Raw genomic sequence first — 249,373 nt, 5'->3', positions numbered from 1 at the left:
TATTTGTGCGGCATGTAAGTTTTTAAGCATAGTAATGAAACACCTGTGCGTTCAGTCCCTAATTATCAATAACATTCCTGGTAGTCCTGACTGTGCCTTTTGTTCCTTCTCAATTCCAATCCCCAGCCAACCGTTCTCGCTAGAGGTAAGTACTGTCCTGAGTCATTCATTTCTTTGCTTTTTTTTGTTTTCATACAAATATGAAAGCTACATGTTGTGTACTTACATTGGTGAGCTTTATAAAGAATAGTCTCATTCTGTATGTAGTCTTAGTCATTTGATCTTTTCATTGAGCAGGTTCGCTTTTAAAATTTGTTGGGTAGAGTTTTCCATATTTTTGCTTTACAGTGCTCAAGTGAACATTTGAATACAGTTTCTTGGTTTGCATGCATGTGCAAGTATTTTTTAGAATACATATCCAGAAGTAGAGTTGGCTTGATCAGCTTTGTAAGATGGTGAAATTATTTTCAAAAATGGTTGTGCCAGTTTACACACCATTTTGGAAAATGATTTATTTACTTACTGTTGTATGGCAAATGAATCAGGTCTATCTGTTAAGTGTAAGATGATATTTTATTATGGCTTTAGTTTGCATTTTCTTGATTGTTGAACATGTTGCCATGATTATTAAGTCGACTGGTTTCTTCTGTGAAATGCTCCTTTTTTCCATTTTTCTATTTTTTTCCTTGTTTACCTTAGAGTTCTTCCTAATAGGATATTAATTTTTCCATTTATTTTTATTGCACATTATCTTCTCTCACTTTGTGGCTTATCTCTTCACTTTGTATTTTGGTACAGAAAACTTAACTGTATTTACATGTTCTTTTTTGTGTCTTAAGAAATTTATCATTTATTCTAATAAAGTTTCTCATATGTAGTCTTTAATCCATCTGGAATTGATTTGTGTTTGTGTGAGAGAAAATTTATTTATTTTTTACTATTGGCTATTTTTTATTATGTGATGACCAGTTTTCTTCATACTATTTAGTAACATCCTTTCTTTGGGAACTTTTCCTGCATGGCCAGCTTCCCTGGTAGCTCAGACAGTAAAAGAATCTACCTGCAGTGTAAGCAACTCAGGTTCGATTCCTAGGTCTCAAAGATTCCCTGGAGAAGAGAATGGCTACCCACTCCAGTATTTTTGCCTGGAGAACTCCAGGGACAGAAGAGCCTGGTTGGGCTACAGTCCATGGGATCACAAAGAGTCAGACACAACTGAGCAACTAACGCTTAACTCCAGGGGCTTTATCATTGATTTGAACTTTCACTGGTTAGTTTTTGAAGAGTTGACGAGGCCCAGAAAACTCCAGCCCTTTCAGACCTGCCTCAGATCCTTTGTCCTGTTGCTATCAGAGAAGGCAAAGCACCTTCCCCTTCCAGCTCTGGGGCCGGACCTCCGAATCTCAGCGAGTGCCTTTGGCTCCCTTGTGGTTCACGTGCTGGTTGCTCATACACATACATACATACCCTCTCAGTTATTAACATTGCAGAGGTCTTATACCTGCTTAAATTGTGGGGTTCCTGAGAAACCTATTTTGATTAGGATATTATGCACAGGTTTAAAAAAATTTTTTTTATCCTACTTGCCCTGGCTGGTTTATGCTTTGGAAGGATGAGGATTAAGTGGTCAGAAATTTTAGCAGTGACGGTGGTTTACTTGCTAAGTTGTGTCCTACTCTTTCGACCCCCATGGACAGTAGCCCACCGGGCTCCTCTGACCATGGGATTTCCCAGGCAGGAATACTGCAGTGGGTTGCCATTCGCTTCTCCAGAGGATCTTGCTGACCTAGGGATTGAACCGAGAGCTTGAACTCGAGTCCCCTGCATCGCAGGTGGATTCCTTTACTGCTGAGCCACCAGGGAAGCCCATATACTACTAGATCCCTCTGTGAAACTTATCTGTTGAGTATCTTAGTAGACCTTAAGAAGCTTTTTGGTCCCATATATTTGTCATGCCTAAAGTGTTTTCTCAAATTTAAATGGAGAGTTTTTAATTCATAAACTGTTTCCTTGGTATAGCTGTGTCTGTTACTTTGTGCTTCTCTGCCTTGAATGTCTGAAGTATGTGATTTTATTATATACACCAGTACCTTTTAACAGCAGTCTGCTAAATCCCTTCAAAATATTGATGTAGATTCAGAAAATATTTGTGTTCTGCCTGAGACTTTGCAACTTCCCTTTGTTTAAAAAAAAACATTTTCTGCTTTGGCTTTTGGCCAAAAGTAATAAAGTTCCTACCTGACCATAAATTCCCTGATTTCCCCCTATGCGTCTGCAAACAATTATCTTTTTTCCTGTCTGGAGACCAGAGCTCAGGACTGAATGACACAGTGGCTATTTGTCTTACATTCTAACACAGTCCTCTAGGTTCTTCCTCTTCCTCGATTCATTTCTCAGTACATATATTAATGCAGTACTAAATCAAGGTGCTCGCATAGGAGCCAGAATTATTGAATTATAATTCATATGATAAAAAACTGACCCACTAGGTTTACAATCTATGATTTAGCATAATATAGAGTTGTGTCAAATCAGGGCTTCCCAGGTGGCACGAGTGGTAAAGAACCCGCCTGCCAACGCAGGAGACATGAGATGTGGATTCGATCCCTGGGCCGGGAAGATCCCCTAGAGAAGGGCATGGCAACTCACTCCAGTATTCTTGCCTGGAGAATCCCATGGACAGAGGAGCCTGGTAGGCTACCGTCCATGGGGGTCACAAGAGTTGGACTAAACTAAATTGACTAACATGCATGTGCCAACATCACCATAACCCAGATTTAGTTCATTTCCATCATGCTCCCCAAATTTTCATGAGCCCCTCTTGGGGTCAGTCTTCACTCCCTCCCTCTTTTCCTCCCTGCCTCTCACTCAAGGCAACCACTAATGTGGTTTCTGTCCATAAACTTGCCTTTTCTGAGTATGTCATGTAAGTGAAATCAAACGCTCTATGTAGCATTTTGTACCTGGCTGTTTCACTTAGCTTAATGTTTTGAGGTCCATTTCACCTGTACTGTAGTCGTTTTAATACCGAACAGTAGTCTGTCTTACATTCTTCAGCCATTTACCAGTTGATCATTTCAGTTTCCAGGGACTATCACGCAAGATGCTGCCATGAATGTTCATAAACATGTCCATGTGAACATGTTTTCATGTATCTTGGGTGAATTCACACAAGTGGAATTGCTGGTTTTTATGGTTATCCACAGGGGCTGTACTATATTATATTCCCATCAGTACAGTAGGAGGTTTCTGCTTTCTCATCATCCTCTCCAACACTTTGTCTCTTTGATTACAGCCATTCTTCTGGGTGTGAAGTGGTATCTCACTGTGATTAAACCAGTGTATTTAACAGCATTTTTTCCCTAAAGGAAATAGTTGTTGGTTGGTCAGTCACATATCTGTGTCTGACTCTTTGAGACCTCATGGACTGCAGCACACCAGGCTTCCCTGTCTTTCACTCTGCTCAAACTCCTGTCCACTGCGTTGGTGATGCCACCCAGCCATCTCATCTCTGTTGCTCCCTTCTCCTGCCTTCAGTCTCTCCCAGCATCAGGGTCTTTTCCAGTGAGTCGGCTCTTCACATCAGGTGGCCGAAGTACTGGAGCTTCGGTACTTCCGGTGAATATTCAGGGTTAATTTCCTTTAGGATTGGCTGATATGATCTCCTCACAGTTTAAGGGACTTTCAAGAGTCTTCTCCAATACCCCAGTCGAAAGCATGAATGCGCTCGGCCTTCTTTATGGTCCAAGGAAGTGGCTGCTCTCTAGTGGTGCATTCCTCACATTACACTGGGGAAAAGGGCATTAAGAAGAAGCTTGAAGCTAAAATGTGTGAACATTTACATGCATTTCAGGCTGTGCCTGCATCGTTTAGCTCACTGAGTGCAATTTGAGGCCCAGGTCCAGAATGTTTTCCTAATTACCTTTTTTAATAATCTTCAGAACCTGGCTGTGGCTTTTACTTAATCCCTGGAGGTGCATTATAATCAAGCCAAGTTTTGTGCTTCAGATCTCATCTACTTTACATACTCAGCATCTCGTGGCATAAAGGTTTACACCTGTGGAGTGGCTAATGCCTATGAAGATGGGGAGGAAAAGGCCAGAGACAGTTCTGTTGACTCAAACTTACCACATCCTGTCAAACGACAGCCAGAGAAATAAACAATTCTTAGCAGTGGAACGAATGTAAATTCCTTTTAATTAATTGCACACAAATGCAATGTCTAGAGGTTCCTGGTATTTTCAGGTAACACTTTGTAAATGTGCCTGTAGAGAGCTGTAAAACTTGAAGAGAATGGGGCTCAGCTGCCCCAGGCTCTCGGGGCTCTTAAGCAGTGAGAGCACTAGGCACATTAAGATCGTGAAGAAATTGGGCTCAGGAAGGGAGCTGGCCAGCCACTGCATTAAGGAATGGGCATTTGTGAGGTAACGATGTGGCTTCAGGAAATTAGGGTAGCAGGAACTCTTTGGCCAACCCAGTACATATGTGAAATTTGAAATTTCCCTAACCTCTAGGCCTTAGCACAATGCATTTACCTAACAATGCACTTTGCTCTCTTGACATGTTTGTAAAATGATCATGTATGTGTCTGTGTATACACACAGACACACACCACACGCGCCTGAGTACAAAGTAGTAGAAAGCATGATGGATGAGCCGGCCCGAGGCTGATTTACTGCTTCAGTCAAATGGAGGTGAGAGGAGAGGCCGGACCATCCACCTGTGACACTTGACTACACAGTAATTCTACTCTATAGTAAATGAAATTATGTTATCAATTGGGTGGATAAGGGGGTATAAATTTAGGGTAGATGATATAGTTTGACTTCAGGATACACACTAGATAGGAGGCAAATTGATATTAGAGAATTAATTTTAAACACGGATCAGAACTTTAAAAATGTGGTAATGAATGTCGCCTTTCAAAAGATTCATATGTGGAAATTTTGATTAATCTGATGTCATCACTGCCAAAACAGAACTTACGGAGACACTATTATTTAATGAGGACAGTTTTTATCCTCTGCCTTTGTTTTGGAACCAAGTCTGGTGACTTTTATGAAGAATATTGTTTAAGTCTTCCCAGAAAAACTATCATAAAGTAAGTAGGATTGTATGTATGCTTGCCTGTCCAGTTCTACAATTTTAAAGACAATTTTATAAACTTGTGATTAAGGGTGACAAGTGTGTAGCATCCCACTTTATCCCCATCCCATGATGATCTTGAAGGACAGTGATCTTTTAACTCATGTTTAATAGGGAAATGTTTGATTATTAATATTTTCACTATGTAGACTTCAGGATATCATTTATTTCAACTTTTTTTTTTTTGCCACAGATTAGGAAATAAATACAGTACCCAACATTCAGGTAACTTGACAAGACAGACCATGATAGTGGTTTTGCCTAGACACTGATGGAAGTGAGAGGCGTCCAGCTGTGGCCCAAGATACTCAAAGCCCTCAAAGTCTTCAGTTTCTGAGTTAAAGTTTTATTTGGTCCCTTTACTCTCAAACTTGGAGGACCCAAGGGGAATTCATGCTGCTACCTGGTTTAGCTATCTTATATTTACTGGTAATTTAACCTTTACAGGTTACTTTACATTGTTCATGACTTTAATAAAATTTTTATGCTAATTTCTTTAAGGGTTTATCACATTAAATTTTACTCTTATTTTTTTTAACTTGGCTGCACCACTTAACTTATGAGATCTTAGTTCCCCAGCCAGGGATTGAACCCCGCTGTGAAAGGGCAGAGTCCTAACCACTGGAGCACCAGTCCCTATTTCTCTTTGTTAAGAAGAAAACCTGTCGATCTCAACAGTCACTGGAAGTATACTGTTGTCTTGACTAGTTCTGGTAAATGGTGAAAATCCACCGGACAACACGTCCAGCAACATCAGACGGGGTCCCTCCTGTTGTGCTCCTTAAGTTTCCATGATGGCAAGATTCTCAGGACTTCCTGATGTATAAAACCTAATTCCTGCTCACAATCCAGTTTTCCTGCTTGTCTCTAGTAAAGTGCAAAAATAGTTAAATGTTAACAGTGTTAGGATACTGGTTGTGGATGACATTTAAACAGCTTATAAAAGTCATTTTCTTTAGTTCCTCCTAAGCAAAATTTCTTTTATAACTTCAAGTCAATCAAGATGTGTATCATAACCTGAGTTTCACCTATTATTAACTGCTTGACCGTGGATATATGAGCCTAAATCTCATCATCTGTAAAGCATGGTAATGAAATGACTAATTCGAAAGGTTTGTAAAAATACACACCACGGGCCTTCTCGGCTGGACTATGGTAAAGAATCCACCTGCCAACCCGGGGGGACACGCGTTTGATCCCCGATCCTGGAGTATCCCACGGAGCAGCGAAGCCTGTGCACCATGGCTGCTGAGCCCACAGCCCCAGAGCCTGTGCCCTGGGACGAGAGAAGCCACTGTGAGGAGAAGCCTGCTCACTGCAACTAGTGAGAAGCCCCCTCTCGTTTAACTAGAGAAAGCCCGGGGGCAGCAATGAAGACCCAACACAGCCAAAAAACAAAAACGACTATGGAAAGTGCACAGCACACGAGGTTTAACACGCATTCTTACCATATTTCACTTTCCAGGTCTGTTGTGCAAAAGGGATGGGAAAGTATCATGGAGGTAGTGAGTGAAAGGAAAAAAGGCAAGGTGGCTCTGCTTTGCTGTGGGGAATTCAGGACCAATACACAGGCATAAGAGGAGTGTTGTCCTCTGCCTAACAGATAACCTGGCTTATGCCACGCTGTCCAGCTTGAAATAGCTCAGTCTGATCAGTGTAGCCACAGTGGTTGGCTTTAAAATAGCACCTAGGTTAGAGAGGGCCACTGAAGGCCAGGACAACAGATGTTTGAATGGAAAAATCCCTGATTTGAAGTTACCTGTCACCCGCATGAAGAAGAGACATGCAGTTCAGAAGCTGGGCACCCTGATGTACACTTTATGCCAATGTGCATTCTGAATGGATGGGAGAAAAATCTCACTGGGATGAAAGATTACACTCTTCCCTTGCCTTTCACCTTTATTTAAAATCAAAAGACGACTTCCTTGGTGGTCCAGTGGCTAAGATGCCACAGTTCGATTGCAACAAGACAGAGGCTCAATCCCTGATTCAGGAAGATCCCACGTGCTGAGGAGCAACAAAGCCCGCGGGCCACCTCTGCAACTTCTGAAGCCCGCTCACCTCAAGCCAGTGCTCGAGGAGACACCACAGTGAGGAGCCCACATGCAGCTAGAGCGCGTATCCCACCAGCCACAACTAGGCAAAGAGTGTGCAACAAGACCCAGTGAAGGGAGGAGAGAAAATGGGACTAGTCAAGTAAGGCACGGGAGTGACGTTATCACAATGAAATTTTAGACTAGATCCATGTGGGCCACAGAGAAACCTATGGTGAAATTCATCCTGTACCTCCAGTGGGTTTCAAAATTTCACCAGTATTTTACAGCTTCCAGTTCCATCCAGGAGAATGGCATTTGCTTGGACCAAGAAGTAAGTTTTAAAATGAATGGAGCTTCAAACCCTAAGGACCCATGTCAGTGATGTGATCACTCACCCAGACATTGGCCCTGGCCTCCAGCGTTAGAAACAATGGGAAATGCTGTTAAGTGGCCCATGATGTCTCCCAAGGTGCAGGCAATGGAACAGACTTGGGAAGAATCATGTAATCAAAAACCTAGTCCAAGTTTCTTAATTTACAAATGAGAAGGAAAAGACAGTCTCACAGAAATGAGCTAAATATAGGACTACACACGCCACAGAATCAAACACCAAGTGGCCAAATAAGTTTGTGGCAAAATGGTTTATTTCAATGTCAGAGAATGCAAATTGAGGTAGTAAAGACTTTTACTTTGCAATCAAAGTGGGCAAGAACGTAAGCTCATCCACAGTTGGTATAAGAGCTTTTTGGGAGAAGTGGTTTGGTTAACAAAAAAATTCTTTAATTGGTCTGTCTTTTGACCCAGACATTCCCCCTTCCAGAAATTTATCCTGTAGTAACACTTCTAAGGGCTTCCCCGGTGGCCCAGATGATAAAGCATCTGCCTGCAATGCGGGAGACCTGGGTTCGATCCCTGGGTTGGCAAGATCCCTGGAGAAAGGAATGGCAACCCACTCCTGGAAAATCCCATGGACGGAGGAACCTGGTAGGCTATAGTCCTTGGGGTCGCAAAGAGTTGGACACAACTGAGCAACTTCACTTTCACTTCTTTTCAACACTTGTAAGAATGCAAGACAATATGTAGACCAAGAACCCTCAGTGCAGCATGTTAGGCAACAGCTGAATAACTGAGCCAGGAGCTGCTTCTGGGGGCTCAAATGATAAAGAATCTGCCTGCAATGCAGGAGACATGGGTCTGATCCCTGGGTCAGGAAGATTCCCTGGAGAAGGGAATGGCTACCCGCTCCAGCATTGTTGCCTGGAAAATTCCATGGACAGAGGAGCCTGGCGGGTTACTGTCCATGGGATCACAAAGAACCACGACTGAGTGATGAACATATAGGTGTGGCGTGCGTGAACAAAGGGATAACGTTTAGGTAAATGATTTATCTTTACTTGCACAATATTTTACAGCCAAAATGATTAACACAGAAGACACAGAGTGGAGAAAAGTCTGAATGTAGTTCATCCAAATTTGTGTTTAAAGATAAGTGCCCAAAGGTCCTGGAAGGAGATGCATCAGACTTGATGGTGGTTTACTCTGGGGAGGAAGGGATAAAGTCAACTTGCTCTCAGGCTTTTTTTGCTCTATGTGCTTCTGTGTCATCTGACTATTTGTAAATCAGTTTGAAAACAATCTTTTAAAAACTTCCAAAATGGGGCTTCCCTGGGGGCTCAGTGGTAAAGAATCTGCTGGCCAATCCTGGTGACACGGATTCGATCCCTGGTCTGGGAAGATCCCCCATGCGGGAAAGAACTTAAGCCTGCGCACCGCAAGTATTGAGCCTGTTCTCTAGCGCCACAGCTACTGCAGCCTTTGTGCCTAGAGCCCGCGCTCTGCAACAAGAAGCCACTGCAGTGAGAAGCCTGCGTGACACGGCTAGAGGGTAGGCGCTGGTTGCCGCAACCACAGAAAAGCCCTCACAGAGCAACGAAAACCCAGCACAGCCAAAAATAAATTAAAAATTTTAAAAATTCCAAAATGATACTTATAGATATGTAGGCTTCGGAGAGCTGCAAAACCACTCTACCAGTCACTTATTCCCTTGAGATGCTTGTAAGTCCTCAGTTGTGACCTTGTGTACCAAGTCCTTCCTGCAGGAGGAGAACTCTCTTCAGAGACTACAGAACAAAGATGAGAAAGTAGGGAGTTGAATTGTTCACTAAAGACCTTTTCCTAAAGCCCATGCAACTGAGTACACTTGGTTTTCCAATAGTGTGTAGGTACGTAGGAGTGTGTGTGTGGGGGGCCACAGGTGATAATTTACAGGAATATTTAGCAGTGGAGAGATGGAAACCCATAATTGTTTCTGTCTCCTACATGTGAAATAAGGTAAATAAGATGTTGGGGCTGGGCCCCAGTAATACAGAAGGATGACATAAAGCACTTATCTGAAGCAGGCACATGGTCTTTTCAAGCTATAATAGAACTGTCTGTTTACAAAGTATTTCAAGGCCCGCCCTCCAGTCTGTCCAAAGGGCACAGGTCTTTATTATCAGAGCCTAGATGTCTCGCTAGAGTTTTGGCTTTCAGCTGAGCATGGTCCGTGGAGAAACCACAAACACTGAAAGAAGCCTAAGACAAAACACGCTAGATGGGTACAGTTATCTAATCACAACCAGAAGAGCAGATAAACCTCTGATTATATTTGGGTAGAGACCTGCTGGCCTTCAGAGTTTAAAATGGGTTGAAGAGTTTTGAACACCACTTAGGGGTCCTAATTTAAAGTGGCCTGGACTGTGACAATTCACATACCCGACAAGCATGGCAAATAGTGAACAAATATTCATTTAAATAACAGGCTCCAAAAGTGCCTGAATACTTATGAAAAGACAAAAGGACATGCAGAGGGGTGTGTCTTACCTTCAAGTTGCCGCCGGTGATCAGCAGTAGTAAAATTGTCTTCCAGTGTCTGGCAAACAGTCCTTACATACCTTGAGATACCAAAAGCAGAAACTGCAGATGTTGGTAGAAGCTGGCCTACTTAAGACTCAACAAACTTTGTTTAAAAATGCTATAATAAAAACTGCAAACCAAAAGATAATTTGGAGAGAAGTATTTACAACATAGTTAAGAGGTTAACATCAAAAGGAAAAAGATGAATATCCTGGAGGAATAATTTCTTTTTTTGTTGTTGTTTTTTAAACTGCTCCGCATCCTCTTCCTTTGTTAATGAAACGCTTCCTAGTGGTGAATTCATTCCATATGACTTAAATGAAAACTTACCGTGTATCTACCCAGCTAGGCTCTTGAATTGGGTCTAGAGCATTAGCCCGTAACCTCTGCACTACAAATGGCAACTTCATATGTAACGAAAAACACACTCAGCACCATAAGAATGAAAATGTAAATGAAGCTATCAGATTTCCCACCGATCAAATTGGGTCACTTTTTCCTTTTCATGTTTTCCAAACATAATAGCCATGGTTAGTAAAGGACCAGATTATCAATGTATGCTAAAACCTCTAAGTGAAACATGGTTGGTACAGGGCAAAGCCCATATTTATGAGTTTTGGCGATTGTATCCTCACCACAGACTTGAAGTTAGCAACACTAATAGGAGGACACTAGGGAAAAACAAATCCAAGATGTAGGACATTGTATTAGGAAATGCACGCTGATGTTTTTAGGGGTGAAATAGAAGACACATGCACCCATTTTACATAAAGAAAATATGGGGAAATACTGTTGAATGTGCCCAACTAGCTTGCTTCAGGGATGGCTGTGGAAGCATCCTTTATACTAACTCCAAATTAGAGATAACCTCAGTGTTTAGCAGGGTAGTTGGTATTAAATAAACTGGTTACAAACAAACAATGAACAACTATGGAAAATTCATAATAGACAAGCTATGACATGGCAAGGTTTTGTGAAAATTCAGACCCATCTTTTAAGGCCTAGTTCAAGTGATAGCTTTTGTCTGAGCTTCTCTTAATCGGGGTTCCATCACCCCCTTTTCCCCCACTTGCCACTGCAGACTTACCACCGTCATTGCTGGCTGTCAACTCTACTATGAGCTTGCCAAGGGTAGGCAGGCCCCTGTTTATTCGTGAGGACTGATAAAAGTAGAGGTCAGCCTAAAGTAAGAAGAACAAATATCAAAGCAGGAGACTTGGGGAGTAAGGTCTTCATCAGTGTTCAGTCAGGGACCGAAGGTCACCTGTGGGAATACCGCGGCACAGTGAGGGGAGGCAGGAGGTTTAAAAAAGCCCCCAGGCTGAGTGTTGAGGGCAGAGGCACTAGACTAAGCACTCTCTACACCATCTAATGTGCTCCTACCTAAGTAGATACCAAATTGGTTTTCGTTGATGAGAAAAGAAGCCCAGACAGGTTAACTAACTTGCCCACGGTCACACAGCAGACCAGAGAGCCAGGATTTGAATTAGACAGTCATATTTCAGCATGTAGAGTATTATTCCTTTCGGAGTGGCAAAGGGAAGGGAAACCAGATGGCCTTTAGAGTCTTTCCAATATCAACATTCTACAAATATGTCCACCCACACCCTGCAAACTGCAAAGAGGCAGATTTGGTCACTTGCACCTGGCAATTGATGTTAGGATAAGCGACGTAATGCTGGTGGTATCAGGCTCGTTTGTGAATGAGGTCTTGTAACTAAACTGAACAGAAGGAATCGCTACCTTCTCCCTGCCCCTTTTCCATTTCAACAAAACATACTGTGAATAACGGCAGATTATTCCACGTGAGACTCTCCTGGGCTGTGACTGGTAACTTACCTATAGCAATTTTAGGAATTCCTTTACAATTACAGGCAAAGTGAAAGCATGCATTCCACACCAATGATTTCTCTAAATTTTTATTAATTTTTTTTTTTTTTTTTACAGCTCGATCCTCTAGTGAAAAGTAAAGAATCTGAAGACAAACAAGTCAATTACATGTTTTTTTAAACAGCAATGAATCCTCATTACAGAGAACAATAAACAAAAGATCTGTGGCACATTATCTTTGGAAAGATCTTTTGCAAATTTTTCTTCTAAAAAAAAAAAAAACTATAATTCTCACAGATCACGTATGTCTCTTTCAAAGGACTATACAAGGCAGCTAAATTTTATTCACAAAAGCCCCAGGTCGCAGTTCCATTGCTGAAGTAGATAAAACACAGAGTCCTCCTTTTCTCTGCGCTGCACAACTTCCCGCTGGGCACGTCACTGCTTCCCTATCCTACGTACAAAATCACTGTGTGGACTACATAGCTGGCACCTTATTACACAATAATTAAAGAAAAGTTCATATTATTTTAGAGATAGACCAGTGATCTTCATTGATCAACTGGACGATTTATTCTTTTTTAAACAATTTTAATAATACCAAGATTTGACTTTCCTCTAAGGTTACAAGAAAGCAAAAAATATATAATATAATATATAATGGTAATAAATTAAAAAAAAAAGGCAACCCTGCTCAGGTATCATCCAAAACATGATCACATTCAGAAGAAAACACACACACACATGATTTGGGACACACGTGTATAAACACACACACCAACATGAACAGTGTACACTTGATATCTGAGGAGGGGGTGTGCAGTCTTAACAATACATGTCGATGGCCTGAACAAAAGGCGGATCCTGCCTTCTGTCATTCAACAAAAGTTAATTAACAAAAGGTAATACTGCCTGTATTAAGCATCGCTTCAACATCTACTTTTGAGCAAAGCAAGTTATCTTGCTTAGGTCAGCCACTGCCTGTCTGAGCAGCGCAGCGTGGCCAGCCTCAGTGGTCTTATGCCCTTGTCCTTTCAGGCCGATAGAGTAATAAGATCTTGGCTCCCAGGGGGCTGTAAGTTTCCTGCCGGTCCTCTTGGGCAGAGAGGAATACAGGCAACTTCTCAACCCATTACAGTACCTGTTGCTATCCAGCACACCACGGAACAGAATGTAATGTCTTTCCCTGGGATAGCGGGAAATTTACAGCCACCTTAAGAGACGTGGTAGACGGTGCTTGTCAACTCCTCATAAATAAGAACTAATGAACATGGCCAGTGGTCACAATTCATTCCCAGATTTTTGGTGACTGACATAAGGGGATTGAATAGTTGAAGTTTATATGGTAGAAATACCACTTGTCACGTTTGTTGGCAAATCCCCCACACCACTCTGCCACTCCACCTCCTCCCACCAACAAAATGACAAAAGAAAACTATAGGGGAAAAAAAAGTCCACAAACTCTAAGTAGAACCAAAAACAAAAGAAGCAACTCACTAGAGAAAGAGAAAAGGGACCAAGTACCGCTCTCTCCCTGACGCCCCCGCCCCCCGCCACAATGAACATATCTCTATGCCTGTGTTTCTAAAAGGCAGCCAAATATTCCAGCAACATTTAAATACTGCTAATCAGCAGTAAAGAGTGTAATAGATGGAGTGACAAGGTTTTTCACAGATTTTGTGTAGTGTCTGGGAAAATAAATCCTTGAGCTAAAAGGAGACTCTGTGGTGGGGGGTAAGGAATCAGAGCCTGATTTGATTCGTTTACATAAAAGATGCACAAATACACCTCCAACTTTATGAGAACAGAAGAGAAAAAGGTGTAAGTCCCACCTGATGTCTCTTAAAGCCAGGGCAAAATGAATACAGCATTATTCCAAAATCCGGTTCGGTCAGCAAAGGCACAATAAATATATTCAATTCAGTCAGCCTCTTATTCTCTGTGTATGCATGTCCACACACACATTTCCTTTCATATATTAGAGATAAAGAGTTCTGTTCATTTTGGAGGGCACAATGGTTTTTCTTTTTTTGCTTCTAAAAATTATTGAACAGGGATCATAAAATAATAAGTTCCTGATCCTGCTGACATTAATATTTGAGGTACCAATTAAGGCAAGTTTTTAGCCAGAAAGGGGTATAGTTTGTTAGCTTCTAAACATCCCAAGATTGGGAATTAAAGGACACAGAATGAGGAAGATAAATGAGGAAGATAAAGATAAATTTCCCCAATTTGTCTTGGGGAAATAGTTAAACATTTTGGTCAAGACAAATTGTAAAATAAAGGTCCTTTTGTTAAAAAAAAAAAAAAGCTTTTTCCATTCAGTATTGAGGTTAAATCATAGCATCCGATAAGGCATCCTTCTGCTATAGCTCTACCCCTGATAACATGCCAGGTGGACCCTCCCATCTTCTACCATAGATGGCACATGGCCAACGTTTCACATTCTTAACCCAGTGTAATTTGGTAAATTTCAGTGAAATGTCTTTCATTGTTTATCAGGGCCCTCAGTCTGGCTAAAACCTTAAATTCAGTGATTCACATTTTAATTATCTCCAGGAAGGACAGAAACATTCAACATTTTATAAGTAAAACAGTGTTCCTCCATTTCCTAGTAAAGATTGACAGACACACATACATACACACACATACAAACACGAAACTGTAGTGCCAAAGGCAAAATTTTTACACTCCATTTTTCACGCATGATGTTCTGCATTTGCCTCACTGTGAAGTGTGTACTATTATGGTTGTTATGAGAACATCACATATTCAAAGGCTTAATTTTATAATCTAGTCCCTTCAATTATCTACTGCAGTACAAATTTTGCCTTTGGGAAATTAAGCATGCAATGAAAAAGTGCATATGACTTAAAAATCCTTTAGGTTTCTATATACAACTGTAACAGTGAAAAGACATTATGAACATGAAGGATTTATCAGCCACTACCCTTTTACATCCTCTATTTTAAAAGTTGCCATTAAGAATTCTTTTGGGTACAATGCATGTTGCAATTAAGAATCAGAAATACTCCAAGATCAAAATAGTACAAACTGATCTCTGCAAGGGACAAATAAAATCTTCATATAAAGGTCAGGGTGGAAAAGACACACACACAAAGCATAAGGCTGCTGAAAAAGCAATCGCCTTTTCTAGAAATGGCTGGGAAACTGACTTGGGAAATGTCTTGGGAAGACTTGGGAAATGTCTTCAGTTCGGGGGCACTCGGCTCCTGACGAGACACACACACTCGGCATGGTCTGCATATATCAGAGTCTGTCCTTAAGAACACACCCTTCCATACTGACAGGCGGCTTGCCCTGGGGAGTGATGGGGTGAAGGGGCCGGGAGTAAGAGGGGAAAGAGGGTGTTTAGTAACCACAGAAGCCTGATTGTGGTGTCTCGTCTCCTACACAGAAGAGCCTGACACAGTGCTGCAAGCACACGACCTTCCAGGCAATTACTGTTCATGTAACAGGCTGCTTTTTAAACGAGGAGTTTAGAAAGGATCGTGGCTCTGCCTTAGAGCAGCAATAGATGACATCGGTCCGTCAAGATCACACATCAGTTATTACTGCTATTGTAATTCTCTTGCTCTAACCTAAGCTGGTGATAACCAAAGAACAGGCTGGATAATAAACGACATGGAAGGAACAGCTTCACACAAACAATTTATATTGCGAAAAATAAGCATCACTCCCGTCCTCTCTACATCCCTTTTACATAGTTACCAAGAAAGTTCTTACATTCATCGTATGGACTTTAGACCTCTTCATTATAAATAAAGATGGCACGCCTTTCTTCACTAATAAATAAATATGACAATGTCCAACACGCTTGGGAGGAAACAACACGCAGGGAAGTGGAATGGGACGAAGGAAGAAAAATAAACCAACTGCAGCAGTAACACTCCTCAATTGTGATACATGTGCAAATTCTACTTCTAAAAGGGATAAAAAGAATTAGCTTCTAAAAATACTACATTCGTAATAATGCTTCCAATAATAACCCTCAAAGTTTCAATGAAAAAAATCTGTGCTTATGGATATGTGGGAATTCTGGGGTTTCATATTTTTGTTGTTCTTTTTTCTTCCCCACTTTTAGGTCATTCAAAATAAACTTGGCTTAATGTATAGAATCTGGCAAAAACAACTTACAGGAAGGCCACAGATCCTCTTCAGTCTAATCAAATCCAGTTGACAGTGTGCACTCTGGAGTGAAGGCATGCGGTGACTTTATTATTATTATTAAGTCCAATTAACTACCCCAAATCTCCACAGCCTCTCAGGGAGTTAATTTCCCCTAGACAAAGACAATCAAGGGCTCTCAAAGTCTAGTTTTGCTATAAATATAAAGTAATTCGTAGCAGAAAAATATAGCCTCTCTAAGAAGTAGATTTCCTTTTTCTTTGTTCGCTGACAAAACTCTGAGTCGGTTAGACAACGTAAGTTTTCCGCACAACTAGGCCACAGAGCAGCACCTCAAAATCCAGCTCTACTTCACAAAAATTAAGAAGCGTTTCAACCCTCTGGTCACGGGTAAGCGTTGGTTCCCCTCTTCCCCAAAGCAGAAAATGCAGAATACAGTCAATGTGACTGCCTCTCGCCGGAGCAGGGGACGGGACGGCGGCACCAGGCCCTCCGCAGCACGTGGCACGTGGAGATGCGGGCGGTGCTGGCGGTGGAGATGCGGGCGGAGATGCAGATCCTGTCGCTCCGTCAGGGCCGCCTCCCAGCACCGGACGGGGAACTCGGAGCTGGGCTGCACGTGCAGTGTCCAGGCAGCGGGGGGTGCTTTCAACTTTATATGTTAGGACAATACCTGGTATTATCAGAGCCATTGTTCATTGGCAGGAAGTGGGGTATGGCGGAGTCCTCCACAACTCATGTTTTATAGATGACCATTAGAATTTATTAAACAAATACTCCCCCCACAACTTAAAAAAACAAATTACCCACAAAACCCTACACCACAACTCACTGGTTTAAAAAAAAAAAATTCCTTCTGGGAATGAACTAATGTGGCTACTGAGATGATGTGAATTTGATTTCAGAGTTGAAATTGCTTCTCCTCATTTCATTCGCATTCTGCTGGTTAAAAAAATATGGAAATGTTTCTAGACCAAGAATACGCCCCCTCAGGCTACATTGCACTTCCATCCTTTAGTTAGGAAAGGCAAGATCATCTCTGAGGCCAGCCTCCTTCCTCTCTGCTTCTGCAAAACCATCCTGTCCCACCAGCGATCCCGCAGTTCTCAAGCTTCAGTGAACAAACGTCCTGGCCACCTCATGGTGCTTCTCTTCTTGAGTTTGGTATTCTAAAGAGACAAACGTCTGGACTGTTTTGAGGCTTCCAATGTGCAAAATAGTTCCCAAGGCATCGAATCCACCTGGGCCTCCGTTAAGGTGTTTTGGTTACTTGTTTTAGCCGCTGGAAACCCTGTCTTGTATAGTGCACCAGATCCATCAAACTGCTGTTGAGGGCCAAAGCGCACACACTTGTGCTGAGCTGAGCAAAGAATTCTGCGAACAAAGCAAACCCAAAACCACGTAAACACACTCGCACATGCAAAAATAAAAACACAAAAAGTCAAAGAAGTCAAGGTTCCAGAAACTTGATCCCCACAGTATTCTGTACTTCCTCTAGCACAGCAAAAAAAAAAAAAAAAAATCACAATCTACTGTAATGGTTTACTAATTCTCCAAATCTCTCCAGTGGTTCTAAAAATGGAGGAACTATGTTTGTTTCAGCGTTGACTCTATAGTGCCCGGCACAGTGGCTGACATCATACTTTTGGATCAATGGATGCATGAATGAGCAAACAAAAATACCCAACATGTTTAAAAAAAAAAAAAAAAAAGCACCATTAGTTTGCTAAGGAAGAAAATGAAGTTTCAAGAGGCTGTGAGGAAATTAAACAGTCATAGCCAGTTGGCTGACTGCTTCTCTACAGCCAGGCAAGAATACGTCCAGGCTTTCATCTAGTATTTACATATATATGCTTTTACTTAATGGTCACAACCACCAAACAGTTCCTCTGATAGGATGATCGATCATCTCCTAAACCCTGGATTTCTCCAAGGGCCTTCTTCTCAAACAAGACTCAAGACTGTTCACTAAGCTGTATTTTTCCTATATTGTTGCTAACCATCTTTCTTAATGTACAGTGAAAACTAACAATAAGCTCAGTATTTTAGGTGATGCCACTTCCCATGTCAAATGTGTTGTGCCTGGTGAGAGCTGATGCCTTTCCTTCTGCACTTGCTTTGCCCTTTTGCTAGCACTTCAGTTCAGGGGGAAATAATGATACCAAATGCTTCCCTCGTAGCTCAGTTGGTAAAGAATCAGCCTGCAGTACAGGAGCCCCTGGGGTCAATTCCCAGGTTGGGATGATCCTCTGGAGAAGGAAAGGGCAACCCACTCCAGTATTCTTGCCTGGAAACTCCCATGGACAGTATAGCCAGGCAGAGACCCTAGTCCATGGGGTTGCAAGGGTCGGACATGATTTAGCAACTAAACCACCACCAATGATACCAAAACTTCCAAAGGGGCACAGTGCGGAAGCCACTTCTAATTTAATTTTGCTAAGATCGAGTCACAGAAATCCATCTGAAGGAAGACCTGTGACAGAATGGAGAAAATGCGAGAAGAGTAAATAGCTACAACTTCCTCTTCTTCAAAACACTGAACAGATGGTGGGACTGTAAGTTGGGGCAGTCACTGTGGCAAACAGTACGGAGGTTCCTCAAAAAGCTAAAAACAGAATTGCCATATGATCTAGCAACTCCACACCCCTGAGCATGTATCCAGACAAAACTCTGAACTAAAAAAGATATATGCACCCAGATGGTCAATTCATGATGATGCATGACAGAAATCAAACCAATATAGTAAAGTAATCATCAATCAATTAAAAATAAATATTTTTCTAAAAAAAAAAAAGATATATGCACCTAGACTTTCACAGCTGCACTGTTCACAATAGCCAATGCATGAAAAGAAACTAAATGTTCACCCACAGATGAGTGGACAAAGATGTGGTCCATATATATATAGGACTACTATGCGGCCATGAAAAAGAATGAAATAATGCCATTTGCCGCAACATGGGTGGACCCAGAGATTATCATACTAAGTGAGGTGACGTCAGCAAGAGAAAGACAAATACCATATGCTATCACTTGCACGTGGAATCTAAAATATGACAAGTGAACTTACCTATGAGACAGAAACAGACTCGCAGATACAGAGAGCAGACTTATGGTTGCCAAGGGGGAGGGGAGGTGAGTGACGCTGGAGTAGGAGTTTGGAGTTGGCAGATGCAAACCGTTACATGCAGCACAGAATGAATGGGTGAACAACCAGGTCCTACTCTATAGCACAGGTAACTACATTCAACAACCTGTGATAAGCCGTAATGGAAAATAATAAAATAAAGACTATATATATGGGTAATTGGATCACTTTGCTCTACAGTAGAAATTAACACAACATTGTAAATCACCTATAATTGAAAACAACAACAAAAAGGCCAAAACACTGAAGGGAACACGCAATGTTATTCCCCGCCCAATCCCCAAGGCCCGATGATGACCACCACAGAACCGTTTACCTTTGTTCTTCCTGGTTAGGACCTCAGCCTGTTCCCACAGGTCAAAGGCGGTGAGGACGTGGGAAGTGATGCTGACGTAGGAGGATGTCATGTTCTGGATGGCGACTGGGGTGCTGATGGTGGGGGGCAGTGCCCCGCTCCCCACGCTGCCGGCGCTTGACTGGGACCCTATGGAGCTGGCCGGAGAAGGGATCGGAGAGAGTGGGGACGGTGTGCCTGTGCCTCTGAGAAGCGGGAGAAAAGAGAACTGGTTCATCACCCAAACTGCTTCTGGAACCGCAGTCCCAGTCACCCGGGCTCTGCGTGTACCTGCCAAGATGCCAGTCACTTCTGTGAGGTCAAAGGGGCGCCCTTCCCCTTCAGGCTGTTGGAAATTTATTTGCTAAAGCACAGTGGCATAGCACCCTCCAAGTGGAAAAAGGAACTGGATGTGGGGAAGGCGGCCTTCCCTGGACACAGAACTGGGTGGGCCGATCCGTATTCCCAGTGTATTCCTGGGCCCTCTGCATCTGCAATCTCTTCTCTCCCCACCCCCTAATCCAGCTTCTCCTGGGAAGACAACACTTCCCCTGAGAAGGTGCGCGTCATCTCTGACATATTCCTTCTTTCATCCACTCAATAAACATCCCTGAGCTGCTCCTCTGCACCTGGCGCTCTCCCAGACCCTGGGGACACATCCCAGCTTCCTTCCTGTCACCTAACTTGTCTCCTTGCGTTTATCACGTCTCCTCCTGCTTTTCTATGCCTTCTCCTGCCTCACTAGCACCGTCTCTGCACGTCTAGCCCTTAGCACAGCGGGTGCTCTGGGTAAATGCCTGCCGCACTTGTGACTGGCTGAACAGGGGACAGTCCACAAGGAGACTCGGCCTCAGAGACTCACAGCACGCCCTCTGCTCTCCTAGGGACCGTCCACCCGCATCTGCAAGCGCGCCTTGACATGGATCAGATGAGAAAGCAAGTGCAGTCACTCAGACCTAAGCACTGAGGCATACGAACGGAAAGACGGGTCAGCGGCCGTGACCTGGTGACACCCGCCCTTGGGCTCTGTGGGTCCTCAGGGATCCTACGTGTCCCCGGCAGAAGGCACACTTTGAAGGACTAGAGTAGGATCCCCCGCTGAGGGCAGCAATTCCTGTCTGCTTTGTTTACTGAGGCTTTCCTGCACCTACAACAAGGTCTGGTATGAGGAAGGTGCTCAGAGATGCCTGGTGAAGGACTGATCTAAAATTATCTGAGTGATACAGAGCAAGAAGTAGCCTATGGCATCCCTTATGTGTGGAATCTAAGAAGAAATGATACAAATAAACTTGTGTACAAAACAGACTCACAGACTCAGAGAACAAATGTATGGTGGCTGGGGGAAAGAGGGCAGGAAGGGATGGGTAGGGAGTTTGGGATGGATGTGTACGCACTGCTGTACTGAAAACGGATAACCAACAAGGGCCTCCCGTACATCACAGGGAACTCCGCTCAATGTTACGCGGCAGCCTGGATGCGAGGGGGGTCTGGGGGAGAACGGACACATGTGTACGGAGGGCTGAGTCCCCCTGCTGTCCGCCTGAAACTACCACAACACTGTTAACCGGCTACACTCCAATATAAAATAAAAACTTAAAAAAACAAAGTGACTGACAACCTGTTATTTGGGAATAATACCTCAGAGGTGGGAGTCATTTTCAGAGGTAAAGAAGTTCGTTCTCAATCAGGACTGTCTTTTTTTTTAAAGAGAAGCCATGTGGGAATCTCCTCTTTTGAACCTGCTGGAAATGGGGCAGGCTTCTAGGTGATGCTCTTAAAATAGCAAAACCCATCACAACTGGGAGCTTTTCAAGGAGGATGACCAAATTAAAAAAAAAAAAAAAAAAATACTAGACAAGTACTAAAGGGCAGGAAATTCTGTATCTTCACCTTAAAAACACCTGCACAAGGACTCTGCTTTTCGACAGTTCATGGGATAGCAGTTCACAAAGTGGGGGAAGGAATTTAGCTTGTTTTCTTCCTTCGCATCTGTTACAGATCCTGAAAAGATGGCAGGCAACTGGTTCTGCAAACTTCTCGTTTAGTGAAATGCCAAGAAGGCAAGCCATACAGAACAGTGGTCCCCAGTCTTTTCGGCATCAGGGGCCGGTTTTGAGGAAGACAATTTTTCCATGGACTTTGGGGTGGGGTGGGGTGGGCATGGGATGGTTTCAGGATGATTCAAGCGCATTACGTTTATTATGCACTTTATTTCTATTATTATTACATCAGCTCCATCTCAGATCATCAGCAGGCATTAGATCCTGGAGGTTAGGGACCTTTGGTCTAGAAGGATAAAGGACTTTGTCTCTGGTTCCACTAGCTTTGCCTGTTGCATCGTTGGGCATATCTAAACATCCTCAAGTTCTGAAATATGGACCCTGTATTCTTTGCAATTATCTTTTTATGTTGCCCAACCAGCAAATATCGTGATTTCTAATGACTCCTCAAAAAGGTAGAAATGTGCTGGTGATTTCAGTTGAAGAAGCAAGACTGCATATGAAAGTATATAATTTTTGACATGCTGAAGGCACACACACACACAAAGAAAAATTGCTTAGTCGTCTCTGACTCTTTGCGACCCAGTGGACTGTAGCCTATCAGGCTCCTCCGTCCATGGGATTCTCCAGGCAAGAATACTGGAGTGGGTTACCATTTCCTTCTCCAGGGGATCTCCCCGACCCAGGGATCCACCCCGGGTCTCCCGCATTGGAGGCAGGCGCTTTAACCTCTGAGCCACCAGGGAAGTCCAGAAGGCACACGAGAGGCACATGAAAAGAGCACTTAACACTGGGAGTTATTTCAGTTAGGCTGGTAATTACCTTGCAATGCATGGAGAAGGTGCCTGGGCAACCTTGGAAGAAGTCTTGAAGAAGTGTTCGTTAAGAGTGCGGGAATACTTTATTGCCATATCTTTTTTACAACGAAACATTGCCATGTTCAAAATGGACTGGCAACGCATGCTGTGAACATAAACATAAGTGGAAATGAAGCACTGCCTTGGAGACATGAGTATTACCACTACAGGGAGCGAGCCACCAAACCTTTTCCACCCTAAGGAACACCACTGGACTTTCCTCATTAACAAGCGGAAGAACACAAGAATCTCCCTGTACTAGCATCAGAAGTAAACACAGGTGAAACAACACCGATATTTGTTGTTGTTCAGTCACTAAGCTGTGTATGTTCGTCTCTTTGCGACCCCATGGACTGCAGCACACCAGGCTTCCCTGTCCTTCACTATCTCCCAGAGTTTGCTCAAACTCATGTCCACTGAGTTGGTGATGCCATCCAACCATCTCATCCTCTGTTGCCCCCTTCTCCTCCTGCCCTCAATCTTTCCCAGCTTCAGGCTTTTCCAATGAATTGGTTCTTTTCCAATTAATGGGCTTCCTTTGGGGCTCAGACGGTAAAGAATCCCCCTGCATTCTAATGGTCAAACACAGATATACACGGATATAATTTAAGTCACAAGACCAAAGAATCTGAGTCATCAGTAAAATGGCAGTAGATGACATCTCATAATAATTAACCACCAGTGGGATTAACCCCTTGACACACATCCTCTCACTTTCTGGTACTGATTCACCTTTATTATTTTCATTTTAAGAAAACAAGATATCAAACTCTCTTGGTAACATCAAGAGATGCAAAAGCAAATGTAATGCTCTTTAGACAAAGGGAAAAATACGCACCATAGAACAGCAAATATCTTCTCCTGTGTTGGTGTTGTGGCATCCGAGAAGGATTTTAATGACAATATGAACCTACAGGAAAATATACATGTACGTCAAGTCAAAATAGGCAGTCAGAAAACTCCAGGCACAAGGACACACTATGTCTGTCTTGGTTTCATATTGATTTTTCCTAAAGATGTAACGACACGACGGCAGCATAGAACACAAACGAGGCTTTAGGGCGATAATTCAAGCCATTCAGAAGACAAGGCGAGGACACGCCTGCTCTCTCACCTATCCACCTGCGTGAAACCAAGGAGACCCGTGTTCTTACCGAGTCCCCTGCTGAAACGCAGGTGATAAAGATGAGAGAGCTGCAGCGGAGACGAGAGGGCATGTGATAAGAAAGTCAAGCTGGAAAATACCAACCCCCTCCCTAAAGGGACTGGCATTTCACAGTTCATTTGGCTGGACTGAGTTATTCTGGTCAAGCACTTCATCTGGAACACAATTTCAGTTTATGATAAAAAAAATTAAAAAAAAAAAACAAAAAACCAACCAACTTCCTGGATCAGTGACTTCTTAAAGACTCCCCTTTGTTAAGTTGTCCTCATACCGAAGTTCACATGGATAAAAGCCATCAAGGTGAGGGCAGGAAGTACTAAGAGGAAAACAACACGGGCAGGCACTCACTTAATGAGGTCCACGGTTTCCGAGTAGATGGAGTATGCCGACTTGGACCCGGGGCTCTCTGACTCCATGGCGATGCCGCACTCAATGAAGGACAAGGCAGCCTCCAGGTATTTAAAAGCCTTCCCGACCTTGTCCGTCTGTGGGTGAAGAACATGGTCCTTGTTAAGCCTAACACGGGCTTTTCCTTAGTTTCTCATACATATTCTTTACAGAAACTGGCCCCCACCGTCTTAGCTGAACTACGGCTGGAGGGAAGTCAGAGACAGAACTTAACCATGATAACCAAAGCCCGTCCGCTCTGACCTACTGAGAACTTTCTTCCAGCAAAAATTCAGTAGGAAAGAGAACACAATCTTGTATTAAGACTCACTTCTCAAAATCTACTGAAGTACATACTCAAGCTAAGGCAGTAAGTACACGGTCCCCTTGTTACTAGTGTGCAGTTACCCATTATATGATTTTCCTGAAAAATGGGTTATGCTATACATCTAGGATAATGCATTCACAGTTTCTTTGTATGTGCTGAACTTTATCTTTTAACAAGTAAAAAAATGTCCTGGTTTACAAGCATCTCAGGTATCATGTTGAACAATAATCTTTTGATGTATTTTACAGCCTAACAGATCCCCTCTTTGGAAGCCTGGGTTAAGGGCACAAGGCGGTCCTCTGGGTCAACAGGGATAACATTTCAGAGTCCCTCAATGGGAATGCAGACGTAGGAATGCAACCAGATACTGGCGGTCACTTAAGCCTGCATACACATTTTGTCACTTAACCCTCTTCTCACTTGGTGGATTTCAGCCAACTCAACAGAGACTGGGGCGAGAGCCTCCACTTTCCTCTCCACACGCATATGCAGCACATGATGCAAGAGCAGCTGATCAGCCTGACACGTGCAAGGCTGTAGTTTCTGCCAACGCCTCCAACTTGCTGTGTTCAAAAAGGAAGACTGAAAACCGTAAAGACGCAAGTGGAGTGTGAAGAGATGGTGACGAATCAGCAAAGAAACATGGTCTGGCAAAGAAAGATGGCTGCTACCTTTCATTTTTAAAAATTAACTTACATTTCTTCTAGAGAACCCAGGCTCAGAAAATCAGTGACAGAAAGAATAAAAATCCAATCAGCATGCCCCAAATAATCAACAGTAAAGGGCCTTATTGGTTTGCTTCACTGGTGAGAATTTAACTCTTCCAATTTACTTATCCAACACTATCTCTTTCATGGGATTTTCAAAATTTATATTGGCCTCAGGGTAGAAACAAAAATAACTATACTAAGGCAATTTGCCAATTCCCACTTCTTTGAGAATTTTGTAAGGTCACTAATGATAATATTCCTGTGATAACTCTGTGGGCCTCCTGGGACAGTGTTAAAGGTGATACGTGCTGCGCTCATGTGCTCAGTCGTGTCAGACTCTTTACAACCCCATGGACTGTAGCCTGCCAGGCTGTTCCGTCCCCGGGATTTTCCAGGCAGGAAGACTGAAGTGGGTTGCAGAGTTCTAATTTCCTTACCCAACAATAAGTAAAAGAATAGAGATGAAATACACTCCTCTATATTATGGACTTAACTATCTGATATGCAAGATGGACATGTTTAAGACATTGTGCGATTAAAAGAAAACATAACAAAGAGGCTGGCCATTCAGGTTTCTATCCAAACCAGCATATTTTGAGAGTAGAATGAGTTAATATTGTTTATTAAAATGGATGCAATAGCCATAGGAAGGGAGAAAGAAGACGTGCATATGTGCAGGTGAAATACGACACACAAAGTTGTTCCCGGGAGTCGTAATCTTGTTTGAATAATGAGGGACTCTAGTGCTGAAAGTGCCCAATGTCAAGATAAGCTGTCGCTAAGTGGCAGGGTACCTAATATTTACTCTATTTAAAAAACCCAAAGATATATACGGTTCTCACAACAGCCTCAGAGAAGTGAAAGGAAGAGGCTGAGGACATGGTATTGGCTGGTGCGGCTTGAGGCATCTTAACCTGACTCAGGCTATCCCGGTACAGAGTTACTTTGCAGATGGCGCCTAACTTTGCCTGGGACCCTCTTACGCCAGCCAACACGGGAAGGACTCAATAGGCATCCTTCTCTGATGAACAGGGACCTGATAAAAGGGACTTCACCCCGCCCTCCCAAGCCTGAGAACAGATGCCAGTCTACAGACTGGGGGTGAAGAACACTGAGCAGGGTGGGTGTGGATTCTGAGGCCACCAGGGATGGATCCCACTCAATCCCCGTGGACCACCAGAGTTTGTGGTTACGTCTGCATGTGGTAGAACCAAAGCAACTGACGCTGTTGTGGTACAAAGTTCAACATATGGTCTCTGCATGAGTTTGGGTGTAGGGAATACACCAAGTAAATAAAACCCCAGAGTCTTAGATGTTTAACTATGACAAAGGGCAAGCCTTATCTGACTATACTGCAGCAGAGAATTAAAAGCAGATTTAATTATGTATGCAACTAACAAAAACTGCCACCTTCCAGAAGGTCCAACAGCCACCAGGGAGAGTTCCTTGCCTGTTTACCAATAGAGCCATCGTCAGCCTCACTGTAAAATTTCCTCTGATGGCACTGGTCCACTGTTCACTGTTAGTCTCTCTGGGGCTTTCAAATAATTTTGGAATGCAGGCTACCTTACTTTTTGAAATGTTTTGGGGTGAACACAAACTGACCAGTTTCAAAAAGCCAGAGTTGTTTTTCAGATCTAAAGATCGGATTCAGGGGGACAAGGAAGCACTTGTGTGTATTACATAAAACAGTATCAGGTAGATCAACTTTCACTCATGTAGACATAAAACACGATGGTACTCTATCTGCCCACGATCAAACCGAATCAGTGAAGCCACAATCGTGTTACTCCACTAGGAACCCTTCACCCCTCACTGATTCTGACCCTGCTGATGCTCTTATGCCCCACGCGGCCCTGCCTTCCCCCACCACCCCCCTCCACGGTTAGTGATGTGGAATACGGCAGAATGAGACGGCAAATATTTTATCAGAAAACATTCCACCCAAGGGAGAACGAGCCAAGACGGACCACTAATTCTGCTTTGTCCTTCAACCTTTTGGCTTCCTTCAGGTGAAAATCGGCTTGTTGTCTGAAAGAGAAGAAAAAGACCAGGAGTGGGTCACAGGAAGCTACAGGTACTGGACTGGAACGAAAGGACTAGAGGGTGAAAAGGATGGGGGGACAGAGGGGTTGGGGGTGTGTGAAGGGGAGGCAGGAGGGGAGGAGGTAGGCGAAGATGAAGGGAGCAGCACCCAAGGTCTTACTTGTCAAATTTCACATGAGGCTTCCCTGGTTTGGGGTTACCATTTGGCAAAGAAGGCACTGGAAAACGGTTTGCAGTATCTCCAGAAGATCCCTTGAAAACAATCATCACAATGATCACCTTCTCACATTTAAGATCACTGATGCAAACCTATTCAGTTGGTGCAAACGTAATTGCGGCTTCGGACCGTGAATTTTAAATCATTATAACTAGGCTCGAACACATATTTATTAATCAAAACAGGAACTATTATAATCAACACATTTTTGCCCATGAGAAATAAGTTTATTTATTCCCATAGTGTAAAAATCAGTGCTGTGGGATTCGATGAACTCTTGGAAAGCATTTTCTGTCTCCTGCTGGTTGTGGAAGCATTTTCCCTGCAAAAAGTCGTTGACATGCTTGAAGAAATGGTAGTTGACTGGCAAAAAGGTCAGGTGAATATGGCAGATGAGGCAAAACTTCGTAGCTCAATTCATTCAACTTTCGAAGTGGTGGTTGTGCAATGTACGGTTGGGTGTTGCTGTGGAGAACTGGGCCCTTTCTGTTGACCAATGCCGGCTGCAGGCGCTGCAGTTTTTGGTGCAGCTTATCGAATCACTGAGCATACTTCTCAGATGTAACAGTTTCGCTGGGATTCAGAAAGCGGTAGTGGACCAGACGGGCAGGAGACCATCACACAGTGACCGTGACTTCTTCCTGGTGCAAGTCTGGCTTTGGGGATGCACCAGAGCTGCTTCTTGGTTCAACCACTGACATCGCAGGTTGTCACATACAATCCACTTTCTGCTGTACGTCACAATCTTATCAAGAAATGGCTCCCTGTTGTTTTATAGAATAAGATGACCCTTCAAAACAATGATTTTTTTAAATTTCTGATCAACTCATGAGGCACCCACTTACCAAGCTTTTTCACCTTTCCAGTTTGCTTCAAATGCCAAACGACTATAGAATAGTCGATGCTGAATTCTTCAGCAACTTCTTGTGTAGTTGTAAGTGGACTAGCTTCAATGATTGCTCTCAATTGGTCGTTGTCAACTTCTGATGGCCGGCCATTATGCTCCTTATCTTCAAGGTTCTTGTCTCCTTTGCAAAACTTCTGGAAATACCACTGCATTGTACCTTCATTAGCAGTTCCTGGGTCAAATGAGTTGTTGATGTTGCAAGTTGTCACCACTGTTTTACAACTCATTTTGAACTCAAATAAGAAAATCACTCAAATTTGCTTTTTGTCTAACATCATTTCCATAGTCTAAAATAAACAGCAAGTAATAAGCCATTAGCAAAAAACACAAAGTGAGAAATATGCATTGAAATAATGTATAACACAATCATACTTAAGAATATATTTCAATATCAAATGGCAAATTTCAACAATGCAAAACCACAATTACTTTTGCACCAACCTAATATTATTTCTCTAAATTAGCCCAAAAGGAGCTCAAAAGAGAAGAACTCAAATACTGTACACTTTGGCTTAGTCAAGCATTTTCTCAGCTAGATTCAACTGAAACTGTAGATTTTGATTGTATCGGGGACACAGAAAAGCCACAAGACAAGAATATTCAAGAGAACAGATTATCAACAAACCAAATTTAACACTTACTCTCAGGCAACACACACACATACTCTTACCCATTCCAGGTTAACAGGAAGAAAGAAATTTGTATTTGAGAAAGCAAATTTTTCCCCCCATTATCACTAATAATGGAAGTATTTGAGATCAAACATCCAAGCCAAGAACTAACCATGTTTTACGGCAAAACTCTGACAGAAAATTAACCCAAGCATCTATTCTGTATTTTCACGTCTGAACCATTAACAATAAACTGCCACCTAAATGTTCATGTAATAGGAACTGCTTCTTATTCTCCCTCTGCAAAGTGAAGACTTAAGCACAAATTACTCATTCTGGCTTTATTAAAAGTGATGAAATAAGAATAAAATAAAATAAAAGTGATGAAATAGCTCTGAAATACCATCAGTCAAGACTTATTGGAGCATTTAAAGATCTACCAACATGTCCCCTTTCCGACGTGACTGTGTCCCCCCTTACTTTGTGTTCTGTGGAGCTTCCCGAGACCTTCCCCTCTGCTTTTCTGTGTTTGGAGGCGGAAGGGTCTCTGTGGCTGCCCTTGGTGCTACTGGCACTTTTGGGGGGGTCCTGGCCGCCGGGGTCTTCCTGCCTCGGCCTCTTCTGTGCAGGTTTGGCTGGCTTCTGGGAGGACGAGGACGAGGACGACACAAGTGAAGGGGGAAGCATTTCCTTCTTTGAGGGCTCAGAGGAGGGCCTGGACATTCTGGAATGAAACCCGATGCAAACGAAGTTAAGGCAGAACACGAACCACGCAGCTTCGTTGTTTGGCTTAAAAGGACAAAGTAGCTGTTGACACGAAAGATTAAGACATCACAGAGCATGAAATCCATTTTTGTGGAAAGGCCAAATTTCAGAGCCTTTTTTTTTTTTCAAACCTTTGAAAAATCGAGTCCTACCTATGAGTAATAAATGAGGTTGACAAATGAGGTTGCGTAACTTGTCATGAAGCTTGCAGAGTCTGCCCGTGGTCTTAAACTTTTACCCAAACAACTCTGTCTGCAGCAGTTACTGCACAACCTGTACCTCCTCTCTGCCCCCGTCACCCCCGACCCCCTCCCCTTTCTCTCTCTCAAATCTCTGGTGGTTTACATGGTGACACGACTCCCTCACTTCTGCCAAAGCTTTCTGTGCTCCTGATAAATCTAAGTTTGCTGCCAAACCAACTGCTCACTCCTCTGAGGTCCTCGTGGAGGAAAGCAAAACAAATGTAGCGTATCGTCAAAATGAACTCCAAAGAGTTGACTGTTCTCTCATTCTATTGCAGAAGGAAAATGTTTGTCAGGGCACGTGATCCAGGAAGCTTTGATCGCCTTTGCAGACTGTTCCTAGCCTCTATACTCACTTTGATTTGGAAGGTTCCTTGTGGGAAGAGGAAGATGACGGCTGTGACTTGGCTTCCTTCTCCAGCCTGACTTTCTTGCTATCGTGGTCTTTTTCTGCTTCACCCTATTATTGTATAACATTAAACTGTTACGAACACAACTGGGCAGACAAAATAGAGAAAAAAAATATACAGCAAAGGCAATGAAAACAATGAGACTTGTGGGAACATCTAAACACACGCGGCAACCTTCAAGTATCTACACTGTGTTTTGGGAGAGGGCGGGCGGCAGGCCATACAGATTGGATGTGATTTATACTGAGACAGATTTGTGCATCAGGAAGGACTATTCCTCAAACTCAGGAAAAGGATGTCCAAAAAAGGAAAGAACCAGGTTTTTCTCTTCCCAGGAAGCGAAACAGTTGTGCGAAACAGTTGTGCTATTCCATGACAACATGTACATCCAATTTATAGAGGGTCCATATGCGGGCTCCTCCCACAGGCCTAAGCTCACATGACGGCCTGTAGCTTCTAACAAGGACAACAAAGTGATCAGTGGGAGTCCTTCAATCAGCTCAGGTGCATCAGACCTAAACTCCTCCGACTGTCAGCTCACCAGGAAAGAAATCTGGGACCAATCTAAGCCAACCCCTAAAAAATCGAAATCCTCTCTTCAAGCCTTAACGGGAAAAACATTTTTCACGTGATCCGATTGTGGGAGGCCCTGGTTTTCATCACAGTCTCTCCCTTGTTCTCTGAATGTCTCCAAGAAAAATGAATAAATTAAAATGTGTGGGCTCAAGCTCTGCTAATAAGCAGCCTGGCCTTGCTAAAAAGAAGGGAAAAGCAGAGACATACCCTACCCTACCCCCCCGCAACCCCCGCATTCCCCAAGCACAGGTGCTTGGGTGTGTGTCTCAATCCAGCCCTTCGCAAACTCTGCCGAAAACACTTATCTCGTTTCAAAAGATAAGGTGGTGTGTGTACATTAGAGGGGAAAATATGGGTGGGGAAAGAAACTCCAAACCAAGGCTTGTGCCTCTGGAGACAATCTCACACTGTCTCACACTCCGTCCCAGAGCCAGACAGGCTAGTCTAGAGCGACAAATGAAGTCAAGGACTTTGTGCAAAAACGGAGAATGTAATCACTTTCCTACTGACGAAATGCTGAAGTGCCAATATTTTAGATACACTGGATTAAACTATTTAAATTGTTTTCACTGGTTTTTTTTTTCCCTTTTAATATTTTTAACGTGGCTACCAGAGAATGTCAAATTATGAAAATGTAAAATTAGGTCGCATATATTGCTACTGGACAGATCTATTTTTTACACTTTTCTAGATGTGACGTGCAAAATGGACCTTGAATTTCCTATGAGCTGATGCAAATGAAGAGCTACTTGATGTACAGGTTAAGTAGCTTGTGATGAAAGACTGGGGGACAAAAGGATCTTGAAGGACCTAACAAGGAGTGAACACGTAATGCAAATAAGCACATCCCATGGGCACAACTGAATCACAGCAAGTGATTTCCCACAGCTATTTGCTTCTCGTGTGGCGGGCAGTGCAGGCAGGCAGCACAAGCCCAGGCACAGGTCAGGAGAGATGAGAGAGGGACCCTGGCAGTGGCCGGGGGGGCCTGCTGGGGCTCAGCATGTAACTCACCCTGCATTCAACAATTCACAGTAGGAACACTTGGAGGTACTCGATGTTGGCAGAGAAACACAGAATAAGCTGGAAATGACCGGTTAAAACAGGACTCTACTCCTGGTGGGTACCCTCATCACTACACCCAGTGTGCCCAAGAGGCTCTGCTACCAACGGCCCCGGTGAGTTTCTCTTGAGTTTTAGATTAAAGGCCACACAGCTGGCCCAGCAAACATTGCAAGAGGTGGGAAATTTATCTTTGGGAAAAGTCATAGAATGTGCTAACATATCCAGACAGATGATTAACTTGCACACGAAAGTGAAGTCACTCAGTCCTGTCCGACTCTTTGCGACCCCGAGGACTATAGCCTACCACGTTCCTCCGTCCACGGGATTTTCCAGGCAAGAATACTGGAGTGGGTTGCCATTTCCTTCTCCAGGAGATCTTCCCGACCCAGGGGTTGAACCCAGGGCTCCCGCATTGTAGGCAGACGCTTTACCATCTGAGCCACCAGGGAACCTGCACACGAAGTTAATTACTAATACATTGTGTCTCAGCTGGTAAAGAATCTGCCTGCAGTGCGGGAGACTTGGGTTCAATCCCGGGGTTGGGAAGATCCTCTGGAGAAGGGAACAGCTACCCATGCCAGTATTCTGGCCTGGAGAATTCCGTGAACTGTATAGTCCATGGGGTCTCAAAGAGTCGGACACGACTGAGCGACTTTCACTTCACTTTTTTTTATGGAGTTGTTTTGTTGTTTTCCCAGCCACAGTGCATGGCATGTAGCATCTTAGTTCCCTGGCCGAGGATTGAACCCTCATCCCCTACAGTAGAAGAGCAGAGTTCCAATCATACTTTTTTTTTTTAAAAATTTATATTTTTAGCTGGGCTAGGACTTCATTGCACTCAGGCTTTCTCTAGTGTGGCACATGGGGAGCCACTCTTCATTGCAGGGAGCGGGCTTCTCATCTTGCAGAGCACAGGCTCCGAGGCACTTGGGCTTTAGAAGTTGCAGCTCATGGGCCCCACAGCGTGGGTCAGCAGCTGTGTGCACAAGCTTACTTGCCCGGCAGGAATACGGGATTTTCCTGGACCAGCGATTAAACCCATGTCCCCCGCAATGGCTGGTGGGTTCTCAGCCCACTGCACTACAAGGGAAGTCCTCACACTGTTTTAAATAGAAGGCATCTCCAGGCAGTTAGCAACACAAGGGATAAGTCCTGAAGATAAAGTTAAGTATAAATGGTCCACAAGGTTACTTTCTAAAGGAAACAGCAAACTCCAGAGGCAGAAGAGTTAATTTTTGTTTGTATACCTTCATGCTGCTTAGGACGTGCTAGTTACGACTAGAAACCAAAGTGGCAGGCCTTACAAACCACACATGAAAACATGATTCCTGGTGAGTCAGTCCTCACAAACTGGTTTAACTCCGGCTTGTGCCAACTGGTGACTCAAGAGAACAGCCCAGAACCAAGGATCAACTTTGACGTTAGCTTTAACAACTGTGCTGGCACCTACTGGAATAATATGCTTTATACTGACATGCAACAATTTAGAAACCGGTAATATTCTGTCGGCTGATAGAAAGTATTAGGTGCTCAGTCGTGTCCAACTCTTGGTGACCCCACGGACTGTAGCCTGCCAGGTTCCTCCATCCATGGGGTTCTTCAGGCAAGAATACTGCAGTGGGTGGCCATTCCCTCCTCCAGGGGATCGTTCCGACTCAGGGATTGAACCTGGGTCTGCTGCATTGCAGGCAGATTCTTTACCATCCAAGCCACCAGGGAAGCCAGTAAGCCATTACACCAATTAAGCAAAATTCCCTTCTGCTGATTGTGTCTGCTTTGACAGAGTACACTCCCATGAGCCTGGGTTGGTATTTTCACACTTGGAACCCTCGCGTCCTCTGCAGAAACAGTCCTGGAGGCGTCCCTGGAGCAGGCACTCTGTGAACTTTCTCTGCTGGCACGGAAGCCAGCCTGCACTACCTCTAGAAGTGGATCTACGATTAGGCAAAGGGCCATTGGAGAGGGAGTTGTCCCATCCAGGGGGGTAAGGGAATGCAGACTTGATCCAAGACTGGAAAACAGAAGGTGAGGAGTTCCTGAGATGTTTCTAGGTCAAGAGACCATTTGAAACAGAGGTAAAGATAATGCTTTTTTCAGGAGGTAAAAAAGAGTCTCCTCTGCCCAGGGGCTTATCCACAGATCAAGTCTCAGGTCTGGGTCTTGGAAGTTCCCTTTTTCCAGAAAAACAATGTCTCCACGGTGCCCACATCTCCACTATGACGAAGCTCCTCGTGATTGACTTGTTGACTTTTCCTAACCTGGTGGGTCAGGAAGCCTCAGATTACCTGCCCAAGGCTGCTCTACCTGCGGAGTGGATCCAAAGGGCAAGAATGATGACCATAAAAGGAAGCGCTGGGGCTGTGCTCCGCTGAGCCGGTTTCTGGAGAGGAGGCCTCCAGGGCACTCAACTCACCAGCCAGGTATTGCAAGTAAAAGGGGAGTCTGTTGTCGCTAAGTTGTGTCCGACTGTTAAGGCTCCTCTGTCCATGGGATCTCCCAGGCAAGAATACTAGAGTGGGTTGCCATTTCCTCCTCCAGGGGATCTTCCCAACCCAGGAATGGAACTCGCATCTCCTACTTTGCAGGTGGATTCTTTACCGCCAAGCCATCAAGGGAAAGCCCTCAAGCCTTTCTGGATCCCATCTGTGAACAAATGGGATGGCTGAATAAGAGACGCATGAGGTCTCTGTGCTCCAATCCTAAACTCTATCACCCTCTCCCACGGGGAAGCAAATCGACTTGGTAGCACATGGAGCAGAGCAAAAGTGGAGAAGCAGCCTTTGGGGAAGTTCAGGTGATCTGCCTCTGCGGGAGACTCAGTGAGACGAAAGGCAGACAAGTCCAAGCTGACCCCAAGAATGAGGGTGGAGACTGACTGAGAAGGCGGGTTATATTCACTGGGCTAAGTACCACAGAAGAGCAAAATGTACCCACTTTTCCCCTTCTTTCTCATCAGGGAAACACAGGCATTAGACTGGTCCTAATACAGCTCTCTATGTGATGTTTTTAGGGTAACTAACAGGCATGAAGAAATTAGATGTAAGTGGTTTTAGGAAATTATAGGGATGACTTCAAACCCTTGATTTTGAAGGATAATAACCGGGAATGTCTATCTGGAGAAACAACCCAAGAGAAAACAGGCAGATCTTGGATAGAAGGGAAGGTCTGAACCAACCATCAAGCAATAAAAATGCACATTTTCCCACCAGATCCCATAATTTCCCTCCCCCTTCCTCAAAACACATATAAACCATGCACTGCTTCCAATGTGCTTCTAAAAGCATCCAACCTTCTTGGTCAGTAAAGCAATTATTTAGAAAAAGGGAAAGACCTGAACGAATGTAACCTCCCTGTTCTAGTATTTGTCTAAACGAGACTGCTGAGACAGTCTAGAGTTTTATTTGAAAGACTTCCGTAAGGTGACTGAATTAAATGAGATTATCTATGAGAGGTAATGAAGGACAGAGTCACACTTGTAACTGAACAACAACATCTACAAAAAGTGCTTAGAGAAAAAAAAAAAAAAAAAAAGTGCCTAGAGCAAGGCTTAGCTCTCTGAATGTTTGGAGTGCTTTTAGAATCCTTTCCTTTGTACCGCCTTGATTATATACTGTGTTGTGCCTCTAAACTTCAACTTCTCTTCCAAGTCTGGAAAACAGGAAGCTTAAAAATTACATAAAAGAAAATATAAGTTCTAGTTTAAACTCTAAACTGTAATCAGGTAGAAGAAATTCTGTAGTTTATGTAAGGACCATGTAAGTTCATGCCCATTTACCCTCATGATTTTCTCTACTTTTTCTCATGAATTGTCCCCGAACCACTCCTTTAAAGTAGAAGAAGAAAAGAATGCAGGTACACTTCTACAGGTACCACATTCGATGGGTTCATCACAGCTGTTAACCACCATTAACTCCTTACAATCATCTTCTAATACTTTTGAGTCTAAAATGGCTTCAAGGATCTGTTGTGCGTGTGTGTGTCCAACTCTGTGACCCTGTGGACGGTAGCCTGCCAGGTTCCTCTGTCCATGGGATTCTCCAGGCAAGAACACTGGAGGGCTGCCATTTCCTTCTCCAGGGGATCTCCCCAAACCAGGGATCAAACCCGCATCTCCTGCACACATCTCTTGCATTGCAGGCAGCAGATTCTCTACTGCTGAGCCACTGGGAAAGCCCCCTCAAGAATCTGTTAACAATCTGAAAATACTTATTAAATTTCACGGCAAGAAAGGGATGGGAAGTAGCAGGTACATTATTCAATTGCTCTCACTACTTCTTCATGGAGCTTTTTCTAGTGTTCACGCTCGATATGAAGAACATGAACACTATCCAAATATGGAAGAAAGCACCCAAGCTTAAAAAGAGATCTGGGTGGGACTTTCCTGATGGTCTAGTGGTCTGTACTTTCAATGCAAAGGGCCGGGGGTTCAATTCCTGGTTGGGAAACTAGACCCCACGTGCTGAAACTAAAGATTCCACACACTGAAACTTAAGACCTAGCGCAGCCAAATAAATTAAAATTAAAAGATAGAGACCTGGGCTGCCCATGGAGCAGCCCCACTCAAAGGGTGGCAGCCATGGTGCCCTGAGCAAGCAGAGTCAGGGTCTTGACAAGAAAGGGGGAGCCTGACCCTCACAGAGAGAACCTGAGGGTATGACGTTCAGTCTTAACACCAGCTGGAATCCAGCAGGAAGTAAAACCAATGACACATGGTTCTCTGATCACGAAGTAACTACACAGTCGGCGGCTGTTTATATTTGTCTAAAGGCTCCTAAGGAATGTTTCTAACTAGTGACGTACTTCAGACCAGGAATTCCTAGATCCATGATGTCTAAATGCACGACACTGGAGAGATTTCTCAGGTCACAACCACTAGTTTTGTACAATCCTGCCCTGGTAACAAGCTTCTGCTCCAGAGCCTTAGGCATTAGGTAATCTGAGGAGTCATCTGCCTACAGTGCAGGCGATCCAGGTTTGATTCCCGGGTCGGGAAGATGCCCTAAGAAGGAAATGGCAACTCACTCCAGTACTGTTGCCTGGAGAATCCCACGGACGGAGGAGTCTGGCAGGCTACAGTCCATGGGGTCACAAGAGTTGGACACGACTTGGTGATTAAACTGCCACCACCAATCTGAGGAGTTAGAAGATACGAGGGGAGTGGGAGGGAAGTTTAAGAGGGAGGGGCCATATATATACTTTGGCTGAAACCAACCCAACATTGTAAAGCTTATCCTCTAATTAAAAATAAATTTTAAAAAATGGGGGGGGGGGGCGGCGCAGAGAATAGTAAAACAAAAAGGAAAAAAGAAAACCACCAATGGGGAGTGTGCAGGGTGATGCTCATCCCTTCACCAGGACTCAGGGCTTCCCAGCAGATGAGGACATGCAGTCAGGGTTTGGACTCACTGGTTCAGATCCTGATCCTGTCACTCCCAGAGCAAACAGGCAGGCCGTTCCCAAGGCCAGACTGCTCAGCTGTTTGCCAGAGCTTTAAAACAAGCATGTACTTGCCTAAGATGAGGGGGTCATTACTTCTCCATCCTTTGAACAGGAAGATGAATGAGCTGCCCTAGCAGAGCTCAGCCAAGGGCTGCAAATGGCTTTCAGAGGACACAGTTCAGCGACTCAACAGGGACAGCTGGCTTCCTTTGGAGGAGCTGCAGACAGAGCTTCTAGACTTGCGCTGGAGGGTGGACTGAGCTGACAGCCATCCAGGGAGACTCCAGTTTCCATCTGGTTAGTAAGCACTTTAGAAGCTAATACTTCTCCCCACTTGAATTGAGGCAGAAGGTCAACCATGGAGCCTAGATAATATTGGGGCTGGTCAAAAAGTTCGTTTGTGTTTTTCCATAAGGTGTAATGGAAAAAAACTGAATGACTTCTTTGGCCAACCCAAGGTTATGGTAGCTGGGAGACAGGTGATAAAAGACTTCCCAGGAGGAAGTAAAAAGAGTGCATTTTTGAGGCTTTCTTGGGCATGTTAGATGTAGGCACCATTTCCCTAGCCTGGTCTATCACAATCTTCTCCATAAAGTTTCACACCTCTTACATAAACACATTGTTTTATAAGTTATCAGGGGACTTCCCTGGTGGACCAGTGGTTAAGAATATGCCTTCTGATGCAGGAGATATGGGTTGGATCCCTGGTCAAGGAACCAAGATAAGATTCCACATGCCTTGGTGCAACTAAGCCACAACCATAAAGAAACCCCCTCCGACGCAGTAAAGGCCCGGCACAGCCAAAAAGAAGGGGGAAAAAAAAAACCTACCAGGCACGTGAAAATGTCTGCTTCTAGCTGAAACAGCACTGCCAGTTAGCACATTTGATCCCATCCCCATTGGGCTCACCCACTGCGATTACGGTAGTAATACACACCCTCACGGCTCCTTGGACAAGGTGCTGGAGAAACTGTCCCCTTTACTATTTGGTAAAGTCATGTTATATTTTTAACCTCATGGAGTAATCAGTCAAATCAGACATGACAGCAGGCTTCATGATCTTTCTGTCCTTTTTATTCTTAGTTCAACTTCCGTAACTGAGAAGTTTTTTATGTATCTGCAGGAGTGTTAAACTTTTTATTCCTTCTCGGAAGGAAAGAGTTGGCCCTTCTTGTGCCTTTCATTCTGAATCTTGGGTAGGTTGGTTTGGGAATGTCACTGGGGCAGAGGGGAATTCACTAATCTCTCATCACCCAGAAGCAGTGAAAAAAGACATCGAGAGCTCAGTAATTCAGAATAAAGGTTGAAGGACACTGTTCAAAATACCGTATGTCCATGTAAAGAGGGTCTTAAATAACGCAGAGGTTACTGTTTCTTTTATTATTACATTTATTCCTTAAGTGAAGCTTCCAAACGCTGTGCTAAATGACAGACTACTTCACAATGCACCATAAGAGCCTATATTACTCAAAAAGATGCCCTAACCATCTCTGTAATAGCTCTAAAACTTTTTTCCACAATGCCCTGCTTATTATTAAAAGTCATTAACAGAGATCATAAATTCTCAAATATGGTGGTTTCAAATTAATGAGGTATTATGTTGCCATGAGTTAAAACATGGACGTAATATCAGTATTTAAAAGATCAAACCACAGGAGTAAAATTTAGTGTCCATCCCTTCTGTCAGTACATCATTTCATTTCATATAAGGTTTTAATTTCTAGAGGAAAACCTAATGGGCCAGTACCTCCCTGGCAGTACAGAGGCTAAGAAGCGGCCTGTCAATGCCAAGGAACACAGGTTTGATCCCTGCTCTGGGAAGATTCCATGTGTCACGGAGCAGCTGAGCCCATGCGTCACAGCTACTGAGCCAGTGCTTTAGAGCCTGGGGCCTGCAATTACTGAGCTAGTGCGCCTCCTGCTCATGTTCTGCGATGAGAGAGGCCACCACAGTGAGAAGCCCCCACACCACAACTAGAGAGAAGAACCCTGCTCTTCGTAACTAGAGAAAAGCCCATGCAGCAACAAAGACCCAGAACAGCCCCAAAAACATAAATAAAAATAATAAAACCTAGTGGGTCAGGTGGTAAATACCAATGTTGTCCAAATAGATAAAACACATACCCTTAACGCTATATTATTCTAAAGCAGTATGTCCTTCTCAATGACTGCCTCATCTTTATTTCAAACTAGAAGCCTGTTGAAGTAATCTGACATTTATTAACACTCATCTACAGTGAAACACTAACTGGTACTAGTCACAAAAGCAACAAGGAATCCAGAGATTTCCAGCCTCTTCTAAGACAGTTCTGGGTTATGTGAACATAAACTTCTAAAGACAATCTAGCGCCAAGCACTGCCCCTGGCGTGCAGCGGGCATGGTCCACGCTGGAGGGGAGGGTTAGTCTCGCACACTCACCTTTCTCTTTTTGGCCAACTTGCTGGCGTTTTCTGAGCTTCTCTTCTCAGGATCTGGCTTCTTCCCTGCTGGTGGCTGTTTGTCTTCCGGTTTCTTCGGGCGGCTGCCCTTCCCTGGGGGCTGGGGTATCCGAGACAGGAGGTCGAGAGTGATCTTCACCACCAAGCTTTGGGGCAGCGGAGCGTCCCTGAGCGGGGAGAGCAGCTTGGTGTCTCTCGAAGGCACCGGGGGTTTGTCCTTGCGGCGGTCCTCCTGGACCACCACGGCCAGCCTGCAGCCACTAGTCCTGACGCCAGCGCCACCGCCGCCACCGCGGCCAGGGCCCTGGCTCTGGGTCAAGGGAACGAGCGCAAAGTGCTCGGGACTCGGGTCCTCTGGCGCCGCGTCTTTCGGGGGCGCCTTCGGGGGGCCGCTGCGGTGCTTCTTCCGGTCGCTGGGGGCGGGCACCGCCGGCTTGGGCTCCCGGCTGTCTGCGGCGCGGGGCCGCCCTTTCGTCTTCACCTTGGGCTTGTCTTTGGAGGGCTGGGCCTTGGAGGCCGGGGGAGGAAGTCCGGGCTCGCTCTCCACCTGCAGGCAGACGCGCACTTCCGCAGGCGCATCCGCGTGGTCGGGGGCGGAAGCCTTGATGGGTTTTTTGGGCTGTTTACTTCCCACGGTTTGCCTCTGGGGGGGCTCCTGCTGGGCAGGGGACTTCTGACAGCTCCTCTTGCCCGCGTGGGGGCCTTCGGAAGGGACCCGGGGGGCTTTGCTGGAGCCTTTGGGGGGAGGCTCTTTGGACTCTGGGCGCTCGTGGCCCGTGGTGGCGCTGTCGCCGCCCTTGCCCTTAGTGTCCGGGTGTCGGGCCGGGGGCTCCGTGCTACCCGGGGCCTCGGTCGGCACCGCGGGCTGGCTGACTTTGGTCAGCCAGTTGTCCAGCTGCCATTTGTTGGTTGTCGGAGGCTCGGGCTACAAACAAGGAAGAAGAAGACAGGGTTAGCTGAACAGTAACATACTGCTTCCCTGGGTTAGTCACCCAGTGCTTCAGGACTGTCCCGGGGAGATGCAGCCATTCCAAACCTAAGAATTCAGGCCCTTTTGATCCCCCCTCTAATTACAGATTAAATCCTATAACAATTAACTCTTAAAACAATCTTCCCATTGTGCATGCTGCAGGAATTCCAGCTGTAGCAGACACTGACTAATAATAGACCATTAGATACTGACCAGTGCTGACCACTGTCAACTGTTGAGAAATCTGCGTAATAAAGATTTTGTTTCACTGATAATTACAGTATAATTTAAACAGAATTTTCATTTTGACTTGTGAAGTATCCTATCAGGAAATGATAGGAAAGAATGAAGAGTAAAAAGAACCCTTTCATCAAGGATTTTCAGAAGAAGGTCAATGAATAAACTAAGTGTTAGTGGTTATGGATGGGTTTCGTGGTTTATCCCTTTTTTTTTTTGGACATAATCATCAATCGAAAATTACTTTCTTCAAGACTTGATTTCTCAATGTACTTAAAAACACTAAAACATGATAGTTTATCACAGATATACTGTCTTCTGAATTTCAAATTTTACTTCTGGGTAAAAACAACTAAGTGAGGTCACATTAGTCAACCATGAGCGCCCCCCCCCCCCCCCCGCCCTTGAATTCTTTAAAAATCAAACAGGAAGCCTCTTGTTACAGGTAGCCTGGTCTGAACGAGCACCTGTTTTTCTAAGAAACACAGGGAGGCCCCAGAGCACACAACTGAGAGAGTGAGATTATACTGATTATCTGTGCAGCTCACTAGGAGAATAAACAAAAGTCCCGGGCTTCTCCTGTTATCCTAACAGCAGATATAGTGTTGAAATCTTTGCTGCTGACTATTGGTGCATCACATTCTCTCTCTCCCCGACTGGGCTATTAGATCTCATTAAAGGAATGATAAGGACGACTTTATTTCCAAATTCTACTTTTACGTCTTGCGCACAGTGGTGTACGTGAGATATTTATTTCGGCACTTCTACTGGTATCTTGGGGCTTCCTGGGTAGCTTGAGTGGTAAAGAATCTGCCTGCAATGCGGGAGACCTGGGTTCGATCCCTAGGTTGGGAAGATCCCCTGGAGAAGGGAATGGCAACCCACTCCAGTATTCTTGCCTGGAGAATTCCATGGACAATGGTATATTGCTGTACCTGTAAATTTTATGTTCTTTGGGAAAATATTCATGTATTAACAGAGTAACGATTACTTTCTTTTTAAAGGGCAGTGTATCACTGGCATGCTGCATGTTTTTCTTAAGATCCATTCTGACAGGTGGTTTGTATGAATGACTAAATTATTTCCACAATACTCCGGGAAGTTAACTGAAAGATATCTCACGTGGGATTTAACTGATTAGATTATGGATAAGGTGATCACTCCAGTAAGTGGATGATATTTTACAGGGAAGACTGCTGCTAACAATTTTTCCAAGTGGGATATCCCAAACGATTCAACTCAAAACACACACACACACACACACACACATAACATGTCTAAGAAATGTAGATATAATAGATATAATGTAAAGGCTTTGGGGCCAGGAAAAAATTTTAGGTAATAAACTGGTCCAGTAGCTAGTTTGGGCTTAGTATGATGGTAGTAAAGAGAACTTAGAGGAACTCTAAGGAAAGAGGGCTACAGAATTTTGTTGTTGTTTTCCTGCTTAAGACAATGTATCTTCTCTGTATCTCCCTCCACTTATACCAACTCTATCCCCCATGCTCTCATTTGAATTTCAGAGCAAGGAGGGAGGAAAGAAGGAAAAGCTACCCTAACAAAGTCCCACATGATTTAAAACTGCACTCAATATTCTAACAAGACAGGATGGTTGTTTAGGGTAGAGAAAAGATTCACACCCAGCGTCTACTTGTCAGACACTTTCTTGCAAAGACTTGAGGGGGTGGTAATTCTAATCCACTGGGAAGGAGCCAAATCCTTCAAGCTGTCTCTCAGGAAAGGTACAGGGAACCCTCATCAGGGCTATGCTGACAAGCCCACCACAGCAAGGGACCCTCTTGCTCTCTGGAGGAGTGTTTATACATGAACCAAAAGGGAAGGTCATTCCTGGTATAAATAACATCTGCTCCCCTCCCCCAACCCCAAACAGGGCAGTTTAAGATACATTTAGTAGTCCCTAAAGGAATGTCCTGGATACAGAAATAAAACACATTTTCTTCCACTGTGGTCCTAAAAATGGCCAGAAGGGAGGCCTATGGCCCAATTGCAGGGCAGAACTGAGTATGTCCAGACAAGGGGTAGGGGTGGGGTGATCCTTTTTGTATACTTACTATGACCACGTAAAATGGACAGAATTCCTTTAAGGCTAGGTATTATTTGAGTACTGAGATGGGGGAAAGTTTTACATAAGGGACTGATGGAAATTAGACATGATCAAGGTTTGGACTTTTGATTTTTCTCAGCCTTTCTTCATGCCCCACCCCCAATCTCCTAAGGCGGGATCAACCCAAACACTGCACAGAGGAGGTGCAAAAACATATGAGCCTTTTAATAAACGTCTGGCTGTATGTCTCTTTACTTCTCACTTCTCAAGATGCAAATTTCATTTATTTTAGGATGAATTATTCTGAAAGAAAAGCTCTGAGCTATGCACAACATACATCCACTGTTTTTGTAAAACAACATAGTTGTTGTGAGGGAGTACAACTCCAAGACTTAGAAGGAAAAAAAAAAAAACACAACAGAGAGAAGAGGCATGGTGTTGTAAAAATAAAAGGCTTCCTAGTTAAATGGCTATGGGTTTCAATCTTAGTGCTAATACTTCCTTATAGGTGAAAAGAAAACTCCCAACCTTCTAGGATTCATGGTTATATCACATAATTTATGAAGAAAGTATCAAGAGCTTAGCAGATAATCAACCGTGGTAGTTTACTACCAAAGCACTGGATTAGAAAGAATTAGATTAGAAAACTAAGCAGATGCTTGAATAACTGAGAATAGGAGTCATTTTTCCCTGAACTGTACTTAAGCAGTGAAAGGTTGATGCGTCCCATATATTCTGAAAAGCTGAGGTTTACAGGCTGACTCACTATAAAGCTGAGACTCCAAGTGGCTTTCCCCCAAGTTCACCAGCAGCCTGTTGGCACACATATAACATTTCCTATCTCATAAGATCGCTGGATGACTTCGTCAAATGAATTTTAAATAGAGACTTTTAAGAAGTGAACTTCTCAGCATTAAAAATAAAACATAGAGTGAGAAAGTTAAAACTAGTAACTACAGGCTATTATGGAATTCATGTAGTGCTCGACTAATTCAGTTTTACAATAATGCAGGTATTTATTTTAAAAGGAAAGAAAGGTTGTTAAATAACTTTGGGGAAAATTAAAGGTTTAAAACCTAGACAAAGACAAAAACAGGTCTGAGGAGGCCAAGCCTTGGTATGTAACCAACAAAACCATACTGAAGTCTAAGTTTGCACAGTAACAGAAATGTAAAATATGAGCCTATTTAGAAAAGTGATTTTTAAAAAAGTAAAGTAGAATGGGAACATCATTTTCCATTGAAGAGTCTCTAAATCTATTCTATTCAATAACCTCTTGAGCTACAGTAAGATACAACCATTGAGTTGGCCGGAAAGTTTGTTCAGATTTTTCCATCAGGTGGTACAGAAAAACCCAACCAAACTTTTAGGCCAACCCAATGTTTCATTAATACAAATGCCTGATTAAATTTTTCTTACGAGTTTCAATTATTCAGTCAAATCTGTGCCATTTCCATTTTATTTTGATCGAATTTTATGATTTAATTGGATTCTCTCACTTATCATAGTAACCAAACAAGCATGTAGGTTTTCCTTTGTGAATAAGGTGAGATCTAAAGCAAAGACCTTGTGAACAAGCACATACTTTCTTTGTAGAGAATATTCAGTAATTTTCCCCCTGGGGCATAGGAAAATTACTTCAACAGCAACTAGTGTCTCAGGAGAGACCAGCTCCCAGAAATACAGAGTAGCTTCTAAAATCTGAAAGGCACTTCAAGTGCAACTAATGCTGATCTATGTTTATTCACTCCAAAAATATTTACTGAGCACGGTAAGGCTCTGCCAGACATAAACTGGTATCTAACAACAACAACAAAATGATACCCGGTTACTTCCTCATCCTCCCTTGCCCTCAGACAGAGCTCTTTAGCCAGGACACCATCTCCAGATGTATTTAGTTAATGCACTAATGCAGTGGCCTTGTTTTCTTAACAGCAGAGACAAATACTGAAAACTTCAACACTTGTTTAATCAGGAAGTCTCATTTCCTGGGATTCCTACCTGAAATACACAGAACACTTTTCTCTATACAAGTGGGTCTGGGTCACTAACAATGCCTTCCCCTGCAAACATTTTTCACTGCTCCACTAAGTTTAGAAGAAGACTGGGCAACTCTTGCTGTTACTACATTTCTTGTACTCAGCAATCCAGTAAATAGCATATATCCTCCAGATAAATTTAGTGCCTGAGATTTTCAGTCTCCTCTGTTTATCTTTACAATACCTCCGGAGGGTGGCGGATAGGCAACTTGGGGCAGAGGGACCAAGAAAGACGGCTCTGGTAAAACTACTTTGCCATCCATTTAATGCACAGGCTTTTAGTGATTCAAAAATAGAACCTCTGATGGCTTCTTTCTAGTTCACTGTTCCTGCCCTTTGCTAAAACAGGCTGTCTCCTTTTGATTGAATTCATGCATTCCTGAAATTTCAAAACGCTTTCTCATTAATATGAAAATAGCTGCCTACTGAAAACAGAGTCTTCGGTTCTCAAAAGAAGAGAAAAGAAAAGGGGGTGTACATGTTCTCAGTGAGTTTCTTTTCAGAACGGCTCTGGCAGCCACACGGAAGGACCCATCCTTTTCAACAGGAGGGAGAAGACCTCGCCCCCCAAACTCCACCATCAGATGCCTGGTGAGCAAGTAAACACAAACAGCCGACTGCGCGAAGCAGGAAGGCGCCGCCCCGGGGGATGGGACGGGGCGGCACCGGGCTTCCAGCCCCGAGGTCGACGGCGCCCCCGGTACCTCGGGAGCCGGGGCTTCTCGGGGCTCGTTCTCCTCGCTGTCACTGGAGCTGCTCTCGCTCTCCGAGTCCGAGGAGCTGTCGGAGTCGCTGGTGCTCTCCGACTCGGCGCTGCTGGAATGTGCTGAGGCCGCGGCTGCTGGCAGCGACGGCGGAGCGCTGCGGGGAAGCGACAGAGGCAATCAGAAACCCAGGCGAGGCAGATTCCTTCCCTCTTTACTCACTCCGCTCTTTGCCCGCTCTTCTGCTACTCTGCTACTCGAAAGAACAAGAGAACCCTGCAGGTCCTCCTCCCGTGTAGCGCACGGAACAATGCTCAATGTCATGAGGCAGCCTGGATGGCGGAGGAGGCTGGGAGAGAATGGATACAGGTGTATGTAGGCCTGGGTCCCTGTGCCGTCCACCTAAAACTGTCACAAGTTATTGGCTATATCCCAATACGACATAAAAAGTTTTTTAAATTTTTTAAAAGCTAAAAAAAAAAAGAAACAACCACCAACATAATAAAAACTAAGTGAGTCGCTCAGTCGTGTCCGACTCGTTATGACCCCATGGACTATACAGTCCATGGAATTCTCCAGGCCAGAATACTGGAGTGGGTAGCCTTTCCCTCCTCCAGGGGATCTTTCCAATCCAGGGATCAAACCCAGGTCTCCTGCATTGCAGGCGTATTCTTTACCAGCGGAGCTACAAGGGAAGCCCAAGATTACTGGAGTGGATAGCCTATCCCTTCTCCAGCGGATCTTCCCGACCGAGAGCGAGCTATCAGGGAAGGCTTAACAAAAACTAATGCTCTATCTAAAAAAGAAAGTGGGGGTAACCAACAAAGACCTACTGTGTAGCACATGGAAATCTGCTCAATGTTATGTGGCGGCCTGGATGGGAGCAGGGTTTGGGGGAGAATGGATACACATACATGTAAGGCTGAGTCTCTCTGCTGTCACCTGAAACTATCACAGCTGTTAATCAGTTATACCCCAATACAAAGTAAAAAGTTAAAAAAAAAAAAAAAAAAAAGATTACCTTGCAGTACTACAAAGCATGACCATGATATCCAATTGACAGCAAGGCCTATCCATGGTGGCTCAAAAATCAGTGAAAACCCTTCAAACAGCTCACCAGATAACTGCCTAACAAAAGCCCGGGGGATTTTTCTGAAGAAAACTGCGAGCTATGTAAACTTCAAGATGCCAGCTGCTCCAGATTAGGTGTTGACAAACCATGGCCCAAGCTGGCTGCCTGCTTTTCTAAATAAAGTTTTATTGCAATACATCCACACCCCTTATTTTCTGCATCGTCCGGGTCTGCTTCCATACTACAAAAGCAGAGCTAAAGAGTTGCAGCACAGGCTTTATGGCCTACAAAGCCTAAAACCTTGACTTTCTGACCTTTTAAGTTTGCTGAGGCCTGCAATATAAAACCCAAAGAAGTTGACTTATAAAAGAACAGCCAATCCATTGAAGTGTCCCTGCATTCTCGATATGAGAACTGCAGAATAGCCAGAGGCTGCTGAATACAAATGGGGTTCCTTTGGAAAGTGATAATCCACTCACACTTCTTGGGGAGATGATAAAATGGGCCTTCTTTATGAGAGGTCTAGGATCATCCCCAAATATCAGCTGAATAACAACTGTTAAGTTTTCAGAACAGGGCAACAACTCTAGGCCTCTGAGAAAACATAGTGATCACACTGCTGGACACACAAAGAATGGCAAAGTATATCTTAAAGCCTTGGCCCAGATGGAATTAGCCAAAGCAGTTAATAACTACAATTGTGAAAGCCTCCAAATCTACCCAAAACAGTTTCAAAATAACCAATGTATTAAATAACTATATTAGAATAATGAAAAATTATTAGACAGTAATAAAGTCACTAGTTGAGGCGATTTTTAAACAAACACTATATAAAAACAGAATTTTCTCATATCAAATTTGTAGTAGCTTAAGCCAGTGAGAGTCAGAAAGAGATACACTTTCAATATTTTTCCTGCCTCTAATGTATCCTCCACTTTGCAGGGATTTTTTTTTTCCCTCTTTTTCCCCCCTCCTCCACTCCTATGACAAAGTTAGGTCACTTTGTCATATTTTCTAAGTTGTTACAAGCCATGAGAAATGACTGAACAAAATGAGCTACAAATAAGCAGAGTTTATGAATCCTTAAGATCTCACATAATTAAGTGAAATTCCCCCACATTAACAGGAAAACTCAGCTGGATGAGAGGTTTTCAGCAGTGAGCTTGTCTCAAAATGGATGACCACCTCTCAAGGGACTAACACAGCTCCAGGGTAGCTGAACGCTCTGTCCAAGGAGGACAGGTACTGGCATATTAAATCACTGAATTCATTACCAAAGGAGATGGTAAATAAAGGTAGTTCAGAAAATTTCCATTTTCAGCAATGAAAGCATTACATTTTCTAAAATACGGTTAGCTGTTTAAAAAGTGAAATGGGTGCCATTTTCTCACACTAAAATGTACTGCAGTTCATTTTTAAAAATCACCTAAAGCAATTGGAAAATCAACACAACTGCAAAGACAGGGACTATGGAAAACAACTTCTAGAAATAATTCGGCTTTAGTTTTAAAGACAGAGTAAACCTCTCCCTTTCATAAAAACACTGGGCTCTTCAATATAACTTCTCAAATGCTGGTTACATGATACTGATGGAAGTGATTGAAGCTTATTTTAAAGGCTCAAATTTTAAACATACAGAGCCAACTAAAGATTCAGGTGGACACAGGGACTCTTTCTCTTTTATAAACAACCTCTCTAGGGCTGACTTAAGCTTCCACAATATTAAACAGGGCCTTTCTTTTACCTGTGATCTTCCGTCTCCTCCCATGAAGATGCTATGAAAGTACTAAATGAGACTAATTTCCCCATTTGGTAGGAAAAAGCAAACATTCTGTGTAGATGGGGAGAAACCAGAACACAGTACCTTGGAGGTGCAGGTGCGAAAGGAGGCTTCTCTGAGGTCTAGGCATTCATAGTAAGGGGAAGAAGGACCAGGAAAAGAACAAAAAAACAGGGTAAGTGGCTCTGAAATACTGAGGATTAAAGGACTCTTGGTATCACGGGGTGTACAGAACTTACTTGATCGCTGTCACTGTCCTCACTGTCACTGAGCTGAAGGTCATCTTTGAGCATGCTGGAACAAGCAGGGGCAGAGACATTGCAGAATTTAAAATAATGTCCAAAAACGCTTTTTCACATTTAAACAGGAAAAAGTGCTTAATGAAGCACTTAATGAAGAGGGAGTGGGACAGGTATAACTTTTTTTAATTCACCAAATGCTTCATTTTCGTGGAAATGTTAAGTTTTCCAATTTAAACACAGAAACTTGTTCAGTCCAAGCTCCTTATCATTTCAAAGCTGAATGTTTCACACATTCAGAGCATTAAAAGCAGAACTACAAGTTCTACAAGGGGTTTGTTGCCAGCCCTGAGACTTAAGTTCCCAGGTCCACACAAAGAAAACAAACAAAAACAGTGCCAGAAGTACTATTATTAATTAATACTTATGTATTATATTATTCTAATAATACTTTTCATTAACTAAATTATTAAATAATATTATTAATTTAAAAGTACTATATAAATTTAATAAATACAGAAAAAGATGTATGAAGCTTATTGAGGCAACTGTCACCAGTTACATTACATCTTTGTCCAAAAGACATTATTAACATTGAACTTTTTTACACACACACAAACCTCTTCTTCTGTCTGCTTGAACACTAATCAGTGGACAAAGCAGTAGTAATGCAAATAGGATTGCTGTCTAAAAAATTATTAACCTTACTGCTATCATTCAGGTAGAAATTATGAAAGAAACTCAGTTCATGTCCTCAAAGTTATATTAAGACTTATCTCTAGGCATTCAGGTTTATGATGAACCTAAATATTAAAAGCAAACATTTTCCAATCTGTACATGTTTATTCTGATCTTAGTCCCTTCCCTACCCCTCCTCTTCTTTACCTCCTCCATGGAGATATCCAACATCAAAGGAATAAATCAATAATTGTTCCCTCCCACTTCCCCAAAATTTACAAGCATGACTATTTGAGGAAATGTTGCAAGTGAAACTGGGGGAAAAAATAGGGAGTATTAGTGATGTTCCAAAAAGCAAATTATATAGAAGTTACAATCCTTCAGTGCTTCTAAAAATACCTCTTCAATATTCTTATCAACAATTTTTATTGCAAACTCAATTGTTCAGTCACTAACCTACCACTGAAGTAAGCAGGCATTATTTTTTGGGGAATCTATGGTAAAAAAAAAAAAAAATCACTTCAAATGCACTAAAAAACATCTTGTGATAAGTTTTTTCACAAAAAATGAAAACTGTTAGCCACTTGTAAACATAGACCTTGCTCAATATTTATCTATGTGTGTTCGGCTGTGTCCGACTCTTTGCAATCCTTCAGACTGTAGCCCACTAGGTTCCTCTGTCCATGGGTTTCTCCAGGCAAGAATACTGAAGTGGGTTGCCATTTCCTCCTCCAGGGGATCTTCCTGACCCAGGGATCGAACCTGAGTCTTCTGAATCTCCTGCCACCTGGGAAGCCCAATATTTACTAAGTAGAAGCTAAATTCCTATTTTAGCAAGGCTAGAAGACACAGCCTTCAGATGCAGAACTTGGCAGCAGCAATCATAATGATGTACAAGAAAAAGTTATTCAACAGGTTTATTGCTTTAAAAACAGAAGACAAAAGATACATCTTTCTGTAAAGCAATTATCCTTCAATAAAAAAATTGATAAAAAAAAAAAAGATATATCTTTGGAACAAATGTTAGATATAATATAACTAGGGGAAAAAAAAAAAAAACCTGGCAAAGTATATTCAATATAAACCAGCAACAACAAAACCACAGTAAATGGACCTCTTTGTTTCCCAGTCATTGGGTTTGTTTTGTATAAAGCTGATTTGCCTTAATTTCCTGAAACATCAATGATCATGTAATCCAACCACACTTCCTGTTGCAAGCAGAGGACTAACTAAAAACTTTGTTTGCTTAGCTACTGAATGCTGAGCTTCTGTGCGTATATACTCTCAAGTCAGAAAGTATATAAGATACTGTATGTGCAGTTAACTCAGAAAGGACTTGTTCTGACTTCTACTCTGCCTGCTCTGAGGGAATAAAAAGGGACTATAAAAATGCTGTCCTAGATCCTTCTCCTCTTCAGAGCATTAGGTAGGCAGATGATAACAAAATAGGCCTGCAGGTTATCCAAGACCGAAAGGGCTGACCGATAGTGACCTGTAAAAAAGACTGCTGAAGATACCTCCAAAGAAGCATTAACTCAAAAAAGAAAAAAAAGAGAGAGAAGAAACCAATAATGTCAAACAAAACCAAACACTTATGTAGGATGTACTAAGGATTTACATGTGGTATTAGGTTGGCCAAAAAGTTCCTTTGGGTTGTCCATGCCATCTTACAGGAAAGACTGAACAAACTTAATGGTCAATCAAACATTTCACTTAATCAAAATTCATGGGCATAATTTATTTGACACAAGAGTCAGCAGACATAATGTATTATGTCTTGCAACTGAGCCAACAGTAGCCATAGAATCTTCCAGAAACCAAGGTTTATTCTATCATTAGCAATGGGTAGCTCAATATAAATCAGTAGTGGGGGAAGAGATATTTTTCTCAAATTTTGGATAACAAACATATATTGCATCTCTAAAAAGAAAAAAGGTTAGTTAAAAAACATGACTAAGGTTTGTTAATATAGAAAATTAAACATCAATGCCATTATAATTTTTTAAAAAAGAATCTACATAGTTGGGGAAAAATGTTACTTGAGGACAGGTAAAGGTGTTATGTTTAAAGGGATCAGTTGCTAAACTCCCCTACTTGTGCCACAAATACCTGAATTTGAGGCCATGCATATCACTAAATTACCATACCAGTTATGTTTTAGGGTATTCATATAAGATAAATTACTATACTATGCTTCATATACTATACTCTATTGATATATGCAATAGACTGGTCTTTGAATGTAAAGATGACAAATTACAGCACATCTGGGTGAGCACCTTTGCACCAACTAAAAGACAAGCAAACCTCTTAGATCTAATCTCCTTCATACCAATAAACCTAAGTTAAGAAATGTAAGACCCGAGGGCCATACTGAACTGTAAGCTTTTCTGAGGTAGGATCAAGTCATTTTCGCCTTCATATTTTATCTAGAAGTTGGTAGGCAGCCTAAGAAACTGGTTGAATGAACAGCTTCCCTTTTGCTGATTAAGTAACAGTACCACATAGCTGTGTCCTTTCTGTGATCTGAACTTGCACTGATTCTATGCACATCCCCATGGGCTGGCTCTGATCACCCCCTCACATCCTAAGGGATGAGGAAACAGCTGAGAATAGTCACCTAACTTGCCTAAAATCATGAAGTTGGTTATATGCTGGAGCTGGCACGCAAAAGCCATTTCATTGGATGCCATCTCCTAGCTCTGGCCAACATAGGACAGTCGTTAAAAAACCTAACCGAGGGAATGAAAACGAAGTGCCAGAAGCCACTGAGAGAAAGACTCAAGTTTAAAAGAAAGTAAGAACTATACTGCTGGAGTAAAATGAATACACTATTCTCCTCCTGCCTTCAATCTTTCCCAGCATCAGGGTCTATTCAAATGAGTCAGTTCTTTGCATCAGGTGGCCAAAGTATGGGAGTTTCAGCTTCAGTCCTTTCAATGAATATTCAGGACTGATTTTCCTTTAGGATGGACTGGTTTACATACTATTTAAACTGGTCAAATAACGAATTTCATTTCCAAACTTCAAGGGGGGGGAAAAAAAGTTATTTCAAAGCATATGGAACCATATGGCCAGGCCTGGTACTGTTCAAAAGAAAGCAAATGCTCAGGTAAAGCGACTCTTTGAACTACCATGTAGGTTTAACCACATTTTACATGATCGGTTACGTAAACTTCTTACTGAAGGGTTACAAACAATCCTCAAACCCTTTGTACAAATGCATTCCTCAGACAGCTGTTCTGCAAAGCTGAAAGAGCTGCATACAGGTTCCAGCAGGCATGCTTCAGCAGCTCAGAGCCTGCTGGTTACTGTGTGAAGACACACCAGACAAGCCTTTATTCTTTTACTATCCCTTAGTACTAGGCTTACCCAAAGCTTCAACTGCCAATACGCTGTAACATCTTAATTCAGAACCCCAAACTCTTTCAGTACACTGATTTCTTGGCTTAACATTTCCTATGATCGGGCCATACCTTTGATTTGGAAAAGAGCAAGTGGAGGCAAGCTCAAAGTAGTTGCTTGCGATTAATAAGTCACAACCCTGGCATGAGGTGTGCCCACAATGGCAAATGAAGTGATATGTACTTTTCAAAAACCACTAATGAGCATGTGAGAACGTGTAAACCTGCACAATTCTCATATTGCCCAAATGTTAAAATCACCTCAGGATTTGATTTCTTTTTTGGTGACGTGCAGAAATAAGGACTGCAAATGCTATGTGCAGCAGGTGATGGGAGGTGACAAGTTATTTAGAGGGCTCCACATACCATAAATTTTTAAAAAATGAAAAAGTGGAGCCCCTAAGACACTGTGACACAATATAAAAGGGGAGACTCTCCAAATGGTGACAGTAATTGGCAGAATTCAAGTTTATGAAGAGACCGTCGTCTATGGGAGATGGTGGGCTAACAGGGAAAAGTGACTGGATACAGGATTCACTATAGTATGTGACCTTAAGGTTAATAAGGCAAGAATTATAGCTAGAGGTGTGAAAGATTATTTAAACTCCACAGATGAAGTGAAGATTTTCTGAAGTCAGACAAGGATATGAGAAAAATCACAAGGGTATAAATGAGGGAGAAGTCGGAGTCTGTGTGTGTTAATAGCTCCATCATGTCCGATTCTCTGTGACCCTATAGACCACAGCCAGATATGTTCTTCCATCCATGGGATTCTCCAGGCAAAAATACTGGAGTGCGTAGCCATTCCCTTCTCCAGGGGATCTTCCCAATCGAGGGATCAAACCCAGGTCTGTATTGCAAGCAGATTCTTTACCGTCTGAGCCACCAGGGAAACCCATTAAAGTTAATAAATAAGATTAAGTCATTAAGTATGATAAATAAGATACTAGTACAAGATAACATACTAGGCAACTGGAAACAAAATCTAGAAAAATGATTACTGAAAATGATATTCTATTAAACATTGCTTATAGGTATTTAATCAAGTTTATGTGCAATGTTTTTTCCTTCTATATTTACTGAGTATTTACTATGTCCCAGGCCCTGCTCTGGACTTTATGGATACAACTCTAAGCAGACAGAAATCCCTGTCTTGTGCACTCAGAGCCCAGGGGAGGCAGGTAAGTAACCAAGCTACATTCTTTCTCAATGTATAACAAGCCTGCAGAGGGAAGAAAAGCATGAAAGAGAAAGATGGGCATGGGTTGTTCTTCTACATCAGGTTAGTTAGGGAAGACTGTACTGATAAAAGGGATGACATCCAAGGAGGGAACTGAAAGGAGGAGGGAACACAGTGCAAGAAATGGAGGAGGGTGATTAGGACACAGAAAACAGGAACAAGGCCAGTGTGGCCAGAGTGGGAAGTATGTGTGTGAGTTTGGGGTGTTGGGGGCGCATACAGGAGGAGGTGAAGAGGTAGGTTATAGGTTATGGAAGGCCTTGGAGGCCTCTGCAGGGTGGCTGAGTAGGCAAACTCTGGGGTCACTTACTCGAGTAAATTAGCAGTATGATTAAAAATAAGACTTAAACAGTCCCTTAAGGACACCCTTGAAGTCATGTCTTCCATATGCAAATAATTACTTCAGAGTAGTCCCTTCCACTAGACCCTAGACAGCACATTAAAAAAGCAGAGACATTACTCTGCTGACAAAGGACCATCTAGTCAAAGCTATGCTTTTTCCAGTAGTCATGTATGGATGTGAGAGTTGGACTATAACAAAAGCTGAGCGCTGAAGAATTGATGCTTTTGAATTGTGGTGTTGGAGAAGACTCTTGAGAGTCCCTTGGAGATCCAACCAGTCAATCCTAAAGGAAATCAGTCCTGAGTGTTCACTGGAAGGACTGATGATGAAGCTGAAACTCCAATACTTTGGCCACCTGATGCGAAGAGCTGACTCATTGAAAAAGACCCTGATGCTAGGAAAGATTGAAGGCAGGAGAAGGGGATGACAGAGGATGGGGTGGTTGGATGGCATCACTGACTCGATGAACATGAGTCTGAGCAAGCTCCGGGAGTTGGTGATGGACAGGGAAGCCTGGTGTGCTGCAATCCATGGGGTTGCAAAGAGTCAGACACGACTGAGGGACTGAACTGAACTGAGTCACTTCCAATAAGAATTGTTACTGCTCAGTCACTCAGCCACGTCTGACTCTTTGCAACCCCATGGACTGTAGCACGCCTGGCTCTTCTGTCCTCCGCTCTCTTCTGGTTTGCTCAAATTCATGTCCATTGAGTCAGTGATGCTATCTAGCAACCTCATCCTCTGCTGGCCCCTTCTCCTTTTGCCATCAATCTCACCCAGCATCAGGGTCTTTTCCCTCAGCATCATTCCTTCAGTGAACGTTCAGGGTTGATTTCCTTGGTTTTCAAATGCCTTCAGAGCCTGCAGCCCATCAAGCCCCTTTTAAGGTGGCAAGTATTATCTGCCTCCCTCTCACCATTCAGGTTCCAGATCAAATGCCACCTTCTCTGAGACACTTTCCTGAGCCTCCCAGAAGTATCAACACCATCACCACCCCAAATGCCTCCTCAAGCCTGTCCCTATCACATCACCTAGTTTGTATTATATGCCACCTGCATTTAGTTACAAGGCATGGAAGACAAGGGCTTTATCTTATTGGCTACTGTTTCCCCAAGCACCAGCCACACAGCATGTGTTTAAGAATTAAGTACTGAATGGATGAATGGAGGCAACTTTTGGAAGCATCTCCAAATTGCCTGGCACCAAGCCCAGAGAATAATATTTATATAATTGGGGTCAAAGCATGTTAAAGAATGAGAATGATTTTTCTCATGCATAACATAAACAAACTCATTTACGTAACACCTACTGTACAACAGGCACTTGATAAACTTATTCTTCTTGTCCATTTCATTTGACCTTTGGTCTAAGACCAAGTATATATTATCATAAAGGGGTGCTCCCAGAATAGTTCAAGCCATCATTTGAGAAATATATATAGATCCAAGGGGAATACTTTAGAGATGATTGTCTAGCACTTTAGCAGTATTTTTTATAATTATTTAAAAGATGCTTTGGACTTCCCTGGTGGTCCAGTGGTTAAGAATCCATCTGCCTAGGGGAGCGCGGTGGGACCGCGAAAGGAGGGCGCCCTGGGCCCTCCTCCCTGCCCCCCCCAAAAAAAAAAGAATCCATCTGCCAAATCAGGGGACACAGGTTCAATAACCGGTCCGAGAGGAGTCCACTTGCCTTGGGGCAACTACTGGCCCACATGCCATAACTACTAAAGCCCGTGTGCCTACAGCCTGTGCTCTGAAACAAGAGAAGCCATTGCAATGAGAAGCCCAGGCACAGCAATGAAGACCCAGCACAGCCAAAAAGTTAATATAAAAATACATATATGTGTGTCATTTCATGGCTTCACCAGAATATCCCTTCAATATTATGCAAGTCCCTAGCATAAATTTGCATACAATGTTAAGTTAAATATTGTCCTGCATGAGATCCTAGAATATGGTCTACTAAAGCCAGAAATCCAAGACTTAAATTGACTATTCCAAAAGACTGTAATTCTACCATGAAAGGAGGTGCTTCTGCATTTGGGAGTTTTACCATTTTCCAAATATTGATTTATGTGTTCCGGTAACTGTAATTCTGAAATAAGCAAATTTTTCAAACACTGTTCAGAATGACCACTTGTTTGCTTTCACCCAAGCACGGAAATTTTCAGTACCCAGTATTATAAATTCTCACATCTTCCATAGCATGGCTAATAGTAACTCATTTAAAAAAAAAAGAAAAAAAGCTATAATCCTTATTCTCTTTCATTTAATACCTCTACTTTTTTCTCTTGAAAAACAGAACATTTTCTTCTATATCTAGGTCACTAAAATAATTATGAATACCAGTAACTTTGGATTCACAATTACTTATTCAGTTGGGAATAAAAACAGAGTGCATCTTTTTCTAGCAATGCCAGATATTTGAGAACCAAGAATTATTATTATTAATGAAAAGCTCTTTATTTCCATTCTGCGAAGCTGAAGGTTTAGGTAGACGTACAAATGTATCACTGACCAGCACAAATGTATGTTCCTTGTTTTCAAAAGAGCTGATGAACTGTGAATAAGGGACAGGGGTATACTCACAAGGACAAATAATTTATAAGTTTAGCCCCTTAGGGTAACTTCTACTATTAATACTTCTTCCAAACATTTATCAGCAAATAGCCCTTTAAGTCAGAGCTGTCAACTGAAATAAAGATCTCAGGTGAGACACCTTCATAAAGCACAAACTTTTTTGTTAACTGAAGTTCAGCTGACTTATAATGTTGTGTTAATTTCTGCTGTTCAGCAAAGTGATTCAGTTTTACACACACACACACACACACACACACACACACACATATAAGTGAAAGTGTTAGTCGCTCAGTTGTGTCTCTTTGGGACTTTATGGACAGTAGCATGCCAGGCTCCTCTGTCCATGGAATTTTCCAGGCCAGAATACTGGAATGGGTTGCCATTCCCTTCTCCAGGGGATCTTCCAAACCCAGGGATTGAACCCTGGGTCTCCTGCATTGGCAGATGCATACTTTACCATCTGAGCCACCAGTGAACCCCGATTGAACTTCCAGGACAATCCCAACCCCAGTCTTCAGGTTCAAATGCTTCCCCTCATGTGAAAAGAGATGTTCCAAGAAAGTGATAAAAATTTCAAATTGCTGGGCTTCCCTGGTGACTCAGTGGTAAAGAATCTACCTGCTAATGCAGGAGACACGGATCTGATCCCTGGATCCAGGAAGATCCCACATGCTGTGCAGCTATAAAGACCCAGCACAGTCATAAATAAATATATTTAAAAATTATATTTAAAAAAAAAATTATATTTTCAAATTGCTGTAATTGCTCACTGCTCTAACTGATGATTTCTGCAGCAAAAACAAACATAACGGAGGGCACCATCTAGTCAGGACTTGGCAATGTGGGGGGAGGTAGAGGGTGGGAAGGAGAAGCAAGTCAGTCACAACAATGCCCATCAACTGCTGTATAGTTTCTAAAACATTAGCACGTTATCCCTTTTGAGAGGCTGGCAAAAGCACTGGTACTAGGAAACTGTGTCTGAATGTACTATCCACGATCACACACATGAAGGAAATAATGTTGCTCTTGTTATTAAGTCATAGCCAACTCTTTGTGACCCCATGGACTGTAGCCCACCAGGCTCCTCTTTCCATGGGGAAACTCCAGGCAAGAATAATGGAGTGGGTTGCCATGCCCTCCTCCATGGGATCTTCCTGACCCAGGGACTACACCCATGTCTCCTGCTTGGCAGGGAGATTCTTTATCACTGAGCCACCTGGGAAGCCCAAAGGGCATTAACAGCTGTACAGAAAAAGAAAATACTTTGTACTGTGCCCTGAGAACTCAACAGACCTAAGTCTTAGAAAGGCAGAGAATTCCAAAGCTAGGAGCCCTTAAATCAACATCCCCTCCCCTAAACTTGGGAGCAAATAGCATTGGATTCCTAGCTAATCCCTCCCCAGTGGTGCGTGGTAGAATGAATTCATCACTTGACAGCTAACTAGAGTTCCAACTACAGAGATTAAAAGTAACGGATTCAAGACATTTCTGTCACACCTACATTCTTCTACCACCTGGCTACTGCCCCCAAGTCTGAACAGATGTTAAAAGTTAACACAGACTCTCCACAGCTTATTCTCCGGTACCAGGTCTTCTGTTCCCCCCTTTTATAAGCACCATTCCACTTTTGCAAGGAGGCCCAAGTACTAGGAACTCTGAAAGAAAAAGTATTAAGGCCTAGATTGATTTTTAAAACCAAAGTACAAATGACCCTGAAATTAACATCTTCTTTCCTGACATCCAAAGTGCATTAGACGGTCTCCCTGCCAGGCTCTGTGCCATTCAGACAGTTTAACTGCTTGTCAAAGAACCTCAGGCTGACACAAGATCAGATGAGCCTGTGAGCGCTAAGAGATCGGCCATACGAACTCTGAAACAACACTTGCACTCCACAGAGTTAACTGGGACTTGGCTGTCATCCAATCTCCATAAAAGTGAATCTTTTCCCCATTGGGACATTTCATGTCGGCACTAATCAACACTGCCAACCCCCTGGGCATACAACCCACCATATTCATCCAGCCTCAAGACTTCTCTCTCCTACATCCCTCTTGTTCTCTCTACCTGCACCAGACCCTGCTTTCCTCCCTTCTCCAAATCTATTAGGATCAAAACAAATGTTCTTCTCCAGGTTAATTTTATACATGGCAAAGCAATAGTTTTTATCCAGAAAACACGACAGGGACTTCCCCAGTGGTCCAGTGGTTAAGAAGCCGCCTGCCAACGCAGGGGACACAGGTGCAATCCCTGGTCCGGGAAGATTCCACATGCCACGGGGCAACGAAGCCGGCGCACCACGACATTTGAGCCCCAGTGCCGTAGAGCCCATGCTCTGTGATGAGAGAAGCCACGGCAGTGAGAAGCCCAGGTACCACACCTAGAGAGCAGCCCCTGCTCGCTGCAACTAGAGAAAGCCCTTGCACAGCTACGAAGACCCAGTACAGCCAAAAAATAAATATACATGTAAATTATTTAAAATTTTTCAAATTAAAAAATAGAGAAAACACTACACGTGTCACAGGATATGAGCTATCTGTTACAAAGTTGCAGATACCTCTGATTTCAGTGGTTTAACTCACTTCATCAGGAGAGCAACCCCAAGTAGCAACATGGTCAGAGAAAACGCTCTGAGTCCCTACGAACGACCTCAGTCTGAAAGCGGATGGAAACCGGAGTGGGCAGGGGCAGCTCGGGCCGGGTCAGATCCAGCTGCCTTTCTCCCTCTGCACACCGGCCGAGGACACAGCCCCTTCCGTCCTTTGGTGCAGCTGCACCCGCTTGCTCTGCTCCGCAGGGAGCTCCTGGTCTCTGCCCTTATTGCCCAGTTCTTGTTCGGTTGCAAGCGCTTCAACTTGCCTTCCCTCCCTCGCTGCCCTCGATAAAGACATTAGCCGGACCCTCTTATGGTCTATGCGGCTTTACTACCAACCATCACACCAAGAGCACAAGGTGTACAGCCTGAGGGACCTCACAGAGCATCCACAGGGTTACTGCAAGTGTGAGTGTGTCCCTGGAGGTGTCCTGTCGCTCCTTCACCAGCCATCAACTGGCTTAACCAGCCACCTGCACCTCTAAATGCAGTCTAAGGTGGTGATTCTCGAGCTGCAGAACGCAGGAGTAAAAACAAATTTATTTTTAAGCAAAAAGAAAGGGAAAAAGAAAAGGCAAAAACAACAACAACAAAAAGGCCAAGAATAACTAACATGGGGTTAATTTTTTTTCTAGTAAAGGAGAATAAAGCAAAAATTCATCAATAGGTTTTTATTATACACCCAAATCCAACCTGGAAACTATAATAAATTTTTCTTTTCAACAACAAAAACAACAACAACAAAAATAACCAAACTATTTTTTTTCTTACTTTACCATCAAGAAGTCAAAGTAACTACATCGAGGACCGGGCACTGGAAATAGTTATTTTACCCAGTCTCATATTCAGTCATGGTGAAGACAGAAAACAACCTCTTTGCCTCAACTATACAGTTTCCAAAATACTCAACCCAGCACAGCACCGCCTTCCAAAAATGCATGGGACAAATACTAGGCCTTAAAATAAGAAGAAAGTTGAAGTCCTCGGAGGCAAGCAATGCTGTGTTAGTAACTGATCAAACATCTGAGGCGAGAAAGATCTCCTCACTCACTAGCTGAACCACTGCTAGTCATGAAAAGAATTATTACTTCAATACCACCAAGAAATGACAAATTAGGTCAAAATGCTGGTTTAAAAATCTCTACTATGTAGTTTCAACTGTTTCAAAAACCCCAAACATATCTGGACTTACTTGGCCTTAATAAAGAACAGCTGGGCAGCAAGACATTCTTTATTAGTTAAAACGAGGCCAAAAAAGTGGCAGAAAATCTGAAACTGTGCACATCCCCCCAGATTTGCTTCCAAAAGCTAAAGTTATTTAAGACTGAAATTTATAAAGCTAAAACCTTCTATTTTCCAGAGTTAACATGTAAATAACAGCTCAAATGCCTTTCTTTTTGAGAAAACCCCTTAGCAAACGCTTAAGGTGCCTAAACTTTCAACGGGAGAACTTAACCCCAATAGAAATGTAGGTCATTTCTTCCCATCACAACTCAGCAGTGTTTTATGAGTCATCTTTTGAAAGCAAGGGGCGGGGGGGTGAATCTAAGCAACAGATTTACATGGGAAATTATAACGTTATAAACTTTTAATAAACAAAAGCATGTTACTTACGATGTTCCCTGCTGAGAATTACTGTGAGCTTTTGAAGATGTATCATATTGTTCTGTGGAGGAGGGAAAAATGATCAGAGAGCATAATGACAAATTCGAGACTGTTAGTTATAAATCCCCTCTTTTTTTTTTCCTGCTATCTCCCCACCACCTTTTCACCTAAACACTTAGTAAATTTTGTCAACAGAGAGCTATTATAATATAACATTTATGTTACACCTTGAGAGAGGGCTTGCTCAGAACTGGAAAACCCTGAGTACTACCCTGCCAGCCGACCCCACCTGGTTTGATGTCACATATCCATCAGCGATTTGCTAGCACTTTCTTTCACAGCCTCTGTCTTTGGCCGCCTGTGCTCCCACCTATCCCCCCATCTTTCAACACCCCTGATTCATTCATTCAACTGCTGGTCACAAACTGCCTTTTAGACACCAAGATGCTCAAGACATTTGCCCCTGTCCTCAATGAGCGTACAGCAGACTGAGGGACAGCAAACAGGAACACGAAGCTACAACCCTAGGCAGTGAGAGATCAGTACACAAACCCATCATCTAAATGAAACGTCCTGGGAATCTAGAGATTCATCACTCCACTGGTCGTGATGAAAGAAGGCAAATCAGAAAAGAAAGAAAATTAATTGTGTGTGTTGCAAAGGATGGGTGAGATTTTTTAGTAGAAATGACTGTGGGCAAGAGGGAGATAAGGGTGAAGGTGGGCCTCGGGCAGAACAGACAATGTGAGGGAAGGCAGGAAAGTGGGAGCAACTGAAATGGTGCAGATGAGAAAGGGGAAGGCTGGGGTGCAGAGTGTGTGGAGGGCAGCATGAGGGGCCCGGGGGAGGTCAGAGGGCTCCAAGGGCCATATGGGACATTAATACTTTGAGGCGCCACCAGGGCACGATACAACAGTTTCTCAGAAAGAGTAACCTGCTGGTGCCACCTGACATAACCCAGAAAGGAACAGGAAATGTTAAGTGTAGAGACTGAAGAGCAGCTGGGAGACCGTGTCTGTGTCTGGACCTGATGCAGAAGCTGAATGGCAACATGGGTGCCTTTCAGAAGCAGGGAGTAGAGTAACCACAAATGGCCCAGGAGACCCTTGAATAACTGCAGTTCAGGGCTTCATCCTCATGGGGGCAGCAGCTCTTACCTGGTATTTTTAGATCATTTCCCCATCTGGCTAGCAAATTAGGGCTGGGATTACAAATTAAAGGGGCTAAAGTCCATGCACACAGGCTCCCACACAGACATCCTGACCAGGTCCTAAGCTCCATGAGGCTCTGGTAATCCTCAAGCAGCTGTGTTTTTTGCACATGTGGACATAAATCCTGGGACATACAGGGATGTATATATGGGATATACTTCATTCTCTGTGTGCGTGCATGCGAAACCGCTTCAGTCATGTCTGAATCTTTGTAACCCCATGGACTGCAGCTCACCAGGCTCCTCTGTTCATGGGATTCTCCAGGCAAGAATACTGGAGTGGGTTGCTGTGCCCACCTCCAAGGGATCTTCCTGACCCAGGGATCAAACTCCCATCTCTTTTGTCTCCTGCCTTGGCAAGCGGGTTCTTTACCACTTCATTCTCTACAGACTCCAAAAGTTTTCATTAAATTTGAATTTGCTTGTTGGGCATACTTTGAGAAACAGATGTCACACTTCACTTTGCTGAAAGCTATTATCTGCACATACTCCACTCCATCTTAGAGCAACACACAACCAGACCCCTCTCGGGTCCGATTAGCGCCTTCCCCCACACCCACCCACATTCTCACAGGGGTAAACCAGCTTTCCAGAACCCATAGACAAAATGGCAGCAGCATAGAAGACCCCAAGGTAACAAGCATTTGCTGAGCCCAGACCTATAGAAGACCTGCCAGCATCTGAAAACTTCTCATCAGGGCAAGGAGGACTCAGCCTACACTATTCCACAGGCCTGGAGGGCCTCCACCCCTGGCCAAGTTCAACTGTATTTTGCTAAAAGGAGAAATCACACAATTTAAAGGATCACAGGGTCTTTTTAAACCAGGAGGTAGCAATCATGCAAGCTGTGAGTGACTCAGTAGAAGGCATATAATATGCATGACTGGCAGCCCTAGAAGGTATGGCGGGGGGGAGTTGGGGGGTGGAGGAGCAAGGACAGGGGTACATAGCAGTCCTGCCCACAGCTGAGCTGTGCCACTTCACTTGTAATCTATCTTTGGATAGGCTGCCAAGAGGTTAAGAAACAAAGATTTCCCAATCTCCCCAATGCCATGCAAGATGGTCAGGTCCATATCTCTGCATTTGGGGGAAATTCAGTTAGGAATTATTTACAAGGTCTTACTCAGTATCTGTAGAGCAGGGAGCAGCAAACTTTTTCTGTAAAGGTCTGATGGTAACTATTTTAAACTTTGCTTGCTATATAGCATGGGACTAATAATAAATGAATGAGCATGGCTGTGTCCTAATAAAACCCTCTTTACAAAAACTAGCTGGACACCAGATTTGACTCTTAGGCTATAGGCTTCCCCTATTCTAGAGGAAGACTTTGCCACTTCTTGTTTTTCCTCATCTCTTTTGTTCTCCTCAAATCCTTGCAATTGAAACAACTGGATAATCAAGGGAAAAATATAAGTGAGGGAAAAGAATGAGATGCAGAGATCTGAAGAGTTACCTTCATGGAATATCTATGAGCAACCTTCTCTCACACGTATAAACACACCACACACCTTACTTTGGTCTCCCTAAGCCCTGTGAAGACCAATGCATCGTAACTTGGGCACTTACCATATGTTGATGAACTAAATGACTGGAAGTACATCAGTCATGTTTGTAAGGCTTGAAATGCCTTGGATATAGTTGGGAAACAAAGAATTTAGTGAACCAAAGGGTTACGGATGAAGAGAAAGGCTAAACGCAGTTAAGGTTCTGTTTCCTCCTGAATTCTCCAGTATTTACAATCCATTTTAAAGAACCAAAAAAGAATTACATGGCCAATATATACAGAAGGTCTAAAGAAGCTGTGTGTTCGCTTCCTTGCAGAAATTTCTTTTGTTTAAAATAAACACAAGAAACACAGAAAATACTCCAATCTGTTCTTTTATACAATTCCTGGGTAACAATGCTTTTAGAGTCACTCTCAAGATATTGATCACATGTCAGGTAATGCCAAATTATATTTGTTAGGTACTTTAGTAAGACACTTTCATTAACTCTCCGCGTTAATCTGAAATTCCACCTAGAGAACAGCTTTATATTTGCCCTTCCCAGCTTTAACCTCATCTCTGCTGAGGTTAACCTCATCATTTTCCATGAATGTTTTCTATATTAAAACAGTAAAAAACATGCTTTATTCTCCAATGCCATAATCAGTTCCACATATTTACTTACTTTGGTTTGAGACTGCAGAACTGATATGCTGAGAATCCTAGAAAGAAAAATGAAAATCTCTAGTTAATAAAATATTAAGGTTTGTAAATCCAAGGTTGTGCCACTGCTGATTCTGATCAATGCTGATAAATCTAATTTTTACATAAAATGGGTTTTATGTCTTCTGCTGTTCCCTAGAGTTCATTTTTCCTTCCAAAGTATAATGTTTTACCTTAAAATCAATAATGAATTATATTTTTTAAGAAAAAAATTATCACTAGAAAATATGTTTAGTATCTAACATGGCAAATTCTGGTTTGGGTAGATTAAATTCTCAATGACATCATGGAAAGGAATAGTGATAATATGTCAACAATATGCATGTATACCAGGCTGGATTGAACACAGATCTGAGGTGACATTTCTATATTCTGAAGGTTATCCAAAAGTACAAAAACCAAAACCAAAAAAAAGGGGCAATGTTTTTAATATATTGTTCACAAATACTTCAAAAGAATCTTGTAAGTCAGCAATTTACCTTGCTATTAAAACCACCACAAATGTAGCTGATCACATTAAAACTTTTAAGCAATGCAGGAGGTATGACAAGTGTAAAAGTGTGTCTGTATGTACCTAAATTCTGAAGTAGGAAACAGACATGCCACCTCACTTTTCCCCCTGTACCTCTGTTGTTCCCCCTAAGGAAAAGACTCTTAAAAAAAAAAAAAAAAAAAAAGAATTTATTATAAAGTCTTGATTACTTTCATACTCTACAAAATCCTACACACATGTAAGACGTTCTTATTGACATAACTGAAGAGTGAAGAAGCATTTGAAAGCATTAGGAAGCGCTTTAGGAGCTGAATTAATTGCAATGTTAACCTATTCTCTAAAGAGTTCAACAAATAGTACTTGATTAATCCAGCACACAGCAATACTTCAGACCTTGTCACTGGTGTGGATGAAGTGCCTGCTAGACTCGTAAGGAATTACCTTTGTGGGAAAAGGAAATTTGGAGGGCTCAGCTGTACTAGGCGTGTGTATTGCTGTCAAAGGAGGAGGCCATGAGTGGGTCATTTCCTGGAAAGAGATTTGGAACGGGAAGAAAAAGTAAATTATAAATAGAACATTTATTGCTACTTAAGTCAACTTTTTAAACGGAATGCACAGTGGAGTGATGGTAAATGGAAAGTAAAATCTTAAAAGTTATTTCAGTGACTTAAAAAATAAAAATTCCTACTTGGTGGGCTCTGTTCAAAAGCTGAAGCTCTCCAACAAACAAAACTCAGAAGAGATCAGTTTGAAGAAGGAAAACAAGAGCACAGAACATGAATGGTCTGAACATTCTGAACAGCATGAAGCATAAAAAACGGTAGTAGGTGTTACCGGCTTATGTAACTACGAACACTCAGTCCTGTCTCAATGCTTGCTTTCTTCCTCAGCGTCTTTATTGCATTTCCTGGAATTATTTAAGTTCAAAGGAAGAAGAACTTTCCTGTTTGACTTAAGCAAACAAGTAATTCAGGTCACTTGTTCCACTTGGGAGAGTTTTAATGGATTTGACCCTTCCCTGGTACACATTATTAGGACATAAGAACTTTTGCAGAGAAGGCGTTAAAAAGCAACTGGCCCTTTCCATTAACAGAAGTTTCATTTCTATTCACTGTTTACATGCAAGCAAGATTTGTTTTACAAATTAATATGTTTCTCTTGACATGAGTCCTGTTTTTCTAAGCTCATTCACTTGCTAAAAAACCAGTGGGTCTGTGACAACCTAGAGGCGTGGCGTGGGGTGGGGCGGGTGAGAGGGGGCTTCAGGAGGGAGGGGACATCTGTACACCTCTGGCTGATTCACGCTGTTGTATGGCAGACACTAACACAACACGGTAAAGCAATTATCCCCCAGTTAAAAATAATTTTTTACAAATGAGAAACAAAATGTCAGATGAAAGGTGTCTAATTGCAAATATGCACACACAACACGTATGCATGCACACACTTTGTTCAAGAGTTCAAACAGCCACTGGAGATTATCACCAGACCTTTCCTTTCACAGCTGAGAAAAACGAGGTCTAAAATGCCAGGGGCAGGTCCCCCAGGAAGCTGAGAGCTGCGAGTGCAGGGAATGGCCCCTCTGCGGCCGTTCTAAGAGAAAAAAACCCATCCCCGCACGGGCCAGACCTGCCGGGAAAACTGGCTGAAGGTCTGACAGGCAACCCTCCAGTAGTAGGCTGGGGCCCCCAGATGACGCCGTGTTACCTCCCCTGTACAAGGCACTGTGCTTTTACCCCATCTCCCCTAGAAATGCCATCTGATGCTTGTGACACCTGGAAATGGAGCTGGAGGCAAAGTATCCCCATTGCCCACCTCCACCCATATCCTCCCCACCAGGCCCTGCAGCTGCCCTCAGGTTGCAGAGGCCCAGGACAGACATAAAGCACCGGGCACAGTGACAAGCAAAGTAACCGATGCTGGCTTCAGGAATTTTTGTTAAAGGTGATATCATGCCCTCGTTCACTCGACTAACCATTGTTCAGTACAAAAGAGGAAATCTAAACGAAAATAGAATGGAAAGAGTAACAGCTCTGGAGCCAAAGTCCCAGAAAGGATCTTAACTCTCTTGACTCTGCTGCTCAGGTTAGCCTGAGGGGTTTGCATGCTCCAAGCCTCAGTTCCCAGGAATAGGCAGGCGAAGACCAGTTCTTTTTCCAAAGTATAAAGTGCTGGAGGGACTTGCCTGGTGGTCCACTCTCTGAGCTTTCATGGAACTCTGCTCAATGTTATGTGGCAGTCTGGATGGGTGGGAAGTTCGGGGGAGAATGGATCCATGTATGTGTATGGCTGTGTCCCTTTGCTGTCCAACTAAAACTACCACAACATTGATAATTGGCTATATCCCAACACTAAACAAAAAAAGTTTTTTTCTTTTTTAATGTACCATAAAAAGAAAAAGAAGACTCTGCTTTCACAGTAGGGGACACAGGTTTGATCCCTGGTTGGGAAACGAAGATTCCACAGGCTATGTGGCCAAAGACAAAGAAGAAAACCATAAACCAAAGAAACAAAAATAAAGTGTTGGAATATATGATCAGAGAAAGCAATTAAAAGCACTACAGCTTTTAATTAAAAGCCTAGATTTTAAAGAACTTCAAAACTGCACCAAAGAGTTTCCTGCTGTTTTATTTATCCGACTATACTTGAAGGTGTGGGACCATAAAAACAATGGTTATGATGTAAGAACATGTAATAACTGAGGCGTCTGAAAGTACCACCCTTCGGTCTTCCAAGAATTTCTTTAGAATTCCGACAGTGTCTATGACTTTTAGTCACCAGTGATTCCCAAGAAACATCCATTGTCCTCTCAGTGCCTAAGGCTGCTCCCAACTATTAAATTAGGCAGTTGGAAAAGTGTGTAAACTCTTTCAGGCCTTAAGTGGTTTGCTGGGAGTGTGAAAAGAATTTATATACTTCCCTAAACGCTGAGCTTACAAGAAGTGAGGCCTTAGGAGGATTGGGGCCATAAGGAGAGGAGGCTGCCCAGAATCGCTGGGCCCTGAATTAACCCCCTGCTTCACCAATGGCTTATCACGTGAATGGGAGTAAGTCACTGAGCACCTGCTTCGCTCCTGACCTTCCAGGTGCCATTGCTCCTATCTCCCCCCACCCTCCACCCTGTTCATTTTGCTCCAGACTCACCGCTCCTCTAATACGCCGACCTGCTCTCACCTCAAGGCTTCTGCCCTCTTTCCTCTGCTTTCTCGTCCATTCACTTGCCTGCTCTAAGACTCACAGCACTTACCAACAGCTGACACTTACATATTTATCTTCCCCCTCCGTGATCTTCACGAGAGGAAGGGATTCCTATTCCTATGGCATTTATTCTAGTGCTGAGAAAAGTATGTGTGTCTTCACAGATACTTGCGGAATAAATCAATGAGTGAGCAAATCATGGTGCTACCACTCACTGGACCAGTGTCCCTGGAATGCTGCACAGAGATAATGTAGAAAAAAAAAAACAAAACACTGCAGAAACCTCCCCAAAAGGCTCTCCAGGCTGTGGCCCTGGAAATGGAAAACCTGAGCCGTTTCACATGCCCACTGAGTGCACCATCCCCGTCTGGACCCTTGCTGATAACCAATCCCCGGTTTCTGGTAGAGTCTGTCTATTTTCTCACCCTGCCGGTCTGCTCGAGTCATAGGCTACCACTGCCCCTTCAGTAAAAGACTTCCACTGTTAGTATTTCCACCGGAGAACCAAACAATATCGGGGACTAGTTACTGTTTCTATCGCCCGTCAGGAAGATCTTTGTTAGGATTCCTGGCAGTCTTCGTAAATTACTGGCAGGAGATAAGAACAGGAACCACTAGGCAGAGGGAAGTTATCTGGATGGACAACAAAGAGGGACAGCTGCATTTGACCCTGGAGTCATCTACTATCTACCAGCCTGGGGCTGTCACTCCACTCAGGAGGAGACTGAAGTCCAGCGACCTCCATCCACGCCCCTCTTCAACCAGCATAACCTACAATTTACTTTCTCTACTATGATCTCCAAATGAACACACTCACCCGTGGCTTGCATTAACCATCTACTTTCAAGGATTTCCAGGTAAGCAAGAACCCATTAACGTGATGTTGGCAGAGAGGCGAGGGAGGAAGGACTAGTTTATTAAATTAAAAGTGCTCTCCTGATGGTCTAATACCATCACCTTACATAAAGGATTTGACAAGTCACATAGCGCATCAAAACACAAGAGAAGCATCTGACACATGCAGGAGGCGAATAATCAGTATTGTTGCATTTACTTTTGAAACAACCATGGAACAAATCACACACAATTTCAGAGAAAATGCTAAGGTCATATTTTACAACTAAGACATGTACTACTTTCATGACTCATCTTACCAAAGAATTTCAAAAATACCAGAGGGAAAAGATAGAACAAAAGCCCAATCAAGAGTGCTTATTAGTACTTATTTGCTGATTGGCAAAAAATTCTCATTTTCAGCCAGTACAAAGTACGTTTCCTTAGAGGTATTTCTTAGAAAATTCTAACTATAAAAGTAGGGGACCAAAGACAGTAAAAACAAAACTAATGGAACTGTCTCCCGAACATTTGGTTAGATACCACATTTGTCAAAAATTGTACAAGTGAGAAGGTAACCAACACACTTAATTACTGGTTTCAGCACCAACTCACTTAATACTTCACAATGAAAAATTAAGCCAAAAATAACTGGGTAAACATATACTTTGAGGGAAAAAAGTATACAGTAGAGATAAAAATTAATAGGTACAAGTGTCACTTTTCTTCTACTTAAAAAAGAAACCAACCAAAATTCAGAAACGTTATAGTAAAAGATAAAGTGAGAGTATCACTAAAAGTTACATGGAAAAAAATTAAAAGCTAGAGAGGAGGAATGAGAAATAAACAAAATTCTCAGTTATTATACCTACTGAACTTGAGCATTAAATTTAGCTCTAAACTTCCTGGAAATTAAAGCCAAAATGGGAACCATAACAGTTTGTATAATTCTCTGCTAAAAAGAAAGCATGCTGGTTCACGAGGAGAATTTTTTTTCCCTGGAGCTGAATTCTAGAAGGAATTTGTCATCCGTGTGCAAGGAAAACTGAACAAATGGATAATGGCTTCAATGATATATTTGTAGAGGCAGCACAAATGTTCCTAGCATGGTCTCAATCAACAAGAGCAAAAAATAACCCTTTCAAGGGAGGTCTAAAGATGTCCATATACTTTCTGTTTTTCTTTTTATCCCTTTAAAAAATTCACGGTCTCATTGAAGATGGGCCCGCACCAATGATGTGTCTCCTATAAAACACCAAGAGGTGAAAATCAAGCACTCCTTAACCCAGGGTGCCTCCCACTGCAGCAACACAGGGAGTCTCCTCTCTGGGGGGTTAGGGGGGTAAGGGGTGGGAGTGTTGGTGACTGATTCCCTTGAGTTTTTTATCAGAAAAGCCTGAAGGAGAGGTCCAAAAACTCTGGTCCAAATGTCTTGAAGTTTGTAGAGTTCATTTCAATTAAAATCTGTCAGGGAGTCTGATGGTTTCCTAAGCCTCCTTTTCTTATTATTCTGGTTAATTTGCTTTGGGAGGTATGATAGGGAGGAGGCGAACTATTTAAAGGAGTTCGGAATATCAAGTGTTCATTCAAGTCAAAGAAAATGAATATATGTCTGCCTACTTAAGTGTGTCTTCAAGCGAGGAATAATTATCAATCAGCTCACCTTCAGAATCTCTTCAACACAATGGACTTCATTGGAGTAGGTCTGCTATAAGGGAAAAGCAAGAAAAAGATTAGCAAATAAAACAAAGATTAGCACACAAACAAAAAACAACTAAAGCGCTGGTATTAGTGGATGCTATTAGTACTTACAGCAATACTTCTTGTAAGGAGAATCACCCCAGGGCCCCCCCTTTTATTACTACTAATAGCTAAGTATGAGAAACTTCACATTCTAGATGAGATAAAACCAGAGATAAACCTGACCTAATTGTGAAAAAAAGGGTTCTGCTGGAGACAATGACAGATGAATTGTGACCCGCAGGTCAAGAGCTTCTGATGGAACATGTGTACATTAAAGAAAACGAGTACATTAGTGAATCTAGGGGAATAATAGATATAACAAGAGTGGAGGCAGAAAGGGAAAACCTGTAATTTTGCTGCTTCGCAGCAACATCTGTCCACTGAGCCAAGTTACATGAACACAAAGATGGCGATCATCCTGAATGTCTTACTGAGCCCACAGTAAGGAAGTCAGACTCCAATCAAGCACAGATTTTACGGTGAGAGTCTGCCAAAAATAAGTCTTAAAGTTGAATGCTAAGAGTCGGACACGACTGAGTGACTTTACTTTCACTTTTCACTTGCACACATTGGAGAAGGAAATGGCAACCCACTCCAGTGTTCTTGCCTGGAGAATCCCAGGGACGGGGGAGCCTGGTGGGCTGCCGTCTACGGGATCACACAGAGTCGGACATGACTGAAGTGACTTAGCAGCAGCCCTACTTGAAGTCAGCATTTCCATCTGTAGACATACACGCGCGCACACACACACACAATATTGCCCCAGAGACCGACCCTAAGGAGAGAGATTACCTAGCTTCTTAGAGCAAAGACCCTCTTGCTTACTCCTGGGTAAATAAATGACAGCTGCTGTTGCTAGTATGTCACAACCGCAGTGTTTAGGAAATGTCACTTTCCAATCTTTATAAAGTGCAAAGACAATGGAAAAGTAAAATCTTAAAAAAAACAAAACAAAACTCTTTTTCCTTAACTAGAGATATGGAACAAATTCCCCGACTTCATGGTTTTCAAATGGGGTAGCAACTTTCCGTGTCAACCGATGAGCCAAGTGCCCTGGGCAAACCCTCCTATACAACCCCCCCGCACCCCCACCCAACAATACACACGCTTTTCCTGCCCCTGTGGTGCAGAAAGTGCTGCTCTTCCCTGTCAGTTGGTCCAACGTTTGCCTCACAGCCCGAGTGTAGATGGAAAAGGGTTCTTTTCAGGGCTCTCGTTTCTCATTCGAGTGTAATTTAATATGGCACTGGTCACTAATTCCTGATCTGGGGTTTATTAATCCACCATTTTCCTCATTCCTGTTTCCTTAAGGAAAAGGAAAAGCACATATAGCATTCACACTGTCCTGGAATTGAATCTAGTGGACACGTCAAATTTCAAATGCAATTTGACCTGCCTGGGTCTGGTTTTAAAACATGTAAATTTCACAGAGCCAGTTTTATTGAAACATTTGCAATTTGCTATTTTCGAGGTAGGGGTCTGAAAGTTAGGAGATAAGTCAGAGTCAGGCCCAACTGGACCTGCCCTTAGGCACTGTGCATGTTAACAAGAGGACTTGCTTATTCAGTTTTCATTTTTCAAGACTATTAAGGAACATCTAAAAGCTGGACCAAATATTACAGCACAAACGTCAGAAACAAATGAATGCTGTTGTGACCTGAGGGTAAAACATGCAATTATGTCCTATGGTTTCAATTTTTCACATGTGTCATTAGGAACAATAACAATTAGGAATTAAAGTGAAATCAACAGAACAAAGCAGACGACTACTGACTCTGGTCAAATAGTTGCCGCTATCCTTTCTGCCTCTGGAATGAGAATTCAATTAAAATATCTGGCAGGACTTTGCTGGCGGTCCAGTGGTTAAGAATCCGCCTGAAAATGCAGGGGAAACGGGCTCAATCTCTGGTCTGGGAATATCGGCAACTGAGTCCATGTACCACAACTACTGAGCCCTCTCGTCCTAGAGCCCATGCTCTGCACCAAGAGAATCCTGGGCATCACAACTAGAGAGGTGCCCCTGCTCACTGGGGCTAGAGAAACTGGAGAAAATCCACTCACAGCAACAAAGACAGAGTGCATCCAAAAATAAGAAAGGAAAATAAATAAAATATCTGGCGATCAGCGGGGAGGCAGCTGGTGGAAGGATGGGGTGGGAGGTTGGAGTTAGCAGGTGCAAACTATTATATACAGAACGGATAAGCAACAAGGTCCTACTGTATAGCAGAGAGAACTATATTCAATATCCTATGATGAATCATAAGGGAAAAGAATATTAAAAAAGAAAACATGTGTGTGTGTGTGTGTGTATAAGTCACTTTGCTATACAGCAGAAATTAACACTGTAAGTCGACTATATTTCAATTTTTAAAATATTAATTTAAAAAATCTGGCAATCAATGAAATAGTGAAGCACAGTTGGAATGAGGGCAGAAAACACTTGCCCACTGGTTTGAACAGAATGGGATCAGGAAGCAGCTATGTCAGGAGACTAAAAGACTTTCTGATCTTTGTAATATTACTCAAGCCATCAACTCTTAGCCAAGATCAAATGATGTAAATGCATGTGCTGGCATGGAAAGACGCTCAAGATATTTTCAACTTTTTCTTTAGAAAGAATTTCACATTCATAGAGAAAATAACAAAGACAGTAAAAAAAAAAAAAAAAAATCCCACAAACCCTTCACTTGGATTCTCCAAATGCTAGCATTCTACCACACTCGCTTTATATTTTTCTCTCCCCCGTCCCCCCATATCCACACTGAGCCATTCAAGAGTGTGAGAGAGTGAGAGTTAATGCCCTTTTATCTCTAAATACTGTTGTGTGTACCAAAGCGTGCTTTAAAGCTTTATTTAAAGAGGGTTGGTTACAAAATCGTCTGTATCATGTGAGCCCATTTTATTAATATGCCCCATCTACCCGAGATGGTATCTTCACTCTTTCCTGACCCAAATGAATGTCTCTTAAACTAGAGTACAGTAGGTATTTCAGCTGTGCTTGCAAAGAAAGACCTATACGGACAGGCTGCCTTGTTTTTAAAAAGTACAACTTGGCACCTCCAAGTCTGCCACTGGAAGGAGACTTTCCAAAAAGGGAGGAGTGCTTCAACAAAGCATTATGGCTTAATCCCCTTCCTTGAAATCCACTTTGCCCACAGCGTATCCAGCTGAGTCCCGCCACCCCTGCTCAGAGAATCCAGGCTCTCCCTCTAACACTGGGGCCAAAGAGTAAACAAGCGACCTCTCTGAAGCACGGCCAAGTTCAGGCTGGACATCTTTAGGTAAGATTTCCTCAAAGAACAAGAGGTGATGCAAAGCAGCAACAACAAAAATTAACGCTAACCGCATGAATGCAGAAGCTCTAGCGTGTGGGTTCTTCCCTGTCTACTTTTCCTTCTGGGGCAGGAACACTGACGTTAGCACTTACCCCCCAAATCACATAGCAGCCTCCCACCCTCAATATCTAGGTTCCTAGAGGAGACCGGGAGAAGCCAACGGCACCCCACTCCAGTACTCTTGCCTGGAAAATCCCATGGACGGAGGAGCCTGGTGGGCTGTGGTCCATGGGGTCGCTAAGAGTCGGACACGACTGAGCGACTTCACTTTCACTTTTCACTTTCATGCATTGGAGAAGGAAATGGCAACCCACTCCAGTGTTCTTGCCTGGAGGATCCCAGGGACGGGGGAGCCTGGTGAGCTGCCGTCTATGGGGTCGCACAGAGTCGGACATGACTGAAGTGACTTAGCAGCAGCAGCAGAGGAGACCAACTTAGCTACTCTATACATCTGTGTGTTTGCGTGTGTGTTAAGTTGCTTCAGTCGGGTCTGACTCTTTGTGACTCTATGGACTGTAGCCTGCCAGGTTCCTCTGTCCACGGGATTCTCCAGGCAAGAATACTGGAGTGGGTTGCCACGCCCTCCTCCATGGGATCTTCCTGATCCAGGGGTAGAACCTGGGGTCTCTTAAGTCTCCCCACTCCGGCAGGTGGGTTATTTACCACTAGCACCACAAGGAAAGCCCTCACACATCTGGGGGTCCTGTATATAGACAGACCTCCCGATGGAGCCATCACTTTCCCAGGGAGTATGGCCTTAACATAGGAACCAAAATCCTACTCAACTTAAAAAACAGTAGCTACTTACTGAATACACACTGTACTTGTTACTACATTAAACTCATATTATTTCACAACATGTTATAGAAATACGGAAAAACCCAAATGAACTTTTTGGCCAACCCAATATTATTTCCTCCATTTGATACCATCTGTTACAAGATGCACCATCATTAGCTTGGCAGGGGAAAAAGTTAAGACACGAAATGTACTCATCAACTGTAGATACATCCCTCATTACAGAAGCTGAAAAATGAAATAAAAATCTGAGGGAATTCTGTATAATACTCTTAATTCTCACATCAATCTTGTGGTATTACCCCACTCATAAAAATGAACACTAAATTCTAAAGAAACTAACTTACATGTCCAGGGTTACACAGGGCACTCAAGTGACTGAGCCCGCCTTTCTAATATTGCTACACGACTGTCCCCAAAACCTCAACTTCAGGCCAGACACAAATATACTAGTATTTAAGGAGAGGGGTATACCATCCCAGTTGTCGTATGCAAAACCAAAACCGTTTTTCAAAGAGTACCGTTTCCCTTGGGCTTGTGCAAAGAAGTGGGTAGCCAGCCTTAACTACTTCTTACTACTGTGGGTACTTTAGACCAGCAAAAGCAGCGATGCTGGCCTTGGTCTGATTTCTCACTCTTCCTGGAATGACATTGTGTAATCCTAAGGAAATGCACTGATACCAAAATAAAAGATGTCAGTAAATGTCCCCTAAGCATGACACAGTTTGTTTTAATAAGCTAAAAAGAGGCAGATGGAAGAAATATACCTCACCGCTGAGACCACGGGGCTCTGGCAATATTGTGTTTTAAGTCTCTCAAGTTTCAACAGAGCAGCACTTTTTTAAACAATGCTGTTCTCAAAAAAGGCTTAGTTATCACTAACCAGAACTGCAGGGAGCACAGAGGCAGCATGCTGATGGAGGCGGCCAAGAGATCTTGGATCCTAGTTCTGGCTCCGCTGAGGATCGGGTCTTGCGATGCTGGCTGAGGTTCAACTTCTCTGGGACTATCTCCTCGTGGCAATGAACGGATAATATTACCAATCCTAACCACTTCGCAGGGTTGGTATGAAGGTCAAATGTGAAACTTTAAAAACTCTCAGGAGGCACTGATCCGTGAAATCAATACATGGAGCCAACATTATCAAGGTGGTCTTCAATGGCATTATAGCTTTTAAAGAAACCCCAATGGTTCTCTGTCAGCATATGTTTTAGAAGATCAAACAAAAGCTCACACTATTTTTCTTCAAACATAGTGGGTTGACCAAAAAGTTCATTCGTGTTTTCCCTAAGAGCTTATGGAAAACCCGAATGAGTTTTTGGCCAGCTCAGCATGTCACCTCTCAGCCTGCGGTTCAGTCTGTGGATCTACTATGCTGCTCGTGCATATGCATGTGCGCTCAGTCGTGTCTGACTCTTTGCAGACCTGTGAACTGTAGCCTACCAGGCTCCTCTGTCCATGGGATTCTCCAGGCAAGAAGACTAGAGAATCTCCACTTCCTCCTCCAGGGGATCTTCCCAACCCAGGGATGGAACCCATGTCTCCTTTGTCTTCCGCACTGGCAGGCGGATTCTTTACCACTGGAGTTCACCTAGCTCCGACTAACTAGCTAAGCCACGCTCCTCCTGCCCCTGTGGAACCCCTTTCCCTCTCCCACCTGTGTCGGGATGAGTCCTACTCAGAGTCTGAGCTGCAGATTAAAAACCACCTTTTGGGAAGCACTCCTTGATCCCCTCACTCCTGAAACTGAGCAGGTGTGCCCATGGCTGCGTGTACTTTTCCTGCCAAAGCTCCTCCCATCCCACCATCTCTGCTGCTTCTAGATCACCAGTTCCAGGACGGCAGGGGCCAGGTCTGCCTTCTGAATCACCAGTCACACGCTGCCTGCCACACAGAGGCCGCCAATCAACATTGGCCGTTGTGGTTTTCAGCCTCTGAACTCAGAATATGAAAACAGATGTCCAATTTGTAGAGCTTCAGAGACTTTCTAAATGCTGTAGCATCTCCGAATAATAAGCCAACATCTTAATGAACAAACTACACAGAAGTAAACACACCCCAGAGACAGAAAGGAAACTGTTTTTCATTGTTTTCTCCTTCCACACATTAAGATTACTCTTAGAAACTATTTTTCACATATCAGATTGGCAAAACAAAAAAGGAAAGAAGTGACAATACTCTGTCTATGAGAGAGAGGTGCGGAATCAGGCACTCAAATTCCAGGGCTGGTGGGAGGGTAACACAGCACAATCTCTGAAGACAGCAGTTTGGCAAGAGCTACCAAATTCTAATTTCCCCAACTCTGACCCAGCAGGATGAGCTCAAGCACTAACTCCCAAGTGCACAAAAAGATATATGCACAAAGTATTCATTTCAGTCTAGTTTGCAAATAGTAAGGTACTAAAAAAAAAAATCTAAATGCCCATCCTAGGTAGTTGGCTAAGAAAACTGTGTTACATGCCCCTACACAGAAATACTATGCAACCATGACAAAGAATGAGGGCACTCTTCATGCACAGAGCTGGGTAATCTCTAAGATGTATTGTTAAGGGGGGAGGGGAAGGCACAGGTGCAGCACACGCCAGGATTTGAATAAATGAAAAGGTGATGTCAGAAGAGAGCATGTATGTCAAGTTACTTATGATGCACAAAATACCACTGGGAATAACACAAGAAGCCTTTAACATCAGCTACTTCTAGAACGGAAAATTAAGTTGCTAGAGGGCTAGCGTAATGGGAAGATTTTCACTGTGTATCTTTTTACTGTCTTAAAATTAATTAATTTATTTTTAATTTATTTTTATTTTTGGCTATGCAGCATCTGGAATCTTAGTTCCCTGAACAGGAATCAAACTCACGCCCCCTGCCTTGGAATCACAGAGTCTTAACCACTGGACCACAGGGGAAGTTCCGTTTTTTCACTTTTTCAATTCTGCATTATGAAATATATCATGTATTCAGAAATAAAAACACAAAGATTAGATTGAGATTTTTTTCTTTAAATATAGGAATAAACATTTTTTCTCAAAAGTACAGCCAAAGGTCTCTGCCACATTTGTGCTTACGATCTATCAGCTTTCCTCTAGGGACCGAATAACTTGCCTTCTCCCAAACACACATCTCAGTGAATCCGTCCACAGCTTCCTCCCTGGTGCTCGGGGATTGCCCCATGTAACCCTCAACACACAGAACTGTCCCTGGATTTACTGTCAGCCTTCCTGTGAGGTGCTCCCAGGGAAGCCTAGGACTTGGTGTCTCGCCCAGTATTTGCTGGCTACTTCACACTTGCTTCCCAAATGAGACTACTGCAAAGTCCCTGAAAGACATGTATTTGAGGGGTGGGGGTGGCCTCTCTTTTAATCAGTCATGCTTATTACATACCAGGTAGATGCACATGACGTAGAGAAAGCCTTACAGGATTGTTGTGGGGACAAAATAAGACAAGGCACGTTAAAGCTAACGCCACATAAATAAACCTAAGCATTTATCATGAAGATGCCATGATCAGCATTTCCCAGAGATGGATTAGAAGAGGAAACCAAAAGGCCTGCCTGAGCAAGGTTCTGATATAAAATTCATTTTATTCTGTAAATACAAAGTAAATTACCTACATAGCGAGGCCAATTCCAAGAACTTGCTCATACCACTGGGGTGTGCCTACTCGGGCTGGAAAAAGCACAAGGCTGAACAGTATTATTTCTTCAGGAGTGTCATGCCCTTCGGGGATCTATCTAAACGTCGATTTCCACACCCAGTATTCTAGGTAAAAATTTTTTTAAGTCCCTGGACAGATTTATGGAAACACTTACAGTACAAAGATGGAGAAGGAAATGGCAACTCACTCCAGTATTCTTGCCTGGGAAATCCCATGGACAGAGGAGACTGCAGTCCCTGGGGTCATTAAGAGTTGACATGACTGAGCATGATAGTACAAAGAGGGAAAAAAAGGGAAACTGTGGATTGTTAATATGGAAGGAAGGATAAAGGATTAGAAAACAGAGAACAAGACACCCTTCTCAGTTTTCCTAAAGATGAATAGTAGTACAACGCAAACTAATTTTGACTGTCAAACCCTTCCTTTAAAAAATGAAACACCCTCCATCTCTACCCAAATATTTTCAAACAGCAGCAAGGGTCAGAGTAGTATTTTTCTTAAAAAGGTGATTAAGCGGCAACATGTAGCAAAGAATTACTCACATGTTCCCTGGAAGCCTCTGTAATGTCAAACTGGTCTGCCAGGTGCGGAGGATACCACAATTAATGTTACACTAACTGCAGACATCTCTATAGTTCTCCAAGTAAATGTTTCAAGAAGAGGAAAGACTGATGAAGGACAAGGTTATTTTCAATGATGAGGAATCTACAGGTCAGCTACAGCTATCATCCAACAAAAATTTACTGTGGAAAGACCAAGCAATCCTACTCACATTGGAAGATCTAGAAAGGGGACAGCAGTGCGGAAACACAGGTGTCACAAACACTGGTTGCCGATTCCCAGAAGTTCCTTCACCTTGACTCGGCATCTACCTTCAACTCCAAATGGTAACCCAAGGTGTTCTGTCTCCCCCGAACTGGTTTCCTACAGGCAGTGGATCCATACTCAGTCACATCTAACTCTTTGCAACCCCACGGATTGTAGCCCACCATGCTCCTCTGTCCAAGGGATTTCCCAGGCAAGAATACCAGAGTGGGTTGCCATTTCCTACATGTAGGGTCTGGGTTTATTCATCCCAGTATCTCCTAGGGCCTTGGCATAATTCTGGAATAGCACAGATAACGCAAGTTGTATTTGTCCAACGAATAAATTTGATTTTGTCATCTCATGGCATCTTCGACAGAATTCTCAAACACGTTCAGCTCAGTCACATATGACTGTTTGCAATTTGGGGAGTTTCTCAGACAGCCAAGTTTCTGATGCGGCAGTAACATCAGAACATGATTGTTGGAGGAGGGCTACACTGGGCAGGCTTGAGTGGAGTAAAGGAAGGGTATATCTCTCTTTGAGTCTGGAGATCAAGAAATAGTTCAGGATAGGGACTTCTCTGGTGGCCCAGTGGCTGAGACTCCGCGCTTCCAATGCAGGGGTCTGGGTTTGATCCCTGGTCAGGGAACTAGATCCCATGTGCCACAACTACAGATCCCACATGTTGCAATTAAAACCCAGCACAGCCATATAAATAAATAAATAAATAAATAAATCTTTCTTTAAAGAAAAAGAAATAGTTCAGGATAAATGCAGAAAAAGGATACTGGAAGCTTGGGAGATGTGCTAGCACCCTAACTCACTTTATATTAAATGACAGCTAATATCTACAGATGTCTGTAAAGTTCACGTTTAGGTAAATTGCTCCTTTATAAGCTCCTATATTATCTGTCTGGATTTCACCAGCTAAAGCAAAAACAGGCTAAAAAATGAAAAATAAAAAACCCTAAATATCATTACTGAAACTTACAAACCCTTACAGGAAGGAATATTTTGAACTATATGTACAATAAAGATCAACATGAGTAATTAGAGCCTTCTATTTCTTTCTAGGCACCCTGATTGTTACCAGTGTAGCAATTTGCTTTAATTAGTGTCATAAAGAATTTATTCCTCTAAAGTATATGAAATTTATAAAAGCTCATAATTTATATTAACTGAACTACTTAAAATATTCTGGAAATTCTGTTTTGATCTCTATTTAAAGAAGAGATCTTTTCATTATGAAACCTACGGTATAGTTCTTAAGATCTGGTTTAAGTAAATAAAACAGGAACTGTGAATAGCTGTTTCCCATATATGTGTTATAACACTGTATATAAACATACAAATGAATATGAAGGGACTAATAAAAGTGCTAGTTTCATTTATTTTATTACTACTAAATTTCCTGAGATCACACAAGTATAAATTTTAATATATTTGTAAGACTTCTACAGAGTCACATGAAAGTTTTTATTTTAAAAATACTACTTATGTTGCGGCAATATATGCAGAAATGTTTTCAGTAAACATTCTTTATGACCACAGGTCAACTAGCTTGTTGGTGTTAAAGTTACAAGGGGTGGGATGTCCCCAAGATGAGTTTAAACAGACTTAAAAACAAAGCAAATGTATAGAACTTACTGTTGTTTGACAGTAAATATATCTAATCCTTGTTATTCGCCAACTTTCTAACTTTTTGACTGTGAACCATTACCATTCGCCGTGTAATAAGGAATCAGAAAGCCCCGATGGTCTAGGACTTGAAAACACTGCGCCTTTGATGGAAGATCACATGAGACCCCACGAAGCCCATTGTGGGCATAGCAACCATGAATGATTGAGTAAGACTGGCTAAAAGGCACTGCTTTAAAAAAAGAAAAAAAGGCCTCACAAAGAACAAGTCTAGACACTGGTTCCATTCCAGTGATAATAAACGGACAAGTTCTTTCAAACGGTCCCAATTCTATGACCTAACTCCCCTTCCACAACCTATTCTACTCACTAAAACAACATTTAGAGTTGGTTTTTGTTTTTAAGAGGAATTTAATTTTCATTTATGGGTGGGTACATGAATTTGCAAAGCAAGAGCCATCTTCATCCCTTTCATTGTGACCACACTCACTCCATTCCCATCCTGCTTGGCTCCTTCCCCACCCTCGCACAGACACACACACACGCACACATGAGTACTCTCTCACAAATCATATTAAGTGATGGTTCTGAGTCTAAAACAATACTACCCCGAAGTTATTTTGTCAACCATGACAGGATTTATAGACGCATAAACCTGTATTACTGCTCCTTTTTGAGTGTATGTGTCCACTGAATTTAAGTGCCAAACAATGTTCAGGAACCATGTCTAATTCTGTGTTTCATAGGGTGCCTGGGCATTTTTTTTTAATCGCTGGGCAGAAATGAAGACTACAGAGGCACCAGGAGAAAAAAAAAAAAAAACCCTTCCATCAGTTTCTGGATGAGGTTGAAAGAAACTGAAGTCATATGAACAAGATAAGTCATTTAATCCACTCTTTGTCTAAAAGGACATAAAGATTTTTATCCTAAGCTTTTTCCAGCAGTAATCTCAACAGTTCCCCCCTGGGCTAGGTGTTGGTTGTCTGTCTCCTGGCATCATGATTTTTAAAAACAAAAAAACAGAACTGGGGGGTAGGGGAGAGAGGGAGGAGAGAAAATTACTGAAGCGGTAGACCAGAGGCAATATATACTCTGAGGAAGCAATCTGAGCTTCAAACTATCTTGGGGATTACTGATACTATAATAAACACAGAGGAGAGAAGGCAAATAAAGATGGCCTTCCCTTTTATACCTTAATTCTGAATTAGTAAATTCCTTTTTTTTTGGGGGGGGGGGGCGGTTTGCATCTTTAATATTGGGTGGTAACAAACAGGTTACTTACCAGGGTCTAGAAAAAGGGCCAAAGATCATTGAAGAAAGTACAATTATTTAATACAACATTATGGTGGTTATAAATCACATACTTAATCATGTTAAAGAGCACCTAAATTTAAGAGACTATTGCTTCTCTGTCCATGGAATTCTCCAGGCAAGAATACTAGAGTGGGTTGCCATTTCCTTCTCCAGGGGATCTTCACCAACCAGGATTGAACCTGTGCCTCCCGCATTGCAGGCAGATTCTTTACTGTCTTTACAGGGAAGCCCATTTTCTTTTCTACAATTTATTAAAAACCAGACTCATTGGGGGGTGGGGGGGGTGCTTCTAATTCCACTGACTCTCAGGTAGGTTTAATAATCTTTTCCTTTCCATGGACTATCTTGGTATGTAAGTTTAGACAAACTCTATGAGACTTCCAGAAAGTTCATCTCATAAAGTGACTGAACTGGCAAAAGTGAACAGGTTTAATAACAAAGTTTTGAATAACAGTCACTCACCAGGTGCCAGTTTTTCTTTTTTAAATAAACATAAGGGACAGGCTAGATAAATACATATAAAAGAATTATTCTTGAATTTATTTTAAACAGGTATTTAATATGTGCCAAGGAGAAATTTTCCTTTGCTTGTAAAATAAATGTGCTCTAATACCTGCTGAATTTGAAAGCATTAACCGTTTGTACATCTACCACAATTCTACCATATCTAAGACCACAATTCTAAAAGTTATCATAGGAGACAATAGGTTTATGCTCATTTTGAAAACAAACAGCAGTGAGCGACTCTCTGCATCTTTCTCCATCTCAATAAACTTCTCTCAGTCCTTCTGACTCTCATCCCCTCACACCAACACACATGCAATGAAGTTTTGAAAGTTCTCTTTTGACTTGAATCCAGAGCCCTTGACCCAAGACTCCAACCAGCTTCCCTAGCGGCTCATACAATGAAGAATCTGCCTGCAATGTGGGAGACCCAGGTTGGATCCCTGGGTTGGGAAGATCCCCTGGATAAGGGAATGGCAATCTACTTCAGTACTCTTGCCTGGAAAATCCCATGGACAGAGGAGTCGGGCGGGCTACAGTCCACCAGGTCTCAGAGTCAGACACAACTGAGTGACTAACATTTTCCAGGCACCCAACCACATTTGTCCTAACTCCCAATATTCCTGCATTTACTGTCACTCCTGTGTTCTCCTTGTGCTTCTGCACATTCTAGAATGCAGAATCTAGGTGCCAGAGAAGAGAGACTATGAAAAATAGGCCATCATTCTAATAGGAACAACAAAAGCAACTCTGCTTGAAAACGGCCTTTAGGAGATGGGAGGGCCAATCCACCAGAAGTAAATTAAGTCTCAGTAGTGCACCAGTCCAACTGTGGCCCCCGTGACTATTCCACACACCTGGGCCAAGCCCCAACGGGGAAAAGGCGCCTGGAAGCTGCTTCACTTTTTCCCTGATATTATCACAATCACTCTGCCAGTTTGGGGGAGGGGCACAGGCCCTTGGGGGCCCGGGCAGTGTGTGTGTGTGTGTTGGGGGGCGGGGGGGGGCCTTTCAATACATTCTTTAATTGGTATGAAAAAAAGTGAAAGCGTTAGTTGCGCAGTTGTGTCTGACTCTTTGTGACCCCACAGACTATAGCCTGCCAGGCTCCTCTGTCCATGGAACTCTCCATTCAAGAACACTGGAGTGGGTTGTCATGCCCTCCTCCAGGGAATCTCCCCAACCCAGGGATCGAACCTGGGTCTCCTGCACTACAGGCAGATTCTTTTACTGTCTGAGCCACCAGCCAGCCAAATCCTCTGCAAAAAATAAGCAGTGTTATTAATATTGTCACAATAATGCTGTCTACCAAGTAGCATTAAATGAACCTGAAAAGCTTTAGACTGGCTCCTGAGAAGGTAAGTCTTATCTGTTTTCCTCTTTTAGTGAAACTTTTAAGAAGCATCTCAATGTCAAAAAAATTGATTTCTTAGTAAGATTCTCTCAAAAGCTTTTTGTAAGACAAATAAACCAGTTTTTTCCGGTTTAGAACACAATCTTTAGAACACTAGAACACAATCTTGAAAAGCAAAAACTTGGGAGGAACACAAACCACTGGAAAACTCTACAGCTTCTTAAGTGTGAGGGTCAACACACCTCCAACTCGGCTTTATGACATAGCTCCTACTTTGAAAAGCTAAAGGGCATAATCTAAATTTAAATCAATCAATAAAGAGTTTGCACTGTAACAACTTGAGGGTTCTGCCTGCTTTCTCATTATTTCTGCCCAATTTCTAAGCTCTCTCACTGAGAGAACAGTCTCTACTGTTTAACCTTAAAGTAAACAAATTTTAATTTTTGAGGAGAAAAAGTGGAAACACTGTCATGTTCTCTAGTCAGCCTTTCATCAGATAAATTTAGACCCCAGAAAGATACGGACTATGTGATCATACAAACTATGCTGATCAAGTTCAGTTCAGTCACTCAGTCATGTCTGACTCTTTGGGACCCCATGGATTGCAGCACACCAGGCTTCCCTGTCCATCATCAACTCCCGGAGCTTGCTCAGACTCATGTCCATCGAGTCAGTGATGCGTGCTGATCAATAAGACCCACAAAGCTACAAGAACATTAAAATGTATCTACTAGGGCTTCCCTGGTGGCTCAGTGGTAAAGAATCTGCCTGCCAATGCAGGAGACAAGAGTCTGATCCCTGATCTGGGAAGATCCCACATGCCGAGGAGCAACTAAGCCTGAGTACCACCACTACTGACCCCCCGGCTACAGCTACTGAAGCCCACGCTCTAGAGCCCGTGCTCCACAAGAGAAGCCACTGCAATGACAAGCCCACACACTGCATCCAGAGAAAAGTCACACAGAACGAAGACCCAGCACAGCCAAAAATAAATAAATAGAATTTTTTAAATGTATCTAGTACACCTGCTTGCACTAAAGTAAGATTACTTCTAAATATTCCTAGACTAGGAGAAATCAATACGACATATGTTAAAACTTGGGTAGGAGCTCCACAATCTTTTATTATATTTGACTTAAATTCCATTTGTCTGCCAAAAAACAAAGCAATAAAAGCCAAAAGGGAGTGGAGGGGTGGGTAGTGTACACGTGTATAGACAAATATTTAAGCTTTTACGACACCAGTATCTTCGATCTGTACCTTTACTCTGGGAAGACCAAAAAAAAAAAAAAACCTTAAGTTTTTTTGCCAAGTTTGGTTTGCCAAGTGATCCAGAAGTTCAAGATCAGAGTTTGAAAGTTGGACAAAATATCTGACTAGTAAGTAACTGCTTATTTTTAAATGTTTTTCATTTCTTTCAAACGCACTGCCTTGATATGCTGTAATTTGGAAGAGACAGAAAACACAACCGTGATACTTTCTCTGCTCCTGCTCCATTATATCATGAGAGAGAGACAGGGAGAGAACGGAAAATCCATAATCCAAACCAACAACCATGCAAATCTCAAGAGGTAAGGCGAGTCTCCAGGGGCAGCCAAAACTAAAAAAAAAAGAAAGCCGCAGCGCACCACCTGTCTGTCACCTATGAAGTGTGCACCACGGGAGGGGACAGGGGAGGCGCTGGACGCCCGAGTCGGGGAGGCTTATTTACACCCTGTTTGTGAGGTCACACACACAGTTTGTTCGGATCCTTCACTCCTTTGATGTCAGCCCCTAACCGGGGAGGCTAAGAGAAGAAACGGAGGGAAGGAGGAAAGAAGCCCAGTGGGGAAGGGAGGAAGCAGGAGGAGGGGATCAAGAAGGGGAGAGAGAAGGCGGTTTTCCTTGGAGGGCTCGGCCTTCCCACCTGAGCCTCAGTCCCGCGCTCACTGGTACTTACTGCGGGGCAGCTGTGATGGGGGCACTCACCTCCGTGAACATGTCTTACTGCCTTCCTACATGGCCAAGAGGCTTTCCTGTCTCCACACATCCCCTGGCCGGCCCTAATCAGTGCCACTGGGTCACTGTCTTTTGCGCTGGCAGCTGCAATGGCGGCCCTGACAGGGAAGAACTTTGCATCTCTTCCCTTGGACTGAGCCATAGGCAGCAAGCAGCGAGCGCTCCCAGGCACAACTCCCCTGGCTCTGCTCCGAAAAAATGCTCTCTCAAGTACACCGTTGCTTAGCAATATTTGCCTTCCCCCTGTACCTCTGAAATTGGCAACATCTGTCCCTTTGGCAGTTTTGACTTGTGCACGGCGCCATGCTCATAGTTTAAAAACACATTCCGCTTGATGACACGGGCAAGACTCCACTCCTCCCATCTCCCCGCAAAACCACGAATGTGGAAGCTCCCCCCCGCACAAGGTTTAATCTTCACTTGGTTTTAAAGATCGCCGATCTAAATGTCCACAGGTTTCAAAATACTGACGCTGAGTAGGACTTCCTATTACACCCCACCTATATAGTGCTGTCCGCATAATTACACCTGAGGGTGTGTCTGAACTAAAAATCCCCTTTGGTCTGAAATTTTTTTATGCAACATTTTCTATCGTAAGGTATTATCTGTAAATACTTATTAGTAAAATAAGATATAAAGGCAATTCATTCATGGTGTAGGGAGGGTAGATTTCATGCTCACACTATAGCCCAACCTCACAAACAAAGACACGCACACACTGACACAGAACAATGGCAGAGGAACCTAAGAAGTCCAGAGAACAAAAGTTCATTTAAGCAATTACAACGTGATGAATTTCAAAACAAACGGCCTTAAGTTTCCTAAGTTTTTAATGCATCCCTCAACACAGCCATCTTAGTGATTTACTGAGGTTACTCATTAACACTATAAAGGTAGTTCATAATACTGTAATTTTATACATAGGGGAAAAAAACTAATAAAAATAAAACTTTATGGGTAGTATATATGTTCTGCATGTAATTTTACTTTTTATCTAGCACATCAAAGAGTAATAAAAGCAATAATATTAAAAAGCATAAAAATGAACTAAGAATTGAACCATCATGCTATGTGCCTTAAACTTGGGCATGTAGACATTTTTGTTTACTTAAACAAACCAGGCTACAATTTTCTTTTTCCCCAAACTAATCTTAACATATTACAAACACATGTTCTCAGAAACATTTTATAGGAACTAAGTTCCAGTTACAAAGGGCAGGCTGACCTAACACTCTCATCAAGTCTCTACCCAGCAGTGACAGAAGCACAAAAGCCTGGGTGATACCAGTGGCCACTAAAAATACATCCAAAATGTCCTTGATGAGGTTTAACAATAGCCCTAAAATTCCATAACGTGCTTAGATTCATAACCCTGCTTTAGCCGCAAATGTGAAGTCAACACCAAAGAACACGCTTCTTACCAAGGCTCATCCCTCACTTCTTGCCCAGGTCCATACAATAATTCCTGTTAAGTCAGGCTATTTTTTACTGCAGTTTATGGGAGAAATTTGTGCAGACTTAGCAAACGAGAATTCACAAAAATCTCAGATATTCCTCCACTTCATCCTCAGTGGTTCTGGCCTTGCAGGGTAGTGCTTATGAGCAAAGTTCCGAGTTGGACATACCAGCTGCGAGACACGACCCTGCCAGGGACCAGCTATTTAAGTTCTCTGCATGGAAAGAGCTTAAGAACAGTGCCTGCTACACAGTACATTCTCAATAAAACACAGACATCATTTTCACTCACATATTAATCTTACCATGATACAAAATCTGGGATCCAAAATCACTGCAGATGGTGATTGCAGCCATGAAATTAAAAGACGCTTACTCCTTGGAAGGAAAGTTATGCCCAACCTAGACAGCATATTAAAAAGCAGAGACATTACTTTGCCAACAAAGGTCCGTCTAGTCAAGGCTATGGTTTTTCCAGTGGTCATGTATGGATGTGAGAGTTGGACTATAAAGAAGCTGAGTGCCGAAGAATTGATGCTTTTGAACTGTGGTGTTAGAGAAGACTCCTGAGAGTCCCTTGGACTGCAAGGAGATCCAACCGGTCCATCCTAAAAGAGGTAAGTCCTGGGTGTTCATTGGAAGGACTGATGTTGAAGCTGAAACTCCAATACTTTGACCACCTGATGCGAAGAGACCCTTTTCATTTGAAAAGACCCTGATGCTGGGAAAGATTGAGGGCAGGAGGAGAAGGGGACGACAGAGGATGAGATGGTTGGATGGTATCACCGACTCAGTGGACATGGGTTTGGGTGGACTCTAGGAGTTGGTGATGGACAGGGAGGCTTGGCGTGCTGTGGTTCATGGGGTCACAAAGAGTCGGACACAACTGAGTGACTGAACTGAACTGACTGACTGATACAAAGGCCTCAGTCTTTCTGTTTCCCCTCTTTCAATCTACTAACCTTTCCCGCTTCTCCACCCCACCACCCAAACAAAACTTTTATTTAATGAACATCTATGAAAACTTCCTCTGGAAAGGGGACATGAATGCTGAAGGAATAAAAAAGTGAAAATCACTCAGTCATGTTTGACCCTCCACCCTCGCAACTCCACCAGGCTCCTCTGTCCATGGACTTCTCCAGGCCAGAATACCAGAATGAGCTGCCACTGATTCCCCAGGGCGTCTTCCCAACCAGGAATCAAACCCAGGTTTCCCGTACTGCAGGCAGATTCTTACAGATTCTCCTGCATTGCAGGCAGACACCAAATGAGCCACCAGAGAAGCTCGCTAAAGGAACGAACAACAAATTTGGCTCTTTCAGTAACTGTTTAGTACAATCCTTGTTGGCACCTCTCTGTGATTTCTCTTTAAACAGCCAGTCTCTTTAGCTCTGAGGGAGCCATCACCTACTAGACACCTGTGTCTGCAATAGGTTTCTAATAAATTCTGAATTAATTAATGTGGGAAAAACAGGATGATCTGTAGAGGCTGGGAGACCCGGCCCTGGGGACTAGGAGAATGGTGAGAGTCGGGGCAGGGCTGTGGTGCTGTCCATCCGGCAAGTGCTGATAAGTCTTGGGGGTCTGGTTGAGACTGCCTCCAGGAGACCCTCACATCAAGCTATTTATGGGACAAGAGGAAAGTGCAGAACAGACATCCCCTGAGATGAGTTCCAGGCCCAAGAGGGAAAACCAAGAACTGGCCATTTAGCACTGCCCTTCTACGTGACTGTCCCTTTATGGGGCCACAGTGGGCCACTAGAAAGTCAAATCCAGGGGTTTACTTAACCTACTACTAGAGCATTATTGAGAATGTCTCCACTCTGAGGCTTCTGGTGTGAGACCTGCTCTTAAGAGTGAATGCCACAATCTACCCCACGTTGTCAATCAATCAGTATCAGGTCTGCAAGTAAGGGAACTAAAACACAGACTGTAATGCTCTAATCGAAATCAGCTCTATCTCCATTACCATGGTTCTACCCTATTCTGATATTCTGAAGAAAATTGATGGCCCCTCTACTGTTTTCACTCCTGAAAATACTCCATATTCAAACAGTCCAGCCCCATTCTTCTTCAAATCCTACCCACCCAATAACTTGCACGACAACCTGCTGGCATGATCAGAAATACATTTCACACAGTATTATTATAAAAGCCTTCTAAAAGACACTCCTCACTCAAAAATGCCGACCATATGGCATTAGCAGCAGGAAGAGCAGTAACAGCTGTCGGCAGTAGAAACATTTATTAAGCACCAGTTGGATGGAGAAGCGGAAGCACAGGGGAAAGAAAATGATGAACAAAATTTGGTTCTGCATTGAGGAAAGTTTATCAAGCATGAAAAGTTCCCCCACTGATGAAGGCAAAGAGATGTCTTAAGTCACACTGAGGCATCAAGCTTATTCTGTGACACTGCCTCATCTCTAACTGAATTTCCTAATTCTCCATGACTCAAAGTCTAGTCTGAAACAGTTTTACCCAAACTTCAGTAAATTTCACATTATCCTGACAGTGATACCATATTATAATACTACCTGCACTATTGTTGTTTTGTTTTAAATCAACTTATGATCAATCCACTTTTTTACTTGGCTTCATCTTAAGTAATATTTATGAAATTCTGAGTTTGATGTGCTGGTGTAAATATATTTTTTGAACTCACATTAAAATACATAAAAATTGGTGCCCATATATTCTTTCAGAAGTTCATGCTCTAATCAATACTACTTAAACCAAATGCTGAATGAACATCTTGGGACATACTGACGATTTTTAGTTAAGCTGTAGTAATTCCGTACCTTGTAAAATCATCCTACTTTATTTGTGTACCCAAGTGTTGCCTGTCCCTCACAAATTACATGAAAACATGCGCCTACTTATGCCTTTCCTACCTGAACCCAGAACACCAATTAACACTATATGATGTACAGCTCAGTAATCTTTTTTCCATATGTTCCATGATGCCCAAATATCAACACAACTGAAAGCCCTGACAAGTTCTCACAACAACCAATAAAACCGTGGAATCCTGAAAATGCAGCAGGACTCAATACTCAATACTCAAATTAGCAGCACAAAGTATGTATTCAAGTCTCTTGTTTTAAAAAGCACACTTTAAAACATGAGTAAAATTAAACCCATGGTATAGAATTTCATTACATCACCAAAACAGAGAATACCACCATCAAATCAACCCAAGACATCAGGATGTCTCTTAAGACCCTGGTGACTACTAAATATAATTGCAATGTCAATAGAGACAACCTGAAGATGGGTAGTGGACACTTCTCCCACAGTGTGAATTTGCTTTCACTCTCAAGGGAAGGTGGGACACCCAGTTACTATATGGTAGGCTAATATATTATCCTATATCATTTTCACAACAGCCCTGTGGTTCAGGTAGAATTTGTCCCACTTATAAGTAAAGGAAAATGAGCCCAGATATTCTGACTCCACAGTGTTATGCATTAGAAACATTACCTCCCATGTAATATTTCCTTTGTTGTTGTTCGTTAAGTCATGTCTGACTCTTTGCAACCCCACGGACTGCAGCATGCGAGGGTTCCCTGTCCTTCACCATCTGCCAAATATTCCTTAAATATTTTCTTAAAGCCTTAATATTCAAAACTTCTCAACTGCCTCAATTTCAGATTATAAGCTAAGGCAAAGAGACAAATCCACTACATTTACTCAGACCTTTAGATAGTGTTAAAATAACCATGATAATGGTGTGATACACAAGCTATTTATTAAATAATTACTATATGCCAATCACACATCTAAGGGTTTGACAAACAGTTTCTTGTTTAAGCCTAAAATCTAAAAAATATTCTATTACTTTCTGTTTTACAGATAAGAAACTGAGGCTTGAGCAGTAATTTTTAGTAGTTAATTTGCCTATAGTCTAACTGCTAATTCAAGGTAAAAATAAGATTCAAACCCAAATCTGCCTTAATCCAAAACCCACGCTCTTAACCACTACCTATAATGCCTATTGGATTAGTATCCCAGCTCACCCCACCCCCCCAAAAAAAATCTTCAGGTGTATCTTCCTACCCTCCAACAATATCCAGAGTGTTTAGCATTCCATGGATTACATGTTCTATTATATATTTATTATTCATCCCTAGTTATAAAATTATCAAGACATCAAAATGCTCAGCAAAGATACTGCTAGGAGTAAAAAAGATGACATCTAGGAAGAAAGAACAGTTTGGAAATTCTCCCCAAAACAGTGACAGCCCAGTTCTTCAACAGTATGCTAGCTATACTAATTAGGACTTCCCTGGTGGCTCAGCTGGTAAAGAATCCGCCTGCAATGAGAGAGACCTGGGTTCAATCCCTGGGTTGGGAATATCCCCTGGGGAAGGGAACAGTTACCCACTCCAGTATTCTGGCCTGGAAAATTCCAGGGACTGTATAGTCCATGGGGTCACAAAGAGTCAGACACAACTGAGCGACTTTCACTCACTTGTTCTAATTAAGGATACCTGTACAAGTATAGAATATTCTACTCTGCAGACCCTGTTGGGCTTCCCAGGTGATGCAGTAGGAAAGAATCCACCTGCTACCACAGGTTCAATCCCTGGGTCAGGAAGATCCCCTGGAGGAGGAAATGGCAGCCAGAATTCTTGCCTGGAGAATTCCATGGACAGAGGAGGCTGGCTAAAGTCCATGGGGTCGCAGAGTCAGGCACGACTGAATGACTGAGCATGCACAGACCCTGTACACTACAGAAACTTAAACCTGAGTTGTCTATATAATTCCAGGATCAAAATTGATAAGACCAGCTTGGGGAGGGGGGGGGGGCTGGGGTGGTGGTGATGGAGTCTCTGGCCCCCCTCCCCCACATCAGAAGTCAGAGCTTTATATCCTCCCTCTCTGATGCAACCAATAAAGGCTGTTCACAAGACGAAAACAAACACACATACACGTTGCTAAGATCAAAGGAAGGAAAGCAGTTCTTGTTTGCTGAATGGGTGTTGAAAACCAACTTCCTATCATTCACTGTAAAAACAAGAAAAGTAATTTAGAATAAAAGGTACTAAAGGGTATGCTAATGGACTTGATATAGGAAATTGCATCACAGTTCAATTGTGAGAATTCAAACTCTTTTTTAAAAAAGAACCATAATATTTTGGAGTAGAAAAGAGCATAATGATTATCCACCCCCTCATCACACACAGAAAAAAACTAAGCAAAGTGCATTTCTAGTTGGTGACAAGGAGGGTAAATCCACATTTCATTGTTTATGGTAATAGTGAAATCTCTAAAAAAAAGGGGGTGGGGTGGGAATTCTCAAGTAGGCTAACTTGTGGGAGTTTTTCTTCAACTAAAATACGAACAAGTGTCTAAATCACATACTTAGCAGTTTATAGGAAAACATCTTCACATTCGGACACATGGGCAAAAAGATAAAGAAGACACAGAGGACCTACTTTATGATGTTTCATTTAAAAGTCTGCAAATCAACCCCTTTTCAGTTTCACTGTGTGTGTGCGTGTGTCCAACTCCTTATGACCCCACGGACTGCAGCCCGCCAGGCTCCTCGGTGCATGGGATTTCTCAGCCAAGAATACTGGAGTAGGTTGCATGTCCTCCTCCAGGGGATCTTCCCAACCCAGGGGCTGAACCAGCATCTCATGCATCGCAGGTGGATTCTTTACCCACTGAGCCACCTGGGAAGCCCCTTTTAGTTTCACCAAGGGACTTCCCTGGTAGTCTAGCGGCTAAGGCTCCGGACTCCCAAAGCAGAGGGCCTGGGTTCAATCGTTGGTCAGGGAACTAGATCCCACATGCCACAACTAAGACCCAGTGCAGCCAAATAAATAATAAGTGTTAAATCTTTCTGAAAAGATGCGTTTTTTGCGTGTCTGGGTTCTCATCTCTCATCTCCCTCTGCCCAGAGGGAGGCACAATCACAGGAGAGAGAGATGCTGTACTTCACAGGGAGAGGACACCCACACTCCCAGGGCTGGGGCAGATGGCAGGTGGGGCATAGGAGCACTGGGGCAAGCCGGAGCATGCTCCCTCAAGGGCTGGCCAACTGCTGTTCTGCAGAAATGCCAGTCTTACGTTGCCAATGCTTCCAGTACTTTAAGGGAAAAAAAAAAATCAAAATCTAGATTTCAGTGTGATACCTACCAATTTTCAGATGCTATAATGAAATTAACACACCAGACAAGATGTGCCCCTCTAGGTGAGCGCCCTCATTGAGTTCAAAGCTTCCCCCCACAGAGGGAATTGGTAACTGGGAAACATGCCCATTTTGAAGAGAAGGATCTCTTTTATCCTGAAGATAGCCCCATATGGGGCTTCGAGGTGATGCTAGTGGTAAAGAATCTGCCTGCCGGCGCATTTTATCCTGAAGATAGCCCCATATGGGGCTTCAAGGTGATGCTAGTGGTAAAGAATCTGCCTGCCGGCGCATGAGACTTAAGAGACTTGGGTTCGATCCCTAGGTCAGGAAAATCCCCTGGAGGAGGGCATGGCAACCCACACCAGTATTCTTGCCTGGAGAATCCCAAGGACAGAGGAGCCTGGCGGGCTATAGCCCATAGGCACACAAAGAGTTGGACACGACTGGAGCGACTTAGCAAACACAACCCCGTGCACAGAGTGGACATCTTCAGTTCCCTCCAAGAGATGTTGAGAAGCGTGAGGCAGGCTCACTGCTGACCTGGGAGGGTCTCCTGCCAGAGCTTTGGGTTTGCAGCGGCAGCCTGACAGATCTCAAGAAACATGAACCAAGGAAGCAAAAAACAAACCACTGTGCAGTTATTTTATATGACTTGCACGAAATACATCTGTGAACTATAGGTGACTCATAATACAATAAAGGACTCAATTAGGTTCAGAACAACACACCAGTGTTTTCCCTCATCTTAGCAACTAGTTCACTGGAATCCTGAGAGAACATAAGGGACATAAAGGACCCTAGTGTCTGTTTTACCCTTTACTGCAAGATAATTAATCTTACTAGAAAATTAAACCCAGGCTGCCAGTCGGGCATTTTCAGGGTCAATAATTCTTAAGTTACTAGGCTACCCATTAATGATACCCAAGTGGTATAGAGGAGTTACTGCCTCTACCCAAAATGGCTGGCTCATTCCCAAAAATGTGATTCATTCAGGGCAAAATATTTAAATCTGCAAATCCTTGGAGATTAGCAGCAATTTTATTGTAAGTACCACTTAGACATTTTAAATACACACACAGACACACAGACACAAGGAAGGACTTCCCTGGTGGTTCAGATGGTTAAAGAATCCTCCCGCAATGCAGGAGCCCTGGGTTCGATCCCTGAGTCGGGAAGATTCCCCTGGAGAAGGGAATGGCAAGCCACTCTTGCCTGGAGAATCCACATGGACAGTGGGAACCTAGCGGGTTACAGTCCATAGGGTCGCAAAGAGTCAGACACGACTAACGCTTTCACTAAAGGAAATCTGGAGTCTTAATTAAACTAGTGCAAAGCACTTATATACACAGCAGATACATAAAAATCATTACTTTTCAATTTTTCTAGTACATAAACCACCTGATTAATCTCTAAATTCAATACTGAAAAGCACAGCAAATTAAGGCTGGCACTCTACTAAGAACACCTACTAATCGGATTATGCTGCTTATTTTCAAATCCACACCCAACAATGCCTAGAACGACCTGGGAAATAAACAGGCTGGAAATGGTAATTTGAATAATTCCTCTAAAAAAATTATTGAACTTAGTGCCTGCTGCCTAAGTGTCCTAAAACAGGAAATTCGGTGCCACAGAGAACTGTTTTCCCCGTCTCTTCCAACAAACACTTATTAGAGGTGATCTTTCAGACTCCAGATCAAAGTAAACTGGGTAAGAACTCTCAAGCTGAGCATAGGGCAGGAAATTGCCCTGTTTGGCTCCAGTCCTCACCTGCGCTGAACACAAAGGACAAACAGGCATGTGAGACCAGTGACCCCACCCTCAAAAACAAGGCCAAGGAGAAGTGCTGAGGCTGGAGGTGTGGGCTCCAGGAGCAGAGGGGGAAATCCTTACTCAGGAGTCTGGGTTGGGAGGTGCGGGTGGGAGGGCCCCAGCCCACACCTGGAAAGACAGGTAAGAAGGGAACTGGAGGTTCTTTTTCTGGAGGCAATGGAGAGGTTCCAAGGGATCTTAAACTAGGACAACTTGATCCGGCTTTCATATAATAATTATCATGCGGAACAGTGTGGCAGATGGTTTGAAGAAAAAAGGCAGGAAGGCAGGTTAGAAGGAAGCTGCAAGAGCTCAAATAAGTGACAAGAAGCCCAACCACAAGACGTCCCTGGTGGTTCTGTGGCTAAGACTCTGCGCTCCCAATGCAAGGACCTGCATTCGATCCCTGGTCAGGGAACTAGATCCCACATGCTGCAACCAAGAGTTAACACGCCATGACTAACTAAAAGAAAGAACCCACATGCATCAATGAAGATCAAAGATCCCAAGTGCCACAACTAAGACCCAGTGCAGCCAAATAAATAATAAATAAATTTTTAAGAAAGAAAAGCTAAACTATAAAGGGGTGGTGAGGAATGCTGAAAAGGAAAAGCCTTTTCACAGACATTTACAAAGTACATTACATGTCTTTCCACAGACATTTACAAAGTAATCCCCATACAACTGGGTTGCCAGGGGGATAAGGCAGAAGATACCAGAAAGGAACTGAGACGGACAACCCAGGAAGGAGGAGAAAGCTCGGAGTGTGTGTGTGAAGAGGCCCAGGGGAGGCAGACGTGAAGGCCGCCGTGCTCAGGTTCTCTGCCAGATGCTGCCGCAACATTTACAAGAACTGCCTAGTGAGCAGTGGACATGAAAGGAGGCAGAACTCAGAAAACTCTGGGGAATCTCAGGCTGGGAAAATCAACCTGGTGGTCATCGGTGGTTCAAGAGTTAAAGCCCTGAGTGGAGATGAGACTAACCAGAGAAAGGTTGAAGAAGGAGAAAAGATGGTTGAGGGCAGACCCTGAAGAAGGGGTGGGACAGGCAGCTTCTGGAGGAGATGGAGCGTGCCTGAAGAGGGGCAGCAGAGGATGGGATGGTTAGATGGCATCACCGACTCAACGGGCATGAATCTGAGCAAATTCCAAGAGACAGTGGAGGACAGAGGAGCCTGACGTGCTGCAGTCCACGGGGCTGCAAAGAATCGGACACCACTTAGCGACTGAACAACAACTGAAGAGGTAGAAGAGAGAGGAGACAACACCAAAGGACAGTGTATGCGGGGATGGCGGCCAGTAGTGTCAGAAGTCACAAAGAGGTCACGCAGGCTACGCTCAAGCACACTCCTGGACCTGGGCATCTGGAGGAGGCCATCACCAGGGGCCCGAGCATGGAGGCGCACACCAGCCTGCAGTGGGTTCAGAAAGTGGATGGGAGGAGAGCAAGCAAGCACAGAGTATTTACCTACTTCTGTCTCCAGAGCTTGAGCTTCAAAGGGAACAAGAAAGAAGCAGTCGGAGCAAGACACCGCAGTGAGGAAGGGTTTGTTTGGCCTTTTCAGCTAGAAAGGTCTGGATGGAACTACAGATTGTTAGGAAAGAGCCATGTGACGGGAGAAAGATGTAAGGCAACCAGAAAGGGTGTGCAGGTGGCCGGGCAAGAGGAAGAACACCTCCTTCTCAGAGATCAAAAGGAAAGAGCGAACTGGTGGGTGTGGATGTGGAATTTTTTTTTTTGAGTCATCGTAGGTGGAAGGGATTGAGATTTATACCTGGTGACTGCCTCCTCTAAACAGTAGAAGCAAACTTAAAGGCCTCAGAGCAAGCCACATGGCTGCCACCAAGGGTGAGCTGAAATCACCTTGTCGTTTGAATCATCCGTGCCACCCAACACGTGCATTTGTCAGATGCTGACACGAACGCAAGGCAGGCAGAAAAACAGAACGCTCCTAATGCATTGTTAAAAGTGTTACACAAAGGGTCCTGACTCCAGAGAAGACATGTTGTGTGGCAGAAAGAGTATGAGAACCAGAGGGCAAGGGTCCTGGTTTCACGCCCCCCGGCTCTGACACTTTCGAGCTTAGATCATTAAAACTTCTTAGAGACTCAGCTCCATGGCATGTTAGATGGTGGTTCGTGCCAGCTGCCCTGCCCGGCTCACACGGTTGCTGTGACAATCGATAGGAAGCAAATAAACAAGGGCTTGGGGAATTAAAAGGGGGGTAGGGTGGGGGAGGGGGGCAGTCGAGTTATTTCCGAGTGCATAAGCTTTGTAAGGGCTTCCCTGGTAGCTCAGCGGTAAGGAATCTGCGTGCTGACACAGGAGACGGAGGTTTGATTCCAGAGTTGGGAAGAACCCCTGGAGCAGGGCATGGTAACCCACTCCAGTATTCTTGCCTGGAGAATCCCCACGGACAGAGAAGCCTGGTGGGCTATATAGTCCATGGGGTCACAAAGAGTCAGACACAACTGACGTGACTACACACACACGCACAAGCTTTGTGAAGTGAAATATTTACACCAGGTGTTGCCAAACTCTGGGAAGGGTGGCTGCTCAGGGGTGACCAGGATGCCACGGAGCTACCAGGCAGGGATGGGGCGGGTGGTGGTCCCGCACCTTGGCAAACCGGCTTTGAAAAGCTCGAAAACCCCCAGGCAAATGCTTTCTTTCCCCAGGCTCTTCATCTGCGTAACACCTGAACATCAAATGTTTAGGGCTTTATTCATCTTGGAACACCGTACCTGGGCACTCCTGGTCCCTCTGACCTGATCCCACCTACACACTCAAGTTACACTCCAATACCCAGGAACATATTCTGAGTCTTCCTGCCTCCTCAACACTAACTTCTCACCTTGTTCCTCAAAGTCCAGCTCAAATTTCAACTCTAATCACACCTACCACCACTTACTGAGCTCTTACTATGTACCTAGTACTGACTTAAGCACTTCATAAGGACGGCCCTCCATCCACTGGCCCCACTGCACAGAAGAATAAATGGACAACACAGCAAGGTCGAGCTCCTTTGCCTCCACCCAACCTCCTTGAACAGCTACTTCTATTAGATTTCACACCGTTTCCTGTCTTTATGTCTTTTCTCTCCTTAATCATTGAGCCTGGAATATACTTTCGCCAGTACCCAAAGTGCTCCAGAAAGTAAAAGTGAAGTGGTTCAGTTGTGTCCAATTCTTTGTGACCCCATGGACTGTAGCCCACCAGGCTCCTCCATCCATGGGATTTTCCAGACAAGAGTACTGGAGTGGGTTGCCATTTCCTTCTCCAGGGGATCTTCCCAACCTAGAGATCAAACCTGGGTCTCCCTCATTGTAGGCAGACGCTTTACCGTCTGAGCTACCAGGGAAGCCCCAGAAGTGCTCCAGAAGTCAACTCAAAAAAAAAAAAATGTGCAGCTTCCTCTTTTGAAAGTCAGTATAACGTAGGTGTCACAGTTAAGGGCGTCAACTCGAGCTAACCTACTAGGATCTGGATTCTAGATCCAGCACTCACAGCCCGGGTGAACGTGGAACAAAGGAATCTCTCCGCATCTCTGTAAATCTCTCAGTAAAAAGGGAGAGTAACAGTGTTGATACATAGAAAGCATTTGGAGCAGTTCCTGTCATAACGTGTCCAAGACTACAGTGAACAGTACGTGACGGTAATTAGTAATTCCATATTCTCTTTTCATACTGGTGATACTTGATATGTTTTATGGCATGAATCAATGGACTGTCTTTATTTTTTTTTTATTTTTTAATTTATTTTTTATAAATAAAAACAACTAAAAAGTCTTTCTCAGCAGCTCCCCTTCGTATCTAGAGGGTGTTCAAACATGGCTGACTAAAATGACAGAAACCTAGAATGTAAGAAGTGAATCCTTCTATGACTAAATTGTTCCTGACAGAAAAGGTTTTTAACATTTTGCAAGAATGTCCAGATTATTTGGCAATAGGAGAAATAATTTTTTTTTAACAAGTTAACATGTTCTCAGGCATGTGAAGGAAAAAATGTTGGAAGTAACATAAGAAACTTTAATTATTCTACTAAATTTTTTCTCTCTAAAATGCAATAGCAAACATTTGCTTTGGGGTGGAGTGTTTTAAAAACTGAGCTGTAAGGGAAAGGAGAATCCACCGAAGGGACTCTGAAAGGCACAGAATGCCCTTCTTTCTTAATTCATGCAATTCAAAGCTTTAGTCTCGCCCAATATGAACTTTCAGAGTTCTTTTTTTTATAAATTGGAACAAAAAAAAAAGACACAAACCCTAGGGTGATTTATCTAAAGGACAGAGCTAGAAGTAGGACCTCTAATTACTTAAATACTGAGACCTCTAGATTAAAACATTAAACCTCAAAAGCTTTCAGCCGAAGGGATTAAGGAGATTAGAATGGGCTTGACAAATTACCACAGGGTTAGGGGGGTGGAAAAAAGCAGAGAAAAAGTAGGCCAAGCTTAAACAGGGAATAAAATGAGGTTCAAGAAAAATCTAATGATGTGTGTGGACCCTGAGCATCTGTGGGGAAGGGGGGTGGGGTGGGGAGTGTGCAGGGAGGAGAGGAGAACGGTCGACCTTGGGATTTCAACAATTAAAAAGGAACAACATTCATGCAGAACTGCTTAGAAAGTTCTTGGAAAATGTGAATGTGCTGCAAAGTTAACCTTGGAAAATGATTTTCAAATAGATCTTGGCAACTAGAGAGGAGAAATCCAAGGCCAAAAACTAAACTTGTTATGATAACATGAAGCAAGATCTTCTCTTTAAAGGCATGCTGCTTAAATATCTCATGCATACCAGCCACTCCCTCCAGAGCCTCAGTCAAGACCACTAACTGGGTCATCAACAGGACTCCCCTTGGAATATCTGGTTTTCTGTCCCTGAAGATTATCAGCTGGCTGAAAATAAAACACAATTAATCCAGAGAAGAGCTGCAACGACTCGGGTGGCTCTGCAAGAGCCTGGGAGAGCACACGGCCTGGAAAGATTCTAAAGCAGTGAACGTCTCCACCTTGGCAGAGGCACAGCGTGAGGGACCCAGGGGGGATCCAATAACCCTCCGCAAACATCTCAAGTGTGAAAACAACAAAGAGGAACAGGAATTTCTTATCCTGGTACCAAATGTACTTCTGGCATCATGAGAAGGAAAGTAAAACCTACGAAGAAAACAACTCCAGTTAATACCACCCAAAACGATGTTCCAGGTTCAATCGTAGGCTGTCTTCTTGCTCTTTAAGCAATTCTATTCTTTGCACCAACTCATTTCTAGCAATTTTAGAGCTCCTTTTTCAAAAATATTTTGCTTCTGTTATTTAAAATGTTTCCTTCAGAGTTTAAAGAGTTTCTTCAAACTGAAGAGAAAAAAAAAAAAAAAATGCCAGGATCAGGAAATTGAAGGTGGCAACATCTACTCAGTTCTAGCTGGCGAAACAGAAAATCTGATTTTTCACCAGATTTCTCCATTTTGTAAATACTGGCTCAAAGGGGAGGGAAAAAAGAAAGAAACACATTATATAGGCAAAACAAAACAGTCTGCAGGTCCAGTCTGGCCCTTGGACTGTTTGCAGCTTCAACTCAAACTTGTCAGTCATTTGCCACTATTTTTAAACTTCTATATTTAGATATTTGGGGATCTAAAATTTAGCCAAGCAGATACAGGTTAGTCACTATTCATTATTTCTCATAAGTAGAAAGTACTCTGCCTCAGACTCTCAACATCCTCGAAGAACTGTGCACACAGACAACCTTTTTCGCTCTGCCATCGTCTTCCTCACAAACATGTAAGTCACATAGGTCTGCCCAAGTTAACTGAGCTCTAGCTCATGGAATCTAATCTAAATTTGCAATAAAAGAGCTACTGTAATACAAATATTATTAGGAAACTGAGTGAGGCTAAATAAGTTTGTATCAGAATCTTAACTTTCCCCCATGAGCTTGAAAATGTTGGAGACTCAAGGAAAAAAGGGCTTCCCAGGTGGGGCTACCTGCCAAAAGAAACTGGAGACAGAAGAGACACGGGTTTGATCCCTGGGCAGGGAAGATCCCCTGGAAGATGGCATGGCAAACCACTCTAGCATTTCTTGACAGGAGAATCCCCATGGAAAGAGGAGCCTGATGGGCTTACAGTCCACAGGGTCACAAAGAGTTGGACACGATTGAAGTAACTTAGCACGCAAGGAAAAAAAGAAAAAAATAATACATGAGCTGTAGAGAAAGTGTGAATGTAGGCTTGCGGGTGCTAGCCCCTTATTTCTTCCCTGTGGTTCCTCTCATGTTCTGCTCAGCACAAGCAGACTCACCAATTCAGCAGATCTTTTGGTCTCAGGGTCCACATGGGAGACCCCAGAACCCCCAGGAAGGGGGCTCTTCTTGAACTTCTTGTGGCTTGTTATCAGTCCTTCTGAAACAATTTCCAGGCTCTAGGAGAAACCTCGTGAGAATCAGCTACAAACACTTGAGTCCACCTGTACACTTGCTGAATTTTCTATGATGGGGCCCAGGAATTTTTATTTTTAGACATTTGTATTTTTAACCAGCTTCCCCCAGGTGATTCAAACCTGCCACTGAGTTTCAGAATGAATGCATAAAATGAATGCACAAATTCCCTTTGATCTACAGTCCAGGGTTTATAACCCAAGAAAACTTCCAACGGTCTCTGTACATCATGCAGCATAAACCACTGGCATACTTGCCCTCTGCTTGGAATACTGATATGGTTTAACTCCTAACGCACCTACTGTAGAGCCTGGATGCTGCTGTGCCCCCAGGAGGCAGGCTGAGATCCTGTCTCCCAAAGGTGATGACAGTAAGGGGTGGGGGCCTCAGGCAGATGCTTAAGTTGTGAGGGTAGAGTCCTCAGAAATGGAATTGATGCCTTTGAAAAGTTTCACAGAGTATTTTGAAAGGAAAATTCTTTTCTAATTATCCAGCCTTGTAATTAAATAATTTTGAATAGCCAAAAAAAAGAAAAGAAAAGTTTCAGAGAAAGTCCTAGCCCCTCCCACCATGTAAGGACGCACCAAGAGGGCATCGGCTGGGAACCCACAAGAGAGCCCTCATGAGAACGTGACCATGCTGATGGCCTGATCTTGGACTTTCAGCCTCCAGAACTGTGAGAAATGAATTTCTACAGTTTACAAGCCATTCAATCTGCGGCATTTTGTTATAGCAGGTAGCATGGTCTAAGGTAACTTCTCCTTTTCTTCAGTTCCACTCACCATTCAGATCTCACTCAATACTTCCCCTGAGGAGTCTTCCCTAAGCACCCACATTCTAAGCCACAATCCCCCCTTTTGGATCTTATAATAGTTTTTGTGTTGTGTTAAGTCACTTCAGTCGTGTCCCACTCTTTGCAACACCATGGACTGTAGCCCTCCAGGCTCCTGCTATCCATGGGATTCTCCAGGCAAGAATACTGGAGGGGGTTGCCATTTCTTTCTCCAAGGGATCCTCCCAAATCAGGGATCAAACCTGCATCTCTTATATCTCCTGCATTGGCAGGTGGGTTCTTGACCACCAACGCCACAGGGGAGTCCCAATAATAACAGTTTGCAAATTCCCTCATATGATAGAATTAGATTAGATCCACTTACATTATAGGGCTAATAGAACCTGCCAGAGTTCTCACACATTGATCTGAGTGGTTATTTGAACAGTGTCAGTGTCTAACTAGATAGTTAAGGTCCAAGAGGACAGAAATCACCTGGGATTTGCCCACCACTGTAACCCCTCAGCACCAGGCTTGCCATACTCCAGGTGCTGAAGATATATTAAAGTACGGAACTAATGACGGGACATGGAAGGGGGGAACTTAACAATACTCTGAGTGATGCATCAGCAGGATATACACCATCGACAGAGCAGAAGTGAACCTCTTAAGGGGATAGATCATTTCATAACGGGGAAGTTCCTCTTTTCAGAATATAAGATAGTAAGAGAGCTAAACAAAAAAGTAGGGAAGACTATGCACGAACACAAAGGGAATCATTTATCACAGTTTTCCACTGTGGATTACTCCACGCTACGAGGCTGGCGGTTTACTTAAAATGGAAGGTGTAATTTAAGAGTTGCCATGCGTTAAGGTAGTCCAACAATGAATTCACAGCTGCAGGTGACACCTGAGTCTTGAAAGGAGGTTGAAGGATTTGGTATCAGAAAATGTTCCCAAATGATGTCATGAGAGGCCACAGCGAAGAGCAATTGCTTTGCAGAAATGAGAAACCATCAGATCTCAAAGCCAGATTTCTCTGGAGGGGAATGACGTAGGACCATATGAGCATGTAGCAGCAGAAGCAAATTTAAACTGACAGTAAACTTTGCTGGGTTCCAGGGACTTATTTTCGTTAAGTTAAGATACTTGAGATATTTACACATACACTTCAAACCTTGAGTGGAAAAAATAGAAACCTATCATTTCCCTTCATCTATAAGCAGATTCTCACATTTCCAAGATGATCTTTGATTTTTTTGTTGCCAAAGACCCAGTAGGACCCCATTTCTTCCCACCCCTGAGCTCGCCACAGGTTGTAGAACTGAGCCAGGGAGAGCCTGGTTGAGGGCCTCTTCAGCTGCACCTGCCTGGTCCCCAAACTTCAAACCCTCACTACATGCAAACACAGCCCTAATTTATTTCCAGTGCTAAGATGAGATTTCTTGTGTGTTATGATTTCCATTCATCTTGTGTGAAACTTCCAGGATTTAAGCTATGTAAAGTGGTTCAAAATGGAGTCCCAGTGACCAGTGTGAACGTCTGTATTAGTTGTTTTGAAAAGTCTACCATAGAATCATGAATGTCTTAAGAGCAAGACCATGACACCCACAGATAACTCCTTAAAATGAGCCCACGGAGTCAAGCAACTGAAGGCTCTCCCCGGGAGGACCCGACTCCCCTCCTGAGAGCGGGTCCATGGCTGCTGGAGGTTCTGTCCCAGCAGAGGGCAAATTCTGCTCGTGCTTGTCCCAAGACCCATGGCTGAACCAGAGGCCACTGCTCATTCTAAGATGGACTTCTTGGAGTGGTTCGTCATCCCTTTTCCTATTTTTCCCATTTGACTGACCTGTGCCATGTGCTTATTGAATGCTGGATCCATTTCATTTATTTCCAATCCTGTGATTCTTACCCCGCCACAAACACCCAGTCTTAATGTTTTCTCTGGGCTGGTCTACTACTGACCATGGTCAACGTGTTCTGTCTACCTAGATACTAAACGGTATCTCAAACATAATGTACGATCTACCCAGAGCTCCTGGTTTTCCCTCCAAACCTGTTCGGCCCAGGTCAACTCCATCTCTGGAGCAGGTATCGTCTCACCACCCAAACCTTTCTAATAGCAACTTCCTCAGGACTTCCCTGGTGATTCAGTGGTTGAGACTCCAAGCTCTCAATGCAAGGGACAAAGGTTCAATTCCTGGTCGGGGAACTAAGATCCCATTTTGTTGCAAGGCATTATTGCCCCCATCCACCCCTCCAAAAATAGATCCTTCCTTGATGTCTCACTTTCACTCACACCTCAAGCCCACTCACATCTCCATTCAATCACAAAGCCCTGCCCAATATATCTGGAATCTGTCTGCTTCTCACCACATCCACTACCGTTATCCTAACTCCAAGCCATCGGCATCTCCTAGCCCCACAGTCTGGCCTCCCTACTTCGGTCACCTTTGTCCCTCCAAGCCATTCTCCACCCAGAAGCCAAAGTGATCCTTTTCAAAAATAAAGAAAGCAGATATATCATTCTCCTGCTCAAGACCCTCCAGTGGTCTCCAAGAATATTTTTTTTTGAGGGAGTAGAATTGCTTTACAATGCTGTGTTCATTTCTGCTATACTATTAAGTGAATCAGCTATATATATGTCTCCACTCCCTCTTGACCTTCCCTCCCACCCCTTCCCACCCATGCAGGCCACCACAGAGCGCGAAGCTAAGCTCCCAGTGCTATGCAACTGCTTCCCACTCGCTATTTTTCACGGGGTGGTGTGAATATGCATCAGTCTTAACCTCCCAGTTCACCCCACCCTCCTTCCCCTCACACATCCATTCTCCCTGTCTGCACATCTATTCCTGCCCTGCAAACAGGTTCATCTGTACCGTTTTTCTAGATTCCATATATATGCATTAATACATGGTATTTGCTTTTCTCTTTCTGATTTACTTCTCATTCTGACTTGGGGCTTCCTTGGTGGCTCAGATGGTAAAGAATCTGCCTGCAATGTGGGAGACCTGGGTTCCATCTCTGGGCAGGGAAGATCCCCTGGAGAAGGAAATGGCAACCCATTCCAGTATTCTTGCCTGGAGAATCCCATGGACAGAGGAGCCTGGTGGGCTATAGTTCATCGGGTGTAAAAGAGTCGGAAAGAATGAGAGATATCTTATCTGATTTCCTTACTTTGCTCCATGCAGATTTAAAAAGCAGAAGTAGAAAGATGGTAGAACTGAGAGTTTAGTTAGAACTGAGTAGTTAGTTCTACTAGCTAAACTGCTCTGCTACTAACTAAACTGTAGCAAAATTAAGTGCCTTCACCCTTCTATGCTTTATTTGCAAAATGAAAGGGCTGTAGGTTTTTTAATATATATGAGATTCTAATATTCTGAATCCAGTATACAATTTAACATGCCTACCTCCGCTTACTCTAATTCTCCCTTTCAGTAAAATGTGTTTCATCAGTCCTGCCTCTAAGCACAGCTCCTCCAGCCCAAGGTCCACGCTTAGGAACACTCAGAGATGCCTTGGTTTTCCTCTCCCTCTCATTTGTTCCCTTCAGGTAGAAAAGCACTAGAAAGGAATCTCAGCCTTCCATCTGGGCAGCTCCATCTCTGATGTGGCAACTCTACAGCTGGAAGGCATCCACACGAGACGGCAGAGTTCTGGCTGTACCCTCAGATGGGTCATTTCAAGCCGCTATACATCTTCCAGTTGACATAAGACTAAAGCCAACATGGCAGAGAAAAACCCAGCACAGACTGTGTGTTCTGGCCTCTGTTTAGTCCAAATGTTGACCCAGTGGTAACTTTTTTCCCTGTAGGATTTTAGGAGAGACTAAGTTTTAACAGTGAGCATGACTCATCCCAGAAGGAATACTATCTTCTAGGAGAACCAACTAAACTATACAAACTCAGTGTTTCCCATGAAATGGAAGGACAGACATTAGTAAGGAACTCATACATATGCACGTGGTTTGAGAATTAAGGACTCCAGGCAGACGAGATGACTTTCCCATTTAGGTCCGTTTTTAACAACACGGTTTGATGGAAGCAGTAAGGAAGGGGGAACAAAGAAACAAACCACAAAACCCTCACACTCAGAAAGCCAGGAAAGGAAACCTCCTCCAACCTGCCTTAGGACAAATTCAGCAAATAAAGGAAAACCACTTAGCCATGCCCATGTCCCTTCCCGTAGCTCTATCAACAGCCAACTTCCCCTTCCGCCCTGGTATTCTCTGCGCTTCTGCACCACGGCCACAAACAGCCCAAGAGGTTGCTTATTTTCTTGTTCTACAGTCAGAGTTTACCTGCTCTGGGGCTAGCTCCCTGCTTTTCTTTCCTGTCCCCCCCACCCTCTATGCTTTTCTTTGATTCACCAGAATACTAAAATTTGAGATTTTTAAATCCAATCTATATGTCTTAAAAACCATAAAGTATTGTCATCTTATTGGGTCTACGAACTGAAAATAAATGGTAAGTCTGTGAAATGCAAGATCTTACTTAAAAGAGCTAAAAACAAATCTAAACTCTAGCCAGAGAGCACCAGCATTCCTGCTCCCCAGACTGACTCCCCTTCATTACAAGTTCTTTGCCCAGAGCCCTCCATCTGCCCGAGCCTCAGCCCCATCCTCCTATGCCACCCACGCAGCCCAAGGGCTCCAAGACAGTGGGCATCACAGCAGCCACTGGCCTGACAGCCCTGCTTAGAGGCCGGACGGAGCTACCACGTTAAAATGAAGGCTGACTACAAACAGAGGCTGAAGACCAAATGTTCACCTCTGCTCATTTGCTGATAGCAGATTAAAAAAAAAAAAAGAAAAAGAAAATCCCATTCTCTTATCACCAAATCTATGGAGGATTTCGTTCAGTCCAAAAACGTCCACTCAGAAAATATGCAAGAATATGTACACTTACGGCTGATTCGTGTTGTTTTAAGGCAGAAACCAATACAACCCTGTAAAGCCATGACCCAATTAAAAACAAGTTAAAAAGAAAATACGCAAGGGCCACCTAATGCGGTCCTATGTTTGAAATATGTATTAAGTCCAAGGAGTTTTAAGACCCTGGAGACATCTCAACTGGCCTTATCTTTTTTTTTTTAAAACCAATAACGCAAAATGTTATCTGCCATCCTCTCACCTAAAAAGTCTACAGGAAAACCTGTTGGCTGAATTTACGTGGGCTCACGACTCCCTCTATGCACCTAGTAGCAGACAGTTTTTGAACTGTTGTCATGTGTTCAGGCCGACCTTCACACTAGCCTGCCTTCTCTCTGGGGCAGGGACCCACCCTGGGCTTACCCATATGATTGGGCATTTGGTAGACAATGCAAATATTTGCTAATTTGCCTTAAAATTGTTTTAAAGCAAATTTAGTTGCTTAGTTTTCTTTTAGAAGGAAAAAAAAAAAGTCAAATTGTCCACTTACCTTTTTTAAAAAACTAGGAAAATATAACAGACCTTATTTGATAAATAAAGCAAAGAAAATTCCAATACATTCTTTCTGAATTATAAGGAGGGCTGACTGATCATAGGGGTTTCCCCAGTGGCCCAGTGGTTAAGGATCCGCCTGCAATGGAGGAGATGCAGGAGACATGGGTTCAAACCCTGGGTCGGGAAGATCCCCTAGAGGAGGAAATGGTAACTCACTCCAGTATTCTTGCCTAGATAATCCCATGGACAGAAGAGCTTGGTGGGCCACAGTCCACAGGATCACCATAAGTCAGACATGACTGACCACAGGAGGAAGGACCTCTATTCTTCTCCACCTTCATTCTCTGCCCTTCCCCACCGCTCATCCCAGCACAAAATGTTCAATAAATGCCTCACAGCAGTGAATGTGTATAACTTACAGGGTTAAAGGGAAAGTTCTGCCATCTTGGTCGTTTCTACCATCCTCTCCGACCACCTCCCCGGCCCCCAGCCATTTCTAATTTTACTTCAGCCCGCAAACCAGTCACATTTCGAAGATATCCAGAGACACTCCAGCTCAAGAGTTAACTATGGCCAGAATCCTAACCTCTTCTAAACTAAAAGCTGAAGTCCCAAAGAAACAGATTTTCTTCCTTCAAGATAAGGGTTATCTTTCCAGCTGAGGATCCTGGAGTCTTTTTTTTTTTTTAACCTTCCAACACTGGTATCTGGGTGCACACACAAGTCTTTGAGCAATGGGTTTGCAAATTAGAATGTCTATACATGCAACTGAACCACAGGCTTTACCTTAACAGATAAGTGCTAAAATAAACTCACTTCAAACATTTCACTTTGCCCTATGAATGTGAACTTGAATAACTGCTGCTAATTTAGAACTGCAGTGCTAGGACGGGTGCCCTGATTCTCCTCATTCAAGCACCACACTGCTGTTTGTCAAAAGAGCAGAAAATGAATTTTTTCTTTATTGAAAAAGATTGAGTGTTTTGGTTTCGTCAAAAAGCCATCGTTGAATAACATTCTGTATTATATTTGTGACTCACTCTCAAATGAGATGTCACCACACCCCCACTCTTCTTTTGTAGGTGGTAAATAAAATAAAACAGAAATTTAGTTTCAAAGTTTCTTACAATTTACAGGGAACAAATCTTTAAAAATTAATACATTGCCTTCAACATTTTGACCTCTTGTTTTTATGGTTTGGATCTGAGGAAGAACTAACTGGGGCAGAGCATGTATCAACCAAAACAATTGTTTTCTTTATATTGTCTTTAATGAAGTCAATGCCCCTGCCCCACAAAGTCAAAAATACCCAAGACAGCTCAAAACCTTTCTGAAACTTTCATGATAGAACTGTTCTCTGCCTTGACTGGGTTCCGGGTTGTATAGGTATATACATTTATCAGGTGTACACATTTTTCAAAACAGAGTAACTGTCCTCTAACCAGCTCTACATTTTACTGTATGTAAATCATGGCTCAATAAAAAGATTTTTCAAAACCTCCCACAAATCACATTTCAATATCTGTCATCAGTAATCCACCTCGGACCTGAGTTTCCTGTATGCAACAAGATCCTAAAGCCAGGAAGGAATCTCCCTCTACAAAGGCCACAGACACCCCTGCCCTGAAATCTCCAGAACACTACCCCTCAGATCTTCCTTCCCGCAGGAATCGCCCCAGATATGAACTTCCACTCACCTCGACTGACTGAGAAGGCATTTTCAGCTTTGTGAGCTTGGCTTTGGCAGGCACTTTTAAGTCTGATTTCTCAAAGGTCTGCTGCCGGTACTCCTCCGGCAGAGGTTTCAGTTCAGGAGACTCGCTAGGAGCCTGGTCTTGACCGTCCATGGGCCGGACATAAGCCGTGGGCTTTTGCTGCATTGCAAGGCTTTTTGAGGGGAGGGAGGGCGGGGGGAAAGTCTGAGAAGGTGGCTGAGGGGCTGCCCCGAGGCTGGCCACTGCCACTGTGCCGTCCTGAGGGGTCTCCTTATCATGCACCTTTACTGCGAGGTCCTTGGGAGACTTGGCCAGGCAGTAGCCTTTACTGCTACTGCTGGGAACTTTGCCGCTTCCCTGCGTCCTGGGAGCAGTCTGCTGGTTGGAATGTACAGGAGACAAAGGGGGCACCGGGGAAGGCAAAGAGAAGAGAGGCGAAAGTTCCCTCTCCGGAGCGGAGTCTGTCGTCAGGGCACAGTGGTCTCCCTCAGCCCTGCGGTCACCCTTTTTGTGATGACTAGAGCCGTACCCCTCCTGACCGAGGCGCTCCTGGGTCAGGTGCTGGCTGTCCAGTGGGCCGTAGCTTTTGACATGGAGACTTGGCATTGGTTCCATTCTTGGCTGCGCCATCTTTGGGTGGTGGCCGATGTTACCAGCAGGAAGTGGTCCACAGGCAGGAGTGTTAACGGGCTGGTGGTGGACACTGGTGTGCAAGGAGTGGGGTGGAATGCTGCTCCCCTTCTCAGGAAATAAAGGGTATCTCGGCTTCCCCAGCCTATTTTCGGAAGCATCCAAGCGCTGGGGGTGGGACTTGCTACTGAGGAACTCCTTCATCTCTTCATAGTTTCCCAGCATGTTCTGTATCCGGCTGGATAGCTCATCACCTTTCTCTGTCTGAAAAAAGAGAAGACAGCAGAGTTAGATACTAAGGGACAAAGCAAGAAGGGAAATCACCATTTAGTAAACCACGTTACATAATGCCGTTAGAAAAGAAACATCTCAATATAATGTGTAACACAGAATTTAACATGCAACTTCAACTCAATTCCCCTGTTGAGAAGCCTGCCATGGACAAATATTACTAAATACAGGACACGAACATTACAAAAGAAAACCACAAACTTTGATCATTTTGATTAATGAGGTTGAGAACTTTTATATTTTGTTTTCAAAAACAATCTCTAGGATAACTGTCTTATTTCCACAGTTGCGACCCTTGTTCAGACTCACTTTCAACACAAAGTCAAACATGCTGATAAATGGGACTTTCCCGTATTCAAGAAATACCTTGTATGGCTCTCCAAAAAGGGGGATCTTCTCAGAAAATGCCTCTTTATCTTGGTGAGCTTCCTGGTTGCGTCTTTCCTTCTCTCTAATTCGAAGCAGGTTTCTGTCTTCATTGTACAAGCTGCTTCAGACGCCACAAAAGAACAGAAACAAAGTTTATCAGTATCCAAGCCTTACTGCGTACGCACGTTTGTGAGGGAGGCAAGGACAGCTCAGAAAGCTGTGACAACAGAGAGATAATTTAAAGAAAGCCCAAGGGACCTCCCTGGAGGTCCAGCGGCTAAGACTACAAGTTCCCAATGCAGGGGGCCTGGTTTGATTCCTGGTCAGGGAACCAGATTCCTCATGCCGAAACAAAGAGCCTGCATGCCAAATAAATAAATAAAAACAAATACTAAAAAAAGAAAGAAAGAAAGCCCAAGTGTCTCATCCTGCTCCTAAATTAAGGCCACAGTCAACTAACTGGCTGTGACCCTCCAGCTCCGGTCCTGGCTCTGGAAACCTAAGCATTCATTTTGCCTGCCTGCCTTTCTGGCTCAGGGCTGACTCCAAACGGAACAGTCTTTTATAGTCAGTGGGGGAACCGAGACAAGATTAATGATATTTTTGCTTCCAGTCTGCAAAATACCAGGTAGAGGTGGAAGCTTTACATCTGAAGAAGTCAGCAGGATGTGAACTTTAAAAAGGCTGTTTTCCTGGATCAGTATTGTACATTTTGGAAGATTAAAATCAAAGGGCTTATTTCATAATTAAAAGATTACCAGGCACCCAAAACAGCATTTACTTTCTTTTCAGCCCACTCTCCTGGAAGTGTCTTAGCATGTAAACCTGAAAAGATAATTTTTATTTCTCATTTCAAGTGTCAAGGATGGGAAAATCCGATTTTAGATGTCAGCTCTACCACAGAGAAACCTATAATCTGATGGCCAAACTTAAACCACATAGAAATGTATCCTAAATCATCAGCCCTGGCACCGAAGGGGTTAAGATCTGTCAAATCACAAAAAATGGAAACCCACAAGAGTGCAGTTTCAGCGTATAAACCAGACGTGGGCTTGCCTTAGGTCAGAACTGAGGCCAGGCCATCCCAACCCCACACGTGATATGGAAGAATAATGAAAATAAGAACTGTTAAGAAGGGGCTTTCCCTGGTGGCTCAGTGGTGAAGAATCCACCTGCCAGGTTCAGGTGACATGGGTTCGATCCCTGACCCGGGAAGATCCCACGTGCCTCGCAGCAAGGAAGCCCGTGGACCACAACTACTGAGCCTGTGCTCTAGGGCCCGGGAGCCACAACTCCTGGAGGCCAAATGCCCTAGAGCCCGTGCTCCACAATAAGAGAAGCCACTGCAATGAGAAGCCCATGCATCACAGCTAGAGAAAAGACCACGCAACCAGGAAGACCATGCACAGCCAAAAATTTTTTTTTTTAATTATTTGGAGAAAAAAAAAAAAAAACCATTGGAAGACTTCTGCCCTCATAGACGTGCTTTAGCACATCTACTGAACCTTTCCCCCAGTTTATTATCTGAATAAATCTAAAAACATTCAGCTGTCTCTCCAAGGCACTATGGGCCTTAGAAATTCTAGCCTTGCTGTTGGACATCCTCCCCTCCACCCCCTTTCTCGGCCTCTCTCAGGACTTCTCTGATTTTCCTGACCTGAGCCTACTTATTGGTCTCCCTGCCTCCCCCATGTTGCATCCCTCTAATTTAGCCTTCTTATGGAAAGAAATCTGACCTAAGGCTCTGGTTAAGTGTTCAATGGCTCTTTGCTGCTACAGAATCAACTCTCAACCCTTGCTTTGGCATTAAAAACTCCCCCATGATCTACTTCAACCCCAAAAATGACCTCATTGCCTGCTAGCTGGCCCATCATGTGCATTCTACCTGACAGCCATGTACATTTCCCAAACACATCTGGTCAAGGGCACCCCCCTGTTCTAATCCCCCCAAACACAGAACCCCCTTTCACTGAAGGATAACCATTCTTCCAGGACCCGTGTACCCACAAAGTATGATTCTCCTGCAAATCACCTCTATATTCTAGGCACACCAGCCTACTCCCTGCTTCTCAGTGATATTGCAGACTTTGATGCTTTCATTTTCATTATATGAATTTCTTCTGCTTCTCTCTCAACCACATACACTAGCCCCAATTTCCAACTACCAGTAACTATCTGGAGTGACTCCAATTTCACCCACACTCAAGGCTTCCTCCAATCCACCTAACGATATATCATGTGGTTCTCCCTCTCTTTTCCCCTTTCCCCGTGAAAAGAGGAAGACCCATCATAACAGAACCTCTCATATTTTTCTGTCTCCTGGTGCTAATGCAGAGCACTCTGGATAAAAGCTAAACACTCAATGTTTTTTAATTTAAAAGGAGTCACTAGGCTTAACAGTGTATTACTTGTAATTTTTAAAATATAACTCTGAAAGACACGTGTAAGAACAGTGTTTAAAAAATTATAATCACTAAAAAATGACTCTGCTATTTCTACTGACTTTCAATCTATAGGTTGGGGGAGGGGAATGGCATGGTAGAGACTAACCTACCCAGTTGAATTCACTGGGATGCAGTAAAGAATTACCTGCTTGGACCACGACAGCACAAACTTTTCCTCGATGATGGGGTATTTTGATATCAGATTTTAAGAGGACAACAATGTGACCATTTATGTGAGTCAATGTACTGAAAATGCTGAGGGAAAACTAAACCAAAAACTGACTTATGGAGTCTTCTTTAATGAGAATCTGAAACTCACACACTTGAGACAGACTTATTTCTGGGTGGCAGCAGTGCAGTGGACCTGTTGACCACTCCAGAATTCCTGCAATGATTTTGGTGATCCTTGTTGGCTGAAAAACAAGGAAAAGAACCACGTAGCATTAACATCCAACTATGGGAGCCAAGTTTAAGCGGGTTGATGAGAAAGCAGCTTTTCCTTCAAACTTGCTTCACGGCCACTTTGTTTCTGCAGGGAGGGGTGGGGCATATCACAAGTCCTCGATGCAACTTGAACTCCCAAGCTTCTCTTCTGCAAAGCTACCTGGTACAGACACCCCACACGGGCGCACGGAGAAGGGGACGCAGCTCTGCAAGGGTGTCTGCAAGGTTCTCCCTTGTCTGATTCTGCTGGTTACATCAGTGGAGTTTCTAGAGCCTGATTTGCTTATGAGTGTTCACAGCCCGTGGCTCTGTTAAAAGAGCTCTGCCCACTTCTGAGTAACTGCTACCTTTCTTAAAAAAGGGAACCCTAAATGACAAAATTCTCAGTCCTGGATTAAACACTGAGCATGTGTAATACCAGTGCCTTAACTAGCAGGTTGCTCAGGGTCCTTGCTTAAGTTTCCTGTCAATTGCATGCACGTGAAGACAAGCTACACTGGTTTACAGTTACAAAAGTATTTTAAATCGATCATTAGGGGTTTTACCACGCTTCTAGATTTTGATTCCAAAATAATACAAGCTGCTACATAAATAATGAGAAGAACCCAATTTTACAAAATTTCAAACACTGGCTCGTGACTCAAAAACTGAGGCGCATATCTCCTACCAGGAAGAAATTCTACTAAAGATTCTGCTTAGTTAAAGGTTTTACTTCATTAATTAAAAAAAAAAAAAAAAGTTCAAAAGCCACACCCAGATTTCACTGGCAGACATATGTAATATTAGAGCAATTTTTTTTTTTCCTTTAGGCTTTTAAAAGACTCTATTGGGCGCTTTTATTCCCCCATGTCAGTTTTGAGATGAACTTTGAGTATCTTTTTTTCTTATTCACCATTACCCTTCAACTAAGAAACCCAAAATAGTGAGGTGGGGAAAAGCCATCCCAGGTGTCACCGGTAGGATGAGTTTTATGAGGTCTAAACTTGGTGAGAGAAAACTCACTCTCACCCACACTGTCTGCTGGGCAACTCCCTGTTGGGTCTTGCTCACCAAGGCCCCTGGGCAGGGCAGAGGAAGGCAGAAGAGACAGGAAGTGACCAGTCCAAGCCCCAGGACAACACAGGGTAAACTGTGAGCCCTCATTTTCTCTAGAATGTCTACTTTCTTGTAACTAACAGGATTTTGCCAGTCATACCGGTGGCTTTCTGGTTTACGTGGCTTTTACTTATTAAGTTTGCAGCTGGAAAAGACACTGATGCTGGGAAAGATTGAAGGCAAAAGGAGAGGGGGCAGCAGCAGATGAGATGGTTGGATGGCATCACTGAGTCAATGGACGTGAACTTGAGCCAATTCCAGGAGATAGTGGAGGACAGAGGAGGCTGGAATGCTGTAGTCCATGGAGGCACAGAGAGTCAGACAAGACTTAGTGATTAAACAACAACGAAGTTTCCAGTGGCTTAAGGAATGATTTGTTAAAGTCATCGTGCACATTTTCTCCTGAATATCTTCTTTTTCTTGGTTTCCTGTTGAAATCGGGGGAAGTTTACATTTTAAAAACATTAACTCAGTGAGTAGCATGAGTAAACCATTGTTCAGCATCTTACACATCACTGGTTTTAAACCAAGGTGCAGCAAGGAGGGGGTGGATGGAAGAATTTTAAATGAGGGGATTTTAGGAAGCAGTAAATGTCCACGTGATTCATAAACTCTGTAATTACCTTTGAATAATTACAAGTTGACTACCATTTCTCTTAATTAAAGGTGGCAGTTTTTCCTCTGGCATGGGGGGGGGGGGGGGATGCATTCTTGCTCTCACAGCATCACTTTGTCCCTACATCAGTCTTATTAGACTTGATCACTATTCACATCAAGTGCCTTACAGCTGGTCCTTCGTGTCTGGAGATGAGGAACTCTCAGTCTTGGAGGGACCGTAGGAGGTCATTTCCTATGAGGGACTTGAGCACCCGGGGATTTTGATGTCAAAGGAGGTCCCTGCACCACGCCCAGCAGACACCAAGGGACGAGTTCCCCTTCACTGATTTCTTCACAGCTCTCTGCATTAGACAAGAGGTACTCAAACTTCAGTGAGCCTCAGAAGCACCAGGAGGACTTGTTCAAACCCAGACCTCAGAGACCCGCCCCCAGAGTTTCTGATTGAGTCAATCTGGTGTGGCACCTGAAGTCTGCATGTTGAACAAGTTTCTATGTGGCTCTGGAGAGTATGAGAGAGCACAGTCTTCGGGGGTTCTATAACTGCCTCAGGCTCACCCAGAAAAATAACAGTGAGGCTGAGAGGGGCAGAGCCAAGGACAGCCCTCACTTAGCACAGGCCAATCAGCGGGCACTGCTTTAGGGACATCGCATCAGTCTATATAATATTCACAACTGCTCTGTGAGAAGGAGACATTAACTCTGTTCCCCAGGTGGGAAAAAAAAAAGGTTCAGAGATGATCTTGCTATTGTTAATATTAAATGGTAGACCTGAAAATTCAAGTACAGGTCACCTGACACCAAAGCCTGTGCTCTGAATAACTGTTTAGCTAGCAAAGCTTTCAGGCTGCACAGAACAAGAAGGCATGCTAAAGTGTGCTCATTTACAAGCAGTCATCATTTCTTACTGGGCTTCCCAGGTGGCTCACTGGTAAAGAATCCACCTGCCAATGCAGCAGACACAGGTTCGATTCCTAGGTTGGGAAGATCCCCTGGAGAAGGAAATGACTACCCACCTTCAGGATTCTTGCCTGGGAAATCCCATGGACAGAGGAGCCTGGCGGATCACCAAGAGTTGGACATGACTGAGCACCCCTGAGCACGACTCATTGGAAGAGACCCTGATGCTGGGAAAGAGTGAAGGCAGGAGGAGACGGGGATGACAGAGGATGAGATGGTTGGATGGCATCACTGACTTGATGGACATGAGTTTGAGTAAGCTCTGGGAGTTGGTGATGGACAGGGAAGCCTGGCGTGCTGCAGTCCATGGGGTCGCAAAGAGTCAGACACGACTGAGTGACTGAACTGAATTTAGCATGCATGCATCACGCATAATTCCTTATAATCCCATATCTCAGAGAGGTACATATCAACAATTCAGGTATTATGCCTGCCGGGGGAGCCTCTTGGAGCCATAAAACACATGTTTAGTTAAACGTATTCACACAGGTCTGTCCCTGACTAAGGACTCAACAGTGGGCCCTGGGAATGGGAGGAAGGGAGGAGGGAGGGAAAGGGAAAAAAAGAGATGGTGGAGGTGGGTAGTGACAGCATGAAGTTGCTCTTCAAATTATAAAAACTGTGCTACAATGCTTATGTTAGAGCCTTTTTTAATTTACAGATTTAAGGTCACTGACCCCATAACAACCTCTGGATTCACAAGTCATCTCTAATGTGTTCAGGGGCTCTTCACATTAATTTCTTTCAAGAACAGGCTGTAAATAAACTTGCACTAAAGTAGCCATTATATGCCCGATCCTGGGCTCCGCTCCCATTAACTTCTGGTCGGCTGACCTAGGCCATATTCTTAGGGCCTCGGTGCCAGCTTTCTGGTCAGCCCAGGAGTCCCCACCTGGGGGGAGAGAAACAAGTCACATGGTGATTAGAAGCGGTTGACTGCATTCGAAAACAAGCCCACGTGCTGAAGTGCCCCGGACGGGGCGGGGTGCAAAGTCTGACCACCCAGCAGATATTCATGAGTTTCACCAAGAGTGTGCAAAACCATTCCTAGATAGGGAATTACTTAGCAGTAGCCAAGTTCTTAGGGCTTCCCTGATGGCTCATCTGCCTGCCAATGTAGCAGTCGCCGGTTCAATTCATGGGTCGGGAAGATCCCCTAGAGAAGAAAATGGCAACCCACTCCAGGATTCTTGCCTGAGAAATCCCACGGACAGAGGAGCCTGGCGGGCTACAGTCCACAGGGTCGCAAAGAGTTGGACACGACTGAGCAATTGAGCGACAACAAGCAGCCAGGTTCTTGGATTACACGCTATTGTCCACTGTCTGAAAGGTTCGATGCGGATGTCTCAGAAAGATTTCTGCAAAATGCATTAAACCACCACCTCGACCGCATTTTTGTTTTTGTTTTTTTTAATTAAATGAACTAGAAAGACCAATGGAGGAAGAAACCACAGGCTTCAATTTCCGGTGTCTGGCGAGAGAGCAGTGACATGAGATCCATGAGCCATTACTAAGGTGGGCTGCATCCTAGATGCTCTCACGGACAGAATTCCAGCCCTCTCCATCAGGAAGGAGCCCAGGAACCTGAAGGAAGCTGGGAAAGCCAAGAGCTGCCAGGGTGTGCTCACTTCCAAAGAGGTTGGGGAGACCTCTGAGGAGGTCAAAGCTGCCCAGTCAGCGCCCGAAAGCAGTCACTGGGTCAACCCCACGCTGAGGCCTGTCAGGGCCCATTGACTCCCACGTTTCAAACACTTCTCCTTGGGGGTCTGGGCCCATCTGCTAGAACACCGAGATAAAAAGAAGAAACCACAGCTCTGGAAGGACTGGTGAGAAGTGAGCCCTCTCTTTCTCGCTCCCGTGCACTAAAAGAAGAAAAGAGCCTGCCTATATGGAAGAAGGGGATGAGTCTGGGATGCTGGGCGCACTGCCGTCGTCTGGCTGGAAGCACCTTCCCCGGGCTGAGCCCACGGGCCCTGCTGCTAATCTAGGTTAGGCACGCAGGGGGCCAAATGCCACCGGGCGCTGCCATGGCAACTGGGCCCGTGGGGCAGGCCATGCACAGCTGACTATCCACTTATCACCCTTGACTGGTCACTTCGCACAGACCTCCCTGTGATGGATGTGACCAACTCAGGCTGAAAGGTTTAATTCTCCCTCGGAGGCCAGAGTGCCATTTCTCCTGTGTTTTTATCTTCCTGGGTGTCGAAGAGGGAAATCCGGAAATCGACGGGGAGCGTTCATTCTCGAAAGGAACGAGCCTTCTCGCTGTTTTCAAAGCTCCATGCCATTCTGATTCAAACATACACAGGACAGAGCAAAATGCACAAAAGACAGGCAACTCTGGCTTAGACAGTGGAGACCTCTGTCACAGACGATGGGCAAAAAAAGACAGGAGGCGTGGGTGCTTACTCGTTGTGCGAGTGACTTTTGGGGGTTGCCCAAAAAGTTTGTTCTGATTTTTCTCTAACATCTTACACAAACACCCAAAATTTTTGGCCAATCCCACTGTTTGAAAATCACCCCTATTGACTTTTCAAGTCCATCTTCTGGCCCTCTTGTTTCCATGTGTTCTATTCCTACAATCTGGGGATCAGAGAACAGTTTGCACATCTCGCTTTACAAACCAAATGTCCAACCTTTCTCTTGTCCTTACCATAAAGACCTTCCCCCCTCATAAAGACATTTTAAAGTGAAAAATCAAAGTGGCTCCATGTATTAAGGTAGAAGAAATTCTGCCTCAAAGAAAAACGCATGTTTTCATTTCCCTCTCTGTGCACGTGGAAGAATTCACAACAGGTTTTCTCATAATAAAAATTACTCAGCTAAACTTTGCAAGGATTTCACCTTCATTACCTCCCCTACCACTTAACACACACAATAAATATAAAGAAAAAAACAAACAAACCCCCCAAAACCAGTGACTTAATCCTAAAAGAAAATCTGGTTTTATATTTTAAAAACTCAGCATCAGCCAAAATGAAATGACAAAATAGCACTATGTCACAGTTGTTTTCCTGGAAAAGCTCCCAGGGGATCATCTCAAACTAACTGCTTGCCACAAAACACTCAGCCTCATTAAAATACTGAAAGAACTGCATGTGTTTCCATTTTGCAAAATTCAATCAACCTTTAAGATACTTTATATACCTTAAAGGCACACTCTTTGAGTTTTAGATTGAGACAGCCCCGGATGGGCAAACTTGGAGGGAAGAAAATGACTCACTCCACTTCTCTGATGAGAGACATGCTAATTTACTTTTCAAAATGAATCGCCAAAAAAAAAAAAGAATCTGCCAGGTGATTCTGCAGGCATATTAATGTGGAGCAAAGGTCTGAAAAGATACACTTTACAAAATTCTATCCAGAAGGAACACCAGATCAGGATTGGGAGGGGAGGGGAAGGGGGTAGTGTTTAGGAGGTAGTGGGATAGGGTTTAGGGAGTATCTTACTTTAAAATTCTGTTTTAACATGCTTCTCACAAGTAAATATTCACTAATCATTGTATAATTAAAAGTTCTAATTAAAACCAAAAGAACCGCATAACCATATAACAATATCAAGATCAACAGTAAAGAAATACTGGGGTGGTGATCTTTTTGGCAATAACCCTCCCTTTGCATGACGCTAAGTCGCTTTAGTTGTGTCCGACTCTGTGACCCTATGGATTGTAGCCCACCAGGCTCCTCTGTCCATGGGATCCTCCAGGCAAGAACACTGGAGTGGGTTGCCATGCCCTTCTCCAATAACTCTCCCTGGAACCTCTGAAAACTCACTTTGGATCCTGGATTAAGTCTCAGATAATGCTAAATGAGCATTATAGACGCCTCCTCCTAAAACTGCATTGAAGACTGCTTCAAAGTTCAAACTCCAGTAGCTGCTATTTTTTACTTGGAATACTGTCTCAACTATAACCCATTTTGTGCTTAATAAGTCAGAGGGAATTCCCTGGTAGTCCAGTGGTTAGGACTCCAAGCTTTCATTGCTGAAGGCCCAGGTTCAATCCCTGGTTGGGGAACTAAGATCCTGCAAGCCCTGCAGCATAGTCAAAAAATAAAAAGTAAATAAATCATATAATCATATTTTGAGGGGCATTTTTTTTTTACCCTGTAGATGGGAAAGAACAAGAGCTTGCCTTTCTTACTAATTGGTCTTAAAAGGGATGTGGGGGTAAAAAGGGGGGACTGTGGGGGAAGCCATATGGGACGGGAGGCACTGCCCCAACCAAAGCCGGATGAGTGGGGCCAAGAGACAGAACAGCTAAGGCACCCCATGATACAGTGCACCAAGTCTGTACCTTCCAAACACATTTAAAGACAAAAAACTAGTACTGACAGAGGAAGGCCATCATGTCAATGACACAATTTCACAAACCATACCGAGGAAAAGAAATCACTCTCAACCTCGAAGATTTTAACGATGAATATTATCCGGCCATTAAACATTTTTAGTGTTACTTGAAACGAGAAAAAATCTTCCTGTTACTGAAAAATTTCAGAAAGCTCAGTCTCTAAGAAGCGTTCCCTAAAATGCCGGCAGTACTTTGCTGCTGCTGACTTGCGAAGTCATGTCCAACTCTTTAGTAACCCCATGGACTGTAGCCCACCAGGCCCCTCTGTCCATGGGATTTCCCAGGCAGGAATCACTGAATTAGGCTCCCATTTCCTTCTTCAGGGGATATTCCTGACCCAGGGATTGAGCCCGTGTCTCTTGCATTAGCAGGTGGATTCTTCACCACTGAGCCACCAGGGAAGCCCAATAAAGTATCTGTTTTTAATGTTACTTGAGAACATGTTACTGACAAATTCCAGAAAACTTTGTCTCTGAGCGGGGTTCCCTAAAATGCTGACTCTGTGTGTGTGTGTGTGTGTGTGTGTGTACACGTGTGCTCAGTCATGTGACTCTTTTGTGACCCCATGGACTGTAGCTCACCAGGCTCCTCTGTCTGTGGAATTTTCCAGGCAATAATACTGGAGTGGGTAGCCATTCCCTTCTCCAGGGGATCTTCCCAACCCAGGGATCAAATCCAGGTCTCCTGCATTGCAGGCAGATTCTTCACCATCTGAGTCACCTGGGAGGCCCTTGACAGAACTCAGCTGAAGTTAACTGAAAGGACACATAGAAAGGACTCATGGCACCAGGCTCACTAGAGAAAAATCTGCCACCTGACTGGTTATTTACGTCTCCCTCTTTAGTTATAAAGACCACTGATCTGACCACAGATCAGCGCCCCTCTGACGGCCTGCTGGCTGGCCCTGCACATCTGGCGCCCATCAGACACACGGGTAGAAGCTGCAGACTGTTCCACTGCAAGTCTGGTCTGTACTAGGACAGACCAGAGCTCTGGCCTCATTCCCAGGCCATTCTTCTTACACACTCAACTGACCATGAAGGACCACATCACATACCTATAAAATAATGAGGCTGGTCAACGTCTGTATCATTACAGCCACAAATTAAAAGAATGCTGTGGTCACAGACTAGGAAAGAATGCAGACAAGCAAGCTTAAAAAGTTCTGTTTTGTTTCTAATGCTTGCCTCATTTAATTCATACTCAACTTTAAAAAAAAAAAAAAGAGTCTGGGACATTAAATCAATTAAGCATCCACAATTCAAAAGAAGTGCTGTGTGGACTTCCTCACTTCTCATCCTGGGCTACCCAGCTCCACAAAGCTGCCTCTTTCTTAAAAATCATGAATCTGATCTTGTTATTCACCCCTTTGATAAGCCTTCTGAGCCTACAGGACTAAAGCTGATAGGTGGGTGTGCCAAGCACCTCTTCACCACTTGGCCTCTACTGGTAAGTCTCAACTCTCATGGACCAAAAAAAAAAAAACAAAACCCTTTCCACCCCTTGCCTCTCCTCTCAACCCTCTGGGCACAAGGACCTGGGAGAAAGCACAGCCCTCCTCTGCCAGTTCCCTAATGAACTCCTAACCTGACTTTTAAAGCCTTCCAAAATATCACTGCCTCTAGCCTCAACCTCCACTGTCAACCTCCGACTGTGAATGACTTCTTTCTCTGGGGTCCCTCTGTTACTGCCAGCCTGCCCCTGTTTACATTGACAAAACCAAGAAGAACTGTATATGTCTGACAGATGTCCCTGATTAGACTGTGAGCTCCTTAAGGACAAGGACTATACCTGAGAGCTTGGCAAAAAGTGATGCTTAATACACAACTTTGGACTTCCCTGGTGGTCCAGCGGCTAAGACACCACACCCCCAATGCTGGGGGCCCAGTTTTGATCCCTGGTCAGGGAGCTAGATCCCATATGCCTGCATTTGCCTGGCACAGCCAAATAAATAAATAATTTAAAAAATAACGCATCTTTGACTAAAGCGATTCTCTCCCAGGCATTACTCAGTTGCAAACAACCCAGAATTCTATGGAATTCTGCCAATCTTCCTTATTATTTGATGACAAAATATGATTCATGGTCTGATACCTAAAACCAATTCTACCAGACTGTTGTACCCATCAAATGACTCAACCTAGAAGGAAACTGACATCATTCTTTCCTAGACCAGCCATGAAAGCTGCCTGGGCGAACACCGTATGTTTATCAGCTAATGTTACAGGTTTTATGCTTTAATTAGTCATAAAAGTATACTACACCAAAGGGGGAGAAAAAAAACTTGAGTAACATTTATAGCAAATACACATTTAATTTTAAATCAACAAAAGTCAGAATAAGCTGTCTCTAGGAGTAAAACATCGGCAACAAAAATCCCACAAGGAAAACCTCTCATTGACGTTATAAATGAGTCGTGGGGAAAACAAAGAAAATACAAGATCTAGAAAAGATCATTTTAAAACACCAATCAGAGTCTGTGGCTTCTTCCACTGCTGAAAGCCCCCCTCTTTAGGCTTAGCATTCAAGACTGAAATCCTGAAGCCTGGCCTGGATGGCTCCATCCCCACTTTCTCTCAACTGCTACGTCCCAGACCTACTCCCCTCCTTACGTGTTAGTTGCTCAGTCATGTCCAACTCTTCACAACCCCACGGCTGCCAGGCTCCTCTGACCACAGAATTCTCCAGGCTAGAATACTGAAGTGGGGTGCCATTTCCTTCTTCAGGGGATCTTCCCGACCCAGGAATCGAACCTGGGTCTCCCACACTGCGGGCAGATTCTTCACCATCTGAGCCAGAAGGAAAGCCCCATTTCCCTCCCCAGGCCCTTCTTTAACTACCAGCCATACCAGCCTTTTTCCATGCCCAGGAACAGGTAGAGTCATGTGTTGCTGATCCCAGGCTGGGTGATGGTCCCTAGAGCTGAGGACAATGTTGTCAGTAATACCTTCCAGTGTTTATCAGCTCCTCATCCAGGTCCCAGGCCTAAAAGGCTGCTGTCCCAGCGCGGCGGGAGCTCTCTAGCACTTCACCCTGCTTTGTCTCTTTTTATCACTAAAACTGTCTTGGCTGTTCATTTATCAGTTTAACTCTGGTGCCCCATCCTCACCTCCATGAAGAATGTAAGCTGTAGAAGGTTAGTCATCTTTTCCCCCTTCAGCCTCCCTAGGTACACCCAGCTCTAACCCATTAAGCTGAGACATTGGTAGAGTGGATGGAATTCTGTGCACAGACGCAGAAGCAGTAGTGGATTCTTTTTACTTTTCACTTTAAAAAAAAAAAAAAAATCACAGAACTTGAACTTAACAGATTTTCAAAAGATATTCATTTTTAAAAACTAGAAAAAAAAAAAAACTAGGCAGTTATGAACAGCAACTTCTAAATGATTAACACATCAAATTTTCAAGTACCATATATTATAATATTAATAGAAAATGAGATAATTAATTTCCAAATTAATCTTATGTCTCATGATACAGCTAAAATGTCCCTGAAGGGATTTTAAAGAAGCAACGCTTATTTCAGATTATTCAGGAGCAAGTTATTTTTTGTTTGTTTTAAAGAGACTACCGTCATAAGAAATCAAGCATACTAAATAAATACCTTTTGTCAGAACAGTTTGAGCACCAGGTAATTCCTAACACACAACCAAACTGGACAAATTACCTCCTACAGAACAGCCTGGAAAATGGCACAGGATCTACCATTCCAAGAGGAAGAATCCCTCCAATGACTGAACTTCTAACACACATTCCAGAAAACCAATTGCACCGCGTAAGATAAGAAGAACCGTTTGAAACTGGGCCAGCGTACCAAATACAGCTTCAGCCAGAACAAATGCTCAGGGCTGAGACTTGCTAACCAACAGCAAAAAGCAACAGGAAAGGGCTTTACACTTGGAAAACGAAAGGAAAAGCAATGTCTGCGTATTGATAAGAACCGTGGGGAACAATGGGATAGTAAACCGGCAAGATGCAGTCTATTACTCTAAAGGAGAAAGTATGAAGAAACATTTACTCTTTAAATAAGTACACAGAGATGCAATACATTTTCCAGTTACTGAACCAACCTCCCCCCACCCTCCACTGTAGGGGCTCTTCCTCCATCCATTTAATGAAGCTCATTCCATAAAGGGAGACACTAAATTCAAGGCCTCTCCATCCCCTCATCAACATACAACTTCTAGTAGAAGAAATCACTGCCAATTATATTGTGTTGGCCAAAAAGTTCTCCGGGTTCTTCCATACCATTGTTTGGAAAAACCTGAATGAACTTTTTGGCCAGCCCAAGTATTTTTAAATAAGCCTAGTTAAAAAGGCTGCTGTGGCCACACATACGGAGAATGAGATTTTCTGAAAAAGACTTAGAAAGTTTTCAGGCTCTAACAATCACATGGAATAAAAAAACCACATGCCTGTCTAATCTTACTCGCATATTACCAGATGACAAAAAATGTAAGAATAAAGTGTTCTATAAGTGTTTTTACAGAATCATCAGCATTTTTTCCCCCGTTTACCTCTTAGAATTCTCTTTCCCTTTGGTTTAACTGCACAGTCATGCTTGTTTTCACAAAAAGAAAACTTAATGTCATAAAAGCTAGAGGTGGTCTCATTATTCCATTTCGTTCCCCAGACATTTTAAGAAGGAAGAACAGGGCAATTGTTATGGGAGGAGCAAGCTGGAGACGTGTATTGGTATTTTATATGGCAACAAGCAACAATTACATGTTTCTAAATATTCTCGTTTTCACCCTCACCCCAGCTCACCTCCTACCGCCCGCTATAATTGGCATCGCCTTAAAGCTAAACAGTCAGTCATTGTTTTTCTGGAGAAGTCTCCCTTCATTTTGACCTCTGCTGAGCAGTGTTATGAGCCTCACAAAGCTTGTCAGGATTCTCTGGGCTGGACTGTGGCCCAGTCATGAACATTTATATTCAGACTAGATCATCACTACCAATAAGCAGCTCACAAGCATAAGACAAAGAATACTTATCAACTTAATAAAGTCTCCAGCCTCGTTCTTCAATGCTAATAAATGAGGATTTGAGAGCTCAATTACTTAAAAAAGAAAATTCCACTTCAGGATTTTTAGAGTTGATGTCCTCTATAATGCTTTAACATTTTCAAGTCTCTTTGAAAAGCAGAGGTTAATATATCTACTGGGGCTTCCTAGGTGGCTCAGTGGTAAAAGAATCTACTAGCCAATGCAGGAGACTCAAAGAGATGTGGGTTTGATCTCTGAGTCAGGAAGATCCCCTGGAGTAGGAAACGGCAATATATCTACGGGAAGGAAATAACAAGTAAACATTCAAAATGACCAAGCACACTGATTACACATTAAAGACCTCTGATCATAAAATATTTCCTTCAAACAGAATTGCATTTAAAATATATGCCACCTGAAGTTATTCTAAGAGCACTAATGCACTTATCTGTCTATGGTTTTCTGCAGTCTGATTTAAGATCTTAATCCTCACAGACTGGTAACAGAAGACCTCTTTGTTTCCAGCAAATATTGACTCCTCTGTGCTAGACGTAGGGACAAAAGAAGTAAGGAGGCCACAATTTATTTAGAGGGAGAAATACAAAAGGGGGAACCACTGAGAGGCTGGTTACAAGTGCTAAAGAATAGGGGAGAAAAACACCAGGTCTAAATGCAGGGGCCTTGGATGATTTAATTAGAGAGCACTGACAGCTAAGACTTCCCTGGTGGTCCAGTGGATCAGACTCCACACTCCCAATGCAGAAGGCCAGGTTCGATCCTTGACCAGGAAACCAGATCCCTATGCTGCAACTAACAGTTTGCCTGCTGCAGCCAAGATCGAAGATCCCGAGGGCTGCAGCAAAGACCTGGTGCAACCAAATACTTTTTTTTTTTTAAACAAAAGCAGTGACATCTGAGCTTGAAGGATCAGCAGAAGTCTAGAAGAGAAGATGGAACCCTCCCCACCTCCCTACTGAGAAAGGGGACCACTGGCCATGGGGTGTTTGCACCCACCTCACCTCGTTCCCCAACTCCAAATTTCTCGTGGGAAGGGGTCAGAGGACACTGGGTTATTTGTGGGGGTGACCATTTTCTGCACCCATCCTCCCCGCTGGGCCGGCCCAGGCCTCGATGACCTTTCTCAGGGCAACAATCCCCTGTGGGAGAATATGGCCTGTGGGCTTTCCTCACTATGAAACAAACCATCTCCAATACCACGCACACCAAAAACTGTCAGTGTCTGGAGAAGAACAGAGCTTAGAACGTCAAAGTTCAGAACGTCCATGGACTTAACTGTGGCCACAGAGGATCACAGAAACAACAGGGATCTCTCTGTCCATGCCCCTTTTCCTCCTCGAGACCCCAAAGAGCGCCAGTAGAGCACCAGCCCGTTACACAGCCTGGCTTTGCCAAGTCTGGTCTGATTTCCTAAGGCGAATGATTTTACTCTATTCCCATGACCTCCAACGTATCCCTCGGTTTGCTGAGCCAGCAGTCACAATTCCAGGGCTGAAAAAGTTCCCCACTAAATTAAAAAGAAAAATTAATCGAACATCCCCACCCCAAACTCTTCCTTGGTTTCTTAACGTGATTAGCCCAGAAATTTCCGTGTGGTATGTAAAATTAATGAAAGGAAACCAGGGTTACCAGTGGCAAGGGAAAGATTTTTTTTTTTTAATGTTCCTGTTCAACATTAATCAACGCTTAAATCCCAATTTATAAATGTACAATGAGCAAAGCTAGCAGAAACAAAAAGATGAATTAGACAAAAGGTTGGCAAACTGTGGCCTTGTGGGCCAGTGTGGCCCAGGTGCCTGTTGTTGTAAACATTTATTGGAACCCTGCTCATCTGTTTACATATTGTCTATGCTGCAGAGGTCCTGAAACAGCAGTGGTGAGTGCCTGCAGAGGCGGGTAGTGGCAGCAAAGAATGCATGGGCAATAAAGCCTCAAATATGTGCCATCTGGGTCTTTACAGAAGAGGTTTGTCAACACCTGAATCACAAGACAGAAAAATAAAGGGTGAATTTTAGAAGTTCATTTTGGGGACTTTCCTGGTTGGGAAGATCCCCTGGAGAAGGGAAAGACTACCCACTCCAGTATTCTGGCCTGCAGAATTCCATGGACTATATATATAGTCCATGCGGTCGCAAAGAGTCAGACATGACTGAGTGACTTTCACCTTTCATGTACCGGTCGTCCAGGGGCTAAGACTCTATGCTCCCAATGCAGGTTTGATCCCTGTTCAGGGAATTAGATCCCACATGTCACAACTCATGAAGTTTCAGAGTTCACATGTGGAAACTAAAAAAAAAAAAAGAAAACAACAAAGATCCCGAGGGTTGCAACTAACACCTGGAGAAGCCAAATAAATTCATAAATAAATGCTTCTGAAAATACAGTGCATTTTTGAAGTGTTTCATTTAAAGGGATGCCTCTGAAGTAATTTCTTCTGGAATACACAAGTCTTTCAGTAACAACAAATTTCTCTCTCATTGGCCTTTCCTGTCTCGAGGGAAAAGGTAGGAAATCTCTTTTCTTATCTCTGATTAGCTCATGTTAACACCTCACTCTTATGCCAAAAGATTTAACATAAGGTAGTGGGTGGTGAGAAGTGTCCCAAGGGAGTAGCCTGCAGACTCCAGCGCCACCCCCTCTAGAATGAGGATGTTATCCACTTTCTCCAGGACTCAGGTCCCCATCTGCAGTGACAGGCCTGATGGTCAACAGCCTCCAAAAAAGTATATGCTTGCACTACTATATTCAAAACGCATAACCTACAGTGCTACTGGTAATTCTGCTGAGTGTTAGGTGGCAGCCTGGATGAAAGTAGAGTTTCGGGGAGAATGGATACATGTATATACATGGCTGGGCCTCTTTGCTGTCCACCTGAAACTATTGCAACATTGTTAATTGGCTATCCTCCAAAATAAAATAAAAAGTTAACAAAAAGCGGGTGTTGGTGGATGTTCAAGAACCGTTATGAGGCATAAAAACCAGGCCAGCGCTGGTTCCAGCTGCATCTTCAATGGAATAATGGCCTTCACGCTACAATTCTTTATAATTTTAGGAGGAAATAAATGGAAAAGGACAGGATGTGAGGGTGATGGCAGGGCAGAAGAAAACATCAGGAGAAGCTCTGGGATTAAAAATTCCCAAGGCACAGTGAGTCCATCCAACTTCCCTGAGCTATCTACTCCAGCAGGAGGGTGTGGTTTCTGGAAAATATGAAGAATTAAGCCTCTGGCTGCTATAAAAGGTCAGAACTTACTGTTCCTCAAATGTCCTGGTTCTTTAGAAGTCTGGTGGGAGAGTGCACCACTAGATTTGAGTGCCTCTCTTTAAAAATAAAAGGACATCTGTTAGGTTGGCCACAGAAGAAAACTGGTTGACAGCCTTGATGAAATTAAACTGATCTTCAAATGGAGGTAAAGTAAACCTCTTGTTTGAAGTCTTCTTCCTTCTTATTTAAAACCTCTCAGGGGATCTCCCACCAATTAAGACTGCTACACCCCCTCTGCCCTCGGGGGATGTTGCCTCTTTTACAACTTTGGGTCAATCATACATTCAACTACAATCTTACAATGAAGGAGCTGAAAAAAGCTGGGAACACGGACAACAGACTTTACCGAAAGCTGGGACATAACAGAAGAGAAGTAGGTACCATGCAACCAGGCTGTTTGATTGACAGGTTACAACTTGTCTCACTTTAGCTTGCTGTCCCTGAAAGTGAAGTCACTCAGTAGTGTCCGACTCTTTGTGACCCTGTGGACTGCAGCCTCCCAGGCTCCTTCGTCCATGGAATTCTCCAGGCAAGAGTACTGGAGTGAGTTGCCATTTCCTTCTCCAAGGGATCTCCCCAACCCAGGGATTGAACCCGGGTCTCCCGCATTGTAGGCAGATGCTTTACCCTCTGAGCCACCAGGGAAGTTGCTGTCCCTGGTTATCTACAAATCCACTGCCAGGGAAGACTTGCCATCACCCCCAGCCTTCTCTCAGCCTCCCCAAGAGGGAGGCATCTCTCAGTCGGCTCAAGAGGGCCCACGCAGGAAGAGGAACATCAAGCTAAGTCCAGGTCTTTCAGGAGAGCCCATCTCCCTCCCTGTGACTTCGCAGCACAGCTCTGGAAGAACATAACCTAACCATCCTCTAACACATTGCACGTACGTGTGTGTGTGTGTGTGTGTGTGTCTTGTCTGTCTGTCTTAGTTCCCCCAACCACACCCTAACCATCCTCTAACACATTGCACTTACGTGTGTGTGTGTATCTTGTCTGTCTGTCTTAGTTCCCCCAACCACACCCTAACCATCCTCTAACACAATGCACGTACGTGGGTGTGTGTGTGTGTGTGTATCTTGTCTGTCTGTCTTAGTTCCCCAACCAGGGTGGATGTGTGTCTGTCTGTCTGTCTTAGTTCCCCAACCAGAGAATGAACCCAGGCCCTCAGCAGTGAAAGCATGGAATCTTAACCTGGGCCACAAGGGAATTCCTGAAGACATGCACTTTAAAGTAACAGCGGGTGGTTTACTTGCATTCTTTCATAGGCATTTTACTGTTCCACAAAAGTAGGAAGGTTTAAAAGAATGGACAGGGTCTCACTAACTGTCTTCACTGGTGGGAGGGCTAATGCCAAAAAATAGTATCTTTAATCATTTTGGGGTCAGATTGAAAAGCTCAAAGAACTCTGCAAAGAAGGATTTGCTTATTTTCAGGAAAGCAGTCAGCATATCCCCAATCACAGACACAGAATAAATTTTAGTTTGTAATAGTCATGGGAGAAGTCATTTTCAAAACAATTTGCAACATATCTTAGAAGGATCAAAATCCCAGAAACTCAATAAAACAATCCAGGAGAATTGTTAGAGAAAATCTAGGTAATGAAAAACTTATTGGAAGGTTTTGGTCTGAGACCTCAAGAAGCTACCTAAATAATCTCAAAATGAGATATTATCAAGCACATATAGCTCATCTTACAATTAAAAACAAAACAAAACAAAAAACAGGAATGACACCCTGAAAGGAGGAAAAGATAAAACAAAAGTGTGTCTATTTACACATCTTCCCATCATTTTCCCACATCCACACCAAAAAATAACCCTAAGATTAGTTCTGTAACTTAATAGGGGTGTGGGTTACGCAGACACAAGCATTGTCAAAATACACCAGGACAGTAAAGATTTGTCCATCTTGTGGGACATAGGTTTTGTAGCAGAAGAAAAAAAAACAAACCTGTAAATAAATACTTTAGTTAATGATATAACAGCCAAAGTATTTAGGGGAAGTATGTTGATATCTGCAATTAATATAAAAAGCACAGATGACTGGATGGATACAGCAAGGAAGAAATGAATAGACACGTGGTAATGCAAGTAAAGTGAAAGTCACTCAGTCGTGTCTGACTCTTCATGATCCCGTAGACTATACAGTCCATGGAATTCTCCAGGCCAGAATACTGGAGTGGGTGGTGGTGGTCTCTTCTCCAGGGGATCTTCCCAACCTGGGGATCGAACCCAGGTCTCCTGCATTGCAGGGGGATTCTTTACCAGCTGAGACACCAGGGAGTCCCTTGGACTGCAAGGAGATCAAACCAGTCAATCCTAAAGGAACTTAACCCTGATTATTCATTGGAAGGACTGATGCTGAAGCTAAAGCTCCAATACTTGGCCACCTAATGTGAAGAGCTGACTCACTGGAAAAGACCCTGATGCTGGGAAAGACTGAAAGCAGGAGGAAAAGGAGACGACAGCGATGAGATGGTTGGATGGCATCACCTACTCAATGTACATGAGTCTGAGCAAGCTCCGGGCGTTGGTGACAGACAGGGAAGCCTGGAGTGCTGCAGTCCATGAGGTCGCAAAGAGTCAGACACGACTTTGCGACTGAACTGAAGGCAAGCAGAACTGTTAACAATATAACCTGGAAATACGGCTTTTTACTGTGGAATTCCTTCTTCTCTGAATGTTTGAAAACGCCCCTATTGTAATATTAAGAAAAACCACCGCAAGAGTGAGTAAACATGATAAGGATCCGAAAGCCCTGCCACGTGCCACATGTTTCATCAGACACATTCAGAGACCTATGGGGCAATCTGAAGTTTTATCAGAAAGGAATACCTGGGGAGCATAAAGTTCATCTAAAAAATAGCATGGTGGACTTTGGAAGGAAAATAACCTAAGCGTGGTCCTGAGCTTGTGAGACACAGGAATCGCTCTGCCGTGAAAGGAACTGAAACAGCTTGGGCGTCTGCGTGCATGCTGCTATCTCCGCACGCACACCGGGCACAGTCTTCTCTCCTTCAGAGCCAAGCCCCGGCTCCTGCCTCTACTGGGAAACTACAAGCCGTCCAGCAGAGACACACACACGCCACTCACAGGAGTAAGTTTTGGCTCCCATCGGCAAAGCTTTCAGGGTGGTCTCCCAGGAACCACAGAGAAGACAATCACCTTTCCCGCCTCCCTCCTCCCATCTTCCACTTTAAAAAACAAAAACAAAAACTGCTGCTTTTCCTGACTTGAGAACTAGGTTGTTTGGAGGTTTTGGAAAGTTAATATTTGATTCTTGTCCTATTTCTTCATGTACTGATGTAGGGCCTATAAAGGAAACCCCAGAATCACATTTCCTTCTTCATATTTCAATGTGTTTCTCTTGCAAGTTCTTCCCTACAAAATTACCAAGCCAGAAAGCTTTGGGTTTTAAAGAGGTCTTGATTCTATGGTTCTATTTTACCTAGTTTGAGTTGATTCTATGGTTCTATTTTACCTAGTTTGAGTTACATTTGATATCTAAGATACAAAAGGCCCAGATTTTAGAAATGTATTTTACACAATTGAATCTGTACTACAATAGGTGATTACCTTATACCTATTTCTGTATATCTCCTTTTCTGTATATTTTTTTTTCCCTCAAACTAGTTCAAAATGCTGCTGCAATCAACCACATCTCTGAGCCAGATATACTGAGGCTCAAGGCACTCAGAACTTTTTCCATGCTCACCTTAGTTCTCTGCTAACGGGCCCTTGGCACCTCTGACTTCTCTACCACCTCCAGCTATGGAGCAACTCAAAGTTTGGCCACTCAAGGACTCCAAACAGGGACCATGGCTTTGCTGAATTTGGGGAAGGCAGAGAGGAGGCTGAGCAATACAGGGCCAGATGGAATATTCTGGTGACTAGCTGTGCTCCTTTCAGCAAGTCATTTAACCTGAGTCTCAGCTTCAACGGTTGTTAAAACGGATGGGGCTAATGATTGTGCCAATTCCCTAAGATTAATATGAGGATTCAGTGAACTAATGACCACTAAACTGCATAGTAAACAGAGCACTCAAGTGGATAAGAAAGAAGCCTGAAAACATCTCCCAGGTGTACCTCCAGGCTAAGAAGACTGTGTTCTTTATCCACGCGGGGTGGACACGTCCCTAATTTGCAACCTGGAGCCACCCAAGCCTTGCATTTCAACAAATCTTCTCCTTATCACACTCACAAGTGTTTCTTCCATTTTCTGAACTTCTATGAGAAGCCTGACGACTTCTCCCTTTTCCACAGGATGGTGTAATCCACACAGTACTCAGCAGAGTCTTGTGCACTGTGTCCCACTCAGCCCAGATAACTCCCATTTGGGGCCAGCACCTAATGAGCTGGAGTCTGATTACAGCGTAAGGTGCTCTCTGAAGCACAAGTCCCCCCAGATCTACGTACTAAGGGGGCCCTGCAGAGGAGGGATCCTCCACCACTGCACTACCGACATTCTGAACTGAGTCGTTCTTTGTCGTGGTGGCTGTCCTGTGCATTGCAGAAGGGTTAGCTGGGTCCTCTGCCTCTGTCTCAGAAGATGGTAGGTAGCACACCCATATTTGATCCTGCTTCGAGGATCAATATGTTTCCAGAAACTGCCAAATACCCCTGGGGCGGCAGGGGGTGGTAAAGGACCCTCAATACCCTTCTTTCCCTTTCCCCCTTACAAAGAGAGCCACTGCTTGAGAGAATGAAAAAAGACGCCAAGTCACTGTCTTACTTTTCTACTGAGAAAGCAGACCGAAAACAAACAAATCTTTCCTAACAGCTACATTTATGACTGTCACCTTCGAGACTGGCATGACTAGCAACTGTCAAAAGAGAAAGTCACAATTCGCTAAGCTCTGGTTCCTCTTCTTAAAGATGGAGATAACTATACAAAGGTTTAGGACTGTTTTAGGCCTTCAATTACCTAATGCGTACGTAAAAAGCAAGGTGGCCCAATGTTTAAGAATCAGCCTCCCAACCAGGCGAGTCGGGTTCAATCCCTGGGTCAGGAAGATCCCCCTGGAGAAACAAATGGCAATCCACTCCAGTATTCTTGCCTGGAAAATTCCTTGGACAGGGGAACCTGGCAGGCTACAGTTCATGGAGTGGCAAAAAGTCAGACACGACTTAGCGACTAAACAACAATGCATACCTAATGCTTAGCCCAGTGCCTGGGCACAGAGCTAAGTGTTCAATAATTTTGAGCTATTAATAATAAATACATTTGGAGTCCAACAACATGAACATTGGTGCCCCCTGCCCCGTTCCCATTCTTCCTATGCCCTTCCCACTCCTCTCATCCCCGAGGAGAAAGTAAAATCATTCAATTAAACATGATACAATGGTCCTCAGAGCCGAAAACATCCCCCGGAATAGGTAGAAACAGAAGAAAACAAGGTCAACCCAAGAATGGCGTGAGAAGCAGGATGCATTGCATACTAAGAAGAGGCAGAAGGGTGTCTGTTTCACTCACAGTGAGTGTCTCATAAGGCTTCACATTTTATCCATGAAGGTTCCACCCACATGTATCTCCCCTTCCAAATCCTACAGGAGTTCCCTGAGTAACAAATCCCCCACAACTTCAAATGGCTGCATCATCTGCCTAAATCCCCTATGGGGCAAGACCAAGCTGTGGGGAAAACGGTGCTGGGCATTAGGACAGACTGACCTCACATTTCTTTTGCACGTTTCATCACCCTGATAGGAATTTTACAAATACCATATTTCCCTATTCTCCCTCCCTTTTCCTGTTTCAGAGTCACAGTTCATTTAAAAAAAAAAAAAAAGTCACATACAATCGTGTTCCACTTTTTCCATCCATCCTTTGTTCCATTAGTAAACCAAGGAACACTGGCCATATGGATAAGTGTGTGAGGATAAAGACAGTTATCCTGGAAGTCTGGAGGAGCTCTGCAGAGGCAGTCACTTGCTGGGTAACCAGGGTCAGTCAATGAATGAATCTCCACTAGCCTCAGTTTTTTTCATCTGTGCAACAGGAGTGATCATCTCTGCCATACAGAGGCAATGATCTCAAATGTACAAAGTTCCTGGCTCAGACCATGTACGTACATGTGTTAGTCGCTCAGTCATGTCCAACTCTTCACAACCTTATACTGTAGCCCACCATGATCCTCTGTCCATGGGATTATCCAGGCAAGAATACTGGAGTGGGTTGCCCTGCCCTCCTTGAGGGGATCTGCCTGACCCAGGGATTGAACCTGCATCTCTTACATCTCTTGCATTGGCAGGTGGGTTCTTAACCACTAGCATAACCTGGGAAGCCCCAGAACATAACAGAATAAATGATTGTTATCATACACCAAAAATATAAGGCCTCTATCCTTCAAAGTGTCCAAGTTTACCAATAGGAATGCTCCCAAGATAATTCATTTTCTCCCACATTCTCCCCCTGCCTCCAGCATTAAACCCAAAGATCCCTTATACCACTCCTTCCTCCTGCCAAAACAGACAAGCAAAAAGCTAACTGGAGTATAGGATAAACCATCCTACTCAAGCATGGTTTCTATGTTTTGTTTCATCAGCTGCACTGTTTTCCATTATTGCTCCGAAGGTTTGACATTTTGGAAGCACAAGTGAAGAAACACTGGGTTCAGCCTGGGGGCTTAACCTTCATCACATGAGTTTCATCGCTGTTTCTGCTGCTTTTTCTGTTCCAAACCCATTTGGGGGAGAAAAGCAGTTAATAATGAGGAAACTATCTATGCTTTAAAAGAAAAGAAAGTCCTAATACCTACTGAAATAACCACCTACTCTTATCAGCCCAACTATGAAAATATAGTGGAAAAAAGTCATTTCTGAATTAAATCAGAAATGTTTTCCTCAAGTAAATGAGTAATTACAGTGATTCTTACTGTCCTATGGTTTGGGCACAGTTTTTAAAGGAATTCCATAAAAATATATCTGAATTTTCCATTCCTATATATTTAAATGAATTTGATTAAGACTTACAAAGTACAACTGTCAAAAATTTGTTAATTTTCTTATTGATTTTAAAATGAGATTGACAAGAAAAAATGAAAAAAGGCAATTTTTCAAACTAATATTTAAAAGCATACTTAGAACTAATGATTTCAGCCTACATGTATGATTCCAACTTCTACCTAGGTGATATTTGGGTTCTGTGTGAGCATGCATGAACAGTATCTGCAAATGTGAATAGAAAAAAAAAAGACTAGCTCTTCAACTATGACAGTCTGGTAAGTAAACACAAATGAGTGAAGTTCATAAACATGGTGTTCAGTGTAATTTCCATAACCGGAACCATGAACAGGCTGTGACAGCCATTAAACCAAAGTGGCAGTGTTAATACCTCCATTCCTACCTCGGCTCCTAGCACAATATATAAAATAAAACCTTGCTGTAGTCAATGTTAACTGGGCTATCTTCAGCTTCCAAAAATGTATCCTTAGCATGGCATTTCTAAGCATGAAAGATCTGAAAGTCTTTATCTGTTCCTTCTCAAATTTAAGAGAAAAATGACAATCTCAAAAATCACAACAGCCTAAAGTGACCCCAATCTCAGCTTCTTTCCCACTGTATGGTGAATAAATCACTTATCAAATGTATACAAAGAATAATTCAATTATGTGAAAACATTTAAGGTGTAAAGAAAAAGCTGAAAAGGAACACAAAGAAGATATTTGGTCAAGCTCTTGAGATTTATAAGATATTATAAAGATATTTATAAGATATTATAAGAAAGATATTTCTCTCTCATCTTAATTACAGTTAACTTAAAAAAAATGTTGCTTTTATTTTACTGAACTTTAAAAAGATTTTAAAGTGCCTAAATTATATCTAATATGGTCAAGGAAAAGTGAAAGATCAAAAACTCTGCTAGAAAGTGAGATACTATCCACAGCAAAACAGAGATGGCAAAATACCCCTTCTGCCCAGAGCCAGATGTAAATCACCTACAGAAATAAGATTCCACTGAGAGTCACACTGATAATACATTCATTCCTGACAGAAACAAACACATATTTGCACTTCTGGAGAAACTGAGGCAATTCAGGATTTCCCAAACGTCTCCAGGATGAATGAGTGGTGTCTGGCTGGTGATTCAGGAGTCCCTGGAACTCGAACCTACCTTTTTTTTCCATTCCGTGAAAATCTACAAAGAACACAGGAATCCTGTTCAGGACTTTAATCCTTCTGAAAAACAGGATGAGGCTTTATAAGTTTGTTAGGAAGTCTTCCTATTAAAAACTACCAGTTTTTTTGACAAACTACTCAAGTTGATCTTGAAAAATATACATGAGAAAATATTCATGAAAATTCTGAAAGCTTGAAGGGGTAAAGAAAGGGGACTAGCTCCATCACATATCAAAACACATTGTAAAGGTACAGTCATTGAGTTGATGGTGGTTCTTGAACAGAGAACAAAATGTTTAGTCTGGGGGCAGGAAGGTGGAGGTGGTGTGGGCTGGACCACCCCTCCCACTCCTCAAACCAAAATAAAATCCACAGGAATGAAAAATGTAAAAAGATACATCTTTTATTTTCAAAAAATGTCACTGATACTCAAAGACACTTTCTGGAAGTTATCTATAAAAAACTAACACCTTCAAGGGGAATGATCTAAAATGAAACAGAACAACTGTGAATATTTTGCATCAAAAGCATTGCATCCACATTTGTAAAGCAGAAACTTAAGAAGATGGTAGGAGAAACAGAAACTCTCTAATTATACGAGACTCTATTCATCTCTCAGACCACAGCAGAATAAATGGACAAAGAGTATAGAAGTAATGTAAAATAGATGTAATGTGCAAACCCACATATAACTCTGGACCCTGAAAATACCTTCTTTTCACATGTTCACAGTACAGTCATAAAATTACCATATATTATACCACAAAAGGTCTACAGCTACATACATGAAATGAATGCATGTATGAAAGTTATATGAAAGTAACTATGAAATGGAGGTACAAGAAAGATGAGGTGATGATGAATATAGAGGATCCTTGAAGTAACCCTATATAACTAAATACTGCCCTGAAGCATGCAGAGGGTAAGAACTTTCAGTTCCTCTAGTAGTATGTTGTGGTCACTTTTTTTTTAAGAAGCCACAGAATCCCTTGAGAAAAAGGTACTTAAAACCATCTGGTACTTCCTAAAATATCCAAGGTAGAGGATTATCTATTTCTATATATAAACTAAAAGAATACCACCTCCTACTGTATTTTCATGTTTAATTAATTTCAATGAGAAGTTCATTCCTGGGCTTTGCTTAAACTTAATAATATACAAATTACTTCTTCAAGATCTGTTTTTGACAGAGATGGAGGCCATCTTTCACCCCACTCCCCATAACAGCCTTTCACATGTATAAAAAGATGCTTTGTAGATTAACCTTTTCAAAATAGCTAGCCTTAAAAATCTTTCTCACAGTCTTCATTCCCTGATGACTGTCCTCACTGAGCTGGGACTTCCCTATTACATCCTTTGTTTGATGGCTTCCAAACTAAGAAAACATCCTCGAAGGTTTCTTTTTCCATATGTTTGTTTATAAGCATGCACTAACCAACGCATAGTCTTAAAAAACATAATCTCTGCTTTTAAAGTTCAAGTTACATTGTTATGGAACTCATTTTGCCTTCATTAAACTAAATTAAAAAAAAAAAAAAAAAAAAACACGGCTGAGTTTTGATAGACTTAATTCACAAACAAATTTTATTTTGAGAAACTGCTCCATGATGGTTATTTCCTAAAACCATACTTGCCCTGTTTTAATAATGCCATCCTTCTCACAAGCATCACTTATTTCCATGCACATTCTGAAAGGACAATTAATTCTAACTTGTCATGATTTGCATTTTCTCCATTTCAGGTTAACTTCCTTGAAGGTCTTCACAGCCCACGTGGGACCAAGTTCCCCACACTCCCTTATTCTCCGGCCTGGCTGGGTTTCTGTCATAGCACCGAAAGCAGTTTGCTGTTGCTCTGCGGCCAGTTTGCTGATCTTCTGTCTTCCTGTGGGAAGGGAGACCCTGAGCAACACAAGGCCCTGCTCACACAATGCTGGCTCGGCGTGAACAGTGAGGCTCCATCAGTTCAGGATACAGAGAAGCAATGCTAAAAGCGCTGTCCATGCATGGGAACTGGCCACAGTCACTAAGCTATTAATACTGATGGGTAATCTTTAAGTGGGCTTCCCAGGTGGCGCAGTGGTAAAGAATCCACGTGCCAGTGCAGGAAACACAAGAGCTGAGGCTCAGTCCCTTCAGGAGGATCCCCTGGAGGAGGAAAGCGCAACCCGCTCCAGTGTTCTTGCCTGGAAATCCCATGGACAGAGGAGCCTGGAGGGCTGCAGCCCACGGGGTTGCAAAAGAGTCAGAGGCTACTGAGTGTGCGTGCGCGCACACACACACAATCTTTAAGTACGTAAAAATGAACACCCAGAAGCAGTGAATTCTGATACCATCCCGTAACGCACTGATGCCTCCAAAGTAGAAACACACACCGGGCAAATTCATTCAGTCAAGGCAGCCACGCAGCAGACAGCGAAGCAGGGCCTCACAGCTTTTTTTTTGTTGTTTTCTCAGAACCGCTGTCACTACCATCACACACGCACGTACAGACAACTTTGGAGCATGTCGTGAAATATTTCTGGTTGTAAAATAGGTCTATCTTTTCTGGAAGGTTGGAGCACACCATCAACCGAAGGCACGCGATACCACCTTTCCTGGTAGGAACCCAATTATAATTTCCAGAAGCTTCATTTCATTAACATATCTTTACATGCGAGGGTGTACTAAACAAGACAAGCCAATTTCTGCCTGAATTTTTTTTTTTTTTTTTTACTAAGTGCACTGAAGTAACAACTTCTAGGGCCATTTTGTAGTTATGAAAGAAAGGATGCATATTTATCCTTTATTACATACTTGAGATACACACACACACACATATATATACCATATATCCTATATATGTGTGATATTTGAGTATTGGTTGGAACTTTCTTCTGCGATTTTAGCAACAGTTGATGCTTTAAATTTGATTTTCTTTCAATATTCCTTTTCATACTGGAAAAGAAAAAAAAAAAGGAATGCTGAAAGAAAACCAAATAGTCCAGTAGTCATGTACGGATATTGTAGTATAAAGAAAGCTGAGCACCAAAGAATTGATGCTTTTGAACTGTGGTGTGGGAGAAGACTCTTGAGAGTCCCTTGGACTACAAGGAGATCCAACCAGTCCATCCTAAAGGAGATCAGTCCTGAATATTCATTGGAAAGACTGATACTGAAGCTGAAACTCCAATACTCTGGCCATCTGATGTGAAGAGCTGACTCACTGGAAAAGACCCTGATGCTGGGAAAGATTGAGGGCAGAAGGAGAAGGGGATGACAGAGGATGAGGTGGTTGGATGGCATCACCTACTCAATGGACATGAGTTTAAGCAAGCTCCGGGAGTTGGTGATGGACAGGGAAGCCTGGCGTACTGCAGTCCATTGGGTCGCAAAGAGTTGGACATGACTGAGCAACTGAACTGAAACATTCCTTGATAAGTTTCTTTATCAAATAACCCAATCAATTTAAGAAATACCAAAGGGATTTCTTTTATAGAAAAAAAAGGGTTGTGTTTTTAAGTCATATATAAATTTAAAACATTTCCTAATAATCAAATGCAAAACCAATCACATCTCAGAACCACTACTTTCACAGACACAACCACAGCAGACCATGAAGATAGTACATAACTCACAAGAATTCAAATGAATGGGCTGTGGGTGAGCATATATTTTGAAAATCAGTTTGGTAGTTTCTCCAGAAAGTTAAGCACAAGACTGTCATAAGACGCAACAATTCCACCTCTAAACAAGAAAAACAATCTACACAAAGGACCTGCAAATATTCAGAGCAGCATTTTTCAAATACCCCACCTCCACCAAAAAAACAACAAAAAAAAGGCAAAACGCTGGAAACAAGTCTATCCTATCCACACAATGGAATGAATCATACAGCGATTAAAGGGACAGCGCTACTGACACCTGCCACGACAGAGAAACTTCAAAAAATTACATGAGTGAAAAAAAGCCAGGTGCAAAAAAAGACAAGGTTCCATGCACATGAAGCACCCACAAAAGGCAAATTTACACCCAGACAAAAAGTAGATTAATGGTTGGATGGGGCATGAGGGGAGATAAAATGTTCTAAAATTGATTAATGGAGATAATTGCATTATTCAGTAAAGAAACTAAAAATCACTTGAAAAGGCCAAATTTTAAGATCTCCAGTATATGCCTCAAGGTTGTAAAGAGAAAGGGGAAAAAACCTTAGGCTGGGAAGAAGCATCCATAAAATGAGAAGTAACATGGGGGATGAAAGATCTGGGTGATAGTGAATATGCTTTGATTAAAGCTAACCCCTATCCACATGCCAAAAAAAAAAAAGTCACTTACCATGATACCCAAAAGACCAAAAGGAGTGGAGAAGCTTCTACTTTGGTCTTCAAAATAATAAATACCATTAGCTTAGGGGTTTCACCACTGAATTACGGGTAACCTCAAATAGAAACCAAGTTTCATTCTAGGCTAATCATAACAACTGTCAAGACTTTTAAAAGCCCACAAATTAAACTCACATGAGGTAAATCTAATGATTTTCACTTTATCCTCAGAAAAACAGGACTGTTAAAATATGTTTGTAAGATGTCTGTAAGAATAGGTCCCTGTCATGAGGGTTAAAACAAAACTCCTACATTACCAGCAATATGATAGAAATGATCAAATTCAATCTTTTATTACTTCCCATCTAGGGCTTTCTGTCTTCTGGGCAGTTTCGACTTAAAAACAAAAATTAAGTTTAACTGGTTTACTCTGAAGTTTACTGAAACCAAGTGACACAGACCACACTGTTTATTCATCTCTATATCTTCAGGTAGCAGAGCCTCATTGTGAAACAAACGTAACATACTGGGTTTCCTTCTACCCTTTAACTATCCTAATGTTAGTAAATGTTGCTGCCGATTTTTTCCATGTGGTACAAAGTTTGTATTCACAGTCTTTTTTTTTTTTTTAAATGGAGAGCTAGCACAAGTATGCCTGAACTCTAAGAGGGAGTTGAGAGAGAAAGGCAGATACACAGACTACAACAGAATAAGAGAAAAATCGTAATTACCAAAAATGTAAATGCTATGTCAAAATTACTTGGAAAAAAACATAAAATGAGAGTGTTAGCTCCTGTTTCACAGTCTAGAACTTTGAACCAATAAGTGTTTTTAATAAAAAAAAAAAAAAAAAAAACCCTATTTTAAATGGTCTATTAACTCAACAAGAAGTTATTTTCCTTAAAAACAAAACAAAACAAAACTTAAAATCCTAAGATCATGAACTCAAATTTTTATCAGTGTTTTAGTAGCTAAAGTTACCGCCTTACTAGGTAGATCATCTCACTTACAAATATTGAAGGTTACTATATATATATATATATATATATATATATATATAATTTTGTCAATCATGAGACAAAAATATGTAACTCCTGCAAAGCTGAATAGGAAACAGGTTTCATACTTTCACACAAAACAATGGGAACTGGTTAATTTTATACCAGTTTCCATAAATTCACATCCCGAGCAAATCAGGTACACCTGTATTTTTAAAGCAAAGAGCATGGGGAGAGGAAAACAATTTAACAAGTTACCCAGATGCACAGTTACCCAGGATGAAAGCCACAGGACAGTCTCAGCTCTTGCACCACCACCAAAACATATGCCCCCCATCAAAATTTAATTACACTGCACAACACTTTGTGAATTGAGCTTCATATTTTATCAACTGCTCTGCTTTTGACAGGACAGTTTCCTGAAGGAAAGTTCCAAGAATTGAAAAGTTCCAACACCCACATACCAGAAAGCGTTTCCTGAATTTTGTTACAGGAACTGACTTCTGCTGTAATTTTAACATTTACTTTCCAGAGGAGTTCCATTTAAAAATTTTTGTTGCAGATTCTTTACTCGACGACAGAACACCTAGGCGACGCTCTTGCTTAAAATGGGTCGGGGGGGGGGGGGGGGCAAACCTTTATTTCAGTTTCAAAAGTCGGGATGTGATTGACTGACTCACTTGTGCAACTGACTCAGTTGTAACTTTTTCCCTGGGACCAAAAACAACTGACTGGACGAGGGGCGGGGGGGGCATGGAGTTAGCAGTTTGGGGAGGGAGCCCAGAGCAGACATGAAAGGGTTGATTAGGTAACCAAGTCCTTAAGAAGTAATTCTTGGGAAAGCACGGCTTGAGCAAACATTGGAGGTTGCTTCTTGGTATCCCCCTTTTCATGTTTTAAATATAGGTGCATTTGGACATTTCAACTAACAGAGTTTGTAATTGGTACATAAATTTATAAAAGTAGACATCTTCCTTCTGTACCAACCTCTTGTCTATTTCAATGGGGGGGAAGGGGGAACACGTGTACCAATGAATATATATTAAATCAGAATGTAACGGCATTACATGATATAGTTTATATGACACTGTATCTCCCTCACACACACCCGATTTCACCAAGAGTGGTAGGTGGGCCTCTGGCCTCAGACCCAGCAGGGCTCCTCTACCCAAGCTCAACCCTGGACCTACCCACTAGGAATCTCTGGGTGAGGGTGGGGGGAGTGTAGAATCTGCCTGTTAAGAAGCTCTCGTCGTGTTTCTCGTGTCTAGTCTGGTTTGAGAAACTTGAGCTGAATATAACCACCCTGCCCCTAAAATATTCCTTCACTTTTATGTGTTTCATTGCTCGACGAAGCACTAAGCAATACTGGAAAGAAAGGCAAGATCCTTTGTGGGTAAAACACCGGCAAGCCAGTGACTCAAGAGTCATCTCCTGAACTCTCCCCGGCCCACCCAAACAAAGGATCAAGTGGCCCACAGGCCTCCAGGCGTTCACCGTCACATGAGCCGTGGGGGAGGAAGGACAATCCTTGGTACTTTCAGGACGTGGGGGAACTGTGGGTGTCCCTCTGGAAACACGATACCTAATCCCCAAATCAAGACAATTTAGCTGTCAATAGAAATACAATCTATTTCCCCCTTCTGTTTGCTGCAGTTCCTTCTGACAAGCTGTCACTACTGGGATTTCCTCTTAATATATTAAATCTGACGTCAAATTACTGCTTTGAGTAACAGCCTTAAGAATCTGACAGGAGTCCCAATCTGGTTAAATTAAAAAAGAAGCCAATAAACCAATGCAAGAAAACAACAGACGTTCACCAGAGAAAAAGACTCGCAGGATATTAAGTCGGCTGGCTTTGTGGCCATCAGGTTAAGCTTTAACTCGCTGTGGGTAGATAGGAAAAGGGGAAAGTTTGCACACGGGCTGGATTCTCAACACTGATCTCTGCCAAGACACAAAAAGTCAGTGCTGGGATGGTTATTAAAGTTAATTTTTACTTCTGGGTCTCCAAGGGCATTAACACCAAAAGTTATAAATCTTATCCATCCACCTCCCCTAGGGCCTAGAGCTAAACGTCATCTGCTACAGACATAGTGAAGTGAAGTCGCTCAGTCATGTCCTACTCTTTGGGACCCCATGGACTGTAGCCTACCAGGCTCCTCTGTCCATGGGATTTTCCAGGCAAGAGTACTGGAGTGGGTTGCCATTTCCTTCCCCAGGGGATCTTCCCAACCCAGGGATCGAACCTGGGTTTCCTGCATTGCCGGCAGACGCTTTACCATCTGAGCCATCAGGGAAGTCACAGACATACTCGAGCAACATATTATTTTGCCTTCTAGTTGCTATTTTATTTTGAGCAAAGGAAGACATTTACATTCATACAAAAATGAATGAAAGGGGATTTTCCTTGTGGCACGGTGGATTAGAATATGCCTGCCAAAGCAGGGGACATAGGTTCGATACCTGCCACAGGAAGATCCCACACGTTGCGGAGCAACTAAGCTCGTGTGTCACAACTACTGAGTCTGCATGCTGCAACTACTGAAGCCCGCTCACCTAGAGCCTGTGCTCAGCAACCAGGAGTAGCCCCCACTTGCTGCCAACTAGAGAAAAACTGCACACAGCAACCAAGACCCAGTACAGCCAGAAATAAGTAACTTTTAAAAAATAAAATGAAGAACAATCTGAAGCAAAGCTAGAATACTACCATCTGGCTCCCCCCAATTTTTTTTTTTTTAACTGAAGGAAAAAGGATAGGCAACCATTTAAGCTGTAAAAGTTATGCACCCACCCCATATCAACAAAATGTAACTGAACCAAAACAGAGAGGTAATGATACCCAAGCTTGGTACATTTGTACTTCTGAGCCAAGACAAGTTGTCCTCAAGGTGCCGGCTATATTTCCAACTGGTGTGGGAGGTAAAGTCAGAATCTACTGTAGCCGGTAGGCCTTTCTCACCCCCATGTCACGTACAGGACTTCCCCTTTCAGAGGACAGATTTTGAAAATACACTTCTTGTCCTATCTTGGGACGCAAATGAAATGGAGAGCTTTGCTAACAGAAATCTGAGTTTAGATATTTAGAAGCTATCAAGTTGTGTGTTACAACTCAAAGCAGTTATGAAGCTAACCAGCTTAAAATTCCTCCATTTTACAGCTATTAAATAAACACGTAGATTCGCATGCTCAAAACAAGTGACAGTACCCAGATGAGGGTGATTTCTCTTATCGATGATTAAGATAATGAATATATTTGAAATTTAAGTTGCTTAAATGAAGCATTCACTGAATTCCATTTTCAAAAGAGTATAGAACCAGTTAGTGAACACCTTTTCATGGTACAGTATGGAATCCCCTAACTCTCATGAGACCACTTGAGTCCATTTTGCCAAAGAAGATCCCCATAAATCAGCTAATTAAAAAAAAAAAAAAGACTCAATTCTCCTACCACCTTCATCATGAACCTGTCGTCTGAGTCAGGAAGCTCAGTTGGGCTCTCAGGATGGACTAGAAGGAAATCACTTAAGGGACCTGTCTGTTTCTCTTCTGTCAAGGACACAGTTTACAATGGTGTCATAAGGGAAAAAATGAAGACACTCACTGGGTCAAAATACTGCATAAATTATTTCCCTCTTGAAATCACTTCCTTGAACTGCACTTTGCAAAACACCAAACATTCTTCTTTGATATTTGCTCATATTTAATCAGAGCTTTTTTTGCTTTCATGAATTTTCTTCCAAGGTAATCTTTACAAAGCTCATAAATTAGGGGTGGGGGCAGAGGATGGGGCAAAACTGGTTCCATACCAGTTTAAGGGCCTTGCCTTTTGCAATGGAAAACTTCCCCCACCAGAGTCAGAGATCCACCAGAAACCAGCTTCATAATAATCTTGGGAACAATCTGACTTTCCTCTGTTATTTTTTTTTTAAACGTCATTAACTTTAGGCAAACTCAAACAAAAAACCTGTGGGAGAATTCACTAAACCTAATTTCCTTTTGCAGTTTGTCTGAAAACACTTTTTCTTTTTTTTTGAGACGCTCTCAGACACTAGAGGCTACTGTACTAAAGAAGCAAGTTCAACTCCCCCAATCTCATTGGAGCACCCACCCCACCCCACCCTACCCTACCCTGGAGATGGGGGCCAGGGGTTCTCAGGTAGCACAAAGTGCATTTAAAACCAGTTAATCCCTACCGGTAGTTGAAGATACATATATATTCCTTTCTAATATTCAGGAACTGCTTCAATGAAAGGGTTAGCAGAGATGAAGAATCAAACAAAGCCCTCTTTTCTCTTTTATCCATCAACACATTCCTCAATATAAGGCAAGTTAATCCTCATAGAAAAGGATAGATCTACAAACTGATAGGATTTTATACCTTCCCCTACCCATCATAGGGTTTACCAGTCCACAAAAGATGGTGGGCCAGGATATATAGGTCTATGAAAATACTTTCCAAGAGCTTTAGGTCAGCATTTGGAAACTAAAGCCATGGTCTGTAACTATTTCACATTAAAGGAAGCAAGTTTGTTACAATTCTCACAGGAAGTGTCATCAATGTATCTGCTGTGCTTATAGATTCCCAAGAACTGCACACACTGATCTGAGAGAGGAGGCATAGAGCATGCTCTGCTTTAACCAATGTTGTACTGTTAAGTAACTGCCTTTCTCCACAATTCTGAAAAGGCAAACCATATATTTGACGTTCTCAAAATACTGACCGAAAATCTAATTTTTTAAAACTTAGGCAATTGACCTTTCATTCAGTAAATGTCTTCTATATCTAGCAGAAGAAATAACAAAGCAAAACAAAACAATTTGTTACTTTCTGCTTTAAAGTGAAGGAGAGGATTATGCAACCTTAACTGATGAAATTTCAGAAGCCAGAAGATAACTTAAGTAGTCCCTCCTTCGTTCAAAGTACTTCTAGCTTATGCAGGGGACACTAAAAATATGAGACAGTATCTTAAAGAGCTGACTACAGAGAAGAAATACACATGAAAAATTAGTCATACACCATCCAGTGCTACAAAATTCAACTTCATCTAAGTTTCCATCTACTACTTCTACTCAAAAAACAACAGAAAACAGATTATTTAAGCAGTGAACAGTGAAACTATTGTGGTTAGAACAAGCTGAGCTATTAATGTTTACATCCATTAGTCGTGTCTGACTCTCTTCGACCCTGTGGACCAAAGCCTGCTAGTTCTTCTGTCCATGGGATTCTCGTGGCAGGAATACTGGAGTGGGTTGCCATGCCCGTCTCCAGCGGATCTTTCCAACCCAGGGATCAAACTCATGTCTCTTCTGTCTCCTGCACTGGAAGCAGGTTCTTTACCACTAGCGCCACCTGGGTGTGTATGTATAATGTGCATATGTGTGTGTGTGTGTGTAATGGAATGTTACTCAGCCTTTAAAAAGAATGAAATAATGTTATTCGCAGTAATATGGTTGGATTTAGAGACTGTTATACTGAGTGAAGTCAAACAGAAAAAGAAATGATATTGCTTACATGCAGAATCTTAAAAAAAAATACTAATGAACATAAACAGAAACAGATAACAAATGAACTTATGGCTGGGGAGGAGGGTGGGTAGGGAAGAAGAATTAGGGAGTTTGGGATTGACATGCACTCACTGCTATATTTAAAATGGATAACCACCAAGGACCTACTGGATAGCACAGGGAACTCTGCTCAAAGTTACGTAACAACCTAAACGGGAAAATAATTTGAAAAGAACAGATACATGTATATGCACAACTGAATCACTCCGTGGTACACCTGAAACACAACATTGTTGATCAACTGTACTCCGATATAAAGTTTATAAAAGCAATAAACTACAGGAAAGTTAAATAAATTCTGATGTTTCAGTGTCCTGAAACACTGGGAGTTAGACAAGATAGTAATTTTAAAGAGTAAGTAGCAGTTTAGAACAATGCCGATCATATAATATTGCATGAAAACAAAATTCAGATTATATCTGCGATGAATGTAACTAAAATGATTTCTGGACCCTCTGCAGAAGAAATACAAAATAAATAAAACACAGTTATTGATGTGGTAAAAAGAAAGAAGGCTTCCCACCTGGGAGCTAGTTAGTGGTAAAGAACCTGCCTGCCAGTCCAGGAGATCAAGAGATGTGGGTTAGATCCCTGGGTGAGTCAGAAAGATCCCCTGGAGGAGGGCACTGCACCCCACTCCAGTATTCTTGCCTGGAAAACTTCAGGGTCAGAGGAGCCTGGCAGGTTACAGTCTATGGGGGTTGCAAAGAGTCAGACCCAACTGAACATGTGAGTGCGTGCTCGCACACACACAGAAAAGAAAATGCACGTTTACTACTTGTGAGAGACACTCCCATAATGCAGGCATAATGCAAACAAGACACCATGGCCTTGTGGCTTTGTTTCTAGTTCAAGGGCACATCTGAAGGCCAGGTAGGAGAGCGGAATGTGTACACTCTTCCTATTTCAATCACCAGCAAACTGAACGACCATGCTGATAACTCGGATTTCTACATCTTGCAGCAGAGTATTTCTGGCAGAAACTGCTTTTTTGTGCTTTTAGATTGAGGCTCTGCAGCTCCCCTTTGACACCTCATCTCAGCATTAAAGAGGCAGCCTGGAAGCGAGCAAACGCTGCAGGCCGCTCAGGAGTCGGGCACTGCTCCACCTGGGTAACCTCAAGCAAGAAAAGACTGACTGGGCCTTAGTTTCCTGAACAAATGTGAAAAATAAAAAGTACTTACCTATTTAAGTGACTGCAAAGAGTCAACCAGGTAATCCAATTACAGCCGCTGTGCCTGGCACACAGCCATGTCCAATTTAGCTATTACCTCATTTTACTCTTCATTAGTTTAAGGGCGCAGACACTGAAATCACTCACACCTGAGTTCAAATCACTGCTTTCTAGCTTTGAGCGTGGTTAGATACTATTTAATTTCTTAATCACAGTGTCTTAATCCAAGGTTTTGATGCCCTGGACCCTTCAGGCAGTTTACATTTCAGTCAAGGCTAGTAAAAAATAAAGATGCAACTGTAGTTTCTCAGCAAAGTTTTCCTACAACACGGCCCCAAGAACCTCCTTCTTAGGAAAAAACCATAAAATGGGGGCAGGGGATAAACCACTGAGAGAAGAGGATTAATTATATACAAAGCACATAGGAGACGCTCTATAGAGTGAAATTCTCTTCCTAGAAAGTTCTCTTAGGAAAAAATTTTAAACTCATCAAGCCCACACTTCAACAGGAAAGCATCTATTTCTCTGACATATCTGGGTCTTCAGACCCGACTTGTGTTTAGCCTTGTAAGGTTCCCCCAAATGACTCTACGACCTCAAAAAGCAACTTGAGGAGCCCTCCAATTATTTTAAACGTGACACCAAAGGACTTTCTAATAAAACTGAAAGTTAAAAAAGAAGGCATATCTAAGTTCTTAAGCCTCCTTTAGCCCCAATTGCTGTCACAACTAAAATGACAGCACACACAGCAGTCTGAATCTCATAATCACTGATGCCTTGTCATCCCTCTTAAAGGCTCATTTACCAAAAGGAAAAAAAAAAAAAAGGTAACCAGGGAAAGCCAGGGTTGGAGGTTCTTACTATAGCGTTCCTCTGACAGCAACTGCTGTTCATTATCCTCTCCCTTCACCAATCCCGGTACATTCCTGGTCTTTGCCTACTCAGCAGATTCACGAAAGCTGTGCCGTTTTATGTGCGATCGTACATTTTGGCAGTAAAATTTCCAGTCACTTACCAGGCAAATTCTCAACCACCAACCCCCAAGGCGAACTGTTTCGCGTTAATTGATTTCCAAAATGCTGCTCAAGGCATTACCAGAGGGAGGGGGAAAAAATCAGGAGAACCTGAAGGAGGTGTACAAAGAAACTAAAGGATGATTTGGGCAAAGGCAGACAGGTTAAGCCAACTTGATTTCCTTGAAAATAACGGGGGGGGGGGGGGGCATAGGAGAGAAATCTAACTTGATCCTTAACTCGACCCCTCTTCTTCTCCTCTGCAGAAATGGTCTAGTACGTTCTCCAGACTTTTTTTTACTTTTTAAAATCTGACATACATAACGATGAGAAAGCAATGACAAAGCTGCTTCCTGCCGTCTTCCTCACGGCACCCCAACCCCTCTCCTGCAACCTTCCATCCCCCTCGCCGCTCACACACATTTGGAAAAGTTTCTTTCGGTGCCTGCCTTACCTTGACTGGGCTGCCATAATTCAGTCTGTAGAGCTCAAGGTCTGCCGTCCATCAGCGCCTCCAAGCCGCGGCCCTCCTGCCGGCGCCGCGCTCACCATTTGCCGGGGCCGGGCGGGGACGATTCCCCAGCGCGACTCCCCGAGGTGACGGGACTACCTGCTCCTCGAGCCCGGGCGTCCTCAGCGCAGCCTCCGGCTCCGAGCGTATTGGCTCGCGCTAATCCTGATAGACATCCGGGCACTGGGGCCTCTGCAGGCGCGCTCCACTCCGGACCGGGCGGGGGAGCGTCGCGTCCGAAGCCGAGAGCGACCGCGATCCCGGCGGGAGACTCCGGACCAAGGGACGCCGCGCGGGTTCCCTCGGCGCCAGGCCCACCAACGCGCAGCTCCCGCCGAGCGGCGCTGGCACGGCGGCCCGCGTTCGCAGGGAAAAGAAACCGTCCTTGGGCTCACCTCGAGTTGTCCGATTTCGCGCGGACACCCCCGCCCACAAAGTTCTGGTGGTACGGCCCGACTCCTTAAAAGGGCAGGGCGCTCGGCCGGGCGAGCCCGAGGCTGCGCCGGGCGGGGGCGCGGATCCCCGAGTGCCGACGCAGCCCAGCTGGCCCGCTCGCAGCCGAGCCCCGCCTGCAGGCTCCAGGCGGCCGCTCTCCTGCCAAGGTTTTAACAATGTACACAAACGGCCGGAACACTCAATACCCCGGCGCTCCGAACTCCAGCCCCGGTTTGAATCAGTGTTGAATATTGGGGCCCCAGAGCCTGAAGTGAACCAAGAATTACAAAACAACAACAAAAAAAACCCAAAGCAGCAGACCAAGTTCGCTACTTTTGATCATGCCAACGCTTGCAGTCAGGAAATGTGCGACTACCGCACACTTGTTTGACTTTGTCGGCTTTCAGTTTTGATTTCGTTTCACTGAAACAAATGTTTACAAAACGCCCTCTCTGTTACTTGACAACATGCAGACACGAAAAGGCAACAACTCGTTTGGCACTGAAAGAAGTCATTAAGGAACTGACCAGTTTTTAGAAAATAACTTAGGATGCAAGCCGACAATATATTAAACGCTGCAAGTACAAACGAAACCGTGTCCTACTAAGGGGACCAGGGAAGGCATTTAAACTCTGCCTAGAGCTAAGCAGGAGACAACGTCGCTGGACATGGGGAACGGTGGGCTTCAGCATCTCCCTGGGGACCAGCAGCAGGCTGTAGGGGGCTGAAAACTTAAATGCATGTCCCCCTGCCACCCAGAATCATGACGATGGCACCAAGCTTGCAGAGCTACTCCAGACTGTATTGCTAAGGAGCCATGCACAGAGAAATGTTGTCATCTGCCTGAAAACTGCAAGGCTGTGGGGTGGGGGCTGATGAGGCAGGAGGAAGGCACAAAAGCATCTTTATAGTGGTTCTCAAAGTGGGATCCGTGGTCTCCCGGGCGTCCCTGAGACCTTCTCAAAGGTCACAGCTATTTTTAGACTAACACAAAGACACTGTCCTTTTCACTGTGCTGACATTTGCACTGATGGTGCAAAAGCAATTGTGGGGAAACTGCTGGAGCCTTATCACTCAACAAGGCAGTGGCTCTTCACCACACATTAGCAGTTTAAAAAAAAAGTGTTTCCTTTACATATATCCTTAATGAAACGACCAGTAGGGATTACTACTTTTATTAAATCTTGACCCTTGCATACAGGTCATTTTGGTGTTCTTTGTGACAAAATGGGAAAGGAGTCATGTATGGATGTAAGGGATGGACCATAAAGAAGGCTAATCGCCAAAGAATTGATGCATTTGAACTGTGGTGTTGGAGAAGACTCTTGAGAGTTCCTTGGACCGCAAGATCAAACCAGTCAATCCTGAAGGAAATCAGTCCTCAATATTCACTGGAAGGACTGAGGCTGGAGCTGGAGCTCCAATACTTTGGCCACCTGATTTGAAGAGTCGACTCATTAGAAAAGACTCTAATGCTGGGAAAGATTGAAAACAGGAAGAGAAGGGGACAATAGAGGACAAGATGATTGGATGGCATCACCAACTCAATAGACATGCGTTTGAGCAAACTCCTGGAGATGGTGAAAGACAGGGAAGCCTGGCATGCTGCAGTTCATGGCGTCACAAAAAGTCAGACATGACTGAGCAACTGAACTGACTGACTGATTTGTTACCTGGCAGTCATTTTCACAAAAATGAACAAAATGAGTGTTTCTTCCAGGAAAACAACTGACAGTATTTATTGCCAATGATAAAATTTGAGTTTTGAAGCATTTTGGAAAACTTGACACCTGTCATGTTGAGCTTGACAGCTTCCCAATACTTAAAGACATCCCTGATGAGGTAAGGACAGTAAGGAGTGTGGCTTTAGAAGACCTGCCTAACCTAGTGACCAAAATTTTCTAAATAGTACAAAATCATGCATGGGTAAAAGATCCACTGAAAATGCAGGAAAGACCAATGGATTTTAATATATGAAAGTTTAAAAATAGCTCAATGAAATGACTCCAGATTCTATACTGCAACTAACCTTTAGGAAACTATGATTGTAGAGTTTTGATATAATATCAAAAAAGGTATTAAAGTACTCCTCCTCTTCCTGTGTGAGGCTACATTTTCTCATTTTCTTCATAGATTTCAACCAAAATAACACTGCAACACACTGAATTCAGAAACAGATATGAGAATCCAGCTGTCTTCTATTAAGCTAGACAGTAAAGAGATTTGCATAATGCTATTTCTCTTACTAAAGTTTTTAATTTTGGAAATAGTTTTGTTTTTCTCAAAAGAAAAACATTATTTATGTTAACAAGTAATGGGTTACCTGTTAGCCCATCTTTCTCACAGTTATTCTAAATACCAACCATGATCATCTATGCTTTAAATTGGTACTAGACATATAAAAGCAGCAGAAACAATACTGCATAATGGCATTTACTCACAAAATTTCCATTTATCATTGGCTAGTAATGTAAAATCACTTATATTAAAATTACATTTTCCCCAGTGAACTGTGTTGTTCTAATCCACTAAAGAAGAGGAAATGAAAGAATACAGCAAATATTCACATGCAAGGAAATCCGAAATCAACAGATCACCAGTACACCTGACATTCCCAGAGCTCTTGAAATTATTTGTAATGTAAATTACTGAGGGTAATTTGAAACTGAAGTGGGATTACACTTGATTGGTAATAGTTCTAACAAAACTATAGGAAAGTGTGGGAGAAATGATTCTGGAATTGGATACTGCCTGTGGCTGAAGAAGTTGCAGTACACATGTGGGTGTGATTTTCTCCAAGTGTTTTGAAAACACCATTGTATCCAACCTACAGTCTTGTTCAGCAGTGAAAATGAACAAAAGACATTCTTAACCTTTTGGGGGCACAGAATTCCTTGGCTTCCTGATGAGATTTGAGGATACAGACCCATACACACAATACTTGCTATACTTTGATGTTTAAGGTCCTCATGCAGCCCACTTGGGGAGGATCGGAGGCTCCATAGACTTCAGGTGAAGAATCCTTGGCCCCGAAGGTTCACTCAAACTGGACCAGCTAATGAACCCAATTTACCTTACAAATAAGGAGTATGTTGTTGCTCAGTTGCTAAGTGAAAAGTGTTAGTCATTCAGTCCTGTCCGACTCTTTGCAACTCCATGAACTGTAGCCCTCCAGGCTTCTCTGTCCATGGGATTTCCCAGGCAGGAATACTGGAATGGGTAGCCATTCCCTTCTCCAGGGGATCTTCCCAACCCAGGGATCGAACTTGAGTCTCCTACATTACAGGCAGATTCTTTACAGTCTGAACCACCAGGGAAGCCCCAGTATAGCATATACTCATAGATACTTACTTCATCCTTTGGGCTATAACCCAGTACTCTACCCTGGGTTTTATTGCTCAGATTGTTCTGGCTCTGGCCACTGGAAGCCCTTTCCCATCAGCTCCTGATCCCTTTGACTTGCTTCCATCTGTTTTGCCTTTTAAGCACTTCCTTACTTTCTGGTACTATGAAGCTCCAGGCTCACCTATTTTCTCTGCCACAGCTTTCTCTAGAATCGGCTGTTTCCCCCACATATCAGTCTCTTATCCTTACAAGCTACTGCCCAATCACCTGCCATCACGGCCAAACTTCCTAAACAAACAGTGGTCAGCTTGCTTTGTGATCCCAACTTCCTCAAAACTCTCCTCTGTGGACTTACATGATACCTCTGTCTCTATTTGGGAAGAACTCATTGTGTTTTATAATTCTTTCTGCTCATACATCCAGGAACCAATATAAGATGCTAGAAAATGTCCCTTATCTCTCCGTCTGTATGCTATCTTGGACAAAAACATCAGTGACCCTCCAGAACTGTAACTCCAACACAAACCTCTTCCCACAAAGCCAAGTTCATTCTTCCCAGCTGCCCAAAAACACTTTCCTGGGTATAAAAAAGGCACTTTGGGAGGCTGTCCCGAAAGGATTATTCACTTAGTGAAATGTATCACCTCAGAAATGCCAAGAGCCACCCATCATTCAAACTGAGCTGCTGCTTGGATCTGCAAAGGGTGGTTTCTCTAGACAGGGAGGGGACAGTCTTCACCGGAGAAGGGATGAGGGGGAGGGGTTATTGTTGTTCAGTCACTAAGTCTTGCCAGACTCTTTCCAACTCCAGGGACTGCAGCACGCTAGGCTTCCCTGACCTTCCCTTATCTCCCGGAGTTTGTTCAAATTTATGTCCATTGAATCAGTGATGCTATTTAACCAGCTCATCCTCTGCCACCCCCCTTTCCTCCTGCCTTCAATCTTTCCCAGCATCAGGGTCTTTTCCAATGAGTCGGCTCTTTGCATCAGGTGGCCAAAGTATGAAGTCTCAGCATAACAGGATCAGTCCTTTCAATGAATATTTAGGGTTGATTTCCTTTGGGATTGATGGGTTTGATCTTCTTGAAGCCCAAGGGACTCTCAAGAATCTTCTCTAGCACCACAGTTCAAAAGTGTCAGTTCTCTGGCACTCTGCCTTCTTTATGGTTAGCTGATTCCATTCTTGGGAATAAAAGCAGAAGGCAGAATTCAGAGGACTTTCAATTAGCAGATCAGGGGACATGCAGAAGCATATTCAACCCAGGAGAGAACAAGCATTTTGAGACTAGCTGTATAGATTTAATCAGTCTCAAAATGCTTTTTCTCCTCCTGGGTTGAGAATGCTTTTATCCTTGCATTTTACAAAAATATTTTATGACATGAAAAAATATAGTATAAGGTTAAAGAAAGGTTGTTATACAGTGTACTTGTTATGAACCCACTTCATCAAACTTGAAAATAAATTTGTGTATCCAAAAGACTGAGTGGGTCTCTGTACCAAAGGCTAGCTACAGGTATGCCTGGCTGGAAGGATGGAATGACTTTTCTTATTCTGGGCATTTAAAAATATTCTAAGTATTATAAAATGAACATTTATCTATATTGTTATTAACTTACCATTTTTGCAATGTAATAATTTATCATTATTGTAGAAAATAAACTAGACAAAATCTTAACTCCAGAAAGGAGACCAAAGGAGATCATCTAATCCACTTCTCCACTCAAGAATGAGCTTTCTCCTACTAAACTGGCCTGTTTGCATATCTCCAGGGAAAACTTCTTTAAAGAAGGCCGAGGGCCAAAAAAAATGATGCTTTTGAATTGTGGTGCTGGAAAAGACTCTTGAGAGTCACCTGGACTGCACAGAGATCAAACCAGTCAATCCTAAAGGAAATCAACTCTGAATGTTCACTGGAATGACATGCTGAAGCTGAAGCTCCAAGACTTTGGCCACCTGATGCAAAGGGCTAACTCATGGGAAAAGACCCTGATGCTGGGAAAGGCTGAAGGTAAAAGGAGAAGGGGGTGGCAGAGGCTGAGATGGCTAGAGAGCAACACCAACTCAACAGACATGAATCTGAGCAAACTCCAGGAGTTGGTGATGGACAGGGAAACCTGGCGGACTGCAGTCCATGGGGTTGCAAAGGGTCGACACTTCTGAGCGACTGAACTGAACTGAAAACCAAGTCCGCTGTATCTTTGCCTTGTACCTGATATGTTTATTCATTTATCTTAATTACTGATATGGCTGGGCTGAAGTTCTATCAGCTTGCTCTCTGTCTTCATTTGTTTCTTTGGGTTCCTCTGCTACTCCAGGCCTGCATTCCTTTGCTAACTTTCAGGCCCCACCCGAACCTACAGAAGCAGAAACTTGGTGGGTGTGGTCCAACAAGCCCTTGAGGTGATTGTGTTTCACACTCAAGTTTAGATACCACTGCTCTATGGCCCACCGTACACATCCTTAACCTACCAACTTATATTTAATGAGTCAATATTGTACCAATTCGCTGAGTCTTCCATCATCTGATTCCTACTGGAAATTTGAAACAACCATAATGTCTTCAATCTTTCCAGAACATCTACCATTCTCTTCGTTCAGGTTCTTCATACATCATCATACTCTTTCAATAGCTTAGTAAGAAGTGTTTCCTCTGCCAAGTCTCTCCCCACTCAGCCTTCAGTCCCACTGTAAGCATATATTGTTCCTAAAATACTTATCAGATGTTACTCTCTCACCAAAAAAAAGAAGGAAAACAAAAAAAAAAAAAACAATGTGTCTTCCCTGCCTCCAGCTGAAGAATAAACTTGTTACAGGGGCATCTAATTAATACCCTTCCCAATTTGGCCCAACATCAGTAGCTTTCTTTCTCATTCACCAACCTCCCTCAGTCCCCTCCCCACCCTATTACCACAAAAGCCCTCCAGCCAGATACTTTTCACCATCTCTGCACAGTCTTCTTGGAATGCCTCTTCCCCTCTTCCCCAGTTGGAGACACCCAGTGCTGGTGGTTTAGTCCCTAAGTCATGTTGGACTCTTACAACTCCCCAAGGACTGTAGGCCGCCAGGCTCCTCTGTCCATGGCATTTTCCAGGCAAGAATACTGGAGGTGGGTCATCATTTCCTTCTCCAGGGGAATATCCTGACCCAGGGACCAAACTCAGGTCTCCTGCATTGCAGGCGGATTCTTTACTGACTGAGCCACCAGGGAACAAATCCCAACCAAGGCAGTTCTTCTCAGAAGACTTCTCTGATATCTTACCTTCACACCCTTTACCTACTAAAACCTCTTAACTCTCATGTCTATCAAGTCATGAGGCTGGATGAGATTGAAGGGAATGTTTGTTTATGGGAAAGGCAGCCAGAAGATAATGCAGATAATTAAGGAACAAAACTGTGAAGAACTCTGCTGGAGGGGTAGAAGGCAAGATTTCCCCCTGCCTCTGAATGCCCGCCACACAGCCAACCTGAGGCACTCTCTCATCATGCAGTCCCTGGACTCTGACCTGGGTCCACCAACGAAGCAACTGGAGACCAGTGAACTATTTTCAACATTTCTGAAAGTCCAAAGGAAATCACATATTTGCCCATGGAAAGTGTGTGAATGACTTACTCTGCTCTGGGCTTTTCTGGAGCTCATGACAACTGAGTGTAGCAACACCAGTTGTTAACTCATGCTGATCCGGAAGTCCAGCTGACAACTGTACGTGGTCAGATTGAGTTAAAAATAGAAAAATAAACAAAATTGTTTTAAATGGAGTTTGCTTGGTAGAGGGACTCTTTCAAAACATGAGATTCAAAGGAAAAGGGGACAAATAGAAAAAAAACAAAACAAAAAACTCCCACACAGAGGACATCACTTTGAAGGCAGGTACTTCCCCTTTGGAACAACAACAACTTCCCCTTGGATGTGAACTATGGGCTGTGTTGCTTAATTGCTAAGTGGTGTCCGGCTCTGTGTGGCCTCATGGACTGTAGCCCACCAGTCTCCTCTACCCATGGGATTTCCCAGGGAAGAATACTGGGGTACTGAACTGGCATCTCCTGCATTGGCAAGTGGTTTCTTTTCTGCTGAGCCAGCAGGGAACTAATGAAACCAAATCTCCAGACTGGGCGGTGGTTTACAACCTTGGCTACACATCTGAGAATCACCTGGGGGAGACTGATCAATTCCTGACACTCAGGCCACATCACAAGTCAGTTAATCTCTGGAGGGGGACCCATGCATCTGTATTTGTTAAAATGTCCTCGGGTGATTTAATGTGCAGCCACATTTGAGAGTCTCTGCTTTTGAGCCTTGATCCTCCGAGTGAGGAATACAGAATCAGACTTGCAGCGCCCTGCATGGAATACTTGTTAGAAATGCAAACTCTTAGGTTCCATCCCAGATCTACCAAATTAGCATCTGCATTTTAGTAAAATCCCGAAACTCCAATACTTCGGCCACCTGATGCAAAGAGCTGACTCATTTGAAAAGACCCTGATGCTGGGAAAGATTGAGGGCAGGAGGAGAAGGGGGACAGAGGATGAGATGGTTGGATGGCATCACCGACTCATGGACATGGATTTGGGTGGACTCCGGGAGTTGGTGATGGACAGGGAGGCCTGGTGTGCTGCAGTTCATGGGGTCGCAAAGAGTCAGACACAACTGAGCGACTGAACTAAACTAGTGATCTGTATGCCCATTAAGGTCTGAGAAACATTGCTTTATAAAATACAGAACATTTAAGACTTGCCTAACCCAGTTGCCAAGATATGGGAGCAACCTAAGTGTCAATCAATGTCTAACTGGATAAAGAACATGTCTAGTATACATATACAATGGAATCCTACTTAGCCATCAAAAATGACATTTGGCTACTTGCAGCAACATGGGTGGACTTGGTGGGCATTATGCTAAGTGAAGTTAAGTCAGAGAAAGACAAATACTGTATGAGAGCATTTATACATAGAATCTAAAAATTACAACAAACTAGTGAATAGAACCAAAAAGAAACAGACTCACAGATGCAGAGAATAAACTAGTGATTACTAGTGGGGAGAAGGCAGAGGAGAGGGGCAATTAGGAGTAGAGGATTAAGAAGTACAAACTATTACGTGTAAAATAAGCTACAAGTGAGACTTCCAGTCCAGTGGCTAAGACTTCACGCTCCCAATGCAGAAGGCCCCGGTTCAATCCCTGGTCAGGGAATTAGATCCCATATGTTGCAACTAAGAGTTCACATGTCACGACAAAGATCCTTCATGCTGCAACTAAGACCTGGTGGAGCCAAACAAATAATAACTTTTTTTTTTTAATAAGCTACAAGGATACATCATAAAACACAAGGAGGATAGCCAATATTTTACAATAACTATAAGCTCAAATGTTATTTGAGTATAACCTTTAAAAATTGTGAGACACTGTATTGTACACCTGTAACATATAATACTGTACATTAACTACACTTAAAAAATATTCAATTCGTATTCATTTAAACCGTGTTAAAGTATTAAGGTGTCATCAAATTAGAATATCTTCCTTAAAGTAATTGACTAATTGGATTTACAAATAAAATAATAAATAAATGGAAAACTCAGACAACAACAAAATGAATTGCTTAACCTCTCAAAGACAAGTGACTGATATTTCCTTGACCTTCGGTCTAAAACATTAATCTCTGAACAATGTTTTGCAACAGTCCTCTTTGTTGTTGGAGCCTTTTCCACCCCTTCAAACCACTCTCAAATTTTCCTAATTACATGTAAGAAAAGGGGAAGATGTAAGAACTGGAAGAAAGAGGCTATTTCCCAGTCTTTCTTTGCAGGCCTGTTTTTTCCTTTTGTGAGGGGGAAAAAAATTACATACACAGACAAGCCACAATGCTCAGTAAATTGCAGCTTTTAAGTAACAGTAAGATCTGATTTCTGCATACATAAGAGAGATGACATCAACTGATGACATCTCTTGTGATACCCAGGCCTGTTCTAAATGCGCTCCTTTTTATACTTAGCAAATGTTTAAATTCCACCAACTCAGAATCTAATTTGGGGTACCAATTTTACTTTCCATTTGAGGATGGAGGATTTCGTCCCCAAAGTCAGGGGAGTTTTATTTGAGGTTTATTTACCATGAGCTCTGTCTCCTACATGGGCTTCCCTGGTGGCTCAGACAGTAAAGAATCCGCCTGCAATGCACAACATCCGGGTTTGATCCCTGGGTCAGGAAGAGCCCCTGGAGAAAGGAATGGCAACCCACTCCAGTGTTCCTGCCTATAGAATTCCATGAACAGAAGGGCTGGGTGGGTTACAGTCCATGGGGTCACAAAGAGTCGGACATGACTGAATGACTACTAGGTCACAGGCAAAACGGAAAAATTAAGATGAAATCAAATCAACATTTATTAAGCACATGTACCATCCAAAGTCCTATGCAACCCTATAAAAGAGGTCTTTTGGATTTTAATACTTATCTTTTAAGAGCTTACTGTAACCAATGAAAAGAGCTGCTCCATTTTCTAAGTTCTAAGAATCTTAAAAATACAGTTGATGCAAACAACTCAGGGATTAGAGGCACCCTTCCCCCTTTGCAGAAATACCATGTTCCACTTAACAGTGCACCCTCCATACTTGAGGTTCCTCCATATTTGAGATTCTGCATCTGCAGATTCAACCAACCTGGGATTCTGCAGTGCTACGTACACAGTTACTGTCAATAATCCCGGTACAAGTGGACTTCAACAGTCCAAACCCATATAGTCAAGGGTCAACTGTAAAACAAATCTAAAGAACAAAAAGTTGATTCACAACCAATTAAAGCTTTTCCTAACCAAGGGCCTATAAGTTATTGAGCTAATTCAATAGTTTTAAGCATAAGGATGGATTCATTAAAGAGAAAACCACAGCAGTGGGAGTTTCCTAACCATCCAGTGGTTAGGACTCAGCACTTTAACTGCCAGATCCCAGGTTCAATGGCTGATTAGGGAACTAAGATCCCATAGGCTGAGCAGTGTAGCAAAATTTTAAAAAGAAAAAAATTAAAAAAGAAAATTACAGTAATTTTAGTTTACAGTATCACCTATTTTCTCAGAAAGAAGGGTCAAGTTGAGAATTCTGAGCTGGGAAGCTGTGAGTGCCCTGGACACCTCAAAGTCACTGGCCTCATGCCTTCAAACGCTTAACAACTTAACAGGCTTAACACTTTTCACTTGGAAATTCACAGAAAAAATGACTTTCACCCAAATATGAGAGTATTTCTCAGTACATGTATTTGAGACACTTGCTTGGCCACAGTGAAAAGCAAGGTTCTGGGAATCATTTTGCTAGTGATGTGAATGGCCAGGGTTTGCTGACTGCCCACAGTATATCTGGTCCTGCTCTAAGTGCTCTGCTGATATTAAATTAATTCCCACCACAAGCTGTTAAGCCAAGTACAGTATTACCATCCTGCTCTGCTGCTAATGCATCAGTCGTGTCGGACTCTGTGCGACCCCATAGACAGCAGCCCACCAGGCTCCCCCATCCCTAGGATTCTCCAGGCAAGAACACTGGAGTGGGTTGCCATTTCCTTCTCCAGGTAAAGAAAGTGAAGTCCAAGAAGTCAGGTAATTTTCTCTAAGTCATGCAGCTGTAGGTGGTGGGACTGAGCTATGACCCTAGCACCCTGGCTCCAGGGTTCCATTCTCAATCACCATGCCCTGCAGCCTCTCCAGAGAAGGTACACCCTCTAGAGGGAACAGTCATAGGATGATTGATGTTTACAGTCTTTAAGGAAATCATTTTTCTTGCCATCTAGCTGTGTTTCATCACATTCACTCCCAAATTTGACTTCTGAGCCCAGCTGGATGGCTTCTGCAAAAGGCAACTGGTCATTTGTTATCATGGTTGGTTGGTCTGGTTTCCTTTAGGAATATTTGGGGTTGAAATTCAATGTTTGGGACCAGCGGATCTGCCATTTTTCTATGACTATTTACAAAAAGCAATTGGAAGTAAACATGGAACTCAAGTTCCCTTTTTTCAACCTGATATTTCAGGTACCATGAACACTAAAGTCCCCCACCAGAACTCACAAGTCACACCGAAGATGTCATTTTCACCCTTCAGAAAAAGATGGTGGTGGAAAGTCTGCACAGCTGCAAGTTAATATGACCGAGTCTGGGGGGGCAATAGTTACTCATCTAGGCTCACATGCGACCCCATGGACTGTAACCCACCCAGTTCCTCTGTGCACTGGATTCTCCAGGCAAGAATACTGGAATGGGTTGCCTTTCCCTTCTCCAGGAGATCTTCCTGACCCAGAGATTGAACCTTTGTCTCCTGAGTCTCCTGCATTGGCAGTTCAATTCTTTACCACTGAGCCACCTGGAAAGCCCAGTGTCATCTAGGACAAACTTTTCTGAACAGAAAGTGGTTTTGGAATAAGAGCTAACTTGGCTGAAATAATTTCAACTAACAGCAATTCCCTCTCTTTAACAAATGTATTTTTGCAAGGGGCCATACATGTAGGCTGTAGCTTTCAAAGACCCTCATATAAGTGGATCACAGCTGACAGACCAAGATAAAATAATAAACAAAAAACTATTTTCTACCCAATTTTTCTAACACTCATACATTTATTTATCAGAGTTCAATCAGGTTCCTGGGAAAGACTCTTTCTGGCCAGACTCCTACTGCATACGTGCAATGTAATGCTTAAGCCCGAGTTTTTCAATAAACTTTGATGACATCTATAGCATGTTACCCAAGATATCTTTGGCAAGCATCTCCCTGGCCTATGCACCATTGGTACCTAGCAGTTGGTGGTTAGTTGCTCCTGGAGGGCACCCTCTGTGTGGGCAGTCTGAAACTGTTCTTGGGGAACCTGGGGTTTCCAGAACTTGTGTTGTAAGCTCTAGCACACAGCTCTTGGGAGGTGAATTCCATGGCCCAGTGTTTCCTTCACATCTCTTTGATGTTGACAGTCAACCAAGGCTCTTTGGATATTACCAAAACAAGGGTTGAAGAGGGAAATGGCAACCCACTCCAGTATTCTTGCCAGGAGAATTCCATGGACGGGGGAGCCTGACAGGCTGCAGTTCATGGGGTCGAAAAGGGTAGAACATGACTGAGCTTTCACATCAATTCAAAGCAAGGGTGCCATGCACCTCCCTACCCTGAAGGGATCCCTGACCAGGAGAAAAGCTCAGAGCAGCTTCCTAGGGCCGATTAGATAATTCAGCCGAAGCCCTGGAGTTCCTGCTCCAGCCCATCCCCCCCTCACTCCCCTACCTACCCCCACCCCCACCCCCCCACCCTCCCAAGAGGTACACTGATTAAATAAAGTTTTAAGTACAAGCAACACCACGGCTTGCATATAATAGTAAGATTTGGGGAAGAAAAATCAGTGGGAGTGGCTATTATATGAGGAACAGAGGAAAAACAGAAAACAGACATTCAATCCTCTTCCTTATTTCATAGGTAAGAAATTCAAGTACAGGGTTTTCCAGGCTTAAATAGACTTTAATTTGAAGACTTTAAAAAACACACACACAATACTATTACCCCACCTAAAATGTTTCCTTTAATCTTCATTAATATTTATAAAATTTTCTTTTGCTAACCTCAAATATCCAGTTAGTCTTCAAGATCTGGTGTGCCCAGATCTAAACAGGATCCTTTTTTTTTAAAAGTTGCTGAGTCGTATCGGACTCTTTGACACCCCATGGACTGTATAGTCCATGGAATTCTCCAGGCCAGAATACTGGAGTGGGTAGTCTTTCCCTTCTCCAGGGAATCTTCCCAACCCAGGGGTCGAACCCAGGTCGCCCACATTGCAGGCAATTCTTTACCAGCTGAGCCACCAAGGAAGCCCCATATGCAACATGCCTGCTTGTGTGCTCAGTCATGTCGGACTCTTTGCAACCCCATGGACTGCAGCCCGCCAGGCTCCTCTGTCCATGGGATTCTCCAGGCAAGAACACTGGAGTGGGCTGCCATTTCCTTCTCCCATATGCAACATAAGTATACATAAATAACATACCAAAAAACTGTAAGTAACTTATATGGTTATGGGTTTATAAGGAAATGAACAAAATAGTAAACTAATATTTAGTTAGTATGCTATGATTTGAAACAGACACATTTGAGAACTGAATGATTTGACTGGGTTGGCCAAAAAGTTCATGCGGGTCTTTCACCTGAATGAACTTTTTGGCCAACCCAGTATTTGTTTTTTAAAAAAACTTTCTAAGAGTTCTTTAAAAGGTGCTTGACTTCTTCTTGCCACATTAACTCACAACACAAAGCAAACATCTTTTTTCTATACCTTGGCAGACTGCCATATTCATTTCTAAGTATGGCTCAACTTCCAACATTTCATCCAATGCTCTTCAGGGTGGTGAAATATCTCCAGGACTTCTTTTAACATGAGTGCTTTTGAGGCACTGCTTCCCCTGGGACATCTTCATCCTTCCCATCTCCATCACTTTGCTTATTTATGTCAGTAAGTTACTTTCACTCTGCTCATTCAGGGCTGCACACGCCCAGTCAGCGATTTGGTCTTTGAGTTCATTTATGCTCTATCAGAATTTCACTTCCAGCATCATTACTTTTTGTTTCTCTCCTGCACTTTTGTCTTTGTTGGCCAGTTCTCCCTTTCAATTATCCATTTGTGGAAAATGTCATATTGGTTTATCACTAGGGCACACGGAGGCAACAAACTAAGATACGCTTTGCTATCTCTGCATGAACTAAATGAGCAACTCAGTGACCAGTCACCAAAAGGCTTTTAAAAAAGTGATATGATTGATTACGGATCCGGAGGCCATTTGTTATTTATATAGTGATGTTTGGAGTAATGAGCTAGCAGCGAAGTTTATACTTTGTGAAGCTGCTGTGCCAACTGAAATCTGAACCACTGTGTTGAGGGTCCAGTGTCACTCAAACCACGTAACTAAAGTTTGTGCACACTGGAACTGCGCAAAGTAAGGACTATGATTCCTCTCAATAAACAAACACCTTCAGAAACTATTAAATCCATCTGTTCATTGTTGCTTTCATTTTTTAAAGAGATCACTCCCCCCTCCAATTTTGACTCAAGTTTTGGTTTATAATTATGTGCAGCATCTAGTAGTTCCAAAGTGAGCCACAAAGCAAGGTACCTTCAGGAGAGTTTAGCATCTGTTTTTGTCCCACCATCAACTTTTGGTTTATCCTATTAATATTCTTTAATATAAGCAAATACATATACATTTTCATATTCTTCCTCCCTTCCTAAGTAAAAGATAGCACAATTATACATACTATTCTACATCTTACTTTTTCAAATAATATATCATAGAGATCAAACACCAGTAAAAAAAAAGGAGAGAGAGAGAGAAAGAGAAAGACAGTCCTCATTTCTTTATTTATGGTTGTATAATCCTCCATTGTGTTGAAGGACCAAATTTTTTATTTTTAATATTTATTTATTTGGCTGCACTGGTCTTAGTTGCAGCACGTGGGATCTTTAGTTCTGGAATGCAAACTCAAGTTGTGTCATATGGGATCTAGTTCCCTGACAAGGGATTGATCCTGGGTTCCCTGCATTAGCAGCATAGGATTTTAGCTACTGGACCACCAGGTTAGTCCCAAAGAACCAGATTTCTTTACTTTTTAAAACCAACTCCCTGTTGACATTTGGATTACTTCCAATCTTTTTCTATCACATAGGGTCTGTAATGAACAAACTTGTAGATATCTTTTTCTTATTTTTGCCAGTATATCTTGGGGATAAATTCCTAGAAGTGAGCTGGCTAGAGCAGAGGTAAGTGCCAATGTAATTTTGCAGCCTACTGCCAAATTCTCCTCATAGGGTTATTCGTTAGGCATTCCCATCAGCTATGAGAGCACGGCACTTTCCCCTCTTCGGTCTTATCCACAAAACATGCTGTCAAAAACTTGTGCTTTTTACCATCTTGACAGACAAGATATGATGGAGTAGTGTCCTTTCATTTGCATCTCTCTTCTCATGCATGACTGAGCATCTTTTCATCGTAAAGGGACATTTGAAAATGTAACTGCTTTGACAGGTTTGATATTTTAGAATAAGAATTTTCAAAGAAGCTTTTCACAAAAATAAAGAACTGTTAAACATAATCCTTAATTCTGAGTCATCTAAATACACCCCTCCATACTCACACACACACACACACACAGGCTTTAGTCATGCCAGTTTATCTAATCAACACACATTTGAGGGGTTTTTGCCCCGGGACCTGGTCCTGCTATGCTAACACAGGTGGGCAGAGGGTGTGGGAAGGCCAAGGATGAACAGCTCATCTGGCACCCCAGTGGTCTGCATAGCACTGGAGTTGAGAGCATCTGATGCAACTTTCAGTATGGAGTAGTTCATTGGGTAAAAGAGAAAGGGTTTTCTAGGCTTTAGAGGTAGTTTAAGCAAAGAGTAGTAAACGGTCACAGCAGAGCAAGCTTGCCTTTTCCATTAAAAAAGAAAAAAAAAGTGGTGGAATAGCTGACAGGTATCAGAGAACTACGGTGACAAAAACAGAGACCAACACAAGCAAAAGCCTGCAGGCATGCTAAATCACCTCAGTCGTGTCCAGCTCTTTGCAACCGGACAGACTGTAGCCCTCCAGGCTCCTCTGTCCATGGGATTCTCCAGGCAAAAATACTAGAGTGGGTTGCCATGCCCTCCTCCAGGGGATCTTCCCAACCCAGGGATTGAACCCACGTCTCATGATGTTTCCTGCATTTGCAGGCAGGTTCTTCGCCACTAGCAGCACCTGGGAAGTCCAGCAAAAGCCTGAGTGAAAGTGAAAGTGTTAGTCGCTCAGTGGTGTCCAACTCTTTGGAATCCATGGACTGTAGCCTGGAGTCTCCTCAGTCAATGGGATTTTCTAGGCAAGAATACTGGAGTGGGTTGCCATTTCCTTCCCCAGGGGAGGATCAAACATGGCAAAAGCCTAAAACTTCTGTAATAAAAACCTGTAACTAAGAGCCTCTAATCTAATGTAATACCAAACACTGATTAAGGAGTCCAAGAAAAAGTCGTTCAAAAATAAAGAATCCAGGAAGGTTTTTTTGTCCAAGGCCAAGGATATAACCCCCAGCCCACATGGGTGGAATCCTTTCTATTTAGGATTACAATCTGAGAAAGGAGCAGGCTTCCCGTGAAACTTTACACTGTGCAATTTACTAGACAGAGTCTGTCATGATATAAACATGAAATGTAACAATGAGAAATGAGCTACCACCACCAATGAGACAGCATTAAAAAAAAAATAAATCAGAGATTCTTTGATCGAAGTAATTAGACATCTAAACAAAAACCCCAATACAACTAAACCACTTCATAGCTTAGTTCTCATTAAACCTATCAGCAACCATTTACCTTTTCCCTCACACCCACAATTAAGACTGTAAGAGTCAACACAACCCAGGGCAGAATACACAGCTGATTCATCTTCATATCCCCACAGCACCATGTGCGGTAGGCACTCAATAAATATTTGGTGTATGCAAGAATGAAAACACCCTGCCATAGCAACATGCCCAGACTTTTCCATGGGAGGCTCTTTCTCCTGAAATTATAAGTTGAGGCAACTCCCTAATAAACCTTTCAAATAAATGCAACAAACACTCCTGAAGCACCCAGTATGCCCAGTGTTAGGCACTATTCTTGGCACTGGCATGTAAAGATGAGTAACCATAGTCCTTAACACCCTGAGGGAACTCAGTCTTCTGTGAGAAATTCGAACTATAAAACATAATGGGAAAATGCCACCGCGGAGAAAAAAACGTTGTGGGAACCCAGGTGGAGGAACAAGTAATTATGCTGGGAATGAGGGGGAAAGGTGAGCTCAGAGAACCCACAAAAATTCAGCTCCAGCCCCTTCCTCCCCAACACACACGCTCACACTCCCTCTAAAATGGTACTTGAAAGAGAGACCCATGAGCGAATCACTCCACTGCAATTAACCCTTCAAGGGTCTACAATAAGTCAATGCAAAGTTCGGGACCCCCACCACCCTCTGTGCTAGACATGGTTCTGAGCATTTTATTATAAGTACTTAATCCTTACAATGACCTGATGAGGTTGCTGCTACCATCATCTCAGTTTTACAGATGAAGAAACTGAGTTACAGAATTAAAAAAAACACTCTAGATTATCTGGGAAAGTCCATGGACAGAGGAGCCTGGCGGGCTGCAGTCCATGGGGTTACATGACTGAGCATGTGTGCACGGGAGTGGAGGGAGATGGTTTGGTAGCAATAAACTGGTAGAACTAAAAAAAAAAAAAAAAAAAAAAACCTTGTCCTAGATAGTGGGCATGGGCTGAGCTGAGCCCAGCTCTGGCACTCAGGGATCCTTTTGTAACCACCTATTTCTCTGCCTCAAGTCCTGCCTCTGGGCTTTCTTTGCACTATAAAGCTTCGGTAATATCAAACTACTTTAAATTCTGTGAACACAACTCAAATTGCGTCAAACCTTTGCCCTTCTGCCTGGGAAGCCCATCAGCCACCCCTCACAAACACTTCCACTGCATTGTGATAAAAACTTTGGGCGCCCCTCCCATGATCAAAGTACCTTTTGTTACATCCCTACATCATTGAGTGTATCACAGTGGATTATAACTAGTCAACTGCATTTACATTTCTACCAATAGGTATTCTCTACTGCAGTTCAGTTCAGTCGCTGGATCATATCCGACTCTGTGACCCCATGGACTGCAGCACGCCAGGCCTCCCTGTCCATCACCAACTCCCGGAGTTTGTTCAAACTCATGTCCACTGAGTAAGTGATGCCATCCAACCATCTCATCCTCTGTCGTCCCCTTCCTGTGATAATTAACCTTTGCTATGCTTTACTGGAATTACTTCTTTAAATGTCTTTTTTAAAATGCCACCTCCTTAGAGAAGCCAATCCTGACTCTATTTTATCTAAAACTGATTTTCCAGGAGACTTCCCTGATGGTCCAGTGGTTAAAACTCCAAGCTTCCACTGCAGGGGGCACAGGTTCTATCTCTGGTTGGGCAACTAAGATCCCACATGCCCAGCAGCGCAGCCACTTCAATTCTTCAAAAAGAATTGATTTTCCTACTCACCCAGGTTACTTGCTTTCTCAGATCAATGGCTGTCCCTTGCTCATAGTATGTCTCACAGACCCATTTTTAAAACTTGATTGTGTCTCCCCCACTAGAACATATGCTTCACGAGGGGCAGGAAGTATAACTCTTTTGTCAGTATATTTTCAACACCTAACCCTACGACATAGGAAATATTAACAAATATTTGTATATCTGCCTCCTTACACTATCCAATCCTTTAAAAAGAAAGACTGTCTTAATGAGTTCTGTATTCCTAGCACACAGCACACAGGAAGCCCTCAATAAACTTTTGTTGAACTGAAACCAAATAAAGGTTAAGGTAGGATAAATAGAATTTCCCTAGGAAAACAAAGTAGCGCTGGAAGATGACTCCGGGCCTGGGACCAACATGGTCAGAAAAACAGGAGGCATGAGAAGACGTGGCTTTTAGGGAAAAACAATGAGAAGTCATGCTGCACTAGAAGTAGCTCAGGAGAGAAGTAGAGAAAGCGCTCAAGAGGTGGGTGCCCAGCAGGCTGCAGATGCCCGCAATATTTTTCTTTAGGCAGCAATGACCTAGTAGAGTTTTTAAAGCAGTCATGATTTTAGAAAGATCCTTCCAGTAGACGAAGGGGGTGGAGGCGGCAGCGGTCAGCTGGAAGTACAAGAACTGGAGCCGACTGGGAAAAATCCAGGAAGAACTGTCTTTATATATATATAAATTTGACCACAGCATATGGGATCCTAGTTCCCTGACCAGGGATGGAACACGTGGCCCTTCCATGGGAAGCATGGAGTCTTAACCACTGGACTACCCGCCAAGTCCTCCAGGCAGGACTGTCAATAGTATTCATAAGACTGGGAAAGAAAAGGGGGCCTGGAATCCGAGACCAGAAAGGATGGCAGAATCCCCACACTACAACCTGATAGCTTCATCTTTGTGTCGTGACCCCCATCTTTAGCTAGTCAACAAAAGTTCTTTTCTGAATGTAACCCATGTGAGCAAAACATTACATCCAGCTTTTTCTTTTAAATGTGTACCAAATGCTTTCCTGCGGTTTCACATTGTTGGCTTTCAAGATACTCAAGATGAATACTGTTAATTAGAAGACATACCACCCTTTCAGGAAATCACAAGTCAGCCATTCTTGATGGCATTTCCTGTCTAATCCCTTCATCTGCAGTTAAAATCTTAGGAGAAAGGCGACCTCACAGCAACCAAAATGACAACGATGGGAATGCCACAAGAAGGAGTCTATATTTAATATAAATCCCTGCATTTACAAAAACTCTCAAGTTTAAGTAGGACTAAGTGGAATTCTGCCACAGCATTGCCTCAAGCAAGACGGTATGAGGCCAAAGCCCCCCCCCCCCCCCCCCCCCCCCCCCCGCCAAAAATGAAAGCAATAATGAATCAGGAGAATCTTGGTTCTTAGCAGAAAGACCACACACACATGTCACCTCCTTCTGTGATCCTGTAACATTTTATCAGCACTTCCATTTCAGCATTTATCACAGTTTCATAATTTATGTGTGCAGCTATCTTCCTGGTTAAACAGACAGGGACCCCTCATATTTTGATCATCTTTGAGATACCAGATTTTAACACACCATCTAACATAGTAAATATTCCATAAGTACTCACTCAATAAATGAATCAAGGAAAAACCTCCAAAAAGGGGGAGGGGGAAGCTTTCGTAATAAAAACTTTCTTTTTCAACCTTTTTAAAAGTCAATTTTATTATTTTTGGCTGGGCTGGGTCTTTGTTGCTGCTCGTGGGCTTTCGCTACTTGCAGTTCACTGGCTCCTCATTGCAATGGGTTCTCCTGCTGTGGAACAAGGCTCTAGAGCACAGGTGCCCTGTGGTATATGGAATCTTCCTGGGCCAGGGATCGAACTTGCGTCCTTTGCATTGGCTGCTGCTGCTGCTGCTAAGTCACTTCAGTCGTGTCCGACTCTGTGCAACCCCACAGATGGCAGCCCACCAGGCTCCCCCGTCCCTGGGATTCTCCAGGCAAGAACACTGGAGTGGGTTGCCATTTCCTTCTCCAATGCATGAAAGTGAAAAGTGAAAGTGAAGTCACTCAGTCCTGTCCGACTCTTAGCGACCCCATGGACTGCAGCCTACCAGGCTCCTCCGTCCACAGGATTTTCCAGGCAAGAGTGCTGGAGTGGGGTGCCATTGCCTTCTCCTCTGCATTGGCAGGCAGATTCTTTACCATTGGACCACAAGTAGAGTCCAATAAAAACTTACTTAGTCATCTTCTGATTCTAGGAAATAAAGCTAAGCAAATCTGAGTTGGAAACTTCCCATCTCTTTACCAAATCAATCTCCTTCCAAAAATAATGAGAAAGGTAAGCTGCTGTGCTAGTCTAAATATCTGCATTAAAATTGGAGGATCACACCATAATTTGCACACTTTTTTCCCCTACTGCAAAGGGTGTGGGAATTTAAGGGGAAAAAATGGGAATTTGGAAAGCCCAATGTAAAATTCAGCATAACCTACTAAGCATTATTTCCATAGTGTATCACACTCTCACCCTGACCCCTCCTCCCAGAGGCTGCAGCTGCCAGGTGTGATGGGGGCATAGGACCCAACCTAACTGGTCTCCCCGCCTCTGGCCTCTGCCAGCTCCACTTTTTGTTGCCAAAGGAACCTCCCTACAGCAAGCACAGACTGTGATTAACAGGACCAAAATGAAATCATTGTCCTCCTCCCTCCAACGCCTCCGTGCTGCAGAGCACTTCTTCAGGTCGATTGCAACATCAGGGCCGGATGCCTCAGGGGTGTCTCTGACCTCCCAAAACCAACAAGTGTAAATCCTACAGCTTGGTCGTTCCCAGTTTTCTTCCATCCCTCGCCTTCTTTCCATTTGCCCTGCTTTTTTTTACTCTCTCTTCCAGGGCTACCAAGCAGGCTTAGCCTAGATCAGCTGTGACCAAGAGAAAAATACTGGCAGCTACAACTAGCAATTTTAAATTGGCCAAGAGCCACATTAAAATCGTAAAAAGAAGCCAGTGCGGTAAATTCTAAGTATGTTTCATTTAAAACCAATATATCCCAGAAGTGTTTTCATTGTTTAACTTGTAACCAATCTAAATGATGAGATCTTTGACATTTTTCTCCAGACCAAGTCTTTGAAATCTGTGTGTACTGTGTGTTTCCAGGACATCAGGACTGGTCTCTGTTCAGACCAGACACAGGCAAGGGCACAACAGCCACACGTGGCCAGCGGCTATTGCATTGAACAGTGACGCGGAAGGCCTAGATGCAATGAACCCATTGCACCACCGCCTCCCTCTTTTCTCCTCTTGAAGATCCTTTAAGCGTTAGTTGCTCAGTCATGTCCGACGCTTTGCAATCCCATGGACTGCAGTCTGCCAGGCTCCTCTGTCCATGAAGTTCTCCAGGCAAGCATACTGGAGTGGATAGCCATTCCCTTCTCCAGAGGATCTTTCCAATCTAGGGATTGAACCTGGGTCTCCTGCACTGCAGGCAGATTCTTTACCAGCTGAGCCACCAGGGAAGACTTTAATCCAGTTGAAATAGACCATTCCCCCAAACCTCTTTCCTTCCATGTCACTCCTCTGGCTGTCCCTTGAGCAAGGCTTTGCCCCAAACTTCAATATCCCATTCAACTGCTACCTCCTTCATGAAGCCTATCACATACCCTCCCTTCCTAATCCATCTTTCTCTCCTTTGCACTTCCAGTCATCTGTGCAACTCTGTAACAACATCTGTGCTTTTGCCTGTCATACCCAACAGACTGTAAACTCCTTGAAGACTTGGTATTGCCATAACTTTGAAAGAACACAGTGCAGTGTTTTGTTGTTCTCTTGTTTTTATGGGAGTATAATTGCTTTACCAAGTCGTGTTAGTTTCTGCAATACAAGGAAGTGAATCAGCTACATATATACATATCTCCCCTCCCTCTTGAGCCTCCTTCCCACCCCCTCCTCCCATCCCACCCCTCTAAGTCATCACAGAACCCTGAGCACCCTGTGCTATTCAGCAGGTCCTGCTAGCTATCTATTTCACACATGATCGCTTCCCAGCCTTTTGGCTATGATGAAGTGTATTTTACAATAGTGTGTATATGTGTGTATATATATACATATATCTGTCAATCCTAATCAGCAAAGTGTGCTGCACATTGCAAACCCCTGATAAACTTCTGATGAAGTGACTTCTTCAATTTATTAGCCTTATAAGAGACAAGTATACTCTTAACATGAATGTATGCCCAACGAGCACATAAGTTTCCAGGTAAATTAAATTACTGCTCAGTACCTATGGGCAACACAAGAGCTCGTTGTTGGGTGCATCCCTACCCTGTCATGGAAAAAGTGAACTTACACTCTGACCCCGAATTTTAGCAAATATCAGAGATCAGAAGCGTCATATTCAAGGAAGAAGAGGACTGAGACCCAAACCCCTGGACATTCTACACAGCATCATGGGCTGTGTTCACAATAATTAATCACAGATCTAACTATTAAAAATAATGTGTTCTCATCATATACTAGGAAACGGAAATTCTCTGGTTGGATACCCTTACCTGTATAACAGAGTGCTGAAGTGACAGCTAGAAGTCAGGACCTGATCCCTACTCTGTAATGTTTTATGTTCTTGGGTCCCCATATGGCTCAGTTGGTAAAGAATCTGCCTGCGGTGCAGGAGACCCGGGTTCGGTTCCTGGGTTGGGAGGATCCCCTGGATGAAGGAAATGGCAACCCGCTCCAGTATTCTTGCCTGGGAAAACCCATGAAGAGAGGAGCCTGGTGGGCTACAATCTATGAGGCTGCTAAGTAGGATACGACTGAGCAACTAAACCACCACCACCAAACCTTGGACCTTCTGTGTGAAATGAGATGCAGAGACAGTTTCCTCTAAGCTGCTTTTGCTCATACCCACAAGGGAGATGTTTAGTGCTACTCCTCTGATCAAAACACTCAAATAAATGGCTTTCCATCTCACTTCCAACAGCTACAAGTGTCTCTACAACCTGGCCTCCTACTAGCTCTCTCATCCAGCCACACCCACCTCCATCACCCTGGCTGCCTTGCAGAGTACACACTGCCTCAGGGCCTTTGCACAGGCTCTCTCTACCTGAAAAGTTTTCCCCACCCCCAGCTTCCTAGTCTGGCTTATCTCCTTCAGGTCTCTGTCTAAATACTGCCTGACCAGAGAGCAGGCCTTTCCTGATGACCTAGAAGAAAATGGCATAACTTCCCCTCATAGACCCAACACTAATTACCCTCACCAATCCTGCTTTATAACCTGACCTGTTGCATATTTACTCCTTGTCTCCAACAGACATGAGCACCAGAAAAGTAGACGCATGTTGGTTTTATTTCCTACGATAGCCTCATCTCACAGACCAATGCCTGGAATACAATGGGAACACAAATCTTTATTGGATGAATAAATGATTGTGTAATATTTTAATTTTCTTAAGGAAGTGGCAGGATGAGGAACCATTCCTTCACTTTTTCAAGTATTTCAGAAAACATTCATTAATATCTTAAACCTGACTACAAAATTAATATATGCACACAGTGAATAAAAAATTATTCCACTAAGTCATTCCACTAAGCAACCAGAATAATCCTATTCCCAAGAAAATTAATGTTGCAAGGGTTGGGGCTTGTCCTTTCAAATTCATTTTAATGCATGTTTGTCTAGATAGATGCATGCATCCTCAGTCGCTTCAGTCATGTCCAACTCTTTGCAATCCCTTGAACCATAGCCCACCAGGCTCCTCTGTCCATGGGATTCTCCAGGCAAGAATACTGGAGTGGGTTGCCATTTCCTTATCCCAGGAATCTTCCCGACCCAGGGATCGAACCCACATCCTTTATGTCTCCTCCACTGGTAGGGGGGTACTTTGCCACTACGGCCACAGATAGAGCTCTATACTCCTATCCATAAAAACAGACAATACCTGGGATTCTATTCCATAATTTAGGTAGTATATCATGCTATGTTGATACACATAGGATTATCTTATCCTTTTTAATAACTACTCAATTTTCTATTTCATAGATCTAGCTAATGTAGAATCCAATCTCCTATTGAGGAACTCATTCGAGTGTTTTTCATTGCAAAAGGAACCTGCAGAAAACAACCACCACCACCACAACAAAAAACAACTCAGGCCAAATAATTCACCCTCTAGCTCAGACATGAGAACCTCACCTACACATCTGGAGCCAGAGCAGAAACCTACCCACATTAACGAAGCAACGGAGAGGCACTCCATGCAGAGGGCACCGTGTGAGCGCTGAGGCCAGTAAATGAGATCTTCTGCTTTCACCAAACGGCTCCTTCTCCCTCCATTGATTCGGCAAGCACTTATGAAACCACAGATGATTCTGGGGCCCACTCTGCCTTCTCTCTGTCTTCTGTTCCTTTTTCCACCTTCTAAAAGATGGCTGATCACAACCCAGCCTAAGCCCCATGCAGACTTACCCCTACCAATTCTCCTTCATCCACGTGTTATGAGAAAAGGGATCCATACAGGGTCCCCCTGAGACCCTCCAGGGCAGACTGCATTTCCTGAACTGCCTTTGTAATTTACGCAGCAGTTTCTCCCACTCTCCCATCCCCAGCACCGGCATCGCAGAACAGGATGTGGCTCATAAATCTTTTCCCTCAGCTTACCTACCACCCACTGACTAGCTTATTTTCACAAGACCTGCCATTTCCCAGACTCCCCTAGTGTAAGCCTCCCATGGAAGGTCACAAAAGCATGGTTCCTAAGACAAATACTCTTCTGTTATCACTTCTACATGGAATCTAAAAAATAAAATGAGTGTACATAAGGAGGCAGAAATGGACTCACAGATAAAGAAGACAAACTTGTGGTCACCACTGGGGATAGGGACGATGGGAAGCAAGATAGGGGTAGGAGATAAAGAGATACAACAGATGGGCAACAAGGATGCAGTGTACATCACAAGGAGACACAGCTACTATTTTGTAATCTTTAAATGGAGTATAACCTATACAAATAGTGAACCAGTACGTTACGCCTGTAACTAATATCATAAATTAATTATTCTTTTGTTGCTTAATCACTAAGCTGTGTCGGACTCTTTCGAGACCCCATGGACTGGAGCCTGCCAGGCTCCTCTGTCCAGACTCCTCTGTCCATGGGATTTTCCAGGCAAGAATACTGAAGTGGGTTGCCATTTCATTCTCCAGGGTTAACTTCCCAACTCAGGGATTGAACCCGTGTATCATGCATCCCCTACATTGCAGGCATATTCTTTACTGCAGAGCCACCAGGGAACCAACTATACTTCAATTAAAACAAAAAAAGAAGCATGGTTCTTGTGATGGGCAAAGACCTCAGGAAAATGTCATACATCTGCCTTTATGGGTGTAGAAAATTCTACAAGGGGCTATGAAGGAATGTTGATATATTTAAAAGCACATCCTAAATTATTCGGAGAGAAAAACATCAGGCAAATCACTAACAGGCATTACCATTTCTTGATGGGTAGAGGCCAATTCTTATTTATCTTTAAATTATTTAATTAGTTCATTGAGTATCTTCTGAATCTAGGTACAATGCCAGCCCCAGGAGACACAAAGATGACAGTTCTTAATCAGCTGGTTCCATGACAGAATCTTGTAAGAAAGATAAATATAAAAGCAATCTAAGAAATAAATGATGTAATAAAATCTTGTATCTTTGAGAGGCAGAGGTCCATTAATGCTGGCAAGTGAGAGAAGTTGCACAGAAGAGGTCACTGAAGCAGCAGCTGAAAAGCAGCAGATGCTCTGAACCACTAGGGTCTTTTCTCTTGGCCCGCAAGGTAACAACAGTCTCCTGGTTTTTCTCCCACTTCTCTGACGGTACCTTTCAATCTTCTTGAGTTTTCTTGCTGCTTAGTTTCCTGTTCTTAGGCATTTTCACCCTCTTACTCTCCTTGGGAATCTCATGTACAACTCTGATTCAATTTCTACTGAATAATATACATCCTGAGCCCAGATCTTCTCCAGTTAGCTCCATTCTTGGATAACCAATTACCCACTTAACATTTCCACTTGCAAGAATTTTCACAGGCATCTCAAACTACACTCTCCCCCAAAGAACATGTACCACCATCTCTCTTCTTCATCACTATCACAGCATCTCCCAGGAACAAAGCCAAGAGGTTGGGACTTCTCTTGATCCTTCTCGTTTACACATCCTTTACATCCAACTACCTACATATCCTTTTGTTGCTGTTGCTATTATTTTCCCCCAATTATCCAGAATCCAGTCTGTTTTCTCCATCCCTCCTGAGGGATACTTAATAGGCCCCCTACTGGTTTCTGAGCTTTTACTTCAGCCCCACTAAACTCCATTCCCCACTTAACAAGTAACCTTTTAAAAGCAAATCTACCATTAATCTACTTAAAATTCTTTGATGGTTTCCCCATAAAGTCAAATTTTTTAGCATGCCCCCCAGATCAGTTCCTGGCCTGCTGCTCCATGTCCCAGTAGCACTTAAGTTCACGAAGTTCCTCCAGAGAACCCTATGCTTTTTATCCAAATCTTCAGAAGTATAATTCCTTTCCACCTGGAATACATTTCTCTTCTCATTCTACCACCCAACTTTTTCACCTGATTAACTCCTCAACATACATTAATTTTCTGCCTAACCATCATTGCCTCCAAGAAGTCTTCCCTGATTATTCTCTAAATCTACATTTAGGTGCTTGCCCTTCCTTTGTGTTAGTGTCCAACTCTTTTCAACCCCATGGACTGTAGCCCACCAGGCTCCTCGGTCCATGGAATTCTTCAGGCAAGAATAGTGGAGTGAGTAGTCAATCCCTTCTCTGGGGATCTTCCCAACCCAGGGATCAAACCCAGGTCTCCTACATTGGCAGGCAGATTCTTTACCATCTAAGCCACAAGGGAAGCCCTTCCTATACGCTCCTGTAAAGCTCTGTACCTCCCTGACAGGACTGACAGATCAAGGAATGAATGAATGAAGCAGGGATGGGAGGAAGACACAGCATATGCCAAGGCCTGGTATTTGAAACACCAAGGTTTGTATATGGAATTGTGAGAACTTCTGTACAGCCAGGCAGCAGAGCTGGCAGAAAGACAGAAGTGATGGGAGATGAGACTTTAAGACTGAGGGGGCTTCCCTGGTGGGGAACCACTGGTGGCTCAGTGGTAAAGAATCTGCTTACCAGTGCAGGAGACCAGGTTTCCATCCCTGGCCTGGGAAGATCTCTCAATGCTGTGTAGCAACTATTGAGCCTGTGCTCTAGAGCCTAAGCAGTGCTTCTATTGAGCCCATGTGCCGCAACTATTGAAGCCTGAGCACCCTAGAGCCCCTGCTCTGCAACAGAAACCACCTCAAAGAGAAGCTTGCTCATTGCAATAGAGAGTAGCCTCCACTCACCACAACTGGAGAAAGTCTGTGCAGCAATGAAGGGCTGGCACAACCAAAAAAAAGAAAAGGCGAAGCTGAGGCCCAGAGGATGGAGGATTTGAACACTCTATTAAGGGATTCAACCTCTAAACTGTGATAGGAAGCCCTGCAGGTTTTTAAAGTAAGGAAGCAATGAAATAGGGGAAACCTAACATAATCAAGTTTCTCCCATTGAGGAACCATCAAGTTAGGCTGGGAGATAACGCCTAGCACTTAGAGGCGGAGAGGAAACCACTCAGGGAAGTGATGGCACTCCGGAAGCAGTTCCTGACACAGAAATCCAGAGATGGGAGTACGGGGGTGGGGCAGGGGAGGGGTGGTGATTGTGCAGAGAAGTTTGTGGTGTAAGGAGGAAGCGAGTCACAGACAGAGGTCTGAGAAGTGACAGCTTTTTATCAGGTGGGAAAAGAGGGAGTTTCCCATGAAAGTGAAAGAGGCCCATCAGAATGGTAAGGAGCTTATGAGCTAGGAGGAGTGTCCCTAAGAAAGAATCAGGGAGGGAGGGGTGGAATGTCCACATCCAGTGTCCAACTCACCGGGCAGCACTCTGCACAGAGTAGGTGCTCAGCATTTGCTGACATGCATGTAAGTCTGCATATAAGTCCCAGATTACTAAGTCACTCTCCTACTCCAGAAACTGTCACCTCGGGGAGATGGGGAGGATAAAAAGCACATCCACCCAAAACAGTTTTTTTAATTAGACTTAAAAAAAAAAAAATCACACCCACTCCCAATTCAAAGGATGCCAGGTGTGAATCCTTTTGAAAGGAGACCACAACATTTTCTTCATACAAATGATGACCCTCTACTTTTTCACATCGGGGGTTTTAACTATCCTCTGTCTTCAGAGAGAAGAGAAATGTTGTTTCTCATGTGGAAAGGTCATCTGTGTGGGTGCGAGTGGGGGATGCTGGTTCAAAGAATTGGGCAATGACAGACAAACGCTGATGGAGAAGATTGGGCGGGGGCGAGGGAAGGCAGATGCAAATACCCAGGAGCTGAAATGGGCACCTCTTGGAGGATCAACCAGCCAAATGGCTGAACCAGATAACTCTTTCTGTGCTGGTGCTCAGTTGTGTCCGACTCTTTGTGACTCTATGGACCACAGCCCACCAGGCTCCTCTGTCCATGGGATTTTCCCGGCAAGAATACTGGAGTGGGTTGCCATTTCCTCCTCCAGGGGATCTTCCCAACCCAGAGACTGAATCCATGTTTCCTGTATCTCCTGCACTGCAGGCAGACTTTTAATCTGCTGAGCCATCAGGGAAGCCCTGAATTCACAAATGCCCATTAGCCACATAATGATTCTCCACGTTAACATTTCCTTTCTTGAGCCACAGTGGAGTACCTATCTCCAAAATGCAGCCAAACCTCCAGGTCCTCTGGTGGCACTGCTTTTCTGGACAAAGATTTACGATGCCAGAGGAGGAGAGAAAACGTTCTCCCTATGGGCCACTCCACCTCTCCCCGGCTCCTGGGTTGAGAACCGGCTCACCAAGTACGCGTGTAGAGCCTCACATGTCTGTTTCAAAACAGACGAAAACATTGCTGCAAGATGACTTTGACAGATTAGCCTGAAAAGTGAAATACAGGTGACTTTTTAAGCATCATGGCTTATAAGGCTTGCTGTGCTTTGAAGCCATTTGTTTTTAAAAGGTCAACAAAGACAAATCGGTAGCAGTAAATTACTGTTTACACAATTCTGAAAACTTTATACACGGGCCTTAAAGTGTAGTTTTCAACACTTGGGTCAACAAGCCAATTGCCTCAATAGCTACGGGATCTCACAGAAACACCGAGTTAACCCACTAGTAATAGAGCAAGAAGTTTGGGCTGTTTCTCCAAGAAAGGGCAAATAAATACCCATTATAACAATCATCCATCCTCCATCCCTAGACAGCCATGACTACAACGGCCACAAAGTCAATCACTCATTAATGGCTGGTTATTTGCAAAGCACAGAGATAATGCGCAAAGATTAAACAGACCTCCAGTGTGAAAGAAATATACAATTTACACAGATGTGTGATGTAACACTGAGGCTGAGAGAAGTAAGCACCAGAGGTCATATTGGCCGAGACTTAATCAGCAGAGAGAAACCACACAATAATATGAACAGAACTGTAATATAAAAAATGCTGGGGGACTCCCCCTGGGGGTCCAGTGATTGAGAATTCGCCTTCCAATGCAGGGGGCTCAGATCGATGCGTGGTTGGGGAACTAAGATTCCACAAGCCGAGGGGCAACTAACCCCGCCACAACTAACTACTGCCACAACTAGAGGAGCCCGCATGCTGCAACTAAAGAAAGCCGTGCACCTCAACAAAGAGCCCCTATACCGCAACAAAGACCCCGCACAATGCACCCTCCCCCCCCCCAAAAAAATTTAAACTGTGATGGGGAAATGGCCTATCCTGGTAGCCTAGTGGTAAAGAACCCACCTGCCAATGCAGGAGACTTGGGTTCAATCCCTGGGTCAGGGAGATGCCCTGGAGAAGGAAATGGCAACTCACTCCAGTATTCTTGCCTGGACACAGGAGTCTGGCGGGCTGCAGTCCCTGGGGTCACAAAGAGTCAGACAGGACTTAGACACTGAACCATCACTGCCGCCAGGGACTTTAAGAACATCACTGAGTTCAGGGATTTCCCTGGTGGTCCAGTGCCCAAGACTCCACATCCTCCCAATGCAGGGGGCTTGGGCTTGATCCCTGGTCAGGGAACTGTATCCCACATGCTGCACCTGAGGGTTCCTGTGCTGCAACTAAAGATCCCGCCTGCCACAAGTGAAAAAAAAAAAAAAAAATCCCCACAACTAAATCCCAGCACAGCCAAATAAATATATTGGGGCGGGGGGGGTGGGGGGGGGGGATGGAGAACATCACTGAGTTCAAATCCTCTGCACCCAGAACACTAAAATTGTCAAAAGAAAGAAAGCGCATCAAAAGAAAGGGGAAAAAAATTACTATTTATTAAATACTGATTCAGTGCAGGTACTAAGTTTTAAAAAATACATTATCTCATGCAGTTCTCATTATATTATTTTACAGATGAAGGAAGTAAGAATTTGGAGAGGTTCAGCAAATTCCCAGCATTACACACCTAGTTAGGGCTAAAAGCCAAGCCCAACTCTCACTGATTTCAAAATAAACTCACTTTCTCTTGAACTTGGGCTGCCTCTCCAGGTGAAAATTTAAGGGCAGAATCTCGGTGAGCCTGGAAGAAGTGTTCTACTCACCTGAGTCACTACTTTGAGCTGGCAACAGGAGAACAAAGAAGAAAAGTAACACTGATATTAAAAACTTTTCCAAGTGCTTCCCATTTCATTCCATTCATTGCCTTGACTCCCAACTCTTCATCCTTCACAAGGAACACATATTTTCAAATGTTTTCTAGACAAATAAGGTATATTCCCTGCTCTCATTTATTAAATATTCTCTGTCCCTTTGAATTTCAACACCTCCCTTCTTAAATTAAGGGTGATTTCATCTCAGTTATCAAGTGTGGAGGGCATGTACATTTCTGCTGGATGTTAAAGATGATTTAAAAGGAGAACTGCTCCAGCTTCTAATGGCTGAGAGCTTGAGTTATGCAAAGGGTCACCACCTCACATGTGCGATGCTCTACAGACTGCAAAGTGATCCAGGGGCAGAGTGCACGCGTCACGACCCCGAGAGCACGACAACAGCTCTAACTCGTCTCAGGATGCACACCACTTCCAGCTTTCAATTTTAAAATCAATCCATCCCTTTCTGGTCAGCAGCTCATGAGTCATCCCTATCCCTTGCCATCCTTCCCTGTCTCCACCCCACCTTCCACACCCCAAGAGAAAAATACTGGCTTTGAAGATGTCCCTGGTGGTCCACTGGCTGGAACTCCACGCTCTCAATGCAGGAGGCCTGGGTTCAATTCCTGGTCAGGGAACTTGAGCCCATGTGCTGCAACTAAGGCTCAGCACAGCCAAATAAAATAAACATAAGTATTTCTTTCTTTTTTTTTTTTTAAGATTTTGGCTTTGGTCCTACAGGAGAAAAGGATGCATGTTTCTCTGACTACTGGAGCCATGCTGAAGCCATCTCCCAGGAAGGTTTTATTTAGTACTCCTCTACAAAGTCAGAGGGTTTCCCAGGTGGCTCAGTGGTAAAGAATCCACCTGCCAAGCAGAAGATGCGGGTTCAATCCCTGGGTCGGGAAGATCCCCTGGAGAAGGAAGTGGCTGCCTACTCCAGTATTCTTGCCTGGGAAATCCCATGGACAGAGAAGCCTGTGAGCTACAGTCCATTGGGCCACAAGAGTCGGACGCGACTTAGCAACTAAACAACAGTGAAGCCAGAAAAGAAAGTCAACCAAGAGGATTCCTGGCCCAAGCCTCAGTTTCAAACCAGAGCTCAGAAAGTATTTCCCTGCCACAGGCTTCTAGCAAGACAATGCAGAACAGACTTGGAGTCTGCTGTTGGCATCTGAACTCACAAAGCCGTGTCAAAGCATCTCCCACGTTCACACCATTCCACATCTTGGGGAAAGAAGTCCTTGAACGTTCTCTTATCTCTACTTGAAAACGGCTCAGCTGGAATGGAGCTCCTCTCTACCCCTCCAGCTGTGACCTCTGCTCCTTTCTCAAATCTTACAACTTGTTTAGAAGATATACTCAGAAGGTGATTACCAAACACTTGGGAAGTCAGTAAACACATTAGAATTCTTGGGTGCCCAGAGCCATACAGGTTCCACTCAGGTTACAAAGGGTCACTCTGGCCCCCCATCTATTTAAAATCTGGCTAAGGCTTGGACCGACTGCAACAAAGAAGCCAAGTGAAAAAACAGCAAGAAGGAGATAAGCTTGATGGGAAGCTGGGGACGCTGGAAAGAAAGTTTATTCGAAGGTGGACCTTCAGCTGCAGGGTTGAATTTAAAGAGCAGTTTCTAGGTCTTGGGTCCATAAAATGCTAGATTTCTCGTGCTAATAACAGTGTTTTAATAGTATTGCTTTCAGTATAAATGTTTAACATGAAATGTTCAAATACTGTAATTTTGGTTCAAAGTTTCGACTCAATGCCAAGCCTCGTACTACAGAAATGAAAGGAGTACTAACTTGAAACGAAAACTTGAAAACAACAGCCTTTGGACTTTGGTGCAAAGTTCTAGGAATTTACTTCAAAACTGACCTCTTTCTGCCTTGCACGGGAGGAAGGCATTTTTCTCTTGATGCTGGGTGGGAAAAGGAACAAAGGAGGGGTCTAAGCCCTCAGTCTCCCCCAGAGGAAGAGAGCTCAACAGTTTCTGCCCTGTTCCCCCTTCTGGCAACAAAAATAAAGCTGGAGCCAAGACTTCAGTCTTCGACCTCACAGGGTACCTGCGGGGGGGCGGGGGGACCCACCCCGGTGGAGCCATTTCTCCAGGATTTGCGAACCCTGGGTAACACAGCCTGCCTCTCTGTAGCCTTAACAAAGATCTCCAGTGCGAGCCGTCAAAATTCAAACGGAGAGCAGACCCAAGGCTCTCCGTTAGGAAACCCTGTTTTCTTTTAATTAAAAAAAAAAAAAAATGTCGAGGTCACCCCTCAGCTTTGTTTACAAGTAATGAGTCCAGCAGCCCCCATTAATCACCCCTGGAGATTCTTTTACACTTTGATGTGAAAAGAGGCAGGGCCCATTGTGATGTCCACGACTCCAACTGCAGCCCTTTCACTTGCAAACGAAGCTCGGGCCCCCAGTAAGAACTGATTGTCAGAAAAAAATTCATTGCCTTTCCTTCCAGTGATTTATCAGAGATGGAGAAAAACGGTGGCTTTAAGACAACTTTCTGGAAAGGGTTCCCAGCACACCACTACTGCATTCCCAGCCTCCGCTGGTTCTTTCTGCCCCACATGCCCACTTCTCAGAGCCTGGGAAAGGCAACTTTCTTCTCTTGAAGCCATCTCATCTCGAGGAACTTTCCTTCCCTCTCCTGCAAGATTTCCTGGGGGCCTGGGCTGTGTGTGTGTGCTCAGTCGTGTCCAACTCTGCGACCCTGTGGACTGTAGCCTGCCAGGCTCCTCTGTCCCTGGGAGTCCCCAGGCAAGAATACTGGAGTGGGTTGCCATTTCCTCCTCCAGGGGATCTTCCTGACCCAAGGATCGAACCCATGTATCTTTCTTCTACCTGCACTAGCAGGAGGGTTCTTTACCACTAGCACCACCTGGGAAGCCCTTCATGGGGGCGCCTTAACCGGACTGGTGTCTCCAGAACAAGGTTGATACCAGCACCTGGGTTGGCCATAACAGACCCAAGACCATCTCAATAATTAAGGCACAAGGCATCCATTTCCCCCATCTTTACCAGTCTCTTACATTAAAAGGAATTGAAAATTAAGGAAGTTTAAAAGGAAAGAGGATTTAAAGATTTCTCGAAGAATCTGAGGTGGTAGTCAAAAAGAGGAAGGTTTACAGCAGAACCAGGAAGATTTTTTTTTTTCCAAGTAAACTTTTAAAATTAGAATATAACATGCATTGTATAAAGTGCTCAGCTCACACATGTTATTTTCACCAGGTGACATACCCCTGTAACTGGCATGCAGATCCAGTCATGGAAAAATAGCAGCACTCTTGGACTAGACAACTCTCTAGAGCAGAAAGACTTCTGTCAAACGTAAGTGAACTTTAGCGCTCACTCCATTCTACAGGAAATACCTGGGACAGAAGCACATAATTCTCAAACTCAGCACGAGAGACATAAGGAGACAGAAAATTATTTGTGGTGAGGGCCATTCTGAGTGCTGTACATTGTGGAGCAGCAGCCCTGGCCTCTACCCAAGAGATTATGACAATGAAAATCTCCCCAGACACTGTCAAATGTGCCCCTACCCCCACCTCCAGGGAATAAAATTATTCCAGGTTGAGAACCACTGGTTTATAAGAACAAAAACACATTAAGAAGAGCAGTCAGATAAATCCACCAAGCAATACATACATTCAACTCAGTTTCCTTAGTCAATCCCCACCCCCACCCCCACCGTCCCCACCAAATAAGCAGGGAAAATGCTCTAGGCTAACTTGACAAAACCTAACACAGTGTATGGGCTTCCCAGGAGGCTCAGCAGTAAAGAATCCACCCTCAATGCAGGAATGCAGATGTGAGTTCAATCCCTGGGTTGGGAAGATCCCCTGGAGAAGGAAATGGCAACCTACTCCAGTATGCTTGCCTGGAGAATCCCATGGACAGAGGAACCTGGCGGGCTATAAGTCATGGGGTAGGAAAGAGTCAGACGTGACTGAGCGCACACACGCGCATGCGCACCCACACATGCACCACACACACACACAACACAGTCAGCATTTTAGGGAACCCTTAGCAACTAAAAACCAACAACAATGCAGTATATGCACTTTGATTTGACTGAGTCAGGATGTAAACAACTTGACCAGACATTTTAAAACAATCCGAACAGTTTGGAGACGGGCTAATTAATAAACGAATCTAAAATCTAATTTTATTAGGTATGAGACTGGCAGGCAATTATGTATGGAAAGAAATCCCCTTTTTAAAGGAGACACACATAAGGTAAAGCCAGAGTGAAAAAACAGATGTCTGGGATTGGCTTTAAATCACTTCAGCAAAGAACAAAAGAAAAAGATACATTTTTTTTTCCTACGTGTGGCAAAATATTGAGAAATGTTAAATCTGAGAAAGGCTATTTGAAAGTTAATGAAATATTCTACTTCTACTGTCTGAATATTTCTACGATAAAATTTTTTCTTTCAAAGTGAAGGGAAAAGAGTGGAGGCAAGAAGTAGGATAAGATCTAAGTTAGGTTTTCATGCCTAGTCAGGGCCAATATTCTTTATTGCTGTTATAATGCACAAAATTTCTGTCTCTCTCTTGCCCCCTCATCCCATTTCCCTCCTTCCCAGTCTCCCTCTTTCTCTATTCCTTCAGACTGTCTCCCCCTTAAAAAGTCTGGGACCACCTCATGCTTTCAGTAGCTTTAATTAAGACTTGCTCCCTTAACTATGTCTATTAACATCTTACCCATGGAAATACATACAATCCAATGTCTAAAATCACTTTAAAGCAACAACAAAAAAAGGTGACACTCTGCCTTACAGCTTAAGAAGAAAGCATTATCTGATGAAAAGCATCAAAACTTGTTGGTTGGTCAAAGGCAGAAATTGCCTAATAACATGTTAAATGTTATTTGGTAGAGAAAATTTTTCCACCAAAACAAACCAGTTGCACCAGCATTCCCTTATAGCTTGATTCACACATTCAACTATTAATTTCTCCAAGCTTTTTCCTCCTCCAGTACAAGCAGCCAAATTACCATCTAATCTAACCACATTACAGGGTTATCATGAGAGACAGAAAACAAGACTCAGATTCTGAAATAATGTCCTCCAGGCTTCTGAAAAAGAGGAAACTGAAATATTCATCTTAATTCTATTCCACAGATTCCCAAGGAGGCTGACGGCTACTGCTTTAGAAGAAAAGGATTGTTATAACTGAAGCTTCCCCAAAAGAAAAAGGTTCTTACCCAAATCGGGATAGTATAAAATCTGTATTCATACACAGGTGGTATGAAAAGTGAAAAAGTGATAGTCACTCAGTCGCGTCTGACTCTTTGTGACCCCATGGAGCCTGCCAGGCTCCTCTGTCCATGGGATTCTCCAGGCAAGGATACTGGAGTTGGGTTGCCAAGCCCTCCTCCAGGGGATCTTCCCGGCCCAGGGATGGAACCCACGTCTCTTATCTCTCTTGCATTGGCAGGCGCGTTCTTGACCACTAGTGCCACTTGGGAAACCCCATTCCTGGAGTAGCTCACAAAAGAATCCTTTCCATCCAAAGAGCTGCCTCTGGACAAAGTCTTTCTCTTTTGAGGTAGAGTTGTGGAAGGTATTCATTCTCCTGAAACCCATCTCCCTACTCGTATCACCAGAGCAAGAGAATTAACGATTTATGGAGGATTTTATCCTAGGCACTGGGATAAACACTTTACATACATTATTCTTGGTATCCTCATCTTAATGAGGCTTAAAAGTTGAGCAATTCATCCAACATGTCAGAGATCTGAACACAAGTTACCCAGCCCTGGAGTCCCACACGCAAGTCCGCTACATTGCTTCGGCAATACAGAGTCAACTGGGCTTTTTTTTTTTTTTTTAGATAAATTGTCCTCTTTATTTATTTATGGCTGTGCTGGGTCTTCACGTCTGCTCGGCCTTTTCCTCCGTTCGCAGAGAGCGGGGGCTACTCTCTAGCTGCGGTGCACTGGCTTCTCTTGCGGCAGACCATGGTCTCCAGGGTTCGTGAGCGTCAGTAGTTGCAGCCACGTGGGCTCAGCAGCATGGCTCCCAGGATCTAGAACACAGGCTCAATAGCTGCAGTGCATGGGCTAAGTTACTGCTTGGCACGCGGGGTCTTCCCGCACCAGCGATCAAATGCGTGTCTTCTGCATTGGCAGGCGGATTCTTTACCCCTGAGCCACGAGCGAAGCCCCTCAGCTGGATTTTACTGGTGAAATTACTCAATGCGTCTACAGTTGAGTCTCCTCCCCCTACCACCACCACACACCCACTCACCACCAAATATAACTGTCCGTTTGAGAAATAACTAATTCTGAAAAAGATTTCCTCAGGCCTGAGATAAGTCTGAAACTAAAGTCTTTCAAACCCATCAAAGCGAATGACTCCTCTTAAACTATATACAATGACACACAGAGAACAACCATTTTCTAAAATAAAGGGAAACCGTGCGTTCTGTATAAGAAACATTATTGCGCTTGTAAATCAGGCCTAAAACAACTTGCTGGGGAAACACAGGAAATTTCACAATTCCAGGTGTGGATTATTTACAATGCCCAAGCCAATCACAGTTTCAGGAAAACACAGCTTACAGCCATTAATCTCTCTAGTGAGCATCTGGAAGGCAGGCCCCTGATTTACTCACACAAAGAAAATCTGTCCATATAATAGGTGTTAATCAGCTTAACACCTTGTAGCTTCCTCACTAATTGAGGGCTCCCCTCAATTAGGAGAGGTAAACATTATTTCAGACTCTCCTGGGGAAGGAGAGCGTGCAGGAGTATAGCGTTATGGTTCAGGGTTCACAAAATGCAATCACTCAAATCTTTCCCCCAACCTGACAAGCATATCAGCAGATTTCCTAACACACACTGAAGGGAAAGAAGGGGTAGTGACATAGCAAAGGGGCCTGTTCTCTCTTTCAACAAGGAGAAAGAAAAGAAATTTGAAACTCCAGAAAAAATAAAAACACCATCCAAACATGAGGCAATTTAAAATGTGGCATGAATTTGAGCAATTCACTTAGCTTTAAGTGTTCACTTGTCCTGATCAATATGAAATGTCTCAAGTGGTACTTGGGTTGACTTTGAACCCATAGAGAAGAAATAAAACCCTAAATGCTATTTTGCTTCCCAATCAAAATAGTGTAAATAGTGCTTCTTGGTTTTTCAGCTTTTTTTTTTTATTAAAAGACAAGGCTCACAGAGGCACAGATGCTTATAAAATGTGCTATTGACCTGGACAATTTAAAACTAAAATCAGGGACTTCCCTGGTGGTCCAGTGGTTAAGAATCCACTTGCCAATACAGGGGACATGGGTTAGATCCCTGGTTCGGGAAGATCCCACGTGCCTCGGAGCAACTAAGCCCATGTACCACATCTACTGAGCCTGTGGGCCCTGGAACCCAGGCTCCACAACAAGAGAAGCCAGCACAACGAGAAGCCCGAACACCACAACTAGAGAGTAGCCTCTGCTTGCCACAACTAGGGAAAGTTCTTGCATGGCAGCAATGACCCAGCGCCACCAAAAAGAATAATAATTAATTTTTAAAAAATACTAAAAGCAGAGCTAACAGTTGGAAGGTAGAGCAGAGAAATGTGGAAAAGGGTAAGGATAATTATGCTATCAGATTAGGCAATGAAAAGTTGATGGAAATTCAGAAAATTTTAATATTGATTATATAGTAAAATATAGTACATTAATTTATTTTTTTAGTACATTAATTTAAAATGCCTTATGATAAAGGCATACAAAGATATGTAAGTTTGTGAAATAAAAGAAAATAACAAAAAAAAAAAAAGAAAAAAAGAAAATAACAAACATCTTTTTGCCTGTTCATACTGTTCATGGGGTTCCTGCAGCGAGAACACTGGAGTGGTTTTCACTAGTGGACCACATATTGTCAAAACTCTCCACCATGACCTGTCTGTCTTGGGTGGTCCTGCAGGGCATGGCTCGTAGCTTCATTGACTTACACAAGTCCCTTCACCAGACAAGGCTGTGATCCATGAAGACTGGTGTGCTACAGTCCATGGGGTTGCAAAGACTCAGATATGACTTAGTGACTGATTGACAATAACATAAACATCGAAACTGAATAGACACCGAAAAGAGTATAGTACTTGATTATTTTAAAATAAAAATCAAAAGCAGGCAAGACAAACCCACAGTGTTAGATGTCAGAATAGTGGTAGGCTTTGAGAGAGACAGTAGCTAAGAGCAGACAGGAGGGGCTCCTGGGGAGCTGGTATTGTTGTTGCTTGATCGGTTACACAAGTGTGTTCACTTTGTGAAAATGCATTGAACTGTACTAACAGTGTCAGCCCTTTTCAGTTTGTTACACTCCAATAACAATTTTTAGAAAGAACAAAAAGGGGAGGGGAAGGAAGGAGAGGAGAAATATAAGTACATCAGATTGAGTAGCGTCAAATGTTGATAAGTGTGGGAGTCAGGGGAATAAGCTTATTTGTAAGAACTAAAACAAATATTGTCTTTACACATGACATTAATATTCTTTAATATTCTGGCCATGCTGATGACTTCTGGTAGCCCTGAGCAGACTAAGGATTCACACTCAGATTTCTATTTAGTTTGCGCAATCATACCTGCCTGCTCAATACACATCTGTTTCCTTTAAAATATGTGCTAGTCCTGGACCAGTTCCACATGAATTTGGTTTTTTTGGGGGCGGAGGGGGGGGGGACTAACACGACAAAACATTTAAACAAGTGAGATATTTGGTATATACTAAAAATAGAGCACTATTTAGGATTTCCTCTATCTTACTACTTGTACTAGGTATTAAAAGGACCACATCAGGGAGTTCAAAAGCCGAAAAGACAAATGTAACAAATAATAACAACAGCTCTGTAATTGCTAGAATGTTACTATAAAGGACAATTAGCTAGTCTAACAATTAGTAACAACAGAAAACAAACCTAATAATAGAGTACAAAATAACTTTTTAAATCTTGCCACTGATGATACTGTTCAGTATTATAATTATTACAAACTATGACTCTTCTACCAGAAATTACTCTGGATACAGTGTGAATAATCAGAAATAGCTGAAAAATCATACCTCAAAAAAATCTTAGGATGGAAATTTAAAATTTCTTCACCCTGATATATTTTCATTAACCTGATATTTAGATTCCTTTGTAGAAAGACCCAGTTTTAATATTCTATAGAATTCAACTCTTAATTGATTAATTCAAACTCCAATCAAGATGCCAACAATTTTTCTAGAAAATGACAAACGACTTCGGAGTACATGTGGAAATGAAATCAGATGTGACTAGCTATAAAAATTCTAAAAATGAAAAGTATTGACTAAGATCTGCCTAAATATTAAAATCTATAAAAACGCACTGAAATAGTACAGCACCGTTGGCAGAAGGGACAACTGGTGGCACAAGAGTCCAATAGACTCGAGAATGTGATGGATTTTGGACATGGCATTCAAATCAGTAAAGACAGATGATTTAATCAATGATGTTGGAACAACTGGCCAGCCTTTTGCTTAAAAAAAGGCTAACATCCCCCAGACTTTTTCATTTTCCTATTATTATGGAAATTTACAACACACACTTTACACTAAAATCAATTACAGATGGATCAAAACACTAAAAAGTCAAGGATCTAAAATGGGCAGCAAATGAAGAGGGCAAAGTGGCTAACTCGTCCGTGAACCCAGCTGTGTGGGAATTGCAGCGAACTAAAAAGCATCCGTGCTTCCCCAGCCTTTCGTTCTTTTTAAACATCAAGTCTCCCTGGGGCAAGCTGACAGAGCAGATGTCTGTCTGCAAGAGGAAATCGGGTGGGAGTTTGGGAGTTCTGGTTGGGGAGAACTAAGTCTCAGCACACCTGAAAAGTAATGGCACACCACTTGAGAAGTTTTGAATTAGAAAGCTCATGACTTCTCAAAAAGAGCAGGAGCTAGTTATTTGATTCCATCTGAGGGGTGCTCTATGGCAATACAAACCCCATGCTGTTAAATTTTTTAAGAGAAGGTGGAAGTCTAGATCATTATGTAAAAATCATTGGCAGATATATATATATATATATATATATACACACACATATAGATATTTAGGACACTGTGAGAGGCCGAACAAAACCCATCTGTTGGCCAGATCTGCCCCACAGGCCACCAGCTTACAAGTTCTGATTTAAATGCAAAAAAATGAAACCTTTCAAGTGCCAGCAAAGAACACATGACATTATTGTCTCAATCGTGGAATAGGAAAGACCTTCCGAAGCACAATCAAAACCAGAATCCATAAAAGACCAAGACATTTAACTACACAACAATTTAAAACTTATGTGTAACTGAACATTATGAATAAGCCTTAAAAAAAAAAAAAAAAAAAAGGATGATAACAGTTTCCCCTCTGGCTCCAGCAGCACGTGGACTGTGGCAGCCTGGGCCACATGCCTTCCTCTGTGGGGGAGGAGAGGGCACCAGGTTTAACACCAGGACCACTTGGACCACCTGGAGTACTGGAAGAGCTTCCTAAATGAGCCAGAAATGAGGAGGAAGTAGGAAAGCACCAGAATGGTCCAGAATCACAGTCCCCATCATCTAATACTCAAGAAATATTAACTGAGTATGTTTGAGTCTACATGTCTCCTACTTTCATAGGTATTTGAATATCTAATAGTATAAATTAAAACTGATCAGGGATATTAAGACTTCCTTCTGAATAGCAAATTGGTTATTCTTAATAACTGCTTCAGAATATAAATACACTGCCCGCAAGGAACCCTGATCATACGCTATATGCAAGAAGGCAGTCAACTATGTGTGCAGAGTTGGAAGGAGAGATGTGATAACTATATCTGACAGAATTCCCTCTTCCAAGCCTCTCACAACAAGGCCGACTTTCTCATATCTGTTTCAGCACAAGCCAAACAGGTGCACATTTTCCCAAATCAGTGTGACCCGGGCCAGTTCCTCGAACACAGAATTAGGATGCTTGATCTAATATCACATCCACATGTTAAAGAAATGAGTTACAAGACTCAGAGAGTACTAGATTTAAAGAAAATATGTAGCCAGTCTAACAGATTTGATTTCATCCAGAGAAGACAGAAATTTTCACACCTTTTCCTGCACCAGAGAATCCATAAGTCACAAAAATAAAAAGGACCAACCTTATTCTTTGAAAAATTGATTATAAAATTCAACATCAAGGTATCTTTGCATCATGGACTTCATGGTTACCTGTTGCTGCCACTGTTGACTCTTTCCGTAAACGCCATTGCTGCCAATTACTGGAAAGCGATGAGTCTGCTCATCTGAAAAAGAAACAGTAGCCTGTGAACATTAGCACATAAGTAACTAAACTAATTAGTACACCTGAACCAGAAGGCATCTTACTAGACACAGAACTCAAAGCTCTCATTTGAATAATAGACATTGAACAATATTCATATTGAATAATAATTTCAATAATCTCATTGAATAATCGTTGTTCTTCACCAACTCTCAAAACTGTGTGAACAAATGGCCGGCATGTACCAAAGACCAAATGCACTTTTAATTTTAAGCCTGAAAACAATTTCAGCCAGGAAAAAAAAATGTGCACACGTATGTTTATCACGAGGAGGGAGAAAGGAAATAACACTTCCCCAGTGTCTAGTTTGTGCCAAGCCTTTAAAAATGACATTCCATGTAAACATTACAATACACTTGCAAGGTACATACTGAAACCTCATATACTAAATAGCCCGTTTTATATATAAGAAAAGTGAAACTCAGTTTTAAGTAATTTGCCTAAGGTAATAGGTTGTGTCAACAATCTCACTAGAATCAAAAGGGGGAAAGGTAAAAGTATAGACAAGAAAGAAAAGTTGATTTTCAAGGCTAAATAAAAGTGAGCCCAGTAAAAGCCAATCTTGAGATTTTACTTCCACTCATAAAAGGCACTTAACCCCAAAGCAATTCTGGAGAGTTCTCTTGAAACAGTACTGGTTAAAAATACAAAAAAAAAGTTGTTATCCAACCTGGGCAGACTGGCCTTGGTACCTATCTTGTATATCTCTAGAAACAACCTTTCTCTCAGTGTCTAACACCATCAACAGCTGTTTCCTTTTCCCTTTCTTGTCTGTATTTGTAAATTTACTGCTCTTATCCCAACTTGCTTTAAATAGTTTCAATTTTTTTTCAAACATCCTTAAGGCAAAAAGGGTATGTTACTAAGTTATCTTAGTACCAATTTAACAAACTATCTGATACAAATGGAAATAAATACAGATGTTAAGTTTGTAACAATTTTTCGAGTGCCTGCTACTTTAAAAGCTTAACTGTCACACTTTATGCCTGAGGCTGAAGAAACCCTGGAACAGAGTCCTTCAGCTCAACTCTTTTATCTGACTTTTAGGTCTTTTATCTCCCCTCTCCATGACTACAATGTTTCCTTATTAGTAGATAACCATTTGTCAGTCTATCTCCTCCCCCAGAAAGAATGCAACATGGATGCTACAAACATTCTAATCAAGCTCACCTCAGTAGAGCTCTAAAATTTTCAAGGTCAAACATGCTTTGGAGTAGGACACTCCTTCAGCTGGCTACAGTGGCCCCAGGCAAGTTTTCTAAATTCTCCAATTCAAACCCCCATCACCAGCCCCCTTTAAAGAAAGTAAGTGAAGCTGCTCAGTTGTGTCCGACTCTTTTGAGACCCGGTGGACTGTAGCCCACCAGGCTCCTCTGTCCACGGGATTCTCCAGGCAAGAATACTGGAGTGGGTTGCCATTTCCTTCTCCAGGGGATCTTCCCGACCCAGGGATGGAACCCAGGTTTCCCACATTACAGGCATATGTTTTACCCTCTGAGCCACCAGGGAAGTCTCCCCCTTTACTCTCTCTCAAAGGTATACTTTGGGGGGAAGGAGGGGAAAGTATCCAGGCTTGTGGGATACCAGTTTTCCGAGCAGGTATTGAACCTGTGCCTTCGGCAATGAAAACAAGAGTCCTAACCACTGGACCATCGTCCCCAAACACACACTTTTCTTTCTCTTTCCTCCTCTCTTTCTCTACCCTCCTTTCCCTCTCCCTTCCCCCACCTCCCCTCTCTCTTTCTCAACATGCAGAGCTAGTTCAGTTCAAGTTCAGTCGCTCAGTCATGTCTGACTCTTTGCGACCCCATGAACTGCAGCACGCCAGGCCTCCCTGTCCATCACCAACCCCCGGAGTTTACTCAAACTCATGTCCATCAAGTCGGTGATGCCATCCAGCCATCTCATCTTCTGTCGTCCCCTTCTCCTCCTGCCCCCAATCCCTCCCAGCATCAGGGTCTTTTCCAATGAGTCAACTCTTCTCATGAGGTGGCCAAAGTACTGGAGTTTCAGCCTCAGTCCTTCCAATGAACACCCAGGACTGATCTCCTTTAGGATGGACTGGTTGGATCTCCTTGCAGTCCAAGCGACTCTCAAGAGTCTTCTCCAACACCACAGTTCAAAAGCATCAATTCTTCAGCACTCAGCCTTCTTCACAGTCCAACTCTCACATCCATTCATGACCACTGGAAAAACCATAGCCTTGACTAGACAGACCTTTGTTGGCAAAGTAATGTCTCTGCTTTTTAATATGCTGTCTAGGTTGGTCATAATTTTCCTTCCAATCCTTCCAAGGAGTAAGTGTCTTTTAATTTCATGGCTGCAATCACCATCTGCAGTGATTTTGGAGCCCCCCAAAATAAAGTCTGACACTGTTTCCACTGTTTCCCCATCTATTTCCCATGAAGTGATGGGACCAGATGCCATGATCTTAGTTTTCTGAATGTTGAGCTTTAAGCCAACTTTTTCACTCTCCTCTTTCATTTTCATCAAGAGGCTTTTTAGTTCCTCTTCACTTTCTGCCATAAGGGTGGTGTCATCTGCATATCTGAGCTAGTAGTCCACAGCAAATAATCAACAAAACAGTAGACGTTCATTTTGGCATTAATCTTCCTAACACCTTGAAGGATTCTCAAGAGTCCATGATATAGAGAAAGAAAGTGAAGTTGCTCAGTCGAGTCCGACTTTTTGTGACCCCATGGACTGTAGCCTACCAGGCTCCTTTGTCCGTCCATGGGATTTTCCAGGCAAGAGTACTGGAGTGGGTGGCCATTTCCTTCTCCAGGGAATCTTCCCGACTCAGGGATCGAATACGGGTCTCCTGCATTGTAGGCAGCTGCTTTTACTGCCTGAGCCACCAGGGAAGTCAGAATAGAGTCCATGATGGTTGTCCCCAAAACAGTCCTCCCAGTGAAGATGCCCCACCTGTTAGCTGCTCAATAGCCAAGAGCACCCACCCCAGGGCTGACTGCTGCAGAAGGGAGAAGGTGGGGAGCTAGGCTATTGAGGGAGTCTCACCTGACAAAGAGGTTCTGAGTTTCCTTGTTTGTTCATTTACTCACTGGGCCAACAACAACAAAAAATTTTTATTTTATTTTTTTTAAGATTTTTGGGGTGTGGACCAATTTGTTACCATATTGCTTCTGTTTTATATTTTGGTTTCTTGGCCGAGGGGCATGTGGGTCCAAACCCCCTGCATTGAAAGTTGAAGACCCCAACCCTGGACCACCAGAGAAGCCCCCTGAGCCAACAAATATTTCCTGGGCCTCTACTGTAAGAAGAGGAGAGTGAAGGAAATGGGCACTGAGCGTACCGACTACAGAAGGTGAGCAAAGATGAAGCATTCTGTACAGATGTTCCACTTGAAAAACTGTCATAGAAAAAAACAAAGTGAGAAGTGTAGAGGGCCAGAGCGGAAACGAGGTAAGGTGTTGCAATTTTATATCGAGTGGTCAGAGAAGGAAACATTTCAGCAAGGGCTTAAAGGAAGTGAGGAGCAAGCCTGAGCTGTAGTAAAAGATGGCCTAGCCGTCAGGGTGATGAGGTGTCAAGGCTCATGTTCCTCAATGGTAATAAATGTACCACCCCAGTGGGAGATGCTGAGTGGGGGAAAGCGGGGTGGTGGTGGTGGGGACAGGGAGGTCTATGAACAATCTCCGTGCCTTCCACTCGGTTTTGCTATGAACTCAACTGCTATAAATAAATAAATAAAGCCTTTTTTTAATGGTCCTAGTGGAGAAGGAAATAGCAATCCACTCCAGTATTCTTGCCTGAGAGATCCCACAGACAGAGGAACTGGGCAGGCTACAGTCCATGGGGTCGCAAAGAGTCAGACATGACTGAGCAACCAAATCAAACAAAATCATCGTAGGAACTTTGAAACGTCTAAGACAGAAGGAATCCGCTGAATTCCGGGTCTCATGACTGGTTTCTTAGGCGGGTGAGTGAAGTACAAAATGAAAGAGGCATTCTCTGAGTGATCTGGCCGTAGGCACAACCCGGGACTTGTATGTACAACTCAGACTCATAACCTGAGTCTGAGCATGGACATCAAACATGGTGGCTTGATCCTTTCCACAGAGGCAAGGGCAAGGAGGCTGCATCACCACCAGATTATTGACTCATCTCCCAGAAAAGACCAAATTCAGCCCATCCTTCACTCACTCAAGTTTGAGCTTGCTCAAACTCATGTCCATCAAGTTGGTGATGCCATCCAACCATCTTATCCTCTGTCGTCCCCTTCTCCCCCTGCCTTCAATATTTCCCAGCATCAGGGTCTTTTTCAATGAGTCAGTTCTTTGCATCAGGTGGCCAAAGTATTGGAGTTTCAGCTTCAGCATCAGTCCTTCCAATGAATATTCAGATACAAGGTTAGTTAGGTTAGAATGGAGGCTTACTGTAGTTAGCAAAGTTATGACCCTAGAGTGCTGCTAAGGAAGATCATTAGTATATGCTTCAGTTAATGTCTCCTTCAAAGAATCTTTCTTAAAAATAGCCACATTTGTACAAGAAGGTTTGTCCAATAAAATGTTTGTAATAGCAAGGAAACTGGTAACAACCTAATACATACTAACACAGAAAGGATAAATTATGATACATGAAACACAGTGTAACATCAAAAAGGTTTATCCAAACAAGATGCTGAGCAAAATGTACACTGTGAGCCAATTTGCTTGAAAAGAAAATGCTTTCTTTGATATTTATGCATAACACACACACACTCAACTGTTGATAGTGGTTTCTCTGGAAAGCAGCACTTTCATCTTTTACTCTGGATGCTATGAATCCTTTTATTGTCTGCGTAAACATTTTCTTCTCTAAGTACAATGGTTGGGGGTGGGGAATTTCCTGACCCATCAATACTGAAATCAGGTCTCCCTGAAGTCTTCATACATTTTTATATTATTTTCACCAGATTATAAAGACAAAGCAGAAAAATAAGTGGGGGTGGGGGAGCCAGTTTAAAATCCTCTCATTAAAAAAAAGCAGGTAAGGGATTTCCCCAGTGATCCAGTAGTTAAGAATCTGCCTTAAAATGCAGGGAACATGCGTTCAAGCCCTGGTCAGGGAACTAAGATCCCCCATGCCTCAGAGCAATCGACTGAGCCCAAACTACTGAGTCCACATGTGGCAACTAGAGAGCCAGCACTCCACAGTGAATGATCCTGAATGACGCAACGAAGTTTCCGTGTGCCACAACTAAGACCCAACAGCCAAATAAATAAAATAATTTTTAAAAATGTAAAGCAGGTAAGATTCCAACATGGCTCTATTTTGAAAACAGAGTAATGCTGTAGAGAGAAAAAAAAAAAAGGAAGCTTAAGCAAGACAGGTGATCCCTTTGGGCAAATTAAGCCCTACCAGCCTCAGTGCTCCCACCTGTAAAATGGAAAAACAACCTATTTTACAGAGTCACCGAGAACAGTGTTTTATAAACCTAGCTAAAATGCCCAGCACACTGACACATCATGGGCATTCAGCACACAGCAGTTCTTATTTAAGTCAGCAATGTCGATCTTACCTTTTACGTAACTGACACAGACTGTTTCATGTAGGAATTCACTCTGTCAGATATATATTTAAGTGACCCTTCCACAGTCCTTTCAGCCGCTTGCAATGCAAATTTATTCAGAAATAAAAATGTCACATACATCAAACTGCTTTTCTCCCCAAAATAGAAGGAAAAACATTTCAAGTTAAAAAAAAAAAAATAGTATTTTTTTTTTTTAAGTTTTAAAGACGCTCGCACCATATACATATATAATTACAAGGAAAGAAAAAGAGAGAAGAGGAATTAAAAAAAAAAAAGGACTCAGGATATTTTCAAATATTCTGTTTTAGGTCCTTTTTTTTTTTTACATTTTATTTGTATTTTTATTTAAATTTACATTTAATTGGAGTATAATTGCTTTACAATACTGTGTTAGTTTCTGCCATGTATCGGCATAAATCAGCTATAGGTATACGTAAGTCCCCTCCCTCATGAACCGCCTTCTGGCTTTAGGTCAATCCTGGGAACCTACTCTCAGGGGCCTTTGCGATGACGGGCTGGTTTAAAGGCCTGCTTTGCAACCTCCTAGCTATAAGACCCAGAGAAGGCAATGGCAACCCACTCCATGGAAGGTCCCATGGGCAGAGGAGCCTGGTGGGCTGCAGTCCATGGGGTCTCGAAGAGTCAGACACGACTGAGTGACTTCACTTTCCCTTTTCACTTTCATGCATTGGAGAAGGAAATGGCAACCCACTCCAGTGTTCTTGCCCGGAGAATTCCAGGGACGGGGGAGCCTGGTGGGCTGCCATCTATGGGGTCACACAGAGTCAGACACGATTGAAGCGACTTAGCAGCAGCAGCTATAAGACCTCAAGGTCTCAGCCTTCTTATCAGTAACATGGAGCTTCCTGAGGGTTGTTGTAGGGTTAAATGAAATGGGTGTCATATTTTTAGCACAATGCCAAGCTCCTGGTGAACATTCAATAGTAGTAGTTGTCCTGGTTATTTTTCTGCCAGCCAAAGCACATGTTCAAGACAATCCATATATTAGAGAAGCTTTTCAACTGGACAAACAGCTGCTAAGTAGGTCTCAAAGCCCCATGACCATGACCCAGTTTCCAGAGGAGAATATGAGGAAAACAACTGCCCAGAGGCCCGAGGATGTCTGGTCTGGTCTAGTCCCTGGTCAGCTCGCCTTCCCCTTTTCCACACATACCCTCCAGGAATAACAGCCTCTTGGTAGTTGGCAATGTGTCAGCAGTGAGTCACGGGTCATACACTGTTTTCATCTGAATTCTCCAGAACTCTCCTCCAAGGGGCTCATGCTCTCAGGGCCCCACACTGACCTGATCGCCTACAGTTCCTCTAGCTCTCCAGCGCCACATGAAGCCCTCAGGACATTCATAATGGAACACGATTTCCCCAAGGACCTCTTCTCCATCCACCGCCTTGAACAAGGTTCGGGCCCCAAACTCAAGTCCGCATCCCACAGCTTGCTAGCGCCCTCCCATCATTCAGCCCAAATGACACGTTCTCCAAAAGCCCTCCCTGATCAGCAGCAAATGTAGCACTGATGTGCCTCCAGCCAACCCATGAACTATTTCATCATATTCTATATGGGTTCAGAATGTGTCTAGCTGCAAGTAGTAATTGCTAAATTAACAGAGGCGTCTAATATTTCTGGACTCCCCTGGTGGCTTAGTGGTAAAGAACCCACCTGTCAATGCAGGAGATGTGGGTTCAATCCCTAGGCTGGGAAGATCCCCTGGAGAAGGAAATGGCAACCCACTCCAGGATTCTTGCCTGGAAAATCCCACGGACAGAGGAGCCTGGTGCGAGCTACCATCCATGGGGTTGCAAAGAGTCAGACATGATTTGGCGACTAAACAATTTCTCCAGACCCTGATGCTGGGAAAGACTGAAGGCAAAAGGGGAAGAGGACGGCAGAGAACAAGGCGGTTAGATAGCATCACCGGCTCAATGGACATGAATCTGAGCAAACTCCAGCAGATAGTGAAGGACAGGGAAGCCTGGGATGCTGCAGCCCACCGGGCTGCAAACAGTCGAACACAACGTAAGAGACTGAACAGCAGCAACAATAGCAAGTCTAAAGGGAGGTGGCTACTGGCATAACGTTAGCCGTACAGTGAGGCCACTGGGAACTCCGGCTCTTCCTGCTTGGCCACATTTAGCGTGCTGTCTTTAGGCACATCATCTCATGGTACAAAAAGGTTGCTGGTCATAACCAGACATCTTTTCAACATGCAAGGCAGGAGGATGATGGGAGGAGGAAGGCGTGGCTATGCCACATCAGGAAAGTCCTTCCCCAAACCTTTACGACCTGAAAACCAAAACGAGGTCACATGGCCTCCTCCAGCTTCAGGGGAAACAGGTAAATCAAGGCACAAATTGTTATGACTGGCTGAGGACAAACATGATCTGTCACCTAAGGCTGAGCCCAGTGCTCGGTTCAGTGCAGTCACTCAGTCGCGTCCGACTCTGTGACCCCATGAATCGCAGCATGCCAGGCCTCCCTGTCCATCACCAACTCCCGGAGTTTACTCAAACTCATGTCCATCAAGTCGGTGATGCCATCCAGCCATCTCATCCTCTGTCGTCCCCTTCTCCTCCTGCCCCCAATTCCTCCCAGCATCAGGGTCTTTTCCAATGAGTCAACTCTTCCCATGAGGTGGCCAAAGTACTGGAGTTTCAGCTTCAGCATCAGTCCTTCCAATGAACACCCAGGACTGATCTCCTTTAGGATGGACTGGTTGGATCTCCTTGCAGTCCAAGGGACTCTCAAGAGTCTTCTCCAACACCACAGTTCAAAAGCATCAATTCTTCGGCGCTCAGCTTTCTTCACAGTCCAACTCTCACATCCATTCATGACCACTGGAAAAACCACAGCCTTGACCAGATGGACCTTGTTGGCAAAGTAATGTCTCTGCTTTTTAATATGCTATCTAGGTTGGTCATAACTTTTCTTCCAAGGAGTAAGTGTCTTTTAATTTCATGGCTGCAATCACCATCTGCAGTGATTTTGGAGCCCCCCAAAATAAAGTCTGACACTGTTTCCACTGTTTCCCCATCTATTTCCCATGAAGTGATGGGACCAGATGCCATGATCTTAGTTTTCTGAATGTTGAGCTTTAAACCAACTTTTCCACTCTCTTTCACTTTCATCAAGAGGCTTTTTAGTTCCTCTTCACTTTCTTCCAAAAGGGTGGTGTCATCTGCATACCTGAGGTTATTGCTATTTCTCCTGGCAATCTTGATTCCAGCTTGTGCTTCTTCCAGCCCAGCGTTTCTCATGATGTACTCTGCATATAAGTTAAATAAGCAGGGTGACAATATACAGCCTTGACGTACTCCTTTTCCTATTTGGAACCAGTCTGTAGTTCCATGTGTAATCCCATGGGTAATCAAGGTTCTCTTAGCAACAAAAAATGGGAATGAGCACTGCGGGGGGCGGGTGGGGGGGGGGGGGGAAAGAACTGTGTTGGCCATGCTTATCTTTTCACAGTACTTACACTATCTGAAAGTAACTTCTGCTAAATGAGCAAATAAATATGTAAGTGTTGATGGCTCACACCTCAACAGAATGTAAGCTCCATATCCAGCTTTACATATACATGCCCAGAGCCTGTATTTTAAAATTACCTCCTCACATTAGGAGGAGGTAAATCAACTTCCTCACATTAGGCAGGTATTATAGGTAGTGGAATAAAGTTAGAATAGTCTAGGTTATGCTGGGCTTCCCAGGTGGCTCAGTGGTAGGAGACTCAGGTTCGATTCCTGGTTCAGGAAGATCCCCTGGAGAAGGAAACAGCAACCTATTCCAGTATTCTTGCCTGGGAAGTTCCACAGACAGAGGGGCCTGGTGAGCTCAGTTCTTGGGGTTGCAAAGAGTCAGACACGACTGAGTGACTAAACAAAAATAAGCTTATGCTATTGTGGCAAATTAAGCCCCACATCTCAGTGGCTTGATGGCACAAAAACTTATTTCCTGGTCATTCTTTATGTTCATCACTTATGGTGGTGGCGGGGGTTAGGTGTTACGGAGGAGGTAGAGAGCTTCACTCCATACTGAGAAACCTAAGCTGGAAAAAAGCCAAGTTGGAAGCTCCATGATCTCAAAACGTGGCTGCAGAGATTATGTAGTAAACGAGAGGTAGAGGGTCTCGTGAGAGCCACTTAAAGGCTTCAGTCCAGAAATACATGTTACTCTCACGAACAGCCTCCTGGACAGAATTGTCACGTGATTCTGCATGACATAAGGAGGTGGAGAGCATGTGAATGTGGGCGGTAAATGTTTCTGCCTCATTCCCCACAGAATGGTAAAACATCGTACAACGCTTCATCCCTATTTTAGAATTTAGACCCATCAGACAAATGTCTTGGAATGAACTTAAAGTTAGGGATACCCCGTAAAACAATCCTTTTATCTTATAAGGCAATACTTACCATTAAAAAAAACAAACAAACAATTTTTTCCCCTTCAGGAGTAATAATAGGAAATACTTATACAGCACTTATTATGTTCTGCTTCAAGTACTTGCCAAATCATATTACCTTTAATCTACCCAACTACTCAGAAAGGGAGATACAATAGTATCTTAAACCCATTGTCTAAGGGAATGGGAGAGTATTGGGAGACAACTCTCCATGGGTCATTTCTGCATATTGTATAAGCAGAGGCACCAACTGCCTTTATTCCAGATGATCTTTAAGGATGCTTATATAGAGAACAGCCTTGAAAAATATATCTCCCTATGGAGCAAAGGGCAGGTGTGCTAACCACCCATTATAAAAGATTAGGATTCCCTAAAGATGAGGATTTCTCTTAGTGTTATCCACTGTGTTTGCAGGTACCATCTGCCTCTTTCCACATCTCCCCTCTTTGGAAACTGGGTCTTAGGGAACCAGTGTAAGAAAATGGTGATAGTCTGGCTATAACCATTATTACAAGTAATAAAGCCATTCCCAAGAGTCCATGAAACTGTGGCAGGTTAGTTTTTGAGCTTGAAAGTAGGGTAAAATGTCAGAGCCTTCACAGTTCTTGACAAGAAGTTAAGTAAGCTGCCTGAGGTCTGACAGCTAGAGTAGGTGGCATATCCAAGATTCAAGCCCAAGCTGTCTGGCTTAGAAACCGTGCTTTTAAATTCTCTGCTATACTGCAGTGTTCCTCAAAGTGTAATTCCAGAACTAGAAGCATCAATATCACCTGTGAACATGTTACAGGTGCAAATTCTTGGGCATTACCCCAGACCTACTGAATCAGAAACTGTGGGGGTGGGAAAGGGAAAGACATATGTGTATCTTAAAGGCTTTTCAGGAGATTCTGATGCTTACTATAAGTTTGAAAAACACTACTATACTGCATATATTCATCATATCTATAAAATAGAAGGAAATGGTATGAGTATATCCTGATTTACATAGGGATTTGAATTGACCTTTCATAACCTGAATAATAGATTTGAAGCACTAACAGAGATGGTTCCTAAGCCCTTGCATTTAATTTTCAGGAAGGTAAGGGTCTTTATTTGGTGCAAATAAGCACCACATATCTGTTTAATAGGGCTACATATTCTCCTTTGGAGTCACAAATGTACATCCCAAATGCTAAATGAAAATACCTGCTTTTTTATTCCCATAATGATTAGAATTACTTAGCCAAGGAGAAACACTATTTATATTTGAGAGTCAAGCTGTAGTTCTTGAAAAACAGGAAACCACATATCAACATGGCCAACACAGTGTACCACAGTAGAAAGGGCACCAGGCTTTGAGTCACAGAGTCAAGTCACTTAACTTCTTCAACTCAATTTCCTGATTTTAAAATGGAAAATGAACTCCAACTTCAGAGTTGCAATTAGGCTTAAATGATATGTCCTGTGAACGCCATTGGTAAACAGCTGTTGTGCTCCCTGCTTTGTGGAAGTAAACTCCACCTGCACGGGCTCTTTCTCTGCCTTAACCTGGTGTTATCAGCTCCTCCAACGCTGAGAGCACTGTCTGGCACTTAGATACTGGATTCTTATAAGGTATCGGGAATGAACATGAGGTATTACATTAATGATGTAATTGATTTCTCTGGACTCCACTTGTCACAATAATCTCAGTCATTTAATAGGAAAACGTTGCTTGAGCAAGAAAGCCTTAGTCATGTTTTAAATGGGCCAGATAATTTAAGAAAATCAGCTGACTTTCTTCCCCTGGAGAACACTACTCAAAGAGTTCTGTCCTCAGGCATAAGACGGAAACGCCTATTAGCAACCCTCAAGGCCTGAGAGCCTCATGGTTTCCCATCTACAACAATCTCTTATGCTATTATGAACAGCCAGGAATAAAGATGTGCACCTACAAAGAACTAAATATTTCACATTTACTTCTGCATGGTGGTAGAATTTTAGTAAAGAGATGACAGAGTTTATGTAATCTCTTGTAATAAAATCTAATATTAATTCAGCAAATATTAAATAAGCTACTGCTGTGCCTAAAAAGAGACTGCTGGAAAGCCACAGTCAATTACATATCATTGAGAATGGGAGTCATTGTTGACTGTATAATTTAATGAAAAATACAATTTATTTACAAAACTTTCTATGAGCATGGTAAATGCAGTTCCTTAATTTGAACTAACATACTTTCTCAATCTCCTGAAAAATTTGTTAACGGTCTAGTCTTTTTTTTTTTTTTTTTTTACGGTCTAGTCTTAAAACAGGGGAACTCTGGGCTTTTGCCTTCAACAGAAATACTAAGATAGCAAATGAATTCAAGGACATTTCAGGGTAGAGGTACAATAGTAAGAATTTTCTAGCTATGATGCCACACCTTAAGGAACACCTGCAGGGTATGTTGTCCCCTGTGCATGTCTTATAACAATCCAGATATTTATATATAAATTAGCTCTACCCTTTTCACAAGTGACAGCACAAATCTGTCTTTAAGATCTGGAATTTTAATAATGGACTAACTTCATAAAGTCAACTTACCTGCATTATGCAAATTTGTTCAATGAAAGCACAAATTACAGAGTTGAGCATGAAATTCCTTTCATTTGTGTCTTTAAAAATATGGAAAACAAGTTTGCCTTTCCCATTTTTTTTTTTAAATCTATCTTTTCAACTCCCAAAGCACTATAACTTTAACTAAACAATCACACAGCTCCAGGGACTTATAAACGTTCCTAATAAAGATGCAACTCATATATGTATCTTAGACAACTCTTCCATGTAATCAAAGCCAAATTAAGCAAGTATGTCAGTTAATAAAAATAACTTTTAGCTCCACTAACTCCTTGTAAAATTCAGTTAAACAAATAGGAAACGGAAGAGAAAGCCAGTTTTGACATAGTCTAACTACTAAAGGTCTAATAACCTCACAATGAAACAGTGACTTCTGGTGGCAAACAGTGACTTCTGGTGGAAATGCATGCATATTTTACATCTTTTAAGAGAAAGCAATGTTGAAAATCACCTGATCTTTACTCTTGTCATAAATTCTCAGCCCCTTGATGATGATTTCTGTATTCAAAATTAACACATTTTAAGTCTTGAAAATCATACTTTTAAGAGGTTGAAGAGTTAAGAGCATTTTTAAGAGGTTGAAGAGTTAAGCAAATGCCAAAGACACTACAGAAATTCAATTGCCACAGTGAATGAATAAGACATATTAATCCTGATATGTAACAGTTCATTTTCTTTCTGCAAAGGGTCCACAGCAACACACCTCCAAGTTCCCTATCTCCAGCCACATCATCGCTGTCAGTTCTATTTAGAAAAAGAAAAGAAGGGGTGCGGGGGTGAGGAAGTCCCCAATATTTAAATTCATTCTTTTCTCCAAAATCTTGTGTCCCCTCTTTGTCCTAAAGTAACCAAATGCGTCTCAAATTCTTTCCTTGGTCCCTTCTCTCCTCAGTTAGCTGAATTCAAATTAACTTTTTAAGTGCTAGTTATCTATTCTCCTACTTTCTCGGTTCCTTCGTTCTCTTGGGTCATTATCTCTTAGTTCTCCCCATTCCTCTTCTGCATATTTATCTTCAAATACAATACTTTCCAACCTTGGCAAACAGACACCACCTCTAAATGAAAGCAGGCAAACCATTCAGAGTTTTCAACTCTCCTGTGAATTTCCAGAATATCCACTCAAGGAACCCTTTCCACTAAAGATGAAAGGCAAGCTAAGGAAATACATTAGACACAGGAAGTAAACACTGGAACAGGGCATGCCTAGGTATTCTTAAGCCTCTAAGCAGAACTAGACTCCCGAGTCCCAAGGTCTTTCTTTTTCGTGACTTCTATCGCTACTCGGAGTCTGACACTAGGTAGGTCCGGGAGCCGGGTGCGGGGTCCCACCACCGCCCTTATCTTCTACCACCTCTGCATGACCTTGCTCTGAAACAATCTTCCACAAGCAAAACCACCCACATTCTCAGGCCGGTCCCTTGCCTGGGGTTTCTGTGCCTCAATTACTGCGCTCTTCTCACCTGCCAAGCGTCTCAAGGAACACCCATGTCTTCGCCTTAATGTACGGTTTCGCCTTTAAGTTTTAAATCTGTCTGGTTTCTGAATGGTAAATCATCCCTCCTCCCCGCCCCCACCCCCTCCCTCAACGTGCACCAACTGGGTTAAGATTATCCCATCCCACTGTTTTGTTTAAAAAAAAAGAAACTTCATCTGCAAGGCCTTCCCCACCCCCAGTTCGACCCCCCCCCCCCGCCCCCACAGAGATGGGCTCCCGGAAGACCGGATTCATCTCCACCTCCAAAGCCAAGGGTCTTCCCAGGGCAATTTACATAACAATACGGGGTCTGCGGAAACTCCGAGGAGACTAACCTAGGAGGAAAGGCGCAAAACCCCTGCAGGTCCCTCGCAGCTTCATTAACGTAACTCCCAAGCACCTTAAGGTAAAGGATGATTCCTGTAACGCTCCAGGTCCTCTCCCTCCTAACTCGCCGACCCCAGCGCTCGCAAAGTCGGAGGGCTAGCGTGTGGCAGTCAGAGGATCAGACATCAAGAAGAATGTATCACCGAGGGAAATTAACCAGTTCCACGCTCTGCAGACGCCGTCTCCCTCTGCGCCAGGAGCAGGTCTCAGAAGGTGCCTCCAAGTTTTCCCCTCCCTGTCCAGAGTCTGCGGACCACCGCCGCACACCTCCATCTCGATCACAATTTGAAGAGATTGGAACCACTAATCTCTCTCCTAGACGTAGGCGGGGGAGGGGTAAGGATGAAGGGGGGAGGGGGCCTCGTAACGGAGGAGAGAAAGGCCCCGCTTTTACCCGCACCCTCCGGAGAAACTTCTGGGACTCTTCTATTACGCAACCCCGGGACCAGGTTCCAATACACGAACATCTTTCCGCAAGACGCGGGGCGCACGGGCAGACGTGGGATTCGGCGGAGTGAGAGAGGTGGGGAGGAAGACGGGTCTCTTCCTGCGCTCCCCTCCCCAGTTTTTTTAGACGCTACCTGCCGGGGGTTGGTAAGGGCGGCGGAGAGCTCGGCGTCTCCCTTGCCCGTTCTCCCCGAAGGTTCCCACCGGAAAAGTGGGAACGCCAAGCGACTTGAGTCAGCGTGCTGGGAAGCCGGCTGCGAGGCGGGAGAGCCGGGGCTTCCCAGAAGTCAGCGGCCGCGGCGCTGGGACCAGGATGACCACCCCCACATCCCAACCTCCAGCTGGGGGAAGCCGGGCGCAGGATTCTTCTCACCTTCCAGACCTGGAGTTCTCCAGTCTCGGCTCGCGCGCCCTCGCCGCCTCAGCCCGCCCCTGACCTGTTGCGGTGAGGAAGGGGCGCAGGTGCGGGGAGCGCGGGGCGCTCAGCGACGGCTCGCGCGGGACCCGGCGCCCAGCCGCGGAGGCGAGAACGCAGCTGTGCCAGCGACGCGCGCGGGCGGCGGCCGAGTGCGCAGGGGCCGCGCGCTCGTCCGCTCGCTGGCTGGCTAGCCCCGCGCGCCGGCGGCCCCCGGAACGCCCGGGAGGCGAGGCCCCGCCCTCCCCCGGGAGGCCACGCCCCACCCCGAGTTTCTCGGCCCCGCCCTGCCCACGCCCTCTCGCTGGCACCACCCTGACGAGAGGAACTGCGCGGGCCCTCCGCGGGAGACCGGTGGGAGGACCCAGGGCCAGCAGCCTCTCGGAATGAATACTGCAGTGACCGTACACCGGCAGCGTGGGTGACCCTGCGCCGGCCTGGTGTGGGGCACCACAACCCTCTCGCTGTGCAGCGAGAATGAGCTTCGGGTCAAGTTTTGACTAAAAGTGTCAAGGAGTCTTTTCTGCAGTCTCCTATCCTTTAGAAAGGCGATAATAACCAACATCTGGAGAGGGTTTAACGGTTTGTAAAGGGCTTTTCGCACACAAGCCCGGCTCATCGGCATAACAGCCGCATAAAACAGACACAGTATTGCTGCCATCTCCCAAATAATGAAACCGAAGGGGTAAAAATAGTGTGCCCAGTGTCCGCAAGCTAAAAAGGGGCACGAGAAACCAGGCCTCCCAAATCCAGCCTCCCCAGTTCTTGCACTTCAGCAGCCCAACCCCAGAAAATTCTAATGGGTGTTGGGGGCTTTGGCAAACAGACCCAAAAGAAGGCTACTGTCTGGATGCTACCCGATCCCTTCTTGAACATAGGAAAGAAAGCGTCCTCCAGAGCTCTTACTGGCATCTCACCTTCCTCCCTGAAAAGGATGCAGGAAGATAACATCAAACGGCCCAGACAGGATTTTTTCCAATGTCTTAATGGTTTAAACTTTTTTTTCAGATTTTTTTTTAATGTGGACCATTTTTAAAGTCTTTATTGAATTTGTTACAGTATTACTTCTGTTTTATGGTTGGTTGTTTTGGCCTTGAGACATGTAGGATCTTAACTCCCTGCCAGGTATTGAATCCTGCCTTCTGCATTGGAACCTGAAGTCTTAACCACCGGACCACCAGGGAAGTCCCCTCTTAATGGTTTCAATGGGTGAAATCATTTGGATCAAGAAAATCACCTTTTTCATATGCAATATAATGTAAATTAATATAATGTATTAAAATAACTCCTCTTCCTTGCCCTGTTTTTTCATTTGTTGTTGCTCTGCCCCTCCTGATTCCTTCATTGTCCACATAAACAGTGTTTGAAAACCTAAGCAATAGATATTCACATTTCCAAATTAAACTCTTGGCTGCTTGATCCCATGGATTCTGTTGCAAAATATAACTCTTTTCCCTACTCCCTATGCTCTCACAATTATATTGATGTACCTTAACAGCTACAATAATTAAAGTGCCCCTGATGAGATCTGCTGTGCCTCTAGGTGAAAGCTTTGGAGGTCTTCCCTAGGCAGGTGGGACAGCCAACACCCTGGACAGATGACAGTTTGCACGCTTCTTAAATGTTTCTAACAAAGATTGATATCTATTCTAATCATAATGAATATGTTAACCTTTTTGTTATGGAATTAATATATTTCATTGTAAAATATATATAAGCTTATATATAAATAAAATATATACGTTATTTTTTAATTTTTTAAACACTTTATTTTATATTGGAGTATAGCTAATGAACAATGCTGCAATAGTTTCAGGTGGACAGCAAAGGGACTCAGCCGTACAAATACTGGATCCATTCTCCCCCAAACTCCCCTTCCATCTAGCCTGCCACATAACATTGAGCAGAATTCCCTATGCAATAAAGTAAGTCCTTGTTGGTTATCCATTATCAATATAGCAGCACATACTTGAATGAATGCCTGCTAAGTTGCTCCAGTCATGTCCGACTCTCTGAGACCCTGTGGACTGTAGCCTGCCAACCTCCTCTGTCCATGGGGATTCTCCAGGCAAAAATACTACAGTGGGTTGCCATGTTCTCCTTCAGGGGATTTTCCCAAGCCAGGGATTGAACCCACATCTCTTGCATCTCCTGCATTAGCAGGCAGATTCTTTACCACTACCGCCATCTGGGAAGCTCAGTGAGTACCCATCCATCCCAAATTCCCTAACTATCCCATCCCCCCATCCTTCCCCTGCTAGCAACCATAAATTCATTCTCTAAATCTGTGAGTCTGTTTCTGTTTTGTAAATAAGTTCATTTGTGTAATTTTTTAGATTCTGTGGGTAAGGGACTTCATGCAGTATTTCTCCTCTTCTTGACTCATTTGATGCAGTGTGACAATCTTTAGGTCCATCCATGTTGTTGCAAATAGGATTATTTCATTCTTTTTAATAAACCTAGTCATACTTTAAAATCTGAAGGGTTTTTTTAAATCAATCTAAAACTTTTTCCTTTGTTGTGTTCCTAAATCAATAAAGTCTCCTAATGCCTTCAATCTGTAGTCAATTTAGTAAATAACATTGACAGTGAAAGTTTGATAATTTGACTTTACTGCTTTTGGAGATAAGGGATGTAATGTTGCACATTTTTTTGTTGTTGTTGAAGATGATGTAGCTTTGGTTCAGAGGATAGCTCATGACATTGATAGGAATATTTTTAAGGCAATGTGCTAGAGGATGGGCCATATCAATGACACAGAGCATCTGTTTTCATGAGCTTCTGGTGCCTTGCAGAAACAGGTGAGTAAATAGACAATTCTAATGAATGCTTCTATTAATTAATTTCTGGAAAGGTAGTTCAGTTCAGTCGCTCAGTCATGTCCGACTCTTTGCGACCCCATGGACTGCAGTACACCAGGCCTCCTTGTCCATCACCAACTCCCGGAGTTTACTCAAACTCATGTCCATAGAGTCAGTGATGCCTTCCAGCCATCTCATCCTCTGTCACCCCCTTCTCCTCCTGCCTTCAATCTTTCCCAGCATCAGGGTCTTTCCCAATGAGTCAGCTCTTTGCATCAGGTGGCCAAAGTATTGGAGTTTCAGCTTCAACATCAGTACTTCTAATGAACATTCAGGGCTGATTTCCTTTACCATTGACTGGTTGGATCTCCTTGCAGTCCAAGGGACTCTCAAGAGTCTTCTCCAACACCACAGTTCAAAAGCATCAATTCTTCAGCACTCAGCTTTCTTTATAGTCCAACTCTCACATCTACACATGACTACTGGAAAAACCATAAACCTTAACTAGACGGACCTTTGTTGGCAAAGTAATGTCTCTGCTTTTTAATATGCTATCTAGGTTGGTCATAACTTTTCTTTCAAGGAGTAATCATCTTTTTATTTCATGACTGCAGTCACCATAAAGAAAAAGCAGTCATTCTAGTGAGTTTTTAAGTTGCTTTTCTGCCTTTTCTCCAGGTCACAATGTATATAATCAGTTAATAAGCAGGTTGTTTTAAATAGTGATTGAGTGCATGCTAAGTTGCTTCAGTAGCGTCCAATTCTGTGCAACCCCATGGACTGTAGCCCACCAGTCTCCTCTGTCCACAGGATTCTCCAGGCAAGAATACTGGAATGGGTTGCCATGCCCTCCTCCAGGGGAGCTTCCCAACCCAGGATTGAACCCAGGTCTCCTGCATTGCAAGCAGATTCTTTATCATCTGAGCCACCAGGGAAGCTATATCTAAATTTTTTAAGAGTGCATGACATAATTGAAAAGTGATTACACAAGGGAGATGCAGACATTACACTTTGTTAGCTACACTCTCCTCTATCTTCATTATAGGAATTCTTCAGTTACATTTTTAGTTCACTGGCTGAAATTCTAGCACTTTCCTCATCTTTACAACCTAGTCACTTTATTTCTGATCATGTTTCTGCTAAGGTGAAGCATGTCTCTGACATAAGTGATCTTTTTTACAATAGAACTGAAGAAAAAATTTTGCCTTTTTTTTTTTTTTTGCCCTTTTTAATACAGCTATGGAACTTTTTCAGCTGCCTCTTTGTGTAAGGACTCCTGGGGTTTTACCTGAAAATTTTCAACCATGATTCTACTTAAATTTCACAAACAAACAAATGAATCTCCAGGGACTCAGAGAAGCTCATAGGCTGTATTCTCAGAGTTCCTGAACTGTACAAGGCAGGGTGGGAATACATGTTGAGATTGAGACTGAAGGGAAATGTGCCTGTATCACAACACTGACAGATGTTTGCTTGGGCAGCCTGGAATATTCCCAAACTCTATAGTCAGCAAGACCTGAGTCTTGTAAACCAGCAGTTTAAATGACGTTACTCCAAAATTACTGCATGTATATTTCAAAGGGAATGAATTACTTCAACGTGCAAGAAAGTCCTAACCAAACTGGATAAATCCTAACCAAGCATACACTTGGTTATAAGCATACACTGGGTTGAAAACTTCAACCCAGATGGGGGAAGGTGGTGTAGATGGGGAGCGGGGGACAGTGAGGGGGAGGAAGAAGGACTGGCCTAAGCCAGGCAAAGGGCAGGGGAGATAGAGCCAGTTTCCAAAAAAAAGAATACAAAAGAAAGAGGGGAAGTAGGACCTCCAGCAAAGATTATGACGGCAGTGATGAGAAGATCGGAAAAATCAAAGGCAAGCTGGTGGTGAAGGGCCCTAAGTGCCAACCTAGGGAGCACTCCTTTCATCCTAAGTGGAGGTTGATTTGATCAAGTTGCATTTTAGAAAAACTACTGTGGCTGCCAGATGAAAATAAAGATGAATAGGAGACAGTAAGGCTGTAGTCCTAATCCCTGAGGCCAAGGGAGAAAGTGTACTGAGAGCTGAGCATAGATTATAGGCAGACCCAAAAATTCCCAGTTTTTACATATCTACTTGGGAGGCAGATATGCAAATGTAAACCTGCTATCTTTTGCCGCAAGAAGTGTACAACCATTATAATTAAAGTAACTGCATTTTATCATGAACACTTTGCATAAAACATAGTTCTCAGTGACCTGACCTTACTTTTATTTTTTTTTTCTGACCTCATTTTTTTTCTAACAAGTACAATATGAGTTTTATATTATGTGTAAGTTTTTATTTATTGCTACTACACATTATTTCCCAATCCCAAAGAGATTATGAATATTTTTGAGTTATATGATAGTACTGTTAATTGACTTAGTATCTAAAATTGTAATTTGGAAAATGGTAGTGAATCTAGAGCAAAAGAATATAAGGACAAATTCATATTTTTCTCAATAAAAAATGTAGGTATTTAAGAATACCTACAGTTTACTAAACATTTCATACATGTGAAAGTGAAGTCGCTCAGTTGTGTCCGACTCTGCAATCCCATGGACTGTAGCCTAACAGGCTCCTCCATCCATGGGCTTTTCCAGGCAAGAATACTGGAGTGGGTTGCCATTTCCTTCTCCAGGAGATCTTCCCAACTGAGGGATTAAACCCGGGTCTCCCGCATTGCAGGTAGACGCTTTACCATCTGAGCCACCAGGGAAGTCGATGTATTTCATACAAGGTTTTTTTAAAAACCCTTGAAAATATGTGTATAGCTCTAGTTCCTGTTTAAAGAATAAACTCAGAGAGATTATTCATCTCTATCATGATTATACAGTTCGAATAGCAGAGACAGTATTTGAACCCAGCTTTTCTATGGCTCAAGGTTATATTATTTGTTGTTGTTGTTCAGTCATTAGGTTGTGTCCAACTCTTTGTGACCCCATGGACTATAGCACGCAAATTTCCCTGTCCTTCACCATCTCCCAGAGTTTGCTCAACTCATGTCCATTGAGTCGGTGATACCATCCAACCATTTCATCCTGTTTCCCTCTTCTCCTCCTGCCCTCAATCTTTCCCAGCATCAGGGTCTTTTTCAATGAATTGGTTCTTTGCGTCAGGTGGCCAGGGTATTGGAGTATTCAGCTTCAGGATCAGACCTTCCAATGAATATTCAGGGTTGATTTCCTTTAATATAAACATCCCAACCAATGTCTATTGCAGTTAAATCTATATTAGCAAGCCTGAGGGAGTTGGCAATGGGTTTTCACTCTGACAGTTACATCTGGAGGTTAAATAGGAATAGGATAAGTAAGCTGAGAGATGATGGGAAAATCAAATATTTGGAAAATGAAAAGGGTAAAGAAATAACGGACAGGACCAGAATACAAGAGCCAAGTTATGCTGAGGCACCAATGGGTGGTGAGCTCCCAGTGGAGCAAGACTGGGGGTAAAAGGGTCCTGGAGACTATGGTACAACGTCAACCACACAGTTCACCACAACCCACCTCTCTCATCCGAGTTTCAAACTGTCACTCTCATTTGTTCACAGGAAATTTCTCCAGGGTAGTCCCACAGACAAAACATACTCAGCATACCTAGTATGAAGCTCATCATTTTTCACTCTGTCCATTCATTCTACAACGCACCCAGCTTAATTTCTCCTATGTGGTTTCCAACTTTGGTTGCTGGTACCTTTAAAGACCCAGGTTCAAATGTCCATTTCCAAGGGAACCCTCCTACACTGTTGGTGGGAAGGAAAATTGGTGCAACCAACATGGAGAACAGGACGGAGCTTCCTTAAAAAATTAAAAATCGAGTTGCCATATGATCCAGCAATCCCACTCCTGGGCACATATCTGAAAAAGAGTAAAACTCTAATTTAAAAGTTTACATGTACCCCATGTGCCCCAAAGCAGCACTATGTACAATAGCCAAGATGTGGAAACAACTTAAATGTCCATAGAGGAACGGATAAAGAGGATGTGCTACATACATGCACAATGGAATATTACTCAGTCATGAAAAAGAACGAAATAATGCCATTTGCAGCAGTATGGATGGGCCTAGAGATGATTGTATTAAGTCAGACAGAGAAAGACAAATATCATATGACATCACATAATATCACTTACATGTAGAATCTGAAAACAAATGAACTTACTTACAAAACAGAAATAAACTCACAGACATAGAAAACAAACTTATGGCTACCAAAAGGGAAAGTGGGGGGAGGGAGGAATAAATTATGAATTTGGGATAAACAGATATATATTACTATATACAAAATTGATAAACAACAAGGAGTAGCACTTGTAGAACCATATATTCAATATCTTGTAATAACCTATAATGGAAAAGAAATTGAAAAAGAAAGTGTACATATATAACTGAATCACTCTGCTGTATACCTGAAACTAATACATCAGAAATAAACTATACTTCAATTTAAAAATAAATAAAAATAAACACACACAAATACAAATTGTAGAAAACTGACTTTACTATATTAGTTACCAAAAAAAGTCCATTACCCACCAAGTCATATTTAACTTTCCTTCTAAGTATCTCCCTTCCCTACAAGTTCCCTTCCTGTTTCTGTTTCATTTCTCCATTCTTTTACTGAATGGCTACTAAGTGTCAGTAAAAAGTCTGCCTGAAGGGCTTCCTTGGCAGTCCAGTGGTTAAGCATCCACCTGCCCTTGCAGGGGACATGAGTTTGATTCCTGGTCCAGGAAGATCCCACATGCTGCAGAGCAACGAAGCCCATGCACCACAACTGCTGAAGCCCGTGTGCCCCAGAGCCCACCGGCCGCAAGAGAAGCCCCCACCATGAGGAGCCCTCACACCACAGCTGGGGAGCAGCCCCCACAACTACGGAAAGCCCACAGGCAACGAAGACCCAGCTCAGCCAAATAGAAATAAATAAAATTATTTTTAAAAAAATAAAAGAGTTTGCCTGCCATGCAGGAGATCAGGATTCAATCCCTGGGTTGGGAAGATACTCTGGAGAAGAAAGTGGCAACCCACTCCAATATTCTTGCCTGGAAAATCCCAGAGACAGAGGAGCCTGGTGGGCTACAGTCCATGGGGGTCTCAAGAGTTGGACATGACTGAGTGAATAAACCACCACCACTAAGTGTCAGGTACTAATTCTGTTCAGTCACAGGGATACAAAGACAAATGAGAGACTATCCTTGTCCTTGGAGAGTTCATATCTCAAAGAAGAGTGTAGAAGGCAGAATTCTTTTTAAAAAATATTTGCTTGTCTTATTTGCTGCACACAGGGTCTTTTTGGTGAGGCATGTGGAATTTAGTTCCCTGACCAAGGATCAAACTTGGGCCCTCTGCATTGGGAGCACCAAGTCTTAGCCACTGGACCACCAAGGAAGTCCCCGATGGTGGAATTCTAACATGGCTCTGAAGATTCCCTCTCCTGTTGTGTCTCTGCTGTTTAATTTCTTCTCTTTGAGTGTGGATAAGTCTGATCTAACCAGGCAAGCTCTTTAAAAAAATAAGGGCCAAGGGAGGAAGTCAGAGAGATTCAAAATTATAGCAGATGCTTTTCTTCAGCCTCGAAGGAACAAGCCCAACTCTTTGCGATCCAACGGACTATAGCCCACCAGGCTCCTCTGTCTATGGGATTTTCCAGGCAAGAATCCTGGAGTGGGTTGCCATTTCCTTCTCCAGGGGATCTTCCCAACCCAGGGAATGAAACCAGATTTCCTGCACTGCAGGCAGATTCTTTACCTGGGAAGCCTGCTATGTTGTGGAGAAGGCCATAAAACAAGGACCTGAGACAGGTCTCTGGGAACTGAGAGTGGTCTTTGGCCTCCAGGTGGCAAAAAAAAAAAAATAGGACTCTGTCATACAACTGCAAGGAAATGAATTCTGCCAAGGAACTTGGGAAGGGAACTTGGGAATCTTTCCCTAGTTAGGCCTCCAAATGAGGATGTGTGCATGCATGCAAAGTCACTTCAGTTGTGTCCAACTCTGTGATCCTATGGACCATAGACTGCCAGCCTTCTCTGTCCATGAGATTCTCCAGACAGGAAAACTGAAGAGGGTTGCCATGCCCTCCTCCAGGGTGTCTTCCTGACTCAGGGATCAAACCCATGTCTCTTATGTCTCCTGCACTGGAAGACAAGCTCTTTACCACTACCGCTGCCTCGGAAGCCCAAATGAGGATACACCTGGACAACATCTTGACTTCAGCCAATAAGATTGTGAGCAGTGACCCAGGTCAAGTATACTGGCCTTCTGATTTACAGAAGCTGTAAGGTAATAAATGGGTATTGTTTTAGACTTCTAGGTTTGTGACAATTCATTATGCAGCAACAGAAAACTAATACAGAGCCATAAAAGGATAAATAGATCATTGTCAGAGAGACTGCTCAATGCTATAGGACAGGCAAGCAGAAGGACGCTCTCAGAGCCTAGACAGGGGCACCTAACAAAAACCGGTGGACTCAGGGAAGTCATCCTGCCAGAGGTAGAACCTAGGATGATCATAAAGGGAAAGGGGGAGTTGGAGAATGTGAGTGACTGGGGAGGACGCCATGCTGTGTGCGCAGAGGGAGCTAAACACGTACAAGTCCCAGATTTGACAGAGTTCCTGGTAAGTTGTAGAAACTAGAAATACTTCAACACGTCTGAAATGAAAGGAAGAAGAGTAAAAGATGATGATAGAAAAGTGAGATAATGGTAATAAAAAAAGTAACACTTACCATTTACTGATTGTATACTGTGTAGTAGTTCAGGATGTAATCTCAACCGAGGTGTCCACAGTAACCCTGTGTGTGCTGGCGAGTTGCTCTTTTGCCTCATCCAGCCCCTGTTTCTCCTCTACTGTGCTGTGAATCACAGGGGGTTGATTCTTGCAATCCCCCTTTTGCAGACTTCTTGCTGGGAGACGGACTTTCAGTTGGGTCGAGCCAATGGAAGGCACTGGGAGGAGCCTGGAGGCAGGAAGAGAGGAGACTCCAGGGTGTTGCTCTTCTTTCTGACCCAGAGGCCCCTCCTCCCTACCGCCAGCTCCCACAGACCCAGATGAATGACCCTGCATCCTGGGCTCCAATAATGCTAGGTCTTCCCGCTCTGTCCCGGCCTTGGTTGTAGCTCTTTGCTCTTTCCTGCAGTTGCTGAATCCCTCAGTAGTCTCACCTTCCCTAGTTGGGTCTAACAGCTAGCTCTCCAGTCTGTACCTTTTAACTAGTTCCCCTATTAAATTCTCTCTACTGAATTACCACCTGGCAGGAGGGTTTGTTTCCTAGTTTCATCCAGACTCAATCGCCATGTTTTACGTATGAAGGAACTCAGAGGGACTGAACAACTTGCCCAATAATTTTCAGCTAGAATATTGTGGGACTCCGTGTCGACCAGGTCTGTGGTTCTGAAATGGACGGCTTTCTGACAAGCTGCCTTGTCTCTCCAAACTTACCATCCCTGGATTGAGGCAGCTTCTTTTCATTTCACTTCTCCAGTAGCCTCTGAGCCGTCTTCCACCTCTCCTCTTTCTCTAATCTGCTATCCACAGTGCCACTACGTGGGTCCTCTGTAAGCATATCTCTGGTCACGTGACAGGTCTGGCAATTGCAACGAGAATTAAGCACCAGTTCCCCATTCTAGACTCAAGACTCCCTGGAATAATTCTTAAGGCAGTCTTTTTGGCTCGCTTGTGTTAAATATTTTGCTCTACTGAAAATCTACCCCTGATTTTCACTTCTTTCTCTTTGCTTATTCTCTTTCTGTTCTCTTTAGCTAGAATGTTCAGCTTCTACCTTTTGAAAACAATCTTTTTGTTCCACCTTTTGAAATAATCATCTGCCTTTCAAAGGTTATTCATCTATTCATTCATTTACCAAAACTGGGCAAGGAACATTTAGGTCTTCAGGACAGAAAGAACAAAATTATTCCTGCCCTCTAGATTATGTGTTGCCAAATGTTTTCTGTAAGGAGCCAGGTGGTAAATATTTTAAGCTTTGTTGGTCATGTGGCCTCCACTGCAACTACTTAATTCTGCCATTGTAGCACAAAAGATAGTACATAAATGTACATAAATGAGTGAGTCTGGCTGTTCCAATAAAACTTTATTTACAAAAAAGCACATGGTAAACTGGATTTGGCTCATGGACTGCAGTTTGCAGGCTTCTTCTAGAAACTCACAAATGGAAAAGCTAGCAGGAAGTGATAAAGAATAAAACATAGAAAAGAGATGGGAAGAAAAGAAGTACAAAGTGCCAGCATCTATGTAAGAAGAGTTTCAAATGGCAAAATGAAATTCAGATTCCCTGGATTGGGGTTTATATGACCACCTAATGGATTTCCTTGCGGACCGAGGGGTGGACAACACTTTTGCCGACGAATTGGTGGAGCTCAGCACAGCCCTAGAGCACCAGGAGTATATTTCTTTCCTCGAAGACCTCAAAGGTTTTGTCAAAAGCCAGTAGAGCAGGCAACAAGGTGCTGAACACCTTTAATTTTAGGGCAGGCTTTGGCCAGTGAACAAAACCTAACTCTGAAGTCAGACCCACATGCTTTGAAATGGCTTTTTTTTTAAAATCCCAGTATCATGGAAAATAATTCACTTTTAACTTATTTCTGTTGTCTCTCATTTACCATTCATCTATCCTCTACAAACCCATTATTTCTGGATTTTTGTATAACATAATGATGGACAATAAAATCTCCAAGGTGAAAAAAAACAAAAACAAAACAAGGAAGAGGGGATATATTTGAAAGGAAAAAAATATTTCTCATAACTAATGAGAAGATGAATGCTTTCAGCTCATAAAATGCCAAAGAGAGGAGATAAGGAAAAAAACCAGACCTAGACATAATGAGAAAACCCTGAAACTCTCTAGAAAGAGAGGACATGTGATCCACAAAGGAACAAGAGTCATATTGACATTAGACCTCTCAACAGCACAGTGGCTGCAGAAAGACAAAGAAGTAATATATACCAAGTACTGAAAAAATTGTGAGCTTGGAGTCTTGTATTCAGCCAAAGTGTCATTCAAAAATGAAAGCATAGGAAAAGTGATACTAGCCTCAGGCAAACAAGTTCTCAGAAAATATGCCGCACAAAGATCCACATTGAAAATATACTTGAGGGAGTACAGAAATGAGAAGGAAAAAAAGAAAACTGGTGTGTTTTATGAGATATCAGTGGAATTCCTTGGTGGCTCAGTGGTAAGGACTCTGAGTTCTCACTGCCAAGCACCTGGGTTCAATGCTGGGCTGAAGAACTAACATCCCACAATCCAAATGGTACAGCCTAAATTAATGAATTAGGAAGAGATATCAGAAGTAAGAGTATTAAGAGTATTATAGGACTCCCCTGGTGGTACAATGGATAAGAATCCCCCTGCCAATGCAGGGCACATAGGTTTGATCCCTGGTCCAGGAAGATAGCTGTGGAGCAGCTAAGCCCGTGGACCACAGCTATTGAAGCCCAGACCTCTGTGCTCCACGACTAGAGAAGCCATGGCAATGAGAAGACAGTGAGCAGCAAGGAAAAGTAGTCCCCACTCACTGCATCTAGAGAAAGCCTGCGAACATCAACAAAGTCACAGCGCAACCAAAAACAAACAATTTTTTAAAAAGACTATTATACACTTTAGTAAAGCCTCTTGTCACCTTAAAAAAGACAAAGCAACTAGGGCCAAAGAAAAGAGAAAAAATATATCCACTACAATGCAAAACTACAATCCTGGATATTATTAATATGATAGATGCTTTGGGAGAAAATGAAAGGGACAGGAGGCCATACTAATATATGCTTCTTTTGTTAGGGTAATTATATAGATGTGATGCATTTAATAAATAAGTAGGGAGAAAATAACTATGGTTATGGTTGTATCGGTCAGGACACAGAAACCACACTAATGATTTATCAGGGAACATTTAAAGTAACAGTCAGGAACTAAGGGAAGGTGGTTCAACTTTTAACAAAGTTAATAAGACTGAAAGACAACTGTGGAATAGAAAATGCAAGCAACACTACTAGCCCTGAGGTTGAGGAAGAACAAACTCTGAACAGGCCCTGTCCCCAACAGTGATTTAGGCCTCCTTGGAGAGGGCGAGGTTGCAGTGCGATCTGCCGGCGAGTGAGCGCCGCTGGGTCTCCAGAGGAGACGTGACAGAAACCGGAAGATCCAGAAAGAGCAGCCACCTCCTCTGCTGGGCCTCGCGGTGCCTCTCCAGCGCCCTCTGTTGATAAGGCCTAACACTGTACCAGCTGGCAAATCCCAACGTCCACAGCATGTCCATCTCCAGGAGGTGTGGAGTTGGCAAATAAGACATGAATACCTGGCACAGTCCTCCTCCATTTTTTCCCCCACTCAGTGCTATATTGTTAATGTTCATTCACGTTTATGTGTGTAGTTATTGAATATTCTTCCTCCTTACCTTTTCCTTAAGGGGGCTTCCCTGGTGGCTAAGTGCTGAAGAATCTGCCTGCTAATGCAGAAGACATGGGTTTGATCCCTGGGTTGGGAAGATCCCCTGGAGAAGGGAATGGCAACCATCCCAGTATTCCTGCCTGGGAAATCTCACAGACAGAGGAGCCTGGCAGGCTACATACAGTCCATGGGGTTACAAAAGACTTGGACATGACTTGGCAACTAAACAGCAACAACATTCTTTTCCTTTCATTGTTTTTGGACTGTTTCACATATTATGTAAGTTGTAGAAAATGAATAATAATGCAAACAACTTTAGAAATGGAAATGGAATTGTGTCCAGTGAAATACAATTGCTTGTTTTCCTGTGGTTACACCATTTTGTATCTTTTTGTAAATTCATTCTGGCATTCTTGGTTGCCTATCTGTGTGCTTTGTTGAGTTCTTCTGTGATCTAACTGTAACATCTTACTGGTTTCCTTGTTAATTAATGAGGTAAGTAAAACCTCTGACACATGATCTTTTTATATTTGTATGAGAGTTATAATCTTAACTTTCAAAAAAATTGTATCTTAAGCAGTCAAGCTCATAGAGATAGAAAGTAGCATAGTGGTTGCCATGGCTGGGGGAAGGAGGGCATGGAGAGTTATTATTGAGTGGGTACCAAGTGTCAGTTGGAGATGAAAAAAGTCCTCAAGATCGATGGTGGTGAGGGTTGCACAAAAAATGTGAATGTGTTTGATGCCACTGAACTGTACCCTTTAAAATGGTTAAAATGATGAATTCTGTGTTATGCATATTTTACCACAATTTTAAAAATTGAAAATTGTATTTTAATACTAATAAATATTCTATTGGGTTGGCCAAAAATTCATTAAGAGTTTTTCCATAACATCCCAATGAAAAACCCAAATGGACCTTTTCTTTGCCGACCCAATATTACCTAAAGACTAAAGGCAATTGTAAAGTTAACCTCCAGAAACTTGTATGGAAAAGAATAGGAAAAAGAAGAAAATATTTAACATTAACAAATAAACACGCACACATAACAAGCAAAGAGGAAACGTCCAAAGTTTCTCTCATCCTTGTTTTTATAGCTGGTCATGAGCCATAGATGGTATTCATGACCCCCTTCTTTCATTACCTAGTCCATATTTCCTTTGCTCTCAGCTGAGATGGGAATACCAGGCCGCCTTATCTGTCTCCCAAGAAACCTGTATGCAGGACAAGAAGTAACAGTTAGAACTGTACATGGAACAACAGACTGGTTCAGAACTGGGAAAGGAGTATGTCAAGGCTGTATATCATCACCCTGCTTATTTAACTTATATGCAGAGTACATCATACAAAATACCAGCCTGGATGACTCACAAGCTGGAATCAAGATTGCCAGGAGAAATATAAGCAACCCCTAATGGTAGAAAGTGATGAGGAACTAAAGAGCCTCTTAATGAAGGTGAAAGGGGAGAGTGAAAAAGCTGGCTTAAAACTCAATATTTAAAAAAAAACAAAACCCTCAATATTCAAAAACTAAGATCATGGCATCTGGTCCCATCACTTTATGACAAATAGATGGGGAAACAATGGAAACCATCAGAGACTTTACTTTCTTGGGCTCCAAAATCACTGAGGACAGTGACTGCAGCCATGAAATTAAAAGATGTCTGCCCCTTGGAAGAAAAGTTATGATGAACCTAGACAGCGTATTAAAAAGCAGAGACATCCCTTTGCCAACAAAGGTGCATATAGTCAAAGCTATAGTTTTTCCAATAGTCATGTATGGATGTGAAAGTTGGACCACAAAGAAGGCTGAGCACCGAAGAATTGATGCTTTTGAACTGGGGTGTTGGAGAAGATTCTTGAGAGTCCCTTGGACAGCAAGGAGATCCAACCAGTCCATCCTAAAGGACATCTGAATACTCATTGGAAGGACTGATGATGAAGCTTAAGGTCCAATACTTTGGCTACCTGATGGGAAGAACTGACTCATTGGACAAGACCCTGATGCTGGGAAAGACTGAAGGCAGGAGAAGTGGGCAACAGAGGATGAGATGATTGGATGGCATCACCGACACAATGGATATGAGTTTGTGCAAACTCCGGGAGATAGTGAAGGGCAGGTAAGCCTGGCATGCTGCAGTCCGTGGGGTCACAAAGAGTCGGACATGACTGAGTGACTGAACAACAATAACAAGCTTAGTTGGTCAGTTTCCTAGCAGAGTGAATTCATTTGGAAGCATATCAGTTTTTTATACTCCTGCCTCTTTTTGGTTATATTTCCTTAATTCATACTTACTATTGAGCAAGGAAATATTAAGAGATGTGCCAGGAGATGCCCTGGGTTCCAGATATAGTCCTGTTCATACTGAGTGGTTAGCAGCAATCTGTTTCCTCTTGGGAGTTAGGATCAATCGGTGCAGCAGCACAGAGACCTTTTTTACTGCCTGTCACTCAGAGACATAACAAATCCAAGGTGGAGGCCAGGTGGCAGCCTCACTTTCCAATTTAGTGCATGTGCTGTTGTGTGGAAGCATTTCTCCTTTGAGAACAAAGATCTTTTATTTTTAATTTTTTAAAACATTTTTGTAACTTAGTTTTTTTAAAATAGGAAGATAATTGCTTTGCAATGTTGTGTTGGTTTTTGCGGTACAACAGTGTGAATCAGCCACTGTTGTTGTTCAGTCACTAAGTCGCAGTGACTCTTTAAAAAACCCCATGGACTGCAGCACACCAGACTTCTCTGTCCTTCAACATCTCCTGGAGTTTGCTCAAACTCATATCCTTGGAGTTGGTGATGCCATCCAACCACCTCATCCTCTGTCGTGCCCTTCTCCTCTTGCCCTCAATCTTCCCCAGCATCAGGGTCTTTGTCTTTTCCAATGAGTCGGCTCTTCGCATCAGGTGGCTAAAGTATTGGAGTTTCAGCTTCAGCATCAGTCCTTGCAATGAATATTCGGGGTTGATTTCCTTTAGGGTTGACTGCCTTGAGTCTCCTGAATCAGCTGTGAGTATACATACAAACCCTTCCTCTTGAGCCTCCCTCCGACCTCCCGCGCTTGCCAGAACAAAGACATTCAAAGCAACAAATCTCAGAGTTGTCAGGCTGAGAAGCAAAAATCTATGAGTGGGTTACTGAATACAATAGTGGGAGAAGCCACTCCCACTTACCCCCACTGATTCCTGAATCCATGTGTTCTGGGATGTGGAGACAATATTGCTACAGAGTGGTCTCTGATTCAAAGCGTATACAGCATCTTGCAAGACACAATCCTGTCTTTAAAGGTGTTGTCTCACAACTGACACCAGAACTGAGTTTCCAGTAAGCAATTTCACTGTGAAGCTAGAGCAGCCTCTTCTAGGTGATGGAATATATGGTAAGATCTGTTAATTTACAGGTATAAGTTCTCTCAGTTCAGTTCAGTCACTCAGTCGTGTCCAACTCTTTGTGACCCCGTGGACTGCAGCACACCAGGCCTCCCTGTCCATCAGCAACTCCTGGAGTTTACTCAAACTCATGTCTATTGAGTCGGTGATGCCATCGAACCAACTCATCCTCTGTTGACCCCTTCTCCTCCCACCTTCAATCTTTCCCAGCAGCAGGGTCTTTTCAAATGAGTCAGTTCTTTGCATCAGGTGGCCAAAGTATTGGAATTTCAGCTTCAGCATCAGTCCTTCCAATGAATATTCAGCACTGATTTCCATTAGGATGGACTGGTTGGATCTTCTTGCAGTCCAAGGGACTCTCAAGAGTCTTCTCCAATGCCACAGTTCAAAAGCATCAATTCTTCGGTGCTCAGCTTTCTTTATAGTCCAAATCTCACATCCATACATGACTACTGGAAAAACCATAGCCTTGACTTGATGGACCTTTATTGGCAAAATAATGTCTCTGCTTTTTAATATGCTGTCTAGGTTGGTAAGTTCACTGCTGCATGTCTACTGCTGTGAGATGAATTTCTTGATTAGAAGCAATGCTGATGGTGCATAAGGCATTCTGTGAATCTACTGGTAAGAAGTCCTGGCAGAATGGTTACAAGTAGAGAAGCCAGCTCTACTCAGACTATGTGTCTATTCTAGTGAGGAAGACTTCTCTGCCCTCTCGACAATGGAAAAGTTCCAATGTAATCAGCTTGCTACCAGGTGGCTGCTGATCACCCTGGGCAATGGTGTCTTATCGGCGGTGGGGTGGGGGTATGGGGTGTGTGGGGCTGGTGCTGGTCTCTGCTGTTGGCAGATAAGGCACTCGGTGATAGCATTAGCCAGATAGATCAGCCTTGGTAAGGAGAAGTCTGTGTTGTGATGTTCATGGCTATGCTCCAACCCTGACAGGACCGTTTTGTTCACTGGCCCATGAATAAGCACTGGGTGTCTGAAAGAGGTTGACATCCACGGAGCGTGTCGTTTGTCCACTGGATTATTAAGCGCCTCCTCTGCAGAGAATCCCTCTGGGGAGCATTCATATAGGTAGACACAAATATCTTTACAGTTTGTGTCCTTTCCAAGAAGTTCATCAACGTTCTTCTTCTCTGTACATCTTTGTCACCCACTTTTCAATCTGCTCGCTTCCCTAACCATCCAGCCAAACCATTAGCAACAACACAAGAAATAGTGTACATACATCTGTCTTCTCCCATCAGATAAAGCAGATATATTGGTTTCCTAGGACTGCCAAAACAGATCACTATAATTTAGGTGTCTTAGAATAATAGAAGTTGTCTCATAGTTCTGGAGGCGAGGAGTCTGAAATCAAAGTGTCAGCAGGGCTCTCCCTCTGAAAGCTCTGTTGTTTAGCCACTTAGGTGTGTCAGACTCTTTTGCGCCCCCATGGACTGTTGCCCAAAAGGCTCCTCTATCCATGGGTTTCCCAGGCAAGAATACCGGATAGGCTGCCACTTCCTCCCCCAGCGATCTTCCCGACCCAGGGAAGGAACCGCACATCCTGCATTGGCCAGTGGGTTCTTCATCACTGAGCCAGCAGGGCAGGCTTATTTCTCGCCTTCTCCTTGCTGCTGGTGATCCTCGGTGTTCCTCGACTTGTAGAGGTATCATTCCAATCTCTGCCTCTGTCATCACAAAGTGTTTTCCCTGTGTACTGTGCCCAAGTTTCCCTCCTATAAGGACACCAGTCATGGGCTAGGACCTACCTTAATCCAATATGACCTTCTTAACTTGGCTACATTTGCAAAGATGCCATTTCCAAATAGAGTCACACACCCAGGTCCTGGAGAGACATGCATTTGGGGGAGAACACTGTTCAAGCCAGGACAGCAGGTAAGCCTCCTGGGAAGATCTCCCTTTGCCGCCATCCATTAGGGTCATTTCTGGCCCTTACCGACTGCAATGAAGCTAAAATTTAATTACAAAAGGATAGATACAATTCCATCTATTCAAAAATTAAGGTATGTACTACTGAATAACCTTTAAGTTTAAAAGGAAAGTGCAGGGCTTCCCTGGTGGCGCAGTGCATAGAAATCTGCCTGTCAATGCAGGGACACAGGTACAACCCTGGTCCAGGATCCCACATGCCTCAGAGCAGCTAAGTCTGGGTGCCACAGCTACTGAGCCCATGCTGTGTAACTCTAGCCCATGCCTGTGCTCCACCAGAGAAGCTGTCGTGATGAGAAGCTCACGCACCACAATGAAGCGTGGCCCCTGCTCACTGCAACTCTAGAAAGACCTCAAAAAGCAATGAAGACCCAGTGCAGCCAAAAATAAATAAATACATAATAAAAAGAAAAGTGCAAGAAAAAAAGATAAGAGGAAAGTGCAGAGTAAATGGATACTTATAAATAGCAATGAAAACCAATACCTATAAATACATATATTTATTAAGAAACAAGGTAGTTTGAAAACAAAGCAGTCAAGCACTTAACTGTGTTACTGGAATAAAAGAAATATACAAAGAAACAAGAGGGAAGCAAAAGACAAACATCAGTTCAGTTCAGTTGATCAGTCGTGCCTGACTCTTTGTGACCCCATGGACTGCAGTGCGCCAGGTTTCCCTGTCCATCATCAACTCCCAGAGCTTGCTCAAACTCATGTCCATTGAGTTGGTGATGCGATCCAACCATTTCATCCTCTGTCGTCCCCTTCTCCTCCTGCCTTCAATCTCTGCCAGCATCAGGGTCTTTTCCAATGAGTCAGTTCTTCACATCAGGTAGCCAAAGTATTGGAGTTTCAGCTTCAGCATCAGTCCTTCCAATGAATATTCAGCACTGATTTCCTTTAGGACTGACTGGTTTGATCTCCTTTCTGTCCAAAGGACTCTCAAGAGTCTTCTCCAACACCACAGTTCAAAAGCATCAGTTCTTTGGCCCTCAACCTTCTTTATGGTCCAACTCTCACATCCATACATGACCACTGGAAAAACCATAGCCTTGACTAGATGGACCTTTGCTGGCAAAGCAATGTCTCTGCTTTTTAATATGCTATCTATGTTGGTTATAGCTTTTCTTCCAAGGAGCAAGCGTCATTTAATATCAAGCCTGCAGTCACCATCTGCAGTGATTTTGGAGTCCTAAATAAAAGGAAGAAATAAAAGCAGCAATATTTTTAAAAGATGGAAAATAGTAATGAAATAATAGATAAGAAAGGCAAATCCATGGCAAGATTGATGAAAAGAGGAGAGAAAACACAAAATAACAATATGAAAAAGGGAAATTAACCACAGTCTCAACAGAAATTAAAACTGTGCAAAACAGAATTATGAATATTTGTGTGTAAACAAAACTGAAAACCAAAATTAAATGAACCAAACCTAAAGAAGAAACACAAAGCAACAAAAATATTGCAAGGAGAAAGAACTTGAACAGACTAATAAAGATTAAACAAAATAAAAACCCCTCCAGGCCTAGGTGATTATGCAAGCAATTTCTATCCAAGTTTTAAGGTATAATTAATGGGAATTATATTCTCAGCAGCACACATGAAAGCAAATGGAGGAATCCTAAATGTATTCCTTTGAGATCAGGAAAAGAACGTACACTATTACTGGTGTTGTTTAGTACAGAATCACTGGTCTTGGCCAATTTTATTGGGAAATTTCTGAAATCTGAAGGGATATAAGAGAAAAGATTATACTGCGATTTTTCCAGATAATATGATCATCTATAGAAAGCTACCAAAAAGTCAAATCATAAACTTATTAGAACTAATAAGAAGGTTGAATACTAGTTTTGATACCAGCACCGTGTTCACACAAATAAAGTGTTTTTCTCCCCATTGGCAATAATGAACTGGAAAATGGAATTTAAGAAAAGACACCATTTAAAGTAGTAATACATGTACAAAGGAAAACATAAAACTGTAATAGAGAGCATAAAGCATTATCTGAACAAATGAGAGGACACCCCATGCTTTGGGGTGAGATAACTTAGTGCTACAAAGATAAATTTTCTCAAATTAATCTATAAATTTGATATAAGCCTGATCAAAATTTTGGTGAAAAATTTAAGGGGCTTGACAAACTCATAGAGAGGAGTAAAAGTCTGTAAATAGCTAAGTTAACCTTGGAAAAGTAGAATAAAAAGTATGTCTTGCCTCATTAGATAGTAGGGCATATTACAAAAAATATAGTAAAAAATACTGTATTTTGTTGGCACCAAAATAGATAAATGGGAAGCTGGATTGCCATATGGAGACAATAAAACTAGATCCCTTCCTAATATTATGTACAAATTTACATATGATTGAAGAACATAAATGTGAAAGAAAAAACTCTGTATTAATAGAGAAAAATGTAGGAAAAAAAATTTTTTTGAGTGTGGGTGTTAAAGGGTGAAAGCTAAACATAACCAGTGACAGTAAGGATGAAAGGGTCAGATGGAAGATATTTAGGCAGTTAACTTGCTCATGTACTGCTATCTTAAAGTTCAGAAAGAAAGTGAAAGTGAAAGTCGCTCAGTTGTGTTTGACTCTTTATGACCCCATGGAAATCCCCCATGGAATCCATACAGTCCATGGAATCCTCCAGGCCAGAATACTGGAGTGGGTAGCCCTTCCCTTCTCCAGAGGATCTTCCCAACCCAGGGATTGAATCCATGTCTCCCGCATTGCAGGTGGATTCTTTACCAGCTGAGCCACAAGGGAAGCCCCAAGTTCAGAGAAGCTAGGTAAAGTGTGTATAAAATGCACATACATTGCTTTATACTATGCAGTCACTTATGATAGTTTCGTGGCACAGTCTTATAAAGGGGATAAAATTTGGAGTCTGAAGACCTGAGTTTAAGTCATGACTCCTTCACTTACTAAGTGGGACCATAAGCCTTAGTTTTTTTATCTCCATAGAGCACATGGTCAAAAAAGATAAAACTTGCAATGTACGGTTACTAAATATAGAGCTCAACCCTACCGAGATACACTTTTTTTCCACTTGCACAGCCTCCTTCCTGTTACAGTTGGTCTTTGGTTTATGTCTGTACCTGAGAGTATTCTTTCATCACACATTATAGTTAGGCCAACTCAAACAGGATTAGGCCAACCAAACAAAAAAAAAAAAAAAAAAAGAGGAGGGGAACTTATTAGCTCTTGTTGACTTAGCAAGTGAACAACAAAAAAAGATGTGAGGTCCATGAATAGATCTAACTTCTAGCATGGCTGAACTCAGGTGCTCAAAAACGTGTTGCAGAAAGCTGTCTTTCTCCATCTCCTGGCTTGGTTCATCATGGATCAGGTGTGGCTTGTCTGGTGTCCCCAGTGGTTTCACTCTTGTGTGTGTGTGTGTTAGTCACTCAGTCGTGTCCGACTCTTTGTGATCCCATCAACTGTACCCCACCAGGCTCCTCTGTCCGTGGAATTCTCCAGCAATGACAGTGGAGTGGGTAGCCATTTCCTTCTCTAGGGGATCTTCCCAACCCTGGCATCAAACCCAGGTCTCCCATACTACAGGCAGATCCTTTACTGTCTGAACTACAAGGGAAGCCTTCATGCTTATAGTGTCATAGTTTCAAGAAGAGCTTCTTTTGTTGTAAACTCTCACACAAGTTCTGGGATATATATGTTGGCTGGGTTAACTTGCTTCCTTTTCTCATCTTTGAGCCAATCACTCTAATCTGTAGGCACAAAAGTGGCCACTTGCTTTGATTAGCTGAAGCCGGTGAAGCACATGATCATTCTTAGAATTTGGAGCAGGGTCAGGTGCACCCACCTTACCTGCCTCCTGAGAAATCTGTATGCAGGTCAAGAAGCAACAGTTAAAACCAAACATGGAACAACAGACTGGTTCCAAACTGGGAAAGGAGTACATCAAGGTTGTATATTGTCACCCTGCTTATTTAACTTATATGCAGAGTACATCATGCAAAATGCCAGGCTGGATGAAGCACAAGCTGTAATCAAGATTGCCAGGAAAAATATCAGTAACATCAGATATGCAGATGACACCACTCTTATGGCAGAAAGTGAAGAGGAACTAGAGCCTCTTGATGAAAGTGAAAGGGGAGAGTGAAGAAGTTGGCTTAACACTCAACATTCAAAAAACAAAGATCATGTCTTCTGACCCCATCACCTCATGGCAAATAGATGGGAAAACAATGGAAACAGGGACAGAATTAATATTTTCTTTGGCTCCAGAATAACTGCAGATGGTGACTGCAGCCATGAAATTAAAAGACGCTTGCTCATTGGAAGAAAAGCTATGACCAACCTGCTGCTGCTGCTGCTAAGTCGCATCAGTCGTGTCCGACTCTGTGCGACCCCGTAGACGGCAGCCCACCAGGCTCCCCTGTGCCTGGGGTTCTCCAGGCAAGAATACTGGAGGGGGTTGCCATTTCCTTCTCCAATGCATGAAAGTGAAAAGTGAAAGTGAAGTCGCTCAATCATGTCCAACTCCTAGCAACTCCATGGACTGCAGCCCACCAGGCTCCTCCGTCCATAGGATTTTCCAGGCAAGAGTACTGGAGTGGGGTGCCATTGCCTTCTCTGATGACCAACCTAGACAGCATATTAAAAAGCAAAGACATTACTTTACCAACAAAGGTCCGTCTAGTCAAAGCTATGGTTTTCCCAGTAGTCATGTATAGATGTGAGAGTTGGACTATAAAGAAAGCTGAGCACCGAAGAATTGATGCTTTTGAACTGTGGTGTTGGAGAAGACTCTTGAGAGTCCCTTAGACTGCAAAGAGATCCAACAATCAATGGTAAAGGAAATCAGTCCTGAATATTCATTGGAAGGACAGATGCTGAACCTGAAACTCCAATACTTTGGCCAAGTGATGTGAAGAACTGACTCATTGGAAAAGACCCTGATGCTGGGAGAGATTGAAGGCGGGGGGGAGAAGGGGACGACAGAGATGAGATGGTTGGATGGCATTACTGATTCAATGGACATGGGTTTGAGCAAGCTCCGGAAGTTGGTAATGGGACAGGGAAGCCTGGCGTGCTGCAGTCCATGGGGTCACAAAGAGTTGGACACGACTGAGCAACTGAACTGAACTGAACAGGTGCACCCACTATGAGGACTGAAAGTGAGTTGGGGTAGTTTCCTAAGGAATCATGGGGTTCTGTAATAGAAGAGGAGGTGCCTGACAGAGAAAAACAGTAGATACTTATTATGATAACTCTTCCCTTTCTTTTGTCTTTATTATTTGTTCTGACAAGAGAACATATATATGTTATGAAACATACTTACATCCTGAAACGGTTACAGGAACCGGAGACCTGGTGGTTAGCCCTTGGGGAGGTCCTTGACTTGAATTCAAGGATGGCTGGGTATATAAGACATTGAGTTGTGTAGGAAGAGTAACTTGGAAATTGGAAAAGCCACTTTCTCATCTACTTATCACACAATCAGAGGGCTTAAAAAAAAAAAAGAACTTTATTGAGATATAGTTCACAATTCACAATTCATTTACAATGCACAGTAGTGTTTTATAATTCACGATCAATTTTAGAATCATCCACACACCCTTTGGCTATCATTTCTTGATACAATGACAGCTAAAGCAACCAGCCTTAGCAATTGTTAGTCTACTTTTTGTTTCCTTATAGATTTTCCTATTCTGGATATTTAATATAAATGGAATAACATAATACGTAATTTTTGTGATTAGGTCTTTCATTTATGGCAGTCCAGTGGTTAGAACTCCCTGCTTTCACTGCTGAGAGCCCAGGTTCAATTCCTGGTCAGAGAACTAAGATCACACATGCTGTGTGACCAAAAAAAAAAAAAAGTTAAAAAAAATCTCATTCATTAGTTTATGAACAAGCAGGTTGTTTCCACCTTTGGGTTATTATTTTTGAGTGGAAATATGTTTTTCATTTTTCTTGGGTACATACCTAAGGGTGGAATTTCTGGGTCAAATGGAAACTCCATGTTTAACTTTCTGAGGAACAGCTAGACTGTTTTCCAAAGTGGGCCATACCACTTAACACTCACAGTAAGGGTGTATGAAGGTTTTGATTTCTTCACATCCTAGCCAGACCTTTTTATCATCTGTCTTTTTAAAAATTACAGCCATCTTAGTCAATGTTAGGTAGTATTTCATGGTTTTGATTTGTATTTCCCTAATGGCTAATGATGTTGAGTGTCTTTTCATGTACTTATCGGCCATTTATCTCCATTGGAAGAAAGTCTTTTCAGATATCTATGATTTGCAAATATTTTTTCCCACTCTGTGCATTGTCTTTTTACTTTCCTGGTAGTGTCCTTTGGAACAAAAATTTTTAAATTTTGATGAAATCCAATTTATCCATTTTTCAGAGCCTGAATAAGGTGAGGAGGACAGCACTTGGGAGTGATGTGATATGGAGGATCAGAACTCACATGGGGCTAGGAGGACATCCATGCATGAGAGTGGCCCAGCTCTGGGTGTTTGAGTCCAAAATGGGAGGAAGGGATCCATGCACAGGAGCAGGCATGAGGAGTCAGAACCTGAGTGAGCTGTGAGCTTACACAGTAGGCAGCTCTGTGCAGGCGAGACCCCAGATGGAGCGAGAGGGCTTTCACACAGCGGGTGGGGTGGCCTGGCCTAGAGTACTGGGATCTAAGTGCACTGAGAAGGGTTTCTGCACAGGGAAGGAGACGGCAGACGTGACTGTAATCAGAAGGAATGATCGGATGTTAGGGATAATGAGGGCCAGGTTTCTCACTATTGGAGAAAGGATTAAATTATATTAATAGAAAGGATTAAATTATATTAAACTAGGCTGAACCTTATGGTGGTGGATTAGGATTCAAAGTATTGGTAAGAATGCATGGTTTTTAATGTAGAGAGATATAGACATGCAGATGTGATGTACCCAGTAATACACACATTTACGAGTATGTGTTCATACATACAGGTCCATATATACATAAATGCACATATACACACATGTATTGATTAGCTCTGTCCTCTGAAAGAAACTGGGAGTAGAGACATCTCAATAGCATCGAGCAAAACTGGTACCAGACAGTGATTTCTAAATACATTTTGAGAGCAGCCAAAGCATCCAGGTCATAGGTGAAGGGAGGCGTTGACTGTTGGGAGACCTGTCTGTTCCTGGAGGGCAGAGAGAGGAGCCACTTTGAGTGAGAGCACAGGGGTGTGTAGTGGTTTGGAGAACCAAGCTGTGGGTCTACCCCAAGAGTAACTAAGATTTGCCAACTAAGCAATGTATCAGAATCAGTTTCCTTAACATTTCTGAGCCTCAGTTCATGTGTAAGCAGGGCAGTACAAGGGTTTCCCTCATGGTTCAGCGGTAAAGAATCCGCCTACAATGCAGGAGACACAGGAGACACTGGTTTGATCCCTGGGTTGGGAAGATCCTCTGGAGAAGGAAATGGCAACCCACTCCAGTATTCTTGCCTGGAAAATCCCATGGACGGAGGAGCCTGGTGGGCTACAGTCTGGGCGTCGCAGAGTCGGACACAACTGAGTGACTGGCACATACACAAGGGTAGAAAGGGACAATTAAGTCAAATACTTGGCACTTTATGAGCACTCAGTATTCTGAAAACTCAGTATTCTTCCTGGGAATACCAGCGAGGCACGTTGCGGCAGCAAAAATCAAAGGAATAAACAAAAATAAAAACTCTGTGAAAACTTTCCAAAATCTTCATCTCAGCTCAGAAGACCAGGAACTTGGTGGAGTTCCAGGGGCTTTCCAGTCCCCCATAGACCAGCCCTGAAATTAATATGTAACATTTTCGTGTTAATTAAGCCTATTAATATCTGACATGGGTGTTGGACTGTGCCAAGAGTGGGGTTGGACAGGGTGGCACGAAAGGAATTATGTCACTTTGATTTTGTTCCACAAAACTAATGAGCTGAGGAAATTCCTATGAAAATAGGCTGCCACTGGGATCTCACTCCTGCTTAAACCAGTCTTCGAAGTCTCCTCCCTCTCTCAACAGCGCTTACATCCGATGAGTCACCAAGACTTCCTTCCCAATTTCCCACAGCTGTTCTGTTTCTCTTCACCTCCCCTCTTTGGTTCCAGTCCTCAGTTCTGACTTGGTTAACTGGTGAAAAAGTTTCTAACTGGTCTTCCTGCCCCATTTTTTTTTTTTTTTTTTTTTGTGGCTGCATTGTGTGGCATGTGGGATTTTCATTCCCTAACCAGGAATTGAACCTACACCACTTGCAGTGGAAGCCCAGATTCTTAATCACTGGATTGGCAGAAAAGCCCCTTTGCCCCTACTTTTGATATTCTCCAAACCATTCTCCATTCTGCCATGTAGTGATTTCCATGGGCATGATTATGTCATGCCCACAAAACTCCCCGAATCCTATTTCTTCCAGGATAAAATTTTGTATACTTTAGATATCATTCAAGGACCTCCTGTCATACAATCAGCAAAAACGAATAGAGGCAATATACTCCCAATCCCTTGGGATGTGTTTTCACATTTCTACCTAAACTTTTTACCTAAGCCTTCCTTTTCTTTTTTGCAATAATTGTTTCTTTTTACCTATTAAAATATTTTAAATCGCAGTTTAAAACGCCCATAGAAGAAAAAAAAAAAAAACCAAAAAGAAAAACAGTCTAAAAGATTGCTCTGTAAACATTAGTCCCCTGCCATTTCCCTCTTCTTAGAGGTTACAACTTTCACTCTTGATTATTTTCACATATTCCTCATATCTCTAAACACAATACTTATGTTACTACTCAGTTTTAAAATTTAAACTTTCCAGTCCTGAAGATGTTGCTCTTTCATACACACACACATACTCACACATCTTTCCTGAGCACCCATCTTGCCAGTATACCATAACTTTGCCCAAATAAATGTTCATGCAGATACTAATCCAATCTGAGACACGTAGTATATTATAACAACTTTCCCTTTTCTGCTTAATTCCCCCATTTCCTCAATTTTCTGTCAGTTTTATAAAACTCCTTGCACCATATTCAGAGGCATCACTTTAAAAAAAAGCATTTCATCTCCTTCTGCTGTGCGTCTTGTAGAGGTGCCCTTGGGCTTCCGTAGTGGCTCAGATGGTAAAGAATCCACGTATGATGTAGAAGACCTGGGTTCGATCCCTGGGTTGGGAAAATCTGATGGAGAAGGAAATGGCTACCCACTCCAGTATTCTTGCCTGGAGAATCCCATGGACAGAGGAGCCTGTAGGGCTATAGCCCATAGGGTTGCAAAGAGTTGGATACGACCAAGTGACTAACACTTTCCCTACTTTGGAGGTGCCTTCAAAATTTGCCCACAGTTATTATGGGCTCTCTCTTCACTTCTCAAGACGGAGGTCTTATCTACTGGATCGCATGTTATCTTCTTTTCTGGTTTACTCCCTCATTTTGGAAAAGCACTTTCTAGTTTCCTAGAGAGAATTCAGTGTACGTATATTTTCTGAGACCTTGTGTGTACTAAAATATTCTCATTCTGCTTTCATATTTGAATGATAATTTGGCTGAGCAGAAAATTTTGTACTGAAAAATATTTTCCTTCACAATCTCATCATCTGGCTTTCAGGGTTGTTGCTGAGAAGTCTGATTCCATTCTGACTCTTGATTCTGAATGTAGGATCAATTTACTTGCCTTTGAAGCCTTAATTCTCACCATATCTTCTGCTTCAGTTAGGATGCCTTCAGCAGCAAGAGAATGAAAATCAACTCCAGGTGGCTTAAAAAAATAAGAAAATTTATCTCATATAAGAAGTCCAAAGTAGGATGGCTCCCAGGATAGTTAATTCAGTGATAAGTGGCATTATTATTAATCTTTCCACTTTCTAGCTTTTCCCTTTTTTCTATTTTCCTTATATTATTTACTGTTAGGTAGTTAGAATAGGGAAAAGGAGTCCAAAATGGCGGTGGCTAAAAGACAAGGAAGGGAAAAGCCCGCAGAAGAAGGTCAAAGGAAGGTCCGAGGACCAGAGTGAGGACTTCAGGTAGAACAGTACTCCTGCCTAAGCCCAATTTGCATAGGGCAGGCCCAAGGGGAAGGAAGAAAAAACATATAAAAAGAGGAGCCAAAGGGCTCTCTCTCTCTCTCTCACGCGTGTGTAAGCTCTTTCTCTCTCTCTTCTCTCTCTCTCTCCCCCCCGCCCCCGTCCCCACACGATGGGGTGCTCTTCTCTTCACCTCTTTGTATCGACGTGCCCTCACACCTCGAAGATGGATTTTCCTACTATCTTCTAAATAACATGGAGCTGTAACACTGAGCTGTAACATTGATTCCTCTAAGAGCTATAACACACAATCCGTTTGAGACCTGAGAGCTATAACATGGTCTGTCCAAGACCCGAGAGCTGTGACCCACTGAGGGGGCTTTAATGTCCGTCACTCCAAATCTTTGTTGTGACGAGACAAAGAACCGAGGAGCAGACACTCGCCTGACATTTCCTCTCAGGGTTATGAGATGGCTGCGGCAATTCTCAGTGTATCAAACATCCAGACACCAAACGGTGTAATGGAGAATAAGGTAATCTCTTCATAATGTATCTTTTCTAGGAGCAAAGAGACCTTTTCCAGAAACTCCTAGTCCATTTTACTTCATGTTTCATTGGTGAGAATGCTCACCTACTCAAGCCTAAATCTATCAGTAATAAAGGGAATGGTATTACCTGGATTGGTGGCTTCCCTGGTGGCTCAGACGGTAAAGCGTCTGCCTGCAATGTGGGAGACCCTGGGTTCAATCCCTGGGTTGGGAAGATCCCCTGGAGAAGGAAATGGCAACCCAGTCCAGTACTCTTGCCTGGAAAATCCCATGGACAGAGGAGCCTGGTAGGTTTACAGTCCATGGGGTCACAAAGAGTTGGACATGACTGAGCAACTTCACTTTCACTTCCATCCTCAGGATTAGGGAGTAGTCAGCATCCATGCAGGGGCTTCCCAGGTGGCTCAGTGGTAAAGAATCAGCCTGCCAAGAAGGAGACACGGGTTCCATTCCTGGGTCAGAAGATCCCCTGAAGAGGGAAATGGCAACTCACTCCAGTATTCTTGCCTGGGAAATCCCATGGACAGAGGGGCCTGGTGGGCTACCATCCCTGGGGTTGCAAAAGAGTTGGACATGACTTAGGGGCTAAATAGCAGAAACACCCACACAAGCACATGACCAAGTGGAGGAGGGTAGATGCCCGAACAGAACCGGAGCTGTAATGGCAATGAAGAGGGAGAAACAGTTTTGGAAGGTCATCTATGTCTACTGCACTCCTGGACATACGTTGCTACATCGATCCTGACTTTACTACAGTTCCTTCAATGCTTGTATTTTTAGGCTCTGACTTTGAATTGGCTTCTGCCGTTTCTGTCACTGTCTGTAGAATGTTGAAGAGTTGCCTTGATTTTTGAAGGCTTCCTAGGAAGTCATTTATCTCCGCTCCCTTGACTGGCATCAGATTAACCTTGTATCCCCATCACTAAAGTGAGAATGTTGGTACTGGATGCTCCGCTGTTCATTGAGACAGGGCCCTGGCTGCAGGTTTGTGCTGAAGCTCCCCTCACCTACTTCCATCACCACCAAGGCTAATCGGTCCAAGGAAAGGACACTGAACCTAAGTTAAACCTGTCAGATTCTCTCTGTATTTGGTATTAGAGCTGAAAGAAAGACAGCCTCCATTTGCTTCCAACTTTAACTTCAAACTCAAGAGAGGCAGCTATATTCCATCTTGTGCTTTGAGGACTAAAAAAATCAGCTTGCAGGAAAGAGTGCAAATGCAGAGAGAAGCAGAAATGAGATAGAGTGCAGTGCTCCTGGCTTTCCACTGCTTGATTTCAGTCCCTGCCTGAGGGCTGGCTGCATTCCTACCCTGAGGTCTCATGAGATAAGCCAGTATCACCATGCTCTTTCAATTTAATCTAGTTCCTTGGAAGTTCTGCTATTTTTAACCAAATTACAACTAAAGGGATTATGACCAGTCCTTCTGGACTAAGGCTATAAAATTTCAGAGCTTGTGACTTTATCATGTGACTCAGGGCCTCTTTCTCTCTGTCTTATCACCAGGTTTTATTTATTGGTGTACCTTGTGGGGCTTCCCAGGTGGCTCAGTAGGTAAAGAATCTGGCTGCCAATGCAGGAGATGCAGGAGACGGGGGTTTGATCCCCAGGTTGGGAAGATCCCCTGGAGGAGAAAATGGCAACCCACTCCAGTATTCTTGCCTGGGAAAGCCCATGGATGGAGGAGCCTGGCAGGCTATAGTCCATGGGGTCACAAAGAGTCAGATGCTACTGAGCACACATGCATGCATGTCCTTTATGGGGAATCTGGTGGGGTTGGGTAGAGGATCTGGGCTGTTGTAAGCAAGAACTGGCAGAGAGGGTGTGTGTTAGTCATGCAGAGACTAGTAGGATGTTTCACTGTTCTTTCATGTGGCATACAATAAACATTAGTAAATATTTGAACAGATGAGCATTCTGACACCTCATAAATCTAAATCTGAGATTAAATTTTAAAGTGATTCTTAATAACTGCTGCTATTAAACACCATATAAAAACTCAGCAGTTCAGTTCAGTTGCTCAGTCGTGTCTGACTCTTTGTGACCCCATGGACTGCAGTGCGCCAGGCTTCCCTGTCCATCACTAACTCCCAGAACATGCTCAAACTCACATCCATTGAGTTGGTGATGCCATCCAACCATCTCGTCCTCTGTCGTCCCCTTCTCTTCCCACCTTCAATCTTTCCCAGCATCAGGGTCTTTTCCAGTGAGTCAGTTCTTTCTATCAGGTGGCCAAAGTACTGGAGCTTCAGGTTCAGTATCAGTCCTTCCAGTGAATATTCAGGACTGATTTCCTTTAGGATTGACTGGTTTGATCTCCTTGCAGTCCAAGCGACTCTCAAGAGTCTTCTCCAACACCACAGTTCAAAAGCATCAATTCTTTGGTGCTCAGCCTTCTTTATGGTCCAACTCTCACATCCATACATGACTACTGGATAAATCATAGCTCTGACTAGACGGACCTTTGTTGACAAAGTAATGTCTCTGCATCTTAATATGCTGTCTAGGTTGGCCATAGCTTTTCTTCCAAGGAGCAAGCATCTTTTAATTTCACAGCTGTAGTCAGTGTCCTCAGTGACTTTGCAGCCCAAGAATATAAAGTCTGTCACTGTTTCCACTGTTTCCCCAACTATTTGCCATGAAGTGATGGGACCAGATACCACAATCTTCACTTTTTGAATGTTGAGTTTTAAACCAGCCTTTTCACTCTCCTCTTTCACTTTCATCTAGAGGCTCTTTAGTTCCTTTTGCTTTCTGCCATAAGGGTGGTGTCATCTGCATATCTGAGGTTATTATTTCTCCTGGCAATCTTGATTCCAGCTTGTGCTTCATCCAGCCTGGCATTTGCATGTACTTTGCATATGAGTTAAACAAGCAGGGTGACAATATACAGCCTTGATGTACTTCTTTCCCAGTTTGGAACCAGTCAGTTGTTCCATATCTGGTTCTAACTGCTGCTTCTTGACCTGCATACAGATTTCTCAGGAGACAGGTCAGGTGGTCTGGTATTCCCATCTCTTGAAGAATTTTCCACAGTTTGTTGTGATCCACATAGTCAAAGGTTTTAGCATAGTCAATTAGGCAGAAGTAGATGTTTTTCTGGAATTCTCTTGCTTTTTCTATGATCCAACGGATGTTGGCAATTTGATCTCTGTTTTTTCTGCCTTTTCTAAATCCAGCTTGAACACCTGGAAGTTCTTGGTTGAAGTCTCACTTGGAGAATTTTGAGCATTACTTTGCTAGCATGTGGAGATGAATGCAATTGTGTGGTAGTTTGAACATTCTTTGGCATTGCTTTTCTTTGGGATTGGAATGAAAACTAACATTTTCCAGTCCTGTGGCCACTGCTGAATTTTCCAAATTTGCTGGCATATTGAGTGCATCACTTTCACAGCATCATCTTTTAGGATTTGAAATAGCTCAACTGGAATTCGATCACCTCCACTAGCTTTGTTCATAGGGATGCTTCCTAAGGCCCACTTGACTTTGCATTCCAGGGTGTCTGGCTCTAGGTGAGTGATCCCACCATCGTGATTATCTGGGTCATATTGTATAGTTCTTCTGTGTATACTTGCCATCTCTTCTTAACATCTGCTTCTGTTAGGTCCATACCATTTCTGCCCTTTATTGAGCCCATCTTTGCATGAAATGTTCCCTTGGTATCTCTAATTTTCTTGAAGAGATCTCTAGTCTTTCCCATTCTATTTTTTACATTTTTTTTTTTTTTTTGCATTGATCACTTAGGAAGGCTTTCTTATCTCATATCCAACTCTCTGCGATTCCATGGACTGTAGCCCACAAGACTCTTCTGTCCATGGGATTCTCCAGGCAAGAAAACTAGAGTTGGTTGCCATGCCCTCCTCTAGGGGATCTTCCCAAACCAGGGATTGAACCCACGTCTCTTATGTCTCCTCCATTGGTAGGTGGGTTCTTTAGCACTAGCATTACCTGGGAAGCCCACAGAAGTCATCATACCTTCTATAATGAATCCTTAGTAGATATTTACTAAATGAATTATTTTTAGTTTATGGAAAGAAAAGAAAACAAAGACTTCCCTAGCGGTTCAGTGGTTAAGACTCTGCCCTCTCAGTGCAGGTTTGATCCCTTTTGGGGGAGCTAAAATCCTGTATGCTGCACAGTGTGGCCTAAAATTTTTTTAGAAGAATACAAAATTTAAAAAAAGAAAGAAAAAGAAGGAGGAAACTATTTCTGACATCAAACTGTTCCAATTCTCTTCTGCATAATTTTGGCCAAGAGGAAAAGGTGCTTTCCAATCTCTTCTTTCTTACTTCTTAAAATAATTCCACAGGAATATTCCTTTAAAAAAAGAAAAAAAAGTCATGGTTGAAATAGCGAAATGAAAGTAGCTTGCTTAAGATCCCAGGACAAGAGAGGAAGTAAGCCAAAATTAGAACTTGTATTTATGTTCTCCCTAACTACAACTTAAGTCTACTTAGCAACCCATTGAGTTTTATCTCCTTTTCTTTATCAGACCCACTTTTGTTCACCACCACTTCTTCTGCCCCTTACCCATGTACACATGTGAACTTATCCAAACACCAGCACTAAATAATATAGTATTATGTTAGCCGAAAAGCTTGTTCGGGTTTTTCCATACACTGGTACAAAAAACTCAAATGAATTTTTTGGCCAACCTAACACTTGTTGAATGTGTTGCTCTCCAAAGGGGAATACATTCAAGTCAATGGGTATTTATTGAGCATCTTGATATAAGAAAACTTCTTCTGCAGGCAAAGTATGATGAATAAGAGGGCAAATAGAGTGTGGTGTTCCTGCTGGAGAAACTGGACAAAAAAATCTTTGACGTGGAACCATTCTTGGTTTTGGGGCTTCCCTGGTGGCTCAGATGGTAAAGAATCTGCCTGCAATGCAGGAGACCAGGTTGGATCCCTGGGTTGGCAAGATCCCCTGGAGAAAGGAATGGCTACCCACAGCAGTATTCTTGCCTGGAGAATTCCATGGATGGAGGAGCCTGGCAGGTTTCAGTTCACGATGTTACAAAGAGTTGGACATGATTGAGCAAATAACACTTTCATTGTTGGTTTACTTAATTCTTATTCTCAGTACCGTGTCTTTTTCTCATTCATTATTTGGACCTTGGGGCTGTGGTTTTATGAAAATACACCCAGAGTAGCCTTAAGAAGATTCAGCAGAAATAGGTTTTCCAGCCCGTGGCCCCTCTAAGAGAACATTTTGTTATTCCCTGAGCTGGTGGTTCTTAAAATCTGCCAGTGTACCTTCAACTGGGAAGCCTCTTTAAAATGCAGATGGCTGGGTTTCCTTTCTCACTTTCCCCCTCTAACTCTGCCCCTGCAGATTGAACATTCAGGATATCCACAAAATTTGTACTTTTTCCCAAGACACCAGGTGCTTATCTGACACAATGATCTTCAGGCTAGTTTTGGAGAAATGTCCAAAAGCACCCAAAGGAGAATCACCTGGGGACTTATTTTTGAAAAGTGAATTCTTGATTCCTAACCCCCAGAGCATCTGAATGCTTGGTAGCAAGGCCTGAGACTATGCATGTTAAATTAATTCTCCACTTAATTCTTTTGGGTTCACAGATTCCCCCTTTGAGAAGTATTGTGAGACCAAGTTTAAAGCCCAGTTTAGACACAAAGCCCTCTGAAGAGAGAAACAGAAACATGGGAAGGCCTTCCTCTCTAATAAACATTGATTTTGGATTCATCCTTTCTTTTTTTTTTTTATTTTTTTTTTGGATTCATCCTTTCTTAACTCTTAGACTCTGTTTCCAGTTTATTGCTAACTGGAGCCTTTCCTGGGAAATGGTTGGGCTCTCAAGGTCAGATGGAGTGGTCAGGACTGCTGGGGTGGTCAGGATTGCTGATGGGTCCATCCCAGCCAGCCCTGATTTGCAGACCAGATATTCTCTGCAGGCCCGTCAAACAGCAATGGGAACCTCAGAAGCTTAGTGGGTGCTGGGAACTGCCTTCCTGGATAATGGGGGTGGTGGTCTTTCTGGGGCCAAGCTCAGGTCAGCCTCCCACCCTCCATGGTATCCCTCATTCCCAAAGCTGGGTCACAAGCCAGTCTTGTAAAAAATAACTCTCATTCAGATCATTTGTAAAGGGCGTGATGGGACTTCCCTGGTGGTGCAGTGGGTAAGAATCTGCCTGCCAATGCAGGAGAGACAGGTTCGATCTCCTAGCTCCACAACAAGGGAAGCCAATGTAATGAGAAGCCTGTGTACTGCAGCTATAGAGTAACCTCTGCTCATGGCAACTAGAGAAAGCCCTTGGACAGCAATGAAGACCCAGAGCAACCAAAAATAAATAAAATGATAATTTTCAAAGGGCATGTTGTGGTTGTGTGGAACACAACAATCATTCTGAGATGGCTGTAGGTTTGACTCTTGACCTCATCTCCTCCTAGCCTGGGTCTGGACCAGCTCAGAACCCAAGGGTATGTGCAGACTGCTAACTGCTGGGAGGTGCTGTGTGAATCGGGAGCCGGCTCCAGAGGCTGAGAGGCCTCAGGGTACTTTCCTCTCTTCCTGACTCCTCATTTCCTCTTAACCTGGTTCCCATCTCTTCACACCACTCTTCACTCTCCAGGCTCCAGGACTCAGCTGCAAATTTGGGAAGGTTTTCTTGAGCCACCCCTGTTCCCCTCCCCGCTTTGTGGAGGACTCTGCCTCATAAGGTACTACTTTTCCTCACCGACCTCTCCTAACCAGGGCCGCCACTCCGTCATCTTTATCGCTATAAAGCCTGCTTCTGGGTCTGGAAGGGAACATTTGCTGAGCACTGGGAATGTGCCAAATGCTCAGGATTAAAGATACTGCAGGAAAAGTGCTTAGGGAAGTGCTTGGCTGATTTAGTCATTACAGCTATTATTCACCATTGTTTTGCTATTTATTTCTCACAGTGACCGTAGAGATTGGATCCTGACTGCTAATCTGTTCCTTTTTGCAGGTGAAAAAAATGGGGTGGCTCAGATGGTAAAGAATCTGCCTGCAGTGAAGGAGACTCAGGTTTGATCCCTGGGTTGGGAATGGAGAAGGGAATGGAGAAGGGAATGGCAGCCCACTCCAGTATTCTTGCCTGAAGAATTCTATGGACAGAGGAGCCTGGTGGGCTACAGTCCATGGGGTCACAAAGAGTCAGACGTGACTGAGTGACTCACACACACACACACACACAGTTAGTTCTAGAGATATATATACAGGGCTACAGTCCATGACATCGCAAGAGTCAGACACAACTTAGCGATTAAACAACAACAACATTTATGGGGAGAGTGACAGGTTAAACCTGACCAGAGATGTATTGACAGCTGTTTGTATGTGTGTTAGTCACTCAGTTGTGTCTGACTGTTTGTGACCCTATGAACTATATAGCCCACCAGGCTCCTCTGTCCATGGAATTCTCCAGGCAAGAATACTGGAGTGGGTTGCCATTTCCTTCTCCAGGGGATTTTCCCCACCCAGGGATCAAACCTGTGTCTCCTGCATTGGTAGGCAGATTCTTTACTGACTGAGCCACCTGGGAAGCCCTGATAGCTGCTTACATTGGGTAAATAATGGGTAGACGGAGGTTCAGTATATGAATCTCTTTGCTTTTGTATTTGTTGGAAATTTCCTTCACTGAATGAAGACTTAAGAACCAAATTACTCTACATCTCTGCAAGATCTACTAATTACAGCAGCAGATTATCTGTAGACCCTAAATTGATAGTTGATAAGCTTCAAATTTTGTGACAATTCTCTTGGTTGTCAAGATTTTGAAAACTAAGTTTTTGCTTTTTAAACTCTCAACATAATGAGAATTTATACCTATTATATAATATGGGCTATGCAGTCTTTTGAGTAATATGTGTTCTCAACTACTGACCCTGACAGTTGTGTGATAGAAATATAATTATATCCATTTTGTGGATAGAACACTAAGGTGCTGAGGTACCTTCCTAACTGGAGGACTCCTCACTGCCGTCGGAGGTGATTTTGAACTCATTTGGTCTCATGTGGACACATGTTATGTTGAACCGCTTGATGGCGGCACCACCTATAAGCAACTATTCATCTCAGTATCAGGAATGGTTTTACCACGTATAACAGAAAACCATAGCTTGCCTGGCTTGGGGGCTTCCCTGGTAGCTCAGTTGGTAAACAATTTGCCTGCAGTGCAGGAGATCCCGGTTCGATTCCTGGGTCAGGAAGATCCACTGGAGAAGGGATAGGCTACCCACTCCAATATTCTTGGGCTTCCCTTGTGGCCCAGTTGGTAAAGAATCTGCCTGCAATGAGGGAGACCTGTGTTCGATCCCTGAGTTGGGAAGATCCCCTGGAGAAGGGAAAGTCTAACCACTCCAGTATTCTGACCTGGAGAATTCCATGGGCACAGTTCACGGGGTTGCAGAGTCAGACACGACGTCTGGCTTAAGCAATAAAGAATGTTATTCCTCTCTTCTTAGGAGAAGGTGAGCAGGGGGCAATCCAGGTTGGATGTAGATACTCGGTCATTGGCTCCAGGATTCCAGTAGTTTTCTGTTCTGATGCTTAGCCACCCTCAGCTGGATACCTTTCCATCTTTAGGCTTGTCTTCTTCTTGGCACAAGATGTGGGCCTCACACAATCTTTCATGATACTTAAGATAGGAAGGAAAGTCAGGGGCAGTGCTAGCAAATTGTGTTTCTCTCCTCAGCAGGAAACAAACTATTTCCCAGAATCTCCCAACACACTTACTTCTTTGTCTCATTGGCCAGAGCTTTGACTATGGCCACCTGAGTTACAAGAAAAGTTGGGGAGTTGAGGATGTAGGAGAAAATGACTAGGGTAGACTTAAATAAGTGGTTCATGAGCATGGGGACACATTAAATCACTGGGCAGTGTTAAGATTATTTATTATTTTAAAATATAGAGATCTTTACTTAAGGTTTTCCTGGGATACAGGGGAGAGATTTATACCACATAGCCAGGCAAAAAGTTTCCTAAGTATACCTTTTAACATCTTTTTGTCCCCCAAGTCCCACTTTCTATATCAGTTGCTTTAATCTCATCCTGTCTTTCCAAAAGAATGAACAACTTTGAAATTCTCCTCACTACACCTTCTTTCTACTTCTTTCTCCTCTTAACTCCTCCTGATTCCTGGATCTTTCCTTATGTGTTTCTTTTTCATGTAAGAGATTTAGTCTAGTCCATTATGTTAATTATCTACTGGAGTAAGAAGGTACTCCAAATTTAGTGCTTTAAATAGACATGTGATCTGACAGCTGCTGTGGGTCATGAATTTGAGAGCAACTTATTTGGATGTTTCTGGCCCGGGATCTTTCATGAGTTTGCAGTCAAGATGCCGGCAAGGGGTGTAGTCATCGGAAAGCTTGACTGGGGCCAGAGGATCCACTTCTAAGACGGCTCACTCATATTGCTGTTGACTTGAGGCCTGTTTTTCACTCCATGGCCTCTTCATAGGACTGCTCAACAGGGTGGCTGACCTCCCCCAAAGCAAGTGATCTGAGAGGAAGAACATGTAGGTAGCCACGGTGCCCTTTATGATGGAGTCTCCGAGTCATAGTCACTTCTCTATTCTATTTGTTAGAAGAGAGTAAGTCAGTCTAGCCCACACTCAAAGGGAGGGAAATTAAGTTCCACATCTATATATATTACCTGCTTTAGATTCCAAAACCCAGGAGGGAGCCAAGAACAGGAGGAGAGGTGGTGTCCTAACCAATGGGGCCAGAGCAAGAGGAGTTTGGTCTTGTTGTGCAAGGTAAGTCCTGTTTTCCCTCAAAACTCACACAGGCACTCTTCAATAAAGGAAGCAGAGCAGATCTTGGATGGCCATAAAGAAAAAAGAAAACTGTCCACTATTAATTCTGAATGAACAGTGTAGTACTTGAAAAGGGAATGGGAAATTTCAACTTAGAATTCTAATTAAAAAATACTAGGTGGAGAAGGAAATGGCAAGTCACTCCAGTATTCTTGCCCAGAGAATCCCATGGACAGAGAAGCCTGGTGGGCTATAGTCCATGAGATTGCGAAGAGTCAGGCACGACTGAGCAACTAACACACATACACACACTGTTCCCAGAGATTCCAGCTTAGCCTGAGGACGAGCTGTCCTGCGCAAAACAGAACCAGGCACCCCTCACCCCCATCCAGAGGATCCTTAAGCAGCCAAGGTCAACCTAAGCGTTTCACTTTGCTTTCAAGCTTACAATAGCCTCTGGATCCTGGAGCAAACCATTGCACCAGTTCAACTGCAGCACCAAATCAGGTACAATGGACTTGATACAGTGTTTTTCTCATATCAAGTTCAAACCTCTGGAAATAGACTTTGGTTGCTAAAAGATAATCACAATTATACCATTGTCATTAATTTGAGAAAAGATGAAATTATTAATATTTATATGTATTTAGTCTTAATAAAAAGATAAAAGAAATGAGGGTAAAGAATCCATTATGTATTTGAAAAATAAAATACTTTATCTAGTAATGTGCTCTATGTGGTTTTTATACACTCAGTTGTTCAATAAAATGAGCTGAGAAAAAAAAAATTAAAAAAAAAATGCTAGGGACTTAGGGCTTCCCTTGTGGCTCAGCTGGTAAAGAATCCCCCTGCAATGTGGGAGACCTGGGTTTGATCCCTGGGTTGGGACGATCCCCTGGAGAAGGGAAAGGCTACCCACTGCAGTATTCTGGCCTGGAGAATTCCATGGACTGTATAGTTCATGGGGTCACAAAGAGTCGGACACGACTGAGTGACTTCCACTTTCACTTTTCAGGGACTTATTAAGAAACGATGGGAAAAAGGGAGACCTTCCTGGGCACTATGTTTTCTTTGAGGTATTATAAAGTGAGTGACCTTGCATCACACACAGTGATCACCCAACTCTTGGGTGTTCATACTATGTTAGTTTTCTATGCTGTAAATCAGTACCACAAACTTTTAACAGTCTATAAGACCAC

The 249,373-nt window shown here is 43.1% G+C and overlaps 1 protein-coding gene and 1 long non-coding RNA gene across 6 annotated transcripts in view; one reads left to right on the top strand and one right to left on the bottom strand.

Moving 5' to 3' along the window:
* Nucleotides 1–11,979: 11,979 nt before the first annotated feature.
* On the bottom strand, nt 11,980–209,521 carry AFF1 (AF4/FMR2 family member 1). 5 transcript variants are annotated; one of them, XM_043448188.1, is made up of 21 exons: nt 209,293–209,521; nt 193,978–194,051; nt 111,368–111,491; nt 110,063–110,974; nt 70,852–70,896; nt 65,598–65,684; nt 64,626–64,662; nt 61,256–61,307; nt 48,808–48,862; nt 48,653–48,690; nt 45,717–45,873; nt 39,682–40,626; nt 30,129–30,232; nt 29,246–29,489; nt 27,191–27,282; nt 26,955–27,015; nt 23,908–24,044; nt 23,233–23,304; nt 22,360–22,500; nt 19,520–19,743; nt 11,980–17,429 (listed from the first exon to the last, which is right to left on the bottom strand). In XM_043448188.1, exons 2-21 carry the CDS (start codon nt 194,013–194,015, stop codon nt 17,308–17,310), a joined length of 3,687 nt encoding a protein of 1,228 aa, XP_043304123.1. In that variant the 5' UTR covers nt 194,016–194,051; nt 209,293–209,521; the 3' UTR covers nt 11,980–17,307. The 5 variants fall into 5 exon arrangements, with proteins under 5 accessions (XP_043304123.1, XP_043304124.1, XP_043304127.1 ...); XM_043448189.1 differs by having other exon boundaries at nt 111,368–111,488; XM_043448192.1 differs by lacking the exon at nt 65,598–65,684.
* A 35,475-nt stretch (nt 209,522–244,996) lies between these two features.
* LOC122428347 overlaps nt 244,997–249,373 on the top strand; it is a 10,280-nt gene continuing 5,903 nt past the window's right edge. Inside the window, exons 1-2 of the long non-coding RNA XR_006265688.1 lie at nt 244,997–245,109; nt 248,081–248,174. This is a non-coding gene — a long non-coding RNA (uncharacterized LOC122428347). The remainder of the gene's footprint in view (nt 245,110–248,080; nt 248,175–249,373) is intronic.

This window comes from Cervus canadensis, chromosome 26 (assembly GCF_019320065.1).
Source record: "Cervus canadensis isolate Bull #8, Minnesota chromosome 26, ASM1932006v1, whole genome shotgun sequence".
In the NCBI taxonomy this organism is placed as follows: domain Eukaryota; kingdom Metazoa; phylum Chordata; class Mammalia; order Artiodactyla; family Cervidae; genus Cervus; species Cervus canadensis.
This window is presented reverse-complemented; position numbering and strand designations above follow the sequence as displayed.

Coding starts and splice junctions, on each gene's coding strand:
- AFF1 (XM_043448188.1), bottom strand. CDS start 194,015: ATGGCGTTTACGGAAAGAGTCAACAGTGGCAGCAACAG. Junction 64,663..65,597: donor AATTTCCTTTTCCCACAAAG/GTAATTCCTTAC, acceptor TTTTCTTTCTAG/GATTCTCAGCATATCAGTTC. Junction 45,874..48,652: donor TTCGCACCTGCACCTCCAAG/GTACTGTGTTCT, acceptor GCTTCCCCGCAG/CGCTCCGCCGTCGCTGCCAG.